The 243,868-nt window shown below is 39.4% G+C and overlaps 7 protein-coding genes across 17 annotated transcripts in view; 5 read left to right on the top strand and 2 right to left on the bottom strand.

Moving 5' to 3' along the window:
- The first annotated feature begins 4,817 nt into the window (after window positions 1-4,817).
- abcg2d (ATP-binding cassette, sub-family G (WHITE), member 2d) lies at window positions 4,818-26,529 on the top strand. The gene is made up of 15 exons (XM_051946261.1): window positions 4,818-5,060; window positions 10,157-10,216; window positions 10,308-10,422; window positions 11,625-11,777; window positions 11,902-12,059; window positions 12,683-12,834; window positions 12,993-13,097; window positions 14,677-14,927; window positions 16,410-16,492; window positions 20,888-20,977; window positions 21,073-21,194; window positions 21,307-21,461; window positions 23,775-23,864; window positions 25,180-25,292; window positions 25,380-26,529. The coding sequence occupies exons 1-15, from the start codon at window positions 4,846-4,848 to the stop codon at window positions 25,525-25,527; spliced, it is 2,010 nt and encodes a 669-aa protein (XP_051802221.1). The 5' UTR covers window positions 4,818-4,845; the 3' UTR covers window positions 25,528-26,529.
- Window positions 26,530-38,940: 12,411 nt separating this feature from the next.
- Window positions 38,941-65,265, top strand: LOC110954173 (glutamine-rich protein 2). 2 transcript variants are annotated; one of them, XM_051945599.1, is made up of 18 exons: window positions 38,941-39,528; window positions 43,680-43,760; window positions 44,528-44,605; window positions 45,357-45,464; window positions 45,773-46,124; window positions 48,131-48,216; window positions 48,282-48,406; window positions 48,634-48,730; window positions 50,068-50,190; window positions 51,487-51,555; window positions 52,374-52,538; window positions 54,105-54,223; window positions 54,630-54,695; window positions 54,786-54,887; window positions 60,681-60,831; window positions 61,123-61,234; window positions 63,473-63,586; window positions 65,057-65,265. In XM_051945599.1, exons 1-18 carry the CDS (start codon window positions 39,127-39,129, stop codon window positions 65,137-65,139), a joined length of 2,433 nt encoding a protein of 810 aa, XP_051801559.1. In that variant the 5' UTR covers window positions 38,941-39,126; the 3' UTR covers window positions 65,140-65,265. The 2 variants fall into 2 exon arrangements, with proteins under 2 accessions (XP_051801559.1, XP_022054228.2); XM_022198536.2 differs by lacking the exons at window positions 48,282-48,406; window positions 48,634-48,730.
- A 3,049-nt stretch (window positions 65,266-68,314) lies between these two features.
- pkd2 (polycystic kidney disease 2) lies at window positions 68,315-88,760 on the bottom strand. Of its 2 annotated transcripts, none has more exons than XM_051945598.1 (15): window positions 87,860-88,760; window positions 85,597-85,710; window positions 83,949-84,082; window positions 81,886-82,136; window positions 80,641-80,865; window positions 76,599-76,827; window positions 76,351-76,521; window positions 76,046-76,227; window positions 75,847-75,967; window positions 75,649-75,747; window positions 74,340-74,461; window positions 74,114-74,231; window positions 73,422-73,582; window positions 70,067-70,214; window positions 68,315-69,171 (listed from the first exon to the last, which is right to left on the bottom strand). In XM_051945598.1, exons 1-15 carry the CDS (start codon window positions 88,281-88,283, stop codon window positions 68,962-68,964), a joined length of 2,709 nt encoding a protein of 902 aa, XP_051801558.1. In that variant the 5' UTR covers window positions 88,284-88,760; the 3' UTR covers window positions 68,315-68,961. The 2 variants fall into 2 exon arrangements, with proteins under 2 accessions (XP_051801558.1, XP_022054229.1); XM_022198537.2 differs by having other exon boundaries at window positions 73,422-73,585; window positions 87,860-88,757.
- A 3,275-nt stretch (window positions 88,761-92,035) lies between these two features.
- Window positions 92,036-105,284, top strand: g3bp2a (G3BP stress granule assembly factor 2a). 2 transcript variants are annotated; one of them, XM_022198538.2, is made up of 13 exons: window positions 92,036-92,234; window positions 93,972-94,090; window positions 94,178-94,259; window positions 94,693-94,866; window positions 95,408-95,498; window positions 95,615-95,720; window positions 95,827-96,007; window positions 96,372-96,473; window positions 99,179-99,281; window positions 99,373-99,432; window positions 99,548-99,679; window positions 100,304-100,431; window positions 101,517-105,284. In XM_022198538.2, the coding sequence occupies exons 2-13, from the start codon at window positions 93,996-93,998 to the stop codon at window positions 101,796-101,798; spliced, it is 1,536 nt and encodes a 511-aa protein (XP_022054230.1). In that variant the 5' UTR covers window positions 92,036-92,234; window positions 93,972-93,995; the 3' UTR covers window positions 101,799-105,284. The 2 variants fall into 2 exon arrangements, with proteins under 2 accessions (XP_022054230.1, XP_022054232.1); XM_022198540.2 differs by having other exon boundaries at window positions 92,037-92,234; window positions 100,304-100,422.
- A 10,148-nt stretch (window positions 105,285-115,432) lies between these two features.
- uso1 (USO1 vesicle transport factor) lies at window positions 115,433-143,854 on the top strand. 6 transcript variants are annotated; one of them, XM_051945593.1, is made up of 27 exons: window positions 115,433-115,697; window positions 116,937-117,023; window positions 118,412-118,476; window positions 119,772-119,848; window positions 120,127-120,138; window positions 120,429-120,482; window positions 122,437-122,537; window positions 122,624-122,726; window positions 122,905-122,960; window positions 124,301-124,421; window positions 124,553-124,731; window positions 124,855-124,995; window positions 126,380-126,468; window positions 126,560-126,714; window positions 126,804-127,009; window positions 129,392-129,406; window positions 131,515-131,625; window positions 131,793-131,911; window positions 132,696-132,877; window positions 133,001-133,122; window positions 134,478-134,616; window positions 135,400-135,566; window positions 137,855-137,920; window positions 139,054-139,152; window positions 139,248-139,355; window positions 140,343-140,558; window positions 142,931-143,854. In XM_051945593.1, the coding sequence occupies exons 1-27, from the start codon at window positions 115,632-115,634 to the stop codon at window positions 143,003-143,005; spliced, it is 2,931 nt and encodes a 976-aa protein (XP_051801553.1). In that variant the 5' UTR covers window positions 115,433-115,631; the 3' UTR covers window positions 143,006-143,854. The 6 variants fall into 6 exon arrangements, with proteins under 6 accessions (XP_051801553.1, XP_051801552.1, XP_051801554.1 ...); XM_051945592.1 differs by lacking the exon at window positions 129,392-129,406 and adding an exon at window positions 127,151-127,171; XM_051945594.1 differs by lacking the exons at window positions 120,127-120,138; window positions 129,392-129,406 and adding an exon at window positions 127,151-127,171.
- Window positions 143,855-148,554: 4,700 nt separating this feature from the next.
- Window positions 148,555-230,672, top strand: coro2aa (coronin 2Aa). Of its 3 annotated transcripts, none has more exons than XM_022213362.2 (12): window positions 148,555-148,911; window positions 199,513-199,713; window positions 207,915-208,031; window positions 208,331-208,480; window positions 211,138-211,317; window positions 212,470-212,586; window positions 214,972-215,076; window positions 215,159-215,255; window positions 216,894-217,006; window positions 217,112-217,202; window positions 221,748-222,004; window positions 224,069-230,672. In XM_022213362.2, the coding sequence occupies exons 1-12, from the start codon at window positions 148,897-148,899 to the stop codon at window positions 224,204-224,206; spliced, it is 1,581 nt and encodes a 526-aa protein (XP_022069054.1). In that variant the 5' UTR covers window positions 148,555-148,896; the 3' UTR covers window positions 224,207-230,672. The 3 variants fall into 3 exon arrangements, with proteins under 3 accessions (XP_022069054.1, XP_022069055.1, XP_022069056.1); XM_022213363.2 differs by lacking the exon at window positions 148,555-148,911 and adding an exon at window positions 182,407-182,699; XM_022213364.2 differs by lacking the exon at window positions 148,555-148,911 and adding an exon at window positions 189,624-189,771.
- A 10,906-nt stretch (window positions 230,673-241,578) lies between these two features.
- Window positions 241,579-243,868, bottom strand: part of anp32b (acidic (leucine-rich) nuclear phosphoprotein 32 family, member B) — a gene marked incomplete at its 5' end in the record, with an annotated part of 4,625 nt that continues 2,335 nt past the window's right edge. The window contains one exon of the mRNA XM_051945977.1: window positions 241,579-242,107. Within this exon, the coding sequence (XP_051801937.1) occupies window positions 242,025-242,107 (83 nt within the window). The remainder of the gene's footprint in view (window positions 242,108-243,868) is intronic.

Genomic DNA, 243,868 nt, shown 5'->3' with positions numbered 1-243,868 from the left:
AGTAATCAAAGCAAAGGGTGGCTACTTTTAAGAATCTAAAATATAAAACATTTAGAGTTATTTCACAATTGTTTGTTTGCTACATAATTACATACATCTTGCTTCATAGCTTTGATGCCTTCAGTGAGACTCTACAATGTAGAAAGTAGTAAAAATAAAGAAAAACCATTAAATGAGAAGGTGTGTCCAAATTTTTTGACCAACTGTGTTTGAAATAATCTTTAGCTTTACTGGGATCTAGTCCAGGTTTCACCTGTCTATACATGATGGGTTTTGATCTGAACTTGGTGTAATGCTGTCTACATGTGAAAAATAGACTGTGAAATCTACTCCTTTTTTTTTTTTGCATTTTTGCAAATAGAATACTACGTTTTACAAATATGTGACTCGGTTTACAAGATATTTTCTGCTGTCTTCTACCTTTTTACAATCTTGTCCAGATTTGGCCCATCTATATGCTGACAGGTTTGAGCCCTTAACTTGGTATAATGTGGCCTACATGAAATACAGCAGTTAAACTTAGAAATGATGCATTTTCACAAATATTGACCCATCTATACTGGTTTTAGATCTAGACCTGGTCTAATGTGGTGTAAATGAAAAAAGCTGTGACATTTCCCTTTTGTTGCATTTTCAAAAACAAATTAAAGGCTTTGCAAATCTGAAACTGTGTTTTTAAACATGTTTTAGTCTTCTTAGGGAAACTAGTCCATATCTAGCCAGTTGAAGCTATGTGGTTTTAGATCTAGACTTGGTTTAATGCAGTCCTGTTGTGAAAAAGAAGTAGAATCTTTTTTGTTGTTGCATTTTTAAACATAAAATAAAGATTTCATATGTCAGAAACTATTGAAAAAAATGTTTAAGGTAATCTAGTCCAGATCTGACCAGTCTAAGATAAGTGACTTTAAATGTAGATCTGGTCTTTTTTGGTCCTGGTGCGAAAAAGAAGTAAAATCTCCTTTCTGTGGTTTTGTTAGTTTGTCTTTTATGTTTAGCCTTTGTAGGGTAATCTAGTCCAGACCTGACCAGTCTAAAGTAAATAGTCTGGGGCAAAAAAAAAAAAATCTCTTTTGTAATTATATTTTCAACACAAATGAAATAGATGTTCCACAAATCACGAACTGTATTTCAAAATATCTGACGGGCCTCTGTAGGACAATCTAGTCCCAGATCTGACCGGTCTGAACTTAGTGGTTTTAGATTTAACCTGGTCCAGTATGGTCTCCTTTTCAAAATGTATTTATTTATTTTTTAATTTTTTTTCCACAAATAAATTAAAGGTTTCACAATTCAAGGCTTCTTTTGGAAATTGGTTGCGATAAATCTCACAGCAGTTTTTTTTCGGGTTTTCTTGAAATCGTTGCTAGATAAAAGGAACGTTGCATTCAGTTTCTGTCAGCCCTGGAGTCGGTTGGTAGCCAGCAAGCTACACGGTCGTGTCCAAATTCATAGGTAACATTTGCCTTTTTATTGATTGAAACGTAAGATAACGAACGCTAATGGATATTAACATGTTGGGTAGTTAACGAATATTTCTGTATTTTTGCAGTTTACATTGTTCCTCGACGTCCAGCTAAGGTAACGGTTAGCATGATTAAGCTAGGTGGTGGTATCGGTGAACTTCACGACCGCCAGCAGGCCTCACTGTTTGTAGCTTGGTGCGGGGTTAAGTTGACTTTAAAACGTAGCTTCTTCTGTCTATAGTGTTTCGTAAGCTACACTAAAAGGCAATGTTGTGATTGTATGATTAACTGCAGCTGATTTCATTAGGGAGGCGAAGGGTTAATTCGCTGTTCACCCGTTATGTCTGAGAACAGTGGCCCCGCCGATGATAGTCAGTCTGATCGGTCTGCCCGGTCAGTCTCAGCTCCTGAACAAGCAGCCTCCCCTGATCATCAGTGCCCGGTGAGTCTCCAAGCTTTTCATCTACCTGTTGCTGACCATTTTGTGAATAACTGCTACGTTTTGTTTTAATTTGGTTTCTGCAAAAAAAAAAAAAACACACAATCATATGCTCCAGCAGCGCTTTGGCTTGTCCAGTGTTGCATCAGCACTTGGTGCATTGAATCCACCTGTGTCTCAATTAAACTCAGTAGCAATGATTTCATTTCTCGACAGTACCTGGACACGATGCATTTTTGTTTTTTCAGCTTTTCTAAGAAAAAAATAACCGCCTAAAGTTGTGAGTCATTCCAGTATTGGAAGACATTTTAGATCCCACCATCCGAATTTGCTAAAATCCATGTACAAAATACTAAAAACATGCAGTTGTTGTGTAAATTTACTTGTCCTGTGACCAAATCTAAAACAACTAGGAGAAAAGACTGTTTGAAAATATTTTTAAATGCCAAATAAATCTGGAGTTCCCCTGAAAATGATGTTTTCTCCTGTCCCACCCCTGATGGCCAAGTTGAATCTGAAAAGTCAGTTAAAATTAAATTTAAATCTTTTTTTTTTTTTTTTTTTTTTTTTTTTTTTTTTAGGATTATTTTTTTCCATTGTCATTGTGGGATTTTGTTTTATCAGGATAATTTTTTAAAGTTATTCATGTCCCACAACAGGTGTTATAACATTTTTAGCTGGTAGAAGAAGGGGAAAACAGTAAATCACATGAAACGCTGGAAAATTACCATTGTCAAACAATTTTCCTAAAGATTGGGTGGAGCAAAGCTATGTCCTATTTTCATACCATTGTCAACCTTGATTGAATGTCTCACTTTACCTCATGCAACCCAATTATGAATATTACCAGGATAAAACTAATTCTTTTGATTGTTTTCCATCAGTAAGTTTGTCCTCTTGGTCAGCAGTAGCAGCTAGCTAAATATCTAGCTTCTACTGCTGAGAAAAAGCTAACATTAGCATGGATTAGCAACCCTGTTACTGTGATTAGTGTTAACAAACAACAAAAAGACATGGAATAAAAATGGTACCATTGATGTTTAAGCTGAGCCAATCAAGCCATTATAATTTGTTACCTATTATTAATGAATAAGGAGCAGAAAATTGCAAAAAAATTAAGTCCTCAATTCTGGAGTGACCCTTAAACTACAGGCTTTGAACAACATCATCAGTTTAAAACGGATAATATTCATGATATGCTCATTTACTTTGGTAAAGCGTGCACACACTACAACATAAATGCCTCAGAATGTCTAGTATGTACGCCAAAACTGAAAATTAGACGTGATCTAAAATCATCTACATGCAAGAACATAAAGAAAAATTGTTGCACCACAATGCCCAAGACACTGGAGCCATGTGTTATTCTTAAACTTAAAACTTACATGTGTACATTTTTTTATTTTTTTTTTATTGGACTAGTTTATATCTGTTTTCATGGAAGATTAAGCTTGTAACCTCATGTTATGGAATTCCTAACATAAAATAGAAATGGTTTTCAGCAACTCGGAATAACTGTTTTTGTTTACACTGAATTTATCCCCTAGTTTCTTGATTGGTCCCAACTAAGTGGCTTAAACTGAAGCTGATATAGCAACTCACAAAGGGACGTCGCATTTCTACAACTGACATGCTGATGTTGTCTAAAAATGTGTGCCAAACTTGAATCTAAAATCCATTGCATCAGTCTGTATGTTCATTTTGGATCCATTTGTTTAAAAAGATTAGTATTCTTATAAAGAATGTCGATGGTGCCTTTTAGTACAATAAGTGTTTCCCTTTTAAAGGTTGATGGGTATAACTTCAACCTTATGTCTTTACAGAAATGTGCAGAAACATGATTATTTACCCACGTGATATTTTAAAACTCTTAAAATGGCTGCTTTGGTGTTAAAACTGTCAGTTAAATTTAGTAATATAGCATGTTTTGTGAGTAAATTCTTTTCCTATCAAAGTTTATGCCATAACTGGCTGCATGTGTTTTACTATGATGTGTTTTCCTCTGATGTGGCACTTTAGAAACACAGATTTTAAAGCATTAGGTGTTTAATTTGTACACAGTGTATTAAACAGCCTCACACTAGTGGTGAAAAGTAACTAAATTAAAATACTCCAAGACAATTCTGAAGCTCTTGTATTCACTTTAGTTGCCTTTTGTGGTGCTTTTCCCCTTTCTTTTAGAGAGAAATGATGCGTTTTCCATTCTATTTTCGATTTATTTACTTTGACAATTCTTACAGTGTCTCCTGATGTGTACGAGTTCTTTTCTTTCACCAGGGAAAGTTAATGAAATGGCTGTTTGAGATGCACAGAAGTCATTTTGTCCTACATTTTGAGGAACACAGCAGTTAGAAAAAGGAAAATCATCTAGGTTCTTAACACCAGCTACAGCAATTTTGAAGTATATTAATCTGTTAATGCTTTTCTCTTAAGTACACTATTAAGTGCAGGAGTTTTCCTTGTAACATGTTTTCCTTTATTGTTGGGATTTCACTTGCACCCGATGATCAGAATGTTTACTCTACAAATACTAAATTCTGTGATAGTGGTTTTAAGTAATTTTCCAAGTAGTATTCGTACTTCTCTCAATATTTCTCTTCATGAAAGAATGTGCAATACAGTCATTTCTGTAATTGGTGTTTGTATTTATTTGGGTTAATTTGTATTTTACTACACTTCATAAATCTTTGCACTCGTTACTGCTCTAACAATGCAGCTTTAGCCACTGTGGGACTAATTAGTCAGAAGTACTGAACATCAGTTTATCTTATCTTTTTAAGTATGCTTTTGATCTTTCCTGTACAGTTTGTGCGTATTTTATCAAATGTTTTAATATTTAATCATTTAAGTGCACGTGGTTGTTCCTGGTTTAAAAACCGCTGTGAGGAACTCATACATGCTTTTGTCTGGCTCATTCTCGTTATATTTTTGTGACCAACACAGATGGCTGCGCAGATGGAGCCAATGGGTCATAACGACCTTGAAATGGCGACTGTCATTGCAAACCCTATGGTAGAGCCACAGCCTGACCCAGCAGCAGACGGGAGTGGTTGCACCGTGAGCTTCCACGACATCTGCTACACCGTGCAGCTAAAGAGAGCCTTCTCATGGCGAGGATGCCACCGTCCGGAAGAGAAGAAGATACTCCTGGGTCTCAGGTCAGTAACTGTGTCCCCCCTTCTTGTGTGTGTGTGTGTGTGTGTGTGTGTGTGTGTGTGTGTGTGTGTGTGTGTGTGTGTGTGTGTGTGTGTGTGTGTGTGTGTGTGTGTGTGTGTGTGTGTGTGTGTGTGTGTGTGTGTGTGTGTGTGTGTGTGTGTGTGTGTGTGGTCACTAGCGGGCCACTCCATGGTCACGTAACCATACTTTTAGCTCGGCAGACGTGTTGGATAAACACAGCGGCTCGGCCGTAAACTTTCCCTTCTTATTTTGAGAACACTTCAGCGAAAAGTATTTATGAAAGCATTTGAGGCGAGAAATAAGCTGTGCAGCAGCTGAATCTGTCTTTAGTTCACTGACGGCTAGTTTAGATGTTTCACAATGTGTGGATTCTCCACACCCCGCATCAAATTTGCATAAAGTAGAAGTCCAGTCTCATTTATAGAAATGAGCTGCGGCCACCGGATCACATCTGGAAACGCACCGCAACCGGACCAGCATGCCACATGCGGTGTGTTTCCAGACACGCACCTAGAAGCACGTTTACAATAACCTTCCTGTCTTCTAATTAGGGGCTGGCTGATTTTAGTCAGTCAGTTATAGCCCTTCTCTAAATAATCATCATCAGCTGGAGTTTTGCTGGTTAAACGCTGTGTTTTTAATTTCACATAAAACAGTAAATGCTGTTAAATGTTGGAATCGTGCAGGATGATGTCCATTTGTCCAATACATGGAGCTCTGACACCTTTCAGTCCTCACCGTTGTCTTCTCAGTAATGTACAGGAGTAAGCTACGGCCAGGTAACATTACAGGAGCGGTCTGAGCCGACAGGTAAATTTATATAGATGCTGCAAAATTAACATTGACTTAACAGGTCTTCTGTTTCAGTTTAACTGTCATGACGAGTGATGCGTGCTTCGTTGTCGGTCATGCTTTTCATTTACGTTGCATTGCTAAAGTTGTGCTAATTTAAATTACTTCCTGTTTTTTGTTGGCAATAACATCGCTGTAGTTATGACAGCCTACCATAGCGGTAGTTAAAAGCCAGTAAGTAACTGCAGAAATGACATGAATGTAAAAAATAAAAAATTTGAGTACACAACGACTGTTCATCGCACAGTCAGCTGCATGTTGAAGTGCACTTAAGGAGTGATGTGAGGGGAGGGGGTTTATTCAGTTAAAATTAACATGATTGTCTGTCTTCAGTAACCAAAGTGATGTAAAGCACCTAAAATATTGCTTTGCATGCAGATCCTCCAGTATTTGATTCATGATACATTGGTTAGATGTTGTAGTTCAGAGAAAAAACTATTAAGTGCTTCATGTGTGTTTCAGATTTTTTTTTTTTTAAACTCAAAATAGCCAAATTTCTCTCCCAATGATGCTTCAGATGATTTTCTCAAACAAGACAAATTATATTAATTTGTTGCCTTTCATTAACAGGGATGGGAATTATCCGCGGATTTCATTTCAAGTTTGAACACTTTATTGTCGCTGATACTCCCGCAAGATGGTAATGCCGTTAACGATAGCTTGTTAACGACATTAATAAGCTGTAAACGGCCCAGCGATTGGAAGTCGCTGTGCCCCCCCCCCCCCGGGTCAACAACTTTCCGCTGGAATCAGAACTTGCTGTTCCCATCCCTGCATTAAGAAGTAGCAAGATTGTTTTGTTTTTTGGTTGGCATGTATTGCATTAATCCTTGTTGCACTTGGAGAACAGTGGTTTTTCATGCCAGTTAAACATGGCTCATTGTATCCTTGGGTGATACTGGACAGTAATTAGAAGAGACATGCAATGGTTTCTTTCTAATGGTATTAAATACACTTGACTTTTCCCATGGAAGAATGAATAATTTCACACAAATTTCATGGGTCCTTTCTTGCCACAGTGTTAATTATTTGCTATTAAGCATGGGTTCTTGCATATAATCTGTCTGACGCATTACAGAGCAGCCTGCCAGGGAAACTAATTAAACAGCATCACGTGATAAACCTCAAGACGTTAATTCAGTCTAATTCCATTTTATATCGCTGACTCTTGCTGGTGCTTGTGTAACCGTTCTGTCGAGGGATTTGCTTTTGAAGGTTTTTTTTTTTTTTTTTCCCCTCTTCAATGGTTTATACAGATTAAAGGGTGTCTTGTATGGAGTCGTGAAGAAAGGTTCATGATATCGAACAATTGCAGAAATGCTTTCATGAACATTGCTTTGTTTGGGATAATGGGAAAATGAAGTTCATGGTGTTACAGAAATGATTTAGGTGCTTTTGAATTTCACTAAGAACCACATTAATCCACTTCTCACATCCCTCATACTTGCATTGTAAAATAGATTCAGTGAGGTTTAAATCTGAGCTTACAGACCTTGCTAATAATTGGCAACAAAAGCATTTATGTACACTACCATGCAAAAGTTTTGACTCACCCCGAATTTTTCTGATTGGTTCATATTACCTAAATTATGAGCGCAATTTAACCATGTTTCACTTCTAATCACAGAACTATAGATAAGAACACTGAAAACAAAATGGAAGCGTTTGGCATAAATGTATGCATTTAGTATTTCAAATACTGTTAAACTGTCTAAATCCGTGACTCATCACGATAGCCTCCTTTAGCTTTGATAACTGACAAATTCAAGGCATTTTTGCAATCAGTGACATGAGATAATCACTTGAAATTTCCTCCCATGCTTCTGCCAACATCTCCTAAAGGTTTGCAGTACTTGTGGGTTGCTTGTTCTTGACGTTTCTGTCCAGTTCATCCCAAACAAGTTTGATGGGGTTAAGGTCAGGGGATTGAGCTGGTCAAGTCATAACCCTTAGCTTTAGATCGTTGTAGTGTGAATGGCTGTCCCGCTAAATGCAGCCCAGAGGGAATGGCATGCCTCTGTAAGATACTGTGGTATCCATGCTGATTTAGAATTCCTGTGACTTTGTGCAGATCATCAGTCTGACCCCCTGCAAAACAGCCCCAGACCATCACACTACCTCAACCATGCTTTACTGTGGGAACACACACAGGAGTCGAGCGTTCTCCAACCCTACGTCGAATGTACTTGCGCCGTTTTGATCCAAACATTTCAAACTTTGACTCGACTGTAAATGGAACAGTTTTCCATTCTTCTACAGTCCATTTTCTATGTTCTTTAGACTACTGAAGTCTCTTCTTTATGTTCTGCTTTCTTAGCAGTGGTTTCCTGGCAGCTACCCTGCCTTTCAGACCAGATTCCTACAGTCTATGCCACACAGTATCCACTGATACATTATTACTCCTGGTTGAGTTCAGCTGCGCTCTTATTTCTGGGGCTCTTTTGTCTGTTTTGAGGACTGGTGACCCTGATGAACTTATCTTCAGCTTTAGACGTGACTCTGCTTCTACCAGAATTAAATCTGTCTTCATGTGAACCTGTTTCTTCATCTCTTTAATGTTTTTGCAACTCCACTTTGTGAGACTAACTTTCTGAGCAATTTGTCTTGTAGAATAGCCTTCTTTTTTCAAGACCTGAATTTCAATCCCTTTTTCTTTGCTTAACTGAGGTTTTCTGGCCATTTTTATGCCACTTCAGATTTAGATAATTTTCAAATTGGCTAAAGAAATTCTTCTTTCCAGGAATTCAGTCTTTTATATCAACTCAAAGGTAACACAAAATATTTGAACAGAGTAAAGAACTGTGAATCAAGGTGTGAAAAAACATTCTACTGGGATGGCATAGTTATTACAGGGGACATGCAACCCTTTGTAAAGATATTTTAAGTGTTTTAACCAAACGGGGTAATGTTGCTACCTAAACCTTCTAGTAATGCTTTCATCAATAAATGCTTAGAAATGTCCCTATTTGATTAAATTTTGTTCATAGCATACTCATGAATGTTCTTGAAATGATTAGAAATGGCAAATTGCTAAAGTGCCCTGCGACAGACTGGCCACCTGTCCAGGGTGTCCCCTGCCTTCGCCCAAGTCAGCTGGGATAGACTCCAGCGACCCCAGTGAGGATAAAGCGGTGTATAGAGAATGGATGGAAATCACTAAAGTTGGCGCTTAAAGCTGCTGTCCGGAGTTTGAATCGCAGCGTCTCCCAAAACGCTGTTGGTCCCTCCCTCCCTCTGATTTCGCCCCTTTATTTGTGCACGCGCGCAGTACCTGACAGGAGTGCCCGGAGTGCTGCAGCATCTCGCCTGTTTTGCTGTTTTCCACTCTTCTACATTTAGTAAATAATAAGGGAATTACGTTAGAATGCTGTATTGAGTCTAACTTGTCCTAATACCAAAATAACATGAATCTGCTAGGACGAACGGGTAAAGTTTCAATATGTGATTACATTCGTGTATCCCTCTCGATGACGTTGTTTATCAAACTTAGTGCATTTACGCGTGTATATGTGTGACATTGTTTATTTATTTCTATCTAGAGTTCAGAATTGCGTGACTCCTCTGACGAAGAGTATGTCCCAGACGCCCCAACATCTTCCTCCAGAGGTCGGGCATCTAAACGAAGCCGTCAGGCGGGCTATGGAGGCCGTGGTCGGGGAGCGACGCGAGCACCCCGAGCCAAAAAACGTCCTGCAGTCTCTTGGCCTGACAAGCCGTGGGATTGGTAACTTTTCTGGAAGTTGCTGATCCCTGATGCTCTCTCCTCCACAAGCAAAACAAATGTGCGCGCGGTTGCGTAGTGCGTAGCTCGCCCACCTCTGCATGGGCTTGCTTGCTGTGCGCGTAACCGTTGATTGACAGCATGACAAAGCTGAAGCTCGAACTTGATTGGTCGGCAGCGACCGGCGCTTTTTGGAATAACATGGGGGTCTATGAGAGGAAGGCGGAGCTCAGGAATAAATTTTCATATCGCGTTATACTAACTTTATATTATAGTATCGAACTAGACTAAGACATTTAAGCTTTGTTAAAAAATGATACATAAATTGAAAACAAACGGAAACTCCGGACAGCAGCTTTAATTGGGCTGTTTTGACAAAAATACGGGAAAATTAAGGGAGAGTCCAAACTTTTGCCTGGTAGTGTATGTCTGGGTTCATGCTTTTTCATTTTATTAATCTGCTTTTATTTGGCCACATACACTTGTGTTACTGTCTTTTTGTAGTGGGATCATGAAACCTGGCCTGAATGCTATTCTTGGACCTTCTGGATGTGGAAAATCTTCGTGAGTAATGAGTCTTTACAAATTGGATTCAAATCATCACGCGCATTCCTGTATTTGTTGCATGTGTATTTAAATGTTTTGTTTTTCATAGATTCTTGGATATTCTGGCTGCAAGGAAAGATCCCTCAGGCCTCTCGGGGGAAGTTCTTATTGATGGAGCTCCCCAGCCTCCAAATTTCAAGTGCCTCTCTGGCTATGTGGTCCAGGTGAATAGGAATGGTTTTCAATGACCTTACCCCATGTTTAATTTTTAGTTTTTTGGACACACTGGAAATCTATCAAGCCATATCCCTCAGGAGCAATAGATCAGGAAATCATTAAGGACTCCTGTTTCACTGCCACTGCAATATCAATACATGGTCACTATTTAAACCCAATATGCAATACCTTAATGTGCAATATTGTAATTTAAATTGTATTCTAATTTATTACCCTGGTTAAAGTTGTTTTTAACACAGTACTTTGTTTACACTTTGACACAATACTGCTTAGACTTCTTATACTTGTATATTTTTTTTTTAATCTAGAATTTCTCAGATTTAGATTTGTAGATTTATTCTTTTAGTCTGTTTTTGCTAGGTACTGCAACTCCATACGTCACGTCAAATTCCTTGTGTGCGAACTCACTTGGCATTAAAGGCTTTTCTGATTCTGATATTGTAAACCCTAGCACCTTTTGACTTTATGGCGACTCATAGGCACAATTGGCTTTCATTGTGTCTGAAGTTTTTATTTCACCTCCAGCAGCTCCCAAGAAAAATGTGTATTTAGCTGCGGTAGTAAAGCACATTTTCCCAGTTAGTGACTACATGTGTATAATGTTGGACAGGTAGTGTCTTGTAGGTTTCCAGAAATGATTTCACAGAAAAAACGGCTGAAAGCTGAGGCGTAAGATGGATGAGTGAACCAGGTACGAGGACAAAGCGAAGTCGACAGCCAAGCTAGCAGCTCTACCAGACCAAAGATGCACAGGAACACTTTGAGCTAAATGCTAACATGTTAATGAAAAACATGTATATTTACAGTGATTTCAAATTTACTTGGAGCCCTGCCAAGTTTAAATTTGTGGTGATTTTAATTATTTGGTTTTTGGTAGAAAGCCAAATAAAAGATCACGTCATTGGCAAAGTCTGGGCAGAAAAAATATCTGAACTGAACTGTAAGATCCTAAAAATGTAGGAGAAGAAAGGCCTTTTAAGTTACACACAGCCCTTTGATCCCCTGTTAATCTAAAATTATTGATAACAGCAGCTTCAGCGGCAGTTGGTTGTTCTAAACCCTGTAAGTCTCTAGTTCTCTGCATGAAGTATGAGGAAATGTAGTCAGTTTATGATGAATAAAGTAGAACAGGACAAAATCTGCAAAAGAAACGTTTGACTAATGACTGTTTCTGATCTTGTCTTCATAGGACGACGTGGTCATGGGCTCCCTGACTGTGAGGCAGAATCTGCGTTTTTCTGCAGCCCTGCGACTGCCGGAATCAGTGCCACAGAGGGAGAAGGAGGCTCGAGTCAACCACCTCATTACAGAACTGGGTCTTACAAAAGTGGCTGACTCTAAGGTGTGTTGCTGCTACATACTGACATGTGGTATCCCGTATTATTCATCTGGTGAGGGATCAGGTAAGTCGGGATAGACTGATTGGTCAATGTTGTGGGGATGTTTTTTTTGTTTGTTTTTTCCAGGTGGGCACACAGCTGGTCCGAGGAATCTCGGGAGGAGAGAGAAAGAGAACCAGCATTGGTATGGAACTGATTATGGATCCTGCAGTTCTCTTTCTGGATGAACCGACCACAGGGCTGGATGCTAGTACTGCCTGTACTGTCCTTCTGCTGCTGAAACGGTAATGGAGCAACTGAAATCGTTTCCCAGATTTAGTCTAGAATTGTTTTTAGAGAAGAGTCTTCAGGTTCAAGGTTAGGCTTGATGTTGGAGATAATTTAAAGCGACATTGATCGTTTTAATATGAATACATTCAGTATTTACAGTATGCAACACATTTGCCTGTTGTGAACCTACTGTCCTTTATTACACAGATGTTGATGAAATGTTGTTTTCTCCTCCTCCTGTCATGGTCACTGAATATTTTCTACCATACTCAGTCATGATTTTTGTAGTTAAAAGGTGTTTATGTTAAGATGTTTGAATTATGGCCCTAAAAATTCAATAAAAAGCCAGAAAAGTGATCTAATCGATCCCTGTCAAACCAATATACACTCTTCCATAGCTCAAGTCAGATTTTGCAGATCACGTCTGTATAACATCAAGTGTCGGCAATACCACCTCGCATGCAAAAAAATGAGACGCCACCTTATTTAGTTTTCATGTTTAAAGGTGTGGAGACGTTTGAAACACACAAATGGGCCCCGATTTTTTTTTTTTTTTTCCCCTCTCCTGAAACTAGAAATTGAAAATTACACTTATGTTGTACTTGGATCACATTTTGCTTATCCATTTGTTTTTCAGAATGGCTGAACAAGGAAAAAACATAATTTTGTCCATCCACCAACCTCGCTACTCCATCTACAGGCTGTTTGATACTCTGACTCTGTTGGTTAGTGGTAAACTGGTGTATCACGGAAGAGCACAATCCGCTTTGGCCGTCTTCAACAAAATTGGTAACTGCATACTCTCAGAACTTATCACTCCAAGAAACTTGGTTATAGTCTTTAGATCAAGTTCAGATTAATTGGTAAATGTACAAGGTTGTGCAGCTACTGGAAAACGGCATTGCCACTGTATGCATTATTGAACAGGGTCATTGTCTTTGTTCCAGGGTATCACTGTGAGCAAAACGATAACCCAGCTGACTTCTTTCTGGATGTTATTAATGGAAACCACACTGCTGCACCTGTTCCACCACTAGGGGCATGCCCTGAAGGTATTCTATATACAGTACCATCCAAAAGTTTGTTCACACCCTCTCATTCAATGTTTATTTATTTTGATTTTCTGCATTGTAGATTAATACTGCAGACATCAAAACTATGAATAAAGCGTACAGAGTGATGTAGTAAACAAAATGTGAAATAAGTCAAAACATATTTTAGATTCGTCAAAAAAGCCACCCTTTGCTTTGATTACTGCTTTCCACACTCTTGGCATTCTCTCCATGAGCTTCATGAGGTAGAACCTGAAATGGTTTTCCAACAGTCTTGAAGGAGTTCCCAGAGATGCTGAGCACTTGTTGGTCCTTTTGTCTTCACTCTGTGGTCCATCTCATCCCAAACCATCTGGATTGGGTTTAGGTCAGGTGACTGTGGAGGTCAGGTCATCTGATGCAGCACTCCATCACTCTCCTTCTTGGTCAAATAGTCCTTCCACAGTCTGGAGGTGTGTTTGGGGTCATTGTCCTGTTGAAAAATAAATGATGGTCCAACTAAACACAAACTGGATGGGATAGCGTGTCGCTGCAGGATGCTGTGGTAGCCATGCTGGTTCAGTTTGGAATAATCCCCAACAGTGTCACCAGCAAAGCACCCCCACACCATCATACCTCCTCCTCCATGCTTCATGGTGGGAACCATGCATGTAGAGACCATCCATTCACCTTTTCTGCATCTGGTGGAACCAAAGATCTGAAATTTGGATTCCTCAGACCAAAGCACAGATTTCCACTGGTCTAATGTCCATTCTTTGCGTTTCTTGTCCCAAATAAATCTCTTCTGCTTGTTGCTTTTCCTTAGTAGTGATTTCTCAGCAGCTGTTTGACCATAAAGTCCTGATTGGTCAGTCTCCTCTGAACAGTTGATGTTGAGATGTGTTCCACAAATGAACCTTGACAAGGCACACCTGTGAAGTGAAAACCATTCCAGGCTAATGCTGAAAAGATTAGTTGAGTAGTCAATTGACACCTCTCCCCCTCCAAAAAAAAAATTGAGGACTCAAACACTGATTTAAATTCTGTGGATAAAATAATAAACATTAAAATGATACTGGTCTGCTGGATATGGTTGTAGTGCCTCGAAATGACCTTTAAAAGCCCCTTAAATTGGGATTATTTCATCAGAATGTAGTAGCTTAGACCAAGAATGACTTTTGCACTCAAATGTTTTGTGTTTACACGTTCAGAAGGCACTTTTAAGCCACTTCATATTAATATGAAACACAAACTTTGTTAGACCGGATCAAGATGAAGCAAGTTTTTTGAGGTGATTTATTTAAAATGAAGGGTATTTACATATGTAAACTATGCAATATTTCAGTCCAAATAAGTTCACTTTTAACAGCAAAAAAGAAATGCTTTTAAAATGGAAGAAAATTACACTCCACAGCTGACAGAATGTAAAATATGCAAAATTGTCTAATCTACATGAAGGACTTGCTGCACCCTATAAACATTTGGACCAAATTTTATCAAAGTTGACATCTTATTTATTTTTAGATGTTTTGGTGATATTGACATCTGCCATAGTCATACTCCTTTCCAGTGACTAAATCTTGTATTTTTTTTTGGACAGTTTTGGACTGTAACACAATCGGCAGAGCAAGGCAGGGCGTCAAGGAGCGCCTGCTGAATGAATACAGGCAGACCACCGACTTCCAGAACACAAAAACTGAGCTGGAGTGCATCATCGAGAAAAAGGCGATTGTACCACGTCCAAAGTCCCGCACTGTCACTTATAACAGCTCCTTCTTTCACCAGTTACAGTGGGTTCTTAGGAGAACCTTTCTGAACCTCCTGATGCAACCGCAAATATCCCTGACCCCGGTAAGCACATCTTTATTTAAAGCAACTGTTGGACAAAAATAGCAATTTGTCACTTTGCAGGCAGTCTGTGCTAGGCTGTTTTGTTTTGTTGTTTGTTTTTTTGGCTCAGAAAACATGCTTCATGTCTAGAAATAGTGAGGGATATCAGCAGTCTCATCTTACTGATTAGCTAATATGTGTATTTCCAAAAATGTCATGGAAATTGGAACGAAACGCATCCAAAAAGCAGACAGGGTCACAAAAGAAAGTAGGCAGACTGAAAACAGACTTTAGTGTTATGGCAGGGAAACTCAGTTTCACAAAACAAATAAGCTTATGTGCCAAAATGGTGTTCATGTAATTCTTTCAGCCGTTTCTTTATATATTTGCTAGTTGATTCAAGTCTGGTTTCTCTGTTCTGATTTTTTTTTTTTTTTTTTGTTTAACTTTGATTTTGAAAGCTACATCTGTAAATATCCCTGTGATATTTATTTGCAGTTACAGTATTAATTGCATATTGTTAAAGAAGAGTTTTGTTATTTGGTCAATACAAATCTTTGAAGTGTTAAGATTTAAGACGTTCAGATCTGAATTGAGCATCATGTGTTCTGTATTTCTGACCAGTCAAGTTCTACCTTTCTCACATGTATACACCTAGTTAGATTTTCACTGTCTTTGGTCATGGGTTTAAACATGATGCATTATCACCTTTGAAAGAAAAGACCATAAACTGTTTGGTGTCCGGTGTCATCATGAGCAGGATACACAGAAAGCACTTTGGAGGGGTCAGCTTAATACTCTCATTAGTCGACCCAAAATGCCGTCAGAGTTCTCCTCACTTTAAGAATTAACAGCTAATTGGCCCTAAATAAGTCAAAATAATCCTACAAGAGGGGCTCTAGGTGGGTGCTGTAATCGGCTTTGGTGACTGTTGTGACCCCCACTCTTGCCTCTTTGGGCCAGGATCTGAACTGATATCATATCAAGCCAAAGCCCCCTGGCCTTGCTCTAGGAGCCGTCACATGATGCCGTCATGACCTATCCCTCCATTGCTCTGCTTCCACATGAGGGCCTGAGGGGAATTAGGTGAAAAAGGCTCAACCTTATTGGCTTATCCCTTCACCCTGGGAACCACTTTTTCCAGTCATAATCTGTAAATTGTTAGACTTAAAACATGTCACTTTCACTTTTCTCACTCTTTGCTGTCATTTTCTCCACCAGCAGTTCTGGAGGGAGAAGGGTGAACACCAGAAACCCCGATCCTCAGACAGCATTTTCTGTTTAACCTATGACGAGAATTACTGCCCAGTTTGCTCATTTTATATTATTCGTATTTTCCAACATTTTCACTTTTCTTTCAAACATTCCAAACAACTCCTTTGATAAGTTTCTAAGCAGTTAGTCATCAAATTGAGTAACAATAAAAATATTTACTTGTATATTGTATCAGAACTTTGTAGAAGGTCATCGCAGCCTATAAATCTTTGTGTTTTGTCTGTGCAGCTTGGAGTCAGCACTTTCCTGAGTCTTCTCGTTGGAGCCGCTTTCTTTGGGGTGAAAGATGATCAGCCTGGACTCCAGAACAGGTTAAAAAAAAAAAACCCAAATACACACTGCAGTCATTCTGGGATGGTATAACATGTGGATGTATGACCTAGACAACATGTCTCCGTATAAATCTTCAGTTTAAATGCCTTAGCATTAAAACCACTGACAGATGAAGTGACTGACATTGATTATTTTGTTGCAACTGCACTATATTCGATCACAGCTTGAAACTAATGTGGGGGAAGCAGGATAAATGAGGAGACATGAGCAATTTGACGAAGACCAAACGGTGACTGCTTGATGACTAGATTAGAACGTTGTGGTGTTCCTTGTATACAGTGGTTAGTACCTACCAAAAGTGATCAGAGGAGGGATGACTGAGCAGGTGTTCGGAGTGCAGGTTGGCCCATATGGTCTGATCCTACAGAACAGCTGCTGAAGCATAAATTGTTGGCTGTGTAAAGGTGACGATGGGGAAAACGGTGCATTGCAGCTTGTTCAGTGTCTACTTGCGTAGCTGCACATGTTGAGCTCTGACCATGGGCATGTGAGCTCAAACTTGACCATGGGGAAATGGAACAAGGTGGCCTGGGAGTCTGAGTTGATTGTGAAGGCAATGTGATTTGGACAGCATTCTGTCATTGAAGTGGATGTTGCTTTGACATGCCCCCACCATTGCTGCAGACCACGTATGGTCCTGCGTTGTGGCAGCGTTCACTCATGGCGTTACTCAGCATGACATTGTTCTCTGGCTCGCTGCAGATCTTCTCCAGGAATGGTTTGAGGAATACTTTGATTTGACCAAATTAAAGGGATTTTCCTTCACTGTGAGACAGTCAGACCTACACGCACTTCCGTACAATATTTATCTATCCATTATCTATACGTCGCTTAATCCTCATTAGGGCCATGGAGGGATGGAGTCTCACCCAGCTGACTTAGGGTGAAGGTAGGGGACACCCTGGACAGGTCACCAGTCTATCACAGGGATACATATAGAGACAATCGCTCGCATTCACACCAATGGACAATTTTGAAAATCAAATAACCTCAGCAAATTTTTGGTCTCTGGGAGGAAACCGGAGTACCATGTGTTAGTGACCATGTGTTTGCTCTCCATTGGCAAACACATGGAGAGCATGCCAACTCTATGCAGAAAGATCCCGGGAAGGCCGGGACGTGAACCGGAGATCTAGCTGCAAGGTGACCGTGCTAACCACCATGCAGCCCAGTGCAATATCAGTTTTACTGTGCAACTTCTATTATCAATCAATTATCAACCTGTGGACTGAAGCAGCTGAACATGATCGGTTCATTCTGAGTGGGGAAAATGAGTCAAGTGAAGTGCTAAACACTCCTGTCTGTTAATTCAGACTTCTGCTTCAAATTCGTCAGGCAAAGTTGGAAACCACCTTCATACCTGTTAACTCTGAGGTTTTTTTTTTTTTTTTTTTCCCCCCCAAACTCACAAAAAGCCTGACAGTGTTGAACTGCCTTCATAGTTAAGCCCTCTGATCTGCTAAATGCTGTAGACAAGAGAAAGGCTGCATCATTTAAAATGGAAGTGTCCCGTCAAATTTAAAATCCCCTCATAATTTGATTATAGGTCCAGGTCTGTATAGGATGATGTCTTGGTCCAGACTAGTTTATGACCTAGGGTCTAGTATGTAGTTGATTAAACAAAGCCTCGATTCAGAGAATTTTTCCTCAAGGAATTTTAGTAATTTAATTACTCAAATAATTCGAGGAGTCATTTCAGCCCTAGATGGCTTTTATGTTCTGGCTCATCTGTGTAAATATCTGCTTTTGATAAAGAAGTGTGAAAACTAGAGTAAGTACCGCTCTGCTGAGCCTCTTACCTTTTTTTTTTTTTTTCTCTTTTCCCCCCCTTGGACACAACCTGCTACTCACAAGTCAGGCACATTAGAAAACCCTCCTCCTTACTCTCTGTATGTTTCACTGAACTATGTGATTATATTTAAGTCAATGCATAGGCGACATGGAAGACACTAGTGTATGTGACTTAAATGTTTCAGATTATTCACCCCTCCCTCCTTTTTACTCGGTGCAGGATCAGATATCTGATCTGACTGGCATCGGGTACCTCAAACATGGATGCAAATTTGAATGTTAAATGTACAATCTGTTCCTGGTGTACAAAAAGATACAGCGAATGAAGTATAAGAAAGTCAGCAATAACAGAAAAAGTCCTTTAGAAAACAGGAGCCATCAGCTCATTTAATGACTAGAAACGATTCTATTTATGGGCTGCACAGTGGCTTGATGGTTAGCACTGTTGTCTTGCAGCTAGAAGTGGTGGATAGATATTGAATAGATGAATGATTCTACTTATTGAGAAATAATTGTTTGATCCTCTTTGAATGTGTCTTTTTAATAATTTACCCAACAGCAATAATGGATGTAGTATTCTTATGTGGCCTTAGCAGCGAGTATCGTTCCCTCAAATAGAAATCACTTTGTCGAGGTTTTGCATTATTCTATACGAGTTTCTGATCCAGTTTTTGGCCACTCTTCTGTGTGAAATTTCTTCAGTTGCCAGATGTACGGCTTCAAGTCCTCGTGAAACTTTTCAGTGGGATTTAAATGTGGACTTTGAATCTTAAGTTGCCTTAATAGCTTCACATTATCTTCCAGAACTCTCTGTTGCAACGCTTAATTAATGACTTTATTGGTGACTGCAGGCTGCCGAGTTCCTGAGGCAGCAAAACGGCATGAAACTAAATCTTTCATGTTTCACAGTTGGTATGTTGGTCTGCTGCTGTTGATTCATTAGTCCAGAGCACATTATTCCAAAAGGCCTGTTCTTGGGCTGTACGTTCAAACTATCCTTTAGCTTTCATGTTCTTTTTGGACAGCAAAGGTTTTTTTCCTTCCTTGCAGGTCAAGTTTGTGCTATTTTCTTCTGGATTGTACACTCATCTTTTTTTGACACTAACAGTTCTAATTTCCTGCAGATCCTATGAAGAAGTTTTTGACTGGCTGGACACTTGTGTTTTTTTGTTTTGTGTTTGAGCTGCCGTGCCAATGGCACCTCGGGCTGCTGCACCTTTAGGAGCGCACCTGTCTTGAGGAAAAGGGAAAAACAAAGACATTTGGGATCGGGGTAGGGATAGCAGACGGAAAAATGGGGGGGGGGGGGGGGGGTCGTTATACCAAATGAAACCTCCAAGGTTGGGAAATTCAATTTGAGAAGGAACCTGGAAAAAAAACAAACCCGCAACAGGCAAAGCATGACATGAGTCAAGGTTAGTTGGGATAAGGATGGGGGGTAATGGAACAGGTAGCTCAGCACAGTAGTGTCTCCTATGCAGCTGTTGCATCGTGAGTGGGAAGCGTGCGTGCGTGCGTGCGTGCGTGCGTGCGTGCGTGCGTGCGTGCGTGTGGCCAATCTCCTTCTGTCTCAGTTCGCAAGGGTGGAAGCGCGATAACACAGCAGGTTGCTATGGAGATGTCCTCAGATGGACCAGTCCAAAAGTCAACAGATGTCCTTGGGAAAGTGGGGGGCAGGGGGTTTAGGAGAGCTATCGCTTGGCCATGAAAAACTTCCAGAGGAGTTTATTGTTCCAGGGGTGCCAGACTGTAATCAGTATCCTTCTTGTTTAGGTGGGAGAGAGGAGCAATTTCACCTTCCCCCTAGCTGCTCTCAACTTTTTTTTTTTAGACCTCAGCTGTGGCGATTCTTACCTTGATGGCATCCACTTTGCGACTCAAATCAACAGCCGCCCCAAGCAAATTGTCCATCTTACATTTGAGTTCATCATTCCGGTCACCAGCAGCCTTGATCCGATCGTTTGCAAAGACCAGCAGAGTTTGGACGTTGTTTCTATCTGCGGTCATCCTAACTTTCCAGAACCTCAGGCCCGCGATCAAGCCAATTATCAGCAGACCGGTCATCACAAATCCAACCATATAAACATCCTCCACGGATAGGGGTGCCAGGCACATGATCCCCTTCCACTTCCCCCAGGCATCGATCACGTAACCAGAGGCGAAACTCCCATCCGGGCAGGGAGGCTTCCCTATCCCTATGCTTTTTGTGGCGATAATCGCGTTGAGACCAGCTAATCAATTCCATGATCGGTGTTTCGAAGTCAGACGAGACTTAATCACTAGGGCTGGACTTGAATATTTGTTCACTACGGCGGTATCAGGATATTAATTTTGATATCCGAATACCCCCCCTTTAATAGGGCCTGAATATCCGGAGACCACAAACTGCTATTCAGGCCAGCCCTAATAATCACAGCTGTCACTGACTCAGCACAGGACTGACCTTGATTTACGATGAGACAGAAGCATCTTCTCTGTCTTTAGGGACACCTGGAGTCACCATCAATAACTGCAGATTTTGTAATGCGATACGCTATCGTCCATTAGAGACTCATTGACCTGATGTAGTTTGCTTCCTGCAGGATGGGAGCCCTCTTCTTCGTCACCGTCAACCAGTGTTTCGGCACAGTGTCTTCAGCAGAGCTCTTCATCAGGGAGAGGACACTGTTCAAGTGAGTACTGTAGTTCAGAACTGGCATGAATGTGAGTTTATTGTACATAATTGAAATTGGAACACGTCATGTTTAACACGTTTCTCCTCTTCTAGCCACGAGTACATCAGCGGCTACTACAGAGTATCGGTCTACTTCATTGCAAAGATGCTGTCTGACCTCGTTTGGCGGTCTGTCATCATTTCCGTTTTCAGCTGTATCGTCTATTTTATGATCGGTGAGAGTCGCAGCTCCACGACCTGATTGAGTTGCAGAGTAATTAAAATTTTTAGATTCCTAAATGCTGAATTGAAATGCAAAATCAGCGTCTAATATTTGTGATCACTCAGGGTTCAAGTCCACACCAGAGAACTTCTTCATCTTCCTGCTGACTATGCTGCTGGTGTCCTATGCGGCCACATCCTTGACCGTGGCCGTCTCAGCCGACCAGACCGTCATTTCTGTCGCCAACGTCATCATGTCCATGTGCTTCGTCGTCATGATGGTGAGAGACCGTAACCACAAGCGCGTGGAGGCACATTTGTTTTAATATGCTGAAAGACAAATCATGAGCAGAATAAGCAGTCAACACTATGAGGATATGTAAGGAGGGGGAGTAAATCTGGCACATGCTGATGGTCTACATATGCTAGCAAATTTAATTTCAATCTATGCTTTCCAGGAACCAAAGATTTGAGATTTTTGAATAATTTCTTAATCTGTAAGACTTCTCCATAGAACTCAGCTTGAAATTTGTATGTTTTTATTTTAAATTGGGATAGATGAGGTTCTGCGCTGCGCAGTGGATTGGTGGTCAGCACTCTCATTTACAGCTAAAAGATCCCCGGTTCGCATCCCTGCCTTCCAGGGATCTTTCTGCATTTAGTTTGCATGTTCTCCCTGTGCATGTGTGGGTTTTCTCCAGGTTCTATAGCTTCCTCCCATGGTCCAAAAACAGAGGTTAATTGGTAACTTTAAATTGTCTGTAGGTGTCTTTATATGTGGCCCTGTGATAGACTGGTGACCGGTCCACGGTGTCCCCTGCGGCATGGCTCAGTGGGTAGAGTGGCCAGTCTTGTAACTGGAAGGTTGCCGGTTCGATCCTCGGCCTGTCGTGCTCATGTCGAGGTGTCCCTGAGCAAGACACCTAACCCCTCATTGCTCCTGGTGGGTCGTGGTTAGCGCCTTGCATGGCAGCTTCCGCCATCAGTGTGTGAATGGGTGAATGTGACGTATTTATATAGCGCTTTGGATAAAAGCGCTGTATAAATACAACCATTTACCCTTTACCCCAAGTCAGCTGGGATAGACTCCAGCCCCTTAATGAGGATTAAGCCGTGTATAGATGATGGATAAGAATCTGTATGATGATTTATCTAACAGTTCAAACCCCCGTACATTATATTGACCCTGAGAAATATTGTTTCTATCAAACACCTTTTCAAACTATCGGTGTGGGGGAAACGCAGCAGCAACACAAACAAATTACTCTTATAGATTCAAACAAGATCAGGGTTTTCAGTACAACAGATTCACATGTCTAGAAGGCTTCTGACAGTAGGGGAAAAAAGAACAGGTCAGACTAATGAAGGTTCTCTGTCTAAATCAGCGTTTCCCCTCCTATATGACCGACGAGGCGGGCCGCCTCACTGGTATAGGCCACCGCCTCATTACAATTTTGCCGACATTGCCGCCTCACTGGTCCGCGCCAAAAAAAAAAAGTAATGCTGAATATTAGAAAGCATTGACACATAAGTCCGGTATATTCGCCGCTGAAATCAACAAGTCAGAATGGCAGCCTTTTCTCACCGTGGCTGAAGACGGCAAGGCACATCCCCATTGCGGACAAGAAGCGGCAGCGCTCCATGGTTTCGTTTTTCGGGGCTAAAAGCAGGTGTGTATCACACACATGTCAAATTAAGTATCAAAACTATCGCATGTCATCAAAATAAAGTGAGCAACGCAGTGTAGGCATCGATCTCACTTCCTTTACTGAGTTTGCTTACTGTTTTGTTGTCCACAGCGATACGAAGTGACAGTGACTACAAAAATGGCTCCCGTTAAAACATTTAGGCACGACAAAACCTGTTCTCACGAACGAGACAAATGATTTGAACGGAATATAAAGTTCCTAATTTCTTTTGATAAAATGATTTATAGAGTGCCCGAAATTATATCATTCAATGGTTTCATTCAATTCAATTATATCATTCAATTCTGTAATTTCAACGGTTCAGCAGCCCACGGGCAGGCCGTTTTGATATCTGCATAAGCATTTTTCAAAATAGAACAACACTGCCAACGCGGTTATAGAAACACTATACACCCATGGAAAGCTTAGATTGATCAACATTAATCCCCACTTATATTTGATTTGCCTCATGTAATAAAGAGAGCATGTGTTCAAATTTGGTGTTTGTGTTTTCAAGAATGTTTACTTAAAGTCTTTAATTCAGCTGCCTGACACATATCACAGTGCAAAATTATGTATTCTAACTCAAGGTTAACAACTGGTATTCTAAAGAAGCTATTTCTTTGTTCAAAAAGGTAACCATTTTGAAAACAGAACTAACTCCTTCAGAAAACCAGTTGTTAACCCAGAGTTGAAGTTTTCTTTCACATTTTTAAGTAAAATGAAGGTCATGACATAACCTTTTTATTATTAAAAAGGTTATGTCATTTTGGCCCTTGCCTACACCCCACCACCTCACAGCCATTTCAACCCAGGGGAAACGGTGTAAATGTAGTGAAGTCATGTTTGAGCATATGCCTGCTGTGGGGAGGGAAAAGCTTGTAGACTGTTTCTTTTTGTTTTTAGCTTTTTTCAGGTCTCTTGGTTAACCTGCCCTCTGTCATGGCCTGGCTCTCATGGGTGAAGTACTTGAGCATTCCTCGTTACGGTTTTACAGTAAGTTTGAATCAAATTTAAGTTTTGACTGAAGAACATGCAGACAGGGTAGCTTCAGAAACATTTGCAGTTCAGAAGGAAGATATCGGTATACATTAAACACTGCCCATCTCATAGTGTAGCAAATGGAACAAAAGTGCTCGGAGTTCAGTGCTCCAAGACTGTTCATTCTCCACAGGGCATTGTCAGAAATGCATTTTTTTTTTTTTTTTTTTTTTTTTTTAGAAGTGCAGTATTTATTGATGATCAGAAAACACGGCACCATAGACCATTTAATATAGATGTACCCACAAACAAAATGACCTTGTGCTGAGCATTGGTGTTATGCATGTTTACATGATGTGTGGATACAGAATCGTGTGACCCAAATATGTAGCAGGCAGCAAGCATGGATGGGCCTCAAACACAACTTAATGAACTGTTTATAGCATTTCTGACGGATAAGTCTGCAGCGGTGGATTAGTAGTAGGATCACAATCATTTGATCTTAAGCAGGCAGCTGATGTAGCATTCACTTGTTGTCATGGTTACCGTGATGTTGAGTCTCTATTTTGCAACAATACAGACATCTTTAACAAATCTGTGGATCCAGACTATAAGCTGCATCACTGCCAAATGTAATCATTTGGTCCTTGTGTCATTTCTGACCTTCCCTGAAAATTTCATCCAAATCTGTTAGTCTGTTTTTGAGTGTTGCGAACAGACGCCAATCGTCACATAGCTAACATGAACTGTCTTTTGCATGTTCTGTGATTATGGACAAATGGTAGCAAAATGTCTGAAATCCACACTATCTTGTGTGCAGAGAAAGTCTGTTAAAACATATGCCTGCGTTTTTATCAATTTAAAAAAAATTTTTTTTTAACTTCCTCATATTTGGCGTGAGTTTTGTTCAGGCATCGTGAGACGGACCTGGAATTGGCTGTCTAGTACCAAAAGCATGATAATTGAAAACACCAAGTCATCATCTGCATCCGTCTCCGACTCCTCAAGCTAAAGTAAAGATAAACTGGTCTTCATCCAAAACTATGACCAAGGATAAGTTTCTTAAAGGTGGTGGCTGGAGTTGCATAATGGCCTCATGTGCTGCCAAAATAATGTAATTATTTAATGTGTCGTTATGAGTTCTACTATGTGCACTTGGTAGCATTTTTTGGGATAAGATAAAACATAGCCTTAAAATCTGAACAAATTTTTTTTTTTTCGCTCTCTTGACTACTCAAGGCCTTCATACATTTTATATTGTGTGTTTGACACCTGAATCCTCCGTCTCAGTAGTTACACGCACCATATTTCCTTTGTTCTTCATCTTCAGGCCTTGAACATCAATGAGCTCGTCGGTCTGAACTTCTGTGGGGACACAGCGACCCAAAACGGCACCGGGTCGTCTGTCATGGCCAACTGCACCGGGAGCGTCGGTGGTCTCCTGTGAGTAGAACTCCTCGTGTTAGTCCACAGCGCCTCATCCTCTCCCTCTAATGCCTGACCCGTTTTAACATGACAATCCTATTCCAGATGTTCAGGAGAGCAGCATCTGGAGTACCAGGGAATTGACTACAGTTACTGGGGACTGTGGCAGAATCACCTAGCTCTGGCCCTGATGATGATCCTATTCCAGACCATCGCTTACCTGAAGCTGCGTTTCATCAAGAAGTTCTCTTAACGTCATCGTGTTGGTCTGTGAGACACGAGGTCAGCAGATGTTCTTAAAAGCAGCTCGCCATTATCAAATAAGTGTGACATTTTGGAGAAGAACACTTGTCTTTTTGCATAGAATTCAATGGTCAGGAGGTTAACTTAGCATAAAGACAGGAAACTAAGTTAATTTGTTTTCGTCTAGATTTACAAAAAAAATCTATGTACTATCAGTAAAGCTGACAAGGTTTTCATGTTGTTCTATTCACAATCCTATAAATTACTTACAATGGTGTGGGTATAGAGGAAACATGCAGCTTAATACTCTGTTTACTGGTGTTTTTTCTTTTTCTTTTTTTTTTGGTGCACAGCAGATGGGCAGAAAATATAGACCATGAATGTATCATTAGGATCTAATAAAACCGCTTTAAAATGCATCTAGCTACCATAAACACTGAGTGTGGGGAAAATGATTAGAGCAGCTTTTATGTGCGTTTTTTTTTAACTTGCTGATCTTATGTCAGAATCGGCAAGTAAAGCTATCTCCAAAATGTCCAACTTATCAAATGTACCTTTGGTTTACAGTCGCATCGTGGATTTTCAGTGTAGAGACGATCCTTTTAATGTAAATAGTTTTATTGAATGAAAGCCTTGTCTCAGTTTTAACTTTTCAGGAACTAAACTGTTTTCCTTGATGAAGCCCAAGAGGGGAGTGGGTTTCATACATTAGAAGTATGGAAACAGGGTTTTGAGTATTTACTTCCACTTTATTCTGTTTTTTGTTTTTTACATGTATTGTACTGAAGCAAGGCTTTCTTGGTTTTTACCTCAACACTGATGTCTAATTGCAGAAATTCTATAAAGCAGATAGTATCAATTTAATGTTTTAGCAGTTAAGTTCCATAAAATGTTTGTTCTGATGCAGCTTTTTAAAATGTATGAATATTTTCATTTTTTTATGAAGTCATGTAATTTACAGTGTTACCTTTTATGTCCACAAAACTAAATAAATGCAACAGAATTAATTGAATTTTGTCTTTATTTCCTCAACCTGTACCAGACTACACATTTATTCAGTGAACACTATTGGAGCATTACTGAATCCTTAAAATAGTTCACCAAGTTAGGGTGTAAAATAGACCTTTAAAAACAGATGTTATTCAAGAGACAGAATTTCCTAATTTAATATTGCACTGAACTTTATTGCCCTTTTTATCAGTGAAAACATGTAGGGATGTACACTAGCAGTTAAAACTCTGGACACACCTTCTCATTTAATGGTTTTTCTTTACTTTCATGACTGTTCACATTGTAGGTTCTCACCAAAAACACTATGAACACATGGAATTATGGAGTAAACAAAATGTGAAATAAGTAAAACATATTTTAGATTCTTCAAAGTAGCCACCCTTTGATTACTGCTTTACACACTCTTGGCATTATCTTCATGAGGTAGAACCTGAAATGGTTTTCCAACAGTCTTGAAGGAGTTCCCAGAGATGCTGAGCACTTGTTGGTCCTTTTGTCTTCACTCTGTGGTCCATCTCATCCCAAACCATCTGGATTGGATTTAGGTCAGGTGACTGTGGAGGCCAGGTCATCTGATGCAGCACTCCATCACTCTCCTTCTTGGTCAAATAGTCCTTCCACAGCCTGGAGGTGTGTTTGGAGTCATTGTCCTGTTGAAAAATAAATGATGGTCCAACTAAACACAAACTGGATGGGATGGCATGTCTCTGCAGGATGCTGTGGTAGCCATGCTGGTTCAGTGTTCCTTCACTTTGGAATGAATCCCCAGCAGTGTCACCAGCAAAGCACCATCATACCTCCTCCTCCATGCTTCATGGTGGGAACCATGCATGTAGAGACCATCCATTCACCTTTTCTGCGTCGCACAATAACACGGTGGGAGGAACAAAAGATCTGAAATTTGGACTCAGACCAAAGCACAGATTTCCACTGGTCTAATGTCCATTCTTTGTTTTTTGGCCCAAACAAATCTCTTCTGCTTGTTGCTTTTCCTTAGTAGTGGTTTCTTAGCAGCTGTTTGACCATAAAGGTCTGATTGGTCAGTCTCCTCTGAACAGTTGATGTAGAGATGTGTCTGCTACTAGAACTCTGTGTGGCATTTATCTGGGCTCTAATCTGAGCTGCTGTTAACTTTCCATTTCTGAGGCTGGTGACTGGGATGAACTTCTCCTCAGCAGCAGAGGTGACTCTTGGTCTTCCTTTGCTGGGGCGGTTCTCATGTGAACCAGTTTGGTCGTAGAGCTTGATGGTTTTTGTGTCTGCACTTGAGGATACATTCAGAATTTTTGCAATTTTCTGGACTGACTGACCTTCAGTTCTTAAAGTAATGATGGACTGTGGTTTCCCTTTACTTAGCTGACTGGTTCTTGCCATAATATGGTTTCCAACAGTTGTCAGATAGGGCTGTCAACTGTGTACCAACCTGACTTCTGCACAACACAACTGATGGTCCCAACCCCATTAAGAAGGCAAGAAATTCCACAAATGACCTTTGACAAGGAACATCTGTGGAGTGAAAACCATTCCAGATGACTAGCTCATGAAGCTCATTGCGTGAAGGACAATTTTGAAGAATCTAAAATATAAAAAATGTTTTTATAATTATTATTTATAACATTTTTTAAAGGAACATTTACAGGAGAATCATATTCCCAACATCAACAAGAATAATAATGAAAAAAAAATTAAATAAAATAATAGTACAGATACACACACATACACTTAAATACATATATAATTTAAAAAAAAATAGTGCTGGAAAATGAAAGTAGATTATCAAGAAAGAAAGTATTTTTGTTTCATTCTTGTTTCAGATGTTCTGTGTAGCAGATCAGAATGAACATTTACTGGGTGACTGTGCATCAGTCTGAATACAGTAAAGGCAAATGCTGAATGGAATTCAATTCAATTCAATTCAATTCAATTTTATTTATATAGCGTCAATTACAGTCAACTCGTCTCAAGACGCTTTACAGAACCCAAATGCCTGACCCCCAGAGCAAGCCCAAAGGCGACAGTGGCAAGGAAAAACACCCTTTTAACAGGGAAGAAACCTCGAGCAGAACCCGGCTCTATATAGGGGGGACCCATCTGCCTGCTGGCCGGGCGGGTTGAGGACAGAAGAGGGCAAGGGGGAGGGATGGGAGAAGAGGGAGGGGTGGGAAAGCAAGGAAAACACAACACACATTTGGATACATGCATGACAGGATATGTGACACAGACAAAGTATAAGCTAACATTGAAAACTGACTCATAATTTACTCTTATGATGTACGGCTCTGACATTAAACATACTCCATATATAGCTAGCAGTAAAATTCAAACAGTATGTAAGTTAGCATAACAGTATAGTGAAGGCAATGCAGAGTTGACTGGTGGAAAAAGGGAGTTGGAAGCAGAGGGCTGGAGGAAGGTCAGCAGCAGCATCCCACAGTGGACATGGTGGAGACTGGACCAGCTGGTGGAACATCAACCGCAGATCTGAAGCATCCAGCTCTGGGACCAGGGACACTCGGAGAAATAGCACAGGGGGAAACAGAGTGAATGTACTGCAATAACGGTATACATATTAAATGTAAAGGTAGATAGAGAAGGGCTCAGTGCGTCAAGAAAAGTCCCCCAGCAGCCTCGGCCTATAGCAGCATGACTAGAGGCAGAACGAAGGGACGTCCAAGAAGGAGTCAGCTGTGCAAATGAAGACACAAGCCGAACCCCTGTGGGTCACCCAGTCAGCCCCAACTACAAGATTTGTCAAAAAGGAACGTTTTAAGCCTGGTCTTAAAAATAGAGAGGGTGTCTGCCTCCCGAACCCAAACTGGGAGCAGGTTCCACAGGAGAGGCGCCTGATAACTGAAGGCTCTGCCTCCCATTCTACTTTTAGAAATTCTAGGAACAACAAGTAAGCCTGCAGCTTGAGAGCGAAGAGTTCTACTAGGATAATAAGGTACTATCAGATCTTTAAGATATGATGGAGATTGGTTATTAAGAGCTTTATATGTCAGAAGAAGGATTTTAAATTCTATTCTGGATTTAACAGGAAGCCAGTGAAGAGAAGCAAGTATAGGGGAAATATGATCTCTTTTGCTAACTCCTGTCAGTACTCTCGCAGCAGCGTTTTGGATCAACTGTAGATGTTTGAGAGAACTATTTGGACAACCCGATAATAAGGAATTGCAATAGTCAAGCCTGGAAGTAACAAAAGCATGAACTAATTTTTCTGCATCACTCTGAGACAGAATGTTCCTGATTTTTACAATATTACGCAGGTGAAAAAAGGAAGTCCTACAGACTTGCTTTATGTGTGAGTTAAAGGACATGTCCTGGTCAAAAATAACTCCAAGATTCCTCACAGTAGTACTGGAGGCCAATGTGATGCCATCCAGAGTAACTATTTGCTTTGAAAGCGAGTTTCTAAGATGTTTGGGGCCAAATACAATGACTTCAGTTTTGTCTGAATTTAGCAGTAGGAAGTTAAAAGTCATCCAGGTTTTAATGTCCTTAAGACAATCTTGCAGTCTAGCTAACTGATCAGTTTCATCTGGCTTCATAGATAAATACAATTGTGTGTCATCTGCATAACAATGGAAGTTAATACAATGCTTCCTAATAATATTGCCTAAAGGAAGCATGTATAATGTGAAAAGTATCGGTCCTAAGACAGAACCCTGAGGAACTCCATGATTAACTTTAGTATGCTCAGAAGAGTTATTGTTGACATGCACAAACTGGAACCTATCTGATAAGTAGGATTTAAACCAGTCCAGTGCTGTCCCTTTAATGCCAATTGAATGTTCTAGACGCTGTAATAAAATGTTGTGGTCGATTGTGTCAAACGCTGCACTAAGATCTAACAAAACAAGTATAGAGACTAGTCCATTATCTGATGCTATGAGAAGGTCATTAGTAACTTTCACTAGAGCTGTTTCTGTGCTATGATGCACTCTAAAGCCTGACTGAAACATTTCAAACAAATTATTCCTTTGTAAGTGTTCACATAATTGATTTGCAACTGTTCTTTCCAGAATTTTAGAGAGAAATGGTAGGTTGGATATCGGTCTATAGTTAGCTAACACATCTGGATCTAAAGTGGGCTTTTTAAGCAAAGGTTTGATGACAGCAACCTTAAAAGCCTGTGGTACATAGCCTGTTACTAGAGAGAGATTAATCAGATCTAACATTGAAGAATTAATTAAAGGTAAAATCTCCTTGAAGAGTCTAGTTGGGATAGGATCTAAAAGACATGTTGATGGTTTGGATGTAGAAACTGTTGAAATTAGTTCAGAGAGACATATAGGAGTGAAGAATTCTAAAGATTCATCAGGTCTAACAGCCAATTCAAAAGCATCTGTGACATTTGTAGGAAGGGCCAGATTAATTTTATCTCTAATCATAACTATTTTATGTGTAAAGAAGCTCATGAAGTTGTTACTGGTTAAAGCTAAAGGAATACAAGGTTCAACAGAGCTCTGACTCTTTGTCAGCCTGGCTACAGTGCTAAAGAGAAACCTAGGGTTGTTCTTGTTCTCATCTATTAAAGATGAATAATAAGTTGTCCTGGCATTACGAAGAGCTTTTTTATAGATTACTAGACTATTTTTCCAAGCCACATACACTTCCTCTGAATTAGTGGAATACCACTTTCTTTCCAGCTTTCGGGATGCCTGCTTTAAAGTCCGCAGCTGGGAATTATACCAAGGAGCAATTCCTGTCAAGTACAACTTTTTTTATGAACCACACCATCTGCTGTACTTGATAAATGAAACCTTAATTAACAAAGCTGTTCCCATGAAAAATAAGAGTTAAGGAGTTCATCAGGCTGCAACCGGATGTGAAACATCTGAACAGGTGAGTCCGCCTCTTCACTTCATTCAAAGTTTTTACAACATGTCTGTATTTTGTTACAATATTAAATTTGTGGTTACCTCAGACACCAGCCACCATTAAATGGTGGAATTTTACACGTTCATTTTCAGGACTCTGCACACAGATAGCCTGCTGCAACTGTCTTATTACAACTGTTTGGTGACATGTAGTGCAAAACACGCCTTCAGTACAACAGATGACCTCAGCAAAAACAAAGTGTCACAGTCCTTTAACAGTCCTTTAACAGGTCAACATGGGCCTACGTTGTTTGAAAAGAAGCTCACACCAACAGCCGATGTGATCTCAGTCTCTTAACTTCCAGCTTTTCCTCCAAAGACATTGAGGAAAATGGACATGAAAGTAAATAATCCACCTCGTTCATGCTAACGCCCGCCATAGCTTAACCTTTTCTCCCTCCGTCCCAACTCTGGCAAAAAATAGCAGCACCGCTGCCTCATCTCGCTGCTATTGGTCAAAAGTCAAGGCCTGTGGGCTGAGTGAAGTTAGCCCAAATGATCAGTAAATCATGGGGGCGGGACATGACACCTGTCAATCACTTACAAGAACGAAATGAATGAAAGCGGACTGTATCTGCTGGGGCTGTAAAAAATAAACCCATTTAGAGATATTTACCTCCGCCAAGGAGGTTATGTGACACCCGGCGTTTGTGTGTCTGTCTGTCTGTTAGCAAGATAACTCAAAAACGCCTGGGCAGATTCAGATGAAATTTTCAGGGGATGTAGACTATAGTAAGAGGAAGAGCTGATGGTGGCAATCCGGAAAGGATCCTGGATTCTGGATCACTTTGAATTTTATTAGTATGTGGTTTAGTGTGGTTTAGTATGTGGGACTATCCAGCACAGTACTCAACTGGTTCAAATCTTACCTAAAGAATAGGAATTACTTTGTGTCTATAGGTAACTTCACGTCTGAGCAGACAGTAATTACAAGTGGAGTTCCCCAAGGTTCCATTCTGGGGCCTCTTCTGTTTAACATCTATATGCTCCCACTGGCTCAGATTATTGAAAAGAATAATGTAAGTTACCATAGCTATGCAGATGACACACAGATCTACATTACAATGTCCCCAGGAGACCATGGCCCTATACAGGTGCTGGGAAAGTGTATTGAACAGATAAATGAGTGGCTGTGTCAAAACTTTCTTCAGTTAAATAAAGACAAAACTGAGGTAATGGTTTTTGGAGCCAAGGAAGGGCGATTAAAGGTGAGCCTAGAGCTTCAGTCTTTACAGTTAAAAACTGCAGACCAGGCCAGAAATCTGGGCGTGCTGATGAACTCAGAACTCAGTTTTGGAAAACACATTAAAGCAGTTACAAAGTCGGCTTACTATCACTTAAAAAATATCTCAAGAATTAAAGGGCTGATGTCTCAGCAGGACCTGGAAAAACTAGTCCATGCATTTATTTTCAGTCGGCTTGATTACTGTAACAGTATCTTTACAGGTCTACCTAAAAAAACACTCAAACAACTGCAGCAGATTCAAAACTCTGCTGCCCGAGTCCTCACTAAGACCAAGAAAAGAGATCATATCACTCCGGTTTTAAAGTCCTTACACTGGCTTCCTGTCACTCAGAGGGTAGATTTTAAAGTCCTACTGCTGGTCTACAAAGCTTTAAATGGTCCAGGACCAAAATACATCAGGGACCTCCTGACTCAGTATGAACCATCCAGACCACTCAGGTCATCTGGATCAGATCTTCTAGTAGTTCCTAGAGTAAAAACCAAACACGGAGAAGCTGCATTCAGCTTGCCTGGGGACCAGACAGCCTTTATATTGTGTATTACAAATACACATAAAGTCAGTCTGGAACTGCTCCATTGAACCAAATCTAGCCCAGAGGTGGGACTACCAATCACAGCTTGAATTGGAGAGAGCCAATCAGCGTAACACATGTGTGACGCAATCACTAAGCGACCTAACAATTGCCTTTCCGCCATGATGTTTTGTAGTTTTAACAGCTTCCTTCACCGTACAGGGGTCCTGAGGAAAATCTAAGCTCTCCCTTTCAACAGTGGAGGGCAGCATTACACATTCTATCATACAGCCTGCCGGAATTAAAAATACATCCTTTTTTAAAAAGAAAAGCTTTAAGAGCTGCTTCTTGTTGAGGTTTTAAGGACAAATTCAGCCCGTGCAAAACAGAGGAAAGCACACGAGAGAAACCTCGCTCTGTTGCGGTCGCATCGTTAACTCCCGCCTCTGGTGCTCTGATGTTGAGCACCAGGACCTGCCAGGGATACGTATACACTGTTCCTCAAACTTAGTTTTCTTCTCTGTGATTGCCGTTGGAGATCAGAGTGTTTTGACATTTTTGACTGTGTACATGACATTATTTCAAAATCAGTCATGCCAAGCTAAATGTTTTTTGCTATTATGAACATTTCACAATCAGAATGTCTGTCAGGAAATGTGTGAGTTTGTTTTCATCTGATCTTTCTCTTTCTTCTGCAGTTGTGGATGTGAATCCGTGAGAGAGGAGGAGTTCCTGAACCTCTCTCTGGATGTGGTCCCTGCAGGCTCAGTAAGCCAATGTCTGCAGGAATACCTAAAAGTAAGTGCTGCTTTCTGCTTTATTTTCACACTCCAACAAAGTGTGTACATGAACATGTATGTCTCCATGAATCTGATATAAACTGTGAATAACTACAACTAAAGCATATTTCTTCTTTCGGTTTCCTGTTGCAGGAGGGCCAGTTGGCCTTCCAGTGTCCCTGTGGAGCTGGAAAGTCGACAGAACGTCTCTTGTTTTTGACGATGCCAAAGTGAGTAACATCATATCATCACAAACACACTAAAACCACCAGCAGTTTCTCTCATTTCATTTCCTTTGTCATGGTGATATGTGACCCCCTCCTCTGTCTTTTCTGTCAACAGCGTTCTGATTCTCCAGCTCAAAAGATTCAGGTTCACCCCAACCTTCAGGCTGGAGAAGGTCGACACTCCTGTTCACCTGAGCAGGGAGCTGGTGGTGAAGCCTGAGCACACCTTTACTGCGCAGGTAAGACTGATGTTTAGAACCACACTTCATTTTCTACACAAATGGACCCTGTTACTTTGACTAGTATAGTTTTGTGGTACACAGAAACCCTTCAGATGTCTGCAGTCAGATGAAATGTTTCTACAAGTGGAGCTAATTGTTATTGTCTGTGCTCTTTTCTAGACAGAGACTCGCTTCTCTTTGGTGAGCATCGTGAGCCATTTGGGTTCCACAGTTCACAGAGGTAAGTGTTTGCTTGTGTTTTGCATGTGCTGAAGTGAACAGTCCAGCATGTTTTCAGACGTCCCGTTAACTTGAGTGTCTCCTCTCCTCTCCGGACACTACATCTGTGACGGTGCTCACCGGGTTCAGGAATCAGGCGACGCGTCAGACGGTTGGCTCACCTACAATGATGAGCACGTCACCATGACAACGGGTGCATCTGTGTGTCGCTTGCGCCAAAGGGCAGCGTACCCTCTGTTTTATGAAAAGCAGGTAAGAGAGCAGCTCTTTCTCTCTCAAAAAGTGCCGCGACACATCAAACACTAATGTCATTGTGCAAATAAGCAATTTAAAGTTGTAATGTTAAAGTGGTGGCCTCCTTCTAACCATGTAACTCTGTCCACCACCAGCGAGGAAACGTGGAGACCAGCCCTCAGAAAAGAAGAGGCCAAACGCTGGAGGAGACGGTAGGGGGTGGTGGTAATGTCTGAAAACAAAGACATTCAGTAGGACACAGATCATCACCACATAACCTGCCGACTGTTAAGTGTTGCACAGCAACATGTTTAGCATCATTCAATTATTAGAATTACAATTGAATTATGTTAAACCGACCAAACATATTAAGTTAGGGGAACTGGGAAATAATCTAAATTTTAATCAAAAATATTTTATGTAATAATCTAAAAAATCATCAATTCTTTTATATAGTAATCTAAAAATTCATCTGAAAATTTTTATATAATAATCTAAAAATTAATCTAAAATATTTTTTATAATAATCTAAAAATTCATCAAAAAACTTTTCAATAAAAATCTAAAAAATAATCAAAAAAAGATTTAATAATCTAAACATTCATCTATAAAAAATATATAAAAATCTAATCGTAACTAATTAAAAAATTTAAAAAAATCTACTAAATTTAAAAATGTGTCATAAAATATCTAATTCTTACAATTACATTTACATACAATATTAAGTTGCTGTAATTTTCATGTGTTTGCAATTCAAAATGTTCTGACTAACACTGTCTTTCTTCTCTCTTTCTTCCTAGGTGCTGTTAATAGTTTTGTGTTCTTGTTTTGTTGTCCTACAGGACTTTGAAGTGTTGATAATAGGACTCTGAATTGTTGCTAATTTTGTGTTGCTGCTTTGTCGTTGCAGGACTCTGAGACACTGTGTCCTCAGCAAAGTGAGGTCAAATGTCAACATTTTTGTTAAACTACAGTTTTAAAGGTTGAAAATTCCCCTTCCTCTGTAGTCGTATATCTGCAGTATCATAGGGTAGGTTATTTTTTTCTCCTGCTTCAGTTTTTATATCCTGTTGAACAGACTCCTCAAAGAAAGAAAAGAACTGGTTGAGGTCAGGAATGATTGCACCATGTGTGAAAAGAGATGTGTGAGGGAGCATTTCTGTCCCATATGTTCTGATGAATACTTCACTCAACAAACCCTTTCTTTCCATCATTTGTAAATGCAAAAGAAAATCACCAAAATTATTCATACATGAAACAGATCTTTCATGTGAATATTGGACTTTTTTTTTTACAGTTAACATGGCAATTAATAACTTGCTTTCCTGTGATTTTACTAGACATATGTAATTCACCAAAAATGCTATTACTGTAAAACTGTAGTCCAAATATCATTTACATTTTTAAATCTTTATATTATACTGTTCAAATTACATCATATTACTAATTCTTTGTCATATAATATACATTTATTTTCAAATAACAAAAAATATCTTTAAAATAATGATGTTTTTGCTGATTTAAATATCATATTTTCACCATCAATCATCGTAGAACAGCCAATAACCATTTGTCAAAAATCAACTGATATGGGGACATTATTCATGTTTTTTGAAAAAATGTTCTTTTTACAGTAAACACATAAGCAAGTGTCTTTTTAAATGTCTTTCTGTGATTTTACTTGTCTGTGATTTAACAAAACAGGGAAAATCTGTAAAATAACAGAATTTTCTTTAAAAAAATTGTTAAAAACTGTTCTAAAATGTTTTTTTTACAGTGTGGAGTGTTGCTTTTACCTCCAAATGAATTTATGGAAAACAAATTAAACACAAATATGCATGATCCAAGGTATAAAGTAACAGATATAAAAGGTATTGAACTTCTGAGGAGGACTGGAGTGAAATCCAGGAAGGCTCAAGGTTACTTTATTTATACCTGCAGGTAGATTTGTTTTGCAAAAAAAGAAATGATTGCATTTGGCATTCTGTTACAAAACACACACTGAAGCTGACAGGCAGGTAATGGATCAAGTGACAAGACAAAAAAAATGCTTCATGATTCACCAACATAGCAGCAAGGATAAGTAAAAAGATAAGATAAATAAGATCGATATAAATAAAAACAAAATACAATAAAACACAATAAAAAAACCTCAGGGAAATAAAAGCAATTTCTGGGTTACATACACTGACTTTAAAAACAAACAACAAGCTCACTCCAAAGTCCATTCAGGTTCCATACAAACAAAATGTGTAAAATATTGAGATTTCTTCAACATTTTTATATATAAATATTAGGTTCTATGGGGCTCTACCTGCAGATATCAGATAAAAGGAAAAACTATATTTCCTTGAACATATCTACATATAATGTGTATATATTTTTTATGCACTTTCCAGTGGCCTAATACTGAAAGTCAAGCCGTTTATTCTTACAGTATAAAGTCCAGTAATCAGATTACAGTCACTCTGAATCCGACTGCACTTTTCTTGACTGTTTGTCATCAGAACAGTTCCATCAGTTCACCTCTCCCTTTAACCCTCCTGTTGTCTTCACTTATGGGCACCCAAAAAATATTGCTTCTTTGTCCGAAAAAAAATCCAGAAATTCAGCAAAAAAATTCCCCAAATTTCTGAAAATTTGCAAAATCTTCAGGAAGAAAGTTCGAGTAATTCCTTAAAAGTTTCCCTTAAAAGTTTTATTTTAAAAAAATCCCCCAAATTTGGGAAGGAAATTCTTGTAAACATTTTCAAAAAATGAATAAAATCTTTAAAAATGAGTAAAAATATCTACAGTGATTACGTATATATCAGTAAAACTTCACAAAAAATCAACCAAAATGCAACAAATTTTGCTGAATTTTATTTTGTTTTATTTGTGCATGTCCTTAAGAAACATTATGAAACATTTCTTTTTCTCCACCAAAAATGTTCAAAGATTTCCCAAAAATGTTGAAAATGTGGACATCAGAAGTTTCACTGTGAAAATATGCTTTTTCCCTACATTTTCACACTTTAAAACGGGTCAATTTTGACCGGCAGGAGGACACGAGGGTTAAGGGTAAAACCCAACAACAGGATGTAAAACTGAAGTGTATGTGATTACCTTACATATCTGGATTGAGACACTATATTATAAATTACATTTATTTGACTAAATAAATGTTAAGACCCTACAATATTATCCACCAATAAAAAAATACCTGTAAATTTAAATCTTAAAGTTAATTCCCCATGATATTGTTTGCTAGTTTTCAGCACATTTTTTAAATTTAATAACCTGAATTACTTTATACAAATTTTACTGACTAATTTAGATATTAAGGTCATGATCCAGCCTTAAAGTTTTTTTATTATTATTTTTAGATTAGTAAAAAGAAATTACAAATTTAATTAGGTCATACAAATTTAACTAGCTAATTTAAATAGAAAGATCCTACCATATTATTTATTGTATACATTTGCATGAATAAATTAAATATCAATGCTGAGATCCTACAATATAGTTTATTATTAGAAAAATTACCTACTGATAAAAAATATAAAGTTCGATTATTAAAACTCTGTTAGTTTGGATAAAAATCTAAAGTTACATTCGGTCCTTAATAATGAAGTGTAAATGATCCGAAATCAGAAAACTGATCATATAATTAATGACAATAAAAATCTTAAACTATCTTTGTATACTTTTGTTCGTTGAAAATCTCGTTACTGCAGCCGGACTCTTGTTGCGTAGCAACCAGTAAAGCTTTCAGTTGACCAACGTGTGAAGCCGCCAGGACGTGACGTCAAGTTAGAGTAAATGCAACTATACTACATCCGGTTATAGACTTATAATTAAAGCCTTATGCTTGAACAGTATTGCTTTTTTTTTTTTTACAATAGGCTGCAATTCTTTAAACTAAATGGTTTAGTTTAATAGAAAAGCAGGCAGTTCTGGTGTTTTTACTTGATTTTAAAGGGCTGCTTCTCAGAACAGTACTTAATAGTGCCGCCATGAAACCTTACTGTGAAAGGTCACTTGTCTTACTTCCGGTATATTTGTGTAACTTTACGGCCATTGGTCCTTATTTTCCTTCAACGTTAGATTCCACCGACAACATCCGACATTAGCCACCGGAGAGCTGCCGTCCGGTAACCGGTTGACTGACTACCGAAGACACCGAAAGAGACATTTTGATTTATTTTAGTACTTTATCCGGGACATTTTTGACTGTTTAACGAACAGCGGACAGTTTTGCGACTAACGGTCTGACAAACATGTCAGAGAACATCAGCCTTTCCGAGCTCCTTAACGTGTCCATCAGGGACCCCCGGGGAGGAACCGTCAACTTCTCCGCCCTTCACACGCTGCTGCTGGCCATGCTAAAGCATCTGGACCTGCGGGAGGTGAATATCCCTTGGATGAACCCTCCTCCTCCCGGGGGCAGTCCTCTGGGAGTCTCCGCTCCGGCACCGGAGCAGCAGCGGGACCCGGAGGAGCAGCAACGCCGGCCCGAGAAGCTCATTGCTGTGTCCGAGCAGGAAGTTCCGCCCGACACAGAACTCCAGGAGCGGACAGAGTCTCCTCCAGCTCCGACCCCCGCCGGCTCCTGCTCCTCTCAGCCCGCTCAGTGGAGCCTCAAGACCCGCATCCAGAAGTGTGAGGACGGCGTGAGCCAGGTGAGACAGAAACTTCCAAACTTCCAAATATCTGAAATGACACAAATTTTATTTATGAATCCACTTTTATTTGATGTTTTTAACCAACTATGAAGGTCAAAAATTCACAATTGTAGTTTCATATTTGCTAACAAAAATACAGTAAAAATAACGAAAATGTCCTGATTTTTTTCTAGCCTTCATTTACATAACATCATGCATATTTTCTTTTATATTATTTATAAGATTTTTTATGTATGTATTGATGTGTTATATTTAATATATTATAAATATTGTTGTGGTATTTACAAATACAACAAAGAAAAGCATTTGTAAAATAACAAGAAAAAATTATGTAAAATTACAGATTTGTTGATGCATTGCAAACGTGTTTAAAGTGTTTTCAAACGCAAGTGAACTCTTTCTAATCATTCGGATGTTTTCTTGTCAGAGCTCTGACTGTCTGCCAGCAAACGTCTTCTTCTTCTCTTCCATCTGTTAGACCTTTCATCGTGTCTTCTTCTTCTTCTTCTCTTCCATCTGTTGGATGTTGCATCATTTCAACATATGTGTGTTTGTGTTTTGATTATACACAATTATATCTAGAATCTGTTCAGGTATTTAAAGTGTTTTCAAACTAAATCAAACTCTTTCCAACGACTCCGCTGTTTTCCTGTCGGAGCTCTGACTGTCTGCCAGTGGAACGTCTTCTCTTCTTATTCTTCTCTTCCATCCGTTGGACGTTTCATTGTGTCTTCTTCTTTTCCTTTTTCATCTCCTCTTCCATCTGCTGGACGTTTCATTGCGGCGCTGAGCTGCTGCTGATGGATCTGAGAACAAAAGCAGACAGTTGACATCTCAGATGACCTCCGCTTCTGTTCAGGTTTCCACCAGGACAAAACAGCAACAGAAACAGCTACTTAGTTACTTGAACTTAAAAAAATACACAAAATATGAATTCAGACAGTGAAGAGTTGGATGACAGAGTTCTGGTCCAGACTCGGTTCTGCTCCTCGGGGTAATTGTGGGTAATTAGCCCCCTGTGGAGGCTGTCAGCTGATGAATAGCTGCTGCAGGTGAAGCTGAAGCTCCTCTGAATCATTCATGTCCTCTGTGGGCTCGGCCGGGTCGGCCGGTATCTCTGCCGGATTAACCAGAACCAGGTGACCCGGTGTGACCTCCGCTCACCTGTTCACCTGTCAGAGCAGCGATTAAACCCCCCACTGGTGACGCTTTGTGTTCAAAGTGCAGCAACAGTCAGCTTCAGTTAATGACTGACTTTTAAATGAGCAGCAGCTTAAAGAATAACAGAACCAGACTGAAGCTTTGCAGAACAACTTGGACACTGCATCACCGGCACAGTCGCACAAAAATATAAAAGCAACACGTTTTATATTCACTAAAACAACTGACAAAATGTTTTAATTTCATTGTTTATTTGTGGCAGGAAACTCTTAACAATGTCGAACTTTTGTTTTGCATTTGCGCAAATACATTTTAAACCAAACCAGAAGTTTTTCCTGAAAGTTAACCTCTTGAACAACCAAAGGTGTCGTGTAAGCAGTGGCAGAAAACAGTGACTTAAAACAATGGAAAAACAGCAACAGAAAACAACGCAAAGCATCAGCTGAGAGTGACAGAAAACAATGACTCGAAACTGGAAAAAAAACAACAGCAAACTGCAACTGAAAACAACAGAAAAACTGGCAGAAAATAGCAACAGAAACAATAGCTGAGAATGTCAGAAAACAGTGACTGAAAACATAAAACAGCAACAGAGCAAAGCATCTAAAAGCAACAGAAAAGAATAACTGAAACCAAGAGAAAACGGCGACAAAAACAGCTGTTAACAGTGATAGAAAACAACCAAAAAACTGGCAGAAAACAGTAACTGAAAGCAACAAAAAACAATTACTATCAGCAGCAGTGGAAAACAGGAGGAAACAGTAACTAAACAGTGACTGAAATCAGCAACTAAAAGCAAAAGAAACAGTGACTTAAACCAAACTTGAAATTAAGGAAAACGGTACCACAAACAATAGAAAACTGTGACTGAAAACAACAGAACTTAGCGACAAAAAACACTGACCACAAATGGCAGAAAACGATGACTGAAAACAGAAAACGGCAAAAGAAAACAGTGGCTAAAAACAGCGATGGAAAACAACACTGACTGAAAATGAAAGAAAAGAATGACTGAAGATGTCAAAAAGAAAAACAGAGACTGAAAAGAACAGAAAACAGTGACTAAAAACATCGATGAAAACAACTATAAAAGCCCCACAAACTGCAACTGGGTCAATATATAATTGCAGGACTGTTTGTATCATAGTTGACATTTTTGCTGTTTTCAGGCCTAAAATCAACATGGCCGCCTGTAACCAAAACGCCACATGACATTTTAGAGAAAGATTCTTCGACGATATTGTATATACAATTGAGTAAAACTGAACGTTATTTATACAGATATTGTGGGAAACCTGTTGACATGCCATAAATTCAGACTTAACTGACACACTACTTTATATTAAATAACTCAGAAAGCCTTGGAGTCTTGCCAGTCTTTTCTTCAGGAGGAAATGACATCATGTGGAGCAGGTCATGTGATCTGGAATTTACACACTTCCTAGAGAGGTGTTTTTGTCATGGGGAACTTAGTTCAAAATAATTTCTCAGACACGGATACAATTTGTTATTTTCCAGATAAAATTTGATATATTGCCAAAAAAAAAAGAAAGATATTTCTGTCATGATTATCTCAATTTAATAAAAAGAACACAATCAAAACACTTTTTTTAAAAATCTCATTTTATTATTGTTTTGCTAATTAAAAGGTGGTTCTTATTAAATAAGGACCATTATTTAATTGACATTTTAGTGATATCCAGTATTTTTTTTATTAATAAGTGATTGTTTCCATAATAAATAATGGTGGAATTTGTAAAGACATGATCATAACAAACATAAAAAAACATTAGTTTTTTTACTCACATAAAAATGTATGCAAGACATATCCTATGAACTTCAAAAGTCCCTCAATTATAGATTGACCCAACTAAAAGACAGCACAAAACAGCACCAGAACACAGCATCTAAAGGAAACAGACAACTGCAACTGAATACAATGGAAAACAATAACTGAAAACATAAAAAAAATCTGACTGAAAATGAAGGAAAACAGCAGCAGAAAGAAAAGAGCACAGTGACTAAAAACAGCAGAAAATAGAAACTAAAAAAACAATAGAAAACAATGATTAGTCTGTGTTACTTTATTTGACAGAAAGGTATAATTTTTCTTATTTGTGACCATTTGATGGACAAAAATGTCTAAAAATGTTCAATAAATAAATCTCTAATTAATGAAACAAGCAAAAACAACTGAATTGCTATTTTTATCATTAATTCTTACCATATTATTTGCTTCCACGTCTTTCAGGCCCAGTTTTTAAATCTAATGTCCACTTTAAAGCTGTGACGACAGATTAAATATGAGTGTGTAACTTTCAGCTGCCCTCAGATTCAACCCTGAATCGTTGTGTCCTATAAATAAACTCTAAATGAAGCTTGTTGAAGCTGGTTGGCTGAACTAACAGTCGGTTAGTTATTGGAGCTCTGTGGGGTCGAGATGCTTCTTTTCACATCTGACAGCAGTGAAACAGCAGCTCAGGAATTTCCTTTAAATGTTTGCTCTGCTAACAAACCTCACAGGAAGTTTAAATAACCGATTATCAGCCCGTGGAAACGGCAACAGCTTGATCTGTGTTTTCTACAACGCTTCGTCTTCGTCTGAGGTCAGAGGTCATAATAACTAAAGATCCTATTTCTGTCTGCAGGATTAAAGCTGTAAAACTGTGAGATGTCTTTGATTTATTAGGCACCATATTTGTGACAGAACGTAGAAAAACAATCAGATCTTTTCTTAAACCTAACCAGGTGGTTTTATAGTAAAAACAAAAGGAAACTGATTGAAAACAACTAAGAACAGCAGCTGAAAAATGCTAGAAAGGACTGAAAACAAAGATGGAAAACCACTGAAAACAGTGACTGAAAATGAGGGATGGTGCTCAGGTTTCTTACAGTGTGTCAAATCTGTAGATGTTCATGTCGAACGAGAAGCCTTTTATTTTGTTGTACGTTTTAAAATAATTTCAATTTAAACTCACTGTGTTCAGGTGATGAAAACCATCGAGGAGCTTCATGATGAGAAAAATAACCTGAAGGATGAAATCAAGGAGCTGAGACATCAACAGCAGGTGAGAAAAGTGGGTTCTAGTTGCTTGGTTGTAATTATTGGGCTTTGGGTTCAAATTTCAGGGTTCTAGTTCTGGGTATTCATTTCTGGGTTCTAATTTCTTGGTTCTGACCTCTAGTGTCTTGGTTCTAATTTCTGGGTTCTAGTTCCTGGATTCTAACATCTGGGTTCTTATTTCTGGTTTCTATTTTCTGCATTCTAATTTCTGGGTTCCTATTTCTGGATTATGGGTTCTAATTTCAGGGTTTAAGTGTCTTGGTTTTAGGTTCTAGTTTCTGGGCTCTGGGTTCTAATTTCAGGGTTCTAATCTTTGGGTTTTGGGTTCTCTTTTCTGGCTTCCAATTTCTAGGTACTATGTTCTAATTTCTGAATTCTGGGTTCTAATTTCTGAGTTCTGGATTCTACATTCAGGGTTCTGCTTTGTGAGTATTAATTTCTGGGTTGTTGTTTCTGGGTTCTAATTTCAGGGTTCCAGTTTCTAGAAACAAGGTTCTGATTTTTGGGTTTTAGTTTCTGAGTTCAATTTTTCAGGTTCTGGGTTCTTGTTTCTGTTTTTTTTTTTTTTTTTTTTTGGTAGTTCTTTCTAGCTCTGGTGTCTAATTTTGGGGTTCGAGGTTGTAATTTCTGGGGCATGGGTTCTGGTGTCTGGGTTCTAATATCTGGGTCCTGGCTTCTCATTCCTGGGTTCTCGTTTCTGGCTTCTGATTCCTGAGTTCTGGATTCTTCAGAATAAAGGGATGTTTCTCACAGCGAAGTTCTCTTCTGCAGGTGCTTGGTGTCCAGAGTGAAACAGCCGCTGCGGTGGATCGCTGCTGCCACCGACTGGATGCTCTGGAGGAAGCTGTGGTGAGTTCATGGAAACATTTTTCAGTCTGTTTTTTTTTTTTTTTTTTTTTACAGTTTGTTTCTGATAAATGCCATAATGTTGATGATTTTAGGTAAAGATGACATTCCTGTTAAACCTGTTGCTGAGTTTCAGGGTCATAGAATCAAACTGTTGGTTTCATGCTGCTAACTAACTGCTAGAATCAGCTGCTGCCCTGCTAATGCTAATCTAAAGATAATATAGTCTCATCTAATGTAATCTAAAGCTAAGATAATGCTATGATAATGCTAATCTAATGCTAATATAAAGCTCATCTAAAGGTAATACAATGCTAATCTAAAGCTAATATAATCTCATCTAGTGCCGTCTAAATCTAATGCTATGCTAATGTAATACTAATATAAAGCTAATCTAATGCTATTATATTGTTAATTTAATCTCAACTAATGCCATGCTAATGCCATGCTAATATAAAGCTAATCTAATGCTATTCTATTGTTAATCTAATCTCACCTAAAGCTAGGCTGATGCTAATCTAATGCTATTCTAATATTAATCTCATCTCGTCCAATACTAGTTTAATGCGAATAAAAAGTTAATCTAATCCTATGCTAACGCTAATGTAATGCTAGTCTAAAGCTAATCTAATGCTGTGCTACTCTAATGCAATGCTAATGCCAATCTACTCCTAATCTAAAGCTAATTTTATGCTGATATAATCTACAGCTAATCTAAAGCTAGCCAGTATGACCCTGTGTGTTGCTGTGACAGAGGTCTCTGAGGGCCTCGATTCAGAAGAGTCCAGAAGATCTGAGTCGGTTTGTGACCTGGGATGCCATTGAGTTGGGACTCTTGACTGACAGACAGAACCTGGACCAGGTTAGTTTGTTAGACCAGAACCAGAACCCAGCCTGCTCTGTGAGAGACCTGCATGAGTTAAACAGACTTTAGCAGAAGCTTGGTGTCACAGATGCTTTAGTGAGCTCTATGAAGTTCTGGATTTTTGCTGTTCTTTACATTGAACTCGGTTATGAGGTTCAGAACCTCAAACATGGATGATTTGGAAGATGAACCCAACAGATCATGACTTTTTATTTCTGTGGTTCTAAAGACAACAAACATTTAACTAAAATAAAAATCTGTGAAAGGATCAGGAATTTCCTTCAATGTGTCTCTGCTTTTTACAGGAGCTTGCAATTCCAGGAGTTACTGATGGATCCATGGTGGTCCAACCTGCAGAAGATCCTTACAGAACCACCATCATTGCTCCTCCTCAGTCCAGTTCTTCCTCCTCCATTACCCGACCGACAGAACCAACCACAGAACCAGCAACCATTCCTGAACAGACTTTAACCCAGCAGGCAGATCCACAGAGTAGAGGTTCTGGTGGTTCTGCTGCTGCTGGTTCTTCTGTTTCTGCTGCTGGTGGTTCTGCTGATAGTTCTGCTGCTGCCGGCCAGCTGGAGGCCTCGGCACTGGAGAAAGGAAAAGTGGACCAGAGTCAGCTGACTTGCCTGATAGAGAGACTCACCAATACAGGTAACCTGAGAACACCTGGTATCAGCAGAAGTTTAGTCTTGTTTATGTGTAGTTCTAGCTAAGTTAAACTAACTTTAGTTTAGTTAGTTTAGTCTAGTCTAGTCAAGTCTAGTTTAGTTTAGTCTAATTTAGTTTAGTTTAGCACAGTTTAGTTAGGTTGGTTTAATCTAGTTTCGTTTAGTTTGTTTAGTTAAGTTTATTTCACTCTAGTTTAGTCAAAGTTAAATTTGGTTTAGTCTATTCTAGTTTTTAGTTTAGTTCACTTTAGTTTAATTAGTTTAACTTAGTCGAGTCAAGTCTAGTTTAGCTTGGTTTGTTTAGTTTTGTACAGTTTATTTAGGTTAGTCTAGTCTAGTTTAGTTTATTTCACTTTATTTTAGTTTAGTCTAGTTTAATTAAGTTTTGTTTAGTTTACATTTTGTCTAGTCTAGTTTAGTTGAGTCTCGTCTAGTCTAGTTTAATTTGGTTGAATTAAGTTGATTTTTTAGTTTAGTTTAGTCTAGTTTAGCCTAGTTTAGTTTTTAGTTTACTTTAGTGTAGTTTAGTTTTTAGTTTTTAGTTTAGTTGGTTAAGTCTAGTTTAGTGTAGTTTTTGCTGTGAGGTTTCCATCAGGCAGGTCTGAGGACGCCTTTGGTTTGACACAGCTGTTCATGATAAGCTGATTGATTCAGTGTTGGTGAGAATCAACATGAGACTGAAGAAAGTAAAATTATTTCTCCTCCTGTGTTTATATGAGAAACTATAGTAATGAAATACAACTTATGAACAGTTTTAATGGCTCGGAGTAACTTTAGTTCTGTCTGATTTAACTTCTACAAGCATAAAATATGAATATTTATAAAGATATTTGTAAAGTTTTAGCTTCATATATCAAATCATTTTGTCAAGAAATTCCCTGTCGACTCACTTTAAGCAGGTTTTTTGTCACATTGAAATTTGAGTGTGTGTTTGTTTAAATATGGATCTATTTTTTATTTTCAGATATTTAATCTGTGTCTTTGTTTTGTAATATCTTTGATCACTTACAGCTGTTTCATCTGGTTTTAAATTTTAAAATGTGTATCTGGAGAGTTAAATGTGTTTTTCCTTCATGAATTTTGATTTTTTTTGCATTTCTTCTATTTGAGCGGACTTATAATTGGCTCCTTTTCAAAATTAATTTCATGGCTTATGCAGTTATAGATGTACAAGTGGGATGTTTTGCATCTTATATTGTATTTTTTATTTAGGTTTAAGGCTGACATTTGACTATTTTCCTGACAGAACCACACATGATGCATTCAAGGACCATTGGAAAATTGAAAATCTGTTCTTTTATTCGTGTTGTCATTTTGATAAGATAATGCTATGATAATGCTAATATAAAGCTAATCCAATGTTAATCTCAAGATAATACAATCTCATCTAATGAAATCCAAATCTTTCGCTATACTAATGCTAATTTAATGCTATATAAAGCTAATCTAATGCTATGCAAATGCTAATCTAAAGCGAATCCAGTGGTAATCTAATGCTATGCTACTCTAATGCAGTCCTAATGCTAATGATGCATTGAAGGGCCATCGAAAAATTGATAATCTGGCTATTCCTTTAGTCGTGTTGTCATTTTGATTATAAGCTAATGCTATGATAATGCTAATATAAAGCTCATCCAAATCTAGTCCAATGATAATCTGAAGCTAATATAATCTCATCTAATGTAATCTAAATCTAATGCAAATTTCATGCTACATAAAGCTAATCTAATGCTATCCTAATGCTAATCTAAAACTAATCTAATGCTAATCTAATGCAGTGCTACTGCTAATGCTAATGATACATTCAAGGACTATCAGAAAACTGAAAATCTGGCTGTTCTTTTAGTCTTGTGTCATTTTGATGACTTTATTTTGAAAGTAAAACAAGTTTCAAATCAAAGGCAGGTTTTGGTCTTCAGGCAGTAAAGTTCTGCATGTTTCAGTGAATAAATAATAATAATGATAAATGATGTGATGTTGTGATTCCAGGTTCTCCAGAGGCATTAACTCACCTGATGCAGCAGGTGAACCAGCAGAGAGCTTTGATCGACAGCCTGCTGAGCGACAGGGAGAAGGTGAGTCGGGTTGTTTCTGCTTCCTCACTATCACATTCTGGTTCTGACCGAGTTTCTGTCCAAAGCTGGAAGAACTGGAGGACATGATCCTGAACCTAAAGAGGCCAGACACAGAACCCAGCTCAGAACCAGACAGTGTGGACTCAGATAGACGATATCAGGAGCTCAGCCAGCAGGTGTCCTTCCTCAGGTAAAGGCCAGAGTCAGGCTCGTGGTTTGTAGTTTTATCCAGCTAAAGAAATGGTGCAGTGATGGATAAAAATACAAATGTGTCCTCCAATCAGTGCAGCTAATTTTCTCTTCGGTTCTATGAATGTGAGTCTGAGTTCTCAGTTAGTGTTTAGATCAATTCAGATGAATTTAGATGAGTTCAGATGGGTTTTATTGTGCATTCCTTGTTGGTACGTTGATGTTCAGGAGGTCTGTGCAGAAGCTGGAGGTGGATTTGAAGCAGCTGATGGTGAAACAGGTTCAGACTGAAGAGAAACCAGCAGATCAACATCTACAAGATCAGGTCAGACAGACGACAGTCAGAGGAACAAAAGGCTGCAGCCGATTAAATGACGTGTTGAGAGTTTAAGCTTTTCACCGTCGGCGCTGAACACTGTAAATTAAAAAAAAACTTAATCCAGTTTTTTTTTAAAAATCAGTGACGGTCTGGCAGCAGAGGAGCCAGAAACACAAGGCTAAAAAATGTTGGAACACAATAACATTTAAAAACTGTGTAAATAAGCAAATAATATGTTAGAGTATGAAGACTGTGTAGTATAAATACTGCAGAGCAAAAAACTGTAGAGGAGGGGTGTCAAACATGCAGCCCATGGACCAAAACCGGACCTCCAGAGGGTCCCATCTGGCCCGCAGGACGACTTTGCAAAGTGTAAAAGTTACAGAGAAAGCATTAACAGCAGATTGTAAATTTGTGCATGTTTGGCACCCGTGCTGTAGAGTATAAATAATGTAGAATATAGAGACTGTACAGCTTGAAGGCTGCAGATTATACATACTGTAGAGTGTAAATATAGTGTTATAGTGGAGTATAAAGACAGAATTAACTCCAGTGGTTGTTTTCCCTCCTGGCCCTCCATCAGCTAGATGATCTGAGGAGTTTATTAGAGGAGGTGATGCTGAACCAGGATCCTCAGATGAAGGATCATGAAGACCAATCAGAGAGTTCAACCAGCAGGAATCCAAGGCCTCAGTTTAAAGTCAACAAACAGCTGCAGGACTCAGAAACTGAATTGATCCAGCAGCAGAGTGAAGACAGAAGAGAAGCACTACAGGAAAGACAGGCAGGTTAACCACTAAACATTGTGTATAATATGTACTCAGTCGATAAACACATCACTGCAGGACGATCAGGAAACACATGCAGGTTAACCAGGGAACTCTGCTGGATCTAAACATCCATACGGTCTGTAAATCCACCAGGGTGAAGAGGAAACACTCCTGAACACACGTCTAATCTTCTCTAACTCTTCATAAGTACACATTAAATATAATTCTGTGAAAATCTGGAAGCAGGGTGCCAAAAATAATCTGTTTATAGATTTTAGAATGCTGTAACAACTCAAAACTGTGAATAAACAGCAAATATCTGTAAAATTATGAGGTTTTTAGCAGATTTAAATGAAATAAAAATAGTGACCTTTTTAAATCCTTAATATGCAAAAAAATACCTGCTAAATATTATTCATGCTAATAAAAATACATTGAAATAGTGTAAATTACTGGTCAAATGTTGGTTAACCTATTATTAATATTTGTAAAAGTCCAGATTTTTATTTGATGTACAGTTTCTTAATGGTTTGTGTATAAATTAAATTTTTTGTGATTCTGTGTGTTTGTCAGAATGTGCAGCTGCTCAACGACGTCCAGAAGTCGATTCTGCAGCTTCAGGCCGATTGTGAAAAACTGCAAGAAATAACCGGAAGTTTATGGGAAGACAGCCGACAGAAGCAGAACCACATCGAGGTAAAAAAAAAAAAAAAAAAAAAGACGGCAATTTAACCCCCGTGTCATCCTGTGGGTGAAACTGGCCTGTTTTAAAGTTTGAAAATGTGGGAAAAAATACATTTTCACAGTGAAGCTTCTGATATCCACATTTTCAACATTTTGGGATTTTTTTTTAACATTTTTTGGTGGATAAAATAAATATTAAAAAAAGTTTAAGAACATTCACAATGTTCTCAAAGAGAATATTCAAAGTTTTACTGATATAAATGTAATTACTTTAGATATTTTTAGGATTTTTTTTGGAAGATTTTTACAATTTTTAAAAAAATATTAAGAATTTTCTTGCCAAATTTGGGGTAATTTTTTTAAAATTAAACTTTTAAGGGAAACTTTTAAGGAATTATTGGAATTTTCTTCCTGCAGACTTTCAAAAATTTGATGATTTTTTTCTGAATTTTAGGATTTTTTTTTAGACAGGGAAACAATATTGTTTGGTGCCCGTAAATGAAGACAGCAAGAGGGTTAGCTGATATCAACATGAAACGGTTCCAGTTGATTATTCAAGTATTATTTGATAATAAAAGTTTTCTAATCTTTCAGTTTATATCTGCAAATGTGGCTTTATACATCTAAAAAAACTCTAAAAAATCTAAATACTGAATATATCCAGCTTTAAGTCTTTAGTTTTGCTGACATATCAGTGTCAGGTTTTTTTTGGGATGTCTGTTTTAGTTTGTCTTTAGGACCATATAAGTCAGAAAATACTGTAAACAACCAGAAAAAAATCCACTTGCTCCATGTTTTCATGAATAAAATGTTCTATAAATCAGACTGTAAATAATATATGAACAAAACCCTTCATACAAACCTTCACAAGTCCAGATTTCTGCATCAGTCAGAGGAAAAAACTCAAAGATATGTTGAATAAATTTCTATCGATTCTTTTGTAAATCTTTGTTTTAATCAATCAGTAAATAAATATCATGAAACTTCTCCAGTTGTCGTTTTCTGAAGTTTACAGTTTAAATCTGCAGATGTTACATCAAGTTTCCAGAGCAGAAATCTCAACAGAGAATAAAATCAGCTTCAACATTTTAGTTTTCTTTACTGACACGGAGTCAAAGGTTGTTTTTTTTATGTTTCTGTTTATTACTCCTCTTTTTTAAAAGCTCTCTACAGTATCACAAGTCCCTATGAAACACCTTTTGGCTTTAAAACTGTCAAAATGAAGCAAATGAAAGAGAAACAAAGCGGAATTTTATGTCTGATGTTTTTCTGCCTCCTGATATCAGTGTTGAACTGTTGTTTCTACAGAAGCTGTTCAGGATGACAGAGCAGCTGGAGGTGAAGAAAGCCGACAAGCAGATGGTGGAGACGGAAATAGTGAGAGCTTCTTCTTTAACCCTCGTGTCGTCCTGTTGGTCAAATCGACCCTTTTTAAAGTTTGAAAATGTGGGGGGCAAAAAAAAATCACAGTGAAACTTCTGATGTCCACATTTTCAACATTTTTAGAAAATTTTTGAACATTTTTTGGTGGAAAAAAAGAAATGTTAAAAAAATGTTTAAGAACATTCGCAAAAAATCAACCAAAATCCAGTGAAATTTGCTGGATTTTGGCTGATTTTTTTTGTGAATGTTCCTAAAGAAAGTATTGAATGAATGAATGGTTTATGAGTGAATGGTTTATGAGTGAATGGTTTATTTCGGTTACAAAAATTACAGTAAACAAATTTTTTTCCTTTTCCGCCTTCTCTCTCTCTTTCCTCATCCCCTACTCTTCTCACAAAAAGATGAAAAAGAAAAGACACAAACAAACAAAAGAAACAAAACAAAGAAGTTTTACTGATACATATGTAGTCACTTTAGGTATTTGTAGGATTTTTTAATGTTTTTACATTTTTTTTTTCGGAAATTTCTCACCAAATTTGGGGGATTTATTAAAAGAGAAACTTCTAAGGAATTATTGGAATTTTCTTCCTGAAGGTTTTGCAGACTTTCAAAAATTTGATGATTTTTTTTTTTTGCTCAATTTTGGATTTTTTTTTCAGACAAGGAAACAATATTTTTTGGTGCCCGTAAATGAAGACAACGGGAGGTTTAGCAGTGCAAAGACTGGTTTTCCCGTCAGATTAGAATCATCATTGTTCTACAGGTGTTCAGGTGTGCATCGGGTCCATGTCTGAGCTGCTGTTTCCTCTCAGAAAGCAGATAAATGTGTTCTGGACACTAAAGTGAGTCGGCTGCAGCTGGACCTGGTCAGAGAACAACTGACCTCCATGTTCCACGAACTACTCAACAAGGTGACGGATCAGGAACAAGACTGGAGCAAAGTGATGGAGAGACTCTCTACCGAGATGGAGCGTAAGGTACGAATATTATATGCACATATATACACTGCCCGACCAAACAGAAAGTCGTACACTTGTATTTTGTTCATCTATGTTCCAAACCTGCTCTGGGGAGTGACCAGAAGAACAAGATCACAGATACAAGCGGCCGAAATGAGCTTCCTCCGTAGGGTGGCTGGACTCAGCCTTAGAGATAGGGTGAGAAGCTCAGACATCCAGAGGGAGGTCGGAGTAGAGCCGCTGCTCCTTCACATGGAAAGGTGCACCTCAAGGTGGTTTGGACATGTGATTCAGATGCCTCCAGGGAGACTTCCTTTGGAGGTTTTCCAAACACATCCACCTGGGAGGAGACTGTATAGCTCATCTGGCTTGGAAACACCTCAGGATCCCTCAGGAAGAGCTGGAAAGTGTTGCTGTGGGAATGATGTCTGGAATGACCTGCTTCCTCTGCTGCCTCCACGATGCAACTCGGGATAAGCGGAAGAAAATGGATGGATGGATGCTTTTAGCTTTGAGTCTGGCACTCATTCGCTGTGGCATTGTTTTGATAAGCTTCTGCAATGTCACAGCATTTATTTCTGTCCAGAGGTATATTAATTTTTCATCAAGATCTTATATTGATGATGGGAGAGTTAGAGTGCAAAGTCTTCTCCAGAACATCCCAAAGATTCTCAGTAGGGCTGAGGTCTGGACTCTGGAGAAAAATCCATGTGTGAAAATGACGTCTCATGCTCCCTGAACCACTCATTCACAACATGAGCCCCATGAATCCTGACATTGTGGAACATGCCCACGCTTCATTGACAGAAAGACCTGGTCATTCAGTATGTTCAGGTAGTCAGCTGACCTCATTCTTTGGGAACATAACGTTGCTGAACCTGACCAACCCCAGATCATAACCCTAACCCCCATAGACTGGTAGGTACTAGACATGATGAGTTCATCACTTCATCTGCCTCTCTTCTTACCCTGATGCCCCCATCACTTTGGAACAGGGTAAATCTGGACTCGTCAGGTCACATTTGTCCCTTAAATGATGGTTCATCACTATCCTTCAGGTTTTAATAATGTATTGGACGGTTCTTAACCTGATTTTAGTAGTTTCATCTCCTTAGTTGTTTTCTTTGCTTGATGCAGGCCAATAATTTGACTCTTCTGAGACAGATTAACATCCTTTCCATAACCACAGGAAATGTCTTACCACATGCTTGTTTAAGAAATGAGAAGCTCCTCACTGCATCAGGTAGGGTTAAATAAGTTGTTGCAGCTAAAACTTATTCATCACCGCAGTAGTTATCCAATGGAAGGCTCCTACCTATTTGTTTAGTTAAATCCAAGTGGTGACTTTTTTTTGGATGGGCAGGGCATGAATGAGTGTAAGGATGGTAAATCCTTTTGTAAAATATTAATTTGCAGTTTTGTTATTTCACAGGTAAAAGTAGAAGAAAAGTATATTTACTGACACAACCATAAAACTGCCAGTATTTTAGTGCATATGCAGTAAAGTGACAGAAATGAAGCTCCTCCTCAGTCCATCCTGAGCTGCAGTTTTCTAACTTTTCTACCGTTTCTGTGATTGAACAGCTGAACAGAATCGAGTTGGACTCGGTGAAGAAGCAGCTTGAGGATCAGTGGAAGAACATTCAGGAGAAGCTTCAGGCTCAGGAGGCTCCAGAACATGAAGACGCCGCCGGAATCAGGAAGTGAGTTTAGACCACATCATCAGACAGGATCAGTCTGTCTGTAGGTGTTTCTGAAGCTCTTTTTATGTGTATAGAGAGATAGACAGACAGATAGATAGATACTTAATTCCGAGGGAAATTCAATACATGTGAAGTTTTTAAAATTCTCTCTACGTTCTCAAAAAATGGCTCAGCAGCAACAGAGTTAGTGAGAAGGACGTGTTTTTATGTTGCTCATTCAGTTTTGGTGGATTTTTATTTCTGTGGTGCTGTTTCAGATTGTTTCTTCTTTGTTTTTGTGTTGTTGTTTTTTAAAGAAATCTACGCAGGGATAAAGTCTGAAGAGCTGCTGCTGTTTCTTAGGAACCCATCTGTCAGTGCAGCTACGTCACTGTGAACATGCAGCTTTGTGTGTTTGTGTTTGCAGGCAGCTCGTGGACAGATTCCACTGCCTCTCCTGCGACCGGCCCATAGTCAAACACTTTCCTGGACCGTGAGTCAACAAAAACACCACAACATCAGGTGTATGTTCACCACACACAACGGTCTGACTTCTGTCTGTTTTGCTCTCTTCGATCTAAAGTCATCTGGTGACGCTGCCATCATCTCCAGCTTTTCCATCCCACAAGTCCATGAGGCCGTTTACTGTCTACGCTATGGAGCAGGTCCGGCAGCAGTATAGGAGGTCAGACCAGTTCATCTTTATCCAGGAGTTAGATCGGTTCATTTTCATCCAGGTGTTAGACTGGTTCATATTCATCCAGGTGTTAGACTGGGTCATATTCATCCAGGTGTTAGACACAAAATGACAGACAAAGAAAAACAGTCATGAAGAGAAACAAAGCAACAAAAAGTGACATAAATTGACAACAAACACAAAATGACCTCAAAATAGACAAAAACTGACTGTAAATAGACGAAAAATATCTACAGAGACACAAAATGACCACAGAATAAATGTGAGGTTTTTATCTTTATTACTTCCTCAGATATTGTTGCTCAAACAGTTTAATTTAATGTGAGGGAAAACGTGCTGGAAATGTGTCGATGGATAATTTCTAAACTTTTTTTCCCAGAAAGTATTTAAAATGTTGTAAAATTTAAGGTGGAATGATCTGACTCTAATTTTCCATCTCAGCTTGAAACCAGGAACGAACCGCTCCAACTTTGAGATTTCTAACTCAGTCAGGAGGAGGCAGGTAGAGAACTTAGAGAACCAGAGCCGGAGACCAGCAGGAGACCAGCAGTGAGTCAGGATGGAGGAGGAGCTTAAAGGATTCACATCGACCAATAAAAACAGTTTCTGTCAGTCCTTCTGTTATTTCGCTCCTTATTCTGAACAAAGTCGCAGTGAATACGTTTGACCCAGAACAATGGAAAGAGACCAAAATTTCAGAAAAAGATTTAGAAATGACATGAGACATGCAAAAAGGTGACAAAGATGCACAAAAATATGTAAAAATGACACACAAGTTGCAAAAAGATAGCAAAAAGGTGACGTAAATACACAAAACATGATAAAAATACAAAAAAACACATAAAATAACACAAAAAGATGCAAAAATGATGCAAAACATGCAAAAAGATGACAAAAATACAGAAAAAGATGCAAAAATAAGAAAAATGCACAAAAAGATGCAAAATACTCAAAAATAACACGAAAATACACAAAACCATGCCGTGATTAAGCAGTTTATTTGCTAGTTTTTACTATTATGCATGTTAAGTGATGCTTTTTACCATAAAAGTATGATGGGACAAAATGCAGACAGATGAGAAAAATACACAAAAACATAACAATGCTCCGGAAGATGAGAAAAATACACAAAATATAACAAAAATACACATAAAGATGAGGAATAACACATAAAGAGGTAAAAATAACAAAGGATGCAAAAATACACTAACAGATAGAGAAGTGACACAAACATGCAAAAAAGATGACAAAGATACACAAACTCCACAAAAAGATGCAAAAATACACAGAAACATACTGTGATTGAGCAGTTTATTTACTAGTTTTTATTATACATGTTAATACTTTTTACCATTAAAGTGTGATAGGACAAAATGCAAAAAGATGAGAAAAATACACAGAAAAATACACAAAAAAATACACGAAAAGATGAGGAAAAATGCACAAAAGATGAGGGAAATACACTAAACAAATGCAAGAAATACATCAAAGATGCAAAAAATAACACAACATATGCAAAAACTCACAAAGAGAACACAAAAAGGTAACAAAAATATGACAAAACAATGCAAAAAGATAATACACAGAAAGATGAGAAAAATACACAAAAAGACAAGAAAAATACAGAAAGAGACAAAAAATAACACCAGACAAAAATAACACAAAACATGCAAAAAACACAAAACATGAAAAATTCACATAAAGATGACACAAAAGGATAACGTTAGGTTACTCATGTAACCCCGGTTCTCCGATAACCGAGTGAGGTATCTCACTATGGGAAACGCCCTCTGGCGTGACCGATCATGGAAGCTCCAATGACACCACGTCTGTCATATGACAGACCAATCATCTCGAGATGCATGGGGCAGCCTGCCCCCCTTATAAGCGCCCCCGCGCTGCACCCACCATTCTCAAGCGTATTTCTTCCACCCCACTGATGCAAGTAGGGCAGTGTTGTGAGATACCTCACTCGGTTATCAGAGAACCGGGGTTACATGAGTAACCTAACGTTCTCTTTCAAACCTCCCTCGGTATCTCACTATGGGAGATATAGCCCACTCCCGGATTTGCATGCTCCGAAGCCCACAAAGCCGCGACCCGTGATGGGTCGACACCCTAAACCCTCCCCAAGGGCTGGCACGCAATTAAGATGTACCCACACTCAGGACTGAATGAGCCAGAGACGTCTCGGTCACGTCCAGCCTGTAATATCAGATGAATGTGTGTGGGGATGCCCAGCTGGCAGCGGCACAAATATCCCTCACAGATGTGCCTTTGAACAGGGCCCATGAGGTGGCCATACCCCTGGTGGAGTGGGCCCGAAGCCTCTCCGGGGGCTGCAACCCACGACTTTCGTACGCCAAGATTATAGCCTCCACCACCCAGTGTGACAGGCGCTGGCGCGTCAGGGCTCTCCCCTTGTGAGAGGGAGCCCACGATATGAAGAGCTAGTTGCTCTTCCTAAATCCCTTAGTCCTGTCCATGTAGATGCGTAATGCCCTCACAGGACAAAGCAAATTGAGCCGTCTCTCATCCTCCCCTGCAAACGGTGGTGGGTGAAAAGCAAGCAGCTCAAGCGTGGAACAGCTGTAGGCAGAATCACTAACCTTAGGTACAAACGCTGGGTTAGGACGCAACGTTACCTTCCCATAATCTGGGGAGAACTGAAGGCATGAGGCGTGCACAGACAAAGCCTGTAACTCGCCTATCTGTCTCGCTGACGTTAAAGACAGCAGCATGACAGTCTTAAGAGAGAGCACTCTTAAATCTGCACATTCTAACGGCTCAAAGGGCAACCTTGTGAGCGCCTCCAGAACCAAGGGTAAATCCCATGACGGAACCGGGTGTTTACGCACGGGACGCAGCCGACGCGCACTCTTCATAAACCTCTTTATGAGAGGATGCTGCCCGATAGGCGCACCTCCAAAGCCCACGTGACAAGCTGAAATAGCGGCCAAATAGACCTTAATGGTGGAAAAAGCTTTATTACCGTCCAATAAGTCCTGCAAGAAGCACAACACATCTGGGACAGAACACTGAAACAGAATGATAACTTTAGTCTCACACCATTTCTCAAACACGCGCCATTTATTGTCATATAATGATCGCGTGGAAGGTGCTCTTGCGCACTGAATAGTCTCAATCACCCTCGTCGGGAGACCAGACTCGTGTAAATTCACCCTCTCATGTACCAAGCCCAGAGAGCTAGACGTTCGGGGTTCGGATGAAAAATCTGCCCGCGCGCCTGTGACACCAGGTCCGCGCGTAATGGTAACGGCCATGGCTGGCCGTGTATGAGCTGTATCAGCTCCGCCATCCACGGTCTGCTGGGCCAGTAAGGAGCTATCAGGATTAATGAAAGCTGCTGCTCCCTTACTCTGATCAGAGTTGGAGTGATGAGGTAGAGAGGGGGGAAAGCATACAGCAGCGCGTTTGGCCACGGGTGCGCCAACGCGTCCGCTCCCAGCGGCGCGTCCCGGTCTCGTAATGAGAAAAATAGGGGACACTGCGCGTTTTCGTGCGATGCGAAGAGATCTACGGACGCTCGGCCGAATCTCTCCCACACCCGGAGAAGCACTTCGGGGTTCAGTCTCCACTCCCCGTACAAGGGATTCCCCCTGGAGAGTAAATCTGCCCCGCTGTTCAGTGCACCCGGAACGTGCGCCGCGCGTAACGATAACAGGTGCTCGCTGCTCCATAATAACAGACTCTGAGCTAGTCTGTGTAATTTTACAGATCGAGTGCCTCCCTCCCTGTTTATGTAGGCCACTGCTGTCGTGTTGTCCGCTCTGACCAGCACATGACACTTCCCCAGGAGGGGCAGAAAATGTCTGAGGGCTCGGAAAACAGCCAACAGCTCCAAGTAGTTTATATGAGCCTGACGAAGCGTCGGGGGCCAGGTCCCGTTCACTGACCTCCCCTCGAAAACCGCTCCCCACCCCGTTAACGAGGCATCGGTTGTAACTGTCTTCCTCATCACAACCGCTCCCAATGGGACGCCGGTAGTGAATATCCCCGGGTCTCTCCAGTGACGGAGAGCCTGGAGGCACTCCGGGGAAATCCTCACCATACGCCTGAGGTGACGTCGTGCGTCCAGACGCAGAGAGGATATCCAGTGCTGAAAATCCCTCATTTTCAGCAGCCCGTGTGGAATGACAGATATTGATGACACCATCAGCCCTGACAGCCGGAGACAGTCCCGTAATGACACTGAACTTCCCCTTCGAAATAAAGCCAGGTGTTGGCGAAATTTCTCCACCCGAGCATGGGACAGAAAACTCCGAGATGAAACAGTCTATTTCGAGGCCCAAATACTCGATCTTCTGAGTAGGAGACAAACAGCTCTTTAAGGGGTTTATACTGAAGCCCAAGCTGCTCAGCCTGTCCATCAGTCCCCGCGTATCCCTCTCCCTTGTTGGGAGCACAAAGGAGAAAATCGTCCAGATACGCGAACACTCTGAGGCCCGATGCTCGCATCGGGTTCAGGGCTGCTTCCACACATTTGCTGAAAACCCTCGGGGCTAGTGACAGCCCGAAAGGCAAGGTCTGATACTCGTATGCCATTCCCCTGAAAGCGAACCTGAGATATTTTCTGTGTGCGGGATATATGCTTACATGGGAATAAGCGTCCTGCAGATCCACTGAAGTGAACCAGTCACCTGGACGAATGGATCGGAACAGAACCTTGTGTGTGAGCATTTTGAATTTGTACTTTCGGAGGTGTAGATTGAGGCAACGCAGATCTAGGATCGGACGTAATGAACCTCCTTTCTTTGGAATGAGGAAATACCGGGAATAAAACCCCTGATTTCTCTCTCCCTCCGGTACAATGCGAATTGCCCCTCGGCTTAATAGAGAAGATATTTCGCTCTCCAAAGCCTCCGTGGCTTCCCCCGTAGCTTCTGACATTAGCACACCGTTGAAGCGGGGCGTCATCCTCCTCGTTCTCGTCGTTAAGGAGGTCCAGGTTATCATCCTCCTCTCCGCCCCCCCCCTCCGTATTCGTCCTCCGAGTCGAGGAGCTGGTCGAACAGCGGAGGGAAATCCGCCACCGGGGGGTTAGCCCAGTCTGTGTTAGCTGTAGCCGGTTTGGCGGCGCTATCGGAGAGGCAGGGGTCGGCTTTTGAACTGGCCGAGACCCTGAGGCGCCTCTCCAGGATCCTGGTTGGCATAGTGCTGCAGTGCTGGCAGCACTCGGAGTCTGCGAGTGACGCCTGAGCATGCTGCACTCCCATACAAGCAATACAGAGAGGATGTGGGTCTCTTCCTGAAATGCTAAGACCGCAAGAGGCCGGGCAAGGACGGGACTCGACGTCCTTCACCTTGCCGCTAGCTGTTGTCCCCTTAGAGGAAACGGTAGCCATAGCCGACCTTGACGGTCAGTAATAAAACACCACCACCCTAATACCTTAACGGTTAGCGTGATAAGTGAACAAAAACAGACATTTTCGCGACGAAAGCAGCGATAAAAGTGAATCCTGAATTAGATATTCACGCTCGGTGACTACCTTGACGGCGCATCGGAAGAGCAGTTGAATGAAAATCCAAAATCAGGACCGCTGAGGAGCTATGTGATGATCTTCACGTGGAAGAAAGCGAGAATGGTGGGTGCAGCGCGGGGGCGCTTATAAGGGGGCAGGCTGCCCCATGCATCTCGAGATGATTGGTCTGTCATATGACAGACGTGGTGTCATTGGAGCTTCCATGATTACTATGTTGGTAGTATAATGTTAGTAGAGTCTCGTCAGGTGATGGTTTCTGTACTTCCTGTTTGAGCAGCGATCGTATCTCGGAGCTGACTGACTTGGGTCACCTGGTCGTGTCCCGGAGCTGTGGGGGGAGTCACACCAACACCTGGACCAATCAGAGACGAGGAAACCTGCAGCACCTGAAGCACCACGGACCAATCGAGGGAGAAGCTGTGATCCAGGTAGAAGATCTGAGACTGAAGCTCTCTAGTAACGTTATTAATGATCAGAGTTCTACCTTCATACTGTGAATCTTTCCTGAGTTCCAGGTCCTTTACATTCATAGAGGCGGGTCCAGATTTATCACTCTTTAACGGACTTTTTCCGTTCTATTTTCGTCAGTTCATTGTTACTAAAGTTACTGGAGATGCTTCTGACTTGTAACTTTAATCAGCTTTATTTCAGTTTTTTTGATTTCCACAAACATCCTGTTTTTGTGTGTTTTTTGTGTGTTTCTATGGTGTTCGTGTCAGTCTGAAGAGGTGGACATCGTGGGACAGGACGGTCACATCTATAAAGGTCGACAAAACGTCTCCACCTCCAGGAATACAGAAACTAAACTACCTACAATCTCCACCAAAGACGGTGAGTGTTCTCTACACGTATGACCTTTGAGGTCTTAGTGATTTTTTGGACACTGAACCACCTTCAGAATCTGTGAGCCTCATTTCAATATTTATACTGGATGTCACATATGGTTAGTTCAAGGACCGTCAGGAAGATGAAGATCCAGCAGTTGTTCTGCTGATGAATGGAGTCAGTTCTGCAGGTTTGAGGTTTTAGAGTTGAATAAAAGTAAATTATTTTTTCATTTATGAGCAAAACGAAGTTCTTTGAATTTGGGGAACTTTGTGTTTGCAGATCTTGAATTTTATATTTTCACCCTCAAAAAAACCTGAAAATACAACAAATCTTGTAAAAAATATCTACAAAATTACCTTAAATGTGTCCAGACATACTTAAAGCTGTCAAAAACATCAATAATAAATACAGGCTGATTCTTTAAAATTAAAAAAGTACATAACTTTTAAATGAGGGCTGTTTTGTGGGTGAAGAAAGTTTTTATTAGTGTAACCCTCCAGTTTTGTTTTTGCCATTTTGACCGTAAATTTGTCAAGAATTACTAAAAATGGTACAAAAGGATGATAATTAAGATTTAATGGCCTGTTAAAATGGAATAAAGTGCAGAATGTTCAATCCAGACTGGTCGATAAAGTTCCTGTAAGTGTATTTATATGGATGGATCCATTTTTTCTTTTACTAATATACAGTCTTTGGTCGAGATTTCAACAACTTTTCAAGGTTCAAGGTTTCTTTATTCATACCCGTGGGTAAATTTGTTTACAAAAGGGAAAGCAGCAATCCCAAACAACCACAACAATAAAACAATAAAAACACAACAACCACAAGAATAAACATTAAAAACACAAACACAGATGTCGTCTACCTGGTACACTCTATCTAACTCTAACTTTTGAGGCTCAAACATCAGTAGAATCTGATGTGTGGAAAGTTTGAACAGACAAGGTTCTAGTTTTTAGATATTTTGACTAAATGTTGATGTGGACTCATCGGTAGGAAACATAAACTGGTGTTCATAGAGGTCTAGATGTTGGTGTTCACAGAGGTCTAGATGTTGGTGTTCATAGATGTTGGTGTTCATAGATGTTGGTGTTCACAGAGGTCTAGATGTTGGTGTTCACAGAGGTCTAGATGTGTACACAGAGGTCTAGATGTTGGCGTTCGTAGGGGTCTAGATGTTGGTGTTCGTAGAGGTCTAGATGTTGGTGTTCGTAGAGGTCGAGATGTTGGTGTTCATAGATGTCTAGATGTTGGTGTTCACAGAGGTCGAGATGTTGGTGTTCGTAGAGGTCGAGATGTTGGTGTTCATAGATGTCTAGATGTTGGTGTTCATAGAGGTCGAGATGTTGGTGTTCATAGATGTTGGTGTTCATAGATGTTGGTGTTCATAGAGGTCTAGATGTTGGTGTTCATAGAGGTCTAGATGTTGGTGTTCATAGAGGTCTAGATGTTGGTGTTCACAGAGGTCTAGATGTTGGTGTTCAGAGAGGTCTAGATGTGTTCACAGAGGTCTAGATGTTGGTGTTCGTAGAGGTCTAGATGTTGGTGTTCACAGAGGTCTAGATGTTGGTGTTCACAGAGGTCTAGATGTTGGTGTTCACAGAGGTCTAGATGTGTTCACAGAGGTCGAGATGTTGGTGTTCGTAGAGGTCGAGATGTTGGTGTTCACAGAGGTCTAGATGTTGGTGTTCACAGAGGTCTAGATGTGTTCACAGAGGTCGAGATGTTGGTGTTCGTAGAGGTCGAGATGTTGGTGTTCATAGAGGTCTAGATGTTCATAGAGGTCTCGATGTTGGTGTTCATAGATGTCTAGATGTTGGTGTTCGTAGAGGTCGAGATGTTGGTGTTCTTAGATGTCTAGATGTTGGTGTTCATAGAGGTCGAGATGTTGGTGTTCATAGATGTCTAGATGTTGGTGTTCATAGATGTCTAGATGTTGGTGTTCATAGAGGTCTAGATGTTGGTGTTCACAGAGGTCTAGATGTTGGTGTTCATAGAGGTCTAGATGTTGGTGTTCACAGAGGTCTAGATGTTGGTGTTCATAGATGTCTAGATGTTGCAAACTGCTTCATATTTAATTTACAACATATGAGGCTTAATTTGCCTTCAACAATTTTCTCGTGTATTTATTTCTGATGTTTCTGAGATAGGAAGCTTCAGATCTGAGTCAGATTTCTCAGAACTTTATTATTCGACAGAACTGTTAAAATGTTCTTCATGTTTCCTGTTTTCTGGCTGCAGCTTCGACGAAGACCAAAGACAAAACCAGGAACTCTCCGTGTCACAAACCTGCTGCGTCTCCGGAGAGCCACCAACCTCAGTTCAGTGCCAGAACCAATCAGGGCAGCCGCTCAGGTGAGTCACATGACAGGTGAAGCTCCAAACAGAGAGTGTTGATTCAGACAGAAAGTGACACAAACTGAAACTGTAACTCTATTTATTTTAATAAACAGCTGCAGACTGATAACAGACTCAGAGCTCTGCCTTTTTCATACTAGTTTTTAGGTGGTTTTGCATCTGTTTGTTTTTATTTTTCTTCTTTTTTTATTGTTTTGTCTTTCTGTGGTCAATTTGTGTCACTTTCTGCTGTTTTCAGTGTATTTATAGTTGTTTGTCTGTTTTTTAGCTGTTTTCAGTGTCTTCACTGTTGTTTTCTTTCAGTTTGCATAGATTTTGTACCTGTTTTCGTCTGTTTCCAACAGTTTTAATCTTTCTGGACATTTTGTGTGAATTTTTTTAATTGTTTTGTGTCGCTTCCTGCTGTTTTTATGTGTCTTTGTAGATGTTCATGTCTCCTTTTTGGCTGTGTTGTAACTCTCAGTATTTGTTTTGAGTAACATTCAATACATATGGATTCAGAACACTATTTGTGAATGTTTGTAATAAAGAAACAGTTCTGTAATTTTATTTTTTTTCAGCTCAGAATAACAGATCACATCATATTTCAATTGATTTTTAAAAAAAAAGTGCAATTACAATAAATTTTTCCAAAGTATGTTTTCATGCCATTTTTTTTCTTAAAACACTTCTTTAACAAATGGGAATTTTTCTGGTTATTCAGTCAATTTTTGTGTAATTTTACTGATGCTTTTGTGTATTTCAGAAATAAAGGGAAAAAATCTGTAAAATATAAAAGAAAATTCAGTAAAATTACAGGTTCTAGATTAAAATTTCAGGTAAAATTTGAACTAACATCACAGTCAAATTAATTCAGTCGATTACTGACAATATTATAATTTCTTCTGTCACAAGTTTTCTGCAGTTTTATATTTAAAAATAAAATAAAGTTCTGTATATTTAAAAATGAAGAAATTTGCAAATAATTTCCAGACCTGAAATGTGAATGTCGATAAAACCAGCTTCAAAATTTCACTTTTATTGTGCTGTTGTGTATCCCTCAATAAATCAGAAAATACTGTCAACATCCACAAAAAGACATACATTTTCTCCACGTTTTTAGAAATAAAATATTCAACAAATGAGTAAACTAAACTCTGAGTAAAAACTTTCACAAAATAAACAGAAATAAAACTGGAGAACATCAGATTTCTAGATCAGAAATGGAGGAAAATACATGAAATTCTTTACATTTTTATTGGAAACTACAGTTTTATTTTCATGTAAAGAAAAAGAAAAAAAATCCAGTTTATTACTTACAAGTTTTCAAAAGTTTTCTGTTAACATATGCAAAAAAAGGTAATTTAGTTTAATCTCAAGAAAAGAAATGTGACATTTGATTAGAGCAGCTGCTGGTTTCTGATCAGTTGAAGGAAATAAATCCTGCAGATGTAGTTTTTTTGATTCTCTTCCTGTTTCCTGCTGCAGCCTCCAGCCTGTCGGGCCGTGATTGGCCGGTTTCAGCTCTCGGTTGTGTGTCTCAGAGCAGCAGTGAACCGGTCGGCCTGTAGGCGGCACTAAAGAGTCAGAGGTAACGGGACAGACAGCTGCACTACACCTCCCACGATGCACCTGTACACACTGACTTCAGCATATCTGACTTATTTTAACATTTAATAAATATGAGTGGAAATAGAGTCACTTCCTGTTTCTGTTTTTCACATTAAAGGATTTCCTGATGGTAATGAATTCCTCAAAACCTCTCCTTAAATCTTTCATTTTATTTTTGGTTTTAAGCACTAAAGCAGGAAACGATCTATTTTAAGGGACTATTTTCAACATTAATCATCAGACAGACTTCAGGGGATTCATCCTCCTTTATATGTACAAAACTTGTATTTGAACATAAAAATGAGAAAATGAGAAAACAAAAAGCTGGTTCATAAAATCCCCCAAAGTTTAAAATAAATCTGCACCAAATCACTTTTTGTTGCTCTCTTCTCAATTAAATGATCATCTCATTTTATTCAGCTTCTGTTCTGGTTCCATTCTAGTTCTAGTCTGGTTTTATTCTGTTTTTTTCTGGTTCTATTCAGGTTTTATTCTGGTTCTATTCTGGCTTTATTCTAGTTCTATTCTGGTTTTTATTCTGGTTCTATTCTGTTTTTTCTAGTTTTTATTCTGTTTTTTTCTAGTTCTATTCTGGTTTTATTCTAGTTCTATTCAGGTTTTTCTAGTTCTATTCTGGTTTTATTCTAGTTCTAGTCTGTTTTTTTCTAGTTCTATTCTTTTTTGTACTTCTATTCTGGTTTTATTCTAGTTCTATTCTGGTTTTATTCTAGTTCTATTCAGGTTTTTTGTAGTTCTATTCTGTTTTTTTTCTATTCTGTTTTTTGTAGTTCTATTCTGGGGTTTTTCTAGTTTTATTCTGGTTCTATTCTGGCTATATTTGTGAAATTACGATCATTTTAAAAAAAGACATTACTATAAAAAATTAAATTATATGGTTACTCAGTCTCTTTTTTTGTAATTTTGTTTTAATTGTTGTGTATTTTAGAAATACAGAAAAAAACATTAAACTATGAAGAGAAAATTCAGCAAAATTCCAGATGTGAAAGTAAGAAGTTTTCAAAAATATTTCACAGAACTTAGTGGAATAGTGGTTAGCACATTCGCCTTGCAGCAAGAAGATCCCTGGTTCAAATCCTGGGGAGGGCCTGGGATCTTTCTGCATGGAGTTTGCATGTTCTCCCTGTGAATGCGTGGGTTTTCTCCAGGTATTCCGACTTCCTCCCACAGTCCAAAAATACGCTGAGGTTAATTGATTACTCTAAATTCCCGTAGGTGTGAATGTGAGTGTGATTGTCTGTCTGTATATGTAGCCCTGTGACAGACTGGCGACCTGTCCAGGGTGTCTCCTGCCTTCACCCGAGTCACCTGAGATAGACTCCAGCACCCCCCACGACCCTAGTGAGGATAAAGCGGTGTATAGAGGATGGATGGATAGTTTTGGGTCCCAGAAGAACACATTTCTAAAGATGAACAAAATCTGAGACAGTGAATTTTCTTTGCTTTTGTTTTTTATTTGTGCAGTTTTTCGTCTGTTTGTGGTTATATATGTTTTTGTTCAAGTTTTTTTTATTATTTTGGATAACACAAATACTATTTATACAATTATTTTCCATTAATTTCTTTTTCTTTAATCCCCCTCCCCATCCCAGCCTACAACAATTACACAAAAGTCAGATAGCCCAGGACAGAAGTTCCACACACGTGTATAAATCGTGTATAAATCATATATACAAGTCAGTTCTTCACTTTTGATGCGTGGTCTGACAGTGCTACGCATCCACGCGATCCGTAGTTAATCAAATCGTTACAATACACACAAAAAGCTTTTCCGGCCACGTCTGGTTTCTTCAGAAATTGTCCAAGTGTTTCTGTTACCTCGTCGATCTTTGAGCCAATTTTCACCTTCACAGTGACTTTTCTCTCCAGCCATTCCCATCGGAACTTATTTTTGACACTTGTCAATTTCTGTGACTGATGACTCCTGATCCTTCGTTAAAAATCTCATCATTCCACTGAACACGATACCAAATCTCCAAACATCCGAGTCGAACACGCCGCCATGAATTTGTGACAAAGAATGCGACGACGTTAACGACGTTAACATCAGCGACAATAAAGTACCTAACCCCCCCTAAAATTTTCTCAACGGATTTAGACGATTCACAGAAATGTTCAAATCTGATATTAAATTGGCGGAAATCTGCGGAAAATTGCCATCCCTGTGAGTTGCTGTTTCAAAACGACAATAAAAAGCAAAGCAGAAAGTGTGCATTTTAGTTGTTCCTCCGTGTTGTTGGGGAAAAGAAATGCCACGGCAAATGGAGTTTGTTTTCTTCCGGTAAACAGGGATACGTCACGTCCATTCCCTGTCCAATCAGAATCCCTTCCAATGTCCAAATGTGCGGTCCATGTAAACCTTAATTCGGAATTAATATTTCCATTTAACTGCGAAGCACAAAACTTTAATTCCGAATGAGTTAATTCCGAATTAATAATTCCGAATTAAAAAACTTAAAAAAATTCTGAGTGGTCTTTCTTTAATTCGGCCTGGAGTGTTGCCATTCCTACAGTCACAACTTAACTCACTGTTTTCCTAATTAAATCTAAAGTTTCCTTTTCTTTGCGGTCGCCATTTTCCTTGGCTGGGTCCTCACCTGCCCTAGCTTCTGTCTCGGTTTCTTGTTCATTATTGTTTCGTCGTCCGTATCCTCCTTTCTAAACTTTGTCCCCACTCATTGTTGAATAGTTTTTGTTTGTTTCAGGACCTATTGTCAACTGCATTAAGGGGGATTAAAAGCTGGTGCCTGGAGCCTCAGGTTCTAAGCTGCCATGATGCCACTTCTTTGTTGACTACATAATTCCATATGTGTTCATTCATAGTTTTGATGTTTTCAGTGACAATTTACAATGTAAATAGGCTGAAAATGAAGATTAAATGAAGTTGTGGCCATGTATATTCAATAATCAATTATACGCACCCCTTAAATACACTTGTTCTTGATGCGTCAGAATATTTCTGCAGTTAATTTTCTAATTAGTCCACTATATTATAACTATCATCTGACGCTATTATCAATAATCATCTATACTTAGATCTATATTTTTGAGAAGGATTCCAATCTTGTGGTTTGTTAAACATTTTACGTTTGTTTCCAATTCAAACGAACAAGTCGATGTATTTTAAGAACACTTTATTTGGCAAAACAGGTTACAAAAAGAATAGATTGTAAAAATAAGTAAGGCACAGGGGAAAAATAATAAATGCATGGGTTTCCCATGAACACTAGACGCACTCCAAATCGAAGTTTGTTTCAAGTTACAATACGTACCATAAAACGATAAGATCATTAATCTGAAGCTTAATTGAACAGAAGATGAGTAAATATGACAGAATGTGCCACACTTGTACCTATTGTATATTAAAATGGTGGAAATAAATCAGCAAAACGAACATTGATAGAAATGCCTTTGGAGTATTTGTGTAAATGCCTAGATGTGTGGATACAGTGATCAGAAGCGGTTGAGGATATTAAAATCATACAGGATGGTACATGTGTGTAATACTGGGATGAACGCTGTGCTGCAAATCCTTCGTGATTCTTCAACATCTCGTATTTCATGTTTCATCACCTATCAGAGTAATTCTGTCTGCTAGATAGATTGAAGAACACTCTCAGGTGAGAACCTCGCTCAGTGCTTTAGTATTTGAGGTGAGGCACTTTGCCCTTCCTTCGTTAAGGTGTCGTGTTACATGTTCAGCTACTTGCTCTGCTTCAGGGAGATTTCCGATAGAGTGGAATGTTCTTCAGCGGGCCACGTCTTCACACGTGACCGCTTCCGTTTGTGCTTGTGTCGAGGCCGTCGGTGGACAGAGAAGAGGAGGGACGAGGCCGAGGCCCGACGGGAGTGGCCGTCTGAGGGTGGCTGACCTGTGAGACCATGTCATCGGACTCCCAGCGCTCCAGCTCCTCCCTCACCAGCCGGTCCGTCTGCTCCCTGTGGGCGTCCGTGTCCCGACCCACACGCTCATCCTGAACGAAAAACAGATTGCAGTCGTACACGATGTTTACGTTCAGTGAGCAGAATACACTCTAGTAGCAATGTAGCGCAATACCCAAACTGATTCAGGTTCAGAAAATTGTATTTGTCCCCAGGGGGCAATTAAAAAAGGCAAGTAGAGCAGGTACCTCAACAATGATGTTAAATTAGTAAAAAACAAGAAATTAGAGATAAGTAACATAAATAAACAAATAGGGATGAATAAAATATACAAATGTAGAACAAGTAATATAAGGATAAAAATAAAATGAAAAGAAAGAAAACAACTTATGGAACTCATAATCAAATAATCATCAGCAGGCAGCTGACGGTCAATTGTTTAAAGATTTCATCCGTCTGAAATCATACAACATGCTGCACTCTGAGGGCTTTTCTTGTTCTCTTTGTACTCATCTCAACCATGTGATCTACTAATAATATGACAATATCGAGCAGAGATGCTCTGGTTCTGTGGAGGATGATCACCATTCCGGGTCCAAACAGGTCAGTTGGGAGAGCTGGACTGAAGATCTAAAGGTCTTTGGTTCAGTCCCAGTTTTCAGCAGTTGGGAAGAGTTTTGTGTCTTCGTTGTTCAGCGTTGAGATATAGAGAGTCGAGTTTACACCCCAACACTGTCAGGCTGTTACACCTTTAACTCTATGTGCTCATGGAGTGACATGAGCTGGGATATGCAAAAAGACTGCATTTCGTCATACTCTGCAATGACAGCAAAGTCGTATCTTAAATGGAGGGCTCATTCTAAGCCAGGGGGGCAGTACAATTTGAAGTTTCAGGTGATATACAAATTAATTCCATTTCTGCTCAAGCTGAATGCTACACACGGCTCTTTGAAGTGCATGTAGCTGCTTGCGTCCACCACATCTCACCTCCATGACTCCGTCCAGTAGCCTGCCGAGCACGTCTCTTCTTTTAAGTTTGGCCCTCTCCATGGCTTCCAGCTTCACGATCACAGCATCTATCTTGGACACGATGCTGCCGATGGAGTGCTCCATCCTGTCCACACGTCTCACCAGCCTGACAGAAGCACAGCAGGTCGGTCTCTTAACAAATTACATGTTAAATGTGACGTACTAGTCCAGTCGCTGTCATTCAGATCAGTGTGAGAAAGTCCTGACTGACGGACAAAAACTGAGGAGGGACTGATTTATCAGCAGGCCAACATTATCAGAATCATCAGCCTCAGTGTTGGCTTTCTTTGATAACCAAGTTTAAGGGATTCATGTAGAATATTTATGTTGGCTTTTTTTGTTCAGAAAAAGCAAGAGAAGAAAACTATAAATTACAAAATTTTGAAACTAAAACAGTCTATTTTAGTATCAGTCTTGAAAATGTAACTTCAGGTTTAGATTTCTATGTAGAGCTAAAAATGTTCAAAACATTTTCATAATTCACTGGTTCCACCTGCTCAGATCAGAAAAAAATGCAATTTTTATCTTTTAATTTTTTTTCTGCGATAATATACACACGTGGACAAAATTGTTGGTACCCCTCAGTTAAAGAAGGAAAAACCCACAATTCTCACTGAAATCACTTGAAACTCACAAAAGTAACAATAAATAAAAATTTATTGAAAATTAAATCATCAAAATCAGCCATCACTTTTGAATTGTTGATTAACATAATTATTTAAAAAAACAAACTAATGAAATAGGGCTGGACAAAAATGATGGTACCCATAACTTAATATTTTGTTGCACAACCTTTTGAGGCAATCACTGCAATTAAACGATTTCTGTATTTGTCAATGAGCGTTCTGCAGCTGTCAACAGGTATTTTGGCCCACTCCTCATAAGCAAACAGCTCCAGTTGTCTCAGGTTTGATGGGTGTCTTCTCCAAATGGCATGTTTCAGCTCCTTCCACATATGTTCAATGGGATTCAGATCTGGGCTCATAGAAGGCCACTTTAGAATAGTCCAACGCTTTTCTCTCAGCCATTCTTGGGTGTTTTTGGCTGTGTGTTTTGGATCGTTGTCCTGTTGGAAGACCCATGACCTGCGACTGAGACCAAGCTTTCTGACACTAGGCAGCACATTTCTCTCCAGAATGCCTTGATAGTCTTCAGATTTCATCGTACCTTGCACACTTTCAAGACACCCTGTGCCAGATGCAGCAAAGCAGCCCCAAAACATTACTGAGCCTCCTCCATGTTTCACCGTAGGGACAGTGTTCTTTTCTTCGTATGCTTGGTTTTTGAGTCTATGAACATAGAGTTGATGTGCCTTACCAAAAAGCTCCAGTTTGGTCTCATCTGTCCAAAGGACATTCTCCCAGAAGCTTTGTGGCTTGTCAACATGCATTTTTGCAAATTCCAGTCTCGCTTTTTTATGAGTTTTTTTCAGCAGTGGTGTCCTCCTTGGTCGTCTCCCATGAAGTCCACTTTGGCTCAAACAACGACGAATGGTGCGATCTGACACTGATGTACCTTGGCCTTGGAGTTCACCTTTAATTTCTTTGGAGGTTGCTCTGGGCTCTTTGGATACAATTCCAACGATCCGTCTCTTCAATTTGTCATCAATTTTCCTCTTGCGGCCACGTCCAGGGAGGTTGGCTACTGTCCCGTGGGTCTTGAACTTCTGAATAATATGAGCCACTGTTGTCACAGGAACTTCAAGCTGTTTAGAGATGGTCTTATAGCCTTTACCTTTAAGATGTTTGTCTATCATTTTTTTTCGGATGTCCTGGGACAATTCTCTCCTTCGCTTTCTGTTGTCCATGTTCAGTGTGGTACACACCTTTTCACCAAACAGCAGGGTGACTACTTGTCTCCCTTTAAATAGGCAGACTGACTGATTATGAGTTTGGAAACACCTGTGATGTCAATTAAATGACACACCTGAGTTAATCATGTCACTCTGGTCAAATAGTTTTCAATCTTTTATAGAGGTACCATCATTTTTGTCCAGGCCTGTTTCATTAGTTTGTTTTTTTAAATAATTATGTTAATCAACAATTCAAAAGTGATGGCTGTTTTTGATTATTTAATTTTCAATAAATTTTTATTTATTGTTACTTTTGTGAGTTTCAAGTGATTTCAGTGAGAATTGTGGGTTTTTCCTTCTTTAACTGAGGGGTACCAACAATTTTGTCCACGTGTGTAGTTTTATTTATGGAACTTCACTGGAAAAAAAATGACATTCAGTCCCACTAATGATCGAAGGGCACATTTTTTTTCTTTTGCAAATCCAAAAAATAAATAAATAAAAAAAATATATATATATATTTTTTTTTTCTTTTCCAAATCCAACACTGAATCGATTAATGGAGACAATCTATGGTGCATTAATCCATAACGGGGGTGTTAAATGTGCGGCCCTTGGGCGGGTCCAATCCAGCCCGAGGGACGACTTTGTAAAGTGTAAAAATTACACAGACGACATTAAGTGCAAATTGTAAATTTGTAAAACTATAAATTTGAAATCATTTCCAGATCATGGCAAGTGTTGAAGTCATAAAGTAGAATACTTGATTGTACATTGTTCTTTTGCTGTTATGTGTCTCATTTCTGTAATATTTTGTTTTTGGTCTTTTTGACTTTTGTTGCTTGTCTCATGTTTTTGTTGTTTTGTGTCTTGTTTTTGTAATATTTTGTCTAGTTTTTTGTCAAAATTTTGGCATTTTGATCATAACATAAAATACTATATCATTCAGTTCCAGATGACTGAATGTTTTGTGCCTTTGTAGACACTGTGATCTGTATGTTGTAATGTGTAAATGATAAACTAAGGCTTAATATTGTTGAAAATGAATTTACTTTTCTTGAGAAATTTCAGGTTGTTCATAACATTTTGTAAAAAAAATCCAATTCCTTAAATGTGAACATTTTCAGAATGTACTTTTTTTGCACTAAAACAAAGGAAAAATTTGTTGTCGCTATTTATAGATTATGCTTTGATTTTACTGGTCACTTGAGATCAAATTGGGCTGAATACGGCCCCTGAACTAAGAAGAGTTTGACACTCCTTATGTAGAATAAAATTAATCATTTGTTGCAGGCCAGAATTCATATTTTAGGTTTAATGCCCTCCCTCCTTCTCCTTTACATCAGCAGCACAAAGTTTCACCAAAAACTGATAGCTACTAAATTTCAGTCAGCAGTGGTTTTTGCAAGATTATTGCCACGCTTCTTGTTCCTGAGGCTGAACTGCATTTTTGCCAGCAGTTTTTTGAAACTACTGCTATGACTGATTTTCGTGTCTGATAAAAAACTTAAAGTTCCATACACTTGAAACTCCTCATATGAGACGCCCCCTGAGCTGCTGCCACGGCGACGGGAGCTGTGACCGCTGTCCTCGTCGTCGTCTTCCTCCGAGTCGTCCTGGGTACGAGGGAAGCTCCGCCCACTGCTGGGTCGAGTCAGCGAATTGCGTTCCAGATCCAAGTCCTCCTAGCATACGAGCAGAAACACACTGAGCATATGCAGGTGCTGGGGTTGTCACTACTACATACACTAATGTTCAAAAGTTTGGGGTCATCCAGACAATTTCATGTTTTCCATGAAAACTCACACTTTTATTCATGTGCTACAATAACTGCACAAGGGTTTTCTAATCATCAGTTAGCCTTTCAACACCATCAGCTAACACAATGTAGCATTAGAACACAGGAGTGATGGTTACTGGAAATGTTCCTCTGTACCCCTATGGAGATATTCCATTAAAAATCAGACGTTTCCAGCTAGAATAGTCATTTACCACATTAACAAAGACTAGACTGTATTTCTGATTCATTTAATGTTATCTGCATTGAAAAGAAATGCTTTTCTGGCAAAAATAAAGACACTTCTAAGTGACTCCAAACTTCTGAACGGTACTGTATGTAGGCTATGTTGTTATTTCCATTCATTTCCTATCAGTTACTAAAATCAAAGACTTTTGTTTGACAAAGGAAACAAGCTGTTGGCTTCGTCGCTCACTCTCTCTTTCTCCAGGTCGTCTCTCATCTGCTGGTGTTCATGTTCTGTCAGCTCCTGGTCACCATCGTGATCGTACTTGGCGAAGATGGCCTGAATCTCTGCGTCTGTGTGGCCCTTTCTGAGGAGGTAAAGAAACCAAACACCCTGAAGACAGGTTGCATATGTTTGATATTCAACACAGCATCAGCACTGATTTAATATAACAATAGTTCAAAGTTTTCTTCACCCTTTGAGATCCTGACGGAGTTCATCAAAGTTCAGTTTACCCCCGGCTTGACGCAAACTGTCTGAGATGTCGTCCACCGCTGTCTTCTTTAGTCTCAATTTCATCAAAGCTTTGTTACAACCCTGAGGGAAGGCAGTTAAAGAAATATGTCCACTTACATTTAAACGTATTTAAACAAGTCACTTGCAAAATGTAACGACAAGGACAATAAGACATGCTGTGACGGCGCAGGAATCTGGCACAACGGACACAATAAACATATGTTACTGATGGTACCCTGTAGTAAAACAATTTATTCTTCTTTTTTCAGAAAGGAGATTTAAATCTACAGACACTGAAACGGGCTAGAATAGGCCGAGAGAATGAACAATATGTGCAGCAATGTAGAGTTGAAACTGGGAATACACACTCTGGGAACATGTGAGACTTTCATGAACTTGTTTCTCCGCCAAGGGATGGCAGAGTTATGTGACGATGAGTGTATGCTTGTCCATCTGTCTGTCTGTTAGCAACATTACTCAAAAACGGATTAACAGATTTGGATGAAATTTTCAGGGAAGGTCAGAAATGACACAAGGACCGAGTGATTAGATTTTGGCAGTGATGAGGCTTATAGTTCGGATCCACAGATTTGTTAAAGATTTCCGTGTCATCGCAAGATAACGTCACTGTAACTATGACTACAAGTAAACACTGCATCACATGATTGTGATCCTACTACAAATCCACCACTGTGGACTTATCGGGACTTATCTGTTGGAAGCAATACAAGGAATAGTTAATTAAATTGTCGGGGTTTTTCTGAGTCCCATCAATCCTGAGCGCTTTTCTTGTTAAATATGCTACCTTTTAAACAAAAAGGCAGACTTTTTTCTAGGTTATCTAGTTGATTAGATCAGACATTTTCCATTGTTCACCTGAAGAGTTAATAGTGTTCAGAATCTGCAACGAAACTTTTGTGGCATCTGAGGAAACATGCCTATATTCGACATTGTTTTCTCAGTTTAAGGTAATACATCAACTACTCACTGCCAAAATAAACCAGCACACATGCTCTCTGCTTCCACTGTCATGAAGACGGAGCTGACACACTTTGATACCATTTTGGTACCATTATTTCAGGTTTTACAAAGACCTTTCCTACAGCTGTGATTCTAAGCAGATTCCAACAACCTGCAGTATTTGGAGCAGTTCCTCAGAAAACTGCACTTCCAGGTGTACACTTTGATTTTCCATTCTGTCATTATTGGTAGGGCTGACTTAATGGAAATGAGCGTAGCCAAAATAAATGGCCCATGTAGTTTAATACCTTCCTAATGAGGTCAGTCATTTCCAGCTCAGACCTCTGCTGGGACATGTCGGCCTTCACCTCAGAGTACGTGTCATTGATGATGGCCAGGAACATGTTCTATACAGAAAAAAAGAGAGAAAAAAAAACATTGTTGCATTAGTCAAGGGCAGGACACAGGACACAACTACTTCTTCTACACATGAATCCCCTACTTACCATAAGAATAAAGAAAATGAAGAACACAAAGGTTGTAAAGTAGATGGGTCCAAGGACTGGATTTGCCTCCTCAATCTCTGAGAAGTTGAAGTCTCCCAGGATAATACGGAACTGAGTGAATCTACAACAAAATATTTCAACATTAAAAAGAAAAACAGCAGGAAGTGACTTTTGTGGGCTAAACTTTGAATGCTCTTACATGCTGGCTTGGAAAGTGCTAAAATCATCGACTTGAGTTCCAAACACCAAGTAGGCCAGCTGAGCATACGCCAGGAAGATGATGAAGAACATGATGGCAAAACCCACGAGGTCCTTGGCACAGCGAGACATAGTGCTGGACAGCTGACTCATGGTCTTATTGAAGTTGATGAACTTAAAAAGCTGTGAGAAAGTGAAAAATGACAAAGTGTGGGCATTAGCAGACTCCACAGAAGCTCTGTTCCACTGGGCATCTGCTAAGGTGGTGTCGACTGTGATTATGAACTGAAGAGACAACATTTATACCTTGACCCAGGAAAAAAAGATGATAACCGCAGCCATGTTGTTAAACTGGACCTGCAGATTGGCCAAAGGCTCAAAGCTGGGGTGAGCAGTGTGGTTCTCCAAGAGGCCTTTGAGAAGGTTTCCAACCATGGCTGTTCGGGTTATGTTCATGATGATGGCAACAACACTCAACTGAAGAAAGACAATAAGTGTCTATTAGAATCTAATTGATTACAGTCTGGCTTCAATAATCCCACCCTGATACTCACTGCGACAATGAGAACATCCAGACAGTTCCACAGGCTCTTGAAGTAATGCAGGCGGTGGATGCGGATCTCCAGCACTTCTTCCACCACGTAGTAAAGGATGAACAGGCAGAAAGCCACTTCACACACACCCACAAAGTAGTCCCAGCTGGACACATATCTTATCAGACGCACTGTCTGGAACTGCCAAGAGGTCATCACCCCGCCAGTAGCAGGGAACTCCACCAACAACCTGACAAAAGCACCAACCATTCAGTTATTCATGCAATAGTGGCTGCAAGCTGGGGAGGTTATTTAACAGTAAAGAGTGTAAATTAAGAATTAGGCTGATAGTAAGTAAATGAGCACTGCTTTTCCCTGTTCGTGATTTTTACAATGGAAGGAAATCCATCCATCTACACTCAACAAAAATATGAACGCAGCACTTTTGTTTTTGCTCCCATTTTTTATGAGATGAAGTCAAAGATATAAAACTTTTTCCACATACACAATATCACCATTTCTCTCAAATATTGTTCACAAATCTGTCTAAATCTGTGATAGTGAGCACTTCTCCTTTGCTGAGATAATCCATCCCACCTCACAGGTGTGCCATATCAAGATGCTGATTAGACACCATGATTAGTGCACAGGTGTGCCTTAGACTGCCCACAATAAAAGGCCACTCTGAAAGGTGCAGTTTTGTTTAATTGGGGGGGGGGGTCCACTCCTCTTCAATGGCTGTGCGAAGTTGCTGGATATTGGCGGGAACTGGTACACGCTGTCGTATACGCCGATCCAGAGCATCCCAAACATGCTCAATGGTTGACATGTCCGGTGAGTATGCTGGCCATGCAAGAACTGGGACATTTTCAGCTTCCAAGAATTGTGTACAGATCCTTGCAACATGGGGCCATGCATTATCCTGCTGCAACATGAGGTGATGTTCTTGGATGTATGGCACAACAACGGGCCTCAGGATCTCGTCACGGTATCTCTGTGCGTTCAAAATGCCATCAATAAAACGCACCTGTGTTCTTGGTCCATAACAGACGCCTGCCCAGGGGCGGATTGAACGTTATTTCATTCGGTCGTTTGACCGAAGGGCCGGTCCACATCTGTGCCGGTGCGCTGGTATTTATTAAATAATTTTGTTTACTGGGCGCCCGGATAGCTCATCGGGTTAAGCAGGTGACCCATGTGCAGGGGCTGGTCTCCGATGCAGCAGCCCGGGTTCGATTCCTCCCCACGGCCCTTTTCTGGATGTCTTCCCCCTACTCTTCTCCCCACTTCCTGTCACTCTTCACTGCAACTATCACAATAAAAAAAAGCAAAAAAAAAATAATAAAAAATTTTGTTTATTTATCCATATGTGGCCGAATGGGATGAGCGTCCAACCATTCATCAGCCCTGTACAGGCACGCTGGCCCACATGTGTCACACCAGAACCACGCTCAACACCCATCCCCACCACGCCCCCGATTGCACAGGTGGGCTGGTCTGGTCCAAAAAGTCCCGGGCCGAATTTGACTCCCAATCCGGCCCTGCGCCTGCCCATACCATAACCCCACCGCCACCATGGGCCACCATCCACAACATTGACATCAGAAAACCGCTCACCCACACGACGACACACACGCTGTCTGCCATCTGCCCTGAACAGTGTAAACCGGGATTCATCCATGAAGAGAACACCTCTCCAACGTGCCAGACGCCATCGAATGTGAGCATTTGCCCACTCAAGTCGGTTACGACGACGAACTGGAGTCAGGTGGAGACCCCGATGAGGACGACGAGCACGCAGATGAGCTTCCCTGAGACGGTTTCTGAGTTTGTGCAGAGATTCTTTGGTTATGCAAACTGATTGTTTCAGCAGTTGTCCGAGTGGCTGGTCTCAGACCATCTTGGAGGTGAACATGCTGGATGTGGAGGTCCTGGGCTGGTGTGGTTACACGTGGTCTGCGGTTGTGAGGCTGGTTGGATGTACTGCCAAATTCTCTGAAACGTCTTTGGAGACGGCTTATGGTAGAGAAATGAACATTCAATACACAAGCAACAGCTCTGGTTGACATTCCTGCTGTCAGTATGCCAATTGCATGGTCCCTCAAATCTTGCCACATCTGTGGCATTGTGCTGTGTGATAAAACTGCACCTTTCAGAGTGGCCTTTTATTGTGGGCAGTCTAAGACACACCTGTGCACTAATCATGGTGTCTAATCAGCATCTTGATATGGCACACCTGTGAGGTGGGATGGATTATCTCAGCAAAGGAGAAGTGCTCACTGTCACAGATTTAGACAGATTTGTGAACAATATTTGAGAGAAATGGTGATATTGTGTATGTGGAAAAAGTTTTATATCTTTGACTTCATCTCATAAAAAATGGGAGCAAAAACAAAAGTGCTGCGTTCATATTTTTGTTGAGTGTATTTTCTATACATCGCTTAATCCTCATTAGGGTTGTGGGAGGCTGGAGTCTATCCCAGCTGACTTAGGGTGAAGGCAGGAGACACCCTGGACAGGTCACCAGTCTAGGGTTAGGATTAGGGGTGCATATAGACATATACAGACAAACAATCACACTCACACTCACACCTACAGACCAATAGGAGTCACCAATTAACCTCAGCATGTTTTTGGACTGTGGGAGGAAGCTGGAAAACCAGGAGAAAACTCACACATGCACAGAGAGAACATGCAAATTCCATGCAGAAAGATTTCAGGAAGGCCGGGAAGTGAACCGGGGATCTTCTAGGTGCAAAGCAACAGTGCTAACCACCAAGCTACTGTGCAGCCCATGGAAGGTAATTTAGGTTTTAATTGTACTCAGTTTGAAAGTTTCATACTAAACAATCAATGTCAACAAGTCACCTTAGGGATTTAAAAAAAAACAAAACTACATTATGATTATATGAACTTAATGATGAAAAGCTTAATCATGGAATAAAAGGAAGAAAACATGGTATTTGTTTCATTTAACCTCAACTGCTTGATCATATTTTTTAATTAAAATACAGCAGCGAACACTTTATTTCTTGAAAATACTGCTATACAGTTGTTCCTCGCCATATTGCGGTTCACTTTTCATGGCCTCACTGAATTGCAGATTTTTAAATTGTATATATCTAATTTTGTATCACGGATTTTTTAATTGTATACATCTAATTCTGTATTGCGGATTTTTAAATTATATATATATATAATTTTGTGTCGCGGATTTTTTGCTGTATCGCAGGATTTTGCAGTATATACTTATTTTATGTATTCATTATTTTAATTATTTTTGTGGTAAGTTAAGCATTTTTTAACCCTAACCCTAAAAAACTTAAAACAATATAAAAATAATAATTACAATATAATAAAAGAATATAAAATTTTTAAAAATGCGTAGTGTACAGCGCTGGGCACTGATTGGCTCAGTGACCGTAGCATCGTTCTCCTCCGTCTCCCATGTGTAGCAGCGTTCAGCATCTCGCCTTGTCCATTTCACATCATAGTGTTGCCCTGCAGTGTTGTGTTTTTGTGAAATTTTCATAAAAATTTTATTTATTTCAAGCTCAACGAAGTTGATCAAATGTTCCGCGCCTTCTAAGGCTTCTAGTACCGAACTCAAGCACCAGAGGAAGATGTTTACCATTGAAGAAAAGGTGGAACTCCTTAAAATATCAATAAATAATGAACTAAATATAACGTCGCTACTTCTCAGATTTTCGCCTATCGTGAGGGGGTTGTGGAAGCTAACCCCCGCAATAGACAAGGGACCATTGTATTCAGATAATCCATATACAGTGTAAAGTAGGTGTCTTCTTTAAAATAGTGCTTAAGTGATACTTGATCCACATGATTTTCCTGCAGGGTGCTATTGTTTTCTTACTACTGTTCCGTATATGACTTTGTATCATACAAAAATGATAGATGGGTGCTGTCCATAATTTCACTCTATACGGGTTTGATGGTTTGATTTAAGTCAGCTGGGATAGGCTCTAGTGCCCCCCACAACCCCACAGAGGATGAAGTGGTGTACAGAAAATGGATGGATGCGTTTGATGGGACTCATGATTGTTACCTGGCGATGCAGAAAAGGTTTATGTTCCCATTGTAGACAGAGAAGTCAAGGAACACCGCTCTAGAGCCTCTGTCCAGCCACAAGTGGTCTTTGAGAAACTGCAGTTGGATGGTTGACTCCTCTTTGGTACGAGACAAGTCCTGGTAGTATCCTCCACCTCCATATTTAGACACCTGACCCCAGTAACTGCTGCCGTTCATCTCACTCTCTGTGGTGTACATCCATCTGACAGACATCAGGAAGGTAACATTTAGGATGTAGACATGTCTTCACTCTTTCTCACAAACTTTATCCAATTCCACTGATTTCACTCTCAAAACAAGAAAAAAACAACAACTTTCAAGCAACTTTCACCTTGAACTAAGTGAAAAAATCTGCCAATAGAACAAGTGAAAAATGTCTTGGTAAGACTTCTTGAAATAAGATCTGATATTTAGAATCTTGAGATCTTAAAATTAGCTGGAAAAACTTATTTTAAGGTATATTCACCTGGATTGTCAAGCTTAGGTGTCTTAAAATAAGCCACATATGCTAAAAAAAAGACTAGCAGTTTTTCACTCAAAAACAGAGCAAAAAAACTTTCAGCAAAAAAAATCCCCAAATTTCTGAAAATTTGCAAAACCTTCAGGAAGAAAATTCCAATAATTCCGAAAAGTTTGATTTAAAAAAAAATCCCCCAAATTTGGCAGGAAAATTCTTGTAAATATTTTCAAAAAATGAGTAGAAAGTCTTCCAAAAAAAAATATCTGAAGTGATTACAGATATATCAGTAAAACTTCTAATGTTTTTTAAAGAACATTCAGAAAAAAGTCGAACAAAATCCAGCAAAATTTTATGTGAATGTTCTTAAAGAAACTTTTTTTTTTTTTGCAGAAATTTTCAAAGATTTCCCAAAAATGTTTAAAATGTAGACATCAGAAGTTTCACTGTGAATTTTTTTTCTCCACATTTTCAAACTTGAAAGCGGGTCAATTTTGACTTGCAGGACGACACGAGGGTCAAACTTATTTTGAATTTACTTATAAAATTCAACTCAAAACAAGATAATTTAAAGATTGTTAGACTTAAGATATTTAAGATGCGTTGTCATAAAATAAGTCCCTCCATCTTGCTGAAATGCCACATAAGTGAATTTGTCTTAAATCAAGTGGGATGAGACATTTTGACTAAAAATAAGACAAATAGACTTGGTAAGATTTTGAGTTTTTGCGGTGTTCTTCAGACTATTTAAATGCTTTGACTTACGCAGTCCCATTCTTGGGGCCGAAGGCTGCGGTGTCCTCGTTGGTGGGGGTGTATATGTTGTAGCAGTCCTGGACCTCGTCCCTCAGATCTTCGTGGATGGAGCAGGACTCGTTGCGAACTTTGACCTGCCGGAGCCGCGGCACCCCGAGGAGGAGGTTCTCGTAGTAGATGAAACTCTGATTCTCTGGCAGGCTCTTATTGTTGTACCACACCTCCCAGTACATGCCGTTGAGGAAGGGCCCCTCTGCAAACTAAAAGTGTAGAACAATCAGGAGTGTGGCACACAAGAGGCCAGAGAGAAGCATTCTGACAAAAGAAACACCTTAAAACAGGGGTGTCAAACTCATCTTAGTTCAGGGGCCACATTCAGCCCAATTTGATCTCAAGTGACCAGTAAAATCAGAGCTTAACAACCTATAAATAACAACAACTCCAAAACTTTCCTTTGTTTTAGTGCAAAAATGTGTGTTCTGAAAATGTTCACATTTAATAAATTATCTTTGTACAAAACATCATGAACAACCTGAAATTTGTTAAGAAAAATCAATTCAATTTCAACAACATTATGCCTCAGTTTATCATTTACACATGACAAATTTACAGATGACAGAGTGTCTATAAAGGAACAAAACATTCAGTCACAGGTATCTGGAAGTGAATGATTTAGTATTTTACTAAAGACAAAAAAGACAAAAACCAACAAAAACAAGACAAATTATAATGAAAATGAGACATAAAATTACAAAAAATTAGACAAATGACACAAAACAAAACAAAAAAGACACAAAAAATCAAAAAAATGTTACAAAGCGAAAAAAATGGACAAACTACAAAAATGAGACAAAAAATTTAAGAAATGACCCAAACAAGACATAAAATGACAAAAGCGAGAAACAAAACGACAAAAAATAAACAATGCAAGTGAGACAAAAAAGAAATTCGACAAAAACGATACACAAATCAGCAAATAAGGTAAAATACAAAATGACAAAAAATAAGACAAAAAACACAAGCGAGACAAAAAGGAAACACAAAACGACAAAAACATGAGACAAACAATAAAAGTCAGACAAAAAACAAAAACAGGACAAAATATTACAAAAATGAAACACGAAATGACAAAAGAACGATGAACAATCTAGTATTTTACTTTATTATCAAAACAACTTGCCATGGTCTAGAAAGTAAATTTACAATTTTCAGTTAACCCTTTAAGCTTCAGTCAATTCCAGCCGTTTTCAGTACAAAAAATCGCTAATATTCTATTTTTAAATTAAAAAAATGACAAAAAATACAGGGAATATTGGACGCACATCGCGAGGTGCATTTCCTTGAAAACGACCGATTCGTGGATTTTATACCGACTTCAGGACATGTTTTGGACAAAATAGTTTACTGGCTTGTGTCATCTGATGTAAAAGGTTGGATTATGGCCGTTTTTTGTGGAATCTTTTTTTCTGTGTGTAATAATGAACCCGGAAATGTGAGTCGCGCTGTGTGCGTTGAAGCCGTGTATAGAGAATGGATGGATGAATATTTGTTTTTCTCACCCGCTGTGGTAATCACGTCTGAAAGTGGTTTATACCGGTGGATTCATGAGAATCTAAGCTTTCCATTGGCGTATAGTGTTTGTATAATCGGGTTTGCAGCCGTCGGACATTCTTGAAATTCCTATGCAAATTAGTAGGTGTACCGCCGGCGGTACACCTACGACGCACTGAAGCGTAAAGGGTTAATGTCTTCTCTGTAATTTTTACATTTTACAAAGCCGTCCCACAGGCCGAGTTGGACCCTCTGGAGGGCCGGTTTTGGCCCGCGGACCGCATGTTTGACACCCCTATTGCAGAACAATCAGGATGCAACTTGCAGCAAAAATGCAAATAAATCCAAAAATGTCAGATTATTCCTCTAAATACTCAAAGTCTAAATGCTTAAAGTCTGCTAAACCTTACTGTGTAAAGATGTAACACACTGATAAAACATATAGCTTTGGTGAAAAGACATCAGACACTGACAAACAAATAATTTTGCCTGAACCAGAGAAAAAAACTGTTCCAATTTACCTTCCAGAAATCCTCCATAGTTGAGAGGCTCCTAAAGGTTGAAGGATCCCCAGCAGACAGCGGCGTGTCCAGGAAAAGCTGAGACATGACTTTGGTATAATAGTACATATTGGCACTCACCATCCCATAGGTCACTGCAGAGCAAACCAGAATATAACTATTACTGAGAGCATGTAGAAAAGAAAGAAACAAAAGCAGCAATGACTACAGCAACACATCAGCTACAAGAGGGTGATGAAATGCATTGAACATACATAATTGTGTTGTTTGCATCCACTGTGACCCTGCAAAGACTATATGAACACAGAATCTAAACTGAAAATTAGATTAAATGTACTTTCCACACATACTACATATACATACTATGGCATTACTATTCTCACTGGCATTCCCAGTAGTTATGGAAACTGCTTTTAATAGTCGAGTTCTGCCTGGCAAAATGCGCCTTAATCATGTCTGCCAGGAAATCATTTCCTGATCCACCCTAAACCACACTTTGGCATTTTTCGTTGCAGCAAAAGAAGAGAAGAGAAACTTCACCGTTAGTCTCTTCATCCCACACATTCTCGTTCTCGCTGCCATCCCAAAATGTGGTTCACAAATTTGTGCTGTTGTTGCTACTAAAGACCTCTGACAAATGTTGGAGATCAGATTTTCAGCTGCCAAACTCGTTAAGTTTACGCTGTGAATGTGGAAAATGAGTTTTCAGCGAAATGAAAGGTGCCACATTTTAAAAAGCTTTCAGTCGGTTCAGTCCACAACCATTTTTCATTACACAAGCATTTATTTTATGTCTCCAGTCTAAGGCTACGTTTGCACCACATGGCCTAATGTCCAGCTGAGAACGTTTAGTCTGTAATTTGTGTAGTTTGTTTGTATAATAATAATAGTGTATTTTTGTTGCATTGTCAGAGAAATCCATGTGTTTTTCTGTTTTTAAATAACAGCAAATGATGCAATGAGTGTTCAAAGCAATCAATCTGTGCCTTTAGAATATAAAAGCAAATTTAACTTAACAAAGAAAATAAATAATTTCATCTAGTCCTGTTGCATCACCGTTTACAGTTAAATTGATTTGTTTTAGACTTTACATGCTAACAAAACACTCACAATTCCAAGTGATATATTCATGCTAACGCTTTTTGAAGTGTTTGAAGTGTGAAGCCACTACATAATGAATAATCATTAAATTAGAATTAATAGGCAGCATCAAACTGGGACACATTTTCAGCCTGTCATGTTGTACCACATGATGAGGCTCCACAAGTAATATTTAGCTATTCACTTGACATGCAGGAAGTCCAGAGATTGTCATGATCAAAAACATCACATCAGTTTAGGTGAGAATGGTTTGGTAGATTTCTGATTCCTCAGGCTGACTCCTCAATAATGAAGCTTGCTCCCTGGCTTTTAATAGGGAATTCTAATAAAGAATGTCAGCTTAGCTCTCAGGAAGGGTTGGTGATGGTCACACACACACATGCTAAATATTAAAATATTTGGCTGCAAGACTAAAATATGCATTAATCTCATAAAATGTTGACATCCGTTCTGTGAAGTTAAACAATGAGAATAAATGCAGACAAAAAATAATAATGAAGCTGGCTACTCAGTTTACTCCAAATGAGATTTTTGAATGCGTACTTACAGATACAAAGAGTGATGAGGAATGTGATGTATGTGAGCATCTCCCTCAGTACGTTCCTGAGGTACCTTTCTCGACTGCTGTCACTGTCCTCCATCAGCTCTGTGCCCCACAGGACTGTGAACGAAACATTTCAACATACAGTGGGTACAATACACAGAGAGACATCCATCCATCCATTATCTATACACCGCTTTGTCCTCTGTATGGTCACCGTGGAGGGCTCAAGCCTATCCCAGCTGACTCAGGGCACACCCTGGACAGGTCTCTCTTCAGTCTATCACAGGGCTACAAATACAGACTCGCATTCACACCTACAGACAATTTAGAATCACCAATTAACCTCAGCATGTTTTTCGACTGTGGGAGGAAGCTGGAGAACCTGGAGAAAACCCACACATGCACAGGGGGAACATGTAAACTCCACACAGAAAGATCCCAGGCACAGGCTGGAACACAAACCGGGGATCCTCTAGCTGTGAGGCAACAGTGCTAACCACCGAGCCTCCATGCAGCCCCAGATCGACATAATTATACAATTATTCCAGTCAAATTCACGGTGTGTTCTGTTCATATTAGACTGTGGAGCTTAAAACAGTAAAAGTAGCAACACTTGAGGTTCAAAATCAACACACTTTTATCAGAAAACCTACGCAACCGTTGAAATGTTTGCAGTCACTCAGGCAATTTCATATTTTCCATGAAAACTCACACTTTTATTCATGTGCTAACATAACTGCACAAGGGTTTTCTAATCATCAATTAGCCTTTCAGCACCATTAGCTAACACAATGTAGCATTAGAACACAGGAGTGATGGTTGCTGGAAATGTTCCTCTGTACCTCTATGGAGATATTCCATTAAAAATCAGCTGTTTCCAGCTAGAATAGTCATTTATCACAATGTCTACACTGTATTTCTGATTCATTAATGTTATCTTCATTGAAAAAAATTGCTTTTCTTTCAAAAATAAGAACATTTCTAAGTGACCCCAGACTTTTGAACGAGTAGTGGAAACATTACACCACATATAGTATTTGCTTGTTTACATCTCTCAACACACTTTCACCAGAAAACCCATATGGTTATCAGTTTACTTCCTATAACTATATTTTCATTTGTAATGGTATGTACTCTCTGGAATCTTTTTACCCATTTTAATCTGGTCCAACCATTACCCTGTGCTGCCAATGAGTTTTCAAATTTGATGCTACTTTATATTTCATTACATCAACATTGATTATAATTTATTTCATTGTACAAAGTCCTCTGGAACCAGGATTTTGGGATTTTGTGGTGCAGCCGAGTTGTATTTTGTTCCAAAAACAACACAATAAGCTGCACAGTGGCTCGGCAGTCAACACCTTTTGCCTTGCAGCTAGAAAATCCTCAGTTCGCGTCCCAGCCTTCCTGGGATCTTTCTACGTGGAGTTTATATGTTCCTGTGCATGCGTAGGTCGTCTCCAGGTACTCTGGCTTACTCCCACAGTCCAAAAACATCCATTCATCCATCATCTACACACAGCTTCTCATTAGGGTGCATTAAGTGACAATTTAGAATCACCAATTAACCTGAGCATGTTTTTGGTCTTCTAGCTGCAAGGCGAAAGTGCAGGCCCAGTCCTAAAGCATATCAAGGTTAACTGGTAATTAATTGGTTTGTCGGTGTGAATGTGAGTGTGATTCTTTCTCCCAATATGTAGCCCTGTGATAGACTGGTGACCTGTCCAGGGTGTCCTCTATCTTCACCCTAAGACAGCAGGTATAGACTCCAGCCCCTAATGAGGCTTAAGCAGCGTATAGATAATGGATAGATGGGTGGAAAACAATACAATATGAAAATCAAATGTTAGAAACATCATTGCCACAAACTGCAGCCTCCACCTCTTCAATTTATTTTATGTATTACAGGGTTGTTGTAATGGATGGCATTATTTTGCTCAGTCAACCTATCAAATGCCTAACTGCTCAGTAGATAATGACTACCATTAGTAGTAGTAGTGCTGGTATTTAGTATTGAACTGCAGTAAGTGTCTTCTTTAGGTATAGACAGACTGACACTTGAAGTTGATTCTTTATTTCAAGGTATAGTAGGAAAATAATAGGTTTAATCATAATTGCATTGTGGTCTGCTAATTTTACAGCCTAAGAATCCAAACTATGACATCATTTAGAAATTACAGTTGATGTTTGTTGCTATTCTGTAGAAAACGATTCAAAACTTGACTCCATCATCACCATAAAAGCTGCATTTAAAGAGCCTTACTTCTGATTTTTTGGAGTATCTGCTTCATACAGCTGAGATGCTCATGCCTGTCCTGTTGCTGGGCATCCAGGGTCGGGGTCGGGTACAGTCCTCCTCGGGGGATGTGGGTGCTGCTGCCCCCGCGGTTGTAGCTGCCCAGGCCGCTGCTGCAGCTGCTGCTGGAGGCCGTGGACACCGACCTCCTCCCTGGACTCGCTTGAGGCCAGTCGGCTTCCATAATCTCGTCCTCGGGCTCAAACCCAGGGTTATCCCGGCTCCACGCTTGTCTGGACGGAGGGGACGGGGTGCCCACGACCCCTCCGAGCCCCAGGTCTTGATGCTGGATGTTCTCCATCTCTATGCCCTCGCTGGAGTCCAGTCTGTTGGGCGACCTGCCAGTCTGGCTCTGCGGCGGGGGCTGGGGTCTGACTCGGGATGAACTCATGGTCCAGTTAACTAGTTTCTCTATCTGGTGCGGGGCATCTGATAGCCCTCAAAGCCACAAAAATGAGCAACAAATCGTGACACGCTGACTGTAGAAGTCACAATATGGAGATTTGTGTAACGACATCCAGCTATTCATAACCAGCTGCGGAAGTTTCCAGTCTTGACTAACCGTTTTTTTAAAGTTAAAAAAAAAGTCACAAACTTCGATTCCGTCCCAGAAACGACGTCTTTAGTTCCGAAGCGATGCCTTCAAAGCGGTTAAAGTTGTTCGCCAGTTAACTACTTACACTAAACTGCACTAAAATACCGTGTTTACGTGAAAAAAAGAAAGGCCGTTTTTTGTCCCGGGACAGCCATCTTGTTCCTGAACTGCTCCCCCAAAAAGTCGTTCGGGACTCAAGTTACATTAGGAGTCATGGCGTCGCATTAAACGCTGGAAAATACCTCGGTGGAAAAACACTTCTCTTTATTTAGTTATCTTTTAACCATTTATACCTGTCAGTATTGTATTTATTAAAATGGGACAAATTAATTAGATGAAAATGAAGTTAAATAACCTCTGTGTGTTTGGGTCTGCGGTTGCTATGACAACAAGGCACTTGGCTAACAGGAGCTGTCAGTGAACATGAGGCCGGATTCATTCATTTAGACATAAAAACTATCTTAAATAATTGAAGAACAGGGTCTGTGTGATGGGCATGGACTTGAGATGTTTGCACATTGTTGTTTTGCTGCAAAAACTGAGTAGAAATAATACTAACATATTAAACAGATGTCTGAAAAAACACAATCTAGTGTCCAGTTTTTCAGCTCATTATAATAGCATATATTACAGGTCAAAAGTTTGGGGTCACCGGGCAATTTCATGCTTTCCATGAAAACTCACACTTTTATTCAAGTGCTAACATAATTGTACAAGGGTTCTCTAATTATCAGTTAACCTTTCAACTCAATTAGCTAATGTAATTTAACATTAGGACACAGTAGTGATGGTTGCTGGAAATGTTCCTCTGTACTCCTTTGTAGATATTTCATTAAAAATCAGCCCTTTCCAGCTAAAATAGTCATTACCACATTAACAATGTCTAGATTGGATTTCTGATTAATTTAATGTTATCTTTGTCGAAAAAAATGATTTTCTTTCAAAAATAAGGACATTTCTAAGTGACCTCAAACTTCTGAACGGTAGGATATGTTTAAATATACACTTTTAATCATCTATTTTATTTTCCAAATGCATGTTGTGATATAGGGGCTGCACAGTGGACATAGTGGTTAGCACTTTCGCTTTGTAGCAAGAAGATCCCTGGTTCAAATCCCGACCTGAGCCTGGGATCTTTCTGCACGGAGTTTGCATGTTCTCCCTGTGCATGCGTGGGTTTTCTCCGGGTACTCCGGCTTTCTCCCACAGTCCAAAAATATGCTGAGGTTAATTGATTACTCTAAATTGCCCGTAGGTGTGAATGTGTGTGTGATTGTTTGTCTCTATATGTAGTCCTGTGACAGACTGGCGACCTGTCCAGGGTGTCCCCAGCCTTCGCCCGAGTCAGCTGGGATAGGCTCCAGCACTCCCACGACCCTAGTGAGGATAGAGCGGTGTATAGAGAATGGATGGATGTTGTGATATAATGTACTTCAGATATATAGAGAAAATAGTATATAAAACTGATGCTCATGATGCACTGATGTAGAAAGATGCTTCAGTCTTGCATTACAAGGTAATATGAAAGAAATACGTTGTATTAAAGAGTAAAATGGGACTATCTGATTTGTTCTGTATTGATTTTCAGTGCTGAAAAAAACATAGCCCTTCTTATTTCTTTGTGGCTATGGTTTCCAATTTATAATTATTTTCCCCAATGGATACTGTAATAATGCATCTTCTTTTTTTACCCAAAGTAGAAGACGTGAAGCTTTTTTTCTTTCTTTTTTTGACCACATGGTGGTGCTTAATATCCACTTTTTCGAAAGGCAGTTCACCGAAAACAGTGACAAAGAATATAAAAATCAGCAGGAACCATTCATACTGGTTGTGATTTTCTGTACATTTGCATCAAAGCACAATTCAAGTTTGGCAACACTATCAATGTATACCGAGCAAGTTAATGGAACAGCAGCAAGTAGTCTATTGATCTACCACTGACTCACTCTGATCTCCACATGGATAGAAATTGAATACAATTATTGTTATAATGCCTGATGAAGCTACATGATACATATCCAGATTCCATTCATATTATTTTTGTTATTTTTCCAAACAGAAATATTGTGCAGAAACACACTAACAGGCATTCTGGTACTAAAAAAATGGTAAATTATTTTTGGAAATATTTACCTGATTTGACTAATTTTCATAGCTTCAGATAAACTTCTGCATTAAACTTATAGTCAGAACAAGGCATTTGGATTCAGAATGTGTCATTTATTTATTAAAAGTACATTAAAGGTTCCTGTTGGATATCTTAGTATCCACAATAAACTTTAGCTTAGATGTTTATAGTAATTGATATTGTTTTAAATCATGACAAGGATTAATGTTGAAGTGACAGAGATGGAGATAGCCTGACTTTAAGTCCTGAGTAAAGCTTTAAAAACACAGGTTCCTGCAAATAACAGGATGCAACTACGCAAAATGTTTCTCCCCTGCTTTGCTAATAAATACACCTTCAATTTGTTATAGGAATTATGTCATTTTCAAGCTCAAATACAATCCAAGAGAACATAGAGACTGCAGTAATTGTTGTTAAGGGATGGACAGACAGTCTCATGTCAACTTAAGTTCATGTGTAAAATCAGTGGAGGTCGCCTTTAACCCATCGATGCATGAGTGGGTCAAAAATAACCTGGTGAGGTTGTTTTCTGGCAATATCTTTGTAATGAAAACATTTTGTCATTTCATATTCCAGCTATTCCTCAAAAAACTTTTTTGATATCAGACCATTTTATACTTTTAAAGAAAAGTTAAACATTTTATAATTTTAAAGAAATTATAATATTTGCATTACTACTCCAACCTTTTGAATACTGATAATATCATACAAGAGGTGATGAAGTGCACAAACTTGGAGGGACAGAGAGCAGCAACAGCTGGAGGAAAAGAGTCGGGGAGAAAGTCAACAAAATGGATGTTGACATCTTTCTATTGTTGTTCTGTGTAATAGTCTTCTTTTTCAATTATTAAAATGTGTTTTAAAGTGAAAAATAAACACATTTCAAACATGAAATCATTGTTGTGTGGACAAAAATACAATACAAATGATTGTTCTTAACCAACAAAAATGGCATGAAAAACACTTCAGTTCTTATACTGGTAAATTTTGACGCAGTTATGGAAGAGTGTAGAGTCCAATCACTTTCGTGCATGTATGGGTTGAAGCTGTATTTGGAGGAGACGTTTACCAGAAGGTCTCTGTTGTATTTTTCTTTCCATGAATGTCGGGATAAATAAGCAAATTTATGCAAACTGTATGAAAGTGCCAGAAGCTACATGCATATATTAACATAAAACTGTTGCCATAATAGGGTTCGATTCACGGTTGACCTAAAAAGGCATTAAAGCACAATTAAACGTTAATGCAAGACATCACGAGTGTGATTTATCCCTCCATCAAGTGTGATGCGTTTTGGGATAACACGAGCAGAAAGTTTGTGGGGGCGTGGTCACAGGCGACGTCATCTTCATGTTGCCCAGTGTAATGAGCCCATTGGCCGGACGTGTGTGACGGGGGCTCCTGCCCCAGACTGCAGGGGTAAAACAATAAATCGACGCTATCACTTTAAATCTTCAATCTCTGGTACAGCAGAGATCATAAACTGTTAGTTAGTGGAGCGTGGGAAATATTACCATATCTCATCTGGGATACCCCCGTCTTTCAGGACAGTTTACAGCCAGTTATTCGTCGTAATTTATTCCAAATAATTCTGTCTACATAGATAGGTCTTTCATAAGGTAAGTTAGCCATCCTTTCAGCTAACTGAGCTCTAAGACGAGCTAACCGTACCAGCTAGCTGAACGTTAGCTGCATTGTCTAGTCCAAACCACGACTGCTCGATTGCAACTAGTAATTATTCAGAGCTGCCAACTAGACATGTAACTACTACACAAATAACCACGACTGGCTATCTGTTCAAATATTTTGTGAAAAAAAAGATTCGTCAAATCTGGGTTCCTTTGTTGTCTTTGAGCTAGCATAGCACTCAACTTGTTTCATTGATAATGGTCGACAGTTAGTCGAAGTTGGGGGTATTTTAAACTTTGACGAGGCTTTATGTTTGACGTTTTTACAGTCGATTGTAAAGAAAAGCAATTGATATCGCGATTTTTGGATGCTCGCAGTGACAAAGTGGACATACTTTGTTGGTGCAGTACAATGGCTATCACCGGGTTCAACGTTATGTCGGCTCCGTGCTTTTCTCCCCTTGCAATCAGCTTGCAAGTTGTTTGTGTGAAAGTTCAGCAAAGTAACGTCTTGTCAGTCGTCAGTTTTTCCAGTGTTCACTCACAATGCCTCTGTTTGTTGAATTTTTTTGCTTCCACTTCCTGGAAAAATTGGCTGCAGGTGAATAAAAAACGACGACGCCATAAGTTAGCCAGCGCTACCGTTAGCCGGCTAGCTAGCAGTGTCGTAAGCCTCGTAGTTGCTTCTCTGTTTGCTGGGTTAGCATTAGCCGTTTAAGGTGACAGCGAAGATCCCGGTAGATTGACATCAATATTCATTCAGTTGCTCTCAAGCTCTAGATAACGTTGCTGACTGTATAGGTAAACAATGTTGCTGAAATTTCTAATATTGGTGCATACAGTGCAATGTGAATGTGTCACGTCATATCGCTTGCGAACATGCGACAAATGTTAGAGATGGCAAAATGTTGTTAGCACAGACATGAAAGGCCTCATACAGTAGGCCATTTTTCTACAAAGGGCTGCACATGTGTATGTAGCACATATATAGTTACAAGAGCGAAATTTAATTGCGGTAAAGTTCGTTTTCTTCGCTACCTAACTTGAATCCACGCGTCTTCCCTTTCACCTACAGCCGGTTTCCCTCTTTGTCTCATTGGGTGAACGTGATGGCGCAGTTGAATGTTGGCTAGTAGGTTAGCCAGCCAGCTAGCTAAATAGTCAGCTGTCTTGCTTTTGGCGTGGATTTCATATTGGTCGGGTGAAACATGGGCCTGATAAGACAAAGAAAGTGAAATATTCTGTAAAAAGGAAAACCCTCCTGTGCTTGCTGCTTAAACACATCCATGCTAATCACCCCTAGGCACAATAAACCTACATGTGTACAGATGTGGACTTCCTTAAAATGGCCTGACCTCAAACATTCATGATGCGATCTGACTGACTCGTTTTTACAATCGTTGTTTAGCTGTCGGTTTCTAATATGTGCCCTTTTAAAACTGGTGCAGTCAAATACAACAGGCTTGCAGCAAATTTAATGCAAGTTAAAATGTTTGTGTGAACTGTGTTGCATAGGTGTGAATTTAGTCATTAATTTGTCTTGCTGCTGAATTGTATGTAGTTAAAGTAACACTACATTAAAATATATTCTAAACATAATTGCCACAATTTACAGCCTCCGACAACTTTGTTGATCATGTCTTCAATTTATTTTTATTTATTGCTGGCTAAGTCAACCTATCAAATGCTCAACTTCCCACTGAACCCTTGTCTTTTTTTCTGTTTCAGCACTTAATATTGTTTACCAAAGAAATGGTGATGGAGAAGCCAAGTCCCCTGCTTGTAGGGCGGGAGTTTGTGAGGCAGTATTACACACTCTTAAACAAGGCACCAGATTTCCTGCACAGGTACTACCAGATATGTGTTGTGGTAGTGTGGTGGATAGCAAATCTGTTAGTGTTGGCTTTTTAACTGTCATGTATTTGTGCCATTAGGTTTTATGGGCGGAATTCTTCCTATGTTCATGGAGGACTTGACCCAAGTGGGAAGCTGGCGGAGGCTGTGTACGGGCAAGCGGTAAGTACTTTAAAACTCGGTTATGTAGATGTGCGATACTATAGCTTTTATAGTATTAATTATATATGTGTTCTTCTAATGAGATTAAAAACAGCACAAAATAGATTGCTCGGAGAAATGCATAGATGTAGGAAGAAATAATGCATATATGATAGTCGCATATAAAACTTTTACCATTGTCATCCACGATTTTGCATAATTTCTATTGATAATTTAAAACTGCTGTGTTCAATTTTTCATTGTGACATAACAAATTGCTGAAAGGATGAATGGGGTTTCCAGACAATAACACTGAAACTTAAAGAATGTTTCTTTGTGTGATTATAGTTGATTGAATGTCAGAAAATGGTTTCCAAACATCTTTTAGGTTATGTTTGTTGATCTGTTTATTTCTTTTATCCATTTGTCTTTTTTTCTTGTCTGTGCATCTCAGGAAATCCACAAGAAGGTCATGTCTCTGCAGTTTAGTGAATGCCACACAAAAATCAGGCATGTGGATGCCCACGCCACTCTCAGTGATGGAGTGGTGGTGCAAGTCCTCGGAGAACTGTCGAACAATGGTCAACCCATGAGGAAATTTATGCAAACTTTTGTGCTTGCTCCAGAGGTGAGTGTTCTTTATTTTAATGCTGTTCACAGGCATCAGGGTTGAGTGGTAACAGCAATAACATATAATTATTTCCTGACGTTTATCACGTCATTATTCCATGTAAATATAAATTCTGGACATCTGATTGAGTCAAACTGCTGGTTACAAGAGACAAACTGCTATAATATACATAGTGGGGAGTGTAGGAACTTCAAACCAATCAAATGTCCACAAGCAGCCACACCACGAGTGTGCTTTTCTGTTCCACAGTAAGGTAAATTTGTTTACCTTCACGACTAAAGAAGCTCCTACTGACAAGCATGTGGTATTTACTGTCACTTCTTCGGAAATGTGAAGCAGCAACAGTGTGATGAAAGGCTATGGTGGAAGCAGATGTCATCTTGATTTGGTTTGGCACAGCATAGCTAGATATGATGGAGTTAAATTAAATTTCTCTCCAAAAGTAAAAGAGGACACGTTTAAAATGCCCCAATGCTCCACTCTCAAATCTTGAAAAGAGGTGTAAATTGTTTTCTGTTTGCATGACAAATGTTCTCAGGGGTCTGTGGCAAACAAGTTCTACGTCCACAATGACATCTTCCGTTATGAGGACGAAGTTTTTGGAGACTCTGAAGCTGAGCTTGATGAAGGTAAGTTGTTCACAAGGGTCCTATACTGACCTTGTTTTTTTTAATTAGTGAGTTATTAGTCCATCATGTTTTGTTTTAGTGCTGGAGCGTTCCTTTATTTGCTTTGTCTCTTTTAGAATCTGAGGAGGAAGTTGAAGAGGAACCAGAAGAGAGGCAGGCGTCTCCTGAGCCACTTCAAGAAAGCCCCAACAGCACCACCTATTATGACCCTCACCCTGTCACGTAAGCAGAAGTTCTTTATCAGCCTGAACAACTCAGTCAATCATGACGGCTTCAGCCTCTTCAGCTTAATTTATCAATTACAGTCTTTTTTTTGCTTTTTTTGCAGCAATGGAGTGGAGGAGCCCATGGAGGAGCCAGCTCCAGAACCAGAGCCAGAACCGGAACCAGAGCCAAAAGTAGAGGAGATAAAGCCTGAAGTAGATGAGAAGGTTCTGGAAGAAATGGAGGAAAAAGCACCATCACCGGTTCCTGTGGAGTCTCCACCAAACACCCAGGAACCTCCCAAGGTAACACTGTTGTCTTTAAATTTGAACTACACTGAATCTAAGTGCAACAAAGGTATTATTAATAATTCATAGTTTGTGTGATACCTGTTGTACTACATATACAAATATAACACAACAGAATACAGTAAACTGAACACAAGCAATGGTTTAGGTCTAAACTGAGAGCTGTTTGCCATTGACAGTGGACAAGAAGTTTTAATTTATTTTAGTTTTAATTTGACATTTAATGTTACATAGACCAACAAAATATTTCCAAATCCAACAGACACATATGTGATGGCAGTAATGTACATGAAGACATCACTGTAAGGCAGTTGAGTGTAATCAGTGCAGCCATAATGATGCATTACTGCATTCTGAACAGACTTTCTCCTGGGCCCTGGTGACCAGTAAAAACCTGCCTCCTACTGGCACAGTCACCTCCTCTGGAATCTCCCCCCATGTCGTTAAAGCTCCAAGCTCACAGGTAAATCACTACCGTTACTTATGACATTATAGAATATACTGCAAGTTAAGTTTTTTCCTCTCAGCCTAGGGCTGGGCAATAAATCGAATTAATTCGATTAATTCGCCTTTTTAAAACGTGACGATTTGAAAATTTGCCAAATCGTAAAATCGAGGTGAGCTTAAATATATAACACAGATTCTTCTTCTGCCTTTCACGACTTGTGCACTGGCGTTTGCTTCCGCCTCTCATCTCCTTCCGCCAAAATACTCGTCATGGCGGACACAACAGCAGACGAAGAGTTGGTCGCGAGAAAAGGGCCTTATTTTACGTTGATTATATGGAAGTGGTTCGGCTTTGACAAGACTGACACAGAGCAAACTACAGTCATGTGCAAGGTTTGCGAAAGTACTGTGAAAATGAAGAGTAGCAGCACAACTAACCTCTTTCAGCACCTCTGGCAGAGGCACCCTAAAGAATGGGAAGAGTGCTCGCAGCTACGGGAGTGCAGCATGGCTAGCACTAGCCATAGCAAACGGACCGCAAAGAAACAACAAAAATCGATTAAAATCGTAATAGTCCGAGATGGCTAAAAAAAAATCGAGATTTTATTAGACCCTCCAGAAAAACGCGGACAAAAATCCTTGAATATGCAGGCTAAAATCCTTGATTATGCGAATAAATATTAGGGCTGCAACTAACGACGCGTCGACGAATCGTCAGAGCACGATACGTCATCAAAAGCGGAAGTGAACGCGCAATGCAACAGAAATCTCCATCCGACCGGAGCGCGGAACACGGACGGACATCGGTGCTGCATCGTGCATATATTATGTATGCACGATGCAGCACCGATGTCCGCGTTTAGATACAGCTGTATAGTAAACGCTGACATCTGCGCTTATGATAGATCGCGGATTGTAAAAAGATGCGAAATATGTAAGAACTGGGGGAAAAAAGGTGATTCCTCTCCTACATCCTGTTACTAGGCAACCACTAAGTTGTTGTTTGAGTCCTTTCTGTTCAGCAAACCCTTTGCTGTGCTTCGTCGTGGAGAAGTGCTGCAACACGGTTGATTTTCTTCAGTGCTCCAGCACGATGTTGCACGGGGTGCAAAAAAGTTTCCCCCCACGTTCATGCAGTAAATCTGGGTACTGTTTTGCCCGGTCTCTGGCTGAAATATTCGTAGGTAAATGTGATCTTTGAGCATTCGCCATTCTTGTTTTTCATCTCTGAGCGCCGCCGTGCTCCGCATGAGCTCGTGCTTCTAGTGTGTGTGTGAATGCGCGAACTGATGACGTCAGGCTGGGCATCACATAAAAACTCACTCACAACTCCATTTATATTGGTTATAGTTTTCTCATTTTATGCGGAAATTGTGAAATCAAGCGGAACCCGCATATTTCTCTTCTTCTTTTTTTTTTTTTTTTAGTGGAAATGTGAGATTCTTGCGGGAATTATGCTCTGTTTTGCGGGGATTATGTGGCCTTTTAGGAAATAATTGACCCCCGCATAATCAGCGGCAATTTGGTGATTAATGCGGGAATTCATGCGATCGCATAATCAGCGTTTTTCTGGAGTGTCTATTTTATTTTTTGGCCAAATCACCCAGCCCTACCTCAGCCTTACATATGGGAAGCTATTCCTGAGTCTAACACAATATTTATATCAAACGACTACCAAAAAAAAATGAGATGGTGGAGAACAGCACTAGATTTTGAAGTGTATGTATGAAGAGTCTGAGAATATAGTAGTTATGTTTATTCGGTGCCTCTTCTAATGGGAAATGTTCAGGTCTGTACTTTTCAGTCAGCACAGTCCCGAAAGCCCTAAGAAAATGCATTAAAATTAGCATTTTTAAAAGAGATCCTGGTATTGAGCGAGTCATGTTCATCGTGTCTCATGAATAAAGGAAATCTTCAGACGTCTGACTTTTGTATGATCTGCTATATAGCAGTTTAATCTGGCTGTGGGTATTTTAACCACAAATCCCTTCATTACCTGTGTGTAGTTTTGTAATTGCACTAATTTAAAAATGCTGCCTTGTGTGACTGAAAAATCAAGACATAATAATAATAATATCTTTATATACATAGCACCCTGAAGAACTAGAGTAGCACGCATGTCAAACAAAGGAACTTAAAAGAATAGGATTGAAGGTTAGAAATTAAAGATTTAAAAAAAAAATCGAGAATTAATGAATTCGAGAGATGACATGACACTGAAGACATCTTCCTGAAAGTGAAATAAAAAAAGAACATCTAAAATAAACAGGACATAATGCAAAATAGAACACTAAAACTAAATAAAGCTAAAAGTAAAGCTCACATAAGTGTTTTCAGAAGTAATTTAAAATAAGTTGCTGACTCTTGAGCCTTATCTCCTCAGTCAGAATAACGACGGTTATAATAGTCCTGTAAAATTTAGTACAGATTATTTTGAAGCACAACAAAAAAACTAGTTTGAGTGACTACATCAACACAAAAAGAATTTACAAATGAAAGATGAAGTAGTAGCTGGAAAAGTCACATTTTGACCAAACCCTGAAGCTACTGCTTGAATGAAAATGCAAATTTATGACAAATGCTTCCTAATAACATAAAAAATGTCCTGTTGAGATCAAAATGAGTAAAACATGAAACGACAGAAGTGAAGCTCAATGTTCAACATTCGGGACAAATTTTGCGACTTAATGTGGAATTGTGATGTCACATCCTTTCTTGTAGCCCAGAGTGGAAGCCAAGCCGGAGACACAGACGGCACCTCTTCGCCCCAGAGACCAGCGCACTCGCGACAGACCGACCTTCACTCCACGGGGTCCCAGACCTGGTAATGCAGACACTAATCCTCCCCACATTAAAACTTCTTCACATTTTCCTTTGTTTTATTCTAACCATCTGCGTGTCTCTGCTACTGTTAGATGGTGTTGCATCTTCTGAGTCACAAACAGGAAAGCCGCACTTGAGTTTTGTTAACAAAGGTAAATGACTGTTTACATTACATCTCACTCTTTGATTTCTTAATGAGAATATTGTTCAGTTGTTGTTTTTGTGGATGATGTGGTGCTGATCTGATGTGATTGTTTTGATCTGCAGGTGGCCGGGGAGATGCCGAGTCTGGTGACATGGACAGCAGGCGGAATCCCCGTTATCCAGACAGCCACCAGCTTTTTGTTGGAAACCTCCCACATGACATTGATGAGAGCGAGCTCAAAGAGTTCTTCATGAGTATGTTGTTTTTCAGAAAGAAACATTTTGTCAGTACAGTTTGAATAAAAAGCACTCTGAACGCAGTACTCCGCCAAGACTGCTCGGTCGTATCATTTCCAACGGCTGAAATGACCTTGCGCTGAGCATAGATGTGTGTTATGCATGTGTACATTATGTACGGATACTGAATCGGGTGACCTAGATGTGTAGCGGGCAGCGGGAATTGATGGGATTCGGAAACACCCCCACAATTTAATCAATTGTTCCTTGTGTCCTTTCCTTGTCAAAGTCCTGATAAGTCCAAAGGAGTGGATTTGCAGAAGGATCACAATCATGTGATCATCAGCAGGCAGCATTACAGTGACGCCGTGCTGCTATCTCCCAGTGATACAGAAATCTTTAACAAATCCAGACTATAAGCTGCATCACTGCCAAAATCTAATGAGGTGGTCCTTGTGTCATTTCTGACCCTCCCTGAAAATTTCAGTAAAATCCGGTAGTCTGTTTTTGAGTAATGTTGCTAACAGACAGACGTACACCGATCGTCGCATAACTCCACCGAGGCTCCACCTCCTTAGCGGTGTAATTACTGGTTAAAAAAAACTTTTCAGAGCTGAACGTTTTTATTCTCTCTTCTCACAGCATATGGAAATGTGGTGGAACTGCGGATTAACACCAAGGGCGTTGGTGGGAAGCTGCCCAACTTTGGATTCGTGGTGTTTGACGACTCTGAACCCGTGCAAAGAATCCTGGGAGCCAAGGTAGAAGGGGCATGTATCGATATTTCATTACCCACTTTCGTTCATTTGGTGGTGGTTTGGTGACGCACATTTCTACAGTTAACTTGGCACTGGGTTTCTCTTCTCTGCTCAATTTGATTAAAAAAGGAATGTGGAATGCCTAAGGCTGTCATCTTCTATCGTCTATACGTCTGCATCTTTTGTCCTGTCAATAATAAAGCTTGTATTAATAAAACTTGTACAGAGAGTGTCTTAGACGAGGAAAACAAGATGCCATTACACAGCTTAGTGGGTCATACTGCTTCGAGGAAGAAAATTACATCTTTGACAAGCTGCAATATTTCAGTGAACTTCTCTTTGATCTGCAGTGCGTTATGCTGACGCAGGAACTGAGATAAAACTCGGCATTTTTTCCTTTAGACTTGATGTACACTCGGTTGAACTGAGACCCTAGATCACACCGCCAGAAAACGGCTTTTCTAGAGCAAATACCCCAGCTATAAAGGCAGCTGACACTCTTGTAATTAGTAAAAAAGCTTTAACCAACCATTAAGCTTAGCTTCCCTAGAAAAACGAGGATTAACACATTGACACCTTCACATTAAAACAGGGCAAGGTGCTGCTTTGGTGCAGCCTATGAGCCAAAACTTATCAGAGTTTTAGAAAAATAACCATTTAGTGCATCACTCTGTTCATCTTGGAGCGTAATCCACTGTGATCAATGAACTCAGGCTCTATCCACATAATGTTGCTTTGCAGCATACGCTGAGCCGGGTTCATCTTTTGTGTTAAGATCCCCGACATTTAGATTTGCAAATTGGCTTAGGCTGAAAATACTTTGGCGTGCGGCTTAGTTCATGCTATATAGTTGTTCTTATACAAATAAATAAATGTGCAAAGCCACAGCAACACCAGGGTGGCTTTGGTTGTGTTTTTTCTTCTCTGAATGCAGCCTCAGAGCTGAAACTCTGACTAACAGGAACACAGAACTCGTCCGGCCAGACCAGCAGAGACACAAACCCATGTGTGAAACCAGTGAATGATGTGGGTGTGAAATGGGCGGGGAAATATTAAGTCCATCTTTGCTAGTAGTGACCGTGTTGTTCTCCCTGCAGCCTATCATGTTTCGAGGCGACGTCCGTCTGAATGTGGAGGAGAAGAAGACGAGGGCGGTGCGTGAGCGAGAGACCCGCGGTGGAGGAGATGAGCGTCGGGACATGAGGCGCAACGATCGGGGTCCTGGAGGTTCGCGGGGCATCGTGGGAAGTGGAATGATGCGTGAGCGTGACGGGAGGGGACCACCGCCTCGAGGTGGCATGGCCCCCAAACCTGGCATGGGCTCTGGAAGAGGCTCCGGGGGCCAGGGAGAGGGTCGCTTCACGACCCAGCGCCGCTGAGAAGAGCACCACCTGCAGCGTGGAAGTAGTATCGTGTTCTTCATCTTCAACCGTTCTCGTTAACGAAAAGAAATCTTCATGTATAAAAGTATATATTTGTTTTTTTGGTTCTTTTTTTATTTTTTTGTTCCCTCTTTGCTTTGGAATGTGACACAGCCTGTCAACCATTTGTTTGTGAACTAGACAAAACAAAATAAGCAAACAAAAAAATGCCGCTTATTAGTTGTGAGCTGAGCATCCTTTTCGGGTAACTCAAGAATTCACAAACTTTAATTTGTAAATTCGTGGAAAAAGGCAAACCAACCAGGAGTAATCTGCCACATTAGGAGGGACTGATAAGACTTTTAACTACAATAATACAGCCCATCATTTGGAAAAGAGATTATATGCCTTGACTTAACTGGGGCGCTGCTTCACGAAATCCCTCTATTGCACATTTTATATGGTAGTTTTCTGCCCTTTACTGTTGGAAAAGAGTGAGATGCAAAATTTTTGCAGTTCCAGGGGAAAAGCTTGCCTTTTACTTTTTTCCTTTTGAGAGACCACTGCTTCAAAATTGCATAATGCACTCATCAATATGCACTAATGGGTACTTTTTGTCATGTTACATTGACATCCATGTTCGGAACGCAGCTGGAGAGACCTGTTTTGTCTCAAAGCGATACGACTTACCGGGGCAGGCCGCTCGCAGCCTGTCCGCTGTGACCAATGTACTTTTCACACTTTTGACCCAAAACTACGCTTCAATTACTGCTGGATGGACAAGATGACAAGAAAATCTACATTATATTTTTCCTCATTTGTAAATCAAACAAAACAACAACAAAAAAAGGCTCAAATCCTGGACTTTCACCAAGTGAGTGGGGGGACAAAGGATAAACCAAGAAACAAAGTTGAACAATAGAAGAGTGGTTATCGATGGCGGCTCGCTCTGTTTTTCTTTTGATTCCAAGTTTAATTTTGTTTTTTTCCCTGCCAGCTAGACTGCGAAACTGGGACGGGCGACACCTCCCTCCCTCTTCCCTCCCTTTCTGTCTTAAGTGCGGAGTAACCGAATAAATGTACAGCAAAAATCATAGTTTACTGTATGTTTTGCTTTTGTGTATATTTTCATTTCTCTCTCGACTTGATAAAAGCATGATGGTGCCTTCTATTTCACCTTTTTCAGTCTTACTAAAGCAGTAAAGCGATTCGGGGCTCGCTGCCTCCTAGTGTACGGAGCTGCTCATTTTGAACTGTTGTCTGCTAGGAGCAGATTCAAAAAAAATACTTGCAGTATTCATAAAATTTACATTTTTTTCGGGTGCATATTTCATTTTTTCCATACTGTTTTACTACCTAAGATGATCTGCTGTGAGTTTTGTACATTTGTGTTTGTGTAATTGTCAGTTCTGGGTTTTGTAGAGACAATAGGTGCCTCGGTTCTGTTTGTTGTTAAATGGCTAAAGGGGTGCATCTGAAGAACTTCTCCCAAAACAAAGGTACATTAAAGATGGTGACGGTGAAATGCTTGGTCTTTGGTTATAGCTCTTCACGACCACGGTTTCTGAGGTTTGGAAAAATGTCTCACCATATGGTTCAGACGCCGTTGATCCCTTTCAGTCTGACCGTAGTTTTTTGCGACTCATGGCAGCGCTCGGGTTAATCCCTGGACTCAGAAGTTGTCAGACTGTTCTTTTCTCAGCTACAGTTTTGTAACGATCTGTGGGTGGGCTGGTTGTAGCTCCAGCCTGCAGACAAGCAAATAATTGTGCTCACTTTTCTAGCGTTAATGCATTTGTATTTTCATATGCTGATTATTCACTGTGCTTATTTTTTATTCAGTTATTTTTCTCATTCAAGGCTAAGTCTGATCTGAACGCCGCACTAGTCGGCTCCTTCTTGTCCGCTAGCATCTTTTGTTCATGCCACTCGGTAGGGAGGGAAGACCTTTTGGTTTCAGCTGGAAAGGAAAACATGACAAGTGAGATGTTATCTTTTATTATTATTTTGTTATCTTGCACTGAACTGGGAAGTGAAAATGACGATGTAGCATTTTTCTTGACAAACATACTAATGAGGTCTTCCTTGTCTGGTGGTATTGCACTATTTTCCAACAATTTTCTGGGACAATCTGTCAGTTTGAACACAGCCTCTCCAAATTTCTCATCTGGCAGTGAAAAAGAAAAGGAGAAAAAACAAGCATCGCTCATCTCGTTATCGCCATAAAACGTTTGCTCTCAGTAAAAATAAGACCTGATGGACAGATATGACATATTTAAGGTAGATTTCCACAGTAAAGCTTGGCTGCTCTCCCTCGTAGTTGAGATTAAACTTTTTTTTTTTTTTTTAGATGTGAGAGTAGTTTTGAAGTCTTAAATTGGGTAATATTACAGAAAACTTCCAGATCTTTGGTCCTCGAGTGTTGAACACTTCTCACGGGTACCTCAGCCCACCCCTCCCCACCCCCAACAAACGTTTGTCAGTTAAGTGCTTAACATGAGCATTTGGCTGCAGTCATGCTTTTTTTACAGCACTGGTCCACGAAGAGAGTAGTGAAGAAGAGCCATCATGCTTTCTGACCAATCTCCTGCTTTTTACATGTTAGTGGTGGAAAAATGTTTTGAACATAGAAATTTATAGTTGGATAATTCTTCATTTTTGCTGAGGTTTTCCACAACTCATCCATTTTCCAAACTTCAAAGGATCCTCCGAAGAAGAAGAGAATAAAAAAAGCTGTAAATCTATTTTCCTGTGGTTAAAAATGCGGTTAGTGGATCCTCATTGTGAATCATTCCAGTCCTTTTCAAATGGAAATAGAAGTACCTTCTTGGCTCTAGCAGGTGTGGTAAACAGTTGGCTGCCATCTTATTTTTACTGTGTTTACCCTTTACTTGTTGCTAGTACAAAACTGTTGCAGGTGGAGAATCTTTTTTTCTTTTTTTTTGTATTTAGATTTTTTATTTTTTTCCTTTCCATTTTTGAATGTGTTGGACTTAACATACAATAAACTACTGATAACAGCACCGCTCAAACCATTTGTCATGTTTACAAGGAACTAAGTGCAAAGTTCTGTAATGTGATTTCAAATATTTTACATGTGAAGAGGCACGTTTTGTTTTTGTAGCTGGATTTTTTTTTTTAATTCTGCAAGACCAAAAAAGTAACATTCCAGGGCATCTGCAGGTCCAAAAAGCACTGAACTGATTTCTGTTTTTAAAAAAATCCCCAAGGCCCTGGGCTGTCAGAAGTCACCTGTAAACTATGTGAAACTGGTTTGACAATCAGCTGCGGAGGTTTTAAAGCTAAAATGAAGTTTGGTTTATTATTTTTTAAGTGCGCAATTCACCCGTCAGTTTTCTGCTTCTTATTGGAGTTCATTGTGTTAGATGATTAATTCTAGAATTCATAGTTATTCCTGGCAGGTACTGAAAAGAATGACATAAATGTCAATAAATCCACCTGTTTAATAAATATTTGTAGGCTTTAATGTCCCTACTAATCCTTCGTCATTGTTTTCTCTCTCTTTCTACCTTGCCTGTCCAAAAAGAAAAGTCACCACTTGGTTTTAACTAAACAAATAGGTAAGAGCCTTCCATTGGATAATTACTGCAGTGATGAATATGTTTCAGCTGCAACAACTTATTTAACCCTAGCTGATCCAGTGAGGAGCTTCTCATTTCTTAAACAACCATGTTGGAAGACGTATGCTGTGGTCGTGGAAAGGATGTTAATCTGATTCAGAAGAGTCAAATTATTGGCCTGCATCAAGCAAAGAAAACAACTAAGGAGATGAAACTACTAAAATCAGGTTAAGAACTGTCCAACACATTATTAAAACCCAAAGGATAGTGGTGAACCATCATTACTGAGGAACAAATGTGGTTGGAACAAACTCTTAGATGATCATAAGAAATCAACAGTAAAACTCACGGCTATGTTTAATAGTGAAAGTAAGAGTATTTCCACACGCACAATGTGAAGGGAACTCGAGGGATTGGGACTAAACAGCTGTAGCTCAAAGAAAGCCACTGATCAGTGAGGATAATCAGAATAAAAGGCTTCAGTTTGCTAGGTATCACAAAGATTGGACTATGAAACAATGAAAGGTCATGTGGTCTGATGAGTCCAGATTTACCCTGTTCCAAAGTGATGGGGGCATCAGGGTAAGAAAAGAGACAGATGAAGTGATGAACTCATCATGTCTAGTGTCTACCAGTCTGTGGGGGTTAGGGTTATGATTTGGGATTGGTCAGGTTCAGCAACGTTATGTTCCCAAAGAATGAGGTCAGCTGACTACCTGAATATACTGAAGGTCTTTACATCAGTGGAGTTTTTCTTCCCTGATGACATGGACATGTTCCAAGATGATGATGGCAGGATTCATGGGGCTCACATTGAGAATGAGTGGATCAGGGAGCATGAGACGTCATTTTCACACATGGATTGTCCTCCACAGAGTCCAGACCTCAGCCCCACTGAGAATCTTTGGGATGTTCTGGAGAAGACTTTGTCCGACTCTCCCATCATCAATATAAGATCTTGGCTTAAAATTTATGCAACTCTGGACAGAAATAAATGCTGTGACATTGCAGAATCTTATCGAACCGATGCCACGGCGAATGTGTGTCTTTCTCAGAGCTAATGGAGATCCAGTGAAGTAGCAGTAATGAGTGTGACTTTTTCGGACGGACAGCGTATAAAGGTCTTTTAATTTTATTGCTACCGAAACAGATTTGCTGCTCTTATGTAAAAGCATCTCTGCGAAAGCTAAATACAACAATTCATACAGTAGTAGAAGTTATTCATCTTTAGTGGCACCACCAGAATCTCTTTAATCATCCTCCTCAGATGATGTTTGGCTTGATGTAGAATCGAACCGTTGACCTCCAGTTGGGTTGAGGCTGCGTTGAGGAAATATACGCACCGGTTGGTGGTGTCGTTTCAGAAGATTCAAGAACCACTTATGAGTTGGGAGGAAGCCAGATTGACCAAAAGGTGAGTGAGAATTAACCCAATTAGGTGGAAGAATGTGGTAAATGTTAGGAGGAGGAGGAGGAGGGATTGGATCTTGTTTGCCAGCTGGAGCAGGAGGTGGAACAGGTTTACTGACAGAGATTAGAGGTGGACTGACTCCTGCCAGAGGATCATCAGGGACAGGAAAAATCTGACATGGTGGCTTCTCATTCCCTGGTTGAGCAGCTCCACTTTCTTCCATTAAGAACCCTGTGAAATAAATAAAAATAAATGGTGTAAATGTGATTCATTTAACTGAGGATTTCAAATGTGGCCACTGAGAAATGAAGAAATCAAGTCCCACCAATTCTGAATGCTTCTTTTTCATCATTGTTGACGTTACGAGTCACAGGAAGAGCTCCTTGAAGGAAACAGCAAATATTATTATTACATCCAAGCCAGAAGTGTCAAACTCATCTTAGTTCAGGGGCCACATTCAGCCCAATTTGATCTCAAATGGGTCGGACCAGTAAAATCAGAGCATAATAACCTAGAAATAACCAGAACTCCAAATTTTTTCCGTTGTCTTAGTGCAAAAAAAAAAAGTACATTCTGAAAATGTTTGCATTTAAGGAATTATCTTTTAACACAACTTCATGAACAACCTGATTTTTTTAAAGAAAAAATATGTGCAATTTCACTGATAGTATACCTTAGTTTATCATTTATACATTTTAACTTACAGATCACAGAGTATCTATAAAGCCACAAAACATTTAGTCACAGGTGTCTGGAACTGAATAACATAATATTTTACAAAGAAATCATCTTAAATTTACATTCATCTTCACATCTGTGTAGTAATCCTGACAAACCACACAAACTAAAGTGGAACTGTTACGGAAAAGGTTAAGTTGTCACTCTGTATTGTAAAAATGTATACATCAAAAATGCGTTAAAGTTGTGGCAGAGCATCAATAGGGTTCCACCAAGCCAAACTCTGTTGTACTTAAGCTGCTGATTTGACTTTGAAAAGTCGTCCCGCGGGCTGGATTGGACCCTCTGGCGGGCCAGTTGTGACACCCCTGATCTAAGCCTTTATTTATATACAACTGCTAAATGCGGGTTTGAAGCTAATTTAAGAAACAGGTTGTAAATAGACATCCCTTCTCTTTAGCTCATCAAGATCTAAATGCAGTGTAAAACAGCCAATTCAGTTTTTTTTATTGAAATTTAAAAACATTAAGCTACTTTCCACCAGTATTATAGAGAATCATCCATCCATTATCTAAACACTGCTTAATCTTCATTAGAGTTGTGGTGGGCTGAAGTCTATCCCAGCTGACTTATGATGAAGACATGGGACACCCGGGACAGGTCACCAGTCTATCACAGGGCTACACAGAGACAAACTATCACACTCACATTCACACCTACAGACTATTTAGAGTTACCAATTAACCTCAGCTATGAGAGGAAGCTGGAGAACCTGGAGAAAGCCCACGCCTGCACAGGAGAACATGCAAACTCCATGCAGAAAGATCCCGGGAAAGCCGGGATGCAAACCAGGGATAGTCTAGCTGCAAGGCAACAGTGCTAACCACTACTCTACCGTGCGGCCCACAGAGAATCATATTCTAGGAAATCTAATCTACATAAACAACCATTTGAGAATTTACACTGAACATTTCTAAAACTGTGTAATCAAAATCTGAATTGCAAAAGTACCGCAGCAACCTGGTTTATGAGTCTCCTATTTCTAGAATCAGTCCCTTGCTTTGCTACCTTGAGGAGCTACTGGAATAAAAAATGACATATTGTAATGTTGCTGTAACATTTTCACTGAATGAAGACGTCTGGATTTTATAAATATGTCAATCAACAACCCATTGTGTCTTGCTTTTTCGAGAATCCAGAAATATTCAGCTTTCTGTCATAAAAGGAGAAAAAAATTGAAAATTTTCAAATTTAAGAAGCTATAATGAGAGAATTTAGATGATTTTCTGATTGATTATAAAGGAAATTGTTACTGTAGAACAGCAAAGATTAACTGATGAACTGATTTTCTCGAGGCTGTACAGTGGACATAGTGGTTAGCACATTCGCCTTGCAGCAAGTAGATCCCTGGTTCAAATCCTGGGGTGGGCCTGGGATCTTTCTGCAGGGAGTTTGCATGTTCTCCCTGTGCATGCGTGGGTTTCCTCCGGGCACTCCGGCTTCCTCCCACAGTCCAAAAATATGCTGAGGTTAATTGGTTACTCTAAATTGCCTGTAGGTGTGAATGTGAGTGGGATTGTTCATCTATATATGTAGCCCTGTGACAGACTGGCGACCTGTCCAGGGTGTCCCCTGCCTTTGCCCGAGTCAGCTGGGATAGGCTCCAGCGACCCTAGTGAGGATAAAGCAGTGTGTAGAGGATGGATGGACGGATGATTTTCTTGATTTATTTGTTGTTTGGTCTAATAAAAGCATCAGAAAATGTTGAAAAATGTGGATCAATCATGTCTTGTTTTGTCCATAAACTCCAAAATATTCAGTTTTCGATCATAAAAACAGAAAAAAATGAAAATATTCAACTGTAAGAAGCTGGACTCAGTGAATGTAGACTTTTCCTTTAAAAATACACTAAAATCAAAGATTACAGCAGCTGGTAATTAATTGTCAGTCTTCAAATGGAATGATTTATCTGTTTCTGGTCTTTTCTCTTTTTTCCCCCACAGCTAACAGTAAAAATAAGCCAGAATTTGTAGATTTTTTTTCATCCATCCATCCGTTCTCTATACACCGCTTTATACTCACTAGGGTCACGGGGGGTGCTGGAGCCTATCTCAGCTGGCTCGGGCAAAGGCAGAGGACACCCTTGACAGGTCGCCAGTCTGTCGCAGGGCTACATATACAGACAAACAATCCCACTCACATTCACACCTACGGACAGTGTAACCAATTAACCTCAGCATGTTTTTGGACTGTGGGAGGAAGTCGGAGTACCCAGAGAAAACCCACGCATGCACAGGGAGAACATGCAAACTCCATGCAGAAAGATCCCAGGCCCACCCCGGGATTTGAACCGGGACCTTCTTGCTGCAAGGCAAAAGTGCTAACCACTATGTCCACTGTGCAGCAGATTTTTTTTCATTCTGCTTTAAAACCCTCTGCACCTCATTTCTCAGAAAACAGCAACAGAAGACACAACCTCAAACAACGGCTTGGTCCTGCTTTCAATCCACCAGTGATAAAGAAAGCAGTTTTTTGGTTTTTACTTTCTGAATGACGACTGAAGACTTACTCACCTGTGCTGTGTGATTGTAAATGCAGGATAAAAACCAAAGCTGCTGCAGATATCAGCTCCATAGCTGACAGAAAATGCTCCCTGGAGACCCTCTGAGAAGCTTTTTTAAACAAGGCGAGGAACTCTGTCACACCTTGTTTGTTTTCCTTCATCATTTTTGTGTTATGACTCAGGTGTTATATTAGCATGACGAGACGGGCGTGTAAAATTACTTATATTATCATAGCGGATTGCTTCACCATTTTCCAACACCACTTTAATTGCTGAGGAAGACAGTTTGTGGTATTTACTTTACGTCATTCCATAAGCCACTTTTTCCATCCTACACTCTTGAACTTACTGTGAATATTACTATGCTTATAATTATATTGTTGTTTATTGCTGCCCATACTGTCTGCTGTGTGCTGCTGTAACATGGGAAATTTCCCCGGACATGGGGAGTGATAAAGGATTATCTTATCTTATCTTATCTTATCTTATCTTATCTTATCTTATCTTATCTTATCTTATCTTATTTTATCTTATCTTATCTTATTTTGGAAGAGCTTGCTGTGTGGAGGTTCACAGGGAAACCTTCGGCTCACAGCTGTAGGAAGATTGTTCCCAAGTTTGGTGCAAATCTGCCCACTGAGGCGAACAAAACAGGGGGGCTGCATACTAAAGAACACAATGAGTAACTATGGGGAGGCCAGACTTTAGAACAGAGCAGATGGTAGACGGGGTCAGGGCCACAGAGGACACTGAGGTCAGGTAATATGTGGTGTTCTTTTGGGGAACCTTCTCCAGGATTTCATTTCTCACATACACACCTGCATTGTCTCCTTCTTATGTCAATGGTGGAAACCTTCCTCAATCCAAGATGGTTCCCAACTGTAACAGTCTCAAAAATTTGGGGTCACAGAGACAATTTCATGTTCTCCATTAAAACTCACACTTTTATTCATGTGCTAACATAACTGCGCAAGGGTTTTATAATCATCAATGATCCTTTCAACACCATCAGCTAACACAATGTAGCATTAGAACACAGGAGTGATGGTTGCTGGAAATGTTCCTCTGTACCTCTATGTATATATTCCATTAAAGATCAGCTGTTTCCAGCTAGAATAGTCATTTACCAGAGCAACAATGTCTAGACTGGATTTCTGATTCATTTAGTGTTATCTGCATTGAAAAAAATGCTTTTCTTTCAATGTCAAATATGAACATTTCTAAGTGACTCCAAACTTTGGAACGGTAGTGTGCATGAGTTAAAGTTTTTCTATATTAGCTGAAGTTGATATTATTAGTTAAAGTTGCTCTATATCACTGAAAGTTGCTCTAAATGAGTTAAAGTTGACCTAGACTACTGTTGAAAAGTTTGGGATCACCCAGAAAAGTTCGTGTTTTCCATGAAAACTCACACTTTTATTCATGTGCTAACATAACTGCACAAGGGTTTTCTAATCATCAGTTAGCCTTTCAATACCATTAGCTAGCACAATGTAGCATTAGAACACAGGAGTGATGGTTGCTGGAAATGTTCCTCTGTACCTCTATGGAGATATTCCATTAAAAAACAGCTGTTTCCAACTACAATAGTCATTTACCACATTAACATATGTCTAGACTGAAATTCTGATTCATTTAGTGTCATCTCCATTGAAAACAACTTTTTCTTTCAAAAGTAAGGACATTTCTAAATGACCTTAAAACGTTGCAAAGAAACTTTCACGTTTGTTCATAAAAAGGTAAAGCTTCATTTTACAAATGTATAACGTCTTAATAATTTCCTAACAAATTTCCTGCTAAGACATTATGTAGTATACTCTGGTGTAATTAATGAGGCAAGCGGCATGGACTTTTTAAAACAATCGTCCAGAGTTTTTTCTACTACAGAATCACATAGAAAGCTGCATCCTGTGTGATGATTGGTTCCTTTCTTAAGTAAAAAACCCAAGAAGTCTGAACGATGTCCGTGTAAGTTCTCATTCATCCAGGTTATGGTTATCCAAAGTAGTTTAAATCAATCCACTGGACTTTAAGAAAGTTCCTTGAAGACGTTTCACCTCTCATCCAAGAGGCTTCTTCAGTTCTGGTGGTGGTTGGTGTTGCCTCAGCTTTTAACCTCTGTGAGGTGTGTCCAGGGCTATTATTTCAATGACCGATACCAAAACTCATCTGACTACTCAACGATGGTCGTTGCGAGTATCGGTGGGGGTCATTGAAATGCGTCACTGAGCCCTTGTCTGCTAATGGTGGTCATTAGCATGAGTCTGCTGAGTGGTTCTTTTGGGGAGTTTTGAAAGGACTTGATTGTAAATTAGCGAAAGATGATGTCGCAGACCCCCCCCCCCCCCCCCCCCCCCCCCCCCCCGTTCAGAGATGGCTTCTCTACTTTGACATGGATGGCTTCTTTCACTCCTCTCTCAAACCATCTGTCCTCCCTGTCCAAAATCTGAACATTGGTGTCCTGAAACGAGCGTCCTGAGGAACTGTCTCTCCTGTGTTGAGCCATGCACTTGTTAAGTGGCTGTTTGGTTTCCCCTATCTAGAGATCTGAGCATTCCTCGCTGCAATTAACTGCATACACCAGGTTGCTCTTCTGGCTGCCCAAAGGCTCTGGCGGATAGTTGCTACCGTTGGTGCCATGACCAGGTGCTTAAGGCAATTGCTGACAGCTTACTCTCAGCCATCAGTGCATGCAAACATCATCATGCTCCAAAAAAGGCAGTGCGTTTCAGCAAACCTGGAGAGAAACCCCCCCAGGCACGCCAATTGACCACAGGCCTCCTTCACACAGCCGCTGACTGGCAGTTGGACTCCCTGGTTTCCGTTGGACTCCCTGGTTTCTGTCTCCAGCTGAGTTCTTCTGTCCTGTATTTTTGTGTGCCCGAGATTGGAGGCTTAGAAACTTGCGTCTTTGCCTTTCCTTGGGTGAAGAATTTATCAGACAGAGAACTCACCCAACCAGAGAAGGATGTCCTCGCCAAAGGATTGAACTTCGCTATCACCCCACAGCACTTACCGGTTGTGGACCTTATCACCGCCACAGAGTAAGCCATCAAGAAAAACAACCTATCCTCAACAGAACCAGAGGGGCTAAGGCTAAAGGTAACAGCAGTACTTTCTGAAGCTAAGGTCCCCCCTTCCAACCTCTCCACCCAAGAAAGGAAGGCAGTGACGACACTGAACAAGGACCAGAACATGACCATTCTTCCAGCAGATAAAGGAAGACGCACTGTGATCTTGAACACAATGGATTACCATACCAAGGTAATGACTTTGCTTAGTGACAACAGCACTTACGAGACCCTGAAGCGCAACCCAACCAGCAGCTACAAAAACAAGGTTGTGGATTGCCTACAGAAGCTACAGAAGGAAGAAACAATAAACTGCCTGCAATACCATCGCCTGTAGCCTGGGGATGCCATTCCATGCATATATGGCCTCCCCAAAATTCATAAGAAAGGAGCCCTCCTCAGACCTATTGTCAGCAGCATTAACTCTGTCACCTATAACATCGCCAAACATGTAGCCACCATCTTGGCCCCGTTGGTAAGGAAGAATCCTCACCGTGTACAGAACTCCGTGGACTTTGTGGAAAAGGTGAGAGGACTGAGATTGGATACAAATGAGACCATGGTATCCTACAACGTCACCTCCCTATTCACATGTGTTCCCACAATGGAGGCGGTGGAAACAGTGAGGCAACGACTTTTACAAGACAACACCCTCAGCGACAGAACAAACCTCAACCCAGACCAGATTTGCCAACTCAGGACCTCTGCCTGAACACCACCTATTTCCAGTACAGAGGGAGTTTCTATTGGCAGAAACATGGATGTGCCATGGGCTCGCCAGTGTATCCTATTGTGGCCAATCTATACATAGAAGAAGTGGAAGACAGGGCCCTGACCTCGTTCAGCGGAGAAACACCGAGGCACTGGTTCCGATATGTGGACGACACATGGGTCAAGATCAGAATTCATGAGGTGCAAACTTTCACTGAACACATCAACTCGGTGGACAGCAACATCAAGTTCACCAGAGAGGATGTACAGGACATTTTGCCCTTTTTGGATTGTGAGGTCCGCATAGAAGAGGACAGAAGTCTGAGTGTTGGGGTATACAGGAAACCAACACACACGGACCAGTACCTGCTTTTTGACTCTCACCAACCACTGGAGCACAAGCTAGGAGTCATCAAGACCCTGCAACACAGGGCTGACAAGATACCCACAAGTACCCAAGGCCAGGAAAAAGAACACGAACACCTGAAAGGGGCACTGAAAACTTGTGGATACCCTGACTGGACCTTTGTGAAGGCTCACACAAGATCCAGAAAGGAGAACAACCCAGTGAAGACGGAAGAGAAGGAGAGCAGGCGCAACAATATAGTGATCCCATATGTGTCTGGTGTGTCTGAAAAACTGAGGAGGATTTTCAACAAACACCAGATCCCTGTCTTTTCTAAGCCAAATAACACCCTTAGGCAAAGACTGGTCCACCCAAAAGACCCCACACCACACAGCCAGAAGAGATCTGGTGTATGCTGTTAATTGCAGCGAGGAATGCTCAGATCTCTACATAGGGGAAACCAAACAGCCACTTAACAAGCGCATGGCTAAAAAGTCCAGTGGATTGATTTAAACTACTTTGGATAAGAAGTCTGAACCTGAGCTTTTGAGGCTTTAATTGGTATGCTGCTGGTTAAAGGTGGAAATTCTCAACCATGGTTTTGCATATTTCTGTCACTATTATCATTATATCTTCTGTTAAATAAAAAATACCACATGGGCATGTTAGCAAAGTACAACACTTTATTTTCACCACACAGGGTCCTTAATACATTATATGGTTTAAAATGTGCCACAGGAGCACATTATAAACTGACATGATAAAGGTCTTTAAATGGTATGTCGGCACAGGGTCCCCATTTGACTCAAGGTATATTATATTTGACTGTTTTGGTTTTTATTACCTGCCTATAAAGTGTCTTTGAGTGCACAGAAAAGTGCTATATAAATAAAATGTAAAACAAAAAACATCACACACTCAAAAAGTTTGAACTCTGGGTGTTTGTGGGTGCTAATCCACCCCAAAATTGTCTTACATTGGTTGTTAAAATTAGCTAAATCAAAACCAAAACAAACATGAATAGGCTTCTTATATGTTTGTGTATGATGTGTGAAATAATGCACTATCAATGTATAAGTGCATAGCACTGGCATGAGCTGCTCTAATGCACAATCAACATGTAAATTTAAATTTAAAGATAATGAGACTTGCTTCCCCACAAGTTTTGCATTATCTCTCAAACAGGCATGGATTTATTATTATTTTTTACTGCATTACTTATGACAGATATTGTAATGAGTTTTCTTTCCCTTTAAATGAGAGGCTCTCTCGTCTGCTGAGCCACGTATCGCCACGTTTGCGCGCATGCGCAGTACCCGTACATTTGTGTTCCGGGGTCGGTCAGTGTACACAGTGTTAAAAAATCATCATTGTGTCATTTTTCCTACACCTTTTACATATTTGTATCACGGACCACGAGGCGAGGGGGCAGAGTTTTCTTCTGAAGAGAGAGACGCTTTGAATCAGGCACCGAGTGGACGTGTGTGAAGATGAACTTCTTCAGAGGAGTGATGGGAGGGCAGGCAGCCGGGCCGCAGCCCTCTGGAGCGGAGACGGTAGGAAACCAGCCCGGCTAGCTGCGGCTAGCTAACATTTCAACATTCTGTACCGCACGAACACACACGCCACCAAGAAAACGTGTGTGCTTTAATGTTGGTGGATATTGAACTTGTCTCTGAAACACACACGGAATACTATGTAAAGACATTTGGCCCTTCAGTTAAATTAGTGACACCGAGCTCATCAGGAGGCTAATTGGCTAACGTAGCAAATATGTCAGTTAGCACTTGGACTGTGTCTTACCTGCTGGCTTTCCAAAGTGCAGCCACAGTGAATGCAAAATACGATAGAGCAAATAGGCACTAAGAAGATTGTTAGTATCAGCTGTCAGTCGTTTTAAAAGATCAATACCTTGGTGTGAGTAAATGGACATTTAAATCTTAAGTCACACACTACAACGATGCAGTTTCCTATACGGAGCTTTTAACACGTTGCTATACTGGCATTGCAGGAGATTAGACTGCCACACAATCAGATCTTTGTCTGAAAAGTTCCTGTTTTGGCTGGTTAGAGAATCAGCTTGTCTCCTGCAAAATGCACAAACATTCATCCAGACAGCGTTACCTTTTCTCTTTCAACGGGACTGTTTACAGAATAACCTAAATAACACATATATGCACCTTTTAAAGTCATGTAATTGTAAGTACAGTTAGTGTGCTATATTAGTGACTGATTTTTGTCCCTTCCACGCTGACGATTTTTTTTCACTGTGATGTATATATTTATGTCTTATTTCTATCTGTCTGTATTTATTTCTTGTGCGTTTTATTCTTTATTCTTATTACTCTTATTGTTTTGGTCTGGAACAGGTGCCCAATGCCTTATACTGTGTATAATTGTGTTTGTGATCAATAAAGGTCTTTAATCTGAATGTTTTAGTGCAATGACAGTCTTTAATTCAACAACATATAAATTCAATTTCCCTTGGGATTAATAAAGTATCTATCTATCCATCCATCCATCCATCCATCCATCCATCTATCTATCTATGTTTTCTAGGCCAACGTCACTCAACCTTTTTGTTTCTTGCCTCTCAAATTGGAGTCGTGTCACAAGTGTGTTTTTGAATTAAAGTCCAATCGTTCAAGAATATGCAAGAAAAAAACAAAACATATATACACCTTGTACTTCTGAAATGACCCTCTTACAAAGTCATATAACTGCAGTAAATTCAAATTCTATAAGAGGTGGAAACGTTGCAGTGACAATGAATAATATATTTTGACCAATAACAGATCCAGAAGCTATGTGACCGAGTTGCCTCCTCGACACTCCTAGAAGATCGCAGAGATGCTGTCCGGGCTCTGAAGTCCCTCTCTAAGGTAAATCATGAGTAAAACGTTACTGAAAACATGTGAATCCACTCAGTTAGTGGTTTAATTAAGTACACCTGTAGTACCTGGAGCTAATGGAGTCTGATAAAAATCTGTCGTGAAAATTCTTCTGTTGTATTGTCCCGATTTGGTTGAAACTGGTTTGGGGAGGTGATCATTAGACTTTGATTGACTTTTTGGAGTTTGTAGGAAAGCTGATGCGTGTTGGGTTTTACTGTGAGGCATTTTGATATTTAATCTAAATTTATGAGGTGAAAAACATATCAGAAACAGCTCTCAGTAGTAAAAATGGCTGTTTGAATGACATCTAAACAGTGCAGTCCAACAGCATTAGTTTAGCTAGACGTAGCACATAAACTGGCAACTGAATGTACATGGGATGAATGTTGTGGTTGGAGATCAGCTCAAATAATCACAAAAGGATTTTTTTTTATTTATGCATTGAAGCCACTGTCAGTAGGGACAAAAAAGCAGTGGGATTTGATCCCTGCTTTCCCTCGTAACCTCATATAAATGGATCTGGGCATCTGTTTAATCACTCCATCTCCATATTTTGGTTGTTTTGTGTGATGTTTTTCTTGTTTTGTTTCACATTTTGTTTGTTTTGTGTCACATTTTGTTCTTTTTGTGTCACATTTTGCTAGTTTTGTTTCACATTTTGTGCGTTTTGTCTCATATTTTGTTTGTTTTGTGTCACATTTTGCTTGTTTTGTCATGTTTTGGTTGGTCTTTGTTTTTACAGTTGTTTTGCGTCATATTTTGCTCATTTTGTGTCACATTTTGGTTGTTTAGTGTCACATTTTGGCTGTTTTATGTCATGTTTTGGTAGTTTTTTGTTTTACATTTGTTCTGCATTGCATTTTGCTCATTTTGGTCATTTTGTCTCGCATTGTTTTGTCACGTTTTGATAAATTTGTGTCATCTTTTGGTAGTTTTTTTTAGTTTTTTTTAGTTGTTCTGTATTACATTTTGCTCATTTTGTGTCACATTTTGTGAGGTACCATCAGAAGTCACAGATAAAGGTCTTGTTTGGGAAATTCTGCTGATTAAAATGAACTAATCACCTACATAGAGCTCTACCAAATCACCTCTCAGTTGTGTTCATGGATAGTTTTGACACTGTCTGCACCATCAACCATGAGTAATGAGTTAATCAGGCTTGAATAAGGGGTTTAGGAGGCACAGGGCTGCACTTTAGTACACAAGAGAGTCAGCTCTGGCCTGACATGCAGACATGTAAACTTCCTGTATGTGAAAAGAAATGACGTACAAAGTTCAGAATAGATTTTTTCCTTGTGCACGTTGATTGAGTGCCTTCGTTTTAGGCTGTTGTTGAGGTATGTTATCAAATTTGTGAGACTCATTGTGTTTTGTAGAAATATCGCATGGAAGTTGGCACACAGGCGATGGATCACTTGATTAACATACTGCAAACAGACAGGTATGTTCAGCCTTATGATATATTTACATTTTTTAAAAGTCTTTTTAATAAATTCCAAACATTACTCACTTTGAAGTTAAATTAGCAAATCAATCAAGTGTGCAAAGAGTGAAGGAGCAAATCCATTATATGGTGCATTCCAGAATTGGAGGACATTTTATGTAACACCCATTAAATTCCAAATAGTCCATGTACAAAATACTAAACCATTTGTCCTGAAACCAAATCTAAAAAACTAGGAGAAAGGAATGTTTGAAAACATTTTTTTTAAAATGCCAAATAAGTCTGGAGTTCCACCTAAAATGCCATTTTGTCTTGCCCCCCCCATCCCCCCCCCCCCCCCCCCCCCCAGTGCCGAATTTGAATCTCAAATAAAACAGTTAAAGTGAAATTTGAATCTCCTTTTTGGTATTGTTTTACTTTTTTGTAAAACTTCTTTGTAATTGTTTTTACTTAATTTTTTAATCACCCATATTTAAATAATTGTTGTGCACATGTCCCACAACAACCCTGTCAGCATAACCTTTTTAGCTGGTAGAAGAAGAAAACCGTGAAATTAACTGAAATTAACATCATTAAACAGATTTCCTAAAGAATGTGTAGAGCAAAGCCATGTCCTCTCTCATATTTTCATAACATTGTCAGGCTGGATTGAATGTCTCACTCTACCTCATATTATCAGGGTAAGACTAATTCTTTTGACTTTCCCCCATCAGTCAGTTTGTCCTCTTGGTCAGCAGTAACAGCTACCTAAATATCTAGCTTCTACTGCTGAGAAAAAGCTAACATTAGCATGGATTAGCAACCCTGTTACTGTGATTAGAGTAGGGTTAGCAAACAACAAATAAAACATGGAATAAAAATGGTACCATTGATGTGTAAGCTGAGCCAATCAAGCCTTTGATAGTTTATTACCTATTATTGATGAATATGAACCAGAAAACTGTAAAAGAGATGATTAATATTTCTGACATTTTGAAGCCCAAATGTCCTCCAATTCTGGAATGACCCATAGACTAACATCATTTTCATATTTCACAATGTCTTCTTTCCCCTCCAACTACTCCAACCTGTCAGATGTTACATTTCTAGTTGTTTTTTGTCGTGTTCATGCAGTAATAGTTCAAATATGTGTTATTTGATCATATTGTCTCATAAAGCTTTGTTGGTATTTTGTACATTTTCCTGGGGTTGTTGCAGAGTAATGTGTAGTAGAAGTAGTAGTATTTTTTTAACCTCTTTTTTTAAAGAAAACATATCTGTTGATGTTCTAATTTTCCATCCAAATGCAACAGGTCTGACTCTGAAATCCTCGGTTATGCTTTGGACACCCTCTACAACATCATCTGCAACGATGAGGAGGAAGAACAAGGTATTACTCCCTCTAGCGTTTGTTGGATATTGCAGAATTTATCTTAAAATGTTTCATAATTTAAAAGATATTTTAATAATGTTGAAGATGCACCCTCCTGATTGTGTGGCTACTATTTTAGCTGACCAGAAACCAGCATTCGATTTGCATGTGTAAATGAGTTTAATACATGTCGTTTGGAGAGCAGTCGATTTGCATTCCCTTCTTCCATACACTGGTCATGACTGCTTCATGTAAAGACTCGTCTCTCTCTTCTCTTCCATGTTTTAACCCTACAGATGAATCAGAAGGTAAAACTCTTTGACCTTGCATGATGCCAACCCCTCTAACCAGCAGCAGCAGAAACAAATCATATGTTGTCCTCGTTTGGGGGAAAAAGAGCACATTAGTGGTTTCCTTTACACCTCCTTCAGTGCCCACTTTGTAAAAAGCTGATGATTTACGATGCTGTATTTTCGTTGCTTTCATGGCATGTCTTCAGAAGTGTCATTCAGCTGATGCTGGACTTCTTTAGAATGGTTGAATTAATGCTAGCTTTTGGGTGAGGCTTTAAACTTCCTGTCCCCCCCTGCCCTTGCAGACGCAGTAACCCCTCTCCCTGTCTCAGGGAAGCGTAAGAATGTGTCCATGCCTGGTCAGTACTGAAGCCAAGTCACATGTGCAGTAGCTATAGTTCTACTAGATAACTAACTAACTTCACTAAATTCATTTGGCACCAGAAAAGCAAAGGGAAGGTGTTTGGGTGGTAACAAGAATGCTTTACTAATCCCATGTCATGCCCCAACATCTGTCTGTTAGTCATTTCTCAGTGTTTCTTTGTTTCCTTCACACACTTAACCTTTTCACGGTTTTTGTGATTGTGAAATATACCTTGTAATTACTGAGTTTTGGTGATGTTACATTTTTTTTCAAGTGTTGTTTACCCAAATTGTAAGTACTAATAGTTTGTCTTTAGAGTGAAGTGGACACCTCGTCTTTATGCATTTTCAGTTGTTTTGGCTTTAAGAGTTGCTGTGTCGAACATGTCAAGACGTCTGGCATCCACAACCTAATGATTGTACGTTCAGTATTTACGCCACCTTTCTCACCTGAGGAAAATATCTCACTCTATAGCTGCTGAATTCCTCAGTAAATTCACCAATCAGTCCCTAACTTTGTATGGTCAAAGATGAAAACTAGAAAAGCTCTGAGTCCACAGCACTCTGCCAAGGCATTGTCAGAAAATAATTTTTTTTTTACATAAATGTGGCATTTGTTTATTAGTTGTTGATGATCAGAAATCACAGCGACATAGAATGTGGCCATTTAATATAAACAAAATGTCCTTTTGTGAGCACAGGTGTGTGTTATTCATGTGTACATTATGTAAAGATACAGAATCGCGTGACGCAAGTATGTAGCAGGCAGCGGGAACTGATGGGACTCAGAAACACCCCCACAATTTAATCAATTGTTCCTTGTTTCGTTTCTGATGGATATGTCTGTGGTAGTGGATTTGTAGTAGGATCGTGATCGTCAGCAGGCAGCTGATGTAGTTTTCACTTGTTGTCGTAGTTTCAGTGACGCCATGCTGCTATCTCACAATGACACAGAAATTTTTAACAAATCCGTGGATCTTGACTATAAGCTGCATCACTGCCAAAATCTAATCACTTGGTTCTTGTGTCATTTCAGACTTTTCATGAAAATTTCATCCAAATCCTTTAATCCGTTTTTGAGTAATGTTGCCGACAGACAGACAGACAAACCACCGACAATCATCACATAGCTCTGCCGAGTAATAATTATCTAATGCTGCTTTAAACAGCTTTGTTTAGAGCAGTGAGATAAAGTTAAATTAGCAAAATTAATTTTCTGGAAAACCCAAACAATGAGCCGAACGATGCTAAAATGCTCTGTAGGGTGGAAGAAAGCTGCTGGTCAGGAAATTATCTGTGGATGCGTCTCTGCAAATTACACACATTAAATATTCAATACTCATGTGATCAGAGCAGCTTTGAAAATGTAGCTTCCACAGTCAGTTGCTTTCGTCTCCATTGTTTTGAGATGGAAGCAGACGTCTTGGAGATTCATACTTAGAAACAAGTTGAGGTAAATGACATATTTTCTGTGTGACAGCGCTGAAGGTAAGTGAGACCGCCCCACTTCTGGTAATGTGGGATTGTGGATCTTTAGGGAGGAGATGCACTAATTTGTCTTTCACTTCTTTCTCTTCATACTAAAGCTCTCATCCCAAATTAAACCATGTTGTACAGAATGTAGTTTTACAGTAACCCAACTGAGCTCACCCACTCATTCAGTTGTCCCCTCATCTGTGTGTTTTTTGCCCTCAAAAGGTTTGTTCACAAGTGTCACCCTGAGCACGTATTCTATTTACCCATATTTCATGAAAAGTTGCTATCATATGATGAGGGATTTCACATCATAATGCAACATTTTGAGAAACTACATATGTGATTGTAACTGCCGTGTAGCTCAGGCTGATTGCTATGAACAAACCAGCTGGTTCTCCCTCTAGACTGATGACTCACGCTGCATTATTTATTGACGAAGTGGCTCATTTCTTTGCTTTCACTCTGCTTCCACAGATGAGAATGCCCAGAAGCAGGCAGATGACCTGGGAGCCCAGTTTACAGACAAGTTCATCCAAGACCCTGAGCATATCACCCTGCTTCTCACGCTGCTGGAGGTACTGAGCTATTCATGGTCCAGTAGTAAACTTTAGTGTCGTTTTATTTGGCTCAACAGCTTCCTGACTCATTGATGTGATTCTAGGAGTTTGACTTCCATGTACGTTGGCCTGGGGTCAAGTTGTTGACTGCTCTCCTGAAGAACCAGGGCGTCCAAGTCCAGGGCATCGTTCTCGTCAGCCCCATGGGTGAGTTTCTTCTCTGCACATCAAATCGAGCTTGTGCACGACCTGTGTTTTATATCAGCGTTTCTGCATCATTTCTACATCTTGTTCTTGTGCTTCTTAAGGAGACCATCAGTTGTTTAGAGGTTATTTTTTGCCCCTTTTTAAAATAGAAAAACGTCCTGTTTGTATTTTTTCGTAGGTGTTTCCAGATTAATGGACCTGCTGGCAGACTCTAGAGAAGTAATTCGCAATGATGTAAGTACATTTGTCTACCGTTGTGCATTGAAATGCATTTTATAGCCTCTGAGGATCTGTGTTGAATACAGATATGCATGTCATCATCACAGTCAAATACACTGCCTATCCAAAAAAAGTCACACTCTAATACTTCATTGGACCACCTTCAGCTCTGAGAACGTTACACATTTGCTGTGGCATTGTTTTGATAAACTTCTGCAATGTCACAGCATTTATTTCTGTCCAGAGATGCATTAATTTTCTACCAAGATCTTATATTGATGATGGGAAAGTCAAAAAAAGTATTCTCTAGAACATCCCAAAGACTCTCAGTGGGGCTGAGGTCTGGACTCTGTGGAGGACAATCCATCTCCCTGATCCCTGATCCACTCATTCACAATGTGAGCCCCATGAATCCTGGCATTGTCGTCTTAGAACATGTCCATGTCATCAGTGAAGAAAACCTCCACTGATGTAAAGACCTGGTCATTCAGTATATTCAGGTAGTCAGCTGACCTCATTCTTTGGGAACATAACGTTGTTGAAACTGACCAACCCCAGATCATAACCCCTAACCCCCACAGGCTTGTAGGCACTAGCCATGATGAGTGCATCACTTCATCTGTCTCTCTTCTTACCCCGATGCCCCCATCACTTTGGGGTAAATCTGGACTCATCAGACCACATGACCTTCTTCCATTGCTCCAGAGTCCAATCTTTGTGCTACCTAGCAAACTGAAGCCTTTTTTTCTGATTAGTCTCACTGATCAGTGGGTTTTTTATTTTCATTTTTATTTTTTTAGAGCTACACAGCTGTTTAGTCACAATCCTGAGTTCCCTTCACATTGCGTGTGGAAATGTTCTTACTTTCACTATTAAACATAGCTGTTAGTTCTACTGTTGATTTCCTACGATCATCTAAGCCTTTGTTACGAACACATTTGTTCCTCACAGATGATGGTTCACCACTATCCTTCAGGTTTATTAATGTGTTGGATGGCTCTTAACCTGATTTTATTAGTTTCAGAAATCTCCTTAGTTGTTTGCTTTGCTTGATGCAGGCCAATAGTTTGACCGTTCTGAGACAAATTAACATCCTTTCCATGACTACAGGATATGTCTTCTGACATGGTTGTTTAAGAAATGAGAAGCTCCTCACTACATCAGCTAGGATTAAAGCTGAAATATATTCATCACTGCAATAATTATCCAATGGAAGGCTCCTATCTATTTGCTTAGTTAAATCCAAGTGGTGACCTTTTTTTTTTTTTTTTTTTTTTTGGACAGACCGTGTATAAATGCAATGCAGCTACCAAGTTTTTATGGGTGTGTAACAGCCTGTTTTCTGCTACCAACAGGGCTTACTGTTGCTTCAACAGCTGACTAAAGGCAACGCAGCCATTCAGAAAATTGTGGCATTTGAGAACGCATTTGAGCGTCTGCTGGATATCATCACAGAAGAGGGCAGCAGTGATGGAGGTAAGAGGAAGTTGTCACTTAACATATAAATACAACCCCATCTCTGGTTTATTCCATAAATTTAAAATGGAGAATATGACTTTTTTTGTCTCGCAACATGTCCTGACAGCCATCCTCTCTATTGTGTGCAGGTATTGTGGTGGAGGACTGTTTGTTGTTGCTGCTCAACCTGCTAAAGAACAACAGCTCCAACCAGAACTTCTTCAAGGAGGGCTCCTACATCCAGAGAATGAAGCCCTGGTTCGAGGTTGGCGATGATAACTCTGGATGGTCGGCCCAGAAGGTCACCAACCTCCACCTCATGCTGCAGGTAAACACATAATAAATGCCACATCGACTTGTTGATTTAATCTGTTTGTAAACAAAAATAAATAAAAACAGCCATAACAGGCTATTGTTTTTCTGAAATTCTGGAACGATGTTGTGACTGCAGCTGGTGCGAGTCATGGTGTCTCCGGTGAACTCTCCTGGAGCTACAGCCAGCTGTCAGAAGTCCATGTACCAGTGTGGCCTGTTGCAGCAGCTGTGTACCATCCTCATGGCCACTGGTGTCCCCGCTGACATCCTGACTGAGGTAATCACAAATATTACTTTGAACATAATAAATAAAATAACATTACAGAGCAAAATTAATCCTCTGAACCTCAGAACTCACTAGCAAGTCTGAAAGACATGTTATCTTTACAAAACAAAACTACCTTTAACTCATTAAGAGCAACTTTGACTCAATAAGAGCAACTTTAACTAATATAGAGCAACTTTAACCAATAGTATCACATTTAGCTAATATAGAGCAACATTAACTAATATGGAGCAACTTTACTATAGAGCAACTTCAACTTTAAAATTTGTTTTTGAGTAACTTTAAATACCATTGAGCAACTTTAACTTATTTAGAGCAACTTTATTATTGAGCAACTTTAACCAGTAATATCACATTTAGCTAATATGGAGCAACTTTAGTTAATATGGAGCAACTTTAACTCATTTAGAGCAACTCTGATTTTAAAATTCATTTTCAAGTAACTTTATATACAAAAGAGCAATTTCAACTCATTAAGAGCAACTTTAGCTCATATAAAGCAACTTTAATTCATATACACTACTGTTCAAAGGTTTGGGGTCACTTAGAAATTTCTTTATTTTTGAATGAAAAGGTTTTTTTTGCAATATAGATAACATTAAATTGATCAAAAAATCCAGTCTAGACATTGTTAATGTGCTAAATGACTGTTCTAGCTGGAAACAGCTGATTTTTTTAATGGAATATCTCCATAGGGGTACAGAGGAACATTTCCAGCAACCATCACTCCTGTGTTCTAATGCTACATTGTGTTAGCTAATGGTGTTGAAAGGCTAACTGATGATTAGAAAACCCTTGTGTAATTATGTTTGTACATGAATAAAAGTGTGAGTTTTCATGGAAAACATGAAATTGCCTGGGTGACCCCAAACTTTTGAACAATAGTGCATGTATTTTTTTTTTACAGTGTCCTTGAGTGCAGAGAATGATGCCTTTGAATAAAATGTATTATTATAAAATCAATATAATGACAACATTTATTAGAGCAAGAAACTGTGAAATCTGTGAAGAATCGTCTGCCCTTGAACTAATAATGTGTAACTTCTGTCTCGAAAATGAGCCAGATCAAAGTTTAAATCATGATATTTCCTCAAAATCACTTGATAAATGATGTAATTCCACAATTTTTTGATATTTTGTTTCGTGTAAAGAAATTCGCCTTGTGTTTTTTGTTGGTTTTTAAAAAACATAATTTATGCCAATGAAAGTAAGATATTTTTGAGTTCTCCTTGCTTTAAGCCATAGTTGTGCTGTTTCTGTAGAGATGCAGGACCTCATATTGCAGTGAAAAATAGCTCATACTGCCTCCCCTTGATTCTGAGCTCTACACAAGAGCTGCATCTCCCCTAACTTTGATCGGACTGCTTTCTTCCAGACAATCAACACAGTTTCAGAAGTTATCAGGGGCTCACAGGTCAATCAGGACTACTTTGCTTCTGTCAACGCGCCTTCAAACCCACCCAGGTAAGACACAACCTTGGCTGAGAATTGAATCTCACGGGTTCCATCTTAAAGGAAGTCCTGAACTCGATCTCTCTTCCTAATCACCCCACAGACCAGCCATCGTAGTGCTGCTCATGTCCATGGTGAACGAGAGACAGCCGTTTGTGCTTCGCTGTGCGGTCCTTTACTGTTTCCAGTGTTTCCTCTACAAAAACCAGAAAGGCCAGGGGGAGATAGTTGCTACGCTGCTGCCCTCCACCATCGATGGTCAGTTACAGTCAGATGCTATGCACAAACTACATTTTGCCTGTGGTTTTAAAGGGTTTTTTAATAGCTCTGTTTTTTTTTCTCCGCAGCCAACTCCATCTCAGCCGGACAGCTGCTATGCGGAGGCCTGTTCTCAGCTGACTCTCTCTCCAACTGGTGCGCTGCTGTGGCCTTGGCTCACGCCTTGCAGGACAACCTCACCCAGAAGGAGCAGCTGCTGAGGGTCCAGCTTGCCACCAGCCTCGGCAAGCCCCCGGTCTCTCTGCTGCAGCAGTGCACCAACATCCTGTCACAGGTAGGACGACAGCGGTTATGCTGATGGTCGTGGGCTGTGTGTGTCTGGGTAGCACTGTGTTTTCGCAAGTGGACAAAGGTCAATTCTGATTTTTTTCAATCGCTGTGAAGAGAACAGTGTCACATTATTGTGGTTTTGCAGGGTGATAAGATCGTCCGGCGGGTGAGTAAAGCGTGTGTCTGTGTGTTTGGGTGGCACTCGTCCTAGTTATTTTGGCTTGGCATCTGTAGTGGGGTCTCGTTGGCCCACGTTGTTGGGGGATCTTGCTTCCCTTTAACTCTCTACTACCTCTTCCTTGTCCCTAACTGAAGGCCACACAGGTGCACACTCGAGAGATGTTTAGGGAAAAAGGACACAGCAACTGTTCTTAGTCATTTTTGTCTCCGCTGATATCAACCTAACACCTGCTTTGAGCTTATCTGTCTGTGCAAGATGTTTGTGATGCAGCAGCTTTTGGGCCTTTCTTGTCTGAGTGAGGGACCCTCGTTGATGTTTGTCTTGTTCAGTTATTTACATGCATTTCTGCACAGCGTAGGTGGTGAAGGATTGTTTTTTTGCCTCATATTATCAATGAAGATGATTTCATGTTTCCTTTGGACTTAGTATTAGGTTTTAACGATTTTAGGGTGGAGCCAGTGAACCAAGCCTCCCTTATCAACCGATTCTGGGAGTCTATGATAGTCTATTGAAGTGCTTGTATCATGCATGTCTACACCCTGCCCAAGCTAGCAGTGAGAGTGAATTTACCTTGCCTGAATGAGGTTAAACTCACCTTTGCACACAACACTAATTTTATACTTGAACACTTTGATTGAGGATGAGCTCTTTTTTGGAGGTGGATGTTTGGACGCTTGCAGACTCTGTGCTCAGCTGCTGTGTTGACATTTTCATATAAGAGCAAGAGGGTCTCCTAGACTTAAGCAGCTGGTTCACGTGGGAGTATCTGCATGTCTGAGAGTTTGGTATTTAGCTTGAAAACTGTGCATCACCCCATTCAGGTCAGACAAAAGCTGCTCCTCTATTTTAGGATACTTGAAGTATCGCAGAGTCTTGTTCATTGTTGTAGGGAAGATGTGGTGGTAAGTGGAGCCTCCAGGACAATCTCATGTTTAGCAAATTCTGCACTCTACTATCAACCCTCTAACCCAGGGGTGTCACTCATTTTAGTTCAGGGTTCACATTCAGCCCAATTTGACCTCCAGTGGGCTAGAGCAGTAAAATCAGAGCATAGTAACCTACTAATAACCATAACTCCACATTTTTCCCTTTGTTTTAGTGCGAAAAAATGAAAATGTTCACATTTAATGAACAGTTTTTTTGTGAAACATCATGAACAACCTGAAATTTCTGAAGAAAAATGAGTGAAATCTTAACAATATTACGCTTCAGTTTATTATTTATATTTTACAACCTACAGATTACAGAGTGTCTACAAAAGGTGCAAAAAATTTTGTCACAGTTATCTGGAACTGAACAATCTAATATTTTACAACTTGTCAAGATCTAGATTTTGTTTGTAATTTACATTCATTTCCACATCTGTGTGGTAATCTGACCATCACACCATACAAACTAAAGTGGGAACTATTAAAGAAGAAAGGTTAAGTCGTCCCCCTGCCTTGTAAATGTACTAGATTTATGCATAAAAAAATAAAAATTGTGGCAGTACAATGGACACATTTTAAAAAAGCAGTTACTTTTACTGAAAAACTGCACCATAAGTTCTCTGTGATTTTTGCTCTTTTCAAAGTCATCCCACGGGCCGGTTTTGGCCCACAAGCCGTATGTTTGACACCCTACTCTACACTTCAACCCTCACCTTTATTTATACTTATTGCTGGGTTGTGACTGGAAGTGGTGAGACTGCAGATAGGAACGATGGATCTTAAAGTGTCCGGGAGCGTGTCAGCCGACAGAAGGTAGCTGAAGTCGTTTAGGTTGACTTGTTGTTCCATTTCAGTAAAAGAATTCCTTGCATGTGTAGGAAAGAGCCAAGCAGACGGACAAATACCACACATTCATCAGTGACGTCTCCCAAGGCTGACAAGAATGTAGTCGGTTAGGCTGTTTGATGTTGTGACTAGCGACACTGGTGTCTTTTCTAATGCTGGTTTCCACTAAAAATGCAGTGCTGGAATTAATTCCCTACAAGATAATGCCTTTTTTCTTTCTTTCTATTTTTTTTTTTTTTAACGCGATTCCATTTCAGTAATAAGTCTTCAGTCCTAACCATTGGAAGTAGTTCTCACCACAGTCATCCACACACACGGAAGTACACGCATGATGTCTCTGCAGAGGCCAGGCCGGTGCTGTGCTAAAGTAATACCTGTGATCATCTTTCTTTCTTTTGTTTTCCTCCTCATTTTTACGTCCCATTTGGAGACAAAAGCCGAAAAGGTGATTTCGTAAGTTGTTGTAGTTTGGAATGCTGCTAAGTTTTTAGCCTCACCTTCATCGCTCAGATCTCCATAACTACTCAGTTTCACTACAGGAAACGGGTCTCCTCCCTCTTCTTTAAAGCATGTCGTGCATTAAATATTAATGCACCAGCTGATTAACAGCCTTAAGCTACAGTTTGTTTTCCACATTTTATTCATCTGTGCATCATGCCATGTGTCCGTGTTGATTTTCATTATTTTATGTTCCAGCTCCATGAAAATCATCGTTATTTCTTTTCTTACAGCTCACTGAGACAAATTCACTACTTACTGGCATTAATTTCCTTTGTGTTTATATAAATATATGTAAACTACTAGGTTGAAGCTTCTTTCTCAGAGCTGTTTTCATGGAAGTATTTTACATCATTTTTTAAAATTTCAGTTGCTCCTCTTTTCATTCCCTACGAGGTCCATTTAGCAGATTTTGGTTTGCATGTGCTGACAGCTAGAAATCAACCAAAGTTTCAGTTGCAATTTTATGATTATATAATTTTATTTCACATTGATTTGCAATTGCTTGTAGAATGAAGATTGCAAAAACAGAAAATTAAACAAGAATAGGTTTTATGTGGTAATGCTGATATTTCATCCCCAGTTTGCATGCTCTGGTCAGCCTAACCTTGTTTAAACATCTGAATGTTTTTGTTTTGACTGTTGTTGCCTTAATATAACCCTATTAATTACTAATTGTTGATGTGATTTGAAATTTTCTTGAATTAGCTTTGATAATTTATTCTAACCATTCCACATTTTGTTGATGGGAAATGAAATGCATTATTTTAACCGTCCATATCTCCAGATAGGAAAACATTAGCTTAGAAATTACATCCCAGCAGACTTAATGCTTCTTTTAGGTCCAACACATGTTCAGACATGCTTTTGTTGCTTTTTTAAATTTGCTTTCGCCTTTAAGGATTTAGTTTTGTTTGATCTCGTAGTTATCTTGTGTTACACTCTCGTCCAGCTGAACTTATAGATTTAATTTTTAATGCTAGTTATGTTAATGTTTACCCCTTAGATGCATAAACGAGTCAAAAATGCCCCGGTGAAGTTGTTTTCTTGCAAAATCTTAGTAATGACAAGTTTTTTATCATTTCATATTCCAGCTATTCCTCAAAAAACATTTTTTTTACATCATGCCATTTACATTTTTGAGCTATCTTTCACACTTTTAAAGGAATAGTAATATTTGTATTACTGCCTCAAGCTCTTTATCTCTGATAATATCATACAAGAGGTGATAGAGGGACGGAGCGCGGACGGGACGGATTGTCTGTTGTTATTGGTAGCACAAACGGAAAAAATGAGAAACAATATGAAAAAAATTGAGAAAAATGACAAAAGTCAGACAAAAAAAGACAACACAACAAAAATATTACAACAGAAATATAAAATATTAGAAAAGTAAGACACAAAATGACAAAAGAGAGAAACTAAATGGGAAAAAATGAGACAAATGTGAAAGAATTCACACAGATGAGACAAAAAAGGACAACAGCAAGAAACAAAACAATGAATACAACAAAATGCAAATTGACAAAAAATAAGACAGAAAACAAGTGAGACAAAAAGGACACCCAAAAACACAAAAACAAGAAATAAAACGGCAAAAACATGAGATAAATAGTCAGACAAAAAAAAGACAAAATATTGCACAAGTGAGACACGATGACAAAAAATGAGACACAAACAAAGCAAAAGAGACAAAAAATTTGACAAAAAAATTACAAAGCAACAAATAAAATGGACAAACCACAATAATACAAATGATTATTCTGATCCAAAACCACAAAATTGGCGTAGAAAAACACATTAATTCTTATACGGGTCATTTTTGAGCCACTTATAGAAGAGTGTAGGGTCCAATCACTCAGACGTCTAAGGGCTAATGCTGGACTAAATCTTCAGCCAACATCCAATTCTTCATGATTTAAAGTAGTTTTTTTGTAGTCTCTAAAATATTCCGTATTTATTGGTTAGCATCTGACACTTGCTAATGTTTTTGCTGTCATTGTAACTCTTAAGAAGCACGGGTTGACATTTTGTTTTTGTTTTCGGTCTCTGTAGGGAAGCAAAGTGCAGACCAGGGTGGGCCTCCTCATGTTGCTGTGTACGTGGATCAGCAACTGTCCAATTGCAGTTACGCACTTTCTACACAATCAGGAAAATGTTCCCTTTGTATCCTTGAAGCATCTCGCACGCCATCAGTGATTATTATTCCAGCTTTGTGCTGTGTTAAAGCCACTGAACATAAAGTGGGCAGAGTGGGAACATGTGAGGTTAAAATGCATGCAAAAGTTAGATACTGAGTGTGTGATGAATCCTTGACCTGCTGACTCCTGTAGCTCACGGCTCAGATCTCAGAGAACCTCGGGGAGGATGAACGGCTGGTGCAGGGCCTGTGTGCGCTGCTTCTCGGCATATGCATCTATTATAACGACAACTCGCTGGAAAACTACACCAAGTTAGTGTCTTTGACTCACTTCAACTCCTGTATGCTCTCACTAGTTAAATGTACGGCAGCACGCAAGTTAAAGATTAGTATTTTATTTGCACACAGGAAAATAAATTTATATTTTAGAAACTCAGTTTGCATGCTGTTAGCTCATCAGATGTTCCTCTTTTCACTGTCATATATCCAGTAGTGATGTGCACTACCATTCAAAAGTTTAGGGTCACTTTGAAATGTCCTCATTTTTGAAAGAAAAGCATTTTTTCAATGAAGATAACATTAAATGAATCAGAAATGCAGTCTAGACATTAATGTGGTAAATGATTTTTCTAGCTGAAAACAGCTGATTTTTAATGGAATATCTCCATAGGGGTACAGAGGAACATTTCCAGCAACCATCACTCCTGTGTTCTAATGCTACATCTTGTTAGCTAATGGTGTTGAAAGGCTAACTAATTATTAGAAAACCCTTGTGCAATTATGTTAGCACATGAGTAAAAGTGTGAGTTTTCACAGAAGACATGAAATTGCCTGTGTGAGCCCAAACTTTTGAACAGCAGTGTATGTTTAGTGTATTTATGTAAATATTTGCATCTGGTAAAGCAATCATTATAAATGAGAGGCACATTGTAAAGCACCTTAAATAACTGCAATCTGTCTATATTCATTTAACATATTATAAGCTTCATCTCTTGTATAAAAGTCTCAGAATTTATTTAGCGAGGTGACAATGCTGCCTTAAATTTTACTTTGTTTGATTCCCTAATAATAATGATGTCCTTTTTGTTGTCTCCAGAGAGAAGCTAAAGCAGCTGATCGAGAAACGCATCGGCAAAGAGAACTTCGTAGAAAAGCTCGGCTTCATCACCAAACATGAACTGTATTCACGGGCGGCCCAGAAGCCGCAGCCTGTGTTCCCGTCTCCAGAGCAGATGCTGTTCGACCACGAGTTCACCAAGCTGGTGAAAGAGCTAGAGGGTCAGTCAGGGGCTTTTCATTATACTCAGTGATGGTTCAATTCATCCCAACAGAAAACAGTTTAGTAGAACTTCTGCACTGGATTTTAATGTTGCGTAATGTTGCTGTCTCTGCTGCACACAGGTGTGATAACCAAAGCAGTTCACAAATCCACTGAAGAGGAGAAGAAGGAAGAGGAGGTGAAGAAGACATTAGAGCAACATGACAACATCGTAACTCAGTACAAAGAGCTGATCAGAGAACAGGTAAATACACTCAGCAGACTTAAACTCGACACCAGAGGTCACTAGCTGGTGGACCTGTAATCAGTAAATAGAAACAGGAGTTTAAATTTGATGCGTCGCTTCTATTTTACCAGCGCAGCTTTTCCAGTGTTTACAGCATTGGTTTATCAGCACAGGAACACACAGATCAATTACATACAAGTTCAGACATCCCATGTGACGCGACTTAGCCAGTGAAGTCTCTGCATTGCAGGGGCTAAACTTTGCAGCTCTGCATTCAGAAAACAGTTGAGAGGGGAGGACAGACAGAAAAGAAAAATAAATAACGCGACACCGAGAAGAGGACGAAGGGACGTGTGAGCCAGATAGAGTAAAAGACAAGTAGGCAAGTGCTGGACCTCTTCAGATGGAGCCGGTTGATCTCCAAGCAGATGTGGCCCTTAAAGAACAGTTCAGAGGAACCAGCCCTACCACTTTCTGACTCCAAATGGTCTCTGAGACTTGGTTTCCCAGGTCTGAGGAAAGTAGCCCTGCACATGCTGACCATGTTTGGCTCAACATACAGCTGTAAGCCAGCTTCTCAACTATAAACATCATCAAAACTAAGTATTGTTCCAGACTCACCAGTGAGCTCCAAATGTGTTTGAGAACGACCCTGAAAGAAGGGATATAAAATTGTTGCAGTAGCCAGTGAGAAGTCAATTACAAGAAAATGGCTAAATTCAGCCCCACCAACTCTTGATGATTTGTTGGGAACAGTTAGGAAATATTTAAAATGGAAAAACTGACATACTCTTTACAAATTCAAAAGGACACATTTGGGACAGATGATTAATTTTATGTCCCCCTACTCACAATGACTTTATATGACCAACACTATGATCTTTCTTGCATAATAATAACAATATATTTTCCACTTATGTATATATTTCTTGTGAGGGGAAAAAAGTACAAGACAGTAAGGAAAGTGTGAAATCTTACAATAGTTAAATTTTTTTTAGATTTAGGTATTGTTAAAGATGTATATAAGTTGATTCAGGTTGTTCAGTAATTATTTTTTCAAGTTCTGCACTTTATATTAAGATGTACAGCTATATGAGAAGTTTTTTTTTTTTTTAGTAAATGTCAAAATGTTTTTGAATTGTCCTGAACTTATTTGATGTGACGCTAATAAAACTACTCGGTTACATCAACATATATCACACTAATTCAAGTTAGACTTTATGATGATCCAGACCTTTGCTTTAATACATTTTCTCTGACTGGATATCTTAGAATTTTCCTGCTCTACAGAGAAGGAAAAGTGCTCATTTCTTCTCTTCTTTGTTTCTTCAGTGTAATTATCTGTATCTGATGTACTCTGCTGTGATCCTCAGGATGCTCAGATACAGGAGCTGAAAGAGCAGGTAGCATCGATGACCTCTGAGAACGAACAGATGCAGACGACGGTCACCCAGCAGCTGTCGCAGATTCAGCAACACAAAGACCAGTACAACATCCTCAAGCTCAAATTAGGTGGGTTCAACTCGGCAGCTGCTCATGTGTGCGCTCTGTACTAAAGATAAAATAGTTGGGAAAAAAAAAACATGTTAGAAGAGAAATGGTGGGATTAACATTCAATCTTGTCTTGGTGTTTTTAACATCTTGTTTTCGTAGTGTGGAACTTTACCCCAGCTGGCCTGATAACGTTTCACTGCTTTACAGTGATATGCAGCAAAGTCCGTAGATACGGTTTTACAACAGATTGCATGAGACAACCAGCAGGACGTTTTATAAACAGAGTGGAGAAAAGTGACAATTTGCGCTTTTAGAGGAATTATGTAACAAATTATTGGCAGACAAGAGAAAGGTGTAGTGATTTTATTGAGTCTTACCATCTCAAAGAGGCTGCCAAAGCCTGGACAGTGTGAGCAGTGATTTCCATTTACAATAACAGGGTTAAACAGTTCTGTAAAAAATCTAATAGCTCTTGTGATTTCCTCCTTTCTCTGTTGTGTTGCTCTGTGTATCCTACGGTGCCATATCTCATAAATCAAAGATGTTATCATAAGAAAGTAAAGTTTTAACGACACAAGCCTAAAGAATCTAAGTTGTTACCTTCATGTGATTATTAACAACACATCACACACGATTACATTTATTGGTTTTGCATAACACATCCTAAATGCGTTCAAACTCTAATAGAAGGCAAGCAGTAGTTAATTTTGTCCTGTCTAGATTTAGGAACAACATCAACTTTCACATCACTCCTGTAACTGTGACATTTTAACTGATGGGTGTACGTGGTTATGGCTTCAGGTAAGGAGAACCAGAGTCAGTCTAACAGTCAGGGAGACGGCTCTCAGATGAACGGACTGCAGACAGAAGAGCTTTCCCAGCTCAGAGAGGAGGTGGAGGAACTCCGCAAACAACACTCGCTTCTTCAGACACAACTTGATGACAAAGACGCGCTCATTAACACTCTGGTTAGTAGATGTTTGTCTGTTGGAGTCTGTGTTTAATCACTGGGGGATGATTTCAGGATCACAGAAGTTCATGAGATACACTACCAGTCAAAAGTTTGGACACACCTTCTCATTTAATGGTTTTTCTTTATTTTCATGACTATTTACGTTGGAAAGATTCTCACTGAAGGCATCAAATCTACCAAGGAACACACATGGAATTATGTAGAAAACAAGTCAAAACGTGTTATATTTTAGATTCTTCAAAGCAGCCACCCTTTGCTTTGATTACTGCTTTCCACACTCTTGGCATTCTCTCCATGAGCTTCATGAGGTAGAACCTGAAATGGTTTTCCAACAGTCTTGAAGGAGTTCCCAGAGATGCTGAGCACTTGTTGGTCCTTTTGTCTTCACTCTGTGGTCCATCTCATCCCAAACCATCTGGATTGGGTTTAGGTCAGGTGACTGTGGAGGTCAGGTCATCTGATGCAGCACTCCATCACTCTCCTTCTTGGTCAAATAGTCCTTCCACAGCCTGGAGGTGTGTTTGGGGTCATTGTCCTGTTGAAAAATAAATGATGGTCCAACTAAATACGAACTAAATGAGATAGCATGTCTCTGCAGGATGCTGTGGTAGCCATGCTGGTTCAGTGTTCCTTCAGTTTTGAATAAATCTCCAACAGTGTCACCACCAAAGCACCCCCACACCATCACACCTCCTCCTCCATGCTTCACGGTGGGAACCATGCATGTAGAGACCATCCATTCAGCTTTTCTGGCAGGTGAAAATAAAGATCTGAAATTTGGACTCATCAGACCAAAGCACAGATTTCCACTGGTCTAATGTCCATTCTTTGCGTTTCTTGTCCCAAACAAATCTCTTCTGCTTGTTGCTTTTCCTTAGTCGTGGTTTCTTAGCAGCTGTTTGACCACAAAGGTCTGATTGGTCAGTCTCCTCTGAACAGTTGATGTAGAGATGTGTCTGCTACTAGAACTCTGTGTGGCATTTATCTGGACTCTAATCTGAGCTGATGTTAACTTTCCATTTCTGAGGCTGGTGACTGGGATGAACGTCTCCTCAGCAGCAGAAGAGACTCTTGGTCTTCCTTTCCTGGGGTGGTCCTCATGTGAACCAGTTTGGTCGTAGCGCTTGATGGTTTTTGTGTCTGCACTTGAGGATACATTCAAAGTTTTTGTAGGTTCCTGAGTAGTTTCTAGGTGGCTCCTGGTAGGTTCCTGGGTAGTTCCTTGAGGATTCATTTAAAGTTCTTAAAATTTCCCAGACCGACTGACCTTCAGTTCTTAAAGTAATGATGGACTGTGGTTTCTCTTTACTTAGCTGATTGGTTCTTGCCATAATATGGATTCTAACAGTTGTCAAATAGGGCTGTCAACTGTGCACCAACCTGACTTCTGCACAACACAATTGATATTCCCAACCCCATTAAGAAGGCAAGAAGTTCCACAAATGAACTTTGTGAAGTGAAAACCATTTCAGGTTCTGCCTCATGAAGCTCATGGAGAGAATGAAAAGAGTGTGTAAAGCAGTAATCAAAGCACAGGGTGGCTACTTTGAAGACTCTAAAATACAAAACATATTCAGATTTATTTCAGTTATTTGCTTGCTACATAATTCCATATGTGTTCATTCATAGTTTTGATGCCTTCAGTGTGTATCTGCAATGTAAAGAGGAGTAAAAATGAAGAAAAAAAACATTGAATGAAAAGGTGTGTCCAAGCCTTTGACTGGTCGTGTAGATCAGGCAGGAAAATATTTTTTCTTAGTTGTCATGCTCTGTAGAGGGTCATCATTTCTCACCCTGTTTCTAAGTGTGTGTTTGTTTGTGTGAGCTTCAGACAGAGGTGTGTGTGTGCTGTGCAGGCAAAACACTCTCCTCCAACAGCTCAGTAACACCCAGAGGAGTGTTTTTCCTAAACAGCAGTGTGGCCACTATTCAGTCACTGGAGACTGATTGATGGTAGACAAGCTGCTTTCCAAGTCTCCTCTTGTTGCCTGACAAACATTTATTACTGACATTGTGTGTAGTTTTTGACTCTGGTCAGACTTTGAATAATACATGACGTACGCTTCGCTTTAGACCACACCTGCAGAGTTGTGGTAGCAACCAGACAGCATTACAGCAAACAATGACTCCTTACAGCAACAAACAGAACTTTGAACCACGTTTGAGCAACTGGACTTTTGAGAAATGCTCCTGTTGTTGGTACTGTAGGTGTGTGTGTGCAAGTTAGTCTTACAATTACTACTGTATGTGAAGTAAAAATGACTCTTGTATTGTGTTTTTAAGAAGTCAGGGGCTTCACAGACAGCAGACGGTCCAACAGGAGGATCGGATAACACGGAGCTTCTCCAGGTGGGGTTCAGCACGATGCACTTATCCCCGTTTTCCATTTTTACCAACATCGATTGAATCATTGAATTGAATGAAACATTTAGAGCTTAAAACTGATTCCTGGTCTCAAATGGAAACATGTAAAGGATGAGGATGACAGGTTGTGTGTTTTCTTTATTGTCAACAAATAAATGTTTAAATGAAATGCAAAGATAGAGATTCATTTTCAGTGTAACTTAGTGTGGTATTCTTATGAGTATTATGGCAGCAGAATGCATGTATCAGGGATGTGATTTTTTTGCGAATTCGCGGAATTACGCTCTTTTTCAGGGATGGGAATTTACCGCGGATTTCCGCAGATTTCATTTATTTGAACGCCGATTTAACAAGTTTGAACACTTTATTGTCGCTGATACTCCCGCACGATGGTAACGACGTTAACGATAGCTTGTTAACGACGATTGTAAACGGCCCAGCGATTGGAAGTTGCTGCGCTGCCGCCGCGCACCCCCCCCCCCCCCCCAAAAAAAAAAAAAAAAATTGATCAGAAATCCAGTGTAGACATTGTTAATGTGGTAAATGACTATTCTAGATGGAAACAGCTGATTTTTAATGGAATATCTCCATAGAGGTACAGAGGAACATTTCCAGCAACCATCACTCCTGTGTTCTAATGCTACATTGTGTTAGCTAATGGTGTTGAAAGGCTCATTGATGATTATAAAACCCTTGTGTAATTATGCTAGTACATGAATAAAAGTCTGAGTTTTCATGGAAAACAGGAAATTGTCAAGATGACCCCAAACATTTGAACATTCATTTATGAAATAGCTTCACGGTAGACTTCAGACACCTGTACTCACCTTTACTGAATGAAAGAATACATCAGCTAGTCCAACACTGTGACTGATTGATGTGTTTTATTATTTTAAATTCTGTGGCACACAAAAATAAATTATAATTGGGCTTCACACACTTTACCTTGTCAGCATGAGTAAAATCACAATAAAATAAACTACATAATATTACCTGACTTAAACCTCAGACTATAAGCTGCTTGTTTGTTGTTCTCAGAATGAATTAATGAATATTTGTATTGTGTGTACTTTAAAAAAATGTTTTATGTTGTGTAATTTATGTGTATTTTGTTGCAGGAGCTGGAGGCTTTAAGGAGTCAGGTTCAGTCCCAGTCGACAGAAATCAACCAGCTGAAAACGGAGCGACAAGACCTGCTCAGAAAAGCTGAAGCTGGGGTAAAAAAAAACTCCATGAAAATACAAAATCAGTTTGATATAAATATGCTTAATGAGCTGCTTAAATCAATTGGCTTCTTTCTGGTTTGTCACAGTCCTCCGACACAGCAGTCCCCAGCAGTGACGGCTCATTAGACGGCGCCAAGATGGCAGAACTAGAAGGCAGACTCACAGCACAGACGTCTGAGAATCACAGATTGGAGGTGGGGAGGAAAATCAGTGTGATGGTGCTCTGTGAGCCTCGAAATCACTCTAATTCTTATTAAAACTAGATTTTATTCTATATGCGAGTCGGGTTTGTGATCACTAAAGTTGTTTGAACATGAGGTGTGGGAGGTTTTAGGAATCATTGCATCCATTGTCAACAACCACGAGCTGCACAACGGTATTTTTTATTTTTGCAGCAGAATAATGCTGCTACACATTTGATTTTACATTTTTTATAGAAAGCCCTAAAATGTAATATCTGCTAGACTATATATATTTTTAATAACATTAGAAATAGAGAATAAAGCTTGTTGATGAAAAAATGCTGGAAAAAATCTAATAATTTCTCTTTATTTGGAAAAAAAATAACCACGAAAAATACAGTATATATCATGTTTTAAAAAAAAAAAACACAATAAATGAAAAAAATGTGAATTTCTATTTATTTTGAGCCATTTGGGACATGGTTGAAGTTATTTGGGAAAATTTTTTAATCATTTTGGACAAGTTTTAAATGATTTTGGACGTCTTTTGAGACATTTATTTTTCTTTTTTACAACTCTTAGTTGTTTGGGACACGTTCCAAGTTATTTTGGATATTTTTATAGTAATGTTAGACACATTTCAGAGACATTTTGGACACGTTTCAAGCCATTTGAGACATTTTCTGAGTAATTTTGACAAATTTTTGGTAATTGAGGACATGTTTGCAGTCATTTTGGACTGTTTTGAGTCATTTTGGAAACTAGTGTGATTTTATGTGTATTTATACAGATGTTTAATCATATTTTGACTTGTTTTATATTTATATATCATCTGGCAGACATTATCAGCTTCCTCAAACCTTCAGCATCTGTTTTTATAATAATTTTCCAGCTCAACATTAATCTTACTTTAATCTAACTAGAGAATTTACACAAGAACTGAAGAATAAAACTGGACGACCACCTCTTTGCTCTCGTTCCTTCCTTCCTTGTGCTCAGGAGGAGGTAAAGAGGCTGTCGGAGAGCCGAGCGGAGCTGGAGCAGCAGCTGGCTTCATCCACGAGCACGGTGGCCATCCTGCAGACGGAGAAGACAAAGCTGCAGACGGAGGTCCAAGAATCCAAGAAGGAGCAGGACGACCTGCTGATGCTGCTGGCAGACCAGGACCAGAAGATCCACAGCCTCAAGCAGAGACTCAAAGAGCTGGGAGAGACGGTAGAACAACTCCCTGCACTGTTGTGTTTTCTAAATGCATCAGGAGAAATGATAGTTTTGACTGACCTGTCTTCAGTCCTGAAGGCTCACCTAATCAAACCTGTAGAGGAACAATGGTTTGAATCTGACACAGCTTTAATAACCTGATATTTAAACGATAGTGTTGCCAAGACAAGTCCAGACAGTTTAGTTAAATTTTGGGGCATCACAAATCAATCAGACCAAACTGGACAGAATTATTTGGCTCTAAGATGATTGGTGTTGGTGTTTGGCAGATAAAACTCCCACTGTGTGTTCATCAGCAAAACCACTGACAACATAGTTTTTTTAGCCGTTTTTCATAATGAAGCAATTAAAGTAAAATTTTGGAGCTAAAGGTTTTAATCACAACAAAAATGAGGCTAAAATATGCATGCAGTGTTACAAGACTCATTACTGAGCTTCTGATAGTCACTTCTAAAAGTTCTCCTGAGATTATTTCAAACATGGACATCACATAAGTGAGTGTGAGACAGAATAAGAGTACAGGGCTCCTCTACTTATAACATCAGTACCTATGTCACTCACCCACACTAACACATAATCGTTCATCGGCGTTTCACCCTTTTCCGAGTGTTTTATTACATCTAATTTCACTTCCATGGAGATGGTTTTCCTTTTCTTCCAAGTACTCCCATCAGAAGAGTCTGACTTATGCATGGGAGCCATAATGAAGGGCAAAAAGTAAAAAAAAAAAAAAAAAAAAACAACACAAATGAAAGACCGCGAATGTAGCACAAACCGATGTTATGTAAAACCGGCAAATGTAAACAAAGCCGTCCTCCTCCTATAGCGCCGTGTGACGACGTATCCGTTCGTTAATCTCACCAGCTGGTTCCCGCTCAAAATTTGTTTTGCAAACGTGCATCGGAATGATGGAACAAGACTTTCTGAATATATTCATGGAAGATGGTGACGTAACCACGAAATGCTGTAAACAACTGTTAATCAATATCGGTCTCTCTCTAGACTACACCACTGTCTCGTCTAAAGTAAACGGTTCTAGTTGTATGATTTCAGAAATAAGACATGGTGCAACCAATTTGAAACTTGATGCAAAACCTAAGATAAAATTTCAAATTAGTCTGACCTCTGTCATGTATTTTCCCTCTCTTCTCACACTGATTTATGTCTGCCTTCTAAAAAAATGACCAAAGACACCTCAGGATGACAAATAGGATTTTTGTTGATTCAGAGCTTCTCTGGTCTGGTTGCTGTTTAGAGTTACTTCAACCTAAAACTATGAACCTGGTCCAGGATACAGTAGAAGTTTGAGGAAGGGAAATTACACCTCTGTGTCTTTCTTATTCTCTGATTTTGAAAGAAAAACCCGTCAGGTTGTTCATGTTTGTGACACCAAATCTCTCCATCATCTGTGACGTTCGTGTTCAACAGTACTTTTAGTCTTTATGCCATTCATTGACAAACAAAAAAAATTCGATACAAAAACAAAAGTTTCCAAACTTCTGAATAAAAAGGAGCAGAAAGAAGAACATGTAATCTGCTATTTATAACAATCAGTTTACAATGAGCATTAAAAACCAACAGCAAACAAAATGACTCTAAGCACTGCGATGCTCTTACCTCATTTCTTTGTATTTTAATAATATGCTGGTTTCGATTAGGTTTTTAAATCTTGCTGTGATTTAGATTCTTTTGATTCCTCGTCTAGATTGCTCCATAAATTGACCTCTTTTACAGAAATGCAACGAAAATGTTAGAAGTTCTACTGATATATTTGGAATCATTTTAGATATTTACTCATTTTTTGAAAATATTCACAAGTATTGTCTTGCCAAATTTGGGGATTTTTTTGCTGAATTTGGGGATTTGTTTTCAGATGAGAAAACAATATTTTTTGGTGCCCGTAAATGAAGACAGCAGGAGGGTTAATCTGGTTTTAAATCTTGGGTTTATGAAGATCTCTGTTCCTTTTAAGTTCTGCTCTCTCTTTGTGAGCTTTAAACATAACCAGCAGAATGCTATAATCATGTGTTGTGCAGTGAGTCTTATTATAAAGCAGGGGTGTCAAGATCCGTTCCTGGAGGGCCACTGTCCTGCATGTTTTAGATGTTTCCCTCTTCCAACACACCTGATTCAAATGATCAGCTCGTTATCAGGCTTCTGCTGAGCTTGATGATGAGCTGATTATTTGAATCAGGTGTGTTGGAAGAGGGAAACATCTGAAACATGCAGGATAGTGGCCCTCCAGGAACTGAGTTTGACACCCCTGTTATAAAGGAATATCTAGAAAGACATGGTTTATATCCCGACCACTCAGCTTTGTGTGTTCGTGTGTTTGCTTTAGTTAGACTGTGACACTTTCCTTCCAGGTGGAAGATGAGGACGACCTCGACGCCAGGGACCAGACGGACGACGATGACGAGGAGGATGAAGATGAGGACTAGAAGGAAAAACACTGAAAGGAGAAGAAATGGGAATTTGTCTGCCAGCGAGCAAGAAGAGACTTTGCAGAAACCCACCTGAGAAACCGAAGATAGGACTAATATATCGAAGCGGTTTCTCCTCCCAGCTGCCCTGCCGTCTCCATTCCTCTTTTCCACCGTCACATCACATGAACACGTTGGTTATTTTGGACATCGTTTGTTTAAGATAAAGTTCTTCTTTGCAGCAGTTCAGTTTTCAGTGACAGTTTTCAGATTTGAACTGGACAGTGCATTCATCTCTGCTACGTTTACCGGCAGTTTGTGACGGATTTTTACCAGTCGTGTGTTTATTGTAATGTGTCGTCATATAGTTCCTAATCACACACACAAAAGCTCGGTTAATTTTAACACAAATGTAGCAACATGCAAGTAAGAAAAGATTTGTTAGGATTCCCATTTTTATCACAGATGTATTGGTGAGCCCTTCAGGCCGCCTTTTTTCCCATCCTGCACTGCTGCCGTCACCACTACGACACACCTGCAGCGTGTCCTGCGACATGTCACTGTGCTTTGCCCAGAATTTGTCTTTTGTCTTCGCTCCCCCAATCAGTTGGAGTTCCAGCGTCACAGTATTTAACACTCAGAGTTGTTCCATTTCACGACTGCTCTACGATATGCTGCAACACACTGACAGAAAAGATGTAAAGACAAATATTTTTGCAACCTTTTTGTCCAATACTGGCATCCAGCTTCTGTATGATATTGTGTAACTTATCAATTTAAGAGCCACATTAAAATGAAAGAAAGGAATCTATCTGTATGCCTGTGTGGAGGAATAATTGTAGATAAATTAAATTTTACTAAATCCACTGTCAGACTTTTGTGTTTTTCTGTCCAGGATTATTTCCCAAATCCTGTTACTGAACCTGAAAAGAGGCATCTTCGACTTGCTGAAATTAATTTTCTCTCTGTGTCTAATCCTTCAGTAACTGGAGAATAAATTATAAATAAAGCTGTAAGCAGTGTTGATCGGGTCTTTGCGTTCTTGCTGGTCAGCGAATCCAAGCAGGAGTAATTTCAGCCTATGGCCTTGCTGATGGCAAACTATTAAAACTGTCCACCAGGTGGCGCTATCACTGACGGGTATCGGCCTATGTATGTCACATGGTATGTTATCGGGGCTGAGTCTGATCACATGGAAATTTTGAGGCAGATTGGAGCATGTACAGGCCAGCATCACAGCATTACCTGTGTCATGGGAAATTGTAAAATTCCACCAATCGGCATTCCCACATCCTGAGACTTTAACAGAGCATTCTGACAACTTTCAGTCACCCACTCCTGCTGTAGATTCTGGCCCGGTATCAACTCTGTCGGGATTCTGCCCTTGCGCCGCCTGTCCTCGGCACCGTCAGTGCTCGGACCCTAAAAAATCCTGTTCTCTTTCATCGACATAAAGTGGAATAACTGAACGTTGTGTCAGACTTGTAACGGCTGGGTTTCATCACTAGGGGGCAACAAACGCCATGAAATGAAGACATGAACCATACCACACACTCAACATGGCATCCTGTACCTTATTTAGAATATTATGAAAAGTTTAAAACAACAACTTCTAAAAATATACTTCACAATTCATTTGGGCATTTCTGCAACTTTTAGGGTCGCAATGATCATTTAAATGAGGGGTGTCAAGTTATTTTAATTCAGGGGTCACATTTAACCTAATTTGTTCTCCAGTGGACCGCACCGGTAAAATCAGAGCATAATAACCTATAAATAACCACAACTCCTAATTTTTGCTTAGTTTCAGTGCAAAAAAGTTCACCTTTAAGGAACTATCTTTTGACAAAATATTATGAGCAGCCTGAAATTTCTTTAGAAAAATAAGTTCGTTATGCCTCAGTTTATCATTTACACATTACAAAGACACAAAACATTTAGTCACAAGTATATGAACCTGAATGACAAAGCATTTTACTTTATGATCAGTGAGACAAAAATCAGACAAAAAACACGACAAAATTATAATTCTAAAAATGAGACAAAACAACAAAAGTGAGGAAATTGAAAAAAAATGCGACAAACGACACAAAACAAAAGAAAAACGTAACAGAAATGTTACAAAGTGACAAAAACACTGACAAATGACAAAATGAAAAGAATGACAAAAGCGAGAAACAAAATGACAAAAAATAGACAAATAACATGAGCGAGACAAATAAAGACAAAAAGAAAAAATATGTTCAAAAAAGACAAAAACAAGACACAGAACAACAAAAGTGAGACACAAAATGACAAAAGAAGCAACAAACCACAAAAAACTAGACAAAAGTTAGAAAGTGATAAAAAAAATGGACAAATGACAAAAACTATACCAAAAATAACAAAGCTAGAAACAAAATGACGACAAACAACACAAATGAGACAATAAACGCTAAACAACAAAATTGATGCACAAAACGACAAATAAAGCAAAATAAAAAAATTAGATTAAAAAAACACAAATGAGACAAAAAGGAAACACAAAAAGATGAAAGAAAAAACACAAAAAACAACAAAAACAAGACAGAATCTTACAAAAATGAGCCACAAAATATCAAGAGAACAATGAACAATCTAGTATTTTACTTTATGATCAAAACAACTTGTCATGGTCTGGAAATTATTTAAAATTTACAATTTTACAAATTTACAATTTGCAGGTTATGTCTTCCCTGCAATTTTTACACTTTACAAAATCGTCCCACGGGCCGGACTGGACCCTCTGGAGGGCTGGTTTTGGCCTACGGACCGCATGTTTGACACCCCTGCTTTAAACATTATTCTTCTATATTCATCTTTCATAGAGTGAATGTTGTTTTTCTGTGAAGTTTTCAATCCAGGAGTCCAGCACTGTGACACACATCATTCTGTGAGTGTTTAACAATTCTTTCCTGTCAATGTTTCTGCTCTCTGCTGACCACATTTTACGAGTCACGGTCGTTTCAAGGCCCCAAGGCAAAGCTGATGTATTTAGCTCTGATGGCGCCTCTGCCTCACTTTCACTCTGCTGCTTTGTGATCTGTGTTTTCTGTCAGCTTGCTTCAGTGCAGTTTCCCTATGGACTACACTGTGCACGTTTGCATGTCCATCAGCTCAAACATATATGATCTCATATGCATTTAAACATGCACACACTACTGATCCAAAACAAGTCATCACTTGGATTTAACTAAGCAAATAGGTAGGAGCCTTCCATTGGATAATTACTGCAGTGATGAATATGTTTCAGCTGCAACAACTTATTTAACCCCAGCTGATGCAGTGAGGAGCTTCTCATTTCTTAAACAACCATGTAGGAAGACGTATGCTGTGGTCATGGAAAGGACGTTAATCTGTCTCAGAAGAGTCAAATTATTGGCCTGAATTAAGCAAAGAAAACAACTAAGGAACTTTCTGAAACTACTAAAATCCGGTTGAGAAACGTCCAACACATTATTAAAACCTGAAGGATAGTGGTGAACCATCATCTTTGAGGAACAAATGTGGTCGGAACAAACTCAACAGTAGAACTCACAGCTATGTTTAATAGTGAAAGTAAGAGTATTTCCACACGCACAATGTGAAGGAAACTCAAGGGCTTGGGACTAAACAGCTGTAACTCTAAGAAAACCACTGATCAGTGAGGATAATCAGAATAAAAGGCTTCAGCCTGCTAGGTAGCACAAAGATTGGACTCTGGAGCAATGGAAGAAGGTCATGTGGTCTGATGAGTCCACATTTACCCTGTTCCAAAGTGATGGGGGCATCAGGGTAAGAAGAGAGGCAGATGAAGTGATGAACTCATCATGTCTAGTGTCTACCAGTCTGTGGGGGTTAGAGTTATGATCTGGGGTTGGTCAGGTTCAACAACTTTATGTTCCCAAAGAATGAGGTCAGCTGACTACCTGAATATACTGAATGACCAGATCTTTACATCAGTGGAGTTTTTCTTCCCTGATGACATGGACATGTTCCAAGATGATGATGCCAGGATTCATGGGGCTCACATTGAGAATGAGTGGATCAGGGAGCATGAGACGTCATTTTCACACATGGATTGTCCTCCAGACCTCAGCCCCACTGAGAATTTTTGGGATGTTCTGGAGAAGGCTTTGTCTGACTCTCCCATCATCAATATAAGTTCCTTATATACATTCTCTATACACCGCTTTATCGTCACTAGGATCGTGCTGGGGGGGGGGCAAACTCCATGCAGAAAGATCCCAGGCCCACCCTGGGATTTGAACCGGGATCTTCTTGCCGCAAGGCGAAAGTGCTAACCACTACTCCAATGTGCAGCCCCATCAATATAAGCTGATGGTTGAAAATCAATACAGCTCTGGACAGAAATAAATGCTGTGACATTGCAGAAGCTTATCAAAACGATGCCACGGTGAATGTGTGCCATTGTCAGAGCTGAAGGTGGTCCAATGAAATATTGGAGTGTGCCTTTTTTTTTTTTTTTTTTTTACAGTGAATACGGTATATATTGCATTTCTGGTTGAAAAAACTAAAACAGATGGGACTATTGTGCTTTTGTGTAAAATCTTCGGGCCACAGGACGATTTTATAAAGTGTAAAGATTACAGAGAAGGCATTAACTGTAAATTGTAAATTTGTAAAACTATAAATTTAAAATAATTTCTAGACCATGTCATGTTGTTTTGATCATAAAGTAAAATACCAGATTTTTCATTGTTCTGTTGTTATTTTGTGTCTCATTTTTGTAATATATTGTCTTGTTTTTGTTGTGTTTTTGTCTTTTTTGTCTGGCTTTTGTCATTTTGATCATATAGTAAAATACTATATTGTGCAGTTCCAGATACCTGTGACTAAATGTTTTGTGTCTTTGTAAACACTCTGTGATCTGTAAGTTGTAATGTGTAAATGATGAACGGAGGCATAATGTTGAAATTTAACTTATTTTTCGTTAAAAAAAGTTCAGGTTGTTCATAATGTTTTAATTCCTTAAATATGAAAATTTTCAGAATGTACATTTTTTAACACTATAACAAAGGAAAAATTAGGAGTTGTGGTTATTTATAGGTTGTTTTATTGTGATTTTACTTGCCAGTGGAGATCAAATTGGACACCCCTGTACTATAAAATTAAAATACTCCAGTAAAATACTACAAAATTGTACTTAACTCCTGGTAAATGTCTTTAAATGATGCAGCCTTGCTTCAGCTTTAATCTATATATGAAGAGTTCATTTGCAAAAACAGGTCACTCCGTTTTTCCGTTTTACAAATTTTCAGAAAACTATTTTTTATTGTTTATTTGAAATAATAATAATAACACTAATAAATTATTTTTTCTCTATTTTGTCATGTATTTTTCTACTGAGTCAAATCCACTCAACTTCAGCTTGATTGATATTACCTCGATAAAAAAAAAGTTTTCTGAAAATTTATCAAAACGGAGTTATCTGTTTTTGCAAATGAACTCTTCGTATGTATTTCCCGTCCTTCTGTGCAGACTTGTTGGGATCTTTCATGCACTTGGTGGTTTTATTTTTCTGGATGTCCTCGCCCCTCCCTCCTCTTCCTCCTCCCCTGTAGTCGCATCTTCTGCTCGGATCTCTCCTCCTCCTCCTCCTCCTCCTCCTGCACCGGCTCCTGCTGTTTTTTTCCCCCGTGGTGTATCTGCAGCCTGTCTGGGAGGGAAAGGTCCTGCATGTGAGCTTTTATTTATTTCATTTCTGGGACAGTCAAGGTTAAGCCGGGCATCATGACTTTCCAGCGTCCACCCTGCAGCAGCAGCAGCAGCAGCAGCAGGCGGTGACATAACCAGCCGACTACCGCCAAGTCCCACCGAAGCAGCAGCCCGGCTTCTTGTGCGTCCTCTTCAGGGAAAAACCAGCACCTGCCGCCGCATCTCGTCCCCATATGACCGTCTCAAAGGTGAGTTCCTTCCGTTTGCGGGGCCGTGTGTTCAGCTCGGACCGGTGCCGGTTCCGGTGGAGCATCGTGGCTCTGCTGCAGCTCTGCCATGCGGCTCCACAGCCTCCTCTGAGCGGACACACGCTCAGCTGAGCCCCGGTGTCCTCCATAAAGTGGTCCTCTGCCAAAAAAAAAGTGGTTGCATTCTGTTGGAGCAGTTCTTGTGTGTTTGTTTTAAACCTCCTCAGTGGCCTGTGAGTGTTTTTACCTACAGATGTAGCTTTAGAGGACCTATTTAACTCATAAAATACAGTTTTTTATTTGCCAAATAGTGAGTGGAGCCCCAACATTGTGACTGATTTCATTTCTAAGGTTACATTTTAGAGATAACTTCTAAAAAGAGATAATTTCTTCATTGCATATGTAAAAGGTATCCACAACAAACTAAACATTGGAAGAAATACTGTAATGTTGCCTTTTATACATCTCAACTGTAAGGCCTGATTACACTGTAAACTGTGACTTTGAAATCAAATGATGTGTTTTTGAACGTTTTAAATGCTTGATTAAGATAAAAGCAAATGTATAATTATATAGAACTGCATAAAACAGCTTTAATATGAAACACAATCAGTTTTTTGGCACAACACTGGTCTCAAACACTGTGTTTTTACCTGCTGAAATACCTTAAATGGATCTATTTAACTCATTTAATGCAGTTTTGTATTTGCCAAATAGTGAATGGAGTCCCAACATTGTGACTGATTTCATTCCTCATTTTACATTTTAGAGATAATAGCTTCTAGGGTAATTGTAAAAAGACATAATTTCTTTATTGTGGCAACCAGAAGCAAACTAAACATAGGAGAAAATACTATAATGTTGCTACAAGGTTGGGCTGTACTCAACATTTGACGAATATAAAACTATTATATGAGTTAAATAGGTCCATTAAAGCTACTTCAGTAGATAAAAACCCAGGGTTTGGGGCTGATGTGTCCAAAAAAACTGCTTGCGTTTTATGCTGAAGCTGTTTAGTGCAGTTTTAAGTAAGTATACAGCTCAAAATATTCAAATACATGTCATTTTATTTTTGTGCTCACAGCACAAAACGTGTCTTTTATTAAACTTTAGCTTTTTTATAGTTAATATTGTAATCAGGCCTCACATTTAAGATGCATTATAAGCTAATTTCATTCCTCAGGTTACATTTTAGAGATAATAGCTTGTAGGGTGATAGCAAAGGAGATAATTTCTTCAGAAATCTAATTAATTAAAGATGACATGACACACCATAGCCTAAACATTAGAAAAAATACTATCATTTTGCCTTTACTCCTTCTACTGTCTTCATTTATGGGAACCAAAAAGTATTGTTTCCTTGTCTGAAAATCCAAAAATTCTGCAAAAAATGTCCCCAAATTTCTGAAAATTTGAAAAACCTTCAGGAGGAAAATTCCAATAATTCCTTAAAAATTTTATTTAAAAAACATACCGCAAATTTGGCAAGAAAATTCTTGTAAATATTTTCAAAAAATTAGTAAAAATCTTCCAAAAAAAATCCTAAAAATATCTAAAGTGATTTTATATATATATATATATATATATATATATATATATATATCAGTAAAACCTCTGATATTTTCTTTAAGAACATTCACATAAAAATCAACCAAAATCCAGCGAAATTCACTGTTTTTTTGTGAATGTTCTAAAGAAACATTTTTAATATTTCTTTTTTTTCCACCAAAAAATGTTCAAAGATCTCCCAAAAATGTTGAAAATGTGGACATCAGAACTGTCACTGTGATTTTTTTTTTTTTTTCACATTTTCAAACTAGACAACACAAGGGTTAATACATCTTATCTTCAATGTCTGATTACACTGTAAACTGTGACTTTGAAATCAAATGATGTTTTTTTGAAACATTTTGACTGCTTGATTCAGATAAAAGCAGATGTATAATTATATAAAACTGCATAAAACAGCTTTAACATGAAACAGTCAGTTTTTTTTTGGCACAGTCACTGTGTTTTAGAGCATTGTTTTGTTTGTGTGCACATTGTAGAGTGTGTGTGTGTTTTATCCAGGCTGCTGTATTTTCTCTCAGTCACATCCTTCAGATTTAGGTGATCAAAGCTATCACTGCGGCTGAAGATCATCAGTTGACCTTCTTGTGGCTGTCAGATATCAGACACAAAACTAAAGCATTATCAGTTTGCTGTCATGTGAGACAATATTATTAAATTTAGGAAACCAGAACCTAGAAATGGTGTTTTTCTTTTGGAAAACTTGCTGAAGTTTGAGGTCACACAGACAATTTCATGTTTTCCATGAAAACTCACACTTTTATTCATGTGCTAACATGTTTGCACAAGGGTTTTCTAATCATCAATTAGCCTTTCAACACCATTAGCTAACACAATGTAGCATTAGAACACAGGAGTGATGGTTGCTGGAAATGTTCCTCTGTACCTCTATGGAGATATTCTATTAAAAATCAGCCGTTTCCAGCTAGAATAGCCATTTACCACATTAACAATGTCTAGACTGGATTTGTGATTAATTTAATGTTATATTCCTTGAAAAAAGCTGCTTTTCTTTCCAAAATAAAGACATTTCTGACCCCAAACTTTTGAATGGTAGCTTACATGAATTAAAGTTGCTCAAAAATAAGTTAAAGTTGCTCACATATGAGCTAAAGTTGCTCTACATTAATGAAAGTTGCTCTGTAATAGCAGAAACTGATAAAACAAGATGGTGAAATTATCACAACACAAAGAACCTGACCAATCACTGAGGAGTAAAGAGCCGGCTATCACCCGGTCCTGGACTTGTCCCGCTGCTCCACATGAGGTGAGCATTGTCCTCGGGTCATTAAGCACAGAACTCTGGAACTGCTTTTTCTTTTGTCTCAAGTTTGTTTACATCCATCTGGACAGAAGTGAGTGAAAACAATAGATCCCAACCATCTGGTGAGGTGGCGGCCCGACAGAATACGAGCACTCAAACACAATGGATTTCACTTACATGTAATTACGATGCAGTAGGTCTGAATCTAATGCAGCTGATGGGACAAACAGAGAATTTATCTATCAGTCTTTTAGTGTTTTTTACCATAGACTGTATATACAGTCTATGGTTTTTACTGATTGTTTAGTCTGTAAGATGTAAGAAACAGTTGACGTGATCATAAGAGCTTAGAGTGCAGCATGATGCCTTCAAGTTTGTCAAAAACACCAAGAATATTTCATTTACAGTCATGTGGAGTAGTGAAATACGTGCTGATTATTTCCTCATTGAAACTATTAATGTTGAGGCTGTAAAATAACTAACAAAGAATAACACTCTTTGCAAGTTTTCAAGATGAGTTTCATTTATATCCAAGAATAAAAGGAGCAGAAAACATTCACATTTGACAACCAGCAAATCTATAATTTTCTATTTGAAAAGTCAGATTTCATTTTATATTGATCAGCCAGTTAATGAATCAATTAGTTAAACTTTAACTCATTGAGAGTAACTTTTTTCTATATCCCAAAAAAGTTTAGTTGTTCGGTTACAGATGAAAAATAATGTTTCAGCATTAAAATATACATTTTATTCTTTTCTTTTTTTGCACTCACATCTTAATAACAAACTAACTCACTTCTCCTGTTTGACTGTTTTATCAGAACACACGAGATAAACGGAGAGGACAGTTACTGCCCTGAAGCTTCACTGTGGTTTAATGCAAATTCTTATGCAGGTCGTGTGATGAGAAAAAGTCGGTCACTCTCGATCTGTAATATACTCTTGATTCACCAGCTCTTCATTCACAGAACTGAGCAGTGTTTTTTGGAGCTTGAATGTGTTGAGGTGAAGAACCAAGTGTGACGCTGAGTGATGACTTTGGGTGCCGTGTTGTTGGAGAGGTGTCATGCCAACACTAGATGTGTCTAAGTAGGTCCGTCATCTACCTAATGGGCGAACTCCTGCCAAAATAAGCATTAGACTGATGAGCCTGCAACACATCTCTTCTTGTGGGAGACAAAAAACCAGAAATAAACCTTGAGTGTTGTCGCTGGATTTGAAATGGGGTGATAAAAAACCAGCGTGTTTTTAATGAGTAGTTTGTGGTATTTGAAGGCACCATTCTCTCTCCTGTTTAATTCTACTCTCTCTCCAGTGAAATCTATTGTGCTCTTTCATGTTAGGCCATAAAATGCTAACCTGTGTCCCTGGCATGTTATCACACAGACTGTTAACACATACCTGAGATTCCCTGCCTTTGTCCAACCTCTGACTGGAGCAGTTTGCTATGTAGAAGCTTTGTTCTTCAGAATCCGATGCAAAGGCTCGATTGTTTTTGTGCTTCCAAACATAAGGAGGTTATTGTGTGTTTATCTCACTCTTGAATCGTAGCTCGAGGTGAGATCAGCTTCCTGAGAAGGAGTAACTTGCTCCTGGTATCAAAGTCTTACCTGCTGTAATAACTGTTGTGAATTCAAGGTGTGCTTTTGAGCAAATATGCCCTTCAACCTGAGGCCTGAGTGGCAGAAATCCCCTTCAGGATGTACGTGGCTGTCAAGCTGCTGTTGTGCAATAAAGTGACTGCACATTAACCGGATGTATAAGCTGTGTTTTGGGCTTATAGAAGCCTGGAGGTCTTAACTCTGAGATCAAGCTCAGATGAAAAGAGTATAAAAATGTATTTTGACCCTTAGATTCACGAGTGATTGGACTGACACTTTTCTGTAAGTGGGTCAAAAATGACAAAGAATTTGTGTTTTTTTTTGCCATTTTTTGTCATTTTGGTTGAGAATAATAATTTGTATTATTGTTTGTATTATATTTTTGTCCACACAAGAATAATTTCACGCTTGAAATCTGTTTGCTTTTCACTTTATAACTAGTTTTTGAACATTTTGATAACTGAAAAGGAAGAATATTAATTTATCAACATCCATTTTGTTGACATTTTTCCACTTGTTTCCTCTGTTTTTGTGTACGTCATCACCTTCTGTATGATATTTTCAGTGATTGAAGAACTTGGGGTAGTAATACAAATAAAGAGGGTGCTCAATTTACATCGGCGTTCTGTTCCCACGGTGTGACGTAAGTTGAATTTTGCTGTAAGGTGACACTCTGGTAAAAATGTAAAGAAAGCCGTTACGTGCACCACGATAGATCAGTTTACATATTTGCACAACTACAGTAACAAAAGTAGTCATTGGCTCACACAGAAACATGACTCAGTAGGAAAATACTGGCGAAAATGTCAACTGTAAGTCTGCCTTACGCTTGTGAGCCACAATGAAGTTAGCGAATGTAGTAGCATGATCCAATGTGGCAGCAAATGTAAACGAAGCCATCTTCTAGCCCCATATGACTACTGTACATACAGTATTCATCCACTCACCGTGTGACGATATATTCGTCCGCTCCGCTCACCAGCTACTTTCACTGAACCAGTTCCAATGTAACGATAAAAACGCTGTACGTGAAAACAAGGACCAGCCCATAACCAGTTCCAACGTAACGGTGAAACGATGTAAGTTGAGGACGTCGTAAACCGAGGATCTCCTGTAACTTTTCATTACAAAGATATTGCAAGAAAACGACTTCACTGGATCATTTTTGGCCCACTTATGCATCTAAGAATTAATATAGCAGAAACATATAGCAGATTAATGGATTAGAAATGCTTCTAAAACCATCATGGGACTTTTCTGATTCAAAATTCACAAAACTGGGAATAGAAAATGGAAATATTTGCTGTTTTTTTGTCCTCTATGATAGTATTAAGAATATCTTCAGGTCCACTTAATTGCTGATGTGAAACTTTCATTAATTTCTCACTATCTTCAGCAGTAGACAAGGTTTGGAGCTTTTAAGACTGGTTAAAAACTGAAATCTATGTTTCCTTGACTTCTGGGCATATTTAGTCTACTGATGAAACTTGTGTGAAATAATCATAAGCAAACCTTGAGATTGTTCTGTCAAGTTCAAGAATGAAATTTGAAACCGTTGGCCAGACATCGGAAGACATTTAAACCGTTCTGACATTTTTTTTAGGTAAACCATCGATAAAATAGTAATCTGTGGAACAGTCGAGGATGGAAGTAGGTTGTACTTTTAGACTTGTGTGGTGTGCAGTTGATGCTTCTGACGTACAGATGAAGTAAAAGCAGCGGCTCTCTGCTGTGTTTGGTTTGTAGAATGTGTCGAGTTTGTGGCACTTTGATGGATCATCAGGTGTTAATCCACACAGAGGTGAGAAACTAATTAAAGAGTCATTATGGAACCAGAACCAGGTCAGACTGTTGGGTCATGTTGTTGTGGATGTGTCGATGATGAAGGATTTTGTAGGTTTTTACTGAACGTTTGCTGCACAACAACATTCTCATATCCTGTGACTTAAGTACAAGATTATTGGGGCTGTATTGAATCACTTCTTTTTAATTTGACTCATCTTATTTGTGCTGGTTCAATGGCTCATGGGTTGCCACTGCTGCTGTCAGTTGACCTGCCACTGCTTTGATCAGACTGGAATATGTGAGCAAATACTGGCAAGACTGCCTTGAAATTGTGTACACATATTCAAGGCCCCCAGTTTAAGACAGAGGTTCACAGTTTTTGATTTTGACCTTAACTATTGGTGAACTTATAGCAGCATCGTTGGATCAGAAATTTGTCCAGAACTTTAGTATTTGACCAAAGCCAGACAAGTTATACAGGCGAGACACATAAACAATCTTGAACTGAAATCTATGAGAGAATTCTGTGATGTCGAAAGAAAATTATGGGGTTGTTGTTGTACTCCAGTAGTATAATTCACAAACTAGCTCTCAAGGATGGCTCCACGTGACTCCTCACCACTCTGCTGTGAAAACCTACTCTGCTACATGTGCTGCAGACAGCGCTGAGAGTTTCCTTAACGATGGTATCCAACAGGTATCACCAAGATACCTGTCAAGTGGAAATACTTTAAGGGCTGTAAAGACTTTGCTGAAGCCTGGGCTGCTAGTTAGCATATGTTGTCATGCTAATATGCTAGACTAAAATGGTAAACAGTACACCAACTAAACAGCAGCAATGTTAGCAAGCTAATTTGACATTTATCACAAAGCACAGCTGTATGCATGACTACAACCAATTGAACATTACCAGGGACGGCTGGTATAAATGGGCTAACAGGGCTAAGTCCTCTCAGGCCAACACAAAAAAGATGAGAAAATAATTTTTTTAAAAACTTGCAACAGATTGTTTTAAGTTTAGGTGAAACCAAAGGTAGCAACATCACCAATCAGTCAAAAGAAAAACATAGAATATCTCTAAATGGGATTATTTTCTACACCCCCAGCAGATACAGTCCGCTGTCATTCATTTCATTCTTGTAAGTGATTGACAGGTGTCATGTCCCGCCCCCGTGATTTATTGATCATTTGGGCTAACTTCAGTCAGCCCACAGGCCTTTGACGCAGCGAGAAAAGGTTAAGCTATGGCGGCCGTTAGCATGAACGAGGTGGATTATTTGCTTTCATGTCCGTGTGTGTGTGAGAGAGAGAGAGAGAGAGAGTGTAAGTGAGAGAGTGTTGATGTAGAGCACTAACAAAGTATAGTGTACCTGTAACTGATGTAACTGTGTGTATCATAGGTGATGTTGCTTTTGCAGCTGTGTTAACCATTTAATCGGTATTATGCATTTGTTAGCCCACTCAACAAATTTCACCACTAGCCACCACTGAACATTACTCTGTTTTTTCTAGTTATTATGCCGCAAAGGAACGTAGCAGAGTTATGTGATGATTAGCATTGGTTTGTCTGTCTGTCTGTTAGCAATGTTACTCAAAAATGGACTAACGGATTTGGATGAAATTTTCAGGGAAGGACCAAGTGATTAGACTTTGGCAGTGATGTGGCTTATAGTCTGGTTTTATTAAAGATTTCTGTATCATTGTGAGATAGTGGCATGGTGTCACTGTAACCATGACAACAAGTGGACACTACATCAGCTGCCTGTTAACGATCACATGATTGCGATCCCACTACAAATCCACTCCTGTGCACTTATCGGGATTTGTCTGTCAGAAATGATACAAGGAACAACTGATTAAATTGTGGGGGTGTTTCTGAGTCCTATCAATTCCCACTACCCGCTACATGTTTAGGTCGTGTGATTTGGTATCCATACATAACACATGCCTGTGCTCGGCGCAAGGTCATTTCGTTTGTGGGTACATCTAAATTAAGTGACCACATTCTATGTTGCTGTGATTTGTGGCACAAATTTTAATTAAGATTTCACCTGTCGGAAGTGATGCAACAACTGAGCAGCCTTGAGTGCTTTTCTTGTTTTCTTTGTAACTGTCAAACAGAAAAACGTCCAATCTATCGCCGACTCATCGTGAAACTGTGTAGTCAAAGAATAACCTGCGGTGAAAAAAAAACACTTTTGAAACCTTATTTTGGAGCAAAGTCACCAAGATTTTTACACTTTTTTGCCTGGTAATACAAATTATGCTGTTTTTATGTCCTGATGACCTTTGACACTGTATTTATGGCTCTCGCAACACTTTAGTTTCGGTAAGACCTTTTTTTTAGAGCTGATAACCCAAAATCCTTACCCTGCTTTTCTAGTTAATAGTTTTTGTGTCTCACCAACAGCTGATTTGCTATTTGCATGATAAAAGCCAATGAAAAGCAGAAAATCCTCAGGTGTCATAAGCTACAGCCTGTGAATTGCAATTCAATCAAGTAATTATTTAGATTTACTTTTGCACTATTGGATACATTCCTACATTCCCTTTCGTGAATTATATCACTGATTCTAAAGCTGAATGAGCTCATCTCACTTCTCCGCTGTTCCTTTGCCGTTTCAGACCAGAGTTTGTGCCTTTAGGTGGTGGTGGGGAACCTGATGCTGCCAATAAATGATGCCTCATACATGACTGTACCTCCTGAACAAAGCCTCCATGGGCCACAAATCTGTAACTCCACCACCTGCGGCTCAGTCTTTATCGAACCTAATGAAGTCCTGCCTCCCAGCCCAGCAGGGCCGAGCTCATTTCACCGGCGCTTGTGGCCTCTTTAATCTCACTGTTCTCAAACTGTCAATGCAAAAACTGATACAGGCTTTGCTGTCTGTCAGCTTTCTTAAATCATCAAAAAAAAACTGGTGAATTATGTGTCCTGCTTCTTTCAGATTAGTACTTTTATGTCCTCAAGAATCTAGTAGCTCAGGATACAATGCTGTGGTGATCCCGTTTATAGCAGTGACCACTGTGAGACCACCAATTATGGGATAATGGTAAATGATTGAACATGGCGTGACGGCAGCACAAGTAGAAAAGATTAAGTCAGTAAACTCATTAGTCAAGCATGTTAGTCAGCAAAATGTGTCAGCTAAAATCATCTTACTCACCAGAACAAGAGATGTCGTAGCATAAGGTTTGTTTTATTGCTCATGTAAATAAAAGAAAAAAGAGGAAAATAAAAATGGTCTTCACAGTTTTTAAAGCCTGAAGTCTGATCCTAAAGCTGCTTGTTTGTTTAGCAGGTTTAAATTCATTTTTTTCTCTTACAATGATGTTAAACTGCAAAAAGCAAAAATTCCTGATATTAAGAAGCTTGAATCACCGGATGTGTTGAAAAGGGATGTAAATAGTTAATGTTTTATCAAACTAATTTAGTTTTTTGTTGGTAATTACCTCCGCCAAGGAGGTTATGTGACACCCGGCATTTGTGTGTCTGTCTGTCTGTTAGCAAGAAAATTCAAAAATGCCTGGGCAGATTCACATGAAATTTTGAGGGGATGTAGACTATGGTAAGAAGAAGAGCTGATTTAATTTTGGTGGCAATCCGGAAAGGATCCTGGATTCTGGATCACTTTGAATTTTTTAGTATGTGGTCCAAAATATGACATAAACATCATAGGTTAGTATGTCGTCCAACAAATTGGAGCAAGGTGTCCAGATAGCTCAACTGGTTAAGAAGGTGATTTGTAAATAGAACTGTGTCAGAGATGCAGGTTTGATTCCAGCTCATGCTCCTTTACTGCATGGGTTTCCTGTTTTCCTCTCTATCCTTGGAGGAGGTCTGCACTCTGAGTGCTTTTCTAGTTTTATCTCTGTTTTACGTTATTCATTTTCAGCCTCTTTTTAGTTTTCCAAATCAAGCAAAAAAATTTTTTGGCACATACACAGTTGTACATAGTTTAATGCATAGTGAAATGTTTTGGTTGTTACTCCACCAAGAAACATGGTGGAGTTATGTGACGATCAGCATTGGTTTGTCTGTCTGTCTGTCTGTTCGCAATATTACTCAAAAACGGACAAATGGATTTGGATGCAATTTTCAGGGAAGGTCAGAAATGACACAAGGACAAGTGATTAGATTTTGGCAGTGATGCAGCTTATAGTCTGGATCCATGGATTTCTTAAAGATTTCTGTATCATTGCGAGATACTTGCACAGTGTCACTGTAACTATGACAACAAGTACACACTACGTCAGCTGCCTCCTAACGATCACGTTTGCGATCCTACTACAAATCTACCGCTGCGGAATATGAATTGTTTAAAGATTTCATCCGTTGTAAATCATACAAAGACTGAGCAGCCTTGGAGGAGTACTGCACTCTCTGAGTGCTTCTGTTGCTATGTTACAACCCGGTCTCACGGGGATTCGTGAAACTGTCACGTAAGTTTTAGTTTCGGTTTCGTGCGCACCAACACGATTTCGTCATGTTTTTCGTGCCGCTCACCACGAAATGTTTTTCGCTGTGGTAATCACATCTGAAAGTGGTTTATACCGGCGGATTCATGACGATCTAAGCTGTCCATCGGCGTATACTGCTTGTGTGATCGCGTTTGCGGCCGCCGGCCGCCGGACATTCTTGAAATTCCTATGCAAATTGGTAAGTGTACCACCGGCTTATGGTTAGGTTATGGTTAGGTTATGGTTAGGGTTATGGTTAGGGTTATGTTTAGGGACGATGTCATGCAAAATATAGCGTTGGATTCGCCACGGTTTTACATTAAAAATATAATATACACATTCTTTTGAAATACGTTCTGAGTGGCACGAAAAGTCCGCCGTTTAAAATACATTGGTGCGCATTTTGTGGTGAGCGGCACGAAAAACATGACGAAATCGTGTTGGTGCACACGAAACCGAAACTAAAACTTACGTGACAGTTTCACGAATCCCCGTGAGATCGGGCTGTATGTTATGTTTCTCTACAATTCTACAAATCTGTAATTTCGTTTATCAGATGCGTTTAACCAAAGCGATGTACATGTGAGAGTAGATACAACACAAGCAAGGATTTAGTCAGGAGAAAACAGCCTGGATAAGAGTCATAAAACAAGTTCAGGTGTGATAAGAGGACCGTGGTGTCTACAGGCAGTAAAGACGTAATAGGATTTATTTTGGAGTCTGTCAGTGAAGAGCTGGGTTTTTAGTCTTTTCTTAAGCATTGAGAGAGACTCTGCAGATGGAAGAGCATTTAGTAACTCATTCCACCACCGGGAAATCACAGAGGAGAAGAGTCTAGCTGTCGACCGGCCCTGTTGTTGTCGTTATCAGGCGCCTTTTAGTAGTGAGCGAGAGGGAATTTAGACCTGAATGAAAGAATTCAGGTAAGAGGGAGTTTCCTTCACTTTATTCTGTACAAGTGTGTTGTTTTTGAGAACTTTTTTTTTGTTGAGAAATGTAAGAAGTGACTGACGTAACATTTAAACAGACACTTTTATTCCAGTAAAATCTCCTGATCGGACTGTAATCTTGTATATGTGGATGAGTGTTTGGTGTTTGCTTGGTTTGCTCAGGCCCAGCAGCCGAAGTGAATAAAATCTCCCCAGGCTTTGGCTTTAGAAAACAATCTGCTAGTGGATATTAGGGATGATGACTGTACTCGTCCTGACAATGGTTTAGAAATCCTAAAATGCTCTTATGTAAGGAGAGAGACTGCACGTGACCGCAGAACCTCCCTGTTATTGTCCTGAAGATCACCAGCTTCCCTCAACAAACCATCGCCTGCTGTGTTTTGTCACCGCAGGGCAGAAGCATTTACACAGTCAGGCATAATGAGTCTTCAAACAACGACTTACAAAGACCTGTTTGTGTTTTGGGGCTGACCTTCTTCTCTTCGCTGTTACATCACTGTCACTCAGATCAGTCGTGGCAGGTCGTCCGGCACGTTCCTGACATGACAGCTGTCCGGCTGTTTGAGGATTATCTGCTGCTGCTCCCACGTGGGCCAAACAGGGAGGGGATTATTTTAAAAAATACACACAGTCTGCAGATTTGTGCTCTTGTACAAGTTTTTCAGCATGTGGTGAGGTGGCAGAAGGTCAGAGGAGAGAAGAACCTCATTGCTCTGTTAGGTCACCAAGTGCTCCATCCCTGCTAATATTTCAGAATTGGAGGACATTTGGTTTGAAAAATAAACCTTTTACAATTTTTCTGCTCCATATTCATCAATAATAGGTAATAAACTATCAAAGGCTTGATTGGCTCAGCTTACACATCATTGGTACCATTTTTATTCCATGTTTTATTTGTTGTTTGTTAACCCTAGTCTAATCACAGTACCCAGGTTGCTAATCCATGCTAATGTTAGCTTTTTCTCAGCAGTAGAAGCTAGATATTTAGCTAGCTGTTACTGCTGACCAAGAGGACAAACTTACTGATGGAAAAATGTCAGAAAGAATTAGTCTGATCGAGATAATGAGGGACAATGAGACATTCAATCAAGGCTGACAGTGTTTTGAAAATATGAAAAGTAGAGGAGAGGACATAGCTTTGCTCTGCCCATTGTTTTGGAATACCAGCTACAAAACAAGCTATAAAGGTTATGCTAACAGGGTTGTTGGACACATGTTCCATGTATAATATCTATTATTTAAAATATTATGTCGAGTAGAAAAATGTTCCCACTATTGAAAGAGACTTCAATGAAAAATTAATACAAAAAAAGAACATTTAAATTTTATTTTAACAGTTTTATTTGAGATTCAATTTGGTCGTCAGAGGGGTGGGACAAGAGAATAATGTCATCTTAGGGGGAACTCCAGACTTATTTGGTGTTTTAAAAAAATATTTTCAAAGATTCCTTTCTCCTAGTCTTTGTAGATTTGGTCTCAGGACAAGTAAATTTACACAACAACTGCATGTTTTTGTATTTTGAATTATTTGAAAGTTGATGGGTGGGACGTAAAACGTCCTCCAGTTCTGGAATGACCCTTACAGACATTGCAATTGAATTTTTTCCAGCCTGATTTGCTGCTAATATATCATGAGATCTTGTTCCAGTAATCGATGTTTCTGCCTTTAAGACCACCTCATGCTTAGGTGTTACTTTCAGGAACATGTTCCACCTTCTTACTGGTTAAAGCATGTTGTCTAATCTTACTTTTGATTCCTGTTTACACTGGTTACCTGCACAATACATCACGTACATGAATAGTCATGTGATGTGAATGCTGGTTTTCATTTTGAAAAACTATATACAATTTATATATGTAGATGTAACAGTACTGTGCATAATCTGAATGTGAGCACTTAAAAGACCATTTAGTGACTGATTGTTTTGGCTAAGGACCACATTGCTTCTTTTTTACGGACAACCGGAAGTAACCATATTGAACCAGAATGTAGGCACCCACACCTTAAAACATAACCTGCTTTATTGTCTATTTTACTCTAAATTATATCATAATTTACAACATCAGCATCATGCTTAATGGAAGGACGCTTAAATCTAGCAATGGAGACTATCAACTCATTAGAATAATGTTTACTGAGACAATAAATCAGGTGAGATGTTAGGTAATTTTCTCACAAGCGTCTATACAATCCGACTTTGTGCAATCAGAAGAGTCGTCCCCCTACTGGCCATTAGAAAGAATGCAGGATTAAGACACTTCCTCATTGGTTTCAATAGACCCTGTGCACGATAGCATGTGCTAGTTCCGGTTGAAAAACTCCGGGTGCTACAGTTACTTCCGGTCCCGCTTACAGCGCTGTCAAAATGGAAGAAGCCAGCAGTACACTTTACTTTTCCAGATGCCTAGGCAACTTGCCTAAAATTTCTGTTGACGATGTTTATCGTCTCGTTGATGATTTTTCGTCAGCTCCTCAAAGCAAACGGGAAAAGGGATTCAAATTTTATATATCCCAGTACACATATAACTTTGAAGGTAAGTGGCATCGCATCCTACATAACTAGCGCTAGCTTAACTGTAGGGCTTGCCAAACTTGTACCTTATCATTTTATTTTCTAGTATTTATACATTACAATTTTTTGCTTAGTTAGCTACTAGAATCCACTTAACACTTTAGTCTTTGGTACTTAGCCCGTTGCGCTTCAGTTGCGCTTCAGTGTGCCGCCCGCGGTACACTTTGAGATCTGCATAAGCAATTTGCTAAATGTCTGAAACTGCAAACGCGGTTATACAAACACTATACGCCGATGGAAAGCTTAGATTCTCATGAATCCGCTGGTATAAACCACTTTCAGATGTGATTACCACAGCGGGTGAGAAAAACACATTTGTCCGACAAACAACGAATATCCATCCGTCCGTTCTCTATACACGGCTTTAACGTACACAGCGCGACTCACATTTCCGGGTTCATTATTACACACGGATGAAAGTATTCCACCAAAAACGGCCATAATCCAACCTTGGACATCCAGACGAAACAAGCCAGTAACATATTTTGTCCAAAACATGTCTTGAAGTCGGTATATACTCCACGAATAGGTCGTTTTCAAGGAACTGCACCTCGCGATGCGTGTCCAATATTCCCTGTATTTCTCGTCATATTTTTATTTACAAATGTTAGCGATTTTTTGTACTGAAAATGGCTGAAATTGACTGCAGCTTAAAGGGTTAGTCGAGTTCAGCAAGACATATTATATTTGTAGTTTTGTTTGAACAAAATGACAAATGCTTGGATTTCTTCTATATTTTATTAGGTGTCAAAACGGAATAACAAATGATTGAAGAGTGCACGGATTGTTGTTATAGTTTATCAGATATTTGCTGTTTGATCAGTGACTATGCACTAATATTCTCGATCCTCAGCTCAGTGTGAAACATTTTTTTTCGTCTAATTTTGGCAATCCACTGAGCCCGCAAATGCCGGTCTTTTGGAAAACGGTGAAGGCTTATAGAACTGTTATAAACACCAGAAGCCAAACATAATGGTACACTACAGTACCTCCCCTATCGACCTTGATCAGGCTGAAATCTGATTTTTTTTTTTGCCGAGAAAACAATGTTTTTCTTTTTTGATTCCATGTTATCCATGCTGCGAAATAGCCTCCGGAAGGACCTGTAAGCCCCTCCGGTCAGAACCCGGAAGTTAGCATTTTGACGTGCACAGGGTCAATTTCAAGCCAGTGAAATTTAGGATGGAAATTAGGATGGCAATCTAAGAGATGACACAAATGATGACAATTTAAACAAATTTCAGCAGCTATACAGCCTCTGAGGTGAATGTCTAAGGTCTTACAACCACGCTGCAAATACACAGAGCTTCATGAATTTCTTTTGCCGCACAACATGACCTGTTATGACCTTACGCAGACTTCTTGTAGTAAATATCTGCGTAGATCTGTCTGTGAAAAGCGCTACGCAGTCTAATAAACAAACATACACGGTGGCCACTTTCCCCATCAGAGTGCATGTCTACATTTGGTCTGACAGCATTTTTAATGAGGTAAAACCATTAGAGCTTTGGACCTCAGGAATCAATATGGTGAACACACACATCAGCGGAGTAGGCCATCCGCTCGGCTTCTTGAATAATGAATCAGACTCTGCTGCCCCATCTGCCTCACGATTACGACCCGCTGACTGCAGAAACAACATGAGAGCACACTGACTGGAACAGTGCTACGTTTTAAAAAAAACGCCCTGGAGCAACTGATCACCGGAAGATAGAAAAAATCTGTTTGGATATTTATAAAATAAAAACTCTGAGACAGTTTTTACCTGGAGGACACAACCTCTTAACAAGACAGATCTGAAGGGAGATAAAACAGAAGAAATCATAATAAATAGGCTTTCAGATAAAGTCTATACAAATGCATACCTTTGTTATGACCATGCTGGTGCTGATGCGTGTTTAATAAATTATTGCTGCAAGTGTCAAGCTCAAGCCTTTGCATATGAATTGTTGAACAAAGGGTCAGGAACTCTCGGCATCAGGATGGAGAGCTGGATGGACATTTGATTCAATTATTTTCTTGTTTCCTGTTCAAACATGCACACTACTATTACACACACACTGTATGTTAGAGGAAAAGTCTGGTGATATTCAATATTTTTCTTCCTGTCAACAAAGTTATCAGATAGTGTTGAACGTGTCGCCTAAGCCTGAGCCAAACAAATCAGTTAATCACAGTGTTAGTAGTGAAATATTTCTGCAGTCACAATGAATATGATAACTGGGTTTGTTTTAGATCTATCACACAAACACTACTGTTCAAAAGTTTGGGGTCACTTAGAAATGTCCTTACTTTTTAAATAAAAGCCGTTTTTTTTTCAATGAATATGACATTAAATGAATCAGAAATCCAGTCTAGACATGGTTAATGTGGTAAATGGAAACGGCTGAGTTTTAATGAATATCTCCATAGGGGTACAGAAGAACATTTCCAGCAACCATCACTCCTGTGTTCTAATGCTACATTGTGTTAGCTAATGGTGTTGAAAGGCTAACTGATGATTTCTAACCATCAATTAGCCTTTCAACACCATTAGCTAACACAATGTAGCATTAGAACACAGGAGTGATGGTTGCTGGAAATGTTCCTCTGTACCCCTATGGAGATATTCCATTAAAAATCAGCTGTTTCCAGCTAGAATAGTCATTTACCACATTAACAATGTCTAGACTGGATTTCAGATTCGGTTAGCTTCATTGAAGAAACTGTAGTTCTTTTAAAAATAAGGATATTTCTATGTGACCCCAAACTTTTGAATGGTAGTGAATGTGTATAAATATGTTTCTTTTTGTGTGTTTTTCATAGTGATATTAACATTAAAATGGTAATCATTGGGTCTTAATAAATTAAGTGCTTACATTGAAATTAAAGTGGTTAAATTCAGGGTAAATCTTTTTCTCTGCTCGCCTTTAATGAAATGGATGTCACCAAAAATTACCAATAACAACATTTTATCTTGATGCTGTTCTTGTGTTGCCTAATGTTGAATAAAAGTCAATGAGGACGTTAAAATAATATTTTTAGCAAACGTTTATCATTTGGGATGGTGCGCTTTTGAAAGCATTCTCATCTGAAGTGTATTTTTCACAAACACTGCGTCCTCAGGACATGAGTGAGCTGCACTCTGTATGTCGAATATCACCACACGTTAATGCAGTTAGCTAATGGGCGTGATCTGATTAGCAGTGGCCTCCCTCAGCCTGATAACACAGTGTGCAGTGCAGCAGTCTGCGTATTGTTTATGGACAGAGACTGGGCCTATATAAAGGCGGCTAATCCCCCTGAGTCACAGAAAGTGAAACTCACCTTGACTACAGTTACTATGGACAGAGTGGAAGGATGGCCTTTAGCTGCTTAGGCTCATTGATACTGTATTAATTTAACCTTGTGGATCTCTATGAGTCGTTTGGTCTGCTCTGAGGGACAAGCTTATTGCTTTCACTGAATAATTAATCATCCTTCAGCCATCTGCCATTTAATCTTTATTACACATATATTTAAAAAGTAGTAAATTCTGCAATAAAAGGAGCCTCTTGAGCTAATTTTAGAATGTTTTTCTGCTGTTGTTTTTTTCCCTCCTTCTTCTTGTGTTTGATGCTGAATATTTTTAACTCTATCAGGAGCTCTGGCTGTCTGCAGAGCAGCTTTGCTTAGTTGTAATTAATACAAGATAAAAGAAACCCTCTGGAGGCAACGTCCAGAGACACTGCTCTCTGTGACATGATCCACAATTGTAATTACCTCTTGTGATGTGAGGGGACTTTTTCATTTTTGTTATACTTGTGCAATTTTTTAATAAATTAGTTCCATGAAAACATTTAATGTGACCTACTTGGAAGAAAACAATATGAGCATATTCAGATACATGTAACCGTTTACAACCAATAATACAAAATGTTGCTTCTTTCCTCCAAACTTGCATTACATTGCTTCCTTCCTACAAAATGTGTCGTCAAGCACAGCTTGATAAGTTACAACTAATTTGGAGGATAGTATCTCTTTCACATCTGTAAAAACAGGAAAGAACAAAAGCAGTCTATTATGTCTATTTTACATGCTATATTATAACATAATTGTCTTGAACCGTGGTAACCAGGCTAGAGTTCATTTTAGATTATTTTAGATTTGAAAGCACACTATCAACACTGAATGTCTTCCTCTCTTTACAGCTGTGGATTATTATTATAAAAAAGCTGAGGTTTTGGATGTTATCATACTATTCAATAAACATCATCACTGCATCATTACTGTAAATGAGGGTCACAAGGGACCATTGGATTGTTATTGTTAGGGATCGACTGATGTGGGGTTTTTGGATTGATACAGATGCAGATTATTGGTGATCAATAAAGGCCAATCACCGATATTTAGGGCATTACATGTGATGTTTTAACAGCTTGTGATAGCAGATAACCTGTTATTCAAAACTAGACTTCTTGATTAATAAGGATGACTATAATTGACAATGTAAAATAGAAATAGGAGTAATTAAATGATCTCCTCTGTTTATGTGGGATTGAGTGAGATTGGTCAGTTTTTTTCCTGCTCGTCTTCTCTATGAGCAGGGAAATTTGCACAATTTCCTTTATTACCTCCGCCAGGAGGTTATGTAATCACCGGAGTTTGTTTGTCTGTTTGTCTGTTAGCAGCATAACTCAAAAAGTCATCGACGGATTTTCACCAAATTTTTACAGAATGTCCGGAAGAGCAAAAGTAACAATCTCTCAATTGTACAGAGTCCTTCAAAAAAATCCCAGATCCAGACGGTGATCCAGATCACCTCCAAAATCTAATCGATTGTTACTTTTGCTCTACCGGACATTCTGTAAAAATTTGGTGAAAATCCGTCCATGACTTTTTGAGTTATGTTGCTAACAGACAGACAGACAGATGGCCTGGCGGAGGTCTGCGCTCTCCGAGTGCTTTTCTAGTCTTTCTCTGTTTTATCTCGTATATTGTCTTCTGAGGTCCACATCTTAAAGCATTAATAACAAGATTAAATCTTTAAAAAAAAATCTGTGGATCCAGACTATAAGTCACATCACTGCCAAAATCTAATCACTTTGTCCTTGTGTCATTTCTGACCTTCCCTGAAAATTTCGTCCAAATCTGTTGATCTGTGTTTGAGTGATGTTGCTAACAGACAGACAGACAGACAGACAGACAAACCAACGGCGATTGCACATAACTCCGCTGCATTCGTTGGCGGAGTAATTATGTTCTGGGGTTACTGGTTATGTCAGAAAAACTTTTTGGGTTTGGGGTTTGGGGAGAGCTGCTGATCAAATTAGGGAGTTAAAGTATCTTGGGATCATGTTCATGAGTGATGGTAAAATGGAGCCTGACATGGACATGCAGCAGGGATTGCTGCAGTGTCAGCAATGATGTGGGCGTTGTACCTGATTGTTGTGGTGAACTACTGGGCAAAGCTCTTGATTTTTCAGTCAGTCTACATTTCTGTCCTCATCTATGATTTTGAACTCTGGGTAGTGACAAAAGAATGGGATTGCAGATACAAGCAGCCAAAATTAGTTTAGAGGAGTTTAGACATCTGGAGGGAGCTCAGAGTAGCGTTGCTGTTCATTCATGTGAAGAGAAGCTGGTTAAGGGTGGTTCTGGCATCTGACTTTAATCTTCCTGGGAGCCTTGCTTTGGAGGTTTTCCAGGCACATCCAACGAGAAGGAGATCCCTTGGTAGTACAACGCTGGAGGTGTTGGATATCTCATCCGGCTGGGGATTGCTTTTAGTTTCTGTAATTGGTAACCTGAAAGCATTGCTAGGCAGAGGTATGTTTGAAATGTCTTGCTCAGCCTTCTGCCGCCACAACCCAACCGTGGAAGAATGGAGGCGAGTGAATGGTGGTTGTGTTTTAGTCTGAGGCTGTGTCCGAAATCATCCACCTTCTCCCTATTCCCTCCTCCCTATTTAGGGACCACTAGAAGTGAACTATGTAGGTAGCACATCGGCAAAGTAACATTTCGGACACTGCACAAGCTATTAATTACTTTTTCGCAAGACGTGATTAGTGTTGCAGCAGCGTATTCCAACACATCGCTTTCACCATTCATTACATGGCTAAGAAATGCTAAAATCTAATTCAGTGACACAACCTAAACAGGAAATTACTTACATTTTAATGACAAGTTGTCACGCTCTCGTTTGTCTTGTTCATGTTCTTATGCAATGCGTGATGGTAGCAACCATCGTTAAACAAGCGTGGTGGTCGGTTAGTGGGAGTGGTTTTCCCAACAGAGGGAAAACCACCCACACCAGATGACTGATCAAGAACCTGCCCAACTGCTGCGTGGTCCATCAGGATGACTTCTTCAAGCCTCAAGATCAGATTGAAGATTGAAGATGGCTTTAAGCAGTACGATGTCATCACTGTTCTGGGCATGGATGCCATGATGAGTATGATGTACGCATGGCTGGAGAACCTGGTGAAGTTTGAGAGGTCTCATGGCGTTAATAACACCCTGGATACAGAGATCATCCCGAAGTTCGACCACAAGGAGGAGGAGGAGGAGACTCACATCTTTATTGTGGAGGGAGACCTTTGATCGACCTGCTGAAGCAATGTTACTTTATTTCCATCCCATATGAAGAATACAAAAAGAAGAATGCAGCACAAGAACACAAGAAGATTGTGTTCTTGTTTTGCTTGCTTCGTGACCATCGGCTACACACTACTCTTCACAGTGCATTGTGGGAATACTTTGAGTGGACTATATAAGAAAAAGTGAGTGATTTCAGACAGAACTTGAGACTTTTAGAAAAGCTGCAGCGCACACCCATGTTTGCTCCTCGATTAAGCCTCATCAGTCAATACATGTCCTTCCCTGATTCATCACATCCCTATCATGTGACCCGTTTCCGGGAGGAAGCATCAACTGTGACTCCCAGTGGTCAATTCAGCATGGACGATGAGAAATCTCTGCTCTTACTTTTCACCATTGCTGTTCTTCCTTTGTGATGTTTTCTACAACTGCTGTGATTTCTGTTTACACCGGCAATGTAAGTTACTGGTGGAGTGATTGATTTTCAGGCATGTTAGTGTAAATGGAGATTATTTCTGATATGATGCTAAAACACTTGACTGAACAGAGATCGTTTTTAAATGTTTTAAAGGGCGGATGTAGCTGACGCTGCTTTTTCTCTGTCTGTGATCATTATCTGTTGTGTGCAAAACAACCATGTCTGGAGGATGGACCTTCTTACTGTAAGTCAATAAAGGAATTGATTTGGTTTCCTTCTTGTCAGATCCTGCAGATGCTTGTTGTAGTGCTGCTGGATGTCAGACATTCGTGTGTACTGTATGTGAAAGATTACATCCTTTATGCATGCAATCATCATAGTAAACCCATACATGGGAACACAGAGAGGTGCACATAAGTGAGTCAGTGTATGTAGCAGATTTTACCTTATATATGACCCTTGATCTCCTGAGCGCCTCTCTAATAATAATAATAATAAATGTAATTTATAATGCACTTTACATTTGAAAACCAAATCTCAAAACTGGACTCACATCCACTCCAGAGTTTATTGGTTTTACAAACTGTGATTCGCTGCCAATGTTGATGTAAGCAGGTAAGCTGTGATATCACTGAATGGGAATTGCTTCAAACAGCTGTCTTAATGCAGATATTGGAGTGAATCAGACGTGAGGAACGAGGTGCACTGTACAGGCATGCAAACATGTGCGTCATGTAACATTTAAGCCAACTAAAGATGAGATCATCAACACACAATGTACTTTAGACATGCATATGATGAAATGGGACTCTTTATTTGGATCTACAGACATCAACGGCAAAGTTTTGAGTTGACTATTGAGCATCTTATCTCATGCTTTACTCTGTTCGTCACCTCCTGTCTGCTGATTTCCATCTCCTGTCTGTCTTTGATCTGCTTGACGGATCACAAATCAGCAGATCGTCACCTCTGACCTCACTGTTTGCATGCCGATTCCTCAAACTTAAACGTACGTGTTTGCAAGAAGAAGCATTCCTACACTGTGAATAAATGTAGGTGAGACAGATTTGCCACTTGATGGATTAGCTGCAAATAGACTGAAATGTGTACATGTTTTCCAGGTCTAGGCTAGTGCAGGCAAAGATTCACAACCCACTGATTTTTATCAGCCTACTTAGTCACACCTTAGTCTGTTGAGACATGAACAGATTCTGATCTGAAACTGATTCATTCATGCCGTTTCTGGTGTGGTTCTTTTTGTATACTTGTAATTCTTGTTGCAGTTGTGTAACAAGAGAAAGAAGAACAGGATGGATGGACAATATTAGTGCAATCTTGAGTGTATCTGATTCACTACTGTTCATAAGTTTGGGGTCACTTAGAAATGTCCTTGTTTTTGAAAGAAATGTGTTTTTTTTTCAGTGAAGATAACATTAAATGAATCAATGGTAAATTACCTGATTTTTAATGGAATATCTCCATAGGGGTACAGAGGAACATTTCCAGCAACCATCACCCCTGTGTTCTAATGCTACATTGTGTTAGCTAATGGTGTTGAAAGACTAATTGATGTTCCCAGGCCAGATGAGATACGTAATCCCTCTACTCTAGTGTCTTCCTGCCCGTAAAACCTCCAAAAACCCTCATCCTAATCAGATGCTTGAACCACCTCAGCAGGCTTGTTTTGACATCAAAAAGCAGCGCCTCCGATCCAAACTCACATCCAAACTCCTCACTCTTGTTTCTAAGGCTGATCCCAGCTGGAGGAGGAAACTCATTTCAGCCACTCGTCTGCAATCTCATTCTTTCAGTCACTGCCTAGAACTCATGACCATAGGTGAGAGTAGGGACCTACCTGCCTTCCAGCTCAGCTTTTACACTTTCACAGCAGTATATTTTCAGTGATGATATCCTCGGCAGGCCTCAGAAATCAGTGTGCACTGACATTGTTACCAACTGTTTTAAGTCACATAGTTAACGCTCCTTTACAGCCTGCAGCTCACTGACTGCAGCTCCTTCAGTCTTTAATTGGATTGTACACTTAAAATCTCCTTTACTCCTCCTGGAGTCAATGAACAGAAACACGACACGGGGTGAACTCGCTCTGCATGCAAATGGATTTCCACACAATGTGAAATTATTTTGAATGCTCTTCTCAGTAGCCATCAGCCGTTTCATGATTTGTTTCATCACTACTATGGTTCTGGCGAAGGGAGCGACTAATAAAAATTACATTTCCGTTGGATTTAGCAGCGGGTGGTTAGCCTTAGCTCTGCTATTCAGCCTTACTTTTGGTGTTTTTTGTGTGTTTGCAGTGACGCAAACACAGCTAAAACAGCTAAGTGTGTGTTTGTGTAGCTCTGGAGCTCACTTCAGGCGTGTTATAGTTTTTATAGCAACACATCGGAAAAATTGCATGTTTCAAAGAGACACAGCACTTCAAGAAATTAGCCTCTCATTTGCACACCAAAAAATGTGTTGGTTTTATTAAAATAACCCGAGCATCATTCCAGATACTCCTCAACTCTCCTGCTGTATTTACACTACACCTGAGAGCAAGAAACGTCTTAACATTTTGGACTTGACTCACTGGCATGTTTACTCAATGAGCACCACCTATTTTCTTTTCTTCCTTAACAAAACTCTTCATATCCTGTTCTTAATATGTTGTTTTGTTTTCTTACAATCTTACCAGCCTCATAGCGCTCTTGGATGTTTATTTGTGAGTCAGGTTCGTTTCACTTTAGTCCAGATGCTCACTCTGCAAAGTTCCAACTACAACCCAGACATATAAACAGTTTAGCACAAGCTCAGACTTCACATAGAGAAGAACTTGAAATGGTTTTCCAACAGTCTTGAAGGAGTTCCCAGAGATGCTGAGCACTTGTTGGTCCTTTTGCCTTCACTCTGTGGTCTATCTCATCCCAAACCATCTGGATTGGGTTTAGGTCAGGTGACTGTGGAGGTCAGGTCATCTGATGCAGCACTCCATCACTCTCCTTCTTGGTCAAATAGTCCTTACACAGCCTGGAGCTGTGTTTGGGGTCAGGATGCTGTAGTAGCCATGCTGGTTCAGTGTTCCTTCAATTTGGAATACATCCCCAACAGTGTCACCACCAAAGCACCCCCACACCATCACACCTCCTCCTCCATGCTTCATGGTGGGAACCATGCATGTAGAGACCATCCATTCAGCTTTTCTGGCGGGTGGAACCAAAGATCTGAAATTTGGACTCATCAGACCAAAGCACAGATTTCCACTGGTCTAATGTCCATTCCTTGTGTTCCTTGTCCCAAACAAATCTCTTCTGCTTGTTGCTTTTCCTTAGTAGTGCTTTCTTAGCAGCTGTTTGACCATAAAGGTCTGATTGGTCAGTCTCCTCTGAACAGTTGATGTAGAGATGTGTCTGCTGCTAGAACTCTGTGTGGCATTTATCTGGGCTCTAATCTGAAGTGCTGTTAACTTTCCATTTCTGACGCTGGTGACTGGGATGAACTTCTCCTCAGCAGCAGAAGAGACTCTTGGTCTTCCTTTCCTGGGGCGGTCCTCATGTGAACCAGTTTGGTTGTAGCGCTTGATGGTTTTTGTGACTGCACTTGGGGATACATTCAAAGTTTTTGTAATTTTCTGGACTGACTGACCTTCAGTTCTTAAAGTAATGATGGACCATGGTTTACTTTATGATGGACTCACTTTACTTAGCTGATTGGTTCTTGCAATAATATGGATTCTAACAGTGAAGTGAAAACCATTTCAGGGGACTACCTCATGACGAGAATGCCAAGAGTGTGCAAAGCAGTGATCAAAGCAAAGGGTGACTAATTTGAAGAATCTAAAATCTAAAACATGTTTTGACTTACTTTACACTTTTTAATACATAATTCCATATGTGTTCATTCATAGTGTTGATGCCTTCAGTGAGAATCTACAATGTAAACAGTCATGAAAAAAGAAAACATTCAATGAGAAGGTGTGTCCAAATTTTTAACTGCTAGTGTAGATGGATATTCCCTCAACTAACAATATTTAATTTTAAACAACTTGTAGAGTCTGTATCTGTCTGTTTTTGTCCTGACAGGTGTGACTCCTCATTTGCACAGTAAAACAACAAAACCAGAGTGTAGGCAACATGCAAATTTGTGATAAACTGAAAAACCTTGACTTTCTCATGTGCAGTGCTGCTTAGTGTTCATAAATAGTGTCATATGAAGTGATGGTAGGAAGTTGTTTCCCTAGCTGGTCATTCAGACATTTATTTGCTCTCAGAAGGGCTTGTGTAAATTAATCCCTCTTTAATGGAGGTTTCTATGTACTCTGGACTCCAGTGGCTCATTCAGTTATTGGCTGCACCTGTTCAGCAAATGCATGTTTGAATCGGACAACTCTACCTATTGGGGAGCACTTGACCATTTCAAGTCTTAAAAAAAAAAAAAACAAATATAGAAAACAGCTCAAGCCTCGAAACAGAAATGAACTCACCAGGCCGAAGCACACGGTTGTACTTGGCACTGAAACCAGGTGTTTTACAGTCAAAACACAGTCAGACAGCTAATCAGCAATGACAAAGTGAAGAGGGGAAGGTCATTGTGTCTCTGCAGAGTCAAAGGCTTTGGCCTATTTTCTCACAGCAGCCAGCTATTAGCTTCAACTGTGATTAGAGAGCAAGCCTCTGGTTTAAGCTCTTTGGAAAGAGTCACAGGCTTTTAGGACTCGTGCCCTGTCCTTATTGATAATTACCACACGCACGCACGCACACACACACACACACACACACACACACACACACACACACACACACACACACACACACACACACACACACACACACACTTGAAACGCCGAGGTTTAATCCAAAGCCAAGAGCTGAATGAAAGGAGATACAGAGTGTAAAAACAAGCAGATACTTGGCTTCCAAGTGTCATAAATCAGAGTTGTTGAGCCTGCTTTGATAAGAGAAGTAGATCCTGGTGACATTGGCCGATCATCTGCTGTCTGGTTGATATCTTTGACACATCTTTGGCAGAGTCACACTGGCCTCAAAACTGAAACTGAAGGAAATTCAGATACTTGTTTTTTTTAATACACTGTACCCGTCAGACGATAATAGCTACTGAATTGGAGAGTCCAGTCATTTAGGCTGTTATTTTTATTGGTGTTCAGGATTTTCTTTGGGCTGCACAGTGGCTCGGTGGTGAGCACTTTCGCCTTGCCGCTGGAAGATCCCGGTTTCACGTCCCGGCCTTCCTGGGATCTTTCTGCATGGAGTTTTCATGTTCTCCCTGTGCATGCATGGATTTTCTCTGGGTTCTCCAGCTTTCTCTCTGTTACAATCCAACCGCTAGGATCAGCTTTGAGTAACAAAAATAACCAGTTGTTGTTGGTTTAGGTAAAGCAATTTATTGCTCAGTGACAAATTTACCAAAAAACTGGTCAAACAAAGAAAAACAAGACTGATGGATGTTGCTAAAACAGAGCCAAATAAAACTAAAAAAGGCTAACAGAGTTTGTACACTAGCTAAACAAAAGCAAAACAACTAAACTCCTTATCAAAACTTAAACACAGTAGCAGCACCCACCACAAACAACAGAAGCCAGTACAAACGAGTGACTAGTGCGCAGAATTAACTAAATTAAACTGGTGCCTCAAAACACACATTTAGCAAGAAACATCATGGGACAACTCAAATCGCAAGTAGCTTCTCACCGAAGTTAGCGGACTGCTAGCAGGAGTCACAGTCTTCACCAAGCTGGTAGGTCCTCACCGAAACAGCAGCCGCTAACAGAAGCTCGAATTTCTGAAGCCACCCCTCAGTGACTACCGAACCTACGGACCACACAGAGCACACACAGAACACACACAGAGCACAACAACTCGAGCAGCATCAGGCCAGAGGGCACGTTATCACCCAGTCTGATCATAAACAAAAAGTAACCCTGATAACGGCAGCTTCTTGTAATCGTGTGAATACGTGCATGTAAAGTCTCTGGTTGAGTTGTCTCCATGGAAACTAAATTCTTGTAACATGGAGTAAAGGTAGAGACGGGGTGTGTTTCACCCAAACCATGATTCTTTTCTGAACTTAACTGAGTAATTCTGGTGCCTAAACCTACCCAAACATGGACTGAAATTGCTGAGTGAAAGACAGCAAGAGAAAGCAAAAGTGAAAATGATAATTAAATTTAAAAATACTTACTGTAATAGTCAGGACTCAAACTAACCGTCTGCTGACTTGCAATACCTCCAACCTCTAATTGTAGCCTTTTGTTTTTGTGATAATGGAGCTCCATTAAATGTGGCCAATTGTTAGTATTCTTATCGGACGATTGCTGATAAATTAAATAGTCTGATCAATCTTATCTCTCTCTGTCGTCACTCTGTGGTCTCTGAAATGTCTCTAAGCAGCAAAAAACTGAGCAATGAACACAAGTTGTTGCCACAAGCCAAGAAATTACCTTCTCTCACTGTGGCTAATGCTATGCTAACAGCTAGAGGCTAACTTAGAAGGCAGCCACAAATTACCCTGAAATACCCTGAAAAAACAATAGTTATTACTCTGCCAAGGAGGTGGAGTTACAGTGCCTTGTGAAAGTATTCGGCCCCCTTGAACTTTTCAACCTTTCGCCACATTTCAGGCTTCAAACATAAAGATATAAAATTTTAATTTTTTGTCAAGAATCAACAACAAGTGGGACACAATCGTGAAGTGGAATGAAATTTATTGGATATTTTAAACTTTTTTTAACAAATAAAAACCTGAAAAGTGGGGCGTGCAATATTATTCGACCCCCTTGCATTAATACTTTGTAGCGCCACCTTTTGTTGCAATTACAGCTGCAAGTCGCTTGGGGTATGTCTCTATCAGTTTTGCACATCGAGAGACTGAAATTCTTGCCCATTCTTCCTTGCAAAACAGCTCGAGCTCAGTGAGGTTGGATGGAGAGCGTTTGTGAACAGCAGTCTTCAGCTCTGCCCACAGATTCTCCATTGGATTCAGGTCTGGACTTTGACTTGGCCATTCTAACACCTGGATACGTTTATTGTGAACCATTCCATTGTAGATTTGGCTTTATGTTTTGGATCATTGTCCTGTTGGAAGATAAATCTCCGTCCCAGTCTCAGGTCTTTTGCAGACTCCAACAGGTTTTCTTCCAGAATGCTCCTGTATTTGGCTCCATTCATCTTCCCATCAATTTTAACCATCTTCCCTGTCCCTGCTGAAGAAAAGCAGGCCCAAACCATGAGGCTGCCACCACCATGTTTGACAGTGGGGATGGTGTGTTCAGGGTGATGAGCTGTGTTGCTTTTACGCCAAACATATCGTTTTGCATTGTGGCCAAAAAGTTCGATTTTGATTTCATCTGACCAGAGCACCTTCTTCCATGTTTGGTGTGTCTCCCAGGTGGCTTGTGGCAAACTTTAAACGAGACTTTTTATGGATATCTTTGAGAAATGGCTTTCTTCTTGCCACTCTTCCATAAAGGCCAGATTTGTGCAGTGTACAACTGATTGTTGTCCTATGGACAGACTCTCCCCCCTCAGCTGTAGATCTCTGCAGTTCATCCAGAGTGATCATGGGCCTCTTGGCTGCATCTCTGATCAATCTTCTCCTTGTTCGAGGTGAAAGTTTAGAGGGACGGCCGGGTCTTGGTAGATTTGCAGTGGTCTGATACTCCTTCCATTTCAATATGATTGCTTGCACAGTGCTACTTGAGATGTTTAAAGCTTGGGAAATCTTTTTGTATCCAAATCCGGCTTTAAACTTCTCCACAACAGTATCTCGGACCTGCCTGGTGTGTTCCTTGGTCTTCATGATGCTCTCTGCACTTTAAACAGAACCCTGAGACTATCACAGAGCAGGTGCATTTATACGGAGACTTGATTACACACAGGTGGATTCTATTTATCATCATCAGTCATTTAGGACAACATTGGATCATTCAGAGATCCTCACTGAACTTCTGGAGTGAGTTTGCTGCACTGAAAGTAAAGGGGCCGAATAATATTGCGTGCCCACTTTTCAGTTTTTTATTTGTTAAAAAAGTTTAAAATATCCAATAAATTTCGTTCCACTTCACGATTGTGTCCCAATTGTTGTTGATTCTTGACAAAAAATTAAAATTTTATATCTTTATGTTTGAAGCCTGAAATGTGGCGAAAGGTTGAAAAGTTCAAGGGGGCCGAATACTTTCACAAGGCACTGTATGTGATGATCAGTGTTGGATTGTCTGTCTGTCTGTCTGTCTGTCTGTCTGTCTGTCTGTCTGTCTGTCTGTCTGTCTGTCTGTCTGTCTGTTAGCAACATCACTCTAAAACAGACTAACAGATTTGGATGAAATTTTCAGGGAAGGTCAGAAATGACACAAGGACCAACTGTTTAGATTTTGGCAGAGATGTGTTGTAGTCTGGATCCATGGATTTGTTAAAGATTTCATCTGTTGGAAATGATAGACTGAGCAGTTTTGGCAGAGTGCTGTGCTTTCTGAGAGCTTTTCTTGTTATTGATATGGACTTATGTGGACAATAAAAGGGATAAAACAGAGAAAGATGAAGGAAATAGAGAAGAAGAGCAGGAGACAAATTAAGCAATCTCACTCGATCCCACATAAATGGAGGAGATCATTTAGTCACTAATATCTCTAATTTACACTTTCAATTATAGTCATTCTTATGAATGAAGAAGTCTAGTTATGAATCACAAGTTCTCTGCTATTATATGCTGTTAAAACATTACATTGTGATTGGCCTTTATTGATCAAAAATAATCTGCCTCTGTATCGACCCAATAAAAATCACATCAGTCGATCCCTAATAATAACAGTCTAATGGTCCTTTGTGGCCCACATTTACAGGAATATTGCAGGGATAATCTTTATTGAATGGTACGATAACATCCAAAACCTCAGCCTCGTTTTCATAGTACAATAGCTTATTATAGTAACCTTAATCCACAGCTATAAAGAGAGAAAGATTTTCAGTATCTACAGTGCGATTTCAAATCTAACATAATCTTAAATGAACTCTAGCCTGGTTATCACGGTTCAGTTGTGCAGCTGTGAAAACAGTCAATCAGCACCTTCAGTGGACACGCCTGCTGTGAGACATTCCACATCCTCAAAGTGGTTAATGGCACCGTTTACTGTAGTGTAATAAATTCACAATGCACTACTGTAATTCATCCATCCATTATCTATACATGCTTAATCCTCATTAGGGTTGCAGGGGAAAATTAAAACACTCGCATATAGCATACGAGATAGATAAAGTTGCAACGAGGCACAAACACATCTTCCCCAAATACACAACGAAGTCCAAAGGTCACAAAGTGAGATAAGAGACGGAACACACAAAAGGACTAGATGAGAAGCTGTTGGCTCACCAGAGACCCAACAATCAGTCTGGATCACTTTTTATCAGCAAAAACATGCAACACACTCCTAACCCTAACATCAGCAGACAGGAAGCACCTCTTAAAAACGGAAAACAACACACTAAACATGAAATGGATACATCTCAATTTAAAGTCCATGCAAAGCAGTAAACAAAAACAAAGATTATACCTTGATATGTTCTTTTATTCCTTTGTTTAACGTTTATTCAGAGTGAGTACACTCTTGAATCTGCACCCTTCGTAGACAGGATAATAAATTTAACGGCAAAGACTGCAAATTAAGAAAAGGGATGAAAATGGAGACGAGTTAAAAACAGGACATGAAACCATCTATCTTCTATACAACGCTGTATCCTCATTTGGGTCACTGGGGGCTAGAGTCTATCCCACCTGACTTAGAGTGAAGGGCGCCCTGGAGAGACAAACAGTCACACTCACATTCACACCTACGGACAATTTTGAGTTACCAATTAACCTCAGCATGTTTTTGGACTGTGGGAGGAAGCTGGAGAACCTGGAGAAAACCCACACATGTACATGGAGAACATGCAAACTCCATGCAGAAAGATCGCAGGAACACACAAACCAGGAATCTTCCAGGTACACCAAGCCACTGTGCAGCCCAGGACATGAAATCATTTTTGAATAAAATGAGATGACCCAACATTGTGACATTAATCTGAAACAACAACGTGCAGTAAAAGGCAATTTAGCCATGATGATCTAACAGAATCTAGCCGCTGTGATGTGAATTCTTCTCCTGTCTGCAGCTGGCATGCAGGAGCTCACGTTTGTGCTGTAGCAATAATTGATCAGCCCCTCGGTTTGACCACGTGAAGGCCAGCCGTCAGTGGGCAGCTGTTTTTTTTTCAGCGCGTCCTCGTATCGACCTGTTAGCTCGTAGCAAATGTGCCGTTACGTAATGATTGGGTTTGACTCGGATAGACGTCCAGCTGAAGCCATGTGAGACGGTGAACGGCTTTTTAGCGGCTTGGAGTTCTGCCAAACAGCGAGGCCAATCTAATTTTGTGTGCAGGTTTATGTTTTTTACTTTGAGGATTCGCGTCTTCTTCACAGAGGACAAGAGGACTGTCTGAGATGATAGCATTTACCCGAAATATTAGTTTCTATGTCTGAGAACATCTGTAAATCTGCACTACCATTCAAAAGTTTGGGGTCACTCAGGAAATTTCATGTTTCCATGAAAGCTCACACTTTTATTCATGTGCTAACATAATTGCACAAGAGTTTTCTAATCATCAGTTAGCCTTTCAACACTGTTAGCTAACACAATGTAGCATTAGAACACAGGAGTGATGGTTGCTGGAAATGTTCCTCTGTACTCCTATAGAGATATTCCATTAAAAATCAGATGTTTCCAGCTAGAATAGTCATTTACCACAATAACAATGTCTACACTGGATTTCTGAATAATCTAATGCTATCTTCATTGAAAAAACAGTTTTTCTTTCAAAAATAAGGACATTTCTAAGTAAACCCCAACCTTTGAACGATAGTGTGTATGAAGACATAAATGCTATCCCTAACCCTGTTCCCAGTATGTTTTATGGAAATATAACACTCTACACCTCTAGGCCGTGACCTATTTTCTTACACTGTTAATTAATACATTTTCCCTTTTGCATTTTTTTCCCGGTTGTTGGAGCTGCAGAGTGGAAGCAGTGTTGTGTAAGATCTTTGGTCATGGTTCTGCCAGACTTTCTCGTACAAGGGTGTCAAACATGTGGCCCGTGGGCCAAAACTGGCCCTTCAGAGGGTCCAGTCAGGCCCGTGGGGCGACTTTATAAAGTGTAAAAATTACAGAGAAGACATTACCTGCAAATTATAAATTTTTGCAACGATACATTTAAAAGAATTTCTAGACCATGACATGTTGTTTTGATCATAAAGTAAAATACTAGATTGCTCATTGTTCTTTTTTTGTGTTGTGTCTCAGTTTTTGTCTCATTTATATCATTTGTCTAGTTTTTTTGTCAATTTTTGCCCTTTTCTGACTTTTTTTGTCAAATTTTGCCTCTTTTTTGTTTTATTTCATATCGTTTGTCTCAGTTTTTTGTCGTTTTGTGTTTCCTTTTTATCTTGCTTGTGTTTTTTGTCTTTTTTTATCATTTTGTGTTTTGCTATTCCTTGTTTTTGTCTCGTATTTGTCGTTTTGTTTTTTGTCTAGCTTGTGTTGTTTGTCCATTTTTTGCTGCTTTGTCTGATTTTGTAAAATTGTGTCTTTTTTTTCCAACTTTTGTCATTTTGATCATAAAGTAAATACTATATAAATACCTGTGACTAAATGTTGTGTTCCTCTGTAGACACCGTGATCTGTTAGTTGTAATGTTTAAATGTAAACTGAGGCATAATATTATTGAAATTTTATTCATTTTTCTAAGAAATTTCAAGTTGCCCATAATGTTTTGTAAAAAGATCATTCTTTTAATGTGCACATTTTCAGAACGTACCTTTTTTGCACTAAACAACGGAACAATTGCGGTTATTTATAGATTATTATTCTGTGATTTTGCTGGTCCGGTCCAATTGAGATCAAATTGGGCTGAATGTGACCCCTGAACTAAAATGACTTTGACACCCTTGCTCGTGGAACACACTTCTAAATTCAGAATAGATGAATGCACAGCCTTTTGATTTTGCTCCATTTGCTCGGAGATGTGACACATCTGGCAAGTAGGTCATTTGTTTTTATTGAGCAACAACGATAGCAGAGGAGTGTCTGCGCTTTTCCTCTCCCTCCTCCCGTCTTCCGAGTGAGAAATCCTGATTGAGCAAACAGTGTGGAGGAGTGACGAGAGGGAGCGGCGCTCAGGGAAGGAGAGCGGAGTGATTACCTGCTGCTCTCTCTCTCTCTCTCTCTCTCTCTCTCTCTCTCCCTCCTTGTAGTCGCCTCCCTCTTGGGGAGTGAACACACTCCTGACTCTCTCCCTTGCCTGTTCACACACGCACTCGGCTTCATGCTGCACACACACACCCACCGCCTCGACTGACTGACTGACTGAGTGTGCACATCAAAGAAGAAGAGCTCGTACGGGGCAGTAACACTCAGGACTGTTTGTGTGAAGAAGAAGAAAGAGAAGTAGCTTTGATTGGGGATTTTTTTATATATATATATATCTTTGTCTTGACACTAAAGACAGAGAGCAACTTTTTCTCTCTCAAGGACCTGCTGCCACTTCTTCTGCCAGTGACGACAGGGTGAGTGCTGCCGCTCCTCAACTCCCACTTCTCCTCTTGCTCAATTGTGAACTTTCTTTCTCTTCCGTGTTGCCTCATGTCTGATTCTTTCATGACCTTCTCCTCTTGACCCATCTCTGCAGTTTGACACCTAAGATAAGATAAGATAACATAAGATAAGATAAGATAGACAAAGGATAGACAAAAAAACAGAGGAGTGCAAAAGTCACGAAAGTGCAAGAACAAGATAAAAAATATTGCATATGGTATCAGTCTTCTACTGCTTAGACCGCCGTGTGTGTGTGTGTGTGTGTGTGTGTGTGTGCGTGTGTGCGTGTGTGTGTGAGCTCACTTTTTGCCCTGAGGATTCAAACTCAGAAGTGTGTGTGTGTGTGAGATCACTTTTTGCCCTGAGGATTCAAACTCAGAAGTGTGTGTGTGTGTGAGATCACTTTTTGCCCTGAGGATTCAAACTCAGGAGTGTGTGTGTGTGTGTGTGTGTGTGTGTGTGTGTGCGTGCGTGCGTGTGTGTGTGTGTGTGTGTGCATGAGGCAGGCTTGAACAAGATGAAACACAAACCCTTTCCTCAGACCAGTCTGTTCCCTAAATTTGTGCACATTTGAAGAACTAGCATACCGTGTAAAAGTTTGTTGCCACCCAGACAGTTTCATGTTTTCCATGAAAACTCACACTTTTCATGTGCTAACATAATTGCACAAGGGTTTTCTAATCATCAATCAGCCTTTCAGCACCATTAGCTAACACAATGTAGCATTAGAACACAGGAGTGATGGTTGCTGAAAATGTTCTTCTGTACCTCTATGTAGATATTCCATTAAAAATCAGATGCTTTCAGCTAGAATAGTCATTTACCGCACTAACAATGTCTAGACTGGATTTGTAATTAATTTTATGTTATCTTCATTGAAAAAAAATGCTTTTCGATCAAAAATAAGCAGTTTTCGAAGTGACCCCAAACTTTTGAACGGTACTGTAGCTTTATTTGTCCAGCGGAAATCCAAAAGTGAAAATTATTCAACTTGTCAAAGCGCTGCTTGCTCTACATTTGCTGAAGTTGCTCTATATTAGGTTGATCTAAAATGAGTTGAAGTTGATACATATTTGTTAAAGTTGCTCTATATTAGCTAAGGTTGGTCTGTATTAGCTGAAATTGCTCTCAAGGAGTTAGCTAAGGTTACTCTTATGAGTTAAAGTTGTTCTATTTTGATTAAAGTTGCTCTATGTTAGGTTGCTCTAAAATCAGTTAAAATTGCTCTATATGAGTTATAGTTGCTCAGAAATTTTTTGAAGTTGCTCCATATTAGTTAAAGTTGCTCTGTATTATTAAAAGTTGCTCAAAAATGAGTTAAAGTTGCTCTATTTTGATTAACATTGCTCTGCATTGGCTAAAGTTGCTCCAAAAGGAGTTAAAGTTGCTCCATATTAGTTAAAGTTGCTGTAAATGAGTTAAAGTTGACCTGTGCTACCATTCAAAAGTTTGGGGTCACCCAGGCAATTTCATGTTTTCCTTGAAAACTCTCACTTTTATTCATGTGCTAACATAACTGCACAAAAAACTACTTTTCTTTCAAAAATCAGGCCATTTCTAAGTGAACCCAAACTTGTGTGTTTTTAAAGAAAACTTTTCGGAACACGTTTGCTCAACGGCAAACTGGGCATTTCTTTTCCTCTTCTGGTAAATTATCCTATGGCCCGAGAACTTGGACATGCAGCCTCTCATTCGCTGCCGTGAGCGTGGAAATATTTTCTATTTTTTGCTTACGACAAAAAACACTCCAATACGAAGCTGAAGTTGTTCCACAACAGTGAAAATTACATCATCATCCGACGTCCCAGTCGAGTCATTTCTGGCCACAGATGGCTATTTATGGCGACATCCACCCTGCAAAACACTACCATCCGCTGAAATATGCGCCTTGTGGTTTGAATTGGAGTCTGTTTGAGGTCTTTTCATTAAGCCTGCTATCCCGTTTCCCATGTCAAGGTTTATGAACTGATCAGCATCCACTAGGAAAAGTGTAGGGCAGAGCAGGGATCTGTAAATGTCAAGTAACAGGGTCAGTTTGAGTTTTCTATGAAGAAATATTTGCAAATTTACAGAAAGTTGTTCATTCACACTAACAGCAGTTTCTAGGTTTTGTTGCATATTTCTTCTATCATTTCTGTTTTGGCGCAAAAACCCTTCCTGCTGCTCTGTATGTGAGTGTTTTCTCGGCTTACAGTGAAGCTCCCTGAGTCTAAGTGCACCCATGATTTGTATCTTATTGTTTTGCAAATCACATGTGGACGTCGTTCAGCGGCTAATGGAGCTATGCAGTGTGGAGCTAATGGATCACTCTGAAGGTGAACTAATGGGATTTCTTTGCTCTCTGTGAAGCCTCAGTAGATGGTGAGATGACTTTTGTTTTCTTTTTTTGCATTTCTGATTCATTTTTGCACCTGGACCATGAAACAGTTAAAATTCCAGTTCTGGTTTGGATCGTCATTTCTATTAGGGCTGTAATCATCCAACGAAAATCTTGGTGGACTTAAACCAATTGATTGTTTTTCCCTACATGAACCGAATCGACCACAGTGCACTTTACCTGCTTGTCTTATTAGCTGGAATGAATTATACATTGACATTAAAGGCCGGTATTTGCAGCACATATGATACCAGGACTCTGGTATAGAGTCGTAGATGGCTTTAGCTGATGCTGGTTATTAAGCTGTGATATGCACGCTGCTGTTTGCACAGTTTACTTTTTGACCACCTACAGCCACACTGATGGCTTTGTTGAGATGCTGCCAGTTAGTTGGGAGCTGACTCTGAGTATTTTTCATTAAATGGTGAATGAGCTCCATCTTGAAGTCCGAGTTAGCTTGAAAGAAAATGCGGAGATGTTCGCAGGCAGCGCTTTTCTAACTAGAACTAGAAAAGCACTCAGAGAGCACAGTTCTTCGCCAAGGCTGTTCGTTCCCCCATATGCCACTGTCATGAATTCAGCATTTTGTTGAGAATTGCATCATTTGTTTATTAGTTATTGATGATCAGAAATCATGGCACCATAGAGCGTGACCACTTAATATAGATGTACCTACAAACAAAATCACTTTGTGCTGAGCACAGGTGTGTCTTATGCATGTGTACGTTATGTATGGATACCGACTCACGTGACCTAAATATGTAGGTGGGCGGCGGGAATTGATGGGACTCAGAAATACCTCCACAATTTAATCAATTGTTCCTTGTGTCATTTCTGACTAATAAGTCCAGATAAGTCTACAGCGGGGGATTTTTACAATCATGTGATCATCAGCAGGCAGCTGATGTAGCGTTCACTTGTTGTCATAGTTACGGTGAGGCCATGCTGCTATCTCGCATCGATACAGAAATCTTCAACAAATCCGTGGATCCAGACTTTGAGCTGCATCACTGCCAACATCTAATCAGTTGATCCTTGTGTCATTTCTGACCGCCCCTGAAAATTTCATCCAAATCCGTTTGTCAGTTTTGGAATAATGTTACTAACAGTCAGACAAACACACGCTGATCGTCACACAGTTTCATTATTTCTTGGCGGAGTTATAATGAAATTAGAACTGCCTGATTGTTTCACCAAATTCTTGTTGGTTGGAGAGTTGCTGGTTGAGATCACATTGACCTGAACGCTGCAGCGCTGATTTATACCAGTAATAATGTTGTACTTTCTTGTTGAAATACAAGAAAATGAACATTGTACGTTCATTTTCTTGTATTTTAAACAAACTTTAATCATGAAGCTATCACCTCAGCTCTTTAACAAACTGACTACAGTCTGGCTGTGTTGTTTGACTTTCTGTAGTTATGCACGCACGCAATTTTACTGTGCAATGATGGATTATTGGAGGAGTTTCAGGTGTACATCCTAAGTGAAGCTTTTACGTCCAAAAACAATGGTTTGGATTATCTCATCTGTCTCAGCATCACTTGTGTTTCTTGACCTCCTGTTTTTAGAGCAGTGAAATCATGATTGATAGAAAAACTACCAAACCAGACAAAAGTTGTTTGGCAAATCCTGCTTTAATTGCTTATTCACATACACATATACGAAATCATTTAATAGCACTGTATCTTTAAGCGGTCTGCATTTTTAGTCTTATTTGATCACTCGGATTAGCTGTTGCCGTCATCAAATGGAAAACAAACCACTGAAAAGAGACAGAAAGAAAACTGGAAGATTTTTAACTTCATGACAATCCCATTTCTGTCAATATTTTGACAGTAAATAATGTAAATCCTGCAGCGAAAGTCTTGTTATTCAGTTTTTTTCATCCACTAATCTGTGGATCTCATTCAGATCATCCACACCCAGCACACACGCTTCTGTAAAAGTTAATCATTAATGCACTTTTGTCTCCTCATGAGTTCATACACCTGTAAAAACAGGCGCCGACAGTAAGGAATTGTTGCAAACTAACCTAAGCATAGTTTGCGACAGTTTGAGCTCCTAAAAAATGCACCAACGTCCAATGTATGCAGATATGTTGACAGGTTTGACTCAGAAATGTAAACTTGTGGTTATTTATATGTGAGGCTGATCGTGAGGCTGTCTGGATGGTTTCTGCAGGTAAACAGAGCAACTCCTATAGGCACACACACTCATATCCTGTCTTATCCTTTCCTACTTGCTCACATGTGTGCTGTGTAGCGATGCAGCGGCTATAGGATTACCAGGGTGGCTGTTATCCTATTACCAGACAGAGGTTGTGAGCTGTCATCTGTGTATGATATCAGACAGTTCAAACAAAAGAAGGTGTCTCTCTCCCACTCAGACGTGCACAATGAACATGTGCACACACATTCTGCCTCCACATACACCTGTACATTCCGCGTCTTGAATTTCACTGGTGGCGTTTACAAAACATCACCTTTACAATTTGAGGAGATGGCGAGGCTCGGTTGCATTAGACGGCGGCGGGTTTCCGGTTTGGGTTCGGTGTCGTGAGGTCGCTGTTTGGGATGAAGGTTCCTGCAGACAACGGGATGGAGGAATCGATGGGACGCTGATGGATTTGCAGATTTGAGTCTCGATACCTCAACGCCTATAAATTAACTTTGAAGTTCCTCTCCAGGCCTTGGCAAGCCAAAGAGAGGAGCGCCTGGGAGTGATTATGAGTTATAGGTGAATATGTATGCTATGCACGTCTATATACAACTACAGACCCACACAAGAACTCTGGCAGAGCAAACCAGATGTACAGTGTGTCTCTTTCTAAGTCATATCTGTTTTTTCAGTTTAGTTTTATGACTGTTTTTATAGCCCCCTTAAAGCTGCTGTCCGGAGTTTGAATCGCAGCGTCTCCCAAAACACTGTTGGTCCCTCCCTCCATCTGATTTCGCCCCTTTATTTGTGCACGCGCGCAGTACCTGACAGGAGTGCCCGGAGTGCTGCAGCATCTCATCTGTTTTGCTGTTTTCCACTCTTCTACATTTAGTACATTTAGTAAATAATAAAGGAATTACGTTAGAATGCTGTATTGAGTCTAACTTGTCCTAATACCAAAATAACATGAATCTGCTAGGACGAACGAGTAAAGTTTGAATATGTGATTACACTCGTGTATCCCTCTCGATGACGTTGTTTATCAAACTTAGTGCATTTACACGTGTATATGTGTTAGATTGTTTATTTATTTCTATCTAGAGTTCAGAATTGCATGACTCCTCTGACGAAGAGTATGTCCCAGACGCCCCAACATCTTCCTCCAGAGGTCGGGCATCTAAACGAAGCCGTCAGCCGGGCTATGGAGGCCGTGGTCGGGGAGCGACGCGAGCACCCCGAGCCAAAAAACGTCCTGCAGTCTCTTGGCCTGACAAGCCGTGGGATTGGTAACTTTTCTGGAAGTTGCTGATCCCTGATGCTCTCTCCTCCACAAGCAAAACAAATGTGCGCGCGGTTGCGTAGTGCGTAGCTCGCCCACCTCTGCATGGGCTTGCTTGTTGTGCGCGTAACCGTTGATTGACAGCATGACAAAGCTGAAGCTCGAACTTGATTGGTCGGCAGCGACCGGCGCTTTTTGGAATAACATGGGGGTCTATGAGAGGAAGGCGGAGCTCAGGAATAAATTTTCATATCGCGTTATACTAACTTTATATTATAGTATCGAACTAGACTAAGACATTTAAGCTTTGTTAAAAAATGATACATAAATTGAAAACAAATGGAAACTCCGGACAGCAGCTTTAATGCAGGTGTGACTCATTGGTCATGGACTAAAATATATTTCCCTCCAACTGCATCTCCTCTTATTACTCCGCCAAGGAACGATGGAGTTATGTGATGTTCGGCGTACACTTGTCCATCAGTGATGCGGCTTATAGTCTGGATGCACGGATTAGTTAACGATTTCTGTATCATTGCAAGATTTTACCACAGTGTCACTGTAACTATGACAACAAGTGATCACATGATTGTGATCCTACTACAAGTCAACCGCTGTGGACTTATCGGGACTTATCTGTTCGAAATGATACAAGGAACAATTGATTAAATTGTGGGGGTGTTTCTGGGTCCCATCAATTCCTGCTGCCCACGACATATTTAGGTCACGCGATCCGGTATCCGTGCATAACTTACACATGCCTGTGTTCAGCGCAAGGTCATTTTGTTTGTGGGTACATCTATATTCAACGGTCCCATTCCTCGGTGCTGTGATTTCTGCCACAGATTTTTTCAGGATTTCATACGCCGCAAATGATACAACGACTGAGCAGCTTTGGCGGAGTACTGCGCTCTCTGAGTGCTTTTTTTTGTTTTGCTATTATTTTGCCAGAAACAAAGCCTGTCAAAGATGTTCTTGTGAATAACACAGTTTCTCTGCTGTCATTGCCTGAGCGTCTTTTGATCAGCAGGAAGCCAGAGTAAAAATAGCAAGAATAGTGTTTTCGTCATCAGTTCTGCAAGGAGCCAAGACAGGCCGCCCACCATGCAGCCTGCTGTGTACCTGCTGCAACGCACAGCCGAGGGGGAAGCTGCCACTGGCCTGATTACAGCCTGCTCTGGATGTGACAAGACGTCTTAGCTGTCTGCCCTGGAAGCTTCTGCCTCAGGTCTTGTAAGCCTCAGCAGTACATGAACGTTGATTATATCGGTGCAGATGTGTTCCAGTTTGTGCAGCTTACTGGACGTCGCATTCATTCTTTGGACACAAATGCACATCGGCCGGTTGATTCTTTAAAAAAACTCAGGTTAAAAATAGAGATTTAAAGCAGGTAACAGTTAAAACGATGTCAACAGTTCATTCCTCTCTTGTCTTTATGAGCTTCAGTCAAATTTGCAGTTTGCCATCTACAAGTGCAAATAAGGAAGTTGGCATTTAACTGTTTCGTTATTGCAGAGCAGATGGAAGAGAAGAAAACATGTAGAATCAGCTTGAATGTGATTTGCTCGGTTGTGCACTGTAAAACAGAAGTTCCTTTTTGCACACTTAGAATAACTAAAAATGTGAACCACAACACAGGAATGTACACCAGTAGCTCAAAATTGTACATAAAGAAGCGAGTTTACATTCTTAGATATGTGTGATATTGTGTTTTTGCTGATATCCAAAATTCCAAAGCTCATTTTGGCCGATTGCCAATACCAATATACTGTAAACATGCATTGTTTCTACCTAATTGTGGAGAACATGAAGTCTCTCCTGTAAAGGAATGGTAATGGCCCACTGCCAGGCGCAGATGAGAAAACTATTTCAACTTCCGTATGAGACACACCTTTATTTTTATGTAACATTTTCAAACAAGCTGATGTTTTATTGATATTGTGTCTTCATAATATCTAAAGCATCCCATGAACTCATTGACTTCACTGAATTGTCTTTGAGGCATTCTTGGCCTTCTACTTTCAGCTTCTCACATGTGATGTTGTGGCTAAAAATGCATCTTCACCGCTTTAGTATCCTCATATATCTAGTGAAATATCTCAACAAGCTGGCATGAAACATACTCTGGATATTGATGAGCATCATGCTTGTGATTTTTGTTACAGCTGTATAAATTGTAATAAAATTTAATGCAGATGTTCACGTCTCCCTCAAGATGACTTTTTAATAATTTGTCATGTAGCACCATCAGTTCATTATTTGAATTTTAAAGACACCTTCTGGTGCAAATCTGGCGTTTTTTTATTATCTTGTTAACATGTCCATATGGTGTGTTTTTGTTTTAATCGTAGAAGACATATGACTGAAAAAAGCAGTTAATGCCATCTTGAAACTCCGGTACGCCAATGACAGTCTCAACAAAAAAGATTCAGAATTCTAAAACAAACCTAAGGATCCTGTCTGTATCATTATTCTTATTCAGAGTCTGTTTCCTGAAGTATTCTCGTATTATAGCTTGCCATTGTGCAGCGTGGCGTATTTGTACAGTGTTTGTGGAGAGTCTTAGGTGAGCTGGTGTGCTGGAGCTGCAGCAAGTGGTGGATTGGATGGTGTAGAGAAACACATGGACTTCGTAGATGTGCACGTCCTGCAGGAAGCAGCAGTGTAAAGGTACATGTAAGCCATTTTAAGACTCTTAATATATATATAAGATGTAAGGTTGGGAGAGACAATAACTGACTCTGGAGAGTTAGACCAAAATTAGTCAAAAATTGTTGAAAGTCACCCAGAATTTGTCCAAAATGACATAAAATCGTCCACAATCACCAAACATGAGTCAAAAGTTGACTCACAACCCGCCCAGAATGAATAAAAATGTGTCCACACTGAGACAAAAATGGTTGAAAATAGCTCAGAGTTTGTCCAAAATAATAGAAATTCATCCAGGATGACGTGAAACTCGTCAGACATTCATAAAAAATGTCCAACACGGTGAAGAAATGACCAAAAAAGTTGTTCAAACCTCATTGTTCAAACCAAGGATTGTTTTTCCTTTGTTCTGTTAGCCTCGGTTAGCAGCTCTTTATGCTAAGCTAAGCTAACGTGCTCAATTTTCAATATATTTATGGACACTTGAAGCATTTTTATACTTCAGCTACAGCATCTTGTTCTCTATTTTTTTGTATTTTTCCTTTATATCGCTCTTGTAGAGTGTCTTTTTTTAATTCTATTTGTGGCAATTGTGTTGCCTTCTTTAACTCGACTTCCAAGAAAACCCCACAGAAGAATTCAGAATCAGAATCACTTTCATTTGCCAAGTATGTGAGCACATACAAGCAATTTGACTCCGGTATTTTACAGTACCCTCTTGTACTAGACAAATAGAAATTTAAATAATAAACATACATTTTGTAACAAAAAAATATAAAAAATACTAACATAACTTTAACATTACGTAATAAGAAAATTTAACATGACATAACATAACAACATTAACTGTTTATGTGTACAAATGGCAGATTAAAAAAACTAATTTATTCTGTGTATCAGAGAGAAACTTTAAAAATACTTGCTGCAAATACTTCTTTGCTGCACTTTAGATGTCAGCATTTGAAGGCTAAATATTAACATGGTAAACACTATATTTACTAGTACAGGTATGTTAGCACGGTGTTGACAGAAGCAACAGAAGCCTCACAGAGATTCTGTTGTGTCAGATGGAAGTTTTGTTCTAATAGGAGCATTTTCTGTTTTTACATCAATTGTTGTAGACAATCTTTAATTTGTGGATGCAACTGAATGAGCAGTTTGAAGCTTCGTGCTTGGGTTCTGTGAAATTATGCTTTTTCCATTTACCAACATGAAGGTTATTCATTTATTCAGTCTTCACATTTTTTATTGTTGTGTATTTAAACTTGGAGTGCATTGAGGTGTGAAGGTAGGAAGCATGGAACTAAAAGATGTAGGAGCACAAATAAAAACCTTGGATGAAATAATATCTAGAATATTATTAAAAGACAATGTTACTAAAATCACAAAAGCATTAATCAGAGGATTTAAGTTTTATTCGGATAGAACTAGAGCAGCTGGAAGTAAAATAACATGAAATGAAAAGTCTGAATTGATCAAAGGATAGAAGAGTCAATCTTCGGTTTGTTCTGCAGGTTATTCCAGGTTTCAGGAGCACAATTAGCAAAACTGGATCTTCCAAGCTGAATAAAAGCAGCACACGCCTGCAATGTAATCCAGTCATTTGAGTGCATGTATGGTAAAGGCTGTGACTAGTAATTATTTTTGTTAGTGATTAATCTGTGGATCATTTTCTCAATTAGTCACTCAGCTGTTCGGCCTAAAAAATGTCAGAAAATGATGAGTAATGTTGGAGAAAGTTTCCCGAAGTCCAAGATGACGTCTTAAAAAGTCTTTTTAGTCCACAACCCAATCAGTTCACTGTTAGCGAGGAGGAAAGAAATCAGGAAACATTCACATTTAGGAAACTGGAATTTAGATTCAGAACAGTTGGTGATTCAGTTTTGTTTTGTGTATTGTGAATGGAGAGAGTAAAGTTCAGAACTTTACTGTACAGTTAGAGAACAAATGAAGAGTTTATTTGCAAAAACAGATAACTCCGTTTTGATAAAATTTTCAGAAAACTTTTTTGCTTATTGTTTACTTGAGATCATATCAATCAAACTGAAGTTGAGTGGATTTGACTCAGTAGAAAAATACTTGACAAAACAGAGAAAAAATAAATTATTATTGTTACTGTTATTTTGATCTCAAGTAAACAATAGAAAAATAAGCTTTCTGAAAATTTTTAAAACAGAGTTACCTGTTTTTGCAAATAAACTCTTCAAATATAGGTGGGATATAAGTATTGCCTTATATAAATGAAAGTAAACCAATGAAAGATCCTTCTGGTGGCCAAACCTGGCCATCCCACCCCAGAATATAACTCGTAGTGGTGCGTCAACACTTAACAGTTCTTAATAAGCGTCAGAGAAGCATGGTCAACAGTGTCAAGACATTGAGCGGAAGCATTCATATACAAAAGATCGCCACAATCCAACACAGACAAAAAGTCGCAGCGGCAAGCTGCTTTTTTGCATTAAAAGAAAAACCCATTTTTAGCCTCAGCTTCTTCACAAGATTCTCCACTTGTGGTTTTAAAGTGAGGGAGTCCTCAGGTATTTATATGTGAGACACCTCTATGTCATTTCTCTCAAGTGTGGACACTGTATTGTAGAGAAGCTTAAGCGAAGCAGAAGAGAGGACGGGCCATTATTGAATTGGACACAGTGCTTTTCTTTAGTATTTAGGTTGTTGTGGTGATGCAACGAGTTTATTCAGCCTCACAACAAATTCTGTCGAGTTAATTGCATGTACAGCAGCTCTGAGTCCGATGTCTGACTCTCAAACACCTGAGAGCTTTAATGAAGCGCCTCGTCAGGTGGAGGGACATTCCAGTGTGACAGTAAGAAGCTCTCTGATTGCTTCAGGCTAGAAGGCGAGAGGTGGAGGAGTAAGCCGAGACGTGAAGTCATGATCCCCCACCCGCCCATTTCTGCAGACTTTTTTCCCTCTGTCACTTTAACTCCTTCTTCAGCGTCTTTCCAGCCACACCTGCATCACTCTAACCGTATATTTATTTCGCCATCATCTGGCGACGGGCAGCGATTCAGGAGAATGATGTCATTGTTTTGGTGATTCCTAAGAAAACAGAACCTTGTGATGGGTTTATACCTCCTGCTGTTTTGCTCTCTGCTGGCTCAGTATCTGCTGTAAGTTTGTGTCCGTCTTGTCCGTCAGCCTCCTCCACCCCTAATTCATAAGTAATGACCATGCAGCAGGCAGGCAGAGCGCCAGGCGAAGCAGACATGCCGGCTGTACAGGCCTCGTCCCCGCGGACCAGAGCCACTTATCTCTCACAATAATGACATATGCATCGACTGGTTTAAGGAAAGAAGCTAAAAAGAGACTCAGGATTGGAGAAGTGTCACAGCTTTTCCTCTTTTTATATATTAAGTGTAACATGCTAGGCTGAGCGACTGATTTCAGCTGCAGAATATCCTGAAAACATTTAATACTGGAATTATTTAAACAAGCTGTCTGACAAACATTATTGCAATCATGACGATGAATGTTTTTATGTACAACGCATAAAGAAATGATCGAATGTGAAACAGCAATAGCTCCATAAATAAACTGATCTCAAAATGATCTGAGTTGTAAGCCATTAACCAGGTTTGGTTTTTACCTTCACTGCAATAGAATAGAACAGAATAGAATTTTATTGCCATTTGCACGGCTACATTAGTACGAGTACAGGCACACGGTAATTCTTTGTGGGTTTTCTCAAATCAGGTTTATATACAAGGAAAAATAAAATAATATTAAAGCGGATCCTCGCATCCTTGCTGGTCAGCGAATTCGAGCACCAAGCGGCACTGCAACATGGGAATGCATTCTGGCCTACGGCAAACTATTTAAACTGTCCATCAGGTTGCGCTATCACTGTGAATGCATATTGGTCTATGGAATTCATCAGGGCCAGACTCTGATCATACATGTAAAGTCTGAGGCAGATTGGTGCATGTACAGGCTAGTTAGACAACACTTCCTGTTTCCTGGCGAAACGTCAAAATCCCGCCAGCCGCCAGAATTTTGTGGAGCATTTTGATAAGTTTTGATAACCTATACCTGGTGTACATCCTGGCCAAATTTAATGTCTGTTGGGGTTACCCTGTTTGAATTTAGAGCTTTTGAGCATGTGCAAAAATTGGTCCAAAATCGTCTAAAATATGGCACATAATTCTAAATGGCCGACTTCCTGTTGGGTTTTGGGCATGGTTGCTATTGACTTTTTTGTGCTTTTTAAAAAGTTGTGTACCAAATTTCATAGCTATAGGTGACACGTAATGGTGCACAGTTCTTGCTTGAAATTACCCAGGTGGCACTATTGAGCCATTTTGGAACACACCTATGCAAGTTTTTGAGTAGTTTTAGGCCTCCAAATTTGCAATTCAACAGCCCAAAACTCATGGATTTCAAATGGGTGCTATGTATTGTTTGTGCTCGTACCCTAATAAAATAAAATAACGAAAAAAGTAAGAGAAGCAGCAGGAAAAACAGAGAAATATAAGTATACATTATACAATTCAAATAAGTACATATTATTAAAAGAGCACTTTGTATTAAAAAAAAGCTTAAAAAATTTGATTCCCCAAGAAGTAAAAGATACTACCTTTAAAGCACCAGAATTTTTCCCACTCTAGCAAATACACACGTGGACAAAATTGTTGGTACCCCTCAGTTAAAGAAGGAAAAACCCACAATTCTCACTGAAATCACTTGAAACTCACAAAAGTAACCATAAATAAAAATTTATTGAAAATTAAATAATCAAAATCAGCCATCACTTTTGAATTGTTGATTAACATAATTATTTAAAAAAACAAACTAATGAAATAGGGCTGGACAAAAATGATGGTACCCATAACTTAATATTTTGTTGCACAACCTTTTGAGGCAATCACTGCAATTAAACGATTTCTGTATTTGTCAATGAGCGTTCTGCAGCTGTCAACAGGTATTTTGGCCCACTCCTCATGAGCAAACGGCTCCAGTTGTCTCAGGTTTGATGGGTGTCTTCTCCAAATGGCATGTTTCAGCTCCTTCCACATATGTTCAATGGGATTCAGATCTGGGCTCATAGAAGGCCACTTTAGAATAGTCCAACGCTTTTCTCTCAGCCATTCTTGGGTGTTTTTGGCTGTGTGTTTTGGATCGTTGTCCTGTTGGAAGACCCATGACCTGCGACTGAGACCAAGCTTTCTGACACTAGGCAGCACATTTCTCTCCAGAATGCCTTGATAGTCTTCAGATTTCATCGTACCTTGCACACTTTCAAGACACCCTGTGCCAGATGCAGCAAAGCAGCCCCAAAACATTACTGAGCCTCCTCCATGTTTCACCGTAGGGACAGTGTTCTTTTCTTCGTATGCTTGGTTTTTGAGTCTATGAACATAGAGTTGATGTGCCTTACCAAAAAGCTCCAGTTTGGTCTCATCTGTCCAAAGGACATTCTCCTAGAAGCTTTGTGGCTTGTCAACATGCATTTTTGCAAATTCCAGTCTGGCTTTTTTATGAGTTTTTTTCAGCAGTGGTGTCCTCCTTGGTCGTCTCCCATGAAGTCCACTTTGGCTCAAACAACGACGAATGGTGCGATCTGACACTGATGTACCTTGGCCTTGGAGTTCACCTTTAATTTCTTTGGAGGTTGCTCTGGGCTCTTTGGATACAATTCGAACGATCCGTCTCTTCAATTTGTCATCAATTTTCCTCTTGCGGCCACGTCCAGGGAGGTTGGCTACTGTCCCGTGGGTCTTGAACTTCTGAATAATATGAGCCACTGTTGTCACAGGAACTTCAAGCTGTTTAGAGATGGTCTTATAGCCTTTACCTTTAAGATGTTTGTCTATAATTTTTTTTCGGACGTCCTGGGACAATTCTCTCCTTCGCTTTCTGTTGTCCATGTTCAGTGTGGTACACACCTTTTCACCAAACAGCAGGGTGACTACTTGTCTCCCTTTAAATAGGCAGACTGACTGATTATGAGTTTGGAAACACCTGTGATGTCAATTAAATGACACACCTGAGTTAATCATGTCACTCTGGTCAAATAGTTTTCAATCTTTTATAGAGGTACCATCATTTTTGTCCAGGCCTGTTTCATTAGTTTGTTTTTTTAAATAATTATGTTAATCAACAATTCAAAAGTGATGGCTGATTTTGATTATTTAATTTTCAATAAATTTTTATTTATTGTTACTTTTGTGAGTTTCAAGTGATTTCAGTGAGAATTGTGGGTTTTTCCTTCTTTAACTGAGGGGTACCAACAATTTTGTCCACGTGTGTACATCCCGGAGATTATTGTGCTTTAGATCAGCCTCACTTGACTACCACTGTAGCTCCATAAATAAAACCAGACATGCTTAAAATAACCATTACATTATTCAAAAAGTGGCCCAGAGGTGCTCCTTTTTTTTTTTTTCACCTCGACACATTTCATTCATGTTCAAAATGAATCACTCTGTGTATAATTTATTTTTAGGTATGTAAATGTGATTACTCGAGTGCTTTGAAGCACATAAATAAAGAGAAACTCACAGTGAATCCAGATAACTGTCACTGGTCTTTTTGTGCAGCCGTTTAGATGCTCACCAGACATATGATGACTTAAAAATAAACTTTCTGAATGCTTCTTCCTTTACATCAAACATTTAAACACAGTGCAGTGGGTTTTTACTCAGAACCCAACTTTATTTCCAAATGAAGTGAGAAATTATCTACCAGCTCTTGCCAGGTTTTTTCTCTCAGTAATTGTTTTGCCACATTCTGGGACACAAGAAAAGCAGAATAACTGATGTATGAAATAAGGAACATCATTAACAAATAATGGGAATCAAAGTGGGACTAGAATATTACCCTGTGGAACACCACAAGATGCTCAAATTATTCTGGCATTTTTTCCTCCTGTTTTTCACTGGAAACTGCGTGACGTAAGCGTTCTCCTCCTACATGTGCAGTGTTTTGGAATGACAGTAAAGCTTCTTGATATAATCTTGAGTAATACTATGCCGAGACAGATGTGGATTTACAACTCGTGTCCTGAACTGAACTGTTCCCACCAACTGTGTCCTTAATGCACCTCATTTATTGTTTTATTCACAAAGGCATTTCAAAGGCTTTGAACACTGAAGTAAATCTGAATGCAAAGTAGGTAATAAAAGTTGTTCAAACTCACCTTTTGTCAAGGTTTTAACAGAGTTTTGTTTTTTGTTTTGCACCCAAAAAACTTGTCATATAGGGGTCGCAGGATCAGACTCAGTGTCTTGAAATGGATGCACTTCTAACATTTTGTGAAGCATTTATCATTCAATGTTGAGTCCCTGCTTGGATTGTGGGACAGCAGAGACGGTCTAAAACTGCCTTTGAATCGCATTCAAAACACACTTAGTGTACGCCATTGTGTAAATTTTGAAATGTGTGGCTACTTTTATTAATTACAAAACAGTAACCCTTATAGACTTCTAATTATACATACACTACCATCCAAAAATTTGGTGTCACTTAGTCATGTCCTTATTTTTGACTGAAAAGCATTTTTTTTTTCAATGAAGATAGTATTAAATGAATCAGAAATCCAGTCTAGACATTGTTAATGTGGTAAATGATGATTCTAGCTGAAAGCGTCTGATTTTTAATGGAATATCTACATAGGGGTACAGAAGAACATTTTCAGCAACCATCAGTCCTGTGTTCTAATGCTACATTGTGTTAGCTGATGGTGTTGAAAGGCTAACTGATGATAAGAAAACCCTTGTGCAGTTATTTTAGCACATAAATAAAAATGTGAGTTTTCATAGAAAACCCCAAACTTTTCAAATGTAGCGTATTTGTAACCTATAAATTACCAGAGAGTTTGAGAAACTTGATGTTTGTTTTGATAGTTTAGGCTAAAGAGCAGCTTGTTCTGCATTTGAATTCATTGTGTTTGCAAATTTTACTCACACCGCAGGAAGGCTTCGAAGAGAAGAAATCCTCTAGTATACTTGCATATGTCAGTGTGGTCAGAAGCAAGTAACTCTGTATTTTATCTTTCGCTTGACGCTCCATAGATCCCTGACTTTTCCTGCAGGGCACATCAGCAACTGAAACCAGTCTTTAGTTTTATTGCATAACACCTAACCCATGTGCTTTAAGGGATGTGAAAAGCTTATTAAATTTAGAATTTTTGTGCTTTCAGTGTGTCTTGAATCATTTTCCTGTCATATCATATCCACCATCACCCTGCTGTCCTGTGCTTGTGTGAAAGAAGGAGTATTTACGCCTATAAAAAGCTCCGTAGCTGCACAAGATGGATGATCCTCCTTGATTCGACCTTTTCTTTTCCTCCCTCGTCTCTCAGATGACATGGCGTCCTCAGTACCGCAGCTCCAAGTTCCGCCACGTGTTCGGTAAGGCCGCCACCAAGGAGAGCTGCTATGATGGCGTGCCAATCACACGCAGCGTTCAGGACAACAACTTCTGTGCTGTCAACCCACGTTTCCTGGCCGTGATCACAGAGTGTGCTGGAGGAGGGGCCTTCCTGGTGCTGTCCATCCATCATGTGAGTATCTGCACCTCACGGCAGGTTTACAGGCTTTCAAAGGGCTGTTTGCACTACATCACTTTAAATACTGGTAAGAGATGCAGGGATATGCTACTACTGTATCAAATCTCTGACTGTGGATTAGAATACCCTCTATCAGGATCGCAGATGAGGAAGTTACCTACCTGTTCATCCAAGAAGAACAATTACTGACAAACTGTGACAACAACACAAAACATGGACATAGATGTCTAGATTGTGTTGTACCAAAATGTAATCTCTGTAAAGGTCATATTTCTCTGTCGTTGTTGTAAGAAATATTATATTACATGAGAGTATGCAATGTTTTCCAGGAGGATTTTGTGTTATATTTGCTGGAAATGTCATTGCGTCCCGAAAACGCTCAATAAATGAAGTCCATCCGTCCATTATCTGTACACCGCTTAATCCTCATTAGGTTGGCAAGGTGCTGGAGTCTATCCCAGCTGACTTAAGGTGAAAGAAGGGGACACTCTGGACAGGTCACCAGTCTATCACAGGGCTACATATAGAGACAAACAATTACACTTACATTCACACATATGGACAATTGAAAATCACCAGTTCACCTCAGCATGTTTTTGGACTATGGAGGAAGCCGGAGAACCTGGAGAAAATCCACACGTGCACAGGGCGAACATGTAAACTCCATGCACTGTAATGGATATAACAATGCAATATGCAAACTGCAAAAGCTGAAATTTCTGTTGCAAATTATGCAGTACAGTATTTACATTTTATTTGTTTCCTGCAGTTTTAATGAGGGTCAGATCAGCAGTATTTCATCCTAATTGGCAAAATTTTGAATCCTAACATTGCTAAAGCACTTAACAAGGAGTGAAACATTAAAATTGCATATTTTATCCTCCTCCTTTCAGTACGTGCAACATCTAATTTTACAAAGTACGTAGAAATACATGCAGTATGCATACCACTGGCCCATGTTTTGGACATTCTGCATTTGAAATGCAATGTTATTTGGACATGGACAACTTATTTATTTACCTTTATTTAACCAGGAAGTCACAATGAGGTTAGAGATCTCTTTTACAATGGAGCCCTGACCAAGGTAGCAGCTATATTAGATTTAGAAGTTATATTAAGATAGATACATGATGCACAAATAAATAACAATAAGACAGATTGACAGCTATTCAGGAGGAGGTTTTTCTGACCTCCTCAGAAAAACACTGATATTCCTCCTTCACTGTATTCTTTATTCACGGTTTGAATGCTTCTAGTTTAAGAGTGTTTTGAAGATAATTCCATGACCGTGGTGCATGATGGGAGAATGCTGTTTTGCCAAAGTCTGTTAGAATACGGGGAACATTCAAAAGCAACCAGTTGAAGGTGTGCAGATCTTAACTACTAGAGCTGAAAGTGAGAAGGGTGCTGAGGTATTCTGGGAGTTTTCCCAGCAGAGCTTCATAGATGAACATGTACCAGTTTTGTTTACAATTTAGAATCCATTTAACCTCAGCAAGTTTTTGGACTGTGAGAGGAAGCCCGCGTATGCACAAGAACATGTAAACTCCATGCAGAAAGATCCCGGGAAGGCAGACGATCTTCTAGCTGCAAGGTGACAGTGTGAACCACTAAACCACTGTGCAATAAATCAAGTCTTCTGATAATAAAAAGAAAAATATCAGCTGTCTGTGGCAGTCACAGGCCCTTAAAAAGCTCATTAAATCATTGCATTTGATCTGCATGAAATGGCTGGAGGGCCTACCTGCGTGTCTGACTGCCTGCTTTCCTGCACACTCTTCCACGAGGCTGACAGACCTATTACTGGAACTGGAGAGTAGATAGTACAAGACAAAAGGTTCCCACATTTTACAGATCCATCCAAACCTGCAGCATCTTGTACTGCTAAACAGACCAGATGACTGCGTCCATTTGTGTTGTGGTTTCCGTTTTGCTTCAGCTTCACTGGTCCATGTTTGCATGCATTTGTGCACACTGTCTTCTCTCCACTGCATTTTAGCAGTGAGCGAGTGCGTCTTGTTAGTCATTATTACTCTGGATACCGGATTTGAACAGGACGTTTTGTAAATGTGTGGATGTTACGTATTTGTTTTTCGACTTCAGATAGTTTTAACGTGCTGTGCTCCTCTCTTGGATCAGTCTTCCATCAGTACTCAGGCTGTGTTCTTGCATATGTTTTGAAGGAGTGGTTTTGGAAGGAACTCTGAAGGAAGGGGTGTGTTTTTTCTGTTACATACTTTAAAAATCTAGCTCACTCCTGTGGCTTCTACAGCACTCATAGTATAGCTTTAAGTGTTTCTGGAAACCTGCACTGTGGCTTAAGTGTCAGCTAAAAAAGCAGTCACTTACTACAGATTAGTTGGGGGGAAAACTAAGCAAAAATATCCCCAAACAAAAGTTTTATTGAATAAATTATTGTATATATTGTATTGAAATTTGAAATTCCAGGAACATGACTATGCTAGTTTTTAATGCTCTGGAAGAAGACTGTTAGAATAATGTTTTTATTTCTTTATGCTGGATTGAACCAGTTTGATAGTTTTCATTTTAAAGTGAGCAGATGAGTTGTATGTTTATTATTAGACTATTCTGTGCATATTATGATCTAGCTCAGGGGTGTCAAACATGCAACCCATGGGCCAAAACCGTTTTTTTGTTTTTTGTCTTTTTTTTGTTTGACTTGTCATTTGTCTCATGTTTTTGTCATTTTGTTTCTCGTTTTTATCGTTCTGTGTTTCCTTTTTGTCTCGCTTGTGTTTTTGGTCTTATTTTTGTCATTTTGTGTTTTGGTTATTCATTGTTTTTGTCGTTTTGTTTCACGCTTTTGTCATTCTTTGTCTCGTTTGTGTCGTTCATCCATTTTTTTTAGCCTTATAACTTTTTGTCTAAATTTTTGTCTTTTTTGTTTTGTTTTATGTTGTTTGTCTCATTTTTTGTCATTTTGTTTCCTGCTTTTGTCATTTTGTGTCTCATTTCTGTAAAACTTTGTCTTGTTTTAGTTGTTTTTTTTGTCTTTTTTAAAATAAAATACTATATCATTGGCTTCCACATACCTGTGAGTGAATGTTTTGTTCCTTCTTAGACACTTTGTGACCTGTAGGTTGTAATGTGTAAATGATAAACTGAGGCATAATGTTGTTGAAATTGAAGAGGAAGGATTAGGAGTTGTGGTCACTTATAGGTGATTTTACTGGTCCAATCCACTTGAGATCAAATTGGGCTGAATGTAGCCCCTGAACTAAGATAAGTTTGACACCCCTGACCTAGAGAAAATATTAAAATAGAGTAATCTCATCTTTTTTTATTACTGGTTTCGTTTCTTTCCATGGACCAGGATCGCACTGCTGTAAGTTATTCATCCAGATGCCTGCACCAGGCCTGGACAGATCAGAATGTTTTCTCTCATAATTGAAATCACCTTGACTGTTTTTGTGCAGTTTTCTGCACTGTTCTGATCGTTGAACCTCTTTCATGGTCTCTTTTTGTTCCTGCATGCACAGCACACCTGGAAAAGACAGCTCTGCTCTCAGATTATAAATAGCACAGCACCAGTGCAGCCAAGAGAAACTCTGCTTTATCAGGAAGCCCCCGTCAGCTCATTCACTACGACCTAAACATCACATGTGGTCTTTTTCCTCCCTTCATTACTCTGTCTTATCTCCCTCACTCACCTCAGCTCATACGTGATCCATCAAACACTCTTCCAGACAGTATTGATGAACATTATCACATCTACTAGTGTTATCAATGACAACAGTGAACTCACGGATTAGTGCGCTCACCCATGTGCTGGTTACATTCACAGTCTGGCTATATATCTCAGGGCCAGAGTGCTTCATCAGGCTGAACAACTCTCTCTGTACTCTGTCCCCCTCTGCCTCTGTCTGAGTTATCACCACCGTCCTGCCATGGCGAGGAATTGCATAGGAGCTTAGGAATGACATAACTCATCTTTTGACTCTCTTCCCCTCCTGTGGAGGTGGTGGAGGAGGTAAAACTTCAGCCCTCTCCTCCTCCACTGCCTTTACATCCCACCTCTGTGTGTCTGGACTTCACAAACCCAGTGTTGTTCTGTGGAGAACACAGCTACCATTTGTAAATATGAGAACAGTAGTTCATATTCCGTGTGTCGTGTTTGCTGGAAGCACGGATAATGGTTTCATCATTCACCTGTGTAAAAATCCAGCCTGCAGGCGTGCATGTCATTTGAAAGAAGGGTTCTGTTCATGCAAACAGCCTAATTAGCAGCCGTGTTGAGGCAGCGACTTTCCCCTTGTAACAGGATCATGGAGGGATGCGTGTTGTTTTGCATAATTCCAATCAGTTTGAGGACACACAGTTTGGAAAGCCTGTCCTGACCTGCACAGATCGACATGCCCTTTAGAAGCTTCGCCTCGTTCTTTGCACCTGGCTGTCAGACTTTAAAAGTGCAAGGACCATTATTATTAGATTAGGGGGCTATCGCGTGATTTCAGAATGAGATTTGCTTTCTAGCATCCTGAGATTTGGATACAGACCACAACAAATAGCGATCGCCAAGTAATGTGGAGGTTTTCATTCACTTCTCATCTCTAGTATGTTGTGGGACACTCGTTGAGACTATCTGAGTCGGTCAGTGTGGGGAAAAAAGCACGTTGGGGCGGACTTTGACGCGGGGGGGCCAGCTGCCCCATACTTTTCGCTAGCCGAGCTGCTAGCTGAGCTGCTAAGCTGCCTGCCTGGCTAAATACTGGAGCTATGTCGAAAATTCATTTCTCCATCACTCACATGTATGAAAAGACATATGAAAACAGACCCCAGGTTGAAAAAAAACGAAGTTCCCCTTTAATGAGGAATAAACGTGGCATAGAAAATGGATGCATTGAGGTCTAGATATTTACCTCAGCAGTTGGTGGAGAGAAAAACACTGACTGGAAATGCAACTCCTGAGGAATTCATGAAGGTCCAGCTGTTTATGGACATATACACACAATCTGATTAGGTGCTAATGCATCAAAAACTGTCTGTTTCCAACTTGTTCACCTGCGGCTGACAGATGAATTAGGGTTTCTGTGTGTTTACAGAGCAGTATTACTAACTGCAGCCTGAGCTCTGCTCTGCAACAAAACCACACAGAATTTGGGAAAAAACTTTCATGTGGGCAGAAGCGTCTACTTGGATTGTACTACAAAACAACTCTCAAATTACAGACACTAGTTGCCTTCAGTAATTTTAAGGACACGACCTTAGAGGGCATTCAGAGGACTGCGAGCACAAATACTTTTGGTGTCTTATTTCTTCTTTCTTTTTTTTTTTTTTTTGCAAAGTGTTTGTTCTTAAATAACTTCTTGGTTTTTCCTTTCCTTGCTCTACATGTTGGTTCTTTGCCGCTGTGTGTAACATAACTATCTTTTGTTTTCATTTCCAGAGACATCCCACTTAGATAAAATTTTAGAAACCCCATTAAAGTGGCTGAATGATGATTATTTTGTGAACAGTTTGTACGTGGCAGGAACATGATGTTGGCTTCATTTTTTAAGTTATGACTCCAGTTTTGCAAATCTTTAAATGGTTATCTACTACTTCAGGTACAAATTCTCTTATATATCAGTCAGTCATAACAATTTTCATCCTGGTATGTCTGGCACTGTGAGGGTAACTGTGGGTCCTGTGGTTCGCCAGGAATCCACCTTGTTCCACCTCACCTATATGCTCATTTAGATTGAGATTTGAGGACTTTGGCAGGTTTTGGGCTCTTGATCTTGTTCCTCAAGGCGTTCCTGGGCAATTTTTGTGGTGTGACATTTTACTGCTGGGAGAGGCTGCTACTACTGGGGAGGGTTGTGAAGAGCTGTTTGTTGGTCTACAACAATGTTTAAAAGGGTGGTACATGTCAAAGTAACACCTACATGAATGCAAGGACCCAAGATTTTCCAGCAGAAGGTCGCAAGTGATGATCTGTGTTACCTGTCACTGATTTTATTGTTGTGGCAGATTGATATGAGACAGGGGTGTCAAACATGCGGCCCGCGGGCCAAAATCGGCCCTCCACAGAGTCCCATCCAGCCCATGAAACGACTTAGTAAAATAGAAAAATTACACAGATGACGTTAACTACGGATAATAATTTCTAGACCATGACAAGTTGTTTTGATCATAAAGTAAAATACTAGATTGTTCAGTGTTCTTTTATCATTTTGTATCTCATTTCTGTAATATTTTGTCTTGTTTTTGCTCTTTTTTTGTCTTTTCTTTCCTGATTTTTGTCATTTGTCTCATGTTTTTGTTGTTTTGTTTCTCGCTTTTGTCATTTTGTGTCTCATATTTTTGGAATTTTTGTCTTGTTTTTGTTGTTTTTTTGTCTGACTTTTGTTGTTTTGATCATAAAGTAAAATACGATATTGTTCAATTCCAGATGATTAAATGTTTTGTTCCTTTGTAGACACTCTGTGAGCTGTAAGTTGAAATACATACATGGCAAAGTGAGGCTTAATATTGTTGAAATAGAACTTAATTTTCTTCAGAAGTTTCAGGATTTTCATAATGTTTTGTAAAAAAAAAAATCTTTAAATGTGAACATTTTCAGAATGTACTTTTTTACACTAAAGCAAAGAGAAAATCTGGAGTTGTCATTATTTATAGGTTATTATGCTCAGATTTTATGCTCAGATTTCACTTAAGATGACTATAGGATGACAGAAGGAAACGTTTGTTGTTGAATGAGCTGTGAATACAAGTTCCATTTATGTTGTTAATCCCAGGTGGACATAACTTTCATGAAGCAAGTGAGGAAATTAACAAGCAAAATCAATAAATGTATTAACATGTGTAGTTGCCTTCTTCCTGAGAGTTAGGTGTAAAGACTGATACCACTTTGTGTGTGTAAAGTGGATATGAAGGATCCAGGGCAGCAGAGTTGCAAGCAGCAATATCAGTCTATCAGTCTTCTGTGGACGTCCACATTTTCTGGACCTTTGTTTTTCCCAAACGTGCCACCTACCAAACTGCTACATTTTGCAGCTGTCTAGTGTCTATAAGGTTTATTCCATCCATAGACTACTTTCTGTTCTGCAATTTAACTTTGCTGCTAAGAGTTGCATGTTGGGAAATTTGTCTGATTAGGCTAAAATAAAGATGGAATCATGTGCTGTGGCCTTCATAGTTATTGGATTTCAAACAGATATTTTAAGGCAGAGAGACAAGACAAAAAGAGGACTTCTAATGTATTCTCACTCTGATTGTAGCTCCTTTAGGTGTCCATTTGGTAGGCAGTGCAATCGCAGAAAACAAGGGTCCTAGGTTAGCATTTTCTTTTTATCCGACAACTTAGTAAGGAAAATAAAGGATGTTTTTAACCCTTAAATGTTTCGACTACATCTGCAGTCTTCGTCAGAAGCGTTGTCTGACGTGTTGACGTCTTTATTGAGGTGAGGGACCTGACAGAGATGTCAGAATCTGTCAGGCCAGTCATGCCTCCCGTCATCTGATGGTCTCTGGAGGATGGAGTCCCAAGTGTTAGGGGGTGGAAGCCCCTTTCTTCCAGTTCATGGAATCGTTAGCCTGCTTCTTGATCTTAATGACCTCTTTAATTCACCGTTTGTATTTGTTGTCCTTCAATGTTATGATTCTGCCCTTATCCCAGTCCATAATGTGGTTGTTTCTCTTGCAGTGGTCCATGATGCTGATTTTTTGGTTTCTTCTTCGGCTTTGTCTTTTAGTGTTCGAGTGAGTCGTCCAGCTGTTTCTTTTTCTCATTCTGTCGCATTTTCGTCCTTAGTAATCCTTACAAAGTTGCCGGGTAAAAAGAGAACGCTATTCTAATGAAAAGATGACAAAATGAGCACAATCAGTCAAACAAAAGTCTTAGAAGTGTGGTCTTGAAAATGCCGCCTCCTCTGCTGGATGTTACCATCCGATAGTCCCGTGTGCAACCTCCGAAATCTCATTTTTATATGTTTGATTTTTGTACAGCTGCAAGAAAATGCATATTACGTTGCTAAGGCAGATTTTGTTACTCTTGCTCACAGTTTCAGATCTTTGAAGTTGACGCTTAGCTCACCTGCTGCTGATTCAAGCCTCTTCTTAAACACACAGACATGAGAACTGATGTAAACTTTCTCCACAAGAAAGCAAATCATCTTATTTCCCCAAATGTCAGGCTACTTAATATGTTTTATGTTGTGATTATTTTTTTTATTTTTGTGTGTTTTGATCAGACGGGTAAAGTGGACCCTACCCACCCTCGAGTGTCGGGCCACAGAGGCAACGTGTTGGACATCAAATGGAACCCCTTCAACGACTACTGCATCGCCTCCTGCTCCGAGGACACCACGGTTTGTACAAACACATACAGCACATTTTTCTTCCAAAATGGTCCACTCATGTCTTATCACTGTGCTTGAATAAGAGCGTGTTGCAGCAGGGAGATTGTTTTATTGCTTTGCCGCTTAGCCTACAAGAAGAGGTAAAAGTCATTCCTCACATTCCTCGGCTCTGACCTGGCACCGTAGCTCAGCACAAATACCTGAAGACGGAAAGAGAAAATGTGTCTCGGGGCTGTGCCATTTGTTCTCCATATTCAGTCGAATTATTTCCCTTTTTGTGTTTGTTAATTTGGTGTGTGTGTTTGCAGGTGAAAGTGTGGGAAATCCCTCCTCATGGCGTGCTGAAAAACCTTACAATGCCATGGAAAGAGCTGCAGGGTCACAGTCGTAGAGTGGGCCTCATCGAGTGGCACCCGACCGCTAACAACATCCTCTTCAGCACAGCCTATGACTACCAGGTAACACACACACAACCTCTGACACAAGCTAGGACTCTTTTATGGCTAAATGACTGCAGCGTAATAAGACGAGCACTCGACATGTACTGTGACCTACTTTAAAGACCTGCATATTGCAATGCAACCAAACAGGTCACAGCCGTTGAGCCTAATTCTTCGCTTTCAGCTAATTTACAACCAACTAACTGTTTCTGCACAGACCAGTGTGACTTCATACGTTATGCAAAGAATTCCCAACATTTTTACACTCAAATCCTCAAAACTCACACTTTTATTCATGTGCTAACATAACTGCACAAGGGTTTTCTAATCATCAGTTAGCCTTTCAACACCATTAGCTAACACAATGTAGCATTAGAACACAGGAGTGATGGCTGCTGGAAATGTTCCTCTGTACCCCTATGGAGATATTCCATTAAAAATCAGCCGTTTCCAGCTAGAATAGTCATTTATCACATTAACAACGTCTAGACTGTATTTCTGATTCATTTAATGTTATCGTCATTGAAATAAATTGCTTTTCTTTCAAAAATAAGTGACCCCAAACTATTGAATGATAGTGTACATGAATTAAAGTTGCTCTATATTATTTAAAGTTGCTCAATATTAGCTAGAGGTGATAATATTAGCTGACGTTGCTCTATATTATTAAAAGTTGATCAAAAATTAATTATAGTTGCTCTATAAAAATAAACTTGCTCCATATTAGCTTGAGTTTCTCTATATTAGCTAAAGTTGCTCAATATTAGCTAAAATTAACATTATTAAAGTTGCTCTGTATTAGCTAAAGTTACTGTATATTAACTAAAATTGCTCAATGTTAGCTAAAGGTGATATTATTAGCAAAGTTGCTCTGTGTTATTTATAGTTGCTTTATATTAGCTAAACTTGTTCTATATTAGCTAAAGTTGCTCAATATTAGCTAAAGTTGCTCAATATTAGCTAAAGTTGCTCTATATTATCTGAAGTTGCTCTATATTAGCTAAAGGTGATATTATTAGCTAAAGATGCTCTATATTGTAGTTGCTCTATATTAGCTAAAATTGTTCTATATTAACTAAAGTTGCTCAATATTAGCTAAAGGTGATATTTTTAGCTAAAGTTGCTCAAAGATTAATAATAGTTGCTCTGTAATAATTAAACTTGCTCCATATTAGCTTAAGTTTCTCTGTATTAGCTAAAGTTGATATTATTAAAGTAGCTCTGTATTAGCTAAAATTGTTCTATATTAGCTAAAGTTGCTTTATATTAGCTAAAGAGGATATTATTTGCTAAAGTTGCTCAAAAATTAATTATGGTTGCTCAATCATAATTAAACTTGCTCCATAGTTAAAGTTGGTCTAAATGAGTTAAAGTTGACCTACACTACCGTTCAAAAGTTTAGGGTCACCCAGACAGTGTCATGTTTTCCGTGAAAACTCACACTTTTATTCATGTGCTAACATAATTGCACAAACTACTGCTTTTCTTTCAAAATAACGACATTTCCAAGTGACCCAAACTTTTGAATGGTAGTGTATTTTTAAAGAAAACTTTCCCAGCACAGAACACGTTTCCTGACAGCAAGGTATGTGTGGTGCTTGAAACACACTGCGATCCAGATCTGCTCATCTAAGTAATTTTTGTGTTTGATATGCCATTTAACTCCTGTTTTCATGCAAATATTTAGCAAAAAAAATCTATTTATATGCTCCCTACCATTCCTTTTTAGAGTGAGGAAGCAATCAGGGTTTAAAATTCTCTCCAAACAACTTCTCTTTTTGCACACACAGCACAAATTCTTTCAAGATAAGAGAAGTATGCACTGTTAAGCCCATTAGTACAACTTCAGTGTATCGCTCTCTGTGATGCTCAGTGGCTGTTTGTAACGGCTCAACACTTTTGTCTGGAATGTGAATGTTTAATTCTCTGCACAATATAGTTTACTTGTACTAAACTCCAGTTTTTAACCCTGCTCCAGTGATTAGAGCCAACACTCTTCTTTTACGGGTCAAAAATGACCCGTAAAAGAATCAATGTGTTTTTATGCTATTTTTGGTTAAAGAATAATCATTTGTATTGTTTGTATTGTATTTTTGTCCGCACAAGAATGATTTCATGTTTGAATGTGTTTATTTTTCACTTTATAACAGATTTTGAACATTTGATAATTGAAAAAGAAGAATACTACACAGAACAGCAATAGAAGAATGTCAACATCCATTTTGTTGACATTTTTCCACTCTTTTCCTCCAAGTTTGTACGTCATCTCTTTTGCGATATTGTCAGTGATAAAGAGCTTGAGGTAGTAATACAAATAATACAATTTCTTTAAAAGCATAAAAGCTAACGTAAATATTTAAATTGAATGATATCAAAACATGTTTTTGAGAAATACATGGAATATGAAATGATAAAAACTCTATTTATTACAAAGATATGGTGAGAAAATGACCTCACCAGGTCCCTTTTTACTCACTTATGCATCTAAGGGTAAAAATAGAGAACCCAGTGAAGTCAGGTTGAGTCAGAACAACATTCAGTATGACAAACCTGCCATTTTAAAGTAAATTACTTCATCACTACAAAGCTTCAAAACTACAAATTGAGTCTGATTTCAGTTCCTTCTTTTACTGATTGCTGTTGCTGAGTCTTTCTGTGTGTTTTTCTGCCTGCAGGTGATGATCTGGAACCTGGACTGTCCAGAGCAGGTGATTAAGAACCCCGTACGGACCATCAGTCACCACACCGACGTGGTCCTGTCCATGTCTTTCAACACAGATGGGAGCCAGTTCGCCACCACCTGCAAGGACAGGAAAATCCGACTGATGGAGTCACGCTCAGGAAACCTGCTACAGGTACGGCCGTCGCCATGACAACAACATTTATCTGTCTGCATGTTTGCACCATGGGGACAAGCAAGTTTTAATTCAATTAATTTATTTTTTTGGGTTAAATTTTTAGACTCGTTGAAAGTCAGAGTTTTCCAGTTGTCCTACATTGACAGGCTGTTATTACACTATGAAGAAAAATATAGTTAGAGCTGTTATTCTTTCTAAATATATCTATATTTATATATGTAATTTTTTTAGTCTGGCAATATATATTTAGACATCAAAAAAATGAGCCAAATAACAACAAATACTAATAATATTAATTAGTTAATAATAATAATAATAATAATGATAATAATACATATTTTATTATATTATATTAACCCCTTAGTCCCTGAGCCCTGTTTGTGAGGCACCTACTCTTAGTCCCTGGACTAAGGGGTTAAAAGATATTATAATAACATATTTTTTATTATTAATAAATGTTGCCATAATATATTATATTAAATAGTGTTTCAATAAGATAATATTAAATTGTTTTGCAGTATTAATAATAATGTATTCTTCTGATTTTCTCTCAGTTTGAGTGACTGTCAGCGTCTCAGTTTTTACTCAGAATTCATTTGAATGTTGTTACTGGACGTTTTCTCTGGCTACAAAATAATCCTGTGTACTTCACCCAACATTGAACAGCATCTTTTTTTTGCTGAAGGAATTTCACAGTAACAGAAAATCCATGTGAAAATCATTTTAAACTAGAGGCTTCTTTTGAAAAAGAAGATTATTGAACCATGAACCTTTGCTCTGGTTTATAGCGGCATCACAGTCAATGTTGCGTAAGTAGGAGTTCCCTTTCCCAGCTCCCGGCACTCATCCAGCACCACACAGCCAAAACTGACACCTCTGAACTGGCCTGGATCACAGCAGAGCTCCACAGACCTCTGGGTCACCGGCCAGAGACTCACACCCCTTATTTTATTCCTCCCACCTTCTTCGCCTGCCAAACTGACTGCTACAGACACATAAAAAAAATTACACCACAGTGCTTCAGTACTGATGTTTTCAAAGCTGCTGTTGTCAGAAAATCATTGTTTTGTTTTACCCTTAAAAAGTTATTTGCATAAATGTTAACTGTACTTGCTTCAGTGTTGACTTTCATGTGTTCTGTGTTTGCAGGAGGCCAGCTGCAAGACGCACAAAGCCAGTAAGGTGTTGATCCTGGGAAACCTGAAGAAGCTCATCACATCAGGCACTTCACGCTGGAACGAACGACAGATAGCTCTGTGGGATCAGGTGAGAGCCGCTGACAGAGCTGCACAAAACGCTGGGACAACACATTGACGCCGTGAGAAAACTGACTTGCAGAAGTTGAACCACAATAGAAATGATTCTTCGTAGAAAAACAAGTGCATGATTTGCACACGTTTGTATTTTAGTGATAATTTCTGTGCAGCCTTTCGATCAACAGGAGCATCTTCATTTTTCTGATCTCTCATTGCGTTTATATGCTGTAGATCTGTCTAAACATTGACAGCCATGTGCAGGGGATCAATAAAATTATATGTCAGATAACTGTGAAAATGTTTCCCCCAATTCAAGGTGACGTATTCCCTCAGGGTATTTACTATTTACTGACATGTCTGACAAAGAAGCACATAAATCCTCCAAACTTAACAGCTGCAACCAGCTGATTTTTGAATCTGCTGCTTGAAAAGTGATAAAACAATGAATTAGTTTAGTTTTCTGACAAGTAAATATCTTATTTGGTTATGTCTTTATATGTCTAGCTGTTGGAATTAATTATTATTAATCTTAATATATCGAAAAGGCTTATACAGAGATGTATCAGCTTCAGAAGTCCATGTAGGCAATCCACACAAGCAGTACAGCAAATAAGCACAATCCCAATAGCGGAGAATTAATAGTTAAAAGTGATCAGCACATTACATCACACCAGAGAGGTTTTCATTAAAACTTCTGAGTCAGAATAAAAGAAAAAAGACTTATAGAAAAAAAAACTGTTTAATATATAAAGTAAATCTAAAAAGTTCACTACAGCTCTAAATGTCCTGATGTGTTGATCAAATACTTGAACTATAAATGAATGCAAATATGTAGTGCACAGTCACAGCTCTGTTGATCTTCAGTGATGCAAATACCATTTATTACTACTCCATATCTCTACTACATTTCAGAAGGTAGTATTATACTACTTGACAAATACAGCTACTGCTCAGATTCATGTTACACATACAAACCACTGAATAAGCTTAAGAAATACAAAACACTGGTGTGTATTAAATCTCAGTTCTTTAAAACTTCTGACCACCATTTCTCCTCTGAATATGTTTCATTTTAATGATTATTTACAGCTTGAAAAGGTAAAATTAATAAAAATTTCAGCAAAAATGCAAAGGCTTGAGGAAAATCCCAAGAACACGAAAACAGTTTTTAAAAAATTTTCCCACCCTGTGAATCATCTCATCGCTGTAGATCAGGGGTGTCAATCATGCGGACTGCCCTCTGGCCCTTAACTTCTATTTTAAATTTGTCCACTGTACTGCCACAACTTTTATGTATAAATGTTTTACATTTACAAAGCAGGGGGATCAGTTAACCTTCTTTCTTAATAGTTCCCACTTTTGTTTGCCTGCTGTGGTACTCAGGATAACTTCACAGATGTGGAAATGAATGTAAATTTAGTTATAAAATACAATATCATTCAATTTCTGATACCTGCGACTAAACATTTTGTACCTTGTGCAGATAAACTGTCATCTGTAAGTTGCAATGTGTAAGTGATAAACTGAGGCATCACATTAGATTATCAATTCTTTCTTGCAGAGTTAGTAAGGGTGAGCTTTTTCTCGCTGACATGTTTTGACCACGTCTGAGCGTCATCTGACTTGGTAACTTTGTCTGCAAATAATAGTTGCTAACCAGATGTAAGAAAACAACAAAATGAACATTATCGATCTACTGTGAGGGGTAAAATTGTTAAAATTTCACTTATTTTTCTAAACAAATTTCAGGCTATTCATAATGTTTTGGAAAAAGATAGTTTATTAAATGTGAATATTGTCAGAATGTACTTTTTTTTAACAACAGAAAAAAACGTGGAGTTGTCTTTATCGGTTGTTAAGCTGTGATTTTACTGGTCACTTGAGATCAGATTGGGCTGAATGGGGCCCCTGAACTAGAATGAGTTCAACCCCTCTGCTATAGAGGTTTAACTGGTGACTCTGCAGCACTTTTTTGAATGCGGGAATCCTGCTTCACTAAAGATGTTTAGAAACTCTTCGGATCCTCTCCCATCAGGTGGAGCCGCCCTGTCAAACACAACTCTGCCATCTAGTGGAGAAAAGGCCCCAGTTGAACCGCTCAGCAGTTTAACTGAACACAACCCTGACCCCTGTGTTCAACTGGAGCCACAGTTATTTTCTTGGTGACCACGTCGTCACCCAGCAGCCCGATCGGTCCCTGTAGTCATAGCTGGCGGCTGGAGTAGCGTGTGTGGAGGATTAAGGCGAAGCGCGGATTAGGGATTGAGCGCTCTCTGTTTTTAATTCAGCGCTGGAGAGTGCTTCTTATGTAGCAGTGGATTTAAACCACAGTGTTTTTTTTTTTAATACACATGAGTCGTGCTTATTTTTTTAACCAGTTCGTGTTGGTTTGCAGGATGATCTGTCCGTGCCTTTGCTGGAGGAGAACCTGGATGGTTCTTCAGGGGTCCTCTTCCCTTTCTACGACCCCGACACACACATGCTCTACCTGGCTGGGAAGGTGGGTGTCGGGAAAACATCCAGATCGTACAGCATTAACGCAGAAAACACATGTTACAGGGACTTCACTTTTTGTCTTTTAGGGTGACGGAAATATCAGATACTATGAGATCAGCTCAGAGAAACCGTACATCCAGTACCTAACAGAGTACCGCTCACACATGCCTCAGAAAGGAATGGGTAAGACACACTCAAACAGACACAGTTTGTCAACAGTACACACTGGGAAAAATGCCCCTCCCAAAGCAAGAAAAAAGCTTATTTCAAGAAACTTTTACCTTGAAATAAGTGAGAAAATCTGCCAATAGAAAAAGTGAAAAATGTTTTGGTAAGATTTCTTGAAATAAGATATGATATTTAGAATCTTGAGATCTTAAAATTAGTTGGAAAAACTTATTTCAAGCTATATTTTATGAGGATTGTCAAGCTTAGGTGTCTTAAAATAAGCCAGATATGCTAAAAAAAAAAAAGTAGTACTTTGTCACTCAAAAATAGATTTTTGCTTTCGTGTAACCTCCTAATTTGAGATGTGTTAACCCTCCTGTTGTCGTCATTTACGGGCACCAAAAAATATTGTTTCCTTGTCTGAAAAAATCCAAAAAAATCAGCAAAAAATTCCCCAAATTTCTGAAAATTTGCAAAACCTTCAGGTAGAAAATTCCAATAATTCCTTAAAAATTTTATTTAAAAAATTCCCCAAATATGGCAAGAAAGTTCTTGTCTATATTTATAAAAAAATAGTAAAAATCTTCCAAAAAATCCTAAAAATATCTAGTGATTACATATATATCAGTAAAACTTCTAATATTTTCTTTAAGAACATTCACAATTTTTTTTTTTAGAATGTTCTTAAGAAACATTTTTAACATTTTTTTTGCACCAAAAAATGTTCCGAAATTTCCCAAAAATGTTTAAAATGTGGACGTCATAAGTTTCACTGTCAACATACATATTTTTTTCCACATTTTCAAACTTTAAAACAGGTCAATTTGACACCAGGCTTAAAGTTACTTTGAATTTTCTTGTAAAATTCAACTCAAAGCAAGATAATTTCAAGATTGTTTGACTTAACAAGATATTTAAGATGCATGTCTTAAAACAAGTCCCTCCATCTCACTGAAATGTCACTTGTTAAGTGAATTTATGTTAAATCAAGTGGGATGAGACATTTTGACTAAAAATAATTCAATTAGACTTGATAAGATTCTGAGTTTTTGCAGTGCACCTGTCCTGCATGCTGGGTGTCCCATTAACTGCTTCATTAGCTGAATGTGTCCAAGGCGTGGCCGCTGATCTCTGTTTGGAAAGTCGGCCTGCCTCCTGAGTCTGAGTGTCTGGCACCTGTAAGCAAAGTTGCTGTGCAAATAAGCCTGTGATATTTGAATAGCAAAACCAACTGATCAGGGTGATGTCCTGGATCATGAGAAGGGACAGACACATGCACTCAAACAAACTCGAATACAGAATCCTTTTTTAGATTTACAAAAGTGTTTATTGAAGCAGACAGCAGTCACTCTGTGGGTCATTCCAGAACTAGAGGACATTTTACATCCCACCTGTGAAATTTCAAATAATCCAATTTCAACGCTGTGGATTAATAAAGGGTTGTCTTATCTGATCTTAGGTTATGTTGCAAGACCAAAAACTAACCAATGCCTCAGTTAAAACATCCATTTATTCCTTTGTTTTTAGTGTTCTTGCGCTTCTCTTACATGTTCTCTGTAACATCTGCTGCCGTTGTGTGCCCACATGCATTAACCGGTACAACTTGGAAGCAGTAAAGCATCCGTGTGTCTGTTTATGTGTGTCGTCCTGCAGGTGTGATGCCAAAGAGAGGTCTGGATGTGAGCTCCTGTGAGGTTTTCAGGTTCTACAAACTGGTGACAACCAAGAGCCTCATTGAGCCTCTGTCTATGATCGTACCCCGCAGGGTGAGAGCAGCAGACTCACCACAAACACAGAGCAGCATCCATTTTGTCTGGGGTTTAATACATTTAAGAGGCCAAATAAAATGTTTGAATTTGATGTGTTTCCAGTCGGAGTCGTACCAGGAAGACATCTATCCAATGACGGCCAGCAACACGCCTGCTCTGACTGCAGAGGAGTGGCTCAGCGGCATCGACAAAGGTCAGGGATAACCAATATGAGAGATGAGAGATGATTTTGTTGGCGATATTCTGGGGCTATGCATGTGTCTTTTTTAACATTCCAATTCAACTGATTTAAAAGAAGTGATGGACCTTTACCACATGATACAACCAAAAGCACAACTAATGCACGAATTTGTAGAAACACTAATTTGACTGTTTAAATTCTGGGTTGCATGTAGGGTTGTCAAGATTAACCGGTTTCACGATTACCGCGATTATAAATGGACACGGTGTGATAGTCGTAGCTATATTTAGAAGCCACGATAACCGCAGAAATGTCTCGCGAGAGGCGCAAAGCGAGAGACGTAAGTTTCGGGGAGGCAGACACAGTGGCGCCACGCCAGAGCACATGCTGCAGTCAGAGCGGTCAGAGCACAGAGCGGGCTTGCTTTCACTCACCGGTGAGAATGGCAGAAGGAGGAACTCCCCGGCCGGAGTTGCATCCACCAAAAAAACGTTTGAAATCAGCTGTGTGGGATCACTTTGGGTATCCAAAAGATGATAAAGGTGAAGTAATTGCAGATGGACACCCGACGTGCAAAGCTTGTCGTCGGAAAGTTGCAGCAAAAGGCGCAAATACATCAAACATGATCCAACATCTTCGAGATTATCATCCTTCTCTCTTTGTTCAATTCAAGGTAAACGCACAGTTCCCCAAAAAGCATGTAAAAAGTTACAGCGCATAGGCGAAACAAACACACACGGGTCCTGGAAGCGCTGTGGAGCGGGGGAGAGGAGAGGTGCGGGAGGAGGAGGAGGGGGTCGGGGGCTTACGCGCAGCATCTCCCTTTCAGCACGAGTGTTGATTCCACATATAGTGTATAATATATTGATAGCAGACAAGTAAAATAATGAATAGCCTCTAAGAAGTAAGAAATACTAATGTTATTTGTTTATATTTGATATTACTATATTAAATAGTTCAGTACATATTTTATTCTCTTATTCAAAATTTAATATAAACGTATTCATTAATTTATTTTAAAGATTTATATTTATTTATTTCTTCCAGCAAAAAACTCCAGGTGCCCTTCCTGCTGCTACTGCCCAGCCAACAGTTGAAGAGTCATTTTCCAAATGCATTAAATATGCACCTTCGTCCAAACAAGCCAAAGAGCTCAATCATGCAGTTGCATATTACATAGCCAAGGACATGTTACCGTTTCATAGTGTGGAAAAACCTGGATTTCAGTATTTGATGAGAAAAGCCGTTCCACAATACAAAGTGCCATCACGAACCCACTTTTCCACAAATGAAATACCCAAATTGTACATGGAGGTGAGAGCAAGCATCGAGGAACAAATAATAGGAGTGGAATGGTTTGGGGCAACAACAGATGTGTGGACAAGTAGTGGAGGTGGAGGAGAACCTTACATCAGCTTCACTGTTCATTATGTGAACGCTGATTGGGAACTCAAGGCTCATTGCCTTGAAGCCTTATACTTTCCTGAAGATCACACTGCAGATCATATAACAGAAATGGTTGAAAACATGCTTCAGGACTGGGGCCTCTCTACAGAAAACCTAACTGGCATCACCACTGACAATGCAACAAATATGAAAAAGGCTTTCACAAATTTTCCTTGTGTATGGTTTTCATGTTTTGGGCACAATCTGAACCTGGCGATAAGTAAAGTTCTCAAAATCCCAAGAGTGGAGAAAGCTGTAAGAGCATGCCGCCATCTTGTGCAAGCTTTCTCACGCAGCTGGAAGAAGAAAAGAGAACTAAAGAAGAAACAAGGAGAGCTTGATATCCCTGCACATGCCCTAATTAATGATGTGGTCACCAGGTGGGGATCCACATTTGCGATGATCTCCAGATTCCTGGAGCAGCAGCAAGCAGTATGTGCTGTTTTGGCTGCAGACAGAAGTTCATGGCATCTAATGCCATCTGATTCAGACATCACTGTCTTGGAGACAGTGCACGAGCTTCTGAAACCACTGAACGAGTTCACAGATGTAATGGCTTCAGAGAAACAAGTCACACTCTCCTCCTTGAAACCAGTGCTCGAACACATACAAGGTCAAATCCTAACCCAAAACCAAGAAGACAGCAAACTTACTGAAGAAATGAAGAGTGCTGTTCGAAATGACCTGCTACTTCAGCTGAGGTACACAGAAGAAATGAAAAAGGTCATTGATATTGCTTGTTTTATTGATCCCAGGTTTAAAGGCAACTTCACAGAAAGCCTAGAGGACACTGTGAAATCCTGTGCAGCAGAAGCTGTTGCACTTTCTCCAACTACTGAAATGGCACAAGAACAACCTCATTCAAGCGCCACTGCTGGGGATGATGACAGTGCAGACGAAGGCACCAGCGCTGCATGTTCTAGAAAGAAAAGCACAACGTTGTCAGGACTCCTTCGAAGAATCACAAAAGCTCACACACCAGCTGCGGTACCCAAGACATCTCAGGAAAAAGTAGACTCAGAGTTGAAACTGTACCTATCACTGCCAGTGATTAGTGCAGATGAAGATCCATTGTCTTGGTGGAAGACACGAAAAGAAGAAATGCCTCTTCTTTCAAAACTGGCCAAAAAGTTTATGTGCATTCCAGCAACAAGTGTGCCCTCTGAGAGAATATTCAGCACAAGTGGCCACATTGCATGCCCTCAACGGTCCAGGCTCAGCACTGAGAATGTGAACATGCTTACATTCTTGCATCATAACTTGCAATGACTGAATAAGTTCTGAAAAAAACTCTTGTTCAACAATCTATATTACCTCTGTTATCATGTTATTTATTTGGTTAAATTGACATATTTGTTTTGTAAATTATGTCTACATTGTATTTTTATTCCAGTAAAGGCAGCAAAAGTAGCTTAAAATCTTGTGCCTACAGTTCCTAAAGTTAATTTATGTTCATGTTCTATTCTATCCTTTATTATATAGTGTGTAGTTTTGTACCTTAAAACACTGGATGTTTTAAAATTTCACCAATAAAAATGTTTAAAGTAAAAAACATAATATTTCAGTTGTTTTCTTTCAAAACGCCGATAATCGCGAATAATCGCGAAATCGTGATTATTTCTCTGACAATAATCGTGACTGAAAAAATTGACATCGTGACATCCCTAGTTGCATGTGCTGCATAATGTGCAGCCTTTGCAGTTTGGAAAATGCATTGTCTAAAATTTCAGTTTAATTTAGTCCTAGTTTACATGATTTTTCTTAGACCTTTTTAGTACGCCACTCTACAATGCAACCGTGTTATGAAACAGAGGTGAAATAGAGTATCTTTGTCCGAATACATAGCATTTCAAATGCAGAATGTCCAAAACACGGGCCAGGGGCATGCATGCTGCTTGTTTTCTTCCCTGTTAAAAGGGTGTTTTTCTTGCCACTGTCACCTTGGGGTTTGCTCTGGGGGGTCAGGCATATTGGTTCTGTAAAGCGTCTTGAGACAATTTGACTGTAATTGGCGCTATATAATTAAAACTGAATTGAATGTATTTCTACGTACTTAATAAAATTGGATGTAGCACGTACTGAAAGGAGGAGGATAAAATATGCAATTTTGATTAAATTGTTACATGTTTTACCAACATGAGCATGCTAATATTTGACAGTTGCGATGAAATAAAGCTGATTTGACCTTCAATAAGTCTACAGGAAGCAAATAAAATCAACTGTTGTGCTGCAAAATGTGCAAGAGAAATTGCAGTCTTTGCAGTTTGCAAATTGCATTGTTACATCCTTCACACTGCATGGAGTTTGTATGTTCTCCTGTGCATGCGTGGGTTTTCTCCGGGTTCTCCGGCTTCCTCCCACAGTCCAAAAACATGCTGAGGTTAATTGGTAACTCTAAATTGTCCGTAGGTGTGAGTGTGATTGTTTGTCTCTATATGTAGCCCTGCGACAGACTGGCGACCTGTCCAGGTGTCCCCTGCCTTCAGCCCTCCATGACCCCAATGAGGATTAAGCGGTGTATAGATGATGGATGGATGAATAAAGAATTGGGAAGGACAACAATATTATCGATTTAAGTCAGCGCTAGCATTCAGGTCGACTGCTGCCAGTATGATCTCAACCGGCGACTCCACAACCAACAGAATTTGGTGAAACAATCGGACAGTTTTAGTTTCATTATTAGAAAAGTGCTACAAGATGACCTGTCAACATGTCACTGTTGCACAATTTTTGCAGCTAATGGTGACTTCTAGATGGAACTTATTCACCATTTAATGAAGAAATACTCAGTCATCCCCAAGGTAACTGGCAACTGTCTGTATATGTATCTCTGTGATAGACTGGTGACCTGTCCAGGTGTCTCCTACCATCACCCTAAGTCAGCTGGGATAGACTCCAGCCCCCCTGACCCTGATGAGGATTAAATGGTGTAGAAATAATGGGTGGATGAATGGTTGTTAGCTGCAGCCCTACTTTACTATGAAGTTCCTGGTAGCTTTGTCCAAACTCTGTTGTACATCCAAACTTGAAAACAAGAGGATCAGCCCTTCAGAGTAAGTGATGAGTAGAACATACAGCCTGAGTACCTCTTATTCTCTCTTTGTCTTCCAGGTCCGGTGCTGATGTCTTTAAAACCTGGAAGTCAAGTAGCAGAGTCCCTTTCAGACAGGAAGGAGCTGGTGAACTCTCTGGACACTCGCCGCTCTCAGAGCAGACCAGGAATGCTGCAGCTCTCTTACATTCAGGACCAGCTGGAAACCAAAGATGGCAAACAGGACAGCGCCCACTCACAGGACGACAGGAGCCGGATGTCTTTGAGCAACGGAGAAGACCTGGCACTTTGCTCTCCTCCCAGGACAGAGAACGAGGTGTGGAATGATCCTGGTGTCTCCACCTACAGGGGCTTTCCTGTGTTTTGGCATTTTTCACTCAAAGACAGGATTAGCAGCCATGCCAGTGTTGTTTAGTCTGGTTTACCGTCCTTAATGGCAGAATTAGTCTTCATGAGGAGCTACATGAAAGTGCCCGAACAATCTCTAGTATTGACTAACTAAAAATTCTATATAGTTTGATTACAAGAGAACTGAGACTGAGGTGACACTTTATTCACAACACAAAATAGAAAAAATGAAACTACTAAAGTATGCAAAGATTTTTGGATTCAAATTTAAAAATCAATAGTTGTCCCAGAAACTCTTTGCAGCCCTAACTCTGAATAATAAAATGACACAAACAAAGAAATGCAATGGACAGTTTTTCTGTCCTGAGTCACCAAAGCTTCCAGTCAGTCGAACCAAACAAGTTACACCAGTTTAAAGGTTGTGGACACTTTTATGTGGCCTGAGAGGCAAAAATTAGCACATTGGAATTATCAGTGGTGGACAGTATGAGGGTCATTCTAGAACTGGAGGACATTTGGGCTTCAGAATGTTTGAAAACTACACCTTTTCTTTTACAATTTTCTGCTCCATATTTATCAATATGGAGCATAGGTCATAAACTATCAAAGGCTTGATTGGCTCAGCTTACACATCAGTGGTACTAATCACAGTAACAGGGTTGCTAATCTATGCTAATGTTAGCTTTTTCTCAACAGTAGAAGCTAGATATTTAGCTAGCTGTTACTGCTGATCAAGAGGACAAACTTAGTGATAAAAACAGTCAAAAGAATTAGTCTGATCCTGATAATATGAGGTAGAGTGAGACATTCAATGAAGACTGACAATGTTCAGAAAATATTAAAAATAGAAAAGAGGATATAGCTTTGCTCTATGCATTCTTCAGGAAAACTGTTTGATGCTGTTAATTACAGCGTTTCATGTGATTCACTGTTTTCTTTTTCTTCTCCCAGCTATGAAGGTTATGCTAACAGGGTTGTTGTGGGACTCAGGTTCCATGCATAATAAGTATTTTTAAAAATATTATGTTGATTAAAAAATGGTCCTACAATTACAAGAGACATCAATGAACAAAATTATACCAAAAAGGAGATTTAAATTTCATTTTAACTGTTTTATTTGAGATTCAACTTGGTCAAGAGGGAGCTGGGACACGAGAAATGGCATTTTTGGGTGAACTCCAGACTTAATTGGTATTTTCAAACATTCTTTTCTCCTAGTTTTTTTTTTTGGATTTGGTCTCAGGACAAGTAAATTTACAGAATAACTGCATGTTTTAGTATTTTGTACATGGATTATTTGAAATTGGGCTGCTCAGTGGGTTAGTGGTTAGCACTTTCGCCTTGCAGCAAGAAGATCCCTGGTTCGAATCGCAGGGTGGACCTGGGATCTTTCTGCATGGAGTTTGCATGTTCTCCCTGAACATGCGTGGGTTTCCTCTGGGCACTCCGGCTTCCTCCCACAGTCCAAAAACATGCTGAGGTTAATTGGTTACTCTAAATTGCCCGTGGGTTCGAATGTGAGTGTGATTGTTCGTCTGTGTATGTAGCCCTGTGACAGACTGGCGACCTGTCCCGGGTGTCCCCTGCCTTCGGCCGAGTCAGCTGAGATAGACTCCAGCACCCCCCACGACCCTAGTGAGGATAAAGCGGTGTATGGAGAATGGATGGATGGATGAATTATTTGAAATTTGCCGTAAAGTGTCCTCCAATTCTGGAATAACCCATAAAGTGCATTTACTCAAGCAAATATTTATAAACCTACACTACCAGTCAAAAGTTTGGACACAGCTTCTCATTCAGTGGTGTTTATTTAGTTATGTATCATACATTGTAGATTGACACTGAAAACATCAAAACTATAAAAGAATTCATATGTAATTATGCTGTAAACAAAAAAGTGTTAATCCTCAGTGTTAAATAATACAAATAAATAAAAAGCACTGCAAGTGTAGTTGTAGTGATGGGGACGTCCCAGTCTCCGGTGAACGTTACGCTCTTGATTTATTCTGCTCTGCTGTGTGTTTGTCCACAGCTGCGGCTGAAGTTCCACAAGCAGCAGGAGGAGATCCGACGGCTGAGGGAGCTCCTCAACCAGCGGGACGTGCGCATCAAACAGCTGGAGCTGGAGATTAAGAACATCAAAAACTCCCAGCCGCAGAGCTCGCTTTGAGACTTCTTTTCCTGCTGAGTCACCCTCACCTCCTCACAGGGACACACACATTACTGTACAAACCTACTACATCTTTTCCACTCTAATGAGCCCCACATACTCACTGCACAGGGGCGAATGAAACCTCGATTTTGTGTTTTTCCCCGTCTGTCGTTTTGTCGTTTCCACAGGCGGTGCACATATTTTTGTACATACACTTTTAAAACTCTCTGCACCTTCTGACCTTTTCCTCACGTTTTTTTCTTTCACAGCTATGCAAGGTCGTCATCATTTTTTTTTAGCTTTTTTTATGCTCTTTGTCGCTGAGAGATGAAAGGATGTTTGTCTTGACTGACTGCTGCGGCCGCCTGACGTCCTGTGTGATTGTAGCCTAACAGCAAATTTATTTTCTATGCCTGGTGATTGTTTTTTTTTTCTTTTTGCTGTATTTAAACTACTGTAAGTGGAGACTGCTGTGGTGTAATGACAGATGTCTGTGTGTCTGAATGAGCTAAATGAATGACTTTATCCTAGCTGTGTTCTGCCATCCCATTAAGTTGGATTTGTTTTTATTCTGTTATTTTTTTGGAAACAACTGGATCCATTTCATAGCCGTTACTGTGTAAGCCAATTCTGTTGACGGATGCCATGTAGCAGTTTGGATCTTAATTTTTAAAAAATATATATTTATTATAAAATATAGCCAAGAAAATGCCATTTAATGTTTAAAAATGACAAAGTCCTGTTTGCTTTAACCTGATGTGGAGTCACTGTGCACAGCTGGAGCACTGCAAAACTTATAGGTTTAACTGTGTTCCACTCAGCTCCCATGTACTCATGTTTTATCCCAGACAGAATGTTTTTTAATTTTATTGTTCTGACACTGAGGTTTTCTGATCACAGTTTGTTCATTTCTGATCAGATTTTAAGGCAAAATGGTTTCTACTATTGTACTTGACAATAAAGTCTGAGTAACTCACAGCTCTGAGGAGGTTATAGTAACACAGACAGGAAACTGGATGGACATTTACCATTTTCCAGACATTTTAACCCGACTATTTATGCCCTTGTAGCCCCTCCCTTGTTCTAGGTGCTTTAAATTAATGAGAGACTGTTTCTTCAGTCACTAGATTACAGACGAAACAGACATTCTCATCTGGTTATTTTACCCATAAATACTTTCTCACTTATTATATCTCCATGTATGTCGATATCACACTGTAAAGTTATGCTGTAAAGGATTTCTCCACATTTGTCAAAAAGTCTGCTGGTATTAAACAGACCTTGAAGGGGATCGATTTGTGTTTCCAAACCCAATAATTAGTCGTCAAGCTCAGTTTGGATACTTTATCTGCTCATAAAAGCCATTTGTTATTGCTGGAACTTGACAGCAAGTAAGTGAAAGATTATGCTGAAAATACATGTAGTTTCAAGTTTTACCAAATTCTTGGTTATATTAAAATACCAAGAGAAACCCTCAATAAGATAATTCAACTGTTTTGAATTAAACAGTCTATGAGAACATATACTACTATTCAAAAGTTTGGAGTCACTTAGAAATGTCCTTATTTTGAAAGAAAGCACAGTACTCCTCCAAGGCTGTTCATTCCCCCATATGGCATTGTCAGAAATGCAGCTTTTTTTTGATGATCGGAAATCACAGCAGCATAGAATGTGGCCATTTCATATAGATGTACCCTCAAGCAAAATGGCCTTGTGCGTTTATTATGTATTTGTACATCATGTACGGATACCGAATTCCATGACCCAAATATGTAGTGGGCGGCAGGAATTGATGGAACTCAGAAACACCCCCACAATTTAATCAATTGTTCTTTGAATCATTTAGGACGGATAAGTCCCAATAAGTCTGCAACAGTCTATTCGTAGTAGGATGTGATCATCAGCAGGCAGCTGACATAGTGTTCACTTGTTGTCATGGTTACAGTGATGTCGTGCTGCTATCTCACAATGATATAGAAATCTTTAACAAATCTATGGATCCAGACTATAAGCTGCATCACTGCCAAAATCTAATCACTTGGCCCTTGTGTCATTTCTGACCTTCCCTGAAAATTTAATCCAAATCTGTTTTTGAGTAATGTTGCTAACAAACAAACAGACAGACAGACGGACACACATCACATAACTCCACCGCGTTTCTTGGTGGAGTGATCAGAAATCCAGTCTAGACATTGTTAACACAGTAAATGACTATTCTAGCTGTAAACGACTGATTTTTAATGGAATATCTCCATAGAGGTACAGAGGAACATTTCCAGCAACCATCACTCCTGTGTTCTAATGCTACATTGTGTTAGCTAACGGTGTTGAAAGGCTAATTGATGATTAGAAAACCCTTGTGCAGTTATGTTAGCACATGAATAAAAATGTGAGTTTTCATGGAGAACATGAAATTGTCTGGGTGACCCCAAACTTTTGAGCAATAGTGTATATAGTGTGAATGAAGCCAACGATAAAGGGACTTCCTGTAAACGATGGAGAACTCTGTAAAAGGCTCATATTAGTTTTTTTAAAGCTCTGTTGTACCAGAGCTGCTTATATAACTGGAAAATGTGCATAAATTAAAGTGAGCAGTTGGTAAAGTCCATCCTGATGACTTGTAGAAATGTGTCTTCCCTCGGGGAGCTCATGAATGACGCTCATAGTTTCTTCAACGGTGCAGTCGGACCAGTCTTACCCCGTGTTGCTTTCAGAATCAGGGCAGCTGATTTTGACTTGCATTTTTTAACCCTTAGATGCACAAGTGATTGGACCCTACACTCTTCCATAAGTAGCTCAAAAATGACGAAGAATCAATGTATTTTTTATGCCATTTTGGTTCAAAATAATTATTTCTATTGTTGGGTTTTTTATATATATTTTTGATTATTTTTCACTTTATAACAGATTTTGAACATTTTGATAATTGAAAAAGATGAAAATTACACAGAACAACAGTATATGAATGTCAGCATCAGTTTTCTTGATATTTTTCCACTCGTTTCCTCCAAATTTGTGCATCACCACTTGTATGATTTCATCAGTGACAAAAGAGCTTGGGGTAGTAATACAAATATTACAATATCTTTAAAAGTATAAAAGGTAACTTAAAAATTGGAATGGAATGATATCAAAAACATGTTTTTTGAGGAACAGCTGGAAAATAAAATGATGAAAACTTTACATTGCAAAGATATCGCAAGAAAACGTCCTCACCGTGTCATTTTTGACCCACTTATGGATCTAAAGTTTTTTGAACTCAACATTCCCTCGTTTCTCATCGACTTGTTGAGACAAACAGCAGCCAGAAGAACATGTAAATATGTGTCGATGCCACTGAAGCGCTTGCATATATTAGAAAACGCCGCACTGTAGTTTAAACCTAAGATAAGCAGACAGATATAAATACATGGCTGTATTTACGCACTCAGAAGCACCACAGTGATTTTCTAGATTTGGCACGTTTCAGGTATGCATAGAAACTGCCACAGCACACATACAGACAGCGGCTTCAATACAATCGCGACGTGTTTGACCGCTTTAACCTCTGGCGGGACGGTTCCAGCACAGTTTCATCTGTGGCTGACTTTTGTCCAGGAGCTGCAGCATCCGGACAGTTTAGATTCCAACTGCTGCTGTCAGACGAGTCTCGACACATTCTCACCACGTTCTGCTGTTTTCACAGTTGGCCAGCGCTCTTTACTCAAAGGGCGAATTTGACTGTTAACATTAACCAGTTTGAAGTAACAGTTTTTTGCATCTTTTCACAGACAGAATCATTCCAGCCAACTCGATCGTGTCCAAGTTCTTTTATTGTTTTTATTTGGACACATACACTGCCATTCAAAAGCTTAGCGTCACTTAGAAATGCCCTCATTTTTGAAAGAAGAGCAATTTTTTTTGAATGAAAATAACATTAAATGAACCAGAAATACAATCTAGACCAGGGGTGTCAAACTCATTTTAGTTCAGGGGCCACATTCAGCCCAATTTGATCTTAAGTGGACCAGTAAAATCACAGCATAATAACCTACAAATTACCACAACTCCAATTTTTCCTTTGTTTTAGTGTAAAAAAGCACATTCTGAAAATGTTCACATTTAAGGAATTATCTTTAGAAAAAAAATATGAACAATTTGAAATTTCTTAAGAAAAATAAATTCAGTTTCAACAACATTATGCCTCAGTTTGTCATTTTCACATTACTTATAGAACTTACAGATCACAGAGTGTCTACAAAGACATAAAACATTTAGTCACACATATCTGGAACTGAGCAATATCCTATTTTACTTGAAACACAACAACAAAAACAAGACAAACTATTACAAAAATGCAACAAAAAATGAGACACAAAACGACATAAGCGAGAATCAAAACTACCAAAAATGAGACAAACGACATGAAACAAAACAAAAAAAGAGACAAAAAAGTAGACAAAAAATTACAAAGTGACAAAAAAATGGACAAATGACACAAATAAGATGAAAAAATGACAGAAGGGCGAGACAAAATGACACAGAAAACAATGAATAAAGCAAAACACAAAAAAGCCAAAAAACTAAATGATTACAATGTGAGGCAATTGACAAAAGTCAGTCAAGAAAAGAGAAAAAAAACAACAAAATGCTACAAAAATTAGACACAAAATAACAAAATAACAATGAACAATACGGAATTTTATTCAAAATTTATAGAGTTAAAATTTGCAGTTGATGTCATCTCTGTAATTTTTACATTTTACAAACTCGTCCCGCGGGCCGGATTGGACCCTTTGGTAGACCGGTTTTGGTCCATGGACCGCATGTTTGACACCCCTGGTCTAGAGATTGCTAATGTGGTAAATGACTATTCTAGCTTGTCTGAGTGACCCCAGACTTTTGAACATTAGTGTAGATTTCTCTCCAACAGAATAAAGTTTGTTATAGTACTTCTGTATCATTTTCCATTTTTATAGAAATGTGGACTGTTTGCGATGTCTCCTAGAATATGACTTTGAAGAACTGCTGGCTCGCAATGCTGTTTGAATGTATTCTCAGCCTTGAAATTCTGCATGCCATCAGTTAAAAGACAACAGCAGCTGTCATTCTGGCCCTGTTTTTTCAGGACTTCTTTTTACAACAGCTGACGCCAACAGCAACAGCAACAGCACCCATTTCTCAGTTGTTACTGCTGAGTATTCATTATAGGCTCTTCCAGTGATGGGACCTTGGTATTTGGACAAAAACATTTAGCGAACGTTACACTTTTTAACGGTTGGAAGTGTTTTCTTTTTATCCATCTTTTAACCCTTTCAGATGGAGTTTAATCCTCTGAGAATACCATCTTACCCTTCCCCCCCGAAGTAGCTTTAAGATTGGAAAAAAGACATCTTTAACAAATCCGTCTATCCAGACTATAAGCTGCATCACTGCCAAAATCTAATGAGGTGGTCCTTGTGTCATTTGTGACCTTCCCTGAAGATTTCATCCAAATCCATTAGTTTGTTTTGGAGTAATGTTGCTAACAGACAGACAGACAGACAGACCAACACCAATCGTTGCAAATCTCCGCCACGTTCCTTGGTGGAGTAAAAATCTATATCTTACGAGTTCATAGTAACAGTTCTGTGTTTCCACTTATTCTTGCTGATTAGATTTCTGCACAGGTGGAAGTTGCGTGCTGAACTGGCCAATGAGAACAATGATAAATGTGTAACTTTCCCCATCCAGCATCATCTAGCAGAGTTTTCCTAACATTAGCCACACCAAACCACAGGTCATACGACACCCAGTGGGACTGTAGAGGCAAACAGGATGGTCTGATGGAAAGACACAGAATCCAGCATTTTGGAGTACAAGAGAGTCAAAGTAGCACACCTGCATCCAGTTTGACTACTAATGCATTACTACATTGTTGCAGAAACCCCTTTAGATGCTGAATTCACTTCCACTTTTTTATTGCTTTGCAAAAACTGGACCAACTAAATCAGAACCTCACTGCCAACACATAACCACTGATGTCCTTCTATTGTACTTGTTTTACATTGTGTCAGTCAGAGAGAGAAATTTCAATATCCACACGTCGGGCATCGGTATGAAATATTAACAATGAGCTGTGTGAAGTGGAAAAAGGGGAGTTTGTTTCTTCATAAATCTTCTTCTCACTGATTCCTCAAAGTTATCTTATGGAGGAATCTTCGCCATGTTGCAGTGCAGCGATCACTATCATTGCTCTGTTGCAAACTGTAATAGTAAACCTCTGCAGATGATGATCATTGTGTGGCTCTATTATGAATGTGGGGTGTACCAAGTAATCAGAAAAGAAAAAAAAAACTCTCTCTCAACAAGCCAAATGAAAACAACAATATCAATCCATGCCTGAGACCTCTCGGTATGAAAGCATGCTCACCCTGACAGTCTCTTACATTACACTGGAGCAATAATGTAGCTGCAGAGTCACTTGTAGCATTTGCTGTCTGATTTAATAAAGTATTTCATTTAATGCTTGTTGCTGGGTTTGTATGAGCCTCACTGTGCCTGACTTAGATGCGTTTGCAGTGCAGTTATTGTCTTTCAGTTGCCTTTTAAATATGCACTACTGTTCTAAAGTTTGGGGTCACCCAGGCACTTTCATGTTTTTTATGAAAATATTCATGCACTAACATAACTGCACAAGGGTTTTTTAATCATCAATTAGCCTTTCAACACCATTAGCTAACACAATGTAGCATTAGAACACAGGAGTGATGGTTGCTGGAAATGTTCCTCTGTACCCCTATGGAGATATTCCATTAAAAAGCAGCCGTTTACAGCTAGAATAGTCATATACCACATTAACAATGTCTAGACTGGATTTCTGATTCATTTAATGTTATCTTTATTGGAGAAAAAAAAAGCTTTTCTTTCAAAAATAAGCACATTTCTAAATGACCCCAAACTTTTAATGGGTGATGTATTTTGTTAGCCTAGCCGCGCTAGACAACCCACGGCAACGAATTTAATTCTCTGCCAGGGTGGGTCTAGTTACCCTCGGTAAGCCTCGAGGTTGAATGCTCCTAAAACTGGCCGACGAATCACCATGAAGTGTAGAGTCAGAAGGCGGGCGTAACTAAGTGACGACAGAGGCGCGACGATTCTGACAGAAACAACCGGAAACAACTAGCCTAGCCGCGCTAGACAACCCACGGCAACGAATTTAATTCTCTGCCAGGGTCGACAACAAAAACGACAACAGTCGTTGAGCTCCATTAGCACCGACTCTGAATAATCTTTCTGTTAACATGTCTGTAATATACTTGAGCTTCACCCATTGACTGTATAAATAAGGCTTCACCGAACTACCGCATCCTCTGATTTCCGGCGCTCTAGGAACTACGTCAGCCTATTCATTGCGCTGATTGGTTGTATACCTACCCAATTGCTGCAGAGTGATTTGAAAGACAACCTTTTAGCCCGAGACCGTCCCTGTCGAGAGTTCCTAGACCCTTGTGTCTTCCAGACCTGGGTCTAGCGCGGCTAGGCTAGTATTTTGTGTCTTTCTATTAAGTAAAACAATCTGTTGAAAAAATAGTGAAAATGTGGCAGACATGGTGGCAGGAAAAAATATTTAAAAAACCATACTAGAACATTCAAAGACTGTAAAAATATTGGCAGATATTTGTAGAGTAATGATGCTTCAAGGGGATTTAAATACAGTACAACGGTATAATTTGAACATCACATGCTCTAAAAGAATGCAGTACAATTTGTAATGATACAAATTTTTGATGAATGTTAGATTTTTTTTACAGTAAATTAATGTTTTTTTATTTGATTTTAGAAGGCATTATTTGTAATCATGCAAAATAGGGAAATATGTAAAATAATTAATACAACAAATAGAAACATAATATATTAAATACTTTTTTCCCCAAAAATGTAGATTAAAACATTAAAAATAGACATTTTTCTACAATTTTTAACAGTAAGGGCCCACTGAGAGATATTTTTATGTTGCATGATGGACAATAAGGTGTGTTTGGAGCTTGATTTGATGCTATAGACTAAAAGTTAGGAGATTTTGATCTCTGTAACTTTAACTTTGGGCATTCATTTAACACATTAACAATGTCTGGACTGTATTTCTGATTAATTTAGTGTTACCTTTAATGAAAAAAAATGCTTTTCTTTCAAAAATAAGGAAATTTCTTTGTGACCCCAAACTTTTGAATGATAGTGAATTTAGGAAATAACTGAAAAAAAGATTTTAGCATAGATCTTTAATTATTGTTTTTTTAATGTTTAAAAAAATTAAAAAGAGATATTCATCACGCCAAATATTATTAAATTTTGCTGGGAAATCAGTTGGTCAGACCTTCTCTGATGGAGCAGAATATTGTCCTTCTTGAATAAATGAATTGACAGAAAAAACACTTCTCTCAATTGCAAAAGCACATTGATATTAGAGCAGAGTTCTCTATTCGTCTTTAAGATAAGATAGACTTTATTAATCTCACAAAGGAGAAATTTAACATTACAGGGCTCTTAGAAACAAAAAACAGATTAGTTAACTGTGGACCGTTTGGAGTCTCTGAGACTGCAACATGTGGGAACAAACTATTTTCAACTGATTGTCTGGGTGATGTTCAGACTTCAAAGACGGGTTCTGAAAGAAGCAGCAGTCTGGAGAAGATCGGCAGCCATAAAGTATTTAAAGCAAATTGCTTCTCCAGTAATGCAGTTACGTTGCCGTTTCTGGACTGCATGTTAACAATAAAGTAGTTAGAGGTCAGCGGCCTCCATCCTGAGGTTACATTACTGATTCTGCAAAGTGACAGTCACAGAATGTATTTTACATTAAAAAATGACCAAAGCGTTAAAAACATGAGAAGAATTGCATCACATTTTTCAAATCTACGTTGCTTAGATGCCTACATGGCTGTAAAAAAAAAAAAGTCTGTTTTAACACATTTCTAACGTCAGTGATAGAACAGTCAGCATCTGAGTCCCATAATTTGCACTTTTAAAATGTTTATGCATTAAATTCTGTTTGTGTTTCATTTGGGAGGATTTCCTGGCAAATTCACACTCAAAAAATGGAACTTTGAAAGACCTCCACTTGATTTGTCCAAACCAGACTGCCAAAGATCAAAACCCGTCTTTGAATTAACTGAAATTTAGAGGTGATTTTATTTTAACTTACTGTAAATTTTTTGTTTTTCTCAAAGGATCCTTAACAATGAGAGTTTCTCACAAGTCTGTATTGTTCCTCCTGTTCTCTGTCTGGCTGTGATTCTCTTTCTCCTGTGACAAAATCTATTGTTCTGTGTAGGAATGTGTTCTTCACTTAAGCCAAAAAGAGGCTTCAACAGTCCATTCGCCAAAACATTTGAAAGTTGTGAAACAGCTTACTGAAAACAAGAAAAGCACTCAGAGAGCACAGTACTCCACCAAGGCTGCTCAATCCTTGTATGATTTCTGACGGATAAGTCCCGATAAGTTTGCAGCGTTGAATTTACAGTAGGATCACAATCATGTGATCGCCAGCAGGCAGCTGACGTGGTGTTCACTTGTCATGGTTACAGTGATGTCGTGTCGCTATCTCACAATGATACAGAAATGTTTAACAAATCTGTTGATCCAGACTATACAGATAATTGTGTGCCGATTGTCACATAAAAAAATAGAAGGATGAAACTAAATGAAGTTGGGCTAAAATAGAAATCTATATTAGGCTTCCATGTTGTTATTTTTCTTTTTTGTTTGTGTTTACATCTGGGGAAACATTTTACAAGACTTCTGAAGATTTGATTTAGATGACTAAGGCTCCAGAACTACACCATTGCACGGACTGCAGATTGTGGCTTTTGTCTACATTTTTTATATCATTGCTGCTCATGATGGCAAAAAACAATATTTCTTTAAACGCACAAATGGGCATTTGACTACTGCATAAAGAAAACCTCACAAAAATCCAACCTTATGCTGTTAAACCCAACATTTTGTGTCTCTTTAGTCGCCGTGCCTGCAGATAACAACATCACATACCTGTTTCCACCAAAAAGAACCAGGTGCTAGTTTGGTGCTGGTGCTTAGTTGGTTCAACTCTCGCACATCCTAAGAACCTGTCTGCTTTTCCATTGAGCCAGTTAGAGTCACGTCACAGTTTAGAGCCTCGGTCGGAATCACGGAATGCAGCAGGTCAATATGGGGACTGTTTTTTTGGCCGACCACTGCTATGTTCCAGTTTCTTTTTCTGGTCCATCTAGTCCTTTTTGAGTTTGGTAAGTTTACTGAGGAGTTAGTTGAGGCTCCACTCGAACCGGCTTCAGCCATCTCCTGCTGGATGTTTTCGAACACCGGCTAGGTCCAAGAGGCTCTTTCTAACTTCGGCTGAGTTTCAGTTGAAGACTGCAGTGCTCGGAAGCACTGGGTCTCCTCCTCAGACCACTGCTGCTTGAATTTGGCGTCCAGATTTACTGGTTTTCTAAACACTAACACTAAACACTACTACTACTGGTCTGACTCGAAGGCGTTGTCAAAGTAAATGACATCCTGAAGAACTCCTCCCAGAACTTGTATTCGCAGATGACATCACCCTCCCAAAAAACACTTTCAGTGAAGCAGAAGACTTTCTGCACTGTGTGGAGCAAGAAACAAGACTGATTGGACTCTTCTTGAACTCTGGACAGACGAAGTTCATGCACCTTAACCCAACATCTGAGAAGACACTGCATGCACTAGATGGTCAGAAGACTTCCTATATCTTGGAGGCTACACCAACACAGCACATGATATAGAAACAAAAATTGGTAAAGCTTGGGGAGCACTGCACTCTGTCAATAATATGGGTTTCTCTAAATAAAATGGCAACCAAAATGAGAGTATTCAAGGCGTCAGTGCAGAGGCGGATCCAGATTAATTTTAGTAGGGGGCACAGGGGGGTACAACGGATATTTTTTGGGGGGGCACCGAAAAGTTGTAAGAAAAAATGAAAGCTACTACCGACCTTTCACTTTTACAAAGTGTTTTTCATGGATTTTTTTGTTTTTGGCTCTTTAACCCAACAGGAAAGCTGTATATGACCTTTTAATTTTGGACTGTTAACATTCAAACTATGATGGACTTGTTTCCTTGTTTTTGTGAATTACAGCATCATCAGCTGCAGCATCTGTCTGTTATGTAAAACTAGTAAGCTCAACGACAGAATCCTGAGGGCAATTAAGTGACAAATATTGTGTAAGAACAGCACTATATACAACCCTGTCAATTTCCACTTCTTAGAATGTTTACTGACAATTATCACACCTAAAATAACAAGTAATATTCTGTACTTTTAGCAACTAGTTCTCAGTTGTAAAAAATAAACATCATAGGGTTCTGTATACTAATCAGTCAAAATCAAAATGAGTACTACCCAATACACAGTGAACAACAACAATCTGTACCCATGATCTGTGGTAAAATAATATGAAATGTTCTGTGCAGTAATGTACATTTTGAAATACAATAAAATATAGTATGTAGCACTCTATACATTTAATAGTAAACCTGCGAAAACAATAATAAACAGTAAACAGCTGAACTAAAGACTGACTTTGTGGTTTTTTTGCTCACATGTTGTGTTGTTGTAAACTTACTCTTTCAAATAAATAGCAGCCTAACTCCCTGGAAACCAGTGTTTGTCCTGTTTTTGAGTCGCTCCTCGGTGACCCTAGACAGCTGGATCGTAATGTTTTTAGAGCAACACACCATACTATGATGTTTTTACAGTGATGTTTCTACTATGGAACCAGTTTGACATGTTCAGGTGTTCTTTGTGTGAAAACTCAGAGATTTCAGGTATCAGGAGGTGGTTTTAAACTTTCTCTGTTAACTTTCTGCTTCAACTTTAAACTAAATTTCCTTCACTAAGCCAGCTCTCTGGACTTCCAGTAAGCTGTGTTCCTATTGGCTGTCCAGGTGGCTGCTTGGTGTTATCAGGAACACCTGAGCAGCTCACTGTCTTCCTGCTTTATGTATGCAGTCAAACATTTCCTCTGCTTCTCTTCACTGAACTGGGTTTGGCTCCGTTGTTTTAGTTTGTTCTTTAGGTGTTGGCTTGCAGCTTCCAGCAGTAAAATCGTCTTTAATGTGTTTCTTGGTGTGTTTTAGGGCTTTGTACTGGATAGTTGTCTTGGTAAATGTGGTTCTTTAGCCACAGTTAGCACATGGTACTAATGTGTGCAGTGATTAGTGGATTTGGTGCAGCTGAGTTGTGTCTTTATCTTGGCTGTAGTGAGTCTTTAGAGGTTTTTGGTCAGACACATTCTGTATTCTTGTTTGTGAAGCAACGTTGGTTGTCCAGAAGGTAAGAGTTCCTGTCCTGATTCTCTGTTTAAAGAGCTTCTCTGGTAGGCTGCAGGAGACTTTAGCGTTTGGGTTGTGCTAGTTTGGTTTTTGTACGGTTTCATTTGGACGACTATCTTGAGGCCCCTCCATGTGGTTTAGTGAGGTTTTCTGTAATGGTTCTACAAAGCAACCTGCAGCAGAAGAGACTTTGAGAGTTTGTAGGAAGTTCTGGAGACCAGACTTTGGAGCAGCAGAAACATTTGTCAGCAGTTTGAGCAGGAGGTGGTGAGCTTCAGAGTAGAAATGAGAAGGAAACCTTCTTGACCCGTGTGGTGAGGTCCTGTATGAAGAGTTTGAGCAGGTTGTGAAGAGTCTGTAGTTCTTTGATCTGAAAGCACCAGAAGAGTTGACTCATTAAAGGAGAAAACAGGAGAAATTGTTGGTTCTTCTGTTGCTCTGCAGTTTCCTAAAACTGTTTCTATACAAAATGATTGATGGTGTGAGTCCAAGAAGACTTCATCAAACTCCCTCTATCCCCTGGATACAACAAATTTTATTACCATGTTTAATCTTTTTGTTTTTAATGTTTTTGAGGTTCATAGTTTTTTTTTTTTTTTTTTTTTCCCCCTCCTCTGCTTGTTCAGTTTTTTTCATCTGTGTGAAAGGTTCTAAACAAATAAAGTTGAATTGATAAACTGAATAACTAACTCATGATTGTGACAACAGAAGTATTTTTATTGTGATTCAAGGGTTTGTTTCATTTTGAAGGTTGGGGTTAAAATCTTAGAAAAAAAAAGATTAAAGAAATAAACTACATTTTTAAAAAAGCAATGAAATCAAAGGAAAAAACATTTAATACAATAAAATGTTTAAAAAGAAAATTAAACATTAAATGCAATTAAAATATATTAAACAGACACTATTTAATTAGATAATTAAACAAGACACAACATGTAATTATGAAAGTAAACAAAAATATTGAACAGTAAACATGAAATTTTAGATAATTAAACATTAAAAATACAATTCAACAAGAATATTAAACACTTAAAAATACAAAACATTTAATTAGATTATTGAACCTTTAAAAACACAAAACATTTAACTGAAAAATTAAATGTTTAATTAGGAAATTAAATCTTAAAGACAAAACTTTAAATAGAAATTAAACAGAAAATACAATGAAGCATTTAAAAAGAAAATTAAACATTAAAAGGTGGTAAAGCATTTAAAAAGAAAAACCTTGAAGATTTAATCCAAAAATTAAACATTGGGAAGGAAGGAAACTTTTCAAACAAGCTGATAAAACAATTAAACATTAAAAAGACAAAACATTTCAAAATAAAATCAGACATTAGAAAAGAATAAAAGGTGAGAAAAGAGCAAAACTAAACATTTAAGAAGAATCAAACTAAAGACAAAACATTTGAAAAGACACCAGTTAGACTTTAAAAGATCAAATTAAACAGAAGAGACAATAAAACGATCAAAAAGAGCAAAAACAGATAAAGGTCTTAAAGCGTTTTCTAGTCTGAAATGAAAACTTCAAGTTGTTTCTTCAAACATTTCCTCTTTCTGTGTTCTTGGTTTGATTGTGGACAGATTTACTAAGAGCTCATTTCAGAAAACTGCTTTCCAGATAAAGTCTACTAGTAGTTGAAGGCATCGATCAAACTAATGTTACCTTCTGATCTCCACAAACTTTACTGTTCAGTGAAGAGAATCAAAGTTTGTTCAGGATTTCTAAAGAACCCACAGGTGAAGGTCTGAGAAGAACTCAGATGGATGGTCTAAATGTGAAATCAAGACTCATGGTCACAAGTTTTAAGGCTTCTGTTAACAAGAAAGTTCACACTAACAGAGAAGTAGTAAGAAACTTTTAATACTTCAACCCTCAGACTGTCTGAAGATTCAAACTAACACAGAACTACTCAGGAACTTAGAAGATATCAGTCCTTGGACTGTCTGAAAGTTCAAACTAACAGATCTACTGTGGGACTTAGAAAATTTCAGCCCTCAGACTGTGTCAAAGCTCAGGTCCTGAGGACTCAGGAGGTCTGGAGGCTTTGGAAAGTCTTGAAACTGAGGGTTCAACCCTCCAGCACAAAGGCTGAAGTCCAACCTCCTGAGAAAAACGGTCGAGACAAGACTCAAGTTAAGAATAAACTCAAAAACAACAAAAAAATACACTATAAATGTGCAAAAAAAGAAGAATTAGTATCTCAGTGACAAGCTTAGGGGGTAAGAAGAGAGACTACTAAGTGGAAGGTAGCAGGTTCAACACCCACTACTGGTAATTTCTTTGTTTGTCTTTGTCAGGGTTTTCAAAAAATTTAAGAAGGATCTGGTCTTGAACCAGCAACTCCACAGACAAACCCTTAACACACTGAGCTACAGATCAGACAAAAAAATAATAATAATTTCGTCGTCCCTTTGACATCGTAGTTTCTGTTCCTAATAAAGTGACCACATGGGTGGAGCCAATGCAGAGTCAGGGCGGAGAATAGGCGGGGAGGTGGGTGGCAGCCTCCCCCCTCTACTCCCCCACCTCCCACCACACCTTCCCTTGCCCGACGAGTTCCTCGAGTCTCGACAGGTTTCTCGAGTTTCCACCAGGTCAGAGGCAGAAGAACTTGTCATGAAGAGGTTCTGAAGTCGGCGAGGATGGAGTGACTTTTTACAGCGACTAGAAGGAAGACGACGAGAAGAGCAGGGGCCTCATTTATAAAACATTGCGTAGGATCCATACTAAAAGTTTGCGTACGCCGAAAATCTGAAATGGGCGTATGCCCTGCGCCCCCTGATTTATAAAACTGTGCGTAAGCACAGCTGCACATAATTTCTTTAGAAATCACACACCAGCTGGAAGATTGCACAGGTAGATCCACCTCACATCCCGTCCACAACACACCCACATTTTACCATGAATGGTCAATGCAAAGTAACTCATGAATTTATCTGTATATAAATAAGCTGCTGATCCACGGCATTTTATGCAGCGCCGGTCTGCAGTCTTTTCACTGCTGTGCGTCAGGATGAATGAATCATGTGTTGACCCAGGCCACCCTGCCACTAAATTTGTTATGATCATGTCCGATGTACAAATAATTTGTACACTGATTGAATGTACATTTTTTGGTTGACATAGACAAATTCATTTTCACTAGGAGCCCTTACTGTGCCCTTGTTGTAAAACTTGCTCTTTCAAATAAATACTCCTCTAACCCTCTGGAAACCAGCGTTTGGACTGTTTGTGTGTTGCTCCTCACCTACTTGAGACAGCCGGGACATAATGTTTGGTGGATCAAAGGCTATACTATGGTGTTTTTAGAGTGACCTGCTATACTATAGGCTTTTTTAATGTCATATTACTATGACATTTGTTTTTTGGTCATTTAAGAATTTGAACAGTTTTACTAAATTACTATACTTTCACTTGTGCAATGAACTATTATTCTATGGAATTTTTTAGACTACATATTATACTCTGATGTTTTCTTGAATAACATACTATTTTGACAATATACTGCACTATGACATTTTTTGAACCACATATACATGACAATTTTAGGCAACATCCTATCATTTTGTGCTTTTTGAACCACATAATAATCTGTTGTTTTTTTTTGCCGACATGCTCTACTATGAACTACAGGCCATACTATATTATTCTTGAAAAGTATACTGTACTTTGACATTTTCTGAACTACATCCTATACTCTGGCGTTATACACACAGTGCTTTGTTACATGTTGATTTATAATCTGGATTTTTTTCTGTTTTGTTTTTTGATGGGACTACCACAGACCTGACCGTGAACACCGTTGACACCCACCTGAGGGAGACGCTGCTAAGATCTCCAGGCTGCTTGGTCGTGGTCTTTCTGGTCCTGCTGGAGAACATCTTCTTTTGAAGAGGTCCTCAGATGCTGCAATCTCTGATCTTAAGGAGGAACTGCTACTTTCACTCTGTAACGAGCATCAGGAAACATCTTCAAAGTTTCTTCAAATCCAAACGAAAGACAATCAAAAGATCAAACTAACGTCATTGGTGCATTCAGGTGCAGTCGGACAACGAAGTTGTGTTCATGAGCGTTGGAAATCGGAGTATCAGTAAATGAAAATTTTGCAGAGGAAAATGGGGTGGCCAGTCAGATCACAGGGGGCCACTGCTCCTCCATGCCCCCACTGAAGATCCGCCACTGCGCCAGTGGAATCCATCTTGCTTTATGGATTTGACTCCTGGTCACCAACAAAGACACTCTCAAATACAATTTATGGGACTTACACCAAAAGGCTACAGATGGCACAAATCGTCTCCTGGAAATCACACCTCACCTACAAGTCGCTATATGGCTCACATCCAGGCCATCATTAGGCAACGTAGACTAGCCCTGGATGGACATGTGGTGAGACACAACGAAGCAGCTGGTTGAATACTGTTATAGAAACCTGATACTATGAGAAGGGATGGCAGCCGAGCACATTAAGGAAGGTGCTAGAAGAAGACACTGGTCTGAAAGGCAAAGAACTTCTGACTGCAAGGCTGGACAGAGGGAGCTGGAGAGAACTTCACTCATGTCACAGATTCCATCAGATACAATTGACTGACTACTACTACTACTATTACTACTACTCGTTCGGCTGTTTAAAATGGCGGTTCTGTGTTGGTCACCGTAACCCGACTCCTCGCCCCTGACATATTTGGTTCTTAACTCTGGCCCAGCAAAGAGTTGGTGCCTGAAAAGCACCAGTTTTGGAGCCTGGAGCCAATGCTGAGGTGGTGGGAGCACAAAGAACTGAGTCAGGTTCTGGCTCTGAACTTGCACTGGAACCAGCTTGGTGGAAAGAGCCACAGTCATCATTTCTAAACCTTTACGTTAAGTTGGGACTCCAAAAAAAGGCAAAGCAGGAAGAGAGAAAAAGCGCAAATGTTAACATTTATTTACAAAGTTGTTTTTTTGTCATACAGAAAGTAAAAATGTAGCTACAACCTTGATTTGTGCAACAGGCGGCCACACTAAAAATCATGGCTCGCTGGTTGCACACCTGCTATAGCAATAATTTTATTGGGAAAATAAGGACAGAAAAAAAATTAAAGACAAAAAATGAGAAATAATAAACCCAACACACAAAAAAAATAATTCATCCAACAAAATATTAAAAGCACAGACCCAAAACTAGATACCAGTCCCAAAGTCCTCACACGGGATACATAAAGAGGGATCGACAGTGAAATTGTGGAATGCTGAGTGGTGGCTGCCTGAGAACCTCGGGGGGCCCGTGGGTGGGGTGAGGTGGAGGGTGTTGGGTGGCTCTCAGTTCCATGGTGGGGAGGGGAAAAAAAACAGGGGATGGGGGGGGGGGGCAGCTCCACTCGGCCCACCCATCCGGTACAGTCTTGCCCCATAAAAAGAGCTCAGAGCTGGAAGGGGGTCGGGTGTAGACGTGGATTACAAAGGCGGTGTGAGTTGTAGGAGGGCGGACGTTCGGGTTTGTGGGAGAGGAAGGGTAACTCGGTGGGCTCTCGTATTCAGTTTCAGCTCTTAATCGTCGTCGTCATCGTCGTCGTCGTCGTCATCGTCCTCTGGATCTCGCTTTCTCTTCTGGCCTTTGCAAGCTTCTGCTTCTGTGGGGTTAGATGGGAAATCTGTGTCAGCGCGGCGAGGACAGAAAGCTTCAGAACCTCACTTCTAGCACTTGTTTAGTCCTGAACAGCTTAAATCTCTACTATGCATCCTCTAGAGCAGGGGTGTCAAACATGTGGCCCGCGGGCCAAAACCGGCCCTCCAGAGGGTCCAATCCGGCCCATGGGATGACTTTGTAAAGTGTAAAAATTACAGAGAAGACATTACCTCCAGATTATAAATCTATACATTTTGAATAAATTCCAAATCATGACAAATTGTTTTGATCATAAAATAAAATCCCATATTGTTCATTGGTCTTTTGTCATTTTGTGTCTCATTTTTGTAGCATTTTGTTGTTTTTTTTCTCAAAATTTAAAATAATTTCTAGACCATGACAAGTAGTTTTGATCATAAAACAAAATACTAACTTGCTCATTGTGCTTTTGTGTCTCATTTTTGTAATATTTTGTCTTGATTTTGTTGTTGCTTGTCTCACGTTTTTGTCGTTTTGTGTTTCTGTTTGGTCTCGCTGTGTTTTTTGTGTTATTTGTGTCATTTTGTGCTTTGCTTTATTCATTTTTTTTGTTTCACACTTGTCATTTTTATCTTGTGTCATTTGTCACGTTTGTGTATCATTTTTGTTGCTTAATTTCAAGCTTTTGTCATTATTTGTCTCATCCATTTTTTTGTAACTAACTTTTTTGTCATTCTGTTTCTCGCTTTTGTCGTTCTGTCATTCCTTCTTGTCTTGCTTGTGCTTTTTGTCTTATTTTTGTCATTTTGTGTTTTGCTTTATTCATTGTTTTTGTCAATTTGCGTGTCTAATATTTTGTGCCGTTTTTGCTGTTTTTTGTCTCACGCTTCTGTCATTATTTGCTCATTTTTGCTGTTTGTGCTTTCTTTTTGTCTTGTGTTTTTTCGAGATTTGGTCATTTTGTGTTTTGCTTTTACATTGCTACGTGTATCTTTTTCGAATCTCTTTTGTCATTTGTCTCATTTATGTCGTGTAATTTTTGTCTTGTTTGTGTCATTTGTCTAATTTTTTGTCGCTTGGTAACTTTTTTGTCTAATTTTTGTCTTAGTTTCGTGTCATTTGTCTCATTTTGTCTTGTTTTGTTTGCTTTTTTAAGTAAAATACTATATTGTTCAGTTCCAGATACCTGTGACTAAATGTTTGTTCCTTTGTAGATACTCTGTGATCTGTAGGTTGTTAAGTCTACATGATAATTGAGGCATAATATTGTTGAAATTGAATTTATTTTTCTTAACAAATTTCAGTCAGTTAATTATGTTTCGTAAAAAAATAACTGAACAAAGGAATGATTTGGAGTTGTGGTTATTTATAGGTTATTATGCTGAGATTTTACTGGTCACTTGAGATCAAACTGGGCTGAATGTGGCCCCTGAACTAAAATGACTTTGACACCCCCGCTCTAGAGAGATGTCAGAGTGTTTCTGAATGGTCACTATCATGTTTTGCTGTCCCTACATTGTATAATGTTACATGATTACGAGCTCAAAATAAAACATGTCAGACATGTATCTTCGCTGGTGAAAGATTTCTTTTTTTTTAAGCAGGGCCTGCCCTCTTTGGATGCTCCACACTCAAGCTAGATTTTGTTTTGAAGTGCTGAAGTTAAATTCTCACACCATATTTCACTTGTGACTGATTGTACTTTAAATAAATAATATGAACCGTCAGTGATGGCTCTGAGGAGACCTCAGACACCTGCATAACGTAACTAGAAGCTCCAGCAGGT

The sequence above is a fragment of the Acanthochromis polyacanthus genome, chromosome 3, assembly GCF_021347895.1.
Source record: "Acanthochromis polyacanthus isolate Apoly-LR-REF ecotype Palm Island chromosome 3, KAUST_Apoly_ChrSc, whole genome shotgun sequence".
NCBI lineage: Eukaryota > Metazoa > Chordata > Actinopteri > Pomacentridae > Acanthochromis > Acanthochromis polyacanthus.
This window is presented reverse-complemented; position numbering and strand designations above follow the sequence as displayed.

Excerpts from the sequence above, each read along its gene's own strand:
- uso1 (XM_051945592.1), top strand. The coding sequence starts at position 115,632 with ATGAACTTCTTCAGAGGAGTGATGGGAGGGCAGGCAGCCGGGCCGCAG. Across the intron at positions 117,024-118,411 it reads CTCTGAAGTCCCTCTCTAAG|AAATATCGCATGGAAGTTGG; the intron begins GTAAATCATGAG and ends TGTGTTTTGTAG. Across the intron at positions 132,878-133,000 it reads GCTGGTGAAAGAGCTAGAGG|GTGTGATAACCAAAGCAGTT; the intron begins GTCAGTCAGGGG and ends TGCTGCACACAG.
- g3bp2a (XM_022198538.2), top strand. The coding sequence starts at position 93,996 with ATGGTGATGGAGAAGCCAAGTCCCCTGCTTGTAGGGCGGGAGTTTGTG. Across the intron at positions 95,721-95,826 it reads TATGACCCTCACCCTGTCAC|CAATGGAGTGGAGGAGCCCA; the intron begins GTAAGCAGAAGT and ends CTTTTTTTGCAG. Across the intron at positions 99,433-99,547 it reads CTTGAGTTTTGTTAACAAAG|GTGGCCGGGGAGATGCCGAG; the intron begins GTAAATGACTGT and ends TTTGATCTGCAG.
- abcg2d (XM_051946261.1), top strand. The coding sequence starts at position 4,846 with ATGGCTGCGCAGATGGAGCCAATGGGTCATAACGACCTTGAAATGGCG. Across the intron at positions 20,978-21,072 it reads AGGGAGAGGACACTGTTCAA|CCACGAGTACATCAGCGGCT; the intron begins GTGAGTACTGTA and ends CTCCTCTTCTAG. Across the intron at positions 21,462-23,774 it reads TGTGCTTCGTCGTCATGATG|CTTTTTTCAGGTCTCTTGGT; the intron begins GTGAGAGACCGT and ends TTTTGTTTTTAG.
- pkd2 (XM_022198537.2), bottom strand. The coding sequence starts at position 88,283 with ATGAGTTCATCCCGAGTCAGACCCCAGCCCCCGCCGCAGAGCCAGACT. Across the intron at positions 85,711-87,859 it reads GATACTCCAAAAAATCAGAA|TCCTGTGGGGCACAGAGCTG; the intron begins GTAAGGCTCTTT and ends TTTCGTTCACAG. Across the intron at positions 74,462-75,648 it reads TGACTGACCTCATTAGGAAG|GGTTGTAACAAAGCTTTGAT; the intron begins GTATTAAACTAC and ends GCCTTCCCTCAG.
- coro2aa (XM_022213362.2), top strand. Across the intron at positions 212,587-214,971 it reads AGATAGCTCTGTGGGATCAG|GATGATCTGTCCGTGCCTTT; the intron begins GTGAGAGCCGCT and ends GTTGGTTTGCAG. Across the intron at positions 217,007-217,111 it reads CTATGATCGTACCCCGCAGG|TCGGAGTCGTACCAGGAAGA; the intron begins GTGAGAGCAGCA and ends ATGTGTTTCCAG.
- LOC110954173 (XM_051945599.1), top strand. The coding sequence starts at position 39,127 with ATGTCAGAGAACATCAGCCTTTCCGAGCTCCTTAACGTGTCCATCAGG. Across the intron at positions 45,465-45,772 it reads ACAGACAGAACCTGGACCAG|GAGCTTGCAATTCCAGGAGT; the intron begins GTTAGTTTGTTA and ends TGCTTTTTACAG. Across the intron at positions 63,587-65,056 it reads CAATCAGGGCAGCCGCTCAG|CCTCCAGCCTGTCGGGCCGT; the intron begins GTGAGTCACATG and ends TTCCTGCTGCAG.